Source organism: Phyllobates terribilis, unplaced genomic scaffold, assembly GCF_046119375.1.
Source record: "Phyllobates terribilis strain yellow unplaced genomic scaffold, ASM4611937v1 Scaffold_3__8_contigs__length_932513732, whole genome shotgun sequence".
Lineage (NCBI taxonomy): Eukaryota > Metazoa > Chordata > Amphibia > Anura > Dendrobatidae > Phyllobates > Phyllobates terribilis.
The window spans coordinates 482,128,858-482,376,560 of record NW_027362763.1 but is presented as its reverse complement, the minus strand read 5'-3'; the positions used below and the strand labels follow the sequence as shown (position 1 = coordinate 482,376,560).

The 247,703-nt window shown below is 45.8% G+C and overlaps 2 protein-coding genes across 2 annotated transcripts; one reads left to right on the top strand and one right to left on the bottom strand.

Annotated features, from left to right (window-relative positions):
* Positions 1-99,045: 99,045 nt before the first annotated feature.
* On the bottom strand, positions 99,046-246,582 carry TRAPPC3L (trafficking protein particle complex subunit 3L). The gene is made up of 6 exons (XM_073675898.1): positions 246,398-246,582; positions 179,273-179,320; positions 178,200-178,297; positions 176,018-176,117; positions 111,067-111,252; positions 99,046-99,767 (listed from the first exon to the last, which is right to left on the bottom strand). The coding sequence occupies exons 1-6, from the start codon at positions 246,437-246,439 to the stop codon at positions 99,648-99,650; spliced, it is 594 nt and encodes a 197-aa protein (XP_073531999.1). The 5' UTR covers positions 246,440-246,582; the 3' UTR covers positions 99,046-99,647.
* CALHM5 (calcium homeostasis modulator family member 5) lies at positions 117,242-127,696 on the top strand. Its single transcript, XM_073673188.1, has 2 exons — positions 117,242-117,846; positions 127,055-127,696. Exons 1-2 carry the CDS (start codon positions 117,307-117,309, stop codon positions 127,436-127,438), a joined length of 924 nt encoding a protein of 307 aa, XP_073529289.1. The 5' UTR covers positions 117,242-117,306; the 3' UTR covers positions 127,439-127,696.
* Positions 246,583-247,703: the final 1,121 nt, after the last annotated feature.

Genomic DNA, 247,703 nt, shown 5'->3' with positions numbered 1-247,703 from the left:
AACGAACCCTGTACCATACATCAGCATGAAAAGTAACAGCCAGCTCCTGAACATCGCAGACCACTTCTGGATTGGAGTCCGCACTTGATTTTCTGTGTTTGACTTGCGACGGTTGTCTGCAGGGCAAAAACGGATGAGGGCTTGGCCTCGGATCTTGACTGGCACAGGGCTAGGCCTCGGGTCTTGACAGGCGTAGTTTGGGTCACGGATCTTGAATGTCGTCGACTGTGTCATACTCACTGGCTCATGTCATCCCCAGGCCCGTACTGTTGACTCGGCCACGGCGTCCCTCTCAGCACACATCCTGCTGTTCTTCCTTATTGGCGCCAAACTTCTTCACGCCTTGTGACCCCAATCTTTTATATCGGGAAGCTGCATCACAGAAGCCACCTGACTCGGTTCTCACTTTAGACCTTTCCTTACCACAGCACTTCCTTTCTTCTTGTTCCGTAGGTTTCCGCTTGAGCAGCAGATGACAGTCTCTGATCACAAATAGTGCACACAGCCTGGGAATCTCATCTTATACTGTACACTCTTATTCTAGCACAGGTAATCAGGAGGGTTATCGCAGGAAGTATGAAAGATAGGGGCAAGCAGTGTAGGGATAGGAGTAGTGATTGGCGAGCACAAAAATGCTCGGGTACTCATTGTTCAAGTCGAGCACTTTGGGATGCTTGGGTGCTCAATCCAAGCAACAAGCCCAATGTAAGTCTATGGGAAACATGGGAGCATTTTTCTGGCGCCGCCCCCCCACCCGGTGGTCTGCAGAGGGTCTAAAAATTGCCCAAATCGGTAGCAACAGTGTTCAAATGACATGGGAACAGCATGGGGTAGACCCCTGGAAGCATCTCTGACTCCCAGGTCACTGCTGTCAACAATGTTGTCAGAGTATTACGCCACTTTTAAGGACTCACAATAAAACATACAAAAACGAAACCTAAATGGATTTTCCTGGGAAAAATGTTAAGGAACATCCTTTCCAGCGTAATGACTTGTATCTAAGGTAAAATAAATAACCAAAAACAAAAATTCTCCTCCACAACTTGGGCTATGTTCACATGTAGCATTATTGATGCGTTTTTGCACTTTTGCATTGCTTTCAAAAGGTGAAAAATACATTCACCGGTAAATGTCATTGTAACATTTTACTACCTTATATGGCCATGTGTGTGTGAGACATGATCAGACACGCCCTCTTTCATTAATGAAGGAGGGACTCTGAAAGTCACAAAGCCAATTTTTATAGGGCCATCAGGCGGCCCTTATTATTCTTAAAAGACCAGCAGTTGGCCCTCACTACGATTAGAGGGCCATCACCCGGCTATGCTTTGTTGTTCCCATTATTAACGAGTGGGTCTCCATTACTGTTATTGCATATGCTGTGACTGCAAGGGATGCCAAACATTTTGAAGCACTCCAATACCCCTTTGAAGAGACATAGAGGAATGCCTCAGTAAAAAAATGTTCCCATTATAAAGGAGTAGGTCTCCTATGATGGTAATGCCCATGCAGTGACTGCAAGGGCTGCCAAAATTTGGGAAAAACCAAAATACCAATTTAAAGGCACACAGAGGTGGGCCTCAGTAACGACTTGTTCCCATTAGAAAGAAGCAGGTCTGCTATACAGTTATAGGGTATGCAGTGAGTACAACGGCTGCCAAAATTTAGGAAAACCCCCACTAACAATTTAAAGACACATAGAGGTGGGCCTCAGTAACGACATGTTCCCATTAGAAACGAGCGGTTCTGATATACAGGTATAGTGCATGCAATGAATACAACAAAACCAAAATGTATTTTCCTGGGAAATATGTTAATAAACATCCTTTCCGGCATAATGACTTGTATCTAAGGTAAAATAAAAACCAAAACCAAAAATTCTCCTCCACACCTTGGGCTATGTTAACACGTAGAGTTTTTGATGCGCTTCTGCACTTTTGCATTGCTTTCAATGGTGAAAAATACATTCACCGATAAATGTCATTTTAACATTTTACTATCTTATCTGGTCATGTGTGTGTGAGACATGATCAGACACATCCTCTTTCATTTATGAAGGAGGGGCTCTGAAAGTCACAAAGCCTATTTTTAAAGGGCCATCAGGCGGCCCTTACTTTTCTTAAAGGATCAGCAGTCGGCCCTTACTATTGTTAGAGGACCATCAGCGACTATGCTTTGTTTTTCCATTATTAACGAGTGGGTCTCCTATACTGTTATTGTGTATGCAGTGGATGCAAGGCCTGACAAAAATTTTGACGAACGCCAATACCCCTATGAAGAAACATAGAGGGCTTCAGTAAAAAAAAAATGTTCCCATTATAAAGGAGTGGGTCTCCTATAGTGATAATGACTAGTGATGAGCGAGCATACTCGCTACTGCTCGGTGCTTGCACGAGCATCTCACTGCTCGAGATGCGCGGCGCTTGCCGAGTATTTCCGGGGTTGCTTGGCGGGAGCTTGAGTCCCCTCCCTGCATGTTTGGCGCTCTTTAGAGCGCCAATCAACATGCTGGGATTGCCTGTCACTCACTGTAATGCCGTAGCTATGTTGGTTGTGGCATTAAAGTGATTGGCTGGCCACACAGCGTCATCAGGTCTACATCAGACCTGGCGCCGCCATGCTCGTCACAGTCACTCTGGACTCAGGCAGAGTAGGGAGAGGTGCTGCTGCATTAGGGAGAGATTTGATTGTGTTTTAGTTAGTGTAGGGAGAAAAACAGAACATTACACATATCCATCTTAACAAACAGTCCTTTTGAGGACTAACTAATCCATCTGCAGAGATATCAGGCAGGCAGTGTATATAGTCAGGCAGGCAGGGTATATAGCAGACTGCAGTGCATATAGCACAAGAGGCCCCATTCCAATTCTGCCTTCTGCTGCTGTTAAATATTTCTATACAAAGGCCCAGGTCTTAGGGGCCAGGAATACTTTTTTTTGGATCTTAATCCTCATTATTTGCTTAAAAAGCAATCCAGAGAACACCGTTTTTCTGCGCCATTTGCTTGTTGGCACTGCAGAATACAGCCAGGTCCATTCCATATTACAGCGCTAGAAATCCAGCTATTTAAAACTTTGTTTTCTCCGTCAAACGGATCACATATACGTTGTCAGAAAATACTACCATTTCTGGCCTCCATTAAAAATTTCTTTCAGTGTGTCAGTGAAGCAATTCACACCAGTTTGCTGTTCAAACTACTTACCTACAGGCCTGGTATTTAAAACTCTGTTTTCTCCGTCACAGAGATCACATATACGTTGTCAGAAAATACTGCCATTTCTGGCCTCCATTAAAAATTTCTTTCAGTGTGTCAGTGAAGCAATTCACACCAGTTTGCTGTTCAAACTAGTTACCTACAGGCCAGGTATTTAAAACTCTGTTTTCTCTGTCACACGGATCACATATCAGTCCAAACTCAGTCATTTGTAGTGAGCGTGGAAGATACTGTCCTCCATTTAAAATGGGCAAGGCACGTGGCAAGGGACGGGGAACTGGACGTCATGGTGATGGTGCATGCAAAGGCCGAGGACTAGGCCGTGGGCAAGCTGAAATTGTGCCACAACAAACACCCACATCTTCTCACCTGACTCTCCTGTCCCAATTCCTAGGGGACCGCAGCACACCACTATTGAACCCAGAGCAGTGTCAATAAGTTGTTGGTTGGATAGCGGATAATGCTTCCAGTCACTTAGCCACCACCACCACCACCACCATCCTGTCTTCCACACGGTCAAGTCTCAGTAGCTGTGAGTCTGGACTGCATATTCCTCACCCTGATCCTCCTTCCTCCCACCACACCGAGTACCCGGAGACAACTGATCCCACACTTGGATACTCTGAAGAGCTGTTCACTTTTCCATTTATAGATTCGGGCCTCTCACCTGGTCCACTTGAAGCGGGGCAAGAGGAGATTGCGTGTAGCAATGCCCAAATATTTGAACAGCCACGGTCACACGAAGGCGACAGTGGGAAACAGTCACAAGAGGTGGACGACGATGTGACAGAATTGCCAGAAAGTCAGGAGGAGGACCAGGGTGCGGAAGTGGAAGATGAGGTGGTGGATGATATATTAACTGACCCAACCTGGCAGGAGGACATGCAGAGCGAGGACAGCAGCACACAGGGGGAGAGAGGCAGAGCACCCCAAAAGGCAGGAAGAAGCAGTGTGGTGGCCGCAGACAGAAGGCAGGCAACCGTTCCCCGTAACACCAACATGAAGAAAGTTGCCAGTACAACTGTTAGGTCTTCCCGAGTCTGGTTGTTTTTTAAAGACTCTGCCGATAACCCCAAAAAGGCCATTTGCACCACCTGCCAGGCCAGCATCAGCAGGGGTGGCAAAACGACCAGCCTGACCACCACCAGCATGATCAGGCACATGGCAGCAAAGAACCTGACTTTGTGGGCCGAACCCCAGGGTCCAGGAACAATGTCTGCAGGTGGCACCAATGCTTCTTCCGCTGTCGTGCATGCAAGCCAATCCCCTGTGGTGCATGCGAAGATGCCTCCTGTCCTGCACCTGTCGTTGCACACTCTCAAGTAGCAGCATCAGAAAGCACGTCCATGTCCTTGTCCCAGCGCAGCATTCAGTTGTCCATACCCCAGCCCTTGGAACGCAATCACAAATATGCAGCCAATGCCCCGCAGGTCACACTACTAAATTCTCACATTTCACGACTGCTTGTGGTCGAAATGTTGCCTTTTAGGCTTGTGGAGACGGAAGCATTCCGCAACCTGATGGCGGCGGCCGTCCCTCGGTACTCAGTCCCCAGCCGCCACTATTTCTCCCTGTGTGACGTCCCCACATTACACAAGCACGTGTCCCAAAACATTAGCCATGCCCTCAACAACGCAGTTACTGGTAAAGTCCACCTAACCACGGACACGTGGACAAGTGCTTGGGGGCAGGGACGGTACATCTCGCTGATGGCACACTGGGTTAACATAGTGGAAGCCGGGACCCGGTCGGACCTTGGGACGGAACACGTCCTCCCGACGCCAAGGATTGCAGGCTCTAGGTCAATCAGGGTTTCCCCCACAGTCTAAAGCTCCTGCATCTCATCCTCCTCAGCCTCCTCCTCCTCTTCAGCCTCCATCTCCGAAACGACCACATCAGTCACAAGCTGAAAGCACTGCAGCACTGCCTCGGCCAAGCGGCAACAGGCTGTGCTGAAGCTAATATGCTTAGCTGACAAATCGCACAACGCTGAAGAGTTGTGGACAGCTCTAAAAGAGCAGGCAGATCTGTGGCTCACACCACTGAACCTACAGCCAGGCATGGTTGTGTGTGACACTGGCCGAAACCTGGTGGCGGCTCTGAGGTGAGGCAAGCTCACACACATACCATGCCTGGCCCATGTGCTTAACCTCATGGTTCAGTGGTTTCTCAAATCCTATCTGGAGCTGCCGGATCTGCTTGTTAAAATACGCCCCCTGTGTGCCCATTTTAGAAAGTCAGCTACAGCTTCCGCCGCCCTTGCCGTGTTTCAGCAGCGTTTGCAGCTTCCGGCTCACAGACTGGTGTGTGATGTCCCCACGCGTTGGAACTCTACACTGCAGATGTTGGGAAGGATTTGTGAGCAGAAGAGGGCAGTTGTTGAGTACCAGCATCAACAAAGCCGTCGGTATTCAGTTCAGAGTCCACACATAAAACCTCAGGAGTGGACATGGATGTCAGACATATGTACCATCCTCCAAAACTTTGAGGACTCCACCAAGATGGTGAGCGGCGATGACGCTATATTTAGCATCACCAACCCGCTTCTCTGTCTTCTGAAATGCTCTCTGCTTACAATCAAAGAGGATGCATTGCAGGCGGAGCACGATGCGATGGAGCAAGGAACCATACAGGGTGATTACACACAGCCAAGCCTCATCTCATCCCAACGTGGATTGGGTGACAATGAGGAAGAGGAGGAGGAGGAAGGACAGGAGCTAGTTTCATGCACTATAGACGATACTACCTGCACTGCTGTCATACCGTCTGTTCAGCATGGATGGCCAGAGGACAGAGAGGAGGAGGAGGAGAGCATGGTCAGTCATCCTCTTGGTGAGGACACGGAGGTCTTGCCTGTTAGTAGTCTGGCACGCATGGCTGAGTTTATGTTATGCTGCCTTTCCCATGACCCTCGCGTTCTCAAAATTTTGGGTGACAGTCATTACTAGTTGGTGACACTTCTAGACCCACGCTACAAGGAGAATGTTATATCTCTTATTCCTGAGGTGGACAGGTCTACAAAAATTGCACTGTAGCAGAAGGCCCTTGTTGCTGAACTATTAAAAAAAATTCCCATCTGAAAACGCTGGCGGCAGAGGGCACACTTCGTTGGACAACCAAGGAGTACAGGCGAGAGAGACGCAAATGCAATCCAGCAGAAGCAGGGGAACACTGTCAAAGTTCTGGGAGAGTTTTCTCAGACCCTCCCATCGCACAGGCCTCTCACAAGGTATGCAAAGTTTTGGAAGATGCTGAGGGAGTACCTTGCCGACCGTACCCACATCCTCCGTGATTCCTCTGTGCCTTATAATTATTGGGTATCCAAGCTGGATACGTGGAATGAACTGGCTCTCTATGCCTTGGAGGTCCTGGCCAGCGTTTTATCAGAGCGGGTTTTTAGTGCCGCTGGTGGAATTATAACTGATAAGCGCACTCGCCTGTCAACTGAAAATTCTGACAGGCTGACTCTTATAAAAATGAACAAGGGCTGGATTGGGCCAGACTTCTCAACACCACTGAATGATAGCAGCGAAACATAAACTCAAATCCAGTGTCTTTTCTTGGGAGGTGTATTCCCATGCACCTTTTCACACCCACACATGGGTATACGCTTCCTGATTTTGGCTATTTGCTCTTGTCCTCCTCCTTCTCCTCATCCTCCACCACCATGTCACCAGGGTAACCGTGGTCCATGATGCAACACCCACATTATTTTTTTTTACATTTTTATACAGTATGTTCATGTATACCCCCCAGGAGTAAATGTTTGTTAGCCCATACACTTCTGCATGGGCATTAAAAGTATAGGAGGCCCGCTCCTTTCTAATGGGAACATGTCGTACCTTGCTACTGTGGCCCTGCTCTATCTGTCTTTAAATTTTTAGTGGGGCTTTTCCTAAAATTGTTCAGACGTTGGACTCACTGCTAGTGTTGAGCGATACCTTCCGATATCGGGAAATATCGGATCGGATTGGATCGGACCGATACCGAAAAAGTATCGGATATCGCCATTCCGATACCGGAAACCAATGCAAGTCAATGGGACAGAAATATCGGAATGAAAATAAACCCTTTCTTTCCTTGTAGGTTAATTCTACATGAAGGAAAACAACTAAGAATAATGTAGAATGTATTGGGGGAGGTGGGGGAGACAATAAAGGCATAGAGATTTAGCCCAATCAAATGGAATAGCAAGAATTAATATTTTTTTTAAGACGTTCTGAGTTACGGAAATATTGACTATGTTAAGTATTTTTATATTTTGTCAGATATTTATGTTTCACTACTTCCATGCTCTTCACCTTCTTTTTTACTTCTCCCACACTTTCTCCTTCATCATCCTCAGCATCTTTTTCATCCACTTCTTCTTCACCTTCTTCATCTTCTTCTTCTTCACCTTCTTCGTATTATTCTTTTTTTTTCATTCTTCATATTCTACTTCTTCATATTCTTCTTCTTCATCATATTCTTATTTGTGACAGGCATTCCTGTAGTTGTTATCTATAAAAGGTTGGACAGTACACCTTTCATTCTGCCCGTCACAAAAGATTTACAACAGGATTTGTCCGCGTTCAGTTTGGCCTGCAGTAGCAGGTCTTTTCCAGGGGCACCACGAGGAGGAACGGACTCACCCCCATACACTGCTTAGTCATCTTCTGCTTATATATTATAATTATCTAATTATATATTATATTATCTTTTGCTCTGATTTTTAGTCTTATGCTTAATGTTCTTCCGCTTTTTGTTCTGCAGCTTCTTGTATTTCTGCTTCTTGGTTTTCTGTCTCTTGTTCTTCTGTATCTTGGTGCTTGTCTTCTCTTCTTTGTCCTCTTGGTCAACTTCTTCAGGGTCATCTTCTTGGTCTTCTTCGGGGTGGTCTTCAGGGTCGTCGTCTTCGGGGGTTCTCGTCTTCGGGGTCCTCGTCTTCTTCGGGGTGGTCTTCTGGGTCCTCGTCTTCGGGGTCCTCGTCTTCTTCGGGGTGGTCTTCAGGGTCCTCGTCTTCTTCGGGGTGGTCTTCAGGGTCCAAGTCTTCTTCGGGGTGGTCTTCAGGGTCCTCGTCTTCTTCGGGGTGGTCTTCAGGGTCCTCGTCTTCAGGGTCGTCGTCTTCGGGGTCCTCGTCTTCTTAGGGTTGTTCTTCAGGGTCCTCGTCTTCAGGGTCCTCGTCAGGGAGATCCAGAGTGATTACCAAGAACCATTTCAAAAAGCTTGAACTTGGAAATGTAGCAGAAGGTACAAGAAAGCTGGGGAACTACCGAGGACTAGCTGACGGTACTGGAACCCGGATGGGTAGTAGAAGGTACAAGAGCCAATGGAACTGCCGAAGACCAGCTGACGGTACTGGAACTCGGTTACTAAGCAGGAGGTACCTGTGCCAGAAAGCACTACCAAGGACCAGCAGACGTTGGTGGAACTTGGATACCGAGAAGGAGGCACCTAATCCAAAGGCACTGCCGAAAACCAGCTGATGGTACTGGAAACCGGATGGGTAGCAGAAGGTACCCATGTAAAAAAAAGTTCAAGGCCGCGAGCCGGCCGCAGTTACCAAAACCCACAGTCCTACAGGGGGTGCTTGTCCTATTGGCACTATGGAACCAGCCTTCATTGCCAGATCCCGCAGCCCACATAGGAGTCACCTAAACTGCAGGCACCATAGAGTCGGCTAACCCAACCGCAACACGACAGGACAACGCATTGGAGGCAAAGTGACGTTGACACTACCCGGAAACAGCTGGCGTGCTGGAACCAGGCTGGGCAGGAGGGAGTACCCGTGCCAAAGACACTGCCGAGAACCAGCTGACGGTACTGGAACCCGGATGGGTAGTAGAAGGTACACGAGCCAATGGAACTGCCGAAGACCAGCTGACGGTACTGGAACTCGGTTACTAAGCAGGAGGTACCTGTGCCAGAAAGCACTACCAAGGACCAGCAGACGTTGGTGGAACTTGGATACCGAGAAGGAGGCACCTAATCCAAAGGCACTGCCGAGAACCAGCTGACGGTACTGGAACCCGGATGGGTAGCAGAAGGTACCCATGTAAAAAAAAGTTCAAGGCCGCGAGCCGGCCGCAGTTACCAAAACCCACAGTCCTACAGGGGGTGCTTGTCCTATTGGCATTATGGAACCAGCCTTCATTGCCAGATCCCGCAGCCCACATAGGAGTCACCTAAACTGCAGGCACCATAGAGTCGGCTAACCCGACCGCAACACGACAGGACAACGCATTGGAGGCAAAGTGACGTTGACACTACCCGGAAACAGCTGGCGTGCTAGAACCAGGCTGGGCAGGAGGGAGTACCCATGCCAAAGTCACTGCCGAGAACCAGCTGACGGTACTGGAACCCGGATGGGTAGCAGAAGGTACAAGAGCCAATGGAACTGCCGAAGACCAGCTGACGGTACTGGAACTCAGTTACTAAGCAGGAGGTACCTGTGCCAGAAAGCACTACCAAGAACCAGCAGACGTTGGTGGAACTTGGATACCGAGAAGGAGGCACCTAATCCAAAGGCACTGCCGAGAACCAGCTGACGGTACTGGTACCCGGATGGGTAGTAGGAGGTACAAGAGCAAATGGAACTACCGAGAACCAGCTGGCGGTGCTGGAACCCAGGGTAAATACTAAAAACAGAGTGGAGCCAGAGGTGTAATTGGAGCAAGTTTTAAATCAGTAGTACAGTGGATGTGGACAAAGCAGGAGAATTTGCCAGACACACAGCAGGGGAACAGCTGACGTTACTGAACCCCAATAACACTGGAGCAAGCGTTGACTGTGCAGACGGCACTTCTGAGCAGCAACTAGCGGTATTGGAGCCCAGGGTAAATACTAAAAACAGAGGAGCCAGAGGTGTAATTGGAGCAACTTTAAAATCTGTAGTATTGAGAATGTGGACAGAGCAGGAGAAATTGCCGTTCGCCCAGCAGGGGAACAGCTGACGTTACTGAACCCCAATAACATGGCAGCAAGTGTTGACTGTGCAGACGGCACTTCCGAGCGCCAACTGGCGGTGTTGGAGCTCAGGGAAAATACTGAAAACAGAGGAGCCAGAGGTGTATTTGGAGGAGGTTTTAAATCAGTAGTACAGTGGATGTGGACAGAGCAGGAGAAATTGCCGTCCGCACAGCAGGGGAACAGCTGACGTTACTGAACCCCAATAACACGGCAGCAAGTGTTGACTGTGCAGACGGCACTTCCGAGCGCCAACTGGCGGTGTTGGAGCTCAGGGATAATACTGAAAACAGAGGAGCCAGAGGTGTAATTGGAGCAACTTTAAAATCTGTAGTAGTGAGAATGTGGACAGAGCAGGAGAAATTCCCGTCCGCACAGCAGGGGAACAGCTGAAGTTACTGAACCCCAATAACATGGCAGCAAGTGTTGACTGTGCAGACGGCACTTCCGAGCGCCAACTGGCGGTGTTGGAGCTCAGGGATAATACTGAAAACAGAGGAGCCAGAGGTGTATTTGGAGGAGGTTTTAAATCAGTAGTACAGTGGATGTGGACAGAGCAGGAGAAATTGCCGTCCGCACAGCAGGGGAACAGCTGACGTTACTGTACCCCAATAACACGGCAGCAAGTGTTGACTGTGCAGACGGCAATTCCGAGCGCCAACTGGCGGTGTTGGAGCTCAGGGATAATACTGAAAACAGAGGAGCCAGAGGTGTAATTGGAGCAACTTTAAAATCTGTAGTAGTGAGAATGTGGACAGAGCAGGAGAAATTGCCGTCCGCACAGCAGGGGAACAGCTGACGTTACTGAACCCCAATAATGTGGCAGCAAGTGTTGACTGTGCAGACGGCACTTCCGAGCGCCAACTGGCGGTGTTGGAGCTCAGGGATAATACTGAAAACAGAGGAGCCAGAGGTGTATTTGGAGGAGGTTTTAAATCAGTAGTACAGTGGATGTGGACAGAGCAGGAGAAATTGCCGTCCGCACAGCAGGGGAACAGCTGACATTACTGAACCCCAATAACACGGCAGCAAGTGTTGACTGTGCAGACGGCACTTCCGAGCGCCAACTGGCGGTGTTGGAGCTCAGGGATAATACTGAAAACAGAGGAGCCAGAGGTGTAATTGGAGCAACTTTAAAATCTGTAGTAGTGAGAATGTGGACAGAGCAGGAGAAATTGCCGTCCGTACAGCAGGGGAACAGCTGACGTTACTGAACCCCAATAACACGGCAGCAAGTGTTGACTGTGCAGACGGCACTTCCGAGCGCCAACTGGCGGTGTTGGAGCTCAGGGATAATACTGAAAACAGAGGAGCCAGAGGTGTAATTGGAGCAACTTTAAAATCTGTAGTAGTGAGAATGTGGACAGAGCAGGAGAAATTGCCGTCCGCACAGCAGGGGAACAGCTGACGTTACTGAACCCCAATAACACGGCAGCAAGTGTTGACTGTGCAGACGGCACTTCCGAGCGCCAACTGGCAGTGTTGGAGCTCAGGGATAATACTGAAAACAGAGGAGCCAGAGGTGTAATTGGAGCAACTTTAAAATCTGTAGTAGTGAGAATGTGGACAGAGCAGGAGAAATTGCCGTCCGCACAGCCGGGGAACAGCTGACGTTACTGAACCCCAATGACCCGGCAGCAAGTGTTGACTGTGCAGACGGCACTTCCGAGCGCCAACTGGCGGTGTTGGAGCTCAGGGATTACAGTTCAGGTGGTAGAAACATGAACAGAACAGGAGACCTGGATACTGTTGCCAACCAATTATTTATTCTGGAAGAGGACTGGCAAACTCATGAGAGATCCAGGTCTTGTTCATTTTGAGAAAAGTAAGCCGGTCAACATTATCGGAGGATAGTCGCATGCGACGGTCTGTTAGTACACCACCTGCGGCACTAAAGACGCGTTCCGATAATACACTAGCAGCAGGGCAAGCTAGCACCTCCAATGCATACTGACTAAGCTCTGGCCATGTATCCAGCTTACAGACCCAAAACTTGAAGGGAGAAGAGCCGTCTGGGAGTACACTAAGAGGGCAAGACATGTAGTCTGTCACCATCTGACGGAAACGTTGCCTCCTGCTGATTAACTACCTTGAAAATCATTAAGGAAGGTGAAGAGTTCTTAGACAGAGCAGAATTATCTCTTCATGATTCAGAAAGAGAAGAAATTCGAACTGCACCTGAGGAAACAGAGGAATGGAAGCATGTGACCCAGAGAAGCAGGAGGATAGAGAGGCAGTCAGCACCTATACTGCTCAGGAACCAGTACCAGGCTCTCTCGCAGGAGAACCATGAAGAAATACAGCAAGATAAGACTTTGCCAGCAATGAATAACCTTGTAAGCCCTCAGAATCCTCCTGGATGGAGAAAGAAGAATGTTGTGAAGAAAAAACGGAGAGTGGTGGTCATGGGGGATTCCCTGTTAAGAGGAACAGAGGCTGCTATCTGCAGACCAGACATAACCTCAAGAGAAATGTGCTGTCTTCCAGGAGCAAAAATTAAAGATGTGTCTGACAGGATATCAAGACTCTTCAGACCTACAGATCACTACCCATTCCTGCTAATACATGTGGGGACAAATGACACCGCAAGAAAGGACCTGGAAACCATCTGCAGTGACTTTGAAGACTTGGGCAAGAAAGTGAAAGAATTGGGAGCGCAGGTGGTCTTCTCATCCATCCTCCCAGTGGATGGCCATGGAACAATGAGGTGGAATAAGATTCTACAGGTGAACAACTGGCTACGTCGATGGTGCCGTCAACAAGGATTTGGATTTCTGGATCACGGAATGAATTACCTATACGATGGACTACTTGCTAGAGATGGGGTGCACCTTACGAAGACTGGAAAACATGTATTTGGAAATTGCCTTGCTGCACTCATCAGGAGAGCTTTAAACTAGAACAATGTGGGAAGGGAAGCAAAAGGCCAGAAAAAGCCATACAGCTGACAAATACTATTGAGATCTCTGCTACTGAAAGTGGAAAGGAAGAACAAAGACAAAACAATTTAAATAATAAAAATATGGGAGGAAGAGAAACCAATCACAAACTAAAATGTTTTTATACAAATGCACAAAGCATGGGCAACAAACAAGGAGAATTAGAACTACTAACGCAGGAAAAGAAATATGATGTCATTGGAATCACTGAAACTTGGTGGGACGATACACATGATTGGAATAAAAGGCTAAAAGGATACAACTTATTTGCAAGAAACAGACTTGATAAACGAGGAGGAGGTGTCGCATTGTATGTTAGAAAAGCGTATATCTGCACAGAGATTGAAGCTTCAGAGACTGGGAGTTCTGTGGAAACTGTTTGGGTAAGAATACAAGGAGAGAACAACGGAAAGGACACCATTGTAGGCATTTACTACAGGCCACCTGGGCAAGCTGAAGATATGGATGAACTCTTTATGTATCAAATGACCAAGTTCTCAAAAAAATATGACGTAGTGGTCATGGGAGATTTCAACTATCCAGACATTTGTTGGGAATCTCTCTCAAGTAAAACTAACAGGTCAAGCAAATTCTTATCCTCTCTTGCTGACAACTTTATCTTCCAAAAGGTAGGGGAGAAAACAAGGGGATCTGCTACTTTGGATCTAATCCTTATAAACAAGGAGGAAATGGTTGAGGAGGTAAAAGTGGCTGGGACCCTAGGAGGCAGCGATCATGCTATTATAGAATTTTGGATAACTAGAGGAGGAAGACATGTGAAGACTCAAACTTCAAGGTTAGATTTTAGAAAGGCAGATTTTAAGAGACTCAGAAAGAGAATAGGAGGGATCCAATGGCTGGATGTCCTTAAGGACAAAAATGTCCAGGAAGGATGGGAAATTTTTAAAAATGAGATTCTCAAAGCACAATCGTTAACAATCCCGAAAAGTAGGAAGAATGGGAAGCATTTAAGGAAACCAGGATGGATGAACACAGAACTTAAACACATGCTAAAAAGAAAGAAAGAAATGTTTATTAAATGGAAAGAGGGAGGCATATCTAAAGAAGATTATAATGCAGTCTGCAGATCCTGTAGGGCATGTATCAGGTTAGCTAAAGCTGACAATGAATTAAGGCTTGCAAGAGATGTCAAAAGCAATAAAAAAGGATTTTGGGGGTATGTCAAAAGTAAAAGAAAAGTCAAAGATGCTATAGGATTTTTACAGGCTGAAAATGGAGAAATTGTAAGAGAGGATGTTGAGAAGGCCAAACTTTTTAATTCCTATTTTGCATCTGTTTTCTCTCAGAAAGAAAATGTAACATCAACTGATCTTCACTGTCCTTTTAAAGGAATAGAAGAATCCAAGTTATCTGTAAACAGAAAGATTGTGAGGGAATATTTAGCTAACATAAATGAGTTCAAGTCTCCAGGTCCAGATGAATTACACCCCAGAGTACTGAAGGAGATCGTAGAAGAAATTTTAGAACCACTCTCCATAATCTTTGAAAATTCTTGGAGAACAGGAGAAGTCCCAGAAGACTGGAGAAGAGCAAATGTTGTTCCTATCTTCAAAAAGGGGAAGAAGGTGGACCCAGGGAACTATAGGCCGGTGAGTCTGACTTCTATACCAGGAAAGATCTTTGAAAAAATTATTAAACAACATGTATGTAAGTACCTGGATAAGAATGAAGTGATTAACCAGAGTCAGCATGGGTTTATAACTAACAAGTCATGTCAGACTAACTTAATTTCCTTCTATGACAGAATCACTGACTGGGTGGATCAGGGAAATGCTGTAGATATAGTATATCTTGACTTCAGCAAAGCATTTGACAAAGTATCTCACACCATCCTTATTGAAAAAATGACCAAGTATGCAATGGACCAGGCAACTGTTAGGTGGATTCATAACTGGCTTAGTGATCGGACTCAAAGGGTGATTGTAAATGGCTTCACATCCAGCTGGATGAATGTCTCAAGTGGGGTACCACAGGGCTCCGTCCTGGGACCTGTATTGTTCAACATCTTTATCAATGATTTAGATGAAGGAATTGAGGGTAAACTGATTAAATTTGCTGATGACACAAAGCTAGGAGGGATAGCTAATACTAGAGAAGAGAGAGATAGGATTCAAAAAGACCTAAATAAACTGGAGCAGTGGGCAGCAACCAACAGAATGGTTTTTAACAGGGAAAAATGCAAAGTACTACATCTGGGCAATAAAAATGAAAAAAGCATATACAGAATGGGAGGAATAGAGCTAAGCAACAGTACATGTGAAAAAGACTTAGGTATACTAATAGATCATAGACTGAACATGAGTCAACAGTGTGATGCAGCAGCAAAAAAGGCAAATACAATTCTGGGATGTATTAACAGAAGCATACAGTCTAGATCACGTGAAGTCATTATCGGTCTTTACTCCTCTTTGGTCAGACCTCATCTGGAATACTGTGTACAGTTTTGGGCACCACATTTTAAAAAAGACATAGACAAACTGGAGCAAGTTCAGAGAAGAGCGACCAGAATGGTGACTGATCTGCAAACCATGTCCTATGAGGAACGGTTGCAGGATTTGGGAATGTTTAGCTTGCAAAAAAGAAGACTGAGAGGAGACTTAATAGCTGTCTACAAATATGTCAAGGGCTGTCACATTGTAGAAGGATCATCTTTATTCTCATTTGCACAAGGAAAGACTAGAAGCAATGGGATGAAACTAAATGGGAGGAGACACAGATTAGATATTAGAAAAAACTTTTTGACAGTTAGGGTGATTAATGAGTGGAACAGGCTGCCACGAGAGGTGGTGAGTTCCCCTTCAATGGACGTCTTCAAACAGAGGCTGGACAGACATCTGTCTGAGATGATTTAGTGAATCCTGCTTTGAGCAGGGGGTTGGACCAGATGACCCAGGAGGTCCCTTCCAACTCTACCATTCTATGATTCTATGATTCTATGATTCTATGACTGGAGCCGTCTGTGATGGTGTAGACATTTGTGGCGGCGGGGACACAAAACTTTGCCACATTTCGGCCATACTGGTCTTGCCTTGTGCTGAGGCGCTGCTTCTGCTCCCTCTTTGTGCAGAGCTTCCTCCACTGCCTCGACGCACTGAGCTGCTTTGTAAAGCACTAGCAGCACTGCTCTCGGTTGGAATGGAGAACATGATGGAATGCACCAGTGCGTCTTGGTACTCCCGCATTTTACGCTCCCGGTTCAACGGTGTTATGAGGCTTTGTAAGTTGTCCCGGTAGCGAGGATCTAGGAGGGTGGACACCCAATAATCAGCCGTGTTGAGAATGTGGGCGATGCGGCGGTCGTTTCTCAGGCACTGCTGCATGAAATCAACCATGTGCTGCAGACTGCCAACTGGCCAAGAAACGCTGTCCCCTGCTTGAGGCGTGATCTCTGCCTGCTCTGCATCACCCCACCCTCGCTCTAGATACTGACTACTAGAGCATTGTGTACCTCCCTCCTCTGGACAGATGTCTTTCTCATCCATTGACTCCTCCTCATCCTCCTCACAAAGTGTCCCCTGCCTAGGCCTTTGTGAGGAACCACGTTGCGCAGACTGTACAGAAGCAGATGGCATTTGTGACTCCTCATCCTCCACCTCTTCCAAAACCTCGTCCCTTAGTGCTTGCAGTGTTTTTTCAAGCAGGTAGATAAGGGGGATAGTCATGCTGACTAGTGCATCATCTGCACTCGCCATCCGCGTGGAATAATCGAAGGCACGCAAAACGTGGCAAATGTCCTTCATAGAGGCCCACTCAGTGGTGGTGAAGTGTGAACGGCGCGCACTGCGACTTGTTTGCGCCAGCTGAAGCTGGTACTCCATTACTGCTGCCTGCTGCTCACACAACCTCTCCAACATATGTAACGTTGAATTCCACCTGGTGGGTAAGTCACATATGATGCGATGTTCCGGAAGACGTAATCGGCGCTGCAGAGCTGCAATGCGTGATCTTGCATTGCTGGAACGCCGCAAGTGAGCGCACTCTATGCGGACCTTGTGAAGCAGTGCATCAAGATCCGGATAGTCCCTCAAAAAACTCTGCACGACCGAGTTGAGCACATGTGCCAGACATGGGATGTGAGTGAGGTTGCCTAGGCCCAGAGCTGCCACCAGATTTCGGCCATTGTCACACACTACCATGCCTGACTGGAGATTCGCTGGCACAAACCATACGTCGCTCTGCTGCTTGATGGCATTCCAGAGCTCCTGCGCTGTGTGGCTTCAATTCCCCAAAGAAATTAATTTTAATACGGCCTGTTGATGTTTGGCCACGGCTGTGCTCATATTGGTCACCATAACAGGTAACCGTTCACGGGTCGATGTGGAGGTAGACCGTGACGGCTCCTGCAGCGCTGATTCAGAGGAACTGGAGTATGAGGAGGAGTCAATGTGTACAGACTGGATTCCTGTAATCCTTGAAGTTGGCAGAACACGTACAGCCCCACTCTCAAGATCTGTACCCGGCTCCACAACATTTACCCAATGGGCAGTGAGGGAAAGGTATCGTCCCTGTCCATGCTTACTGGTAGAGATGAGCGTTGTTCTACTCGAACTGTTCGCCAATCTCAAATTCGAGCTGTTTTGGGCGGTGTTCGAGCCGGTCGGCGAACACGAACAATTTGAGAAAAATTCGGCTGTTCGAGGTTATGTTCGATAACTGTTCGTGCACCAAAATCATAACTGGATTTTTTCTCAGTAATGATGAAAATTAATGTTAATACGCAGTTTGAGTGTACAGCGGGGCGGGGGGAGGGGCAGGGGATGGATCTCTGCAGGAACAATGAAGATCTCCATTTTTTTTTCTCTTTCCCGCATTTGCAGTGGGGAGGTGCAATCTGTCAGCCTATCAGCAGCGCACACACGGAGCGAAGTGCTTTTTTTCACACAAGCAAGGGCATGTGTGATTGGCAGTGTATGTCACATGTCCTTGCCCTATAAGACCAAGCCATTTTCCCCGTCGCCACCATTTTCTCACTGCTGCAGCTGCGTGTTAGACGGCACCGCTGTTGCTGTGTGCGCTATACCTTGTTAATTTCAAGCCAATTTTCGCACAAATATACAGATAGCTTGGGAGTAGGGAATAGTTGTGATTGCAGTCCTTTTAAGGACTAGGTTACAGCATTTCCTACGACTTTTATCAGGCAGGTCTGTGCTCTTAAATAGATTGTGGGAGTAAAGACTAATTGTAATTGGAGTCCTTTTCAGGACTAGGTTACATGAGTTCCTATCAGTTTTTGCCAGGCAGGTCTGTGCCAGTGCTGTGCAAGTTTTTTTCACAGCATTTGGCTGAATCTAGCAAAGCTAATCCTTTTTGGCCTATTGCAGAGTGTGTTAGTCAGTGGAGTAGCCTATCTGTGTTGCAAGATATACCACCTGTGTATAGAATACCAATTTTTTTACTGCACCTAGTGAAGTAAAATCTTTTGGGCATAGCATCATTCTATTAGTCCATCTATACTGACCTCCATCAGGTTGCAAACTGAATATAATTTTTTTCTGCATCTAGCTCTGAAAAAATATTTGGGCTTCTAGCAGTGAGTGGGACTTGGTCTATTAGTCCATCTATACTGACCTCCATCAGGTTGCAAATTAAAAATAATTTTTTTCTTCATTTAGCTCTGAAAAAATATTTGGGCTTCTAGCAGTGTGTGGGACTTGTTCTATTAGTCCTTCTATACTGACCTCCAGCAGGTTGCAAATTGAATATAATTTTTTTCTGCATCTAGCTCTGAAAAAATATTTGGGCTTCTAGCGGTGTGTGGGACTTGGTCTATTAGTCCATCTATACTGACCTCCATCAGGTTGCAAATTAAAAATAATTTTTTTCTGCATCTAGCTCTGAAAAAATATTTGGGCTTCTAGCAGTGTGTGGGACTTGGTCTATTAGTCCATCTATACTGACCTCCATCAGGTTGCAAATTAAAAATAATTTTTTTCTGCATCTAGCTCTGAAAAAATATTTGGGCTTCTAGCAGTGTGTGGGACTTGGTCTATTAGTCCATCTATACTGACCTCCATCAGGTTGCAAATTAAAAATAATTTTTTTCTGCATCTAGCTCTGAAAAAATATTTGGGCTTCTAGCAGTGTGTGGGACTTGGTCTATTAGTCCATCTATACTGACCTCCATCAGGTTGCAAATTGAATAAAAAAATTTTCTGCATCTAGCTCTGAAAAAATATTTGGGCTTCTAGCGGTGTGTGGGACTTGGTCTATTAGTCCATCTATACTGACCTCCATCAGGTTGCAAATTAAAAATATTTTTTTTCTGCATCTAACCCAGCCAATAGTTTTGGCCTAATACCACAGTTTGGCCACTCAGCTCTGCTCGGTTACCATCCATTGTTTTTTTGTGCAAACAACTCCAGAGTTGTGAATTAGTTAACCACCAAAATGAGTGGAAAAAGGCCTGCTGCTGGTGGAAAGGGGAATAGGCGTGTTGGGAAGGGGAAAAAAGGTTGTGTCCGTGGGGTAGGTGCAGAAGAAAGACCATCTTCCAGCCAAACTAAAATGTCTACTTCTTTTAGCGGACAATGTGATAAGATCCCTTTCTTACGGCCACGCCAATCGCTACAAATTCCAGATGAGGCACAAAAACAGCAGGTGCTTCAATGGATATCAAGTGCTCCTTTAAGTGGGCTCTCCTCCACATCAACTTCAACATCACAAATACTCCAGTCCTCAAAGGTGTCACCCAAATCGCACTTGCTTCCTCACAGCTCCCAAATCTCCAGCTGCCCATCTGAGTATGAGGTAGAACAGATGGTTGAGTCTGCAGAGCTGTTTACTCATACTATAGCCTGGGAATCAGAGGTCGACTCCAGCGCTTCTGTGAATCCAGACGAGGAAATGATCTGCACTGATGCCCAGAATCTTTATGAGTCGGATCCAGGACCAGACGCAGAAGGTTCTGACCATAATGTAGACCCTCATTCCCAAACTGTAACTCCTGTTGGTGGAGACAATGAGGAAGACGATGATAAGACTCAAATACCTGATTGGAGCGACAACTTTAGTTTTTTGTCAGGGCAGGAACAGGTTGACTCTGAGGACGACGGGTGTGATAACGCACAGGGTGATGATGATGAGGTCGGAGATCCCACTTACTGTCAACCCACAGTCAGCCAAGAGATGAGGTCAGCAGAGGAGGTGGAGGAAGATGCTAGTGACGACGAGGTCAGGTTGCGCCTTCCTGGACAGAGACGTAGTACTGGAAGCACGTCAACAACTGCATCCTCAAACACAACTCTGCCTCTCACCACAAGTCGTGGTGGCTCTTCAGGTCGCATGGGTGCTAAGCCTTGCATAGCCTGGGCATTTTTTCAGATCGATAAAGATGACCCAACTTGTGTTATCTGTAACATTTGTCAGCAAAAGCTAAGTAGAGGCCAAAAAATACATAGTTTGAGTACTTCATGCATGAACCGGCACATGGACATGAAGCATAAGTTGCAGTGGGAAGCTCAGTGTGCTACAATGCGGTCTAGCCGGCCGGACCAACCACCGTCTGCCATATCTTGTGCATCCGCGGCCTCTTCATCCTCTGTGACTGGGGGGACAGCAGTCACACCTGTTTTGGGGCGCAGACCTGCCACCTCTTTACCCGCAACAGCCAGCGTGATTGGCAGGTCATCATTTTCTTTGGAGGTGGTAACACCAGCTGGTCTTGAGCGCTGTCCGACATCGATAGCACCACCTTTGGATCAAGGCAACCTAACATGTCCGCCTGCATCTTCCTCACAGACCGGCAGTTTGCCGGGGACACCCTTATCAACCCCGTCTAAGCACAATAGCCAGCCCTCGGTCCCTCAGATGTGGACAAGTAAAAGACCATTTCCTCCTAGCCATGAGAAAGCTAAGAGGTTGAATTTCACCATCTGCAAGCTCTTGGCTACAGAAATGCTGCCTTTCCGCCTGGTGGACACAGAGGATTTTCGAGACCTTATGTCCGTCGCAGTGCCCCAGTACCAGATGCCCAGTCGGCACTACTTCTCAAAGAAAGGTGTGCCTGCGCTCCACCAGCATGTCGCACACAACATCACCGCTTCTTTGAGAAACTCTGTGTGTGACAGGGCGCATTTCACCACAGACACTTGGACGAGTAGGCATGGACAGGGGCGTTACATGTCGCTGACTGGGCACTGGGTAACTATGGTGACAGCAGGACAAGGGGCTGCTGTCCAAGTCTTGCCGTCCCCACGAGTTGTGCGTCAATCCTCTTTATGTCATTTTTCCTCCACTGCTTCTGCCTCCTCAACCTCCTCTCGGTCTTCCACCTGCACCCAAAGCCTGTCTGGTCATGCCACAAGCTTTCTAACTGCGCAGAAGGGATCCTGCACACCTCCTTACTATGCTGGCAGTAGGGCTCAACGTCATCAGGCGGTTTTTACATTGAAATGTCTGGGAAATGTGAGTCACACAGCTGAGGAGTTGTGGTCAGCTCTGGAGAACCAATTTCATGAATGGTTGTCTCCACTGGACCTGAAACCAGGGAAGGCCGTGTGCGACAATGCTGCAAACCTGGGTGCGGCCCTTCGCCGGGGCAATGTCACACACGTGCCTTGTATGGCTCACGTGTTGAACCTGGTTGTCCAGCAATTTTTAGCCCACTATCCCAGACTAGATGGCCTTCTGCAGAGGGCACGGTCGCTGTGTGCTCACTTCCGCCGTTCGCATCCCGCAGCTCAGCGACTTACATCTCTACAGAAGTCGTTGGGCCTGCCACTTCACCGGCTAAAATGCGATGTGCCTACCCGGTGGAATTCAACTCTGCACATGTTGCAGCGACTGTGGCAGCACCGACAAGCCCTGGTGCAATACGTTCTGACGTATAGCCTGGGCCAACGAGATTCAGAGGTGGGGCAAATCACGCTGGAGGAGTGGTCTCAGATCAGGGACCTATGCACCCTTCTGCACAGTTTTGAAATGGCGACGAAGATGTTTAGTGCTGACGATGCCATTATCAGCATGACTATTCCGGTGATTTACATGCTGGAGCACATGTTAAACAGAATTCGGAGTCAGGTGGTGGCACAAGAGGAGGTGGAGGAAGTAGAGGAGGAGGAGTTGTATGCGGAAGGGCTAACATCTGCAAGGTCCAGACGGTCGGCAGCACCAGGGCGGCAGGCATGTGAAGGTGGGGGAGATGATTTTACCAGGGCGCATGGTAGCAGCCAAACTAGTGAGGAAGGTGCAGGAGCCCAGGAAGAAGTGGAGGACGAACTGATGGAAGACTCATCAGATGAGGGAGACCTTGATCACATTTCTGTTGTGCGAGGTTGGGGGGAGAGGACAGAGGAAGGAAGCATGATTGTTACCTCGCCACCAACACAACAGGGACTTGGTGCTCCTGGATGCGCAACACACATGAGTGCCTTCTTGCTGCACTACCTGCAACATGACCCTCGAATTGTGAGAATTAGAAATAATCCTGACTACTGGGTTGCCACACTGTTAGATCCCCGGTACAAAAGTAAATTTGCAGAAATTATTCCTGCCATAGAAAGGGATGCACGCATGCAGGAGTATCAGCAGAGACTGTTGCAGAATCTTACATGTGCTTTTCCACAAAATACCAGTGGTGCACGTAGTGAATCTCACAGTTCCAACTTGCCAACCGTGGTCTGTATGGAATTGTTCAATAAAGGGCCCAAAATTAAGATAACATAGATGGGAGAGGTCTCTATGAATAGGAATTCCTAAGTATTTGATACCCTGTGAGGGCCAGGCAAAGGGAAAGTTGGACTGGATGGAATCCTATATGGATTTAGGGAGGGAGACATCGAGGGCCTCAGACTTCGCTGCATTGATTTTAAAATTTTACCATGTAACAAAGTGATCTATTTCAGCCATAACAGCAGGGATGGATATATGTGATTGAGTGATATATACTAGGACATCATCAGCAAATAGAGAGCACTTGTACTCGGTGCCTCCCACCTCAATCCACCTAATATTGGGGTTATGGCGAATTGATGAGAGCAGGTGCTCCGTCACTAGGATGTATAAGAGAGGGGACAGAGGACATCCCTGCCTTGTCCCATTGGTGATTGTGAAAGGTGATGAAAATGTTCTGACGCACCCCCTGGGCCTTGGGACACCCGGAGCCGGACCCTTTTTGGTAGATGCTGGTGGTTGTAGTCTTCGTGGCGGCGCTCCGGTTCCGTGGCTCAGGGCGGACAAACCAGTGGCGGAACTATTTATGTGGTTTTGATGTTTAAATGTCCGACTACGCCACGCGTGGATTGCGGTCAGAGTGAACCGCCGCTACAGGGCAGACCGCTAAGGCTGGTGTTGTGGGTGCAGCAGAGCGTAGCATAACTCCCCACGGGAGGAGTATAGCCTCAGGGCAGTGTATGCGGAGGATGGGGGTGATGGTGCAGGGCAGCAGCAGTAACGACACGGAGTCAGTGATGCAGTTCAGGGCCTTTACTCACAGTTCTTATTATCCAGACCACGTCTGCAGGTAACGGCTGCCCACGTCGTACTGTGCTCACCAGGTGAGGGGCTCAGACAACTCCCAGATAACTTTGGAGCGCTTCACAGGACCCCCTTTGTGTGTCCTTTGTCTGGCCTTTCTTACCAACACTTCTGTCCGGCTGCCTCGGGCCTCCTCTTGGTAAACTTGGCGCCAGTTTCCCTGACCCTATGTGGTGCCTTCCTAGCGGGTGGAGCAAGGGGCTGCGCCACATAAAATGTCAGAGCCTCCGGTTTCTAGCTGAGGGTCGTTTCCTGCCTCCACTAGTTCGGGGACCGGTCTCCCCCTTTGGCCTGACCCCTCCACGCAGGTGGATTCGGGCGTGCGGTGGCGACTCGCCCGTCCGCACCCCTGGGATCCCTTCATTCCTCGTTCCTGGAGCCTTCTCCGCTCCTCTTCCTTCCTTCTCCCTCTTGCAGGCCTGGGCCTCTGTTACTAGGCCCGCCTCCGGAGCAGAGCTCATGCAGAGCCCCTGCTCCCTGCCACTTCTGCTCAGACTTCTCTGCACTGAACTAAGATGGTGCCCACCTTTTATACTCCCTTCTCAATGCACCCAGGAACTGCTTCCTCCCTGCTCCTGCACTGCAGGGTTCCCCTTCCTCAGTGTTCCCTCCCCCCACTCCAGCCAGGGACAGGGACTGTCGTGCCCATCTCAGGGGCATATTGGTCGCCCTGCCCCACGGCAATGTGGTGTAATGCATGCAGGTGTCGGGTCCTGATCCACACTCCATCCTTATCTGAGAGTGAGATATCACACCTCTGGGTGAGGTGCAATACGTCTGTAGCAACCGAGCCCTCGGTGCTACAGTTCCATTTATCTTCAGCCTAGGTGACGTATTGTGATACAGGGCCGTGATTTTGGCTATAAAAGGGTCCCCTAGACCCCTACCCCAAGCTTTTTAAGAGAATCATATATGGCGTGCCAGGAGACTCTATGGAATGCTTTCTCAGCATTCAACGAGAGTATCTACTTACAAATTTTTAACTGCATCTAGCCCAGGAAATACTTTGTGCCTAGTAGCAGTGTCTGCTAGTCAGCGGATTATCCCGGCTGTTAAGCAAGCTACACCACCTGTAGTTTGGACACTTAATTTTTTCAAAGGAAATGCTTCGGGACCACGGGATACTTAGTGAAGAGCATCAGGAGGCACCCCAAGGCATAGGGGCTGGGACTGGCACTAGGATGCCTTGCGGTGGACAGCCGAGCTCGATCCTTATAAAAGCTTTTTAACTGCAGCAGCTTTAGTGGACGCTACTGGAGCTGGAATTACGCGGCTGCTGGCATGATAGATCCTTGTAAATGGATTTAAAGTGTATTCATTCAAATTAGAGGGACAATTTAAATTAAAAAGCTTAGAGCTGCCTCCACCACAGGGGGGCTCTCTCGACCCACCAGCGGACAGGCACCAGTATTGGGAGAGGGGGGCTGGCCGTCAGGGTTCACCGCGGCTCTGGCACAAACCCGGCGACACGGAGGTGGCACGGGCAGGAGCGGACTGGCCGTCTCGGCTTCTCACTTTTTGGATTTTAGAAGGGCATGACATGCCTATATCTGTGTCTCCCCCTCCTTTTACTCCTCCACCTCTTTTCTTTTCGCATGACTATATGTACTTGTCACTTTTCCATTTGTTAGTTGTGTCTTCTGAGCAGTTTGTCAGCTTTTGGACACCTTTGAAGGTGTTTTCTATGTGTTTCTATGTATTTTTGTTTGCCTGCCATTGGTTTTAACGGTGTTCGAAGGTGTTCGACGAACAGTTCGACGAACAGTTCGGCGAACACACGGGTGTTCGACGAACCGAACCGAACTCGAACACTACGGGGGTGGCTCAACACTACTTACTGGTCCACGCATCGGTGCTCAGGTGGACCTTGCTACTGACGGCGTTTTGTAGCGCATGTTTAATTTTTCCCTCCACATGATGTTGCAGGGCAGGGACGGCTTGCCTGCTGAAATAAAAGTGGCTGGGCACGTTGTATTGTGGGACTGCCAATGCCATAAAGTTACGGAATGTGTCAGTCTCCACCAGCCTGAATGATAGCATTTCAAGGGCCAGTAGTTTAGCAATGCCAGCATTCAGAGCCTGTGCTCGGGGGTGGTTTGCCGAGTATGGGCGCCTTTTCTCCCATGCCTGTGCTAACGATGGCTGTAGACTGGCCTGGGAGTGTGAGGATGACTGGGAAAGTGGTGCTGTGGGTGGAATTACACTGTGTCTCTGTACAACAGTGCCAGAGAGTCTTCCATGGCGATCCTGTGAGGAAGCCGAACCAGCTGTGTGTGAGCTGGAGGAAGAGGCTACAACACGAGCTGAAGAGGTGGTAGGTGGCGCTGTAGGTTGGCCTAGGTCTTCAGTGTGTTTTTGTAACTCCACCACGTGCTTGGTCTGCACATGTTTCCACATATTTGTGGTATTGAGGTTGCTGACACTTTTCCCTCTTTTCACCTTCTGATTACACAGCTTGCATTTGACAAAGCAAATGTCATCTGCAACTGTGTCAAAAAAGGACCAGGCACTGCAAGTCTTGGGAGCGCCCGCTTTGGATTTTGGAAGAGCCATGCTCCTAATGGGTGTCGAAGTGGAGGCTACAGGCAATCAAGTCTGCCCCCTCCCTCTCCCTCCTTTTTGGGCTGTTCGGGGAATCTCTTCCTCAGAGCTGCTCCCACCACCATCCTGTCCCTCACGCCATGATGGGTCAAGGACCTCATCATCTACACCACCCTCTTCAAACAACTGCTTCTCCTGGGTAGTCTCGACAGCACAGTACGCACCAGAAAGTGGCACCTGAGTCTCATCATCAGATGCGTACTGAGGTGTGCTGCTGACCATAGGCACTGGCCCACCTGCCTCTTCAGATTCAGAGAGACAAAACGGTTGCGCATCACTGCATACTACCTCTTCTTCAAATTCTCGAATTCTGCTTGGCTGGCCCCCTCTTTCCAAGCCAAGAGATTCAGAGAACAGAAGTAGAGATGGCTCCTGTCCAAGGCTCTCTGACTGCCTGGGCAATTTGGCAGGTGGTGAAGAGACAGATGGGTGCTCTTCAGTGCTCAGAACCTGAGAGGATCTGGAACTAATTGAAGTCGATGCGTTAGCTGTCATCCATCCGACAACGGCTTCAATTTGGTCCTCCCACAGCAGTGGGGTACGGCTAGCTTCTACAAAGCTGCGCATAAAGGACTGTTCCCTGGTAAAACTGGGGGATGCTGAGTCACTGGTGCCCGCAGCAGGCACAGAATCCCCACGTCCTCTCCCTGCAGGCACAGAATCCTCACGTCCTCTCCCTGCAGAAACTCCACGCCCACGACCACATGCCTTACTCCCTGCCTTCTTCATCTTGGTAGACTGATAAAGATAGGCAGAAAAGTACTAAGGGCTTAGTGTGCTTATTCCTGAACAGCTGCTAACAGGTATAAGAAACACTAATTTTATAAAGTGTGGACTAGACTTTAATATGAGCTAATGTGGCCTACACAACTGTAAAGTGGAGTGTTGGTGAACTTTATTTAGGTTTTTTTTGTCACAAAAAGACACTGGATGTGCCTAGAGATGTAATAACGATAGTATCACAAACTTTTTGTAGCTATTACAATGTAGGAAGGTAACCTACAATGCAATAGATGAGGCTACAAAAAATAGGCTAATACTAATCTGGCTGGGGCTGCAGGGCCCAATGCTGCAGAAAGGCTCCTCTAACTACTCCTATATAGTGTGTTTGGAACCAATTTAGCTGAATACGGATGGAACCACCACACTAATAGGAGAAATCAGGAAAAATTATGAATTGGCAAAAAAGGACAATGTATGAGGCAGTGACACACACTGAGTGCACTATAACCAGACGTGGTTGAAGCACACACTACAGGGTGAGCTGCACTCACACACCAGACCTTGCAGACAGCGGTGAACAGTACAGATGCAGAGCACTGTGCACTAGCGCTGCAAGACCAAAAAAATTTCTCTATCTACTCCTATATAGTGTGTTTGGAACCAATTTAGCTGAATACGGATGGAACCACCACACTAATAGGAGATATCAGGAAAAATTATGAATTGGCAAAAAAGGACAATGTATGAGGCAGTGACACACACTGAGTGCACTACAACCAGACGTGGTTGAAGCACACACTACAGGGTGAGCTGCACTCACACACCAGACCTTGCAGACAGCGGTGAACAGTACAGATGCAGAGCACTGTGCACTAGCGCTGCAAGACCAAAAAAATTTCTCTATCTACTCCTATATAGTATGTTTGGAACCAATTTAGCTGAATACGGATGGAACCACCACACTAATAGGAGATATCAGGAAAAATTATGAATTGGCAAAAAAGGACAATGTATGAGGCAGTGACACACACTGAGTGCACTACAACCAGACGTGGTTGAAGCACACACTACAGGGTGAGCTGCACTCACACACCAGACCTTGCAGACAGCGGTGAACAGTACAGATGCAGAGCACTGTGCACTAGCGCTGCAAGACCAAAAAAATTTTTCTATCTACTCCTATATAGTGTGTTTGGAACCAATTTAGCTGAATACGGATGGAACCACCACACTAATAGGAGATATCAGGAAAAATTATGAATTGGCAAAAAAGGACAATGTATGAGGCAGTGACACACACTGAGCGCACTACAACCAGACGTGGCTGAAGCACACACTACAGGGTGAGCTGCACTCACACACAGAGACCTTGCAGAAAGCGGTGAACAGCACAGAGAACTGTGCACTAGCACTGCAAGGCACAGCGATTTATAAAGTAGCTTGGGTAAAGCAGAATAGACCAAATAGGTAGCTAAAACTGTCCCTCAGAACAACAGCGTCCTATCCCTAGCTGAATTCACAGCAGAGTGAGCTCAAAATGGCGGCGGCGGCTTTTATAGTGCATCATGACATAATTTCAGCAGCCAATCACAGCCATGCCATTAGTTAAGATGCCTACATGCCTAACAGGATGTGCCCACACTTCTTAGGATCCTCATTGGCTGAATAAAATGAAAATAGCTCATTGCATTATGGGAACTTCCGATTCCGGTATACGATATTGCAAAAGTATCGGAATTAAGTATCGGAATTCCGATACCGTGAATATCGGCCGATACCCGATATTTCAGTATCGGAATGCTCAACACTACTCACTGCATACCCTATAACTGTATAGCAGACTCTCTCCTTTCTAATGGGAATTTGTCGTTACTGTGGCCCTGCTCTAGGTGTCTTTAAATTCTTAGTGGGGTTTTTCCTAAAATTGGTCAGCCGTTGGACTCATTTCATACCCTATAACTGTATAGCAGACCCTCTCCTTTCTAATGGGAACATGTCGTAATTGTTACTGTGGCCCTGCTCTATGTGTCTTTAAATTCTTAGTGGGGTTTTTCCTAAAATTGGTCAGCCGTTGGACTCACTGCATACCCTATAACTGTATTGCAGACTCTATCCTTTCTAATGGGAATTTGTCATTACTGTGGCCCTGCTCTATGTGTTTTTATATTCTTAGTGGGGTTTTTCCCAAATTTTGGCAGCCTTTGCAGTCACAGCATGGGCATTACCACTATAGGAGACCCGCTCCTTTATAATGGGAACATTTTTTTTACTGAGACCCTCCTCTATGTCTCTTCAAAGGGGTATTGGGTTGCATCCAAATTTTTGGCAGCCCTTGCAGTCACTGAATATGCAATAACAGTATAGGAGACCCACTTGTTAATAATGGGAACAACAAAGCATAGCCGGTTGATGACTCTCTAACAATAGGGAGGGCCGACTGCTGGCATTTTAAGAATAGTAGGGGCTGTCTGATGGCCCTATAAAAATAGGCTTTATGTATTTCAGAGTCCCTCCATCATAAATAAAACAGGATGTATCTGATGATGTGTCACACACCACATTGCCAGATAAGGTTGTAAAGTGTCAAAATGACATTTCCCGGTGAATGCATTTGTCTTAAAAATTAACGTAAAGAAACAAAACAATAGGATCTTTCTTTAGTATAAAAAACACCGTCACCAATTTAACCTCAATGTAATCACATGCTCCTGCACCTCACCCTGCATCTCCGAAATGACCATATCAGTCACAAGCTGACAGCACTGCAGCACTGCCTTGGCCAAGCGGCAACAGGCTGACAAACCGCCCAGCGCAGCAGAGTTATTGAAAGCTGTAACACAGCAGCCTGATCTGTGGCTCTCACCACTGAACATACAGCCAGGCATGGTCGTGTGTGACAATGGGCGGAACCTGGTGACAGAGGAATGACACCCAGAGTAGATACGGTTTCCCTCTATGCCAGTCCTTTCACCAAGCTAAATACAACTCTCAGCAAAAAAAGCTGTGGACTGGCTCCGTACCGTCCCTGGCCACATTCACCTGTCCACGTGTTTGTGGTTAGGCAATCCTTCCCAGTAAGTGCACTGGGGAGGGCATGGGTAATGTTGTGGGACCCATGCTTGTGGCAGGCGGAGACGACATCAGTAGAAACAGTTGTGGCTGGGGACCGAGTATGGACACCGGGCCGCCGCTAGCATGAGGTTTTGAAAAGCTTCCGCCTCCACGAACCTAAAAGGCCACATTTCAAATGCAAGCAGCTGTCAAAAATTTGACAGTATAGTATTGCAGCCTGTGGGTGGGTGGGTGGCTGGCTGCATACTTGCGCTTGCATTCCAAGGAATGGGGTAGGGACAACTGAACGCTGCACTGGGACAAGGACGTGGACAGTGATTGTTGCAAGTCTGCAACGACAGGTGCATGGCGGGAGGCATCTTCGCATGTTCCAAGGATCACTTATGATGGCACACTTTTAAGCAGTGACCTGGGAGTCAGAAATGCTTCCAGAGGACTTCCCCATGCTGTTCCCATGTCTTTTCAGCACTGTATGCATGTGTCTGATGATGTGTCACACACCACATGGCCAGATAAGGTTGTAAAATGTTAAAATTACATTTCCCAGTGAATGCATTTGTCTTTGTTGAAAGCAATGCAAAAGTGCAAAAACGCATCAAAAATGCTACGTGTGAACATAGTCCAAGGTGTGGAGGAGTATTTTTGGTTTTAGTTATTTATTTTGCCTCATATACAAGTCATTACCCTGGAAAGGATGTTCCTTAATATATTTCCCAGGAAAATCCATTTTGGTTTTGTTTTTGTATGTTTTATTGTGAGTCAGTAAAAGTGGCGTAATACTCTGACAACTTTGTTGACAGCAGTGACCTGGGAGTCAGAAATGCTTCCAGGGGTCTTCCCCATGTTGTTCCAATGTCATTTGAGCAGTGTTACTGTAGCACCCTGAGGATTCGGCTGCTACAGGGGTATTACACCTCAAGCCAGAGGTGTGGTATTCCACTCCCGGGTAAGGATGGAGTGTGGAACTGAGCTCAGTAGGCTGCATGCACTACACACATCCCATTTCCGAGGAACAGACCGATGGTACTCCCACTAGAGAAATGTGCAGGTATGACAGTCTCTGTTCCTGGCTGGAGTGGGAGGGGGGTGGAACATCCCAGTAGTATAGGGGCAGATAGGGGGAGCAGTCTGGGTAGTGTTAGGAGCTCATTGGGTGCTGGTCACCTGAGCTCACACATAGAGGGAGTATATAAGGTGGGCACCATCTTAGGACAGGGTCTTTGTAGAGGAAGAGAGCAGAGGAGAAGAGCAGCTCCAAGGCCAAGAGAGAGAGAGAGAGGAGAAAGAAGGACCCAGAGGGGGAGAAAGAAGGAACTCCAAGAGCCCAAATTAGACCAGAGGGTGAAGAGTTGGCAACAGGGTACCGGATCCCAAGCTGGCAGAGGCTACAGCACACCTTAGCCAGGAACCGGAGGTCGTGGGCAGGATCTGCCACGATCACCCACTAAATCCACCCGGAAGGCATACCACGAATAGGGTCAGGAAAGCCAGAGAAGGTTTTACCACCAAGAGGCCCGAGGGAGCCGGACATAGGTGGATCCCTGGTGGGGAAGGCCAGAGAAGAGGACAGGACAGAAAGGGAGCTCAGGACCACGCTCCAGAATCACCTGGGGGTTGGCCGAGTCCAGGACCTGGTGGACGCAGCACGGCTCGGGCGGTCACTTAAGGCCGGAGTGACTAGAACAACTGCAGTAAGTAAACAAACCCTGAACTGCACAGCCCGACTCTGAGTCTCATTTCCATCCTCGCTGCACCACCACAACCCCCATCCTCTGCAACTGACCCCCTGAGGCTATACCCCTCCCGTTGGGGGTTATACTACCTGAGCTGCACATACATCACCAGCCTCAGCGGACCCTGCTGCAGCGGCGGCCGTACTGACCGCAATTCAACGGGTGGCGTAGTCGACACAAAAGAACATCTAGTAACATCATAAGGACTGCCACACACTGAGCTTGACACCCTGGGCACGGACCGGGTCACAGCCACTCGGAGACTACAACCCCCATCTGATCCGGCTCCGGGTATCCCCAACAACACTGGCCCAGGGGGCGAGTCAACTTTGGCGTAGTCGGCAGGATCTCGTGCCCGCAACAACCGGGTACTGCGTGCCTGAAGAAAAGTTCATCGTTACCTTAAAAAGAAGTCTCCTGCCGGTTCCGGAGGGTCCCCGCCATCGGGCCCCATCACAGGTCGTTTCCCGCCGGTTGTCCGCCATTTGCAGCTTTTTCCCGCCATCCATGGAGTTTCCCGCCACTGGGAGACGATTCCCGCCATTTCTGAAGATTTCCCGCCTTGGGGGAGCGGACGCCATTATGGGCGTGCCAGAGGGTGGCAAGAGGCCACCTCCCATCGTGGGCCAGGTCGAAGAATGGCGCCAAAAGCGGAAACCGCGCCCACCAACAGAGACTGTGATGCTGGAAGTGTCCATCAGCGTAAGAGAACTGCCCCTGGAACTGAAGTTGCCCCGGGACCACCCTCGATGTGGGCGGAGACAGAAGAAGAGAACAAAGATGGGTGTCGCCTGGAGCAGTCTGGAGAGAGCGCACCCGGAGACAAGACGTCTGGAAGAGAGTCCAGAGAGAGCCTACCCGGAGATGGAGGGAGAGCCAGGCAGCACCGACCCAGCGGTCAGGAGCCTGATGCGGGCCGCCACTCCAGGCAGCACCGACCCAGTGGTCAGGAGCCTGTTGCAGGTCGCCACTCCAGAGAGCCTGCTGGAGATCCTAACACAGCTCCCCCGAGACCGGGAGTGTGCACAGACTGCGCTGGAGGGCCTCGCACAGAGGTTGGCCCGGGTGCAGCGAGAGACGTTGGCGGAGTGGAGCCGAGAGATGGCCCAGCAGACCGAGACTCGTCAGCGGAGCACGCCACCTGAGACGAGGAGACAGACCGCCTCTGAGGATGGCGCAGGAGGACTGAAGGCCGGAGACGGCGCCGAGAAGGGAGCCGAACGAATGGAGGCAGGTAAAGGGGACGTCACTACCCCGAGCCGGGAAACCGCGTGCCTGCCCCAGCTCCCCGTCGCATTGCCCGAAGTACCCCCTGCCGTGCCCGTCGCTGCAACGTCACCGCCGCAGACTAGGCCTCAAACGGAAGCCGCGACCCCTGTGACGTCACACGCCTCGACCCCGAGCGTGGCCAAGCAGGAAGTACCATCGGCCTGGTCGCAAGGCCTAGTACCCCCGGGCGCCGCAATACCAACAGCGCCCCCTACCTCCGCGGAGCCCCCGGCCTGGTCGCAGGGCCGAGTAACCACGGGCGCCGCCGTTCTTACGGTGCCCTTTTCCTTTCGCGTGCCCCAAGCCTGGTCGCAAGGCCTGGTCAACCCGGGCGCCGCTACCACCACGGCGCCCATAACACCTAAAGTACCGCACCTGGGTGAGGACCTGTTCGCCCAGCATACGTGCCCGGATGGGCAGCCCTTCGTATGGCCCCAGGAATACATCCAGCTGGAGCTGCAAAAAGCAAGGGCTATGTGCGAACCCCTGATCCCGGCTCCAAAGCCCATAAAGAGGATCTCGCCCCCGCTAGAAGAGACCCAGTTTGAGTGGGATCCCACCGGAGAAGACCTCATGGGGTTCACTCAGGAGACTCGGGCAGCCGCAGCGGAGCGTGCAGAGTGCTGCCACCAGCAGCTCGAGGTCTTTGAGAGGGAGCGGAGAGAGAGGCGGGTCCGGGAACAACAAGCCCAAATAAGGAGCGCGGAGCAGAAGAGCCGGACCAGGAGAAACCCCCGTGCAGCGCATGGTCCCCGTACCATCGGGACTGTGATAAAGTTCAATCTGCAGCATGGGTGGGGTTTCATCAGGGATCACCGCACCCCAGGCGACGTCTTCGTGACCAGGAGAGACGTTGAGTCCCACCTACCGGAGGGACACAGAGGTCGTGACCTGTATTTAGGGGACGAGGTCACCTTCACCCGGCACAAGTGTGCCAAAGGACCCTACGCCCTCCATGTGCATCGCCTGACGGAGGAGGAGCTGCGGTGTGAGGAGGAGCAAGAGGACCCGGACGGGTCTGAAACTGAAACCAACCAACAAGAAAGAGCAGGAGGACGCCGTCGTTGAAGTACGGTAGAGAGAGACTGTATATAGTTACCCGTCAGGGTATAAGAACTGTTCTAGTTAAAATATAGTCCCCGTTGGGACCAGCCAAGAGTGAACTGTTAACCCCGTGTGTCCCTATTCCCACTGACCGAGGACTGAGAGCGGTCAATCCTCCCTAATACCTGGCCGAGGACTGAGAGCGGCCATATCCCCTTGTATATAGTTGCGCTTCCTAAAGCGCCCCCTACCGGTTTTATAGGGAACTGTTTAATTCCAAAAGAGACTGTCGCACTTTACCCGGTCACAAGTTGCACCGTGACCGGAGGAACCAGAAACAAGAATGTTTATATGAAAAGTTTATTGCTGCTGATGATGTTTTATATGTTTTATATGTTTATGTTTTATGAAAAAAAATGTATGTTTGTGGATGTTTATATCTTACAGCCCGAGGACGTGCTGTGATTTACCAGGGGGGAATGTAGCACCCTGAGGATTCGGCTGCTACAGGGGTATTACACCTCAAGCCAGAGGTGTGGTATTCCACTCCCGGGTAAGGATGGAGTGTGGAACTGAGCTCAGTAGGCTGCATGCACTACACACATCCCATTTCCGAGGAACAGACCGATGGTACTCCCACTAGAGAAATGTGCAGGTATGACAGTGTCTGTTCCTGGCTGGAGTGGGAGGGGGGTGGAACATCCCAGTAGTGTAGGGGCAGATAGGGGGAGCAGTCTGGGTAGTGTTAGGAGCTCATTGGGTGCTGGTCACCTGAGCTCACACATAGAGGGAGTATATAAGGTGGGCACCATCTTAGGACAGGGTCTTTGTAGAGGAAGAGAGCAGAGGAGAAGAGCAGCTCCAAGGCCAAGAGAGAGAGAGAGAGGAGAAAGAAGGACCCAGAGGGGGAGAAAGAAGGAACTCCAAGAGCCCAAATTAGACCAGAGGGTGAAGAGTTGGCAACAGGGTACCGGATCCCAAGCTGGCAGAGGCTACAGCACACCTTAGCCAGGAACCGGAGGTCGTGGGCAGGATCTGCCACGATCACCCACTAAATCCACCCGGAAGGCATACCACGAATAGGGTCAGGAAAGCCAGAGAAGGTTTTACCACCAAGAGGCCCGAGGGAGCCGGACATAGGTGGATCCCTGGTGGGGAAGGCCAGAGAAGAGGACAGGACAGAAAGGGAGCTCAGGACCACGCTCCAGAATCACCTGGGGGTTGGCCGAGTCCAGGACCTGGTGGACGCAGCACGGCTCGGGCGGTCACTTAAGGCCGGAGTGACCAGAACAACTGCAGTAAGTAAACAAACCCTGAACTGCACAGCCCGACTCTGAGTCTCATTTCCATCCTCGCTGCACCACCACAACCCCCATCCTCTGCAACAGACCCCCTGAGGCTATACCCCTCCCGTTGGGGGTTATACTACCTGAGCTGCACATACATCACCAGCCTCAGCGGACCCTGCTGCAGCGGCGGCCGTACTGACCGCAATTCAATGGGTGGCGTAGTCGACACAAAAGAACATCTAGTAACATCATAAGGACTGCCACACACTGAGCTTGACACCCTGGGCACGGACCGGGTCACAGCCACTCGGAGACTACAACCCCCATCTGATCCGGCTCCGGGTATCCCCAACAACACTGGCCCAGGGGGCGAGTCATTACCATCGATTTGGGCAATTTTTAGGCACTCTGCAGACCGCCGGGGGGAGCCATCTGAAAAATGCTCGAGTTTCCCACAGACTTACATTGGGCTCGTTGCTCGGGTCGAGCACCCGAGTATTCCAATTTGCTCGACCCGAGCAACGAGTACCCGAGCATTTTAGTGTTCGCTCATCACTAGTAATGACCATGCAGTGACTGCAAGGGCTGCCAAAATTTTGGAAAAACCCCAATAACAATTTAAAGACACACAGAGGTGGGTCTCAGTAATGACATGTACCCATTAGAAAGGAGCTATACAGTTATAGGGTACACTGTGAGTACAAAGGCTGGGAAAAAAAACAATAATAATTTAAAGACACATAGTGGTGGACCTCAGTAACAAAATGTTCCCATTAGAAAGGAGATGTCTCCCATACTGTTTGCCTATGCAGTGGCTGCCAAAAATTTGGAGGCACTCCAATGCCTCTTGGAAGAGACGTAGATATGGTGATATGGTAGATATTAGTGATAAGCGAGCATACTCGCAAGTACTCGGTACTCGCCTGAGCATCTCAGTACTCTAGATGCTCAGAGCCCGCCGAGTACTTCCGAGATGTTCCGGCGGATGCTCGGGTCCCCTCCCTGCATGTTTGGCGCTCTTTAGAGCCAATCAACATGCAGGGATTGTCTGCCACACACTGTAATGCCGCAGCCAAGTTGGTTGTGGCATTACAGTGATTGGCTGGCCGCAAAGCATCATCAGGTCTATATCAGTCCTGATGCTGCTGTGCTCGTCAGTCTACTCCGCAATCAGGCAGTGTAGGGAGAGGTGCTGCTGAGCTAGGGAGAGATTTGGTTGTTTATTAGTTAGTGTAGGTAGTCCACAAGATTCTCTACACATATCCATCTCAACTAACAGTCCTTCTGAGGACTAATCCAGCTGCAGAGATATCAGTGCTAGGCAGGCAGGCAGGGTACATAGCAGACTGCAGTGCATATAGCAAGAGGGTCCATTCCAGTTCTGTCTGCTTGTGCGTTTACGGATATTTGTAGAAATAGCCCCAGGTATAAGGGGCCAGGAATAATTTTTTTTTATCTTAATCCTGATTATTTCTGCGCCATTTGCTTGTTGGCACTGGAGAATACAGTCAGGTTATTTCCATATTACAGCACTAAAAATCCAGCTATTTAAAACTGTGGTTTGTCCGTCACATGGATCATATATAATTGCACTGAAAATTCTGCCATTTCTGGCCTCCATTAAAATTTTGTTGCAGTGTGTCAGTGAAATTATTGACATGAGGTCGCAGTTAAAAATGGTTACCTACAGGTCAGCTATTTAAAACTGTGGTTTGTCCATCACACGGATCACATATAAGTTCGCTATGAATTCTGCCATTTCTGGCCTCCATTAAAATTATGTTTCAGTGTGTCAGAGAACTTATTGACACAAGGTCGCTGTTAAAAATAGTTACCTACAGGCCAGCTATATAAAATTGTGGTTTGTCCATCACACGGATCACATATAATTGCGCTGAAAATTCAGCCATTTCTGGCCTCCATTGAAATTTTGTTGCAGTGTGTCAGTGAACTTATTGACACTAGTTTGCTGTGAAAAATAGTTACCTACAGGCCAGCTATTTAAAAATGTGGTTTGTCCATCACACGGATCACATATAAGTGCGCTCCAAAATGAGACATTTGTAGTGAGCGTGGTAGATATTATCCTCCATTTAAAATGGGCAAGGCGCGTGGCAAGGGACAGGGAACTGGACGTGACGGTGATGGTGCATGCAGAGGCCGAGGCCATGGGCAAGCTGAAATTGTGCCACAACAAACATCCACATCTTTTCGCTCGACCTTTCTGTCCCAATTAATAGGGGACTGCAGAACACCACTATTGAACACAGAGCAGTGTGAAAAGGTTATTGGTTGGATAGCAGATAATGCTTGCAGTCACTTAGCCACCACAACCACCCTGTCTTCCACACAGTCAAGTCTCAGTAGCCGTGAGTCTGGACTACATATTCCTCACCCTGATCCTTCTTCCTCCCACCATGCCGAGTGCCCAGAGACAAATGATCCCGCACTTGGACACTCCGAAGAGCTGTTCACTTCCATTTATAGATTCGGGCCTCTCGCCTGGTCCACTTGAAGCGGGGCAAGAGGAGATTGCATGTAGCGATGCCAAAATATTTGAGCAGCCACGGTCATACGAAGGCGATGGTGGGAAAGTGTCACAAGAGGTGGACTATAATGAGACACAATTGCCGAAAGTCAGGAGGAGGACCAAGGTGCGGAAGTGGAAGACGAGGTGGTGGATGATATAGTAACTGACCCAACATGGCAGGAGGACATGCAGAGCAAGGACAGCAGCACACAAAATTAAATGACAAAATGACATTTCTCGGTGAATGTGTAGTGCCGGCGTCCCTGCCCTCTGCTAGGCAGGGACGCTGCTCCCCTCACCGCTCTGCCCCGTGCCCGGCGTCCCTCTCCCGCTCTGCTGTCAGCGCGCGCTCCTTCCCGGCGTCCTCCTCCCGCTCTGCTCTCAGCGCGCGCTCCTTCCCGGCCCCTGTGCTTAGGGCGCGCGCGCTCCCCTCCTCTTAAAGGGGCCGCGCGCGCCGTCCTAAGGAGTCCCCGGCCAATGGCCGGAGGACTTCATCACATATAAGGCACCTCCTCCAAAATGGAGGTGCCCGAGCAATGTTGTTTGCACCTGTGTCTCACCTGTGCTTCAGCCCTCAGGTCCCGTTGCCAGTTACCTGCCAGTTACCTGTCAGATTCCTGCCTGATTACTTGCTACCTGTCTGCTAGTCTGAGGTCCGACGGTCTGCCTTACTACTCCTGTCAGTCTGTCTAAGGACCAGCCTGCCCGCTCACCTGGGAGCGCACATCAGCTGCCTGCTTGCCTGAGGTCCGACGGTCTGCCTTACAACTCCGGTCAGTCTGTCTATGGACCAGCTTGCCCGCTCACCTGGGAGCGCTTCTCCGTTACCTGCCTGCTTACCAGCCCGGAGGCTCCGCTGTCACTTGCTGTGACCACCAGCCACTCCAGACTCTTGCCCGCTCACCTGGGAGCGCTTCTCCGCTACCTGCCCGCTTGCCTACCCGGAGGCTCCGCTGTCACGTGCTGTGACCACCAGCTATTCCAGAGACTCTTGCCCGCTCACCTGGGAGCGCTTCTCCGCTGCCGGCCTGCTTGCCTGCCCGGAGGCTCCGCTGTCACGTGCTGTGACCACCAGCTATTCCTGAGACTCTTGCCCGCTCACCTGGGAGCGCTTCTCCGTTACCTGCCTGCTTGCCTACCTGGAGGCTCCGCCGTCACGTGCTGTGACCACCTGCTATTCCAGAGACTCTCGCTTGCTCACCTGGGAGCACACACTCTCCATCTGCCTTGCTAGCCTACCTGGAGGTTCAGCCATCTCAGGTCGTACCTACACTTTATCTAGAGACTGCCCCGATCACTTGCCGTGTCCTCCTGCCCGTACACCCAGAGACTGTCCTGGTCACCTCCTGTGACTGCCTGCCTGGTCGCCACCCGCTCCCTTACAAGGACCGCCCCCTTGTATTGTAGCCCAGAGGTTCCGCCTCCCAGACCCGTTACAGTTTGCTCGGGCCATGGAACCCGGTGGCACCCAAGCTCCCTCGCTCTCGGACCTGTGTCATGAACTGTCCCGTCAAAGGTCCCAACAGGAGTCCATCCTGGGTCACCTGCGGAATGTCAATACTCGCCTGGACACTCTGACTGCTCCACCGACAACCTCCGCCAGTGCCATGTCTCGCAATCCGGCAGCTCCGCTGCCCACTAATACCATGGTATCCTACCCCGGACCCCGGCTTTCTGCACCTCCTCGCTTCGGAGGCGACTCCGTCCAGGCTCGGGGCTTCATAAATCAGTGCACCCTGCACTTTGAACTATTGTCCCACCAGTTTAACTCCGACCGAGCCAAAATTGCATTCATCATGTCCCATCTCACCGGGGAGGCTCTGGCCTGGCTAAATCCTCTGTGGGAAAGAGGAGACCCCCTGGTGTCCAACTTGCCTGCTTTTCTCACGGCTTTCCGGAAAGTCTTCGACGAACCCGGACGGAAGACCTCATCCGCATCATCATTGCTACGCCTCCGTCAGGAAAGTCTCACCGTGGGCCAATATGCCATACGGTTCCGTACCCTTGCCTCGGAGCTGGCCTGGGATAACGACGCTCTGGTTTCCGTCTTCTGGGAGGGTCTGTCCGGCCGTATTAAAGATGAACTTGCCGGTCGGGACATTCCTACCACTCTCGATGACTTAATAACTCTTGCCACCCGGATTGACCTACGGTTTCAGGAGCGTGCCAGAGAGGTCACCCGTGAGAGGAGGTTACTACGTCTAGCTCCTACTTTTCAGAAACCCGTCACTCCTTCTGTCTCTAACCAGGTACACCCTCCTGAGCCTATGCAGGTCGACCAGACCAAGATGGTCAAGACCCGTCAGGACTTACGCCGTGCCGAGGGGACCTGCTTCTACTGTGGCAGTAAGGAGCACCGGATCCGTGCCTGCCCGGAGAGGTCGGGAAACGCCTGTGTCTAGGTTCGCTCAGAGAGGTCCACCTAGACAAGAATAAATCCTCTCCATCCCTGCTGTTGTCAGTTTCAATCGTCTACGGGGAGAACCGTTATTTCGAACTAGCCCAACTGGACTCTGGAGCAGCCGGGAATCTTATTTCACAGTCCCTGGTAGAGAAATACCGCATCCCCACCAAACCTCTGGCTGTACCCTTGTCTGTGGCTGCCGTGGATGGGGGGCTCTTACCACGCCCCATCCAACTCATCACCGAATCCATTACTCTGCAGGTGGGAATGCTGCATTCTGAAAGTATCTCCTTTCATGTTCTGCCTGGACTCTCTCACGCCCTCTTGCTAGGTCTGCCTTGGCTCCAGAAACATGCACCCGTGCTTGACTGGCAAACCGGAGAAGTCCTTCGCTGGGGACAAGACTGTCATAAGTCCTGCCTGGTTCCCGTCCATCCCGTCCGTCCCTCTCCTACCCCAGCTAATCTACCTGGACTTCCGATTCCTTATTGGTCTTATGCTGATGTCTTTAATAAAAAGGAGGCAGAGACATTACCCCCTCATAGACCATACGACTGTCCCATCGACCTGTTACCCGGTACTACTCCTCCCCGTGGGCGTATTTATCCTTTATCCGCTGCTGAGACCCGGTCGATGTCCGAATATATTGAGGAGAATCTGGCCAGGGGATTCATCCGGAAATCTACCTCCCCGGCGGGAGCAGGCTTCTTTTTCGTCAAAAAGAAGGACGGCTCTCTCCGTCCCTGTATAGACTATAGAGGCCTAAACCAGATCACGGTGAAGAATAAGTACCCCCTTCCGCTCATTCCAGAATTATTTGATCGTCTGAGGGGGGCTAGAATCTTCACCAAACTAGACCTCCGTGGGGCGTACAACCTGGTTCGTATCCGTCAGGGGGATGAATGGAAGACGGCATTCAACACCCGGGACGGCCACTATGAATACCTGGTAATGCCCTTTGGTCTCTGTAACGCTCCTGCCGTCTTTCAAGAGTTGGTCAATGACATCTTCCGGGACCTTCTCTACTCCTGCGTAGTGGTGTACCTGGACGACATCTTGGTCTTCTCTCCGGATCTCCAGACTCACCGGAGGGACGTTCGTCAGGTCCTGCTCAGGCTCAGGCAGAATCACCTCTTCGCTAAATACGAGAAGTGCCTCTTTGAGCAGACCTCGCTTCCATTTTTGGGCTACATTATTTCTCAGACCGGCCTACGAATGGATCCAGAGAAACTGTCTGCCATCGAGAAATGGCCCCGACCGGAGGGGTTGAAGGCCATTCAGCGGTTCCTGGGCTTCGCCAACTACTACCGCCTCTTCATACCACACTTCTCTTCCCGGACTGCCCCAATTTCCGCGCTCACCCATAAGGGTACTAATCCCAAAGAGTGGCCGCCCGAAGCAGAAGAAGCCTTTCTTTCCTTAAAACAGGCCTTCTCTTCCGCCCCGGTGCTGCATCGCCCGGACGGCAATAAGCAGTTCTTCCTGGAAGTGGACGCCTCCTCCTCTGGAGCTGGAGCGGTACTTACTCAAAAATCTTCTTCCGGGAGGATGGTAACTTGCGGCTTCTTCTCTAAACTCTTCTCCTCCTCAGAGCGCAATTATTCCATAGGAGATCGAGAGTTATTGGCCATCAAACTGGCATTAGAGGAGTGGCGTTACCTGCTTGAGGGGGCTCTTCACCCGGTAATAATTTACACTGACCACAAGAACTTGGCTTACCTCCAGCATGCCCAGAGACTTAACCCGCGCCAAGCCCGGTGGTCCTTGTTTTTTGCTCGTTTTGATTTTGTCCTTCATTTTCGCCCGGCTGACAAAAACGTCAAGGCGGACGCCTTGTCTCGATCCTTTCTGGTATCTGATCTCGAGGAAGATCCGAAACACATCATCGATCTCGCCAGAGTAATGCAGGTGGCTCCCGTGAGTCTAAATCGTCTCCCTCCCGGAAAGACGTTCGTATGAGTACCTGATCGGGAGAAGATCCTTCACTGGGGTCACTCGTCTAAACTGGCTGGCCACGCTGGTCAGAAGAAGACCCTCCAGCTTATTTCCCGGCACTACTGGTGGCCTACCCTGCACAAGGATGTAATAGACTTTGTTTCTGCCTGTGTGTCCTGCGCCCGCAACAAGGTTCCGAGACATCTGCCAGCCGGTCGCCTCCTTCCGCTCCCAGTACCTGCTGCCCCCTGGCAGCATATTGCAATGGACTTCATAACTGACCTCCCACTCTCTGCCGGTTGTACGGTCATTTGGGTGGTCGCTGACCGCTTCTCCAAGATGGCTCATTTCGTTCCCCTGCCAGGCCTCCCGTCTGCACCCGAGCTAGCTAGAGACTTTATTCGTCACATCTTCCGTCTTCATGGCCTGCCCCTCCACATCGTGTCGGATCGTGGGGTACAGTTCACCTCACGCTTCTGGAGAGCCACTTGTAAACTACTAGACGTCACCCTGGACTTCTCTTCCGCTTACCACCCACAGTCCAATGGTCAAGTGGAGCGGATCAATCAGAACCTGACCAGTTACCTCCGGCACTTCGTTAATGCCCACCATTCTGACTGGGTGGATCTCCTACCATGGGCCGAGTTCTCTTACAATAATCACGAGAGCGAATCCTCCTCCAAATCCCCGTTTTTTGTAGTCTTTGGTCAGCATCCTCGGATTCCTTTTCCTGTCTCCACCTCGGTGGACAACCCGGCTGCGGAATCTCTCGTTAGCAAATTTTCCTCCATTTGGGAGAGTACCCGATCCGCACTCCTTCAGTCGTCCGAACGGATGAAAAGACACGCTGACAAAAAACGCCTGGATCCTCCTCAATTTCGTCCAGGAGATAAGGTCTGGCTCTCATCTAAATATGTTCGACTCAAGATACCTTCTTACAAGTTAGGGCCTCGGTTCATCGGTCCTCTGGAGGTCATCAGTCAGATCAACCCGGTGGCCTATAAATTGAAACTCCCGGCCAACTTACGGATCCCTAACTCCTTCCATGTATCTCTCCTCAAACCTGTGGTACTTAACTCTTTTTCCAAGTCTACAGGTACGCCTCCTGCTTCGGTTTCTGCTGAGAACGAGTTTGAGGTAGAGAGCATTCTTGCCACCAAAAGGGTAAGAGGAAAGACCTTTTTTCTGGTAGATTGGAAGGGCTTTGGTCCTGAGGAGAGAACGTGGGAGCCCCGGGAGAACATCCATGCCCCTCTCATCCTAGCTAAATTTCTGTCTGGCCTAAAAAAGGGGGGGCCTAAAGGGGGGGGTACTGTAGTGCCGGCGTCCCTGCCCTCTGCTAGGCAGGGACGCTGCTCCCCTCACCGCTCTGCCCCGTGCCCGGCGTCCCTCTCCCGCTCTGCTGTCAGCGCGCGCTCCTTCCCGGCGTCCTCCTCCCGCTCTGCTCTCAGCGCGCGCTCCTTCCCGGCCCCTGTGCTTAGGGCGCGCGCGCGCTCCCCTCCTCTTAAAGGGGCCGCGCGCGCCGTCCTAAGGAGTCCCCGGCCAATGGCCGGAGGACTTCATCACATATAAGGCACCTCCTCCAAAATGGAGGTGCCCGAGCAATGTTGTTTGCACCTGTGTCTCACCTGTGCTTCAGCCCTCAGGTCCCGTTGCCAGTTACCTGCCAGTTACCTGTCAGATTCCTGCCTGATTACTTGCTACCTGTCTGCTAGTCTGAGGTCCGACGGTCTGCCTTACTACTCCTGTCAGTCTGTCTAAGGACCAGCCTGCCCGCTCACCTGGGAGCGCACCTCAGCTGCCTGCTTGCCTGAGGTCCGACGGTCTGCCTTACAACTCCGGTCAGTCTGTCTATGGACCAGCTTGCCCGCTCACCTGGGAGCGCTTCTCCGTTACCTGCCTGCTTACCAGCCCGGAGGCTCCGCTGTCACTTGCTGTGACCACCAGCCACTCCAGACTCTTGCCCGCTCACCTGGGAGCGCTTCTCCGCTACCTGCCCGCTTGCCTACCCGGAGGCTCCGCTGTCACGTGCTGTGACCACCAGCTATTCCAGAGACTCTTGCCCGCTCACCTGGGAGCGCTTCTCCGCTACCGGCCTGCTTGCCTGCCCGGAGGCTCCGCTGTCACGTGCTGTGACCACCAGCTATTCCTGAGACTCTTGCCCGCTCACCTGGGAGCGCTTCTCCGTTACCTGCCTGCTTGCCTACCTGGAGGCTCCGCCGTCACGTGCTGTGACCACCTGCTATTCCAGAGACTCTCGCTTGCTCACCTGGGAGCACACACTCTCCATCTGCCTTGCTAGCCTACCTGGAGGTTCAGCCATCTCAGGTCGTACCTACACTTTATCCAGAGACTGCCCCGATCACTTGCCGTGTCCTCCTGCCCGTACACCCAGAGACTGTCCTGGTCACCTCCTGTGACTGCCTGCCTGGTCGCCACCCGCTCCCTTACAAGGACCGCCCCCTTGTATTGTAGCCCAGAGGTTCCGCCTCCCAGACCCGTTACAGAATGCATTTGTCACAGTTGAAAGCAATGCAAAAGTACAAAAACGCATCAAAAATGCTACGTGTGAACATAGCCCAAGTTGTGGAGGAGTATTTTTGTTTTTGATTATTTATTTTGCCTTATATACAAGTCATTACCCTGGCAAAGATGTTCCTTAACATATTTCCCAGGAAAATCCATTTTGGTTTTGTTTTTGTATGTTTTATTGTGAGTCCGTAAAAGTGGCGTAATACCTCTGACAACGTTGTTGACAGCAGTGACCTGGGAGTCAAAAATGCTTCCAGGGGTCTTCCCCATGCTGTTCCCATGTCATTTGAACACTGATCCCATCCATTTGGGTAATTTTTAGGCCTTTGCAGACCGCCAGGGGGAAAAATGCTCGAGTTTCCCATAGACTTACATTGGGCTCGTTGCTCGGGTTTAGCACCCAAGTATCCCAATTTGCTCGACCCGAGCATCGAGCACCCGAGCATTTTAGTGCTCGCCCATCACTAAAAATGACATTCCAAGAGCCCTCTACCCAATGATAGCCAAATGGGTCCATGACACCACCCAACAATCAGAAATGAGGATACATAACCTTGAGAGACAATATTACCATGTACCAGGCTTTTCAACAGCTGCAACCCAGGAAAGACCCCTCAGAACTTCTCAGGATAAACAGGCCAGAAGCCTTTCCCATGAAAAATCAATCGGCCTGGACCACAGCTAAAAAAACTAAAACTGCTGTTTGAAATAGTTTGCAGCTACGACCTTCCAGAGACTTTAGGATGTGATCACGGATCTGCACCCACAGCTAATCCAACAAAAGTTAAATGTAAAGCCTTAGAACAGAGTTACCCTACACACTCAGAGCTGCACAAGAGACAGGGAAACAATGGCATGAGAGTATTCCCCTTGGGTTAGTTAGTATCAGACGCACACCAGTAGGCCCAACTAAAATTAGCCCCTATTTTATGAATGCTCACAGGTTAGGATTATCTTTTCCCACTATAGTCATCCATATGCAGACTAAGTTTGTTGTTGAATTACATGTGACTAAAATATGTTCTCGAGTTTTCTCCTCCCAGATTCCCAAGATCTAGAAAGGACTCATGGGATCCAATTCAGGTACTGGTTCGTCATCCAAAAGTTCAAATTATGGATCCTCGAGCCCAAAGATGACAGTCCGTTCCATATCCTGTTCACTACCACAGCAGTCAATGGATCCACACTTCCACTGTGTGCCTTAACCTTTATCACCGCAACTCTTTCTGGCATCAACAGGGACTCCATCAGTTCTTATATGGCTTTATGGTGTCTTACTGGGGTTCCATTAGCCGTGATGAAATCTCTTACCCTTAATATTGGTCCATAGTCGCGTGACACGCCTCAAGCATAGCGGTTTGTCAGCGCAGATGTTCGCAGTCCTCTGGGCAGCCATCTTGCAGGCTTCTGTCAAGGCAAGTAGCTCTGCCTCCTGTGCAGACAGGGTTGTAGGCAGTGGCTGTGCTAGCAGCACGGAGTCTTCTGTGACCACTGCCATACCCGTGTGAGCCATTTTTGAGTCGACTATCTCTTTCATCAGTGTGTTAGAGATGTGATCCTCCTCCTTCTCCTCCACCACCATATTAACAGGGTGATCATGCTACCATTTCTATATATTTTTTTAAGGGTGTTTATGATTCCCACATTAAAAATTTTGAGAGGCCTACCTCTAACATTCTTTGATATATATGTATACCCTCCAGGGGTAAATGTCTTTCAGCCCATGCACTTAGTGCATGCGCATTACAAGTCTAGGATACCCACTCCTTAATAATGGGAAAAAATGTTTTCTGAGGCCCTCCACTACATCTCTTCAAAGGGGTATTGGGGTGTCTCCTTCTAATTTTTGGCATCCCTTGCACTTAGTGCATACGCTTTACCAGTCTAGGAGACCCACTCCTTAGTAATGAGAATGGGAATGCTTTTCTGAGGTTCCAACTTCTAGTTGAGGGAACATTTTTGGAAGCCAAAAAAGCTGGTAGGTTCTATTAGAATATGATCCAGTGCCTTGTTTTGGGCTGTAAGGTGGTTCTCACATAGAGAGTAGTCATGAGCGAACATTTCAGTGTTGGGTTCGGAAAAGTTCGCAGAACAAATTGATATTCGCCAAATTTATTCGCCGGAAGTTCGTCGAAGATTTCAGAATCCCATAGGAGTCAATGGGGGGACACCTAGAAACTAGACCAAAAGCTGCCAAAACACATCAAATTAGGTGTAGACACCAGGGAAGTGCCATCAATTGACCCACAGTACAAGTACTATAATTATTATTACTGTTACAGTTACATTTATTCAGTTGTGCTTTATATATCGAAAGGGGCCGCCGACTGGTATAACAGGAGAGAGGGTGTACTGTCACGGACGTGGTTTGTGGAACCACTGTGCCACGGACCCCGGAGAGCCTGGAGGGGCGTGACGAAGTGAGCACCGGACTGTTCACTAGAGCCTCTGATGGTAAGGTTAGACTTGGCTCCCAACACGACAGACCAACGGACGCGCAGCAGCTGAACCCAGTAGGACAGACTAGATGGCGCAGCAGGCAGAGTCTGCATCAGAGTGCAGCAGGCAGAGTCTGTATCAGGAGCGCAGCAGGCAGAGTCTGTATCAGGAGTGCAGCAGGCAGAGTCTGTATCAGAGTGCAGCAGGCAGAGTCTGTATCAGGAGTGCAGCAAGGACTGGTAGGCAACCTTACACAACTTAGACTGCAGAACAGGAAGGTTCCACTACAGCCAACCCAATAGATGGAGACCCAATCAGGATTCCCCACATTTAAAAATAATTAGTGGCAGACCCCAGCAAAGTGGCATCAATTTCACTACTGTATAAATAGCGTAAATATGTTCCAGACTGGTAAACGGCAAGACTTCCGTGTCCTCACCAAGATGTACTGTCCCTGGCCACAAGCACTTGTCCACGTGTCTGTTGTCAGGTGGACTCTCCCAGTAACTGTGTTGTTGAGGGCACGGCAGATGTTTTGGGACACGTGCTTGTGTAGTGCGGCGATGGCACACAGGGAAAAATAGTTGGCTGGGGACCGAGTACCGAGGGACGGCCATCGCCATAAGGTTGCGGAAGAATTCCATCTCCATCAGCCTAAAAGGCAGCATTTCCAACGCAAGCAGTCGTGAAAAGTGCGAATTAAGGACTGTGGCCTGTGGGGCGTTGCCTGCGAATTTGCGCTTTCGTTCAAAGCTCTGGGATATGGACAACTGAATGATGCGGTGGGATGTGGATGTGGACATTGATGCTGTTTCTTGAGAAACTGCCATAACAAGTGAAGACTGAGAGGAGGGGGCATCTTTGCATGCAGTATGGACAGGGGATTGCCTTGCACGCACAACAGGGGGTTCTATTACACGCACAACAGCGGAAGAAGCAGTGGTGACACCTGCTGACACTGGTCGTGGACCCTGGGGTTTGCCCCATGAAGTCGGGTGCTTTGCTGCCATGTGCCTGATCATGCTGGTGGTGGTCAGGCTGGTAGTTTTGTAACCCCTGCTGATGCTGGCATGGCAGGTGGTACAAATGGCCTTTTTGGGGTTATCAGCATAGTCTTTAAAAAAATTACAGACTCTGGAAGACCTTCCGGTTGTACTGGCAACGTCCCTCATGTTGGTCTTACGGGGAACTGTTGCCCGCCTTCTGTGTGCGGCTACCCCACTGCTTCTTCATGCCTGTTGGGGTACTCTGTCTCCCTCCCCTTGTGTGCTGATGGCCTTGCTCTGCGTGTCCTCCTGCCACGTTGGGTCAGTTACTAGATCATCCACCACCTCCTCCTCTTCCACTTGCGCACCACGATCCTCCTCCTCACTTCGTGGCAATTGTGTCTCCTCATCGTCCACCTCTTGTGACAAATTGCCAGCGTCAACTTCCTGTGGCCGTGGCTGTTCAAATATTTGGGCATCGCTACATGGGATCTCCTCTTTCACCACTTCAAGCGGAGCAGGTGAGGGGCACAAATATGGAAATGGACCAGTGAACAGCTCTTCAGAATGTCCAAGTGTAGGATCAGTTGATGTCTAACGACACTCGGCATGGTGGGAGGAAGGAGCATCAGGGTGTGGAAGAGTATGCGGTCGAGACTCACGGCTACTAAAACTTGACCGTGTGGAAGACAGACCGGAGGTGGTGGTGCCCAGGTAACTGGAAGTATTATCTGCTATCCAATTAATAACCTGGTCACACTGATCAGTTCGCAATACTGGTGTTGTAGTGTGCTTCCCTAGTAATTTGGTCAAGAAGTGGGAGCGAGAAGATGTGGCTATTGGTTGTGGCACATTTTCCCCTTGGCCACGGCCCCATCCTCTACACGCACCATCACCAGAATGTCCAGTTCCACGTCCCTTGCCACGCGCCTTGCCCATTGTAAATGAAGTAAAATAGATTACACTCGCACTATCAATGGAAAAAGGGTAAAAAAAAGGAGATTAGAACCGTGGAAGAGGAAAACCACAGTTCTATTCCTCTGACCTACACCAGACTCTTTTAAACAGATATATTGGTGTCTGACCAGTCAGGGAGACACTATTACAGTTTTTTTACAGCAAAAAATGCCAAAAGCAGGATAATACAGAGATTTGACCCGTGGAACTGCAAAACCACAGTTATAGTTATGTGGCGTACACCAGAATCTTTTAAACAGATATATTGGTGTCTGACCAGTCAGGAAGACACTATTGCAGTTTTTTTTTACGCCAAAAAATGCCAAAAGCAGGATAATACAGAGATTTGACCTATGGAACTGCAAAACCACAGTTCTGTTTTTCTGGTCTACACCAGACTCTTTTAAACAGATATATTGGTGTCTGACCAGTCAGGGAGACACTATTACAGTTTTTTTTTTACGGCAAAAAATGCCAAAAGCTGGGTAATACAGAGATTTGACTTATGTAACTGCAAAACCACAGTTCTATTTTTCTGGCCTACACCAGACTCTTTTAAACAGATATATTGGTGTCTAACCAGTCAGGGAGACACTATTACAGTTTTTTTACAGCAAAAAATGGCAAAAGCAGGATAATACAGAGATTTGACCCGTGGAACTGCAAAACCACAGTTATAGTTATTCGGCGTACACCAGAATCTTTTAAACAGATATATTGGTGTCTGACCAGTCAGGGAGACATTATTACAGTTTTTTTTACGGCAAAAAATGCCAAAAACAGGATAATACAGAGCTTTGACCCGTGCAACTGTAAAACCACAGTTCTATGGCCCCTGAGACCGGGGTGATAAGTCTAGCAATTTGACCAACAGGAGCACACAGGACTGTAATGCAGCGTTTGCTGGTATAACCACTGCGTCTCCTATACAGCCTGCCTGCTTGCCTGATATCTGGGATGGATATTAGTCCTGAGAAGGACTGTTTGTTTGATTTGGCAGGCTTTAGAGACCCTACACTACCTATTTCACACTATATATCTCTCCCTAACTCAGCAGCACCCTCTCTACACTGTCTGATCCGGAGCGCCTGTGTCCAAAATGGCAGCGCCCGGTTTTAAATACTCGAGGTGACGCTGTGCGGCCAGCCAATCACTGTAATGCCCACAAACAACATGGCTGTGGCATTACAGTGACTGGCTGGCAATCCCTGCATGTTTATTGGCTCTGTAAAGAGCGCCAAAAGTGCAGGGCGGAGACACGAGCTCCCGCCCGAGTAACCCGGAAATGCTTGGTGCTCGCCGAACATCCCGAGTAGTGAGATGCTTGGGTGAGTAACAAGCAGTGTCGAGCATGCTCGCTCAACATTACAGATAATGTCAGTTGGATCATCCTTTGCAGTGACAAATAAGGCCCATGCTAGGCAACCCTTGCTGCCCCTGCGAGCTGCAGACCCGTGACCGCTGCTGGCCACAGCCACGGTTGTGGCTAAGGATGCAGTGCTCCTCATCTTCCTCCTCCACCTCCTCAGATGAGCTACTCGGCTGTGTGACTCTGGATTCATACCAAGTAGGATCTTAAACCTCGTCATCATCCAAAGTGTTATCCCATTCCTCACTCTCAGAGAGACCCCTCTCCTCTTGTTGCCTTAACAGTAGAGATGAGCGTTGTTCGACTCGAACTGTTCGCCAATCTCAAATTCGAGCTGTTTTGGGCGGTGTTCGAGCCGTTCGGCGAACACGAACGATTTGAAAAAAATTCGGCTGTTCGAGGTTATGTTCGATAACTGTGCGTGCACCAAAATCATAACTGGATTTTTTCTCAGTAATGCTGAAAATTAATGTTAATACGCAGTTTGAGTGTACAGTGGGGCGGGGGGAGGGGCAGGGGATGGATCTCTGCAGGAATAATGAAGATCTCCACTTTTTTTTCTCTTTCCCGCATTTACAGTGGGGAGGTGCAGTCTGTCAGCCTATCAGCAGCACACACATGGAGCGAACTGCTTTTTTTCACACAAGCAAGGGCATGTGTCATTGGCAGTGTATGTCACATGTCCTTGCCCTATAAGACCCAGCCATTTTCTCCTTCGCCACCATTTTCTCACTGCTGCAGCCGCGTGTTAGACAGCACCGCTGTTGCTGTGTGCGCTATACCTTGTTAATTTAAAGCCAATTTTCGCACAAATCTACAGATAGCTTGGGAGTAGGGAATAGTTGTGATTGCAGTCCTTTTAAGGACTAGGTTACAGCATTTCCTATGACTTTTATCAGGCAGGTCTGTGCTCTTAAATAGATAGGTTGGGAGTAAAGACTAATTGTAATTGCAGTCCTTTTCAGGACTAAGTTAGATCAGTTCCTATCAGTTTTTGCCAGGCAGGTCTGTGCCAGTGCTGTGCAAGTTTTTTTCACAGCATTTGGCTAAATCTAGCAAAGCTAATCCTTTTTGGCCTATTGCAGAGTGTGTTAGTCAGTGGAGTAGCCTATCTGTGTTGCAAGCTACACCACCTGTGTATAGAATACCAATTTTTTTACTGCACCTAGTGAAGTAAAACCTTTTGGGCATAGCATCATTCTATTAGTCCATCTATACTGACCTCCATCAGGTTGCAAATTAAAAATAATTTTTATCTGCATCTAGCTCTGAAAAAATATTTGGGCTGCTAGCAGTGTGTGGGACTTGTTCTATTAGTCCATCTATACTGACCTCCATCAGGTTGCAAATTGAATATAATTTTTTTCTGCATATAACCCAGACAATAGTTTTGGCCTAATACCACAGTTTGGCCACTCAGCTCTGCTCGGTTCCCATCCATTGTTTTTTTGTGCAAACAACTCCAGAGTTGTGAATTGGTTAACCACCAAAATGAGTGGAAAAAGGCCTGCTGCTCGTGGAAAGGGGAATAGGCGTGTTGGGAAGGGGAAAAAAGGTTGTGTCCGTGGGGTAGGTGTTAAAGCAACAGTAACATCTGCAGAAGAAAGACCATCTTCCAGCCAAACTAAAATGTCTACTTCTTTTAGCGGACAATGTGATAAGATCCCTTTTTTACGGCCAAGCCAATCGCTACAAATTCCAGATGAGGCACAAAAACAGCAGGTGCTTCAACGGATATCAAGTGCTCCTTTAAGTGGGCTCTCCTCCACATCAACTTCAACATCACAAATACTCCAGTCCTCAGAGGTGTCACCCCAATCACACTTGCTTCCTCACAGCTCCCAAATCTCCAGCTGCCCGTCTGAGTATGAGGTAGAACAGATGGTTGAGTCTGCAGAGCTGTTTACTCATACTATAGCCTGGGAATCAGAAGTCGGCTCCAGCGCTTCTGTGAATCCAGACGAGGAAATGATCTACACTGATGCCCAGAATCTTTATGAGTCGGATCCAGGACCAGACGCAGAAGGTTCTGACCATAATGTAGACCCTCATTCCCAAACTGTAACTCCTGTTGTTGGAATTAATGAGGAAGACGATGATGAGACTCAAATACCTGATTGGAGCGACAACTTTAGCTTTTTGTCAGGGCAGGAACAGGTTGGCTCTGAGGACGACGGGTGTGATAACACACAGGGTGATGATGATGAGGTTGGAGATCCCACTTACTGTCAACCCACAGTCAGCCAAGAGATGAGGTCAACAGAGGAGGTGGAAGAGGATGCTAGTGACGACGAGGTCAGGTTGCGCCTTCCTGGACAGAGACGTAGTACTGGAAGCACGTCAACAACTGCATCCTCAAACACAACTCTGCCTCTGACCACAAGTCGTGGTGGCTCTTCAGGTCGCATGGGTGCTAAGCCTTGCATAGCCTGGGCATTTTTTCAGATCGATAAAGATGACCCAACTCATGTTATCTGTAACATTTGTCAGCAAAAGCTAAGTAGAGGCCAAAAAATACATAGTTTGAGTACTTCATGCATGAATTGGCACATGGACATGAAGCATAAGTTGCAGTGGGAAGCTCACTGAGCTACAATGCGGCCTAGCCGGCCGGGCCAACCACCGTCTGCCCCATCTTGTGCATCTGCGGCCTCTTCATCCTCTGTGACTGGGGGGACAGCAGTCACACCTGTTTTGGGACGCAGACCTGCCACCTCTTTACCCGCAACAGCCAGCGTGATTGGCAGGTCATCATTTTCTTTGGAGGTGGTAACACCAGCTGGTGTTGAGCGCTGTCCGACATCGATAGCACCACCTTAGGATCAATGCAACCTAACATGTCCACCTGCATCTTCCTCACAGACCGGCAGTTTGCCGGGGACACCCTTATCAACCCCGTCTAAGCACAACAGCCAGCCCTCGGTCCCTTAGATGTGGACAAGTAAAAGACCATTTCCTCCTAGCCATGAGAAAGCTAAGAGGTTGAATTTCACCATCTGCAAGCTCTTGGCTACAGAAATGCTGCCTTTCCGCCTGGTGGACACAGAGGATTTTCGAGACCTTATGTCCGTCGCAGTGCCCCAGTACCAGATGCCCAGTCGGCACTACTTCTCAAAGAAAGGTGTGCCTGCGCTCCACCAGCATGTCGCACACAACATCACCGCTTCTTTGAGAAACTCTGTGTGTGACAGGGTACATTTCACCACAGACACTTAGACGAGTAGGCATGGACAGGGGCGTTACATGTCGCTGACTGGGCACTGGGTAACTATGGTGACAGCAGGACAAGGGGCTGCTGTCCAAGTCTTGCCGTCCCCACGAGTTGTGCGTCAATCCTCTTTATGTCATTTTTCCTCCACTGCTTCTGCCTCCTCAACCACCTCTCGGTCCTCCACCTGCACCCAAAGCCTGTCTGGTCATGCCACAAGCTTTCTAACTGCGCAGAAGGTATCCTGCACACCTCCTTACTATGCTGGCAGTAGGGCTCAACGTCATTAGGCGGTTTTTACTTTGAAATGTTTGAGAAATGTGAGTCACACAGCTGAGGAGTTGTGGTCAGCTCTGGAGAACCAATTTCATGAATGGTTGTCTCCACTGGACCTGAAACCAGGGAAGGCCGTGTGCGACAATGCTGCAAACCTGGGTGCGGCCCTTCGCCGGGGCAATGTCACACACGTGCCTTGTATGGCTCACGTGTTGAACCTGGTTGTCCAGCAATTTTTAGCCCACTATCCCGGACTAGATGGCCTTCTGCAGAGGGCACGGTCACTGTGTGCTCACTTCCGCCGTTCGCATCCCGCAGCTCAGCGACTTACATCTCTACAGAAGTCGTTGGGCCTGCCACTTCACCGGCTAAAATGCGATGTGCCTACCCGGTGGAATTCAACTCTGCACATGTTGCAGCGACTGTGGCAGCACCGACAAGCCCTGGTGCAATACGTTCTGACGTAAAGCCTGGGCCAACGAGATCCAGAGGTGAGGCAAATCACGCTGGAGGAGTGGTCTCAGATCAGGAACCTATGCACCCTTCTGCACAGTTTTGAAATGGCGACGAAGATGTTTAGTGCTGACGATGCCATTATCAGCATGACTATTCCGGTGATTTACATGCTGGAGCACATGTTAAACAGAATTCGGAGTCAGGTGGTGGCACAAGAGGAGGTGGAGGAAGTAGAGGAGGAGGAGTTGTATGCGGAAGGGCTAACATCTGCAAGGTCCAGACGGTCGGCAGCACCAAGGCGGCAGGCATGTGAGGGTGGGTGAGATGGTTTTACCAGGGCGCATGGTAGCAGCCAAACTAGTGAGGAAGGTGCAGGAGCCCAGGAAGAAGTGGAGGACGAACTGATGGAAGACTCATCAGATGAGGGAGACCTTGATCACATTTCTGTTGTGCGAGGTTGGGGGGAGAGGACAGAGGAAGGAAGCATGATTGTTACCTCGCCACCAACACAACAGGGACTTGGTACTCCTGGATGCGCAAGACACATGAGTGCCTTCTTGCTGCACTACCTGCAACATGACCCTCGAATTGTGAGAATTAGAAATAATCCTGACTACTGGGTTGCCACACTGTTAGATCCCCAGTACAAAAGTAAATTTGCAGAAATTATTCCTGCCATAGAAAGGGATGCACGCATGCAGGAGTATCAGCAGAGACTGTTGCAGAATCTTACATGTGTTTTTCCACAAAACACCAGTGGTGCACGTAGTGAATCTCACAGTTCCAACTTGCCAACCGTGGGACCGTCGAGTGTTCAGCACTCAAACCGTAACAGAAACAAAGTATCGGCTGGTAACATCAATTTTGCAGAATCATTTCACCACTTTTTTAGCCCATCCTTTGCAAGGACACAGGAGACAAGAAGTCTGACACATAGTCAACGCCTAGAGACGATGGTACAGGAGTATCTCCAAGTAAACATTGAAGCCATGACTGTGTCACTGGACCCTTGCTCTTTTTGGGCTTCCAATCTGGATAAATGGCCAGAGCTCGCCACTTACGCCTTGGAGATCTTGTCATGCCCCGCAGCCAGCGTTCTGTCTGAACGTGTGTTCAGCGCTGCTGGTGGTGTGCTGACAGATAAGCGCACGCGGCTCTCCACTGATAATGTAGACAGACTCACGTTCATAAAGATGAACAAATCATGGATCCGAAACGACTTCTGTGTCATCCTGGGGAGAGTAAAAGCTTGATGATTGGTAAAAATCACCTCACCAACCGTTTTAAGCTTTCAAATTACTAATCATGTTTATCTGTATCTTGGCTGGAAAATAATTTGGGCTTTGTAGCAGTGTGCAGTACTGATTCTATTAGGCCATCTATACTAAGCTCCACCAGATTTAAAATTACTAATCATGTTTATCTGTATCTTGGCTGGAAAATAATTTGGGCTTTGTAGCAGTGTGCAGTACTGATTCTATTAGGCCATCTATACTAAGCTCCACCAGATTTAAAATTAATAATAATTTTTAGCTGCATCTAGCCCGGAAAATAATTTTGGGGCTCCGAGATGCGCAAGACACATAAGTGCCTTCTTGCTTCACTACCTGCAACATGACCCTCAGATTGTCAGAATTCGAAGTAATCCTGACTACTGGGTTGCCACACTCTTAGATCCCCCACACTCTTCGATCAACCTTTTCATTTTAATAAAGACCAAAAAAATGGTCATTTTTGAAATTATAAGCATTAGCAGGTTATTAGAAACTGAAATCAAACAGTTTTCAACTCAAAACTTTATTCTAGGTTATGTTACATTTGCACATAGGACCCCTTGTTCGAAAGGAGCTTCTGAACTCTCTCGTCCATTGAATTTGTCAGGTTTTGGATGGTTTCTGCTTCAATTTTTTTGCATGAGGACAGAATACCCTCCCAGAGCTGTTGCTTAGATGTGAACTGCCTCCCGCCATCATAGACACTCCTTTTGATGATGCTCCAGAGGTTCTGAATGGGGTAGAAGACAGGGGAGCATGGGGGTCACACCATAAGTTTGTCCCCTTTTATGCCCATATCAGCCAGAGATGCAGATGTGTTATGTGCAGCATGAGATGGTGCATTATCATGCATGAAAATGATGTTGCTGTGGAATACACGGTTCTTATTCTTGAGCCATGGCAGGAAGTGCTGTTTGAGAAACTCCACATACATTATGGAGTTCATCTTTACCCCTTCAGGGATCCTAAAGAGGCCGACAATCTCTCTCCCCATGATTCCAGCCAAAAACATTACTCCACCTCCTCCTTGTTGGCGCTGTAGCCGTGTTTGCATGGGGTGTCCATCAACCAGCCACCCTCCACTCCATCCATCTGGACCATCGAGCGTTGCATGGCACTCATCCGTGAACAAAACAGTTTTGAAGTCAGTCTTCATGTATTGTTTGGCCCACTGGAGCCATTTCTGCTTGTGTGCAGTGGATAGAGGAGGTCGACAGGATGGCGTACGCACAGCTGCAAACCTCTGAAAGACCCTGCATCTTGTTGTTCGGGGGACGTTGGAGGCACCAGCGGCTTCAAAAACTTGTCTGCTGCTATGACAAGGCTTTTTTGCCGCTGCTCTTTTAACCTGACATAATTACCTGTAGGAAAGAGTCCTCAATTTGCCCTTATCAGCACGCACACGTGTGTACTGTGAATCAGCTACATACTTCTTGATTGCCAAGACACTTCATCCTGATCATCGCACAATGTTGATTGTAGTCATGCCTTGACCTAAACACTCCACAATTTGTTGCTGTCCACAATTTGTTGCTTCTCAGCAGCCGACACATCCTTTTTCTTTCCCATTTTGGCAGAAAATGTAGGCTGCTTAATAATGTGGGACAGCCTTCTTAAGTAGTCTTGACTTTCATTGGACACACCTGCCAAACTAATTAGCACAGGTGTCTGCAATTGCTTACAGTGATATAAAGAGCCCTGACACACATCACCATCAACGAGTTTAACTGACAAACAAACAAATTCTTCCCTTATCACTCCTAAACACTTTTTGCATAATAATTTGGAACACAGTGTACATGTGCTTTTCCACAAAACACCAGTGGTTCACGTAGTGAATCTTACAGTTCTAACTTGCCAACCGTGGTCTGTATGGAGTTGTTCAATAAAGGGCCCAAAATTAAGATAACATAGACGGTAGAGGTCTCTATGAATAGGAATTGCTAAGTATTTGATACCCTGTGAGGGCCAGGCAAAGGGAAAGTTGGACTGGATGGAATCCTGTGTGGATTTGGGGAGGGAGACATCGAGGGCCTCAGACTTCGCTGCATTGATTTTAAAATTTGACCATGTAACAAAGTGATCTATTTCAGCCATAACAGCAGGGATGGATATATGTGATTGAGTGATATATACTAGGACATCATCAGCAAATAGAGAGCACTTGTACTCGGTGCCTCCCACCTCAATCCACCTAATATTGGGGTTATGGCGAATTGATGAGAGCAGGTGCTCCGTCACTAGGATGTATAAGAGAGGGGACACAGGACATCCCTGCCTTGTCCCATTGGTGATTATGAAAGGTGATGAAAATGTTCTGACGCGCCCCCTGGGCCTTGAGACACCCGGAGCCGGACCCTTTTTGGTGGATGCTGGTGGTTGTAGTCTCCGTGGCGGCGACCCGGTTCCGTGGCTCAGGGCGGTCAAACCAGTGGAGGAACTATTTATGTGGTTTTGATGTTTAAATGTCCGACTACGCCACCCGTGGATTGCGGTCAGAGTGAACCGCCGCTGCAGGGCAGACCGCTGAGGCTGGTGTTGTGGGTGCAGCAGAGCGTAGCATAACTCCCCACGGGAGGAGTATAGCCTCAGGGCAGTGTATGCGGAGGATAGGGGTGATGGTGCAGGGCAGCAGCAGTAATGACACGGAGTCAGTGATGCAGTCAAGGGCCTTTACTCACAGTTCTTATTATCCAGACCACTTCTGCAGGTAACGGCTGCCCACGTCGTACTGTGCTCACCAGGTGAGGGGCTCAGACAACTCCCAGATAACTTTGGAGCGCTTCACAGGACCCCCTTTGTGTGTCCTTTGTCTGGCCTTTCTTACCAACCCTTCTGTCCGGCTGCCTCGGGCCTCCTCTTGGTAAACTTGGCGCCAGTTTCCCTGACCCTATGTGGTGCCTTCCTAGCGGGTGTAGCGAGGGGCTGCGCCACATAAAATGTCACAGCCTCCGGTTTCTAGCTGAGGGTCGTTTCCTGCCTCCACTAGTTTCGGGGACCGGTCTCCCCCTTTGGCCTGACCCCTCCACGCAGGTGGATTCGGGCGTGCGGTGGCGACTCGCCCGTCCGCACACCTGGGATCCCTTCGCTCCTCGTTCCTGGAGCCTTCTCCGCTCCTCTTCCTTCCTTCTCCCTCTTCCAGGCCTGGGCCTCTGTTACTAGGCCCGCCTCCGGAGCAGAGCTCATGCAGAGCCCCTGCTCCCTGTCACTTCTGCTCAGACTTCTCTGCACTGAACTAAGATGGTGCCCACCTTTTATACTCCCTTCTCAATGCACCCAGGAACTGCTTCCTCCCTGCTCCTGCACTACAGGGTTCCCCTTCCTCAGTGTTCCCTCCCCCCAGTCCAGCCAGGGAAAAGGACTGTCGTGCCCATCTCAGGGGCATATTGGTCGCCCTGCCCCATGGCAATGTGGTGTAATGCATGCAGTTGTCGGGTCCTGATCTACACTCCATCCTTACCTGAGAGTGAGGTGCAATACCTCTGTAGCAACCGAGCCCTCAGGGTGCTACAGTTCCATTTATCTTCAGCCTAGGTGACGTATTGCGATACAGGGCCGTGATTTTGGCTATAAAAGGGTCCCCTAGACCCCTACCCCAAGCTTTTTAAGAGAATAATATATGGCGTGCCAGGAGACTCTATGGAATGCTTTCTCAGCATCCAACGAGAGTATCTAATTACAAATTTTTAACTGCATCTATCCCAGGAAATACTTTGTGCCTAGTAGCAGTGTCTGCTAGTCAGCGGATTATCCCGGTTGTTAAGCAAGCTACACCACCTGTAGTTTGGACACTTAATTTTTTCAAAGGAAATGCTTCGGGACCACGGGATACTCAGTGAAGAGCATCAGGAGTCACCCCAAGGCATAGGGGCTGGGACTGGCGGTAGGGTGCCTTGCGGTGGACAGCTGGGCTCGATCCATATAAAAGCTTTTTAACTGCAGCAGCTTTAGTGGACGCTACTGGAGCTGGAATTACGCGGCTGCTGGCATGAGACTTGCCCTCCAATAGATCCTTGTAAAAGGATTTAAAGTGTATTCATTCAAATTAGAGAGACAATTTAAATTAAAAAGCTTAGAGCTGCCTCCACCACAGGGGGGCTCGCTCGACCCACCAGCGGACAGGCACCAGTATTGGGAGAGGGGGGCTGGCCGTCAGGGTCCACCGCGGCTCTGGCACAAACCCGGCGACACGGAGGTGGCACGGGCAGGAACGAACTGGCCGTGTCAGCTTCTCACTTTTTGGATTTTAGAAGGGCATGACATGACTATATCTGTGTCTCCCCCTCCTTTTACTCCTCCACCTCTTTTCTTTTCGCATGACTATATGTACTTGTCACTTTTCCATGTGTTAGTTATGTCTTCTGAGCAGATTGTCAGCTTTTGGACACCTTTGAAGGTGTTTTCTATGTGTTTCTTTGTGTTTTTGTTTGCCTGCCATTGGTTTTAACGGTGTTCGAAGGTGTTCGACGAACAGTTCGGCGAACACACGGGTGTTCGACGAACCGAACCGAACTCGAACACTACGGGGGTGGCTCAACACTACTTGACAGCATAGTACAGTCCGCATGAGCCTCAGGTATCTGAGTCTCATCGGGATCACCTCCCTCCCCAGTGGTTAACGTCTGGTGACGAGGGTCAGGAACCTGCTGAGACCCTACTTCGTCCGGCCCCGAATCCAAGCTAAAAAAATTTTGGGCATCAGTGTAGATGCTTTCCTCCCCTTGACTCTGTGACTGTTTGGAGTACACTTCTGATGCCCATGGTGTAGCATGAGTGAAGAGTTCTACAGACTCACCCATCTGTGGTTTGCTACAGTCAGTTGGGCAGTTGGACAGTTGTGATGCGGGGGGGAAGCGTGGGTAATTGGGGTGCCACCTCTGTGGACTGTACTGCGTGTGATGTGGAGGTGGAGGAAGAAGAGAGGCCACTGGAAGCAAAGCTTGCCATCCACTGGAGCACCTGTTTTTTCTGAGCCTTATCAACAAGGCGTATCGGTCTGCCAAAGGAAGGGAGTGCAGTAGGCAGTCCACTAACATAAGTTGTCAGTTGTCTTTGGATAGGACCTGTTTGTGTTGGTTCACTAATGCTTTCACTAACATTACCACGTACCCCACGTACACCTTGAACACCAAGCCTATTCCCCCTTCCAATACGCCCTCTCTTTTTCCCACTTATGTTGGTCAGATACAGTGGTAGGAGCACGCAATTAACTAAAGAAAAATATGTTTTTTTCCTGTGCAATAGCTCAGCAAACACCTGAATTTCAGTGACACTAAATGATAAGGTAAGATATGGGCTGCCGTATAATGTTAATAACAGACAAAAGAAATTTGTTTGTGTGCATGAGGCCGATAAAACTTATGAGATATTCTCCAAACTCCAATTTCAAACTGAGATGTCCCCTGCTGTATTACATTAGGAACAGAAGACATTTTCTTTTTTGTGGATGAGGCCAGTATGACATAGAATATATGCTCCAAAGTATTTCAAACTCAGATATAGCCAGCTATATCACTTTTCTCAGAGCAAAAAATATTTTTGGGTTACTCTGCTCTACGTTCAGCTGACTTTGACCACCACTGACTTAGTAGCTGGCTTATAGCACTGTATGACTTTTGGCACAGGAAAAAATATTTTTGTACTGGGCTTAGTTAGAGAGAAAATGTATTTTTTTTAACTCTGAAACCACCTGAAGTTCAACTCCACTAAAATAGTATCTGACACTAAAAAAAACTTTCATGCACACAGCTTTCAATATCACAATAACAACAGAAAAATGTGCTCTGCAACAAGAACCTCTGCAGACTGTGAGAGCACAATTTTAACCCCACTAAATGAAAAGGTGCACTGCGCTTCCTTGATCACATTAGCAAGTGCAAAAAAGGATTCAAGGTATACTGAGACATGGAGCTCTACATCAGCAGTGCACAGCACTATTGTATGGTATGGGCCCTCCGTTTCTGTCAGAATCTCAGTGCTTGCACAACAACAACATCAGCAGTTGCAGAGGTACACAGGCCAGGAATTATCTACACTATCTGACTACAACACAAGCACCCATCTATCTAGCTAATATCTCTCATTACACAGGAGAACACTGAGCTGCGTCTGTCTCCAGCAGTGACAATGATATAATGGCGCTGAGGGAACATGGCCACTTTTTATATTGAGAGGACATGTGATTTCTGCAGCCAATTGCAGAAGCCCTTATGTCTGGACAGTGTAGATGCTTCCTGCGCTATGATTGGCTGGCCGTGCTTTCTTCAGTTAAAGCTACCACCCACAGGAAAAAAAAAACAGTGCACCGCTGACCCGACCTGCTCTCCACAGCCCCCACACTCACCTTCCACATGTCACCGCTCATCATACACTTGCACTATGCTAACAAAACTGTTCAAAACACCGTGGTTGCCCTGTATTTGCGGCCCCCCACAAATTCGTCAAACTTTTCCGATTTTAAGAAAATTTGCTCGCGTTTGCGATCATGAATCCGAATGTGCCATATTCGTGCCGAATTTGAAACTTTCGAACATTCGCCGAACAAATTCTTCAACACTAATAGAGAGTTCTTACACTGCAGACAGCATTTCACAGCCGGGTCAGGAGACTTTGTAAAGTAAGTACAGAAGATCATGGTCACCTCTACATCAGGCTGAGTAGGTGCGAAATGCTCAACTATATTCCCCAGCAGGGTTAATGGAATAACAGTCCTTGGTGCTGCTACTTCAATCTAATAGCTTTTTTCATTGCTAATTCAAATAGATTTTATTCTCTAATAATACCGCTCTTATCTGCAATTCCTTTAGGGTGAGCTGTTGCAGTAGGGGCAGCGTATTACAGGCATCTAGTCAGAGATTACTGCCTTATAAATTATAATCTTTGCTGCTGTAACCTAAAAAAATATCAAGGTAACATCTATTCTATTCCCTATTAATACTGCCATTAGCTGCATTTAAAATAGAGATAGGTGCTAGTTGATCATCTGCTGGAAATGAGTGCTCATTTTGTTCTCATACATCTCTTCCACAGTCCATAACTTGATTGCTTTTTTTCCATACACTCATTAACAGATTCGTGATTTTTACGGTGATCTCTACTCATAACTTCATCAGAGCAGGCAAAATTAACTGATTTAATGTGTCCATTCACAGTTTCTCTGTAGCATCTGTATGTAAGAGGTAGTGGTGGGAGACTTTATGCTACTGGAGCTGGAATTACCACTTCTGAATTCTCCAGGGCTTTGTTTCCATAAATTTATGGGTGCTTCTTGAAGTATGTTTGGGGTCATTGTCCTGTTGGAAGACCCATGACCTAGGAAGCAAACCCAGCTTTCTGACACTGGGCACTACATTGTGTAAAGCGGCTAATGGTAGTGTGGCACCCCAGGGGTCTGGTTGCCACAGTAATAGAACTATTATGTCTGAGAGCAAGTGGGAGGTTTCTCTGGTCAGGAGCCCTAACCTGCAACACTGCCCGCCCAGACCTGGGAGGGGAGGAATCTGCCCTTATAAACTGGGTCTGGGGTGGGATTAGGAGAGTCAGAGCCTGGAGAGGGAAAGATACATCAGGAGCTCTGTTGGAACGGTAGCTGAAGACCAGGGGCTGGAGCTGAGCAGAGCTCGCCCTGGCTGAGGACACTACAACCGGACACCGGAGTCCGAGGCTGTGGGGACTGATATACACCCAGCAGCAGAAATCAGCTGGCAGGGGATTCCAGGTCCTCTGGCCATAGAAGCCCGGAGGCTCAGTCACAAGGAAGGGACCAGCGCCGCCATCCAGGAGCGGAGGCTAACAGAAGGCCCCAAGTCACCAGCCATACGAGTGAGCACCACACAGTATACTCAGGGACGTGGGCTACTTGTAACCGCTTACAGCAAGGTAGCCAGGAAAGAGTGCAGATAGACGGGGAGGCCTACAACTCCGCCTGGCCAGGGGAGATCCTGCTTGCTCACAGACTGAGCAGGCCTCTACTGCTAACCAGTACTCCCGGGAGGGTCTGCTTTATAACACCAGTAAAGACCCTGAACTGCACTACACGTCTCTGTGCTTCTTTGCCGCACCAGCACTACCAGTGCTTGGACGCTCGTGCACCATCACTACCATCATCCACACTAACTGCCCTGAGGCTATACTCCTCCCGTGGGGAGTCATCCCATTCTAAGCTGCACACCTAATACCAGCCTCAGCGGTCTGTCCTGCAGTGGCGGTCCCCACTGGCCGCAATCCACGGGTGGCGTTGTCGGACAATTATCGTGCTAATAAGCCTGCCACTGGTTTGACCACCCTGAGCCACGGACCGGGTCGCCGCCACACTAAGACTACCACCCCTAGCATCCCACCAGAGGCGCGGTTCCGGGTTCCTCACGCGGCCCAGGGGGCGAGTCAACTTTGGCGTAGTCGGCAGGATTTCGTGCCCGCAACCACAGGGTACTGCGTGCCTGAAAAAGACTTTGTACTTACCTGTGGCGAAGTTTCCCGCCATCCGGAGTCGTTTCCCACCATCGGACGCCATCTTGGGTCGTTTCCTGCCGTCTTCTGCTGTCTTCCCGCAGCTGCTTCACGCCATCTTCAGGACGCCGCGCGGGAAGAAGAGGGGCGTGGACGCCGAAAGTGCGTGAGATCCGAAGCTCCGCCCCACGCACTGACGCTGCGCAAGGTCCTGGAAGGGAGGAAGAGCGACGCTGACGTCATCGGAGCGCGACGCCAGGGCCTCTACCCCGACGATTGACTGCGGAGCCGCGGCCTATGGAAGAAGAGCATCGCAAGGTAGGCCACGGTCCACTAGGGGGGTAGAAGGATGTCTGATACCGAGGGGAGCTCCACCGCCACACAGGCCGCCAGCGCAACCGCTGCAGCGGTCATGCCGTTCACCATGCCCTATATCCCGGGGGCAACCTGGCTACCCCAGTACTCAGGGGAGTCACATACCCTAAGTGACTTTAGGGAAAGACTGGGTAGCCTCTTCCAGCTATACCCCCTCAAGGAAGAGCAAAAATTAAGCATCCTGGTGGCCCAGTTAATCGGGGCAGCCCAAAGGGAGGTAAAGTCCTGGTCACCTGGGAAGAAGAGGACTGTCAGAGAAATAGTAGCCCGGCTGAAAGACACATTTGACACCCGCACCTCAGCCGAAATAAAGCTCAGATTTTACGGGTGCAAACAGCGGGCACATGAAAGTATAAGGGACTATGCTCTAAACTTACAAGAGGCCCTGAGAGTCATTAAACAGGCAGACCCTGACAGCGTGGGGAATGAAGACAAGCTGTTGACCGAACAATTTATTGAGGGTCTACAGTGCAACGCCCACCGAACCCAGTTGCGGGCAATGGCCTTACAGGACCCTGACCTGGACTTTGCACAGTTCAAGGACAGAGCCATCCGGGTGCTCCGAGAACCGGCACCAGGTGGCGCTGTGACCCACAGGCGCCCTGCTATCACTTATCACCAGGACGCAGCGCCCTTGTCTGCAGGGCCTGTGGGAGCTGATGCGCAGGCTTTGAACATTAACCCGGCTACAGACCTGCACCATCAGGTCCAAGAGCTGACTAAGAGCGTTGCCGCGCTAACCAGAACTGTGCAGTCTTTACAGGTCTCTTCTCCAGGAAAGATCCAGCTGGCATCCGGACCGGAGGACGTCCCGTGGCACCGACTGAGGAGGACCTCACCAGCCAGAGGAAGACCCAGCGACCGGTACAACGAGGACGGACGACCCATCTGCCGCCGCTGCAATCAACCCGGACTTATGGCAAGGTACTGTAATTTAAACGGGCACAACCAGGGGTAGAGGGCCAACCCCCAGGCATAAGATCATCAGGCCCATCGAACTGGCGTGATTAATACGTAGGGGGACGTCCGGTTTTGCCTGTGGTACTGGATGGCATTCCTATGAGTGCCCTACTAGACACCGGGTCACAGGTCACCACCATCCCGTACGTGCTCTTTAAGAGGTACTGGTATGACTCGGACATAACCCGCTACCCAGATGACGACCTGAGCATTATCGCCAGCAATGGTCAGCCCGTGCCACAGAAAGGATTTAAATAAGTGACCATCAAGGTCGGTAAAGTTGAACTGCTGGCACAAGGACTGATCATTGTGGACATTGACAGTCGCGAGAGTCACCCAAAAATAACCCTAGGTACTAACGTAATCGAAAACTGTCTTGCAGAGGTGATTCTTATTTTGCAACAGGTTGCCAAGAACGCCAGTTCCAGCCAGCAGCGTGTCCTCCAAAAAGAGATCCGGGCACTGATGAAACGGCAACAGGTGGAACTATCTGGTGGTGAGATAGGTAGCGTGACAATGTGTGACCCGTTCCCTATTGCCATGCCCCCAAAAAGTGAGATGATGATTTGGTGCCGGGCAGCTATTGGTCTAAGAGGTAGAGACTACAAAGCATTGGTAGAACCCGTCTACTCAGACAGTAGGCCCACCATTTTGACAGCACGGGGGGTGGTCGATGTACGCCATGGGCGGGTGCCCGTCCGCATCATAAATATCGGGGAGAGAGAAGTATACCTGCCCCGATATGCCATGCTAGCCAAATTGTTCACCATAAACCAGAACTCTGTACAGGCCGTAGAACCCTTGCCTCCATCTCAACCAGAGGAAGGTAACGGCTCTAAGAAACAAATGGGGGACTGGTGCCAGCAACTGCATTTGGGTACTGACTCCACTCCCTCACACCAAAAACAGGGAGTCTACCGGGTGGTTCAGGAGTATGAAAGAGTGTTTAGCAAACACCCGCTAGACTTCGGGCGAGTAAAGGGGGTAGAACACCACATCCCCACGGGAGACCATCCTCCCATAAAGTAGAGATACCGACCCGTACCCCCTGCACACTATCAGCACGCCAAGGGGATGTTAAAAGACATGAAGGAGGCTGGGGTAATTAGGGACAGCTGTAGCCCCTGGGCAGCTCCACTAGTCCTAGTGAAAAAGAAAGACAACACTATGAGAATGTGTGTAGACTACAGGAAGGTCAACCGTATCACACACAAAGATGCATACCCGTTACCAAGGATAGAAGAGTCCTTAGCCGCATTAAAATCTGCTAACTACTTCTCTACTTTGGATCTCACTAGCGGGTACTGGCAGGTTCCTGTAGCAGAGGCGGACCAGGAGAAGACCGCATTCACCACCCCGATGGGTCTCAGCGAATTTAACTGTATGCCGTTCGGGCTCTGCAACACACCAGGAACCTTCCAACGGTTGATGGAATGCTGTCTGGGACACCGGAACTTCGAGACGGTCCTATTATACCTGGACGATGTCATCATCTATTCCAAGACCTACGAGGACCACCTGAAACACCTGGCCGAAGTGTTTGAAGCTCTGGCAAACTACGACTTAAAGGTGAAACCATCAAAGTGTCATCTACTGAAACCAAAGGTGCAGTACCTGGGACACGTGGTGAGTGCTGACGGAGTGGCTCCCGACCCTGATAAGATCACCGTGATTAAGGACTGGCCAAGACCCTCCAGCATAAAGGAAGTGCGGCAGTTCCTCAGGTTGGTAGGCAACTACCGAAGATTCATTCCCGGTTTCACCAAAATGGCAGCCCCTATGCAGGACCTCCTGATAGGTCAATCTCGGAAAGCCAAAAACCAGAAGCCACCCTTCAGGTGGGAAAAGCTGGAAGAGGAGTCCTTCTGCCAGCTGAAGATGGCCCTCACGGGGGATGAAATCCTGGCATATCCTGACTACAGCCAGCCCTTTATCCTCCACACGGACGCAAGTAACATCGGGCTAGGAGCCGTACTGTACCAGATCCAGCAGGGGAAAGAACGGGTAATCGCTTACGCCAGCCGAAAGCTACAGCCCACGGAGAGGAACCCTGAGAATTATAGCTCATTTAAGCTGGAGTTCCTGGCAGTGGTGTGGGCAGTGACCGAACGTTTCAAGCATTACCTTGCCTTTTCCAAGTTCACAGTGTACACGGATAATAACCCGTTGACACACCTGGACAATGCAAGGCTCGGTGCCCTGGAACAGAGATGGATGGCCCGCCTGTCCAACTATGAATTCACCATTAAATACCGGGCGGGACGTTCAAATGCCAACGCGGATGCCCTGTCTAGAATGCCAAACTTATCGGACGTAGGGGAAGATCCAGAAGATCTGGAAGAAGTCGAGCTCCCTGCGTTCCACCATCATGGGATTACCCTGTATTCCCACCGTGTGAAGGACAGGCGCTCTGTGACTTTCAATCCCTTGCCCCACTACAGCTGGGCGGAAACGCAAGACAGTGATCCCGCAGTCCGTCTGGTGAAGGAAATGTTGACACAGGCCGATGCCTGTCTTGACCCAGACGCTCCGGAGGAGACCAAGCAACTGTGGAAGGAGAAAAGTAAGCTGTTTCTCTACAGGGAGAAGCTGTGCCGGAGAATGGTTAACTCTCGAACACATGAGTTGACCTGGCAGGTAGTGGTCCCAAGACGAGACGCGGCTATGGTTCTGGAGGCATACCACAACGGAGCAGGACATTTTGGATGGAAGAAGCTGGAGTACTTGTTGCGTGAACGGTTCTACTGGGTAGGCATGAGAGGAGCCATCGAGAGGTGGTGCAGAGACTGTGGCCCGTGCAACCTAAGAAGAAAGGACTGTGCCAGCCAGAAGACTCCCCTGCAGCCCATCATCACCAGACAGCCACTGGAACTGGTAGCCCTGGACCATGTGAAACTGGCTCCAAGCAGATCTGGGTATGTCTACGCCCTCACAATCGTAGATCACTACTCCCGGTTCCTGGTGGTGGTTCCCGTCAAGGACTTAACGGCTCAAACAGCAGCTAGAGCCTTCCAGCAGCACTTCTGCCATCCACACGGGTATCCGGAGCAAGTGTTGACAGACCAAGGACCAGCCTTCGAAGCGGAGGTCTTCCAGAAGTTCTGCAACCTGTATGGCTGCAAGAAGATAAGAACAACGCCCTATCACCCCCAAACCAATGGACTCTGCGAGAAGATGAACCAGGTGGTGATAGATCTGCTAAAAACATTGCCCCTGGAAGAACGCAGTCTGTGGCCTGAGAAACTGCCCGATCTGGTGGACCTGTATAACCACATCCCTGTAGGTTTCACCAACTGTACCCCGGCTTACCTAATGCAAGCAAGACCTGGTAAACTGCCTGTTGACCTGGATATGGGAGTCCTGACACCTGAGGACACCTCGCCAGAGGCAGACTGGGATACAGAACGGCAGCAGCAGTACCGGAAAGTACAGGAGAGCGTTGAGCGAAGTCTCTGTCAATCAAGAGAAAGGCAGGAGTGGACTTATAACTAACATGCTCCCGCTGTTCCCCTGGTACCTGGAGAGCAGGTCTTGAAAAGAAAAAGGCGGCTCCATAAGTTGGACGATCAGTGGGAAAAGGACCCGTACACCGTACTGCCCTCAAACCACAATAATCCAAAGGTGTACGTCATCAGCAAGGATGGAGGAGAGACCACAGCCACTGTCTCCAGAGACCACCTGAAAAAGTGCCCCAAGAAGTTGCAAAGCACGGATGAAGATCAGGAAGACCCTCAACCCATAGAGGAAAAGGAGGAAATGATCAGCACCGTACTCGGAGACTTTCCCCGGTCCTGGACACAAGTGAACAACGCTATCGTGGTACCCGTCCTCACCTTTCTCCAGCCAGCCCCTCAAGTGCCTACAGAAGATCAGGTAGAGCTGGAAGAGCAGCCGGCCCAGGAGGCAGAAGAATCCATACCAGCAGACCAGGAGAATCAACCCTCTGCTAGTAGTGAGCCTGCCATGCCACTAGTGAGCCAAAGAGTGCGCAGACAGCTGCCCAGCTTACCTATAACATCCCCTACACCCTGTAGTGCAGAACCAGTTAGTGAGCTCCGTAGGTCCACTAGAGTCACTAGAGGTCAGATGCCCACTCGCTGGAAAATATAAAGTAATGTACTGTAAATTTACCTGTTTATTGAGAAATGTTGATGGTTTTTGTTGTTCCCTGTTATTAATTATGTTTCTCAGTTACCCTGCAGGGTTCTTTGGACTAACAGGTTATGGACGCTGGATAACCGGAACAATTTTGTAGATAGTTGCACATTGTGCCTCTTGCGAAGACGGCCGCGGAAGAGAAAACCTGTCTGGCGTGGCCTCCTTGCGGCCCAAAGTAGCTAGCTTCAGCCTTGCAGCCACGTCCAAGGCCAACGCAAGGGGTTTGCTTTGGACTGGTCCCCTATCTCGCTTAAAACTTCACCTTGGGTGATATGGACACCCGGTTACGAACACACCGTGACCTCTACAGACTAAAGCTACTTGTATATATGTTATTGTATTATTGTTATACCCTGCATTTATGTTTCTTCAAAAATGTGTTTAGTCCCGGAGTACTAAAATTTACTAGGGGGGGATGTGGCACCCCAGGGGTCTGGTTGCCACAGTAATGGAAATATTATGTCTGAGAGCAAGTGGGAGGTTTCTCTGGTCAGGAGCCCTAAGCATGCAACACTGCCCGCCCAGACCTGGGAGGGGAGGAATCTGCCCTTATAAACTGGGTCTGGGGTGGGATTAGGAGAGTCAGAGCCTGGAGAGGGAAAGATACATCAGGAGCTCTGTAGGAACGGTAGCTGAAGACCAGGGGCTGGAGCTGAGCAGAGCTCGCCCTGGCTGAGGACACTACAACCGGACACCGGAGTCCGAGGCTGTGGGGACTGATATACACCCAGCAGCAGAAATCAGCCGGCAGGGGATTCCAGGTCCTCTGGCCATAGAAGCCCGGAGGCTCAGTCACAAGGAAGGGACCAGCGCCGCCATCCAGGAGCGGAGGCTAACAGAAGGCCCCAAGTCACCAGCCATACGGGTGAGCACCACACGGTATACTCAGGGACGTGGGCTACTTGTAACCGCTTACAGCAAGGTAGCCAGGAAAGAGTGCAGATAGACGGAGAGGCCTACAACTCCGCCTGGCCAGGGGAGATCCTGCTTGCTCACAGACTGACCAGGCCTCTACTGCTACCCAGTACTCCCGGGATGGTCTGCTTTATAACACCAGTAAAGACCCTGAACTGCACTACACGTCTCTGTGCTTCTTTGCCGCACCAGCACTACCAGTGCTGGGATGCTCATGCACCATCACTACCATCATCCACACTAACTGCCCTGAGGCTATACTCCTCCCATGGGGAGTCATCCCATTCTAAGCTGCACACCTAATACCAGCCTCAGCGGTCTGCCCTGCAGCGGCGGTCCCCACTGGCCGCAATCCACGGGTGGCGTAGTCGGACAATTATCGTACTAATAAGCCTGCCACTGGTTTGACCACCCTGAGCCACGGACTGGGTCGCCGCCACACTGAGACTACCACCCCTAGCATCCCACCAGAGGCCCGGTCCCGGGTTCCCCACGCGGCCCAGGGGGCGAGTCAGTAGCATAGTCGATGTCGGAGTCAGAGGTATGTGTCACACAGATGGCTGGTCTCTGTGATGTAACCCAGAGTGTTTCTCTAGTGCATGTAGCACTAAAAGGATCGTTTGGTGGACCTGGAAGCCGGGTTACAGGTAGTTTAGAGAGATGGGCGGGTCTACACACATACCTCACCTCTGGGTGTGGTTAACAGCCTATATAATGGAGGCTGTTGTTTGGCACATGGTCTGTGTTTGGAGGAAGAAGGTCTCCTATGTGTTGTCTCCAGACTGAGCTGGTCTAGTTTACCAGAGACTTTGCTTAAAGGACTGTTTTCTTTTGCTTTTGCCTGAACTAAAGGCTATTTGTTTGCATTTTGCTTTTGACGGTTTATGAAGCCAATAAACCGCTATGGACATTTAAAGGAACATGCCTCCTGTTTGCCTCTCATCGCAACTGAGTGAGTACAATCCCTACAATTGTGACCCAAAATCCTTTGGGAATCTTCACATTTCATAATGCCTTGCACACAGTCAAAGTACCCAGTGCCAGAGGCAGCAAAACAACCCCAAAATATCTTTGAACCTCCACCATATTTGACTGTAAGTACTGTGTTCTTTTATTTGTAGGCCTCATTCCATTTATAGTAAACAGCAGAGTGATGTGCTCTACCAAAAAGCTCTATCTTGGTCTCATCTGTCCACGCCTGCTGGGCCTCTAAAAATAGTAGGGCTGCCTGCTGGCCCTCTATATATTGAGAGGGCTGGCTGCTGGCCCTCAAAGTTTCAAACTTTAGAGTATTAATATGAAAAAGAAAATTTGCCCACCTCAGATGGAAATATTATATTGCAATAGCAATATACGGCTATTCAAAGTATAGTCGGCTGCTAGCCCTCCAAAAATGCTTAGCGGGGGCCAGCTTCTGGCCCTCTAAAATTATAGTGATGGCCGCCTGATGGTCCTCTGACAATAGTGAGGGCTACCTGTTGGCCCTCTAACAATAGTTAGGGCCGCCTGATGGTCCTGCAAAAAACATTTGCGACTTTAGAGTCTCTCTTTCATAAATTAAACAAGATGTGTCTGATCATGTCTCACTCACCACATGGCAGGATAAGGTAGTAAAATGTAAAATTACATTTCCTGGTGAATGTTTTGTTCACCATTGAAAGCAACGTGAAAGTGCAAAAATGAAGCAAAAACACTACGTTTGAATATAGCCCAAGGTGTGTAGGAGCATTTTATTTGTCTCTTATTTATTTTGCCTTATATACAAGTCATTACCCTGGAAAAAATGCTTCTTAACATTTTTCCATTAAAATCCACTTTCTCTTTTGGTTTTGAATGTTTTGTCAGTCCGTAAAAGTGGTGTAATACTCTCACAACATTGTTCCCAGCAGCGGTCTAGGATTCAGAGATGCTTCCAGGAGTCTTCCCCATACTGTTCCCCCACCACCAACATATTTTCCAGTGTCAGTTTATATGCGCTTGTTTCCTCTTTTTCTCTTCTATGGAGTGATATTGACATAGTTACTAGTTGATGTGTGTCAGGATATACAGTACAGACCAAAAGTTTGGACACACCTTCTCATTTAAAGATTTTTCTGTATTTTCATGACTATGAAAATTGTACATTCATACTGTAGGCATCAAAACTATGAATTAACATATGTGGAATTATATACTTAACAAAAAAGTGTGAAGCAACTTAAAATATGTCTCATATTCTAGGTTTTTCAAAGTAGCCACCTTTTGCTTTGATGACTGCTTTGCACACTCTTGGCATTCTCTTGATGAGCTTCAAGAGGTAGTCACCGGAAAGGGTTTTCACTCCACAGGTGTGCCCTGTCAGGTTTAATAAGTGGGATTTCTTGCCTTATAAATGGGGTTGGGACCATCAGTTGTGTTGTGCAGAAGTCATGTGGATACACAGCTGATAGTCCTACTGAATAGACTGTTGGAATTTGTATTATGGCAAGAAAAAAGCAGCTAAGTAAAGAAAAACGAGTGGCCATCATTACTTTAAGAAATGAAAGTCAGTCAGTCCGAAAAATTGGGAAAACTTTGAAAGTGTCCCCAAGTGCAGTTGCAAAAACCTTCAAGCGCTACAAAGAAACTGGCTCACATGAGGACTGCCCCAGGAAAGGAAGACCAAGAGTCACCTCTGCTTCTGAGGATAAGTTTATCTGAGTCACCAGCCTCAGAAATCGCAGGTTAACAGCAGCTCAGATTAGAGACCAGGTCAATGCCACACAGAGTTCTAGCAGCAGACACATCTCTTCAACAACTGTTAAGAGGAGACTTTGTGCAGCAGGTCATCATGGTAAAATAGCTGCTAGGAAACCACTGCTAAGGACAGGCAACAAGCAGAAGAGACTTGTTTGGGCTAAAGAACACAAGGACTGGACATTAGACCAGTGGATATCTGTGCTTTGGTCTGATGAGTCCAAATTTGAGATCTTTGGTTCCAACCACCGTGTCTTTGTGGGACGCAGAAAAGGTGAATGGATGAACTCTACATGCCTGGTTCCCACCGTGAAGCATGGAGGAGGAGGTGTGATGGTGTGGGGGTGCTTTGCTGGTGACACTGATGGGGATTTATTCAAAATTGAAGGCATACTGAACCAGCATGGCTACCACAGCCTCTTTCAGCGGCATGCTATTCCATCCGGTTTGCGTTTAGTTGGACCATCATTTATTTTTCAACAGGACAATGACCCCAAACACACCTCCAGGCTGTGTAAGGGCTATTTGACCAAGAAGGAGAGTGATGAGGTGCTACGCCAGATGACCTGACCTCCACAGTCACCAGACCTGAACCCAATCAAGATGGTTTGGGGTGAGCTGGACCGCAGAGTGAAGGCAAAAGGGCCAACAAGTGCTAACCATCTCTGCGAACTCCTTCAAGATTGTTGGAAGACCATTTCCGGTGACTACCTTGTGAAGCTCATCAAGAGAATGCCAAGAGTGTGCAAAGCAGTCATCAAAGCAAAAGGTGGCTACATTGAAGAACCTAGAATATAAGACATATTTTCAGTTGTTTCACACTTTTTTGTTAAGTATATAATTCCACATGTGTTAATTCATAGTTTTGATGCCTTCAGTGTGAATGTACAATTTTCATAGTCATGAAAATACAGAAAAATCTTTAAATGAGAAGGTGTGTCCAAACTTTTGGTCTGTACTATACATGACTTATTTTCTAACAGCACAGCCTGCACATGCAATAGATTGGTCATCTGCCAATTTGGAAATCAATTCCCATAGTCAAGATGCCAGCACAAAGGAATTCCTCCACCAATAGCACATGTGGCATGACCTGCTTTATAATGGACCACAGAACATTCTAATTTTGGCCAAGAGGATGTTTTAGCTACACCTCACATGTACTGTGTCTCACTGAGGCCAACAGCATCCTCATTTGATGACATCAACTCTTCGGCAATTCTGGGTGTCATTCCCAGAATTTGTCCACCACAGAATCATCATCATCTCTGATTTGGCTGCTAGTTGCATCTGTGTGGGAAATTACCTGAGATTCTTGCCCCGCTGCCTGATTACCACCATGAGATTTGCCATGGCTCAGAGTGCTGCTAACACTGCCATTGCCCCTACCACTATGGATCACAGAGCCAGCAATACTGCTTAAAGATAGAGTGGTGGCCTTCATTTCCTCTCATCCCATATCATCCAAGTACAAAGGTTGACTGTCCATCTTTTCCAATAAATCAACTGGAAGAAGTTGTTCTGGTAAAGTATGTTCTTTTGACTATTATGTAGTGTGGGTTAGGGCTCTATGAGGCAGAACAGAAACAAGTGCCATTTAAGAAATAGAAATTCCACTTTGAACAACATAAAGTGTTATGGTGATGGAGAAGGTGGACTGAGTTGAACACTGACTCAAACAGATGGTTTCGCTGTCAGATGCTACACCATCCTGCTGTGATGTGGGATGAGACATATATTCCATGACACCTTCCACTTCTTCCCCACTGATACCTTTGCCAGTGACAAAGTTGGTAAGTTGTGACATACAGTGGGGAAAATAAGCATTTGATACACTGCCAATTTTCCAAGTTTTCCCTCCTACAAAGAAAGGAGAGGTCTGTAATTTTTATCGTACGTACACTTCAACTGTGAGAGATAGAATCTTGAAAAAAATCCAGAAAATCACATTGTATGATTTTTACATAATTAATTTGCTTTTTATTGCACGAAATAAGTATTTGATACAATAGAAAAACAAAACTTAATATTTGGTACAGAAACCTTTGCTTGTAATTACCGAGTTAAGACGTTTCCTGTTGTTCTTGACTAAGGTAGCACACACTGCAGCAGGGATTTTGGCCCACTCTTCCATATAAATCTTCTCCAGAGCTTTCAGGTTTCAGGTCTGTCTCTGGGCAATATTGAATTTCAGTTCCCTCCAAAGATTTTCAATACAGTGAAAACGTCCTGGGCACTTTGCAGAAAAGCACCCCCAAATATGATGCTTCCCCCATCATGCTTTATGGTTGGTATGGTGTCCTTGGGGTTGCACTCATCCATCTTCTTCCTTCAAACACAGTGAGTGGAGCTGATACCAAAAAGTTCTATTTTGGTCATATCTGACCACATGACCTTCTCCCTTTCCTCCTCTGGATCATCCAGATGTTCTTTGGTGAACTTCAAATGGGCCTGGACATGTGTCAGTGTGAGCAAGGGGACCTTGTGTGCCCTGCAGGTTTTAATCCATGACGACGTAGTGTGTTACGTCGTCATGGATGATAATGGTAATGTTTGAGACTGTGGTCCCAGCTCTCTTCAGGTCATTGACCAGATCCCCCCATGTAGTTTTGGGCTGATTCCTGACCTTATCTAGAACCATTCATACCCAACGAGGAGAGACCCTGCATGGAGCCCCAGACCGAGGAAGATTGACAGTCATCTTTGTTTCTTCCATTTTTTAATAATTGTGCTAACAGTTGTTACCTTCTCACTAAGCATCTTGCCTATTGTCCTGTAGCCCGTCCCAGCCTTGAGCAGGTCTACAATTTTGTCCCTGGTGTCCTTAGACGGTTCTTTGGTCTTGGCAATGGTGAAGAGGTTGGAGTATGATTGATTGAGTGTGTGAACAAGTGTCTTTTATACAGGTAACAAGTTCAAACAGGTGCAGTTAATACTGGTAATGAGAGCAGAGCAGGAGGGCTTCTAAAGAAAAACTAACAGGTCTGTGAGAGCAAGAATTGTTGCTGGTTGGTAGGTGATCAAATACTTACAGGTATTTCATGCAATAAAATGCTATTTAATTATTTAAAAATCATACAATGTGATTTTATGGTTTTAGTTTTTAGATTCTGTCTTTCACAGTTGAAGTTTACCTACGATAAAAATTACAGCCCTCTCCATTCTTTGTAGGTGGGAAAACTTGCAAAATCGACAGTGTATCAAATACTTATTTTCCCCACTGTACATTTGGTACTACTACTGACGGGACAATTGCTGTCAAGAGTGCTACAGGTGCAGCTTGCAGCAGCTTTCACATTTGTTTTCATGGGTTTTATGGACATGGGTTACTTTTTCTCTCACAGTATGCCCTCCATTGCCAATGCCACATTTTGGTTTACCATATATTTTGGACACAAGTATAATGTTTCAGTTCTTTACAAAAATGTGTTACCACACCTAACCAACTCTGGAAAACTATGAAATTAACCACAAATACAAGACAGTGTTCACATGACAGACAAAAAGGCTAATGCAACATCAGTCAGCTCATAAAATTGATATTTGTCTTTAATTTGATAACCTCATAGTCAAAAAAGATCTCCACAGTTAAATGTCTAAATTTTGTCTAATAATTCTTATCCAGAAGCCATGATGACATTCACAGCTCATTTCTGCAAACATTCCAGCATGGTGCCCTTAAAAATAACAATGTCATTATAATGCTCCTGAATAAAAATATCTGCCCTTTGCTGTGCCCTTCAATAAATAAATGCCCCTCACAGTGCACCCTGCACAAAATATGACTTTCACACTGACCTTATAGTACATGGCCTCCACACTGTCCTCTCCTATAAAATATTGCCTCCACAATGACCCTTCTTGCTAATAAGGGAGGTTATGGTTCAAATCTGCCACACTATTTGCCTTTATTAGCTATAACAGCCACACTGTCCCTGTCTTAAAGGGAACCTGTCATATCCCCAAATGCTATTACCCTGCAGATATGAGGTTAATCTGTAAGTTAATAGCGTTCTAAAGCTCCTCGGCCGCACTGAAAGTGCAGCTATCAGGAGGAAATTAACTTTAATCTGTTAGCCTTCTGTAGATTTTATATTGTTACCTTCACTCACATAGAAATCTATTCTTTTATCATCAGATAGGGAAAAAAAAATGTTCTCAGTAACCAGCTTTTGAAAACGTTATTATCACTATTTTGATGTTTTGTTCTACTACGCTCAGAAAGTGTCATCTATCTCCATAATTTTTATTATTATTTATTATGATAGCGCCATTTATTCCATGGCGCTTTACATGTGAAAGGGGGTATACATACAAAAATAATTATTGAACAAATCATCTTGAACAAAATGTGACGGCGGCTTGTACAGAAGAAGCGAGGACCCTGCCCGCAAGGGCTCACATACTACAAGGGATGGATGAGGATACAGTAGAGCTGGTCGTGCAGCGGTATGGTGGAGCGATGGTTACTGCATGTTGTTGGATTGCCAGAAGAGGTGGGTCTTCAGGTTCCTTTTGAAGGTTTCTACAATAGGCGAGAATCTGATATGTTGGGGTAGAGAGTTCCAGAGTAGAGGGGATGCATGGGAGAAATCTTGTATGCGATTGTTGGAAGAGGAGATAAGAGGGGAGTAGAGCTGGAGATCTTTTGAGGATCGGAGGTTGTGCCAGGTATTTACAGGGAGATTAGGTCACAGATGTATGGAGGAGACAGGTTGTGGATGGCTTTATATGCCGTGGTTATGGTTTTGAACTGGAGTCTCTGGACAATGGGGAGCCAGTGAAGGGATTGACAGAGAGGAAAGGCCGGGGAATAGCGAGGGGACAGGTGGATTAGTCGGGGGGGGCAGCAGATTTTAGGATAGATTGGAGGGGTACGAGAGTGTTGGAAGGGAGGCCACAGAGTAGGAGGTTGCAGAAGATGATGATGGTGTGCACTAGTGTTTTTGCAGATTCGTGGTTGAGGAATGTGTAGATCCAGGAGATGTTTTTGAGTTGGAGTCGTCAGAAAGTGGAAAGGGCTTGTATATGTGGTTTGAAGGAGCGATCAGAGTCCAGGGTTACCCCAAGGCACCGAGTTTCCAGGTCTGGGGAGAGTGAGCAGCCATTGACGTTGATAGATAGGTCAGATGGGGGGTTGAATAAGATGGTGGAAAGATGATGAATTCTGTTTTATCCATGTTAAGTTTTAGAAATCTAGAGAAGAAGGATGAAATAGCAGACAGACATTGTGGGATTTTGGTTAGTAGGGAGGAGATATCCATTCCAGAGAGGTAGATCTGTATGTCGTCAGCATAGAGGTGATACCGAAAGCCGTTAGACTCTATGAGCTGTCCTAGGCCAAAGGTGTAGATGGAGAAGAGTCCTAGAACTGAACCTTGGGGGACACCGACAGATAGGGGGCGAAATGAGGAGGTGGTGTGTGAGTGGGAGACAATGAATGTCCTGTCTGTTACGTATGAAGAGATCCAAGATAGGGCCACGTCTGTGATGCCGAGAGATTAGAGAGTCTGTAGTAAAAGGGAATGGTCCACTGTGTCTAAGGCAGATGACAGGTCTAGGAGGAGGAGGACAGAGTAGTGTCGCTTGGATTTGGATTAGTAGGTCGTTGGTGACTTTAGTCAGGGCAGTTTCAGTAGCATGGTGAGGTCGGAAGCTAGATTGGAGGTGGTCAAAGAGAGAGCAGGAGAAGAGGTGGGAGGACAGTTCAGAGTGGACATGTTGTTTTAGTAGTTTTGAGGCATAGGGGAGAAGTGATATGGGGCGGTATTACTGCATCAACTACGTTTTTAAAAAATTCCATTCATTATACAGAAATAACTACTCTGGAACATGTTGTAATGTTTTATAGTCATTGCAAAATAAAGTGTAAAAGATCTTTTTCATTTAAGTCAATATATGTTGGCATCTATGACACTCCTGTCAATCATAATGCTCAAAATTAAGTATTGGATCCCTGGCGTGCTGAGACCTCCCATCTGTTTGAAATCTATTAACTCAAATGGGCAACCATGATTTTGCCACTAGCCACTCTGCTTAGTAGATCTCAATATTACTTTGGTGTTCAGAATTTCACCCATATACAAGTATCTCGCCATCACTTGACGGGTCCCTGGGTCATGGTGTTGGAGCTGCTGCTAGCCATTGGACTGAGTTAAAGGGGTTGTCCACTACTTGGACCACCCCTTCTTGATCAAAATGTTTGGCCACGACAAAATAATAAAACTTATACCCACCTCCTGTGTTGGCGCCGTTCCCATGGTGTTGGCACTCACGGTCCCAGGGCTACCTTGCTGTTTACGTGACACATGATGCCCAATCAGCACTGGCGTCACTGTCGCCACCTTCAGACAAATCAACATGAAGAGGAAGTCTGAGCTGCAGCTGATCTCGGACATCCTCTTCATGCTCAATTGACAGGAGGCGGGGACAGTGATGCCAGCGCTGATTGGGCACCGGCGTCACGTGTTACAACAACAGCATGGGGGCCCCGGGACCGCGAGTGCCGACACTGCGGGAACAACGCCGGCATGGGAGGTACCATATTTTTCAGACTATAAGACGCACTTTTTTCCTCCAAAATTTTGGAGGAAAGTGGGGGGTGCGCCTTATAGTCCGATATACATAAAATACTCTGGCTGTGGGTGGTGGGGGATGTGGAGGAAGCCACAGTGGCGGAGTAGCGGTGCCTGCTGCAGCCTACACTGTACCCGCTACTAAAGAAAATGAATATTCACTGCTCCCCACGCCAATGGGCGTGGGAAGCAGTGCATATTAATTTTACTTAATAATCGGAACACTGTGCCTACAGCGGGGCTACTGGTAAGTATGGCACCTGGTATGTATGGCCCTCCTCATCCCTCATCCCGGTATGCATGACCCCCTCATCCTGGTATGCATGGCCCCCTTCATCCCTGTATGTATGGCCCCCTCACCCAGGTATGCTTGGCAACCCCTGATCCCCCTCATGCTGCACAGAAAAAGAATAAACTTTCATACTCACCTCCTCTCTCCTCCAGCACTGTGTCACACTCTGGCCCTATATCTGCAGGGGTCATTCTCCAGGGCCCAGTTAATCCTTCACACACCAGTGCTATGCCTTCAGACGGTAAACATTGTGTTGCACAGCCAGGGAGTTCTCTCGGCTCTGCTGGGCCAGCTTGTTCACTTTCTCAGCCATATCCAATTCATGCAACTACTACTTCTTCCTCTTCTAAGGTTGCCCCATCTCTGAGTACCAAAAAATCTCTTACATAAGGGAAATTTATTAAAACAAAGAACAGAGCGGATATCATCTCTTCCTCTCTGCCTCATACACTTCCTCATAACTCTCCCAAATCTCCAGTTCAAAAAGATCTTCTATTCACCAAAGGCGATCCTAAAGAAAATACTCCCATTGATCTCAATAAATCGCTTAGTCAGGAGTTCAAGAGCTCTTTTCAAAATAGGAAAGACTGGTCAATTAATAATAAGAACAACAAATATGCATCTCTGGATTTTACTGATATAAAATAAGAGGACTCCTCCCCAAACTTTACTCCACATAAGCAAAAACCAAGACTAGACATGCACAGTCCCTTTTCAACTCATTTCAACAAAATTTCTGAGATGGAGTTTCAAATTACGCAGTCTGAAGATCCTCCCATTCATTTATCCCATTCTGAGGCCTTCATTTGAAGCTACATGAGATCTACAATTTCTGAACTAGACGCCAATATGAACAAGAGATTTGGCAATCTTCAAACTTCCTTTCTAGAAATTAAACAAAAAGTGGGAAAAACAGAGGCAAGAGTTGAGATAATCGCCGAAAAACAGTCAAGTTTAGAAAAATCAAATACCCTCTTTAAAATGGAAATCCTTTCCTTAAAAAGCAAGATCACAGATCAAGAGGATAGGAGACGCCGGATTAATTGGAAATTCAGAGGCATTCGTGAAAATATCCTTCCTGCTGATCTTTCAGTATATATAAAAAAAATTCTTCAAAAAACATTTACCACTATTTCAGACCTTGAAATTATTCTTGACAGATCACACAGGCTCCCCAAACCCAGATCAATCCCAAAAGACTCTCCCATACACACTATTACAAGGTTCCACTTTTTTGAAACTAAGGATAAACTCTTGGGATTCTTAAGATAACGCAGATCCCTTCCTCCACCTTATGAATTTATCAAAATCTTTCCAGATTTTCAAAAGAGACTCTTACACTAAGGAAGTCTTTTTTGGACATAAACAATAACCTCCGAAAGAAAAACATTTCATAAAAGTGGGAATTCCACGTCAAATTGATTGTTTTCCTGGAGGGGAAAAACCGCCTAATCAAAGACCCCGAAGAAGATTGGGATTTCTTGAAGAAACATAACCTAATGGAAGATGGCGGAGTTACTGCCTGATTTTTCCTTTTCTTTCTTGCCTCTTTCACTTTCCATCAGAAAGATAAACTACTTACCTTTTAAGACAAGAAGTTTCTTGTTTACCTCTACTATTCTGGACCTTTGCTGTAGAGTATGCCAGATTTTCTTTTTCCCCACCTTTTTAGGACAGTTTGGGAGCTCCTTTTTGCTTAGTTCTCATCCTCTCCTCTCGGTTTGCTAGGAATTAATTTTATTTAATTTATTCGTAATATTGTTTGCTTCTTACTGTTCTAAAATGTCTGTTTTACTATCTTTATCACTTATGTCAAATATTTACACAGTTTCCTCTTCTAAACCTTCTCACAAGGCTCTGCTGGTTATAAATTCTCGATTTTTTACACGTCATTATGTCATTATTTTCTCTTTAAATGTTAAGGGACTTAATAGTCCCTTGAAATGTTTCTCTGCTTGGAGGGAAGCAGTACATTCGAAAGCATGCCACCTCGAGGGAATACTACTTCTATTCAAATCCTCATAAATCTTTCTCTAGAATTGATCTTTTTCTAACAGATATCTCCTCTCTTCAAAAATTCTCGGAATCGTCAGACCATGCTCCCATAACCTGTAAAATTAGACGTATGGCCTCTTCAAATACCTTCAAAGAATGGAAAGCTAATTCCTTTAACCCCTTTCCGACCTTGTGATTAATAGTACGTAGCTGTGCCCTGGGCCTATAGGGCCAGCTACATACTATTACGTGCGATCTTTAATGCGATCCCGCAACAGAAATAGCAGTGATCGCATTAAATTTCCGGCGCCATCTTACCCCAGGCTAGATGGCTCCTTCATCCTGGGGTGTGTCGCTGCCCCCCCCCCCCCCACTACCACAATCGCTCTGATTGGCTGTTCAATTCTGAACAGCCAATCACAGAATTTCTCACTGCTTCCGGCAATCAGATTGTCGGAAATAGTGATGTGCAGCCTAGGATCGGTGCTCCTAGGAGCACCGATCCTAGGCTGTCGCCTAGAGACCCCAGCCCTCTCCCCAATCTGCTATAATCGGTGAGATCGCCGATCACATCAATCGCACCGCTCATAGCGTGACCGCGCGTGACAGAGCGGTGACCGGCTTATGATCTGCCTGTCACTGCCCAATGACCCCCTGTAGTGTATATCCAGGCCCCAGCTGGCTCTGATTGGAGTGATCGATGATGACAATCAGAGTTCTTTACCAAAGGTGACTGGGTGGTCACGGGGCGGTGACCGGCTTGTGAACTGACAGTCACCGCTCCGTGACCCCCAGTGATGCTCCCCAGGCCCCAGCCATCTCTGCTTGGTGCGATCAATGTCATCATCGATCGCACAAATCAGAGTACCTGACCGGGAGGTGACCTGGCTGTCACCACCCTATCACCCCCCTGTGACCACCCTGCAGATCCTCACACTTGGTGAGGATTTCTACAGAGCAGTCACGTCTGATCTGCGCTGTGCTGGGCCTTGTAGTGCCACATAATTTTCTGTGACACTACAAGACCTTTCTCCTACCTCCTCCGGTCTTCGGTCTCCTGGATCTGCTGCTCCGGTGCCCTGCTCCAGTCCTGCTGCGGTGTCCTGGATCTCCTGCTCCAGTCTGCTCGGGTCTTTGGTCTCCTGCTGCTGCTGGGTTCCTGCTGCTGATCCTGCTACTGACCCTGCTCCTGCTTCTGAGCCTGCTCCTCATCCGGCTGAAAAAAGAACAGAAAAGACTTTGTAAGTCCATCTCTGATCTCCCCTCATCCACCCCAACCCCCCTCCCCCTCTCATTTTACCCCTTCTCCCTCCTCTCTTTTTACCGCCCCCCCATCCCCTTTTTCTGCCACCGAGCGTGTTTTTTTCAAGCATCCTGCAGCAGCCGAGTGCTGACCAGTGACTATGTCACTGATCAACATCCGTGCTCGCTGGTTTTCAGGACTTTTTTTGTCACCATCCATTTTTTCTCCCCCCCTCCCACTTTGCACCACCTCCGTGCATGCATCCAGCAGCCGCTGAATGTTGATCAGTGACGCAAATCACCGATCAGCACTCGCGCTTGCTACTTTACAAAAGAAAAAAGGTTAGTGGAAAAACAAGTGTAGAGGGCAGTCGCGCTGTCCTATTGTGTGCCACAGAAACCTGTGACACCACAGTCGCCGCTCCTGCTACAGAAGACATCTGACAGAAGACATTTGACAGAAGACATCTGACAGAAGACAACTGTAAGTACGATTTTTTGATTCATCCTCATCCACGCCAATCCCCCTCTCTCCCCTCTCCTCCTTCCCCCCTTCCCATCAGACTTTCTGCCACCAAGTGCTGATCATTACTTGATCGCTCGACTTTTGTCTGTTTTTTTTTCCGTGCTCTCTACAGCGGCTGAGCGTTGATTAGTGACCACAGATCACTGATCCGCACTCGTGCTAGCAGCTCTACACTCTCCCTCCTTTGCACCACATCCGCATGCACACCCAACAGCTGCCGAGAGTTGATCGGTGATATCGTTCACCGATCCGCACTCGTGCTCGCTGTTTACAGCACCTACGGTTGTTCCTTTTTTTTTCCAGAAAAAAAACAAAAGTTCACACCAAACACACACACACTCTAAATAAAGTACTGACACACACGCACCACATACACAACAAAAAATGTCCCGCTCATCCCAAACTCGCTATTCAGCTGAGGAGGCATACGCTTTCCTTGCCTCCGACACTGACAGCGAGGGCGAGGATCCCATCTTTCTTTATTTTTCTGATTCCTCGTCGTCCTCCTCTTCCTCCTTCTTCTTCCTCCTCCTCAGGTGCTGCTGGGCTGCCACGCAATCGTACCAGGAGAGAAGATGAACCATCGCCCCCTACTACTGACCCCGTATGGCCCTCACCTCCCGAAAATTATGAGCCACTGATTTCTGATTTTGTGGCGGAATCAGGAATCAAGTTTGACACCACCGGCCTCACAGAAACAGACTTTTTCAAAGCCTTTTTCTCTAAGGATTTTGTAAACCTCATGGTGGGCCAAACTAATTTGCACGCTCTTCAATTTTTAGAACAAAACCCCTCTTCATTATTTTCTAATTGGTCTCCTGTAGACGCAGAAGACATGATGAAGTTTTGGGGCCTGGTCCTTCATATGGGGATCCTGCAGAAGCCAGAACTTCAGCAATACTGGAGTGTTGACGTTCTGTACACTGTGTTCCAAATTATTATGCAAATAATATTTTCTCAGATTTTCCCAAATTACCTATATGAATTGCAGTCATTGTAATTTTCCAGTCAAATAACTATTAGAGTACAATTGAAAGGTTTTTGTACAAACTGCCTATGATAACAGTATGTTTTTAAAAAAATAAAAAACTCAAACTGCACTCAAAATGCATGTTCCAAATTATTATGCACAGCAGTTTTCAACCTTTTCATTTTAATAAAGAACAAAAAAAATGGTCATTTTTGAAATTATAAGCATTAGCAGGTTATTACAAACTGAAATCAAACAGTTTTCAACTCAAAACTTTATTCTAGGTGATGTTACATTTGCACATAGGACGCCTTGTTCGAAAGGAGCTTCTGAACTCTCTCGTCCATTGAATTTGTAAGGTTTTGGATGGTTTCTGCTTTAATTGTTTTGCATGAGGACAGAATACCCTCCCAGAGCTGTTGAGTAGATGTGAACTGCCTCCCGCCATCATAGACACTCCTTTTGATGATGCTCCAGAGGTTCTCAATGGGGTTGAGGTCAGGGGAGCATGGGGGCCACACCATAAGTTTGTCCCCTTTTATGCCCATAGCAGCCAGAGATGCAGATGTGTTATGTGCAGCATGAGACGGGGCATTATCATGCATGAAAATGATCTTGCTGAGTTTGACTTTAGATTCCAATTTTTTTATTCTCACCAGGGTACCAGGAGAGAACTTGGATGCCAAAAGTAGTTGTGCAATTTCTCCTGAGTACGCTTATACCCCATATGAGGGGGAAAGCCATTGTTCGGGCGCATGGCAGGGCTTGGAAGGGAAGCAGCGCCATTTGACGTTTTCAAAGCAAAACTCGCTGGAGTTGACAGCAAAACCCATGTCATGTTTGGAGAGCCCCTGATGTGCCTAAACAATGGAAACCCCCCCACAAGTGACACCATTTTGGAAACTAGACCCCTCAGGGAACTTATCTAGATGTGTGGTGAGCACCTTGAATCCCCAGGTGCTTCACAGAAGTTTAGAACATTAAGCCGTAAAAATAACATTTTCACATTTTTGCAACAAAAATGTTTTTCAGCCTCCAATTTTGCATTTTCATGAGGGTAACAGGAGAAATTGCACCATGCAACTTGTTGTGCAAACTCTCCTGAGTAAGCTGATACCCCATATGTGGGGGAAAACCACTACTTGGGCATACGGCAGGGTTCGGAAGGGAAGGAGCTCCATTTGACTTTTTGAATGTAAAATTTGCTTGAATAATTAGCAGGCTCCATGTTGCGTTTGGAGAGCCCCTGATGTGCCTAAACAGTGGAAACCCCCAAAAAGTTACACCATTTTGGAAACTAGACCCCTCAGGGAACTTATCTAGATGTGTGGTGAGCACCTTGAACCCCCAGGTGCTTCACAGAAGTTTATAACATGGAGCCGTGAATATAACATTTTCACATCTTTCCCACAAAAATGTTTTTCAGCCCCCAGTTTTGCATTTTTATTAGAGTAACATGAGAAATTGCACCATGCAACTTGTTGTGCAATCTCTCCTGAGTAAGCTGATACCCCATATGTGGGGGAAAACCACTGCTTGGGCATACGGCAGGGTTCGGAAGGGAAGGAGCGCCATTTGACTTTTTGAATGTAAAATTTGCTTGAATAATTAGCGGATGCCATGTTGCGTTTGGAGAGCCTCTCATGTGCCTAAACAGTGGAAACCCCCCACAAGTGACACCGTTTTGGAAACTAGACCCCTCAGGGAACTTATCTAGATGTGTGGTGAGCATCTTGAACCCCCAGGTGCTTCACACAAGTTTATAACATGGAGCCATGAAAATAAAATTTTCACATCTTTCCCACAAAAATGTTTTTCAGCCCCCGGTTTTGCATTTTTATTAGGGTAACATGAGAAATTGCACCATGCAACTTGTTGTGCAATCTCTCCTGATTAAGCTGATACCCCATATGTGGGGGAAAACCACTGCTTGGGCATACGGCAGGGTTCGGAAGGGAAGGAGCGCCATTTGACTTTTTGAATGTAAAATTTGCATGAATAATTAGCGGATGTGCCCCTGATGTGCCTAAACAGTGGAAAGCCCCCACAAGTGACACCATTTTGGAAACTAGACTCCTCAGGGAACTTATCTAGATGTGTGGTGAGCACCCTGAACCCCAAGTGCTTTACAGAAGTTTATAACATGGAGCCATGAAAATAAAAAAAATGAAACTTTTTTTCACAAAAATTATGTTTTAGCCCCAATTTTTTTATTTTCACAAGGGTAAGAGGAGAAAATGAACCCCAAAAGCCTTTGTGCAATTTCTTCTGAGTATGCCAATGCCCCATATGTGGGGAAAATACAGTGTTTGGGCGCACGGCAAAGTTCAGAAGGGAAGGAGCACTGTGTGACTTTTTGAATGAAAAATTGGCTGGAATTGAGAGCGAACGCCATGTCGCGTTTGGAGAGCCCCTGATGTGCCTAAATAGTGGAAACCCCCCACAAGTGACCCCATTTTGGAAACTAAACCCCTCAAGGATTTTATCAAGGGGTAGAGTGAACATTTTGAACCCAGAGGTACGAGACAGAATTTGATAACATTAGGTTATCATATTGAATAAGTTGTCATTAGTCTTAAGCTCTACTTGAGTTTGCATTGGGTACTCAGGTATGCACCATGTATCGCACGTGCTCGAGTGACATGCTCGAGTCCCCGCCTGCATGTTTCACGGTTATTAGACGCCAAAAAAAAAACATGCGGGGATCGTTCGTGCATGGCAGGCAATCCCCGCAAGGTTTTTTTGGCGATACTCAGTGCATACCCGAGCACCCCATGCAAACTCAAGTAGCGAGCACTTGAACTCAACACTAGTCGCCATATCGTCATCTTTTTTTTTTACTTTTGAAAAAAATCCCAACCCCAATACAACCCCAACCCTAACCCTAGACCAACCCTAACCCTAGCACAACCCTAACCCTAGAGTTTATTTTTTACGCCGTTCCTCGTGTGGTATAAGTGATTAGACGACTTTATTCTTCGGGTTTGTGCGATTACAGCGATACCATAATCATATCGGGTTTTAATGATTGACAGCTGTCACACACTAAAAGACCCATTTTTTTTGCAAAATCTAATTTTTGTATCGACATATTTTGAGAGCTATAATTTTTTCATATTTTGGCCAACAAAGTCATGTGATGGCTTGTTTTTTGCAGAATGAGTTGACATTTTTATTGGTACCATTAAAACCAATATTTTTTGATCGCTTTCTATTCCGATTTTTAGGAGGCAGAATAAACAAAAATCAACAATTCAGGAATCGTTTTTTTTTATTATTTTTTTATGCTGTTCTGCGTGTAGTAAAATTGATAAGGTAGCTTTATTCTTCGGGTCAGTACGTTTACAGTGGTACCACATTTATATAGTTTTTCTATGTTTTGGCGCTTTTACACAATAAAAGCTATTTTATAGAAAAAAATATTTTTTTGCATCACTTTATTCTGAGAGATATAACTTTTTTATTTTTCAGCTGATGGAGCTGTATGGTGGCTTGTTTTTTGAGGGACAAGATGACGTTTTCAGCGGTACAATTTTTATTTATATTTGTCTTTTTGATCGTGTGTTATTCTATTTTTTGTTTGGCGGTATGATGATAAAGCATTGTTTTTTGCTTCGTTTTTTTTTTTTTTTTTTTTTTTTACCTTGTTCACTAAAGGGTTTAACTAGAGGGACAGTTTTGTAGGTCGGGTCATTCCAGACGCAGCGATACCAAATAAGTGTACTTTTATTGTTTTGTTTTGTTTTTCTTCATAATAATATTTATTGATGGGCACATTATATTTTTATTTTTGGTGGATTATTTTTTTGATTTTTTTTTAAATATTTTTACAATTTTTTTTTTTTTTTCATTTTTTAACACTTTTTTGCTTTTATACTTTGTCCCACTATGGGACTTTCACTTTTTTTTACTCTGATCGCCTGTATAGCATAGGGATGGAGCACCATCCCTGTGCTATACAGGCTGTCAGGCTGCAGATGCAGAAGATACTTTGGTCATGCACTGTGCATGACCAAAGTATCTTCCTGCAGTCTGGTAACCCGGATGTTGTCATGACGACGGGTCGTCATGGCAACATCCGGGAAGCCGCGTCAGACAGCGTTGGATGCCGGCAGGAGAGGTGAGTATCGCGATCACCTCCCCTTGCCCCCGCAATGCTGCGATCGACTTCGATTGAGGCATTGCGGGGGCTAATGCACCGGGAGAGGTGCGGGACTGCTCCCTGTACATAGCACCGAGTGTCAGCTGTGACAATCAGCTGACACCCGGCGGCGATCGCGCCCGCACAGCCTATGTGCAGGCGAAATCAACAGGGCTTACTAATACGTATCAGGCGCTTAAGTCCCAGGGCGCAGATACGTATTAGTATGCACCAGGCTGTCACCCACTGTTCAGCGCGGGCTCCAACGGTGAGCCCACACTGAACTGGGCACATGTGAGCTGATTATTACAACTGACATGTGCCCGCAACAGCCGCGGGTGGAATCGCGATCCACCCGCGGCTGTTAACATGTTAAATGCCGCTATCAATCTCTGACAGCGGCATTTAACATCGCCGCGCCGGAAGCGCGTCACTTACCCCGCCCATCGGTGACCCCGTAACGTGATCGCGGGTCACTGATGGGTGGGCATGACAACCCTGGGTCTGCAGCAGACCCCAGTGGTTGTCATGTGCTGATCACTATGAGCGCCACCTAGTGGTCGGCGCTCATAGCACAGGAGCATTTCTGCTACATAGAGGTGATTTGCTCATCACCTCTATGTAGCAGAGGCGATCAGACAAGTGCTGCTTCTAGTTGGGGGGGGGTGTCTTATAGTCTTAACCTTCTAATTTACTGTCTTGTTGCTGTGGGTGGTGTGGGGATGGGGGAGCAGCAGCGGTGGAGGAACGGGGTACAGGAGGCAGCAGCGGCTGCTGCAGCCTACACTGTCCACGCTGCTGAAGAAAATGAATATTCAGTGCTCCCCACGGCCATGGGCATGGGGAGTACTGAATATTGATTCTCCTTAATCACGGGCTTACAGTGTCTGCAGCAGCCACAGCTCCTGTAGCGGTCGGTGGTCAGTTGTGCCTGCTACTAAAGAGCATGAATATTCACCCCTTCTCCACGCCCATGGGAGTGGAGAGGGGGTGAATAGTCATGCTCTTTAATAGTGAACACACGCGATTGCCCGACAGCAGCAGGAGCCGCGCTGCAGCTACAGTGTGCGCCCGCTATTAAGGAGCGTGAAGTCACTGCTCCCCACGCCAATAGTCCCGGCATGGGGAGCAGTGACTCTTCTGGCACAGCATCTCCCTGTGTGAGCACTCATGGCAGTGACGTCAAGCGCGGCTCACACAGGGAGATCCGTGCTGGCAGCAGAGCAGGACACGACGCTGGAGCAGAGGGAACAAAAGTGAGTATGAGTGTTTATTTTTGTGCAATAGGGATGGAGGTGCCATACATATCAGGATGTGGGGGTGCCAGGCACACCAGGATGTGGGTGTGCCAGGCACACCAGGATGTGGGGGTGGCAGGTGCACCAGGATGTGGGGGTGCCAGGCACACCAAGATGTGGGGATGGCAGGCACACCAGGATGTTGGGGTTGCAGGCACACCAGGATGTGGGGGTGCCAGGCACACCAAGATGTCGGGGTGCCATACATACCAGGATGTGGGGGTGGCAGGCACACCAGGATGTGGGGGATGGCAGGCACATCAGGATGTGGGGGTTGCAGGCACACCAGGATGTGGCGGTGCCAGGCACACCAAGATGTGGGGGTGCCATACATACCAGGATGTGGGGATACCATACATACCAGGATGTGGGGTTGCCATACTTATCAGGGTGTGGGGGTGCCATGCATAGTAGGATGTGAGGGTGCCATGCATACCAGGATGAGGGGGTGCCATGCATACCGGGATGTGGGGGTGCCAGGCATACCAGGATGTGGGGGTGCCAGGCATACCAGGATGTGGGGGTGCCATGCATATCAGGATGTGGGATGAAGGGGGCCTTGCATACCAGGATGAGGGATGTGGGGGGTGCCATGCATACCAGGATGAGGGGGGTGCCATGCATACCAGGATGAGGGGTGCCATATATACCAGGGTGAGGGGTGCCATGCATACTAGGGTGACGGGTGCCAAGCATACCAGGATGAGGGATGCCAAGCATACCAGGATGAGGGATGCCAAGCATATCAGGATGAGGGGGGTGCCATGCATACACCAGGATGGGGGATATTAGTACAGAATTTGGGGATATTGCCCCTATAACAGTGTTGACAGCAGACTCCCTCCCCCATAACAGTGCATCATGACCACACTTTTTGCTTACATTTTTTCTCCTATATTCCTCTCCTAAAACCCAGGTGCGTCTTATGGTCCGGTGCATCTTATAGTCCGAAAAATACGGTAGATTCAAACCTAAAAAATATAATAAAAAGTGAATTCCTCTATTCTTCGGGGGAAACCTCAGCATCTCCTCCCTTGGCATTAAAATCACCAAAAACCTTAGTCAAATTGTTGAAGCCAATATTTCAAACATATTCAAAGAGATTGAAGAGTCCTTGGACAGTTACGATAAGGTCAATACATCATGGTTGGGTAGAGTCTCGGTATATAAAATGATTCTCCCAAGCTTATTATACATTTTTAGATGCATCCCACTTTTGATCTCGGACTTGTGGATGCGGAAGTTACACAAACAGCTCTCTAATTACATCTGGTGTGGTAAACCCCCTAGAATTTCCAAAAATCTTTTATTTAAAGCTAGAGAAAGAGGTGGTATCGCCCTTCCTAACATACAAGCGTATTACCAAGCAACCATAATTAAACAGAGCAGACAATGGCTAGCAAAAGACAAACCAAATTGGGTCTTTCAGGAAGAGGATGAACAATAATTCTCCCCTTTTTTCCCTTATTCTAATTCACTTACTGGCTCCTTCTCTTCCACCTCCTTCTCATCCTCTATTAGAGGTGACTATTCTGCTTTCGAAAAGACTATTCAAACTAACTAAACATAATTCTTCCACCATCTATTTGGAGAATATTCCAATAACTATTTTTCACTATCCCCTTCCTTAATTCCCATTCAGGAAATGGACAGATTTGGGCATTAAAAATTGCTCTTCTTTATTTACTGGCACAAATAAAGACTCCATTTGTCAATTTCTTAAAAATCTATATAACTTACCTGAAGAGGAACTCTTTAACTTAATTGCTCTTAGGAATTTGTGAGACATAAACTAAATCTTCCTTTAGTTCTCCCTTGCTCTATCTTCCTTCTACTGAATAATCCAAACGTAAGCTTTTATTGGAAAATGAAAAATGTTTATGTTCTTCTGACTTCAGACTCTACCCTCTTCAAACTACCCCCTCTCTCTAAATGGGCACTAGACCTAAATAAATCGTTCTCGCTAGAGGATTGGCAACGTGCCTTCAAACTGTCCTTCAAAACTAGAATGAATGCTAATATATATGAAAACTTCTAGAATTTTTTTTCTAGATGGCATCTTACGCCAGCTAGATTAAAGAAAGCATTTCCTAACCTCTCGGACCTTTGTTGGCGAGATTGCGAATTCAGTGGAAATGTGGCGCCCCATGGGCCGGTTGCCACAGTAGTGTTGCCTCCTTCACCGGAGGTGATATTACGCTTGGAAGCAGATATTACGCTTGGAAGCATGAGGAGCTCCCCAAGTCAGGTAAACCCCACATGCACACACAGGTTCTGATCCCTGACCTGAAGGGGGAGCTCTACACCCTATTTTGGGGAGCTGCCTTTTCTGGGTGGGGGGAGGAGTCAGTGAGTGTAAGAGGGAAGGGAGAGGGGGAGAAAGCAGCAGAGAAAGAAGGAGAAAGTTCTGGGGAGCAGAGAAAGAGAAGAGCTCACCACAGGCAGTGGAGTAGAGGACCCCAGAGTCCTGGGTTGTACCGGCATTGCACGTCCCGGCAACCGAATCTGGGGGACAGGAGACTGCAAGTCTTCTGACCACAAGCAGAGGCCCGGCAGCACAATGGCATAACTAGAACCCGGAGCTGCACCCAAGACGGCAGTACCTATTATAGGTTTGCACCGCCTACTAGTATGAAGAAAGTGAAGAAAGGAGTGAAGAAAAGGGACCGCATGATAGCTCACAGGCAACGGAGAAGCGCAGCAGGCAGGCCTCCAAACCCACCTGACGGGGTGGACTCCAATTGCTTCCAGGCTGACAGGACCCTCCTGGACCTAGTGACCAGTGTCCCGGACTCCACAGCTTTCTCTGCAGTAAAGGTAACCGGACTGCATTCCTTGTGTCTGTTCTTCTTCTGCGCCTCCCCGCAGCTGTGCTACCACAGTGACTATCATCACTGCTGCTGCCCTGCTCTCTGCACCCTGTCCCCCCCCCCGCCATCCTTCATATAAGCTTTCTCAATCCCTGGGGGCCCGCTTCACCTGTATGAAGTGTTTCATCCCAGCTGCTATACCATCTAACCCCCAGGATCCACACAGCAGCGCTGGTCATCCCTGACCAGGCACCACAGGTGGCGTCACATAAAGACTACGAATCCCCTGGGCCACTGCCATTGTGACCTCCCTGGAAGACTGCCTGCCCAGGTACAGAGTACCCTAGGCCCTTACTGCCGCTGCAGAAACATCATGCATATATTTTGGTCTTGTCCAGAGTTAAAAACCCTAAAACAATATGTTATAGTTCTTTTGTCTAAAATAGGGAGACAAGAAATAAAATTATCTCCTCAATTTTTTCTCCGCTCCTTAGAGGCAGAATTTCTTCCTAAAGAAATCAAACTTATTGCCCTCCATATCTTCGCAGTTGTGAAACTCCTTATAGGTACCAATTGGAAAACTGCTAATATCCCCTCAATCAATGATTTAATTGACAGAGTATCCTCACATAAAGCATTCGAACTCACCTTAGCTTTAAAAAATAACTCTTTCTTAAAATATAATTCTAAGTGGTCTCTCTGGAATTCTTATTTTACCTCCAATGCAGGATCTCTCTTATAAGCATCTCTAAAAGACATAAAACCAGCTAAGCTCATACCATGTTTTATGATTCATTTTAATGTTTGTTACATATTGCCATGTTGTTCCCTTCCATTGAACTCTTCACTTTTTCCCTTCCCATACCCCTCCCTTCCCCCTCATTGTCCCTCCCTTTTTTTTTACCTTTTTCTTTTGTTTTCTTTTCCTTGATTCCCCTTTATCCTCCCTCTCCCCTGCCTTGTTTTTTATGATCAAAATCATTATTACCATGCACTGTAATCTTACATATGCTGATTGATATTTTATTGAATTTAACTTATATTTGCATTCATATGTTGATTTTCCCACTTCCCAATTGTTGTAAAATTCCCCTGAATAAACATAATTCAAACAAAAAAACTTAGATCAATCCAATAATAAGCAAGTAATGGTAGAATAACAATAACATAAAAACTACAGGAAGTAATGGGGGACTATCAATAGGGAACCATTTGTCCCCCTTTGCAGCCAAACCCATCTTGTAATTAGTCCACTGGTAAGCAGGGCCTGGATTCATTACACCATTGTCTGGGTGATGAACGTGAAGCCCATCTGTTTAGAAAGACTAACATCCACTATATTTTATTGTTTTTATACTCTTTTGTATATCTACCAATAAACAAAACCTGAGAAATGTAAAAGTGTAATTTTATTTTTGTTATCAGTACCCAAGAGAGGTACTCCCAAAGCTACGTAGATAAAGGAATTAAGAAAAATCTAGGAATATGATTAATACATTTTGCTTGTAATACATTTTTGCTTTGGTTTTGCCACATAATTATCTAGAGATGTCGAGTAACATGTGATAACAAAAGAAAAGAGTCCAGTTACCAGATAAATAAGTATTCGGAGACCAGCGACAAGACCAAAGGATTTGACCTCAAACAATATATTATTGGCTGAAATTCAGGTCGCACAAGAGTAGTCAACTTTAGAAAAGTTTATCCTTCTTAGTAAAATTTCTACTTAAAGGAGTTGCCCACTACTCGGATAACTGCTTCTCAATCACTATGTTTCCCCCTTGTAAAATAACCACACCTATACTCACCTTCGGTTCTGGCGCTATTCCAGCGGCACTAGCTCTATCGGGGCTCAGGTGACATTGCTATGTCACTTCAGCCTGCAACCAATTAGTGGCCACTTCTCCTCTCCTTCAGATTAATTAAACATCCAGAGCAAGCGAGAAAGTAGCCATAGCTCTGACTTCCTCTGGATATCAGTTATGTCCGAAGGAGGGAAGAATGAGGCAGTGGCTATATAACAGTGTCACCAGAGCCCTGGGAGAGCCAGCGCTGGAATGGTGCCCACACCAGAGGTGAGTAAAGCTGTTATTATTTTATATGGCAGCAACATAGTGATTGAGAGGGGATTGTCTGAGTAGTGGACAATCCCTTTAACATTCTTTGCTCAATATTCTTCTCTAAAACGTTTGAATATACATTTCCACTTCTTAATTACCATTTCAACATCTCCTTATTAATGACGCAGACTGGCGCTGTCCTCGGCTCTGTGTTTCCCCCTGGTTTCCTGGCATAAATAATGTCACAAGAACCCTACAGCCAATCAGCAACCACTGATTGGCTGCAGCCTTCTCATTTCAATCCATGCAGAAAAGCTTGATTTTATCCTATACTCCAAGGGTCACATCTAATTTCCATTCATGAAAGCCTCAATCGTGAAAGGGCATGTGTGTATATGTTGAATATGGGGAAGCTGATTAAGCATCGCCTAATAACAGTGTCTGATTTACTAAATCAGCTCACAGATTTTCAGCTTTTCATTTCTCAGATTAATCTTTTAGTAAAAGCAGTTTATAAACAATTATTTACAAGTTAAAATGGTTATTCATAACATATAATCATAACATAATAATGATATTGATGCATATGTATATAAAAGGAAAAGTTAATTTATAGGGTTATTTTGTAGGTTAATTGTGTTATGAAAGTGCTTGGATGCTGTACCAAAATTGCAGCACCTGGGAGAAAATTAACTTTATTCCTCCTGGGAGCCGCAGGCTTTCAGTCATGTAGGTGTGCCTGGAGCAATTACAGTCACCGCTCACAGCACTGATGCACTTATGCAATGAGGAGCCAGCTATCAGTCAGTGCCGGGGTGTAGGTACAGCTGCCGCTCTTGGTGCTGTGAGCGATGACTGTAGCTGCGCCAACATACCTCTATGACTGAAAGTCAGTGGCTCCCAGGAGAAATAAAGCTAACTTTCTCCCAAGTGCCGCACTTTCAGTACAGTGGCTGGGCACCTTTAGGCTATGTGCCCACGGTGCAGAAATGCTCCGGATTTTTTCCTGAGCGTTTCTGAATCTCCCTGGCAGAAAAAACGCATGCGGATTGTACATGCAGATTGTACATGCGTTTTTCCTGCCAGGGACATGCGGATGTGAAGCGTTCTTCACATGCATTTCCGCATACGGGTTGACAAGCGCTTTCCAAGCGTTTTTAGCATCACTTGGAAAGTGCTTGTCAACTTGGTCACACTATATAAATCCATGCAAACGGCATGGATTTATATAGTGTGACGCAAAGAATGGTAAAAAATAAATCTATACTTACCTTCTGATGGCCTCCGGAGTCTTGCTTCGCTCCGTCCTGGCTTGCCGGCAGCTCGCGGTACACTACACTGAAGGACCTGCTGTCACATGACTATGACGTCAGCGCAGGTCCTTCAGTCCACCGCAATCTGCCGGCAAGCGAACACAAGGAGACGGGGGCCATCAGAAGATAAATATCATATTTATTTTTTATTTTATTCCTTTTTTTACAGGTTCTATGGTACCCAGGTCTGGAGGAGAGTCTCCTGTCCTCCACACCCGTGTACCATCTGCACATTGAAACGCATGGATTCCAGTGATGCGGAATCCAAGCGTTCCAATGAAAGTCAATAGCGGCAAAAACGCAGCGCTTCCACAAAATAACTGGTAGTGCTGCATTTTTTTCCGCAATGATAACCCGCAGCGGAAATTTCCGCAGCATGTGCACAGCACATGCGGATTATCATTGGGGAACATGGCAGGCATTCTACTATGCGTTTTTTAAGCGTTTCTGCAGCGTTTTTGCCACTGCGGAAATGCTTAAAAATCGCATCGTGGGCACACAGCCTTATAACGAAAATAACCTGCAGATTAACCCTATATCTGCAGGCTAATAGTGTTATCAGACATGACAGGTTCAGTTTAAATGTTAATGCCTGACTCTTTTGTTCTTCAGCAGATAAGTCGATACTGTAGATGTTTGGCTCTGACTTTCCCTACTTTCCTCTTTGAAAACCCATGAACACTCAACCCAGCTAAACAGTCATGTCTACGAAGCAAATGGAAGAGATAGCTGTCTGCTGAATGAGTGCCCGGCCATCAGCTATCGTATGGGTATGGCCGGCTTAACACCATACACACAGATAATGCTCTGTATGCAGATTTGATTCTCTGTGGAGCAGGCTGTACTCAATCATTCTGTGAGGAATGCAAAAATCTATGAAATTCCTTTGTCAATTAAGTTCCATTTATTGGAGCTGCGCTGCATGTCTACTACTTGCATGTCTATGCAAATAATGCAGTAAGGAGGAACGTCTAGTTTGCCCGTCTCTAGGGAAGTTTATTACAAAAAATAGCTACATTATTGAAAAAAGAAACCATAAAATGCCTTTAATTAGTCAGCACAGAAATAATACAGCATTTAGCTTCACACTCCTTCGAATTTTTGTAGAAGTGTCAACTTTGTGCTTTATTAGGAAGAACTGTATGTTGTTCTTTGGACCTTGCACCTTCTTGTAATTTTATTATGATCTTAAATTTGCCACTCAAGGTATTGTGCAATGATCCGTCAAGCTAGAATGGCCTAGGTTACAGTATTTTCAGCATTTAACTGCCTGTCTTGGTCATGGGAACCCTAAAACCATATTCAATGTCAATACCACAGACAGTGTGATTGGTCTGCATTCATCTATGGAGCTTGTAACTAGCGAGAAGGTCCAGCTAATCAGCTTGGACAATTCTCTGGTATAACATCTGTGTTACTTTTTTACAGCTTTATCTTACTTTTATATATAAGTACTTGTTAAATATCTGATTATGTTTCTACATTTTAGTGGCTTTAGAACTTATCACCGGTTTTCCCTAAAAATGATGGTCAAGGTAGACTTAAGCAAAGTAATTTACAGGACCTTGGTCAAGGAGCCATGTCAGTAATCTGTGCCCACTTGAAGGAGCCCTGCAACCATATCCCAGTTGCCAGAATACTCTGCACTTCTTCTGATCAGAAGGCCTGACGCCAAGTCATACTGTGGCACCCCAGGGGTCTGGTTCCCACAGTAATAGCAATATTACGTCTGTGAGCAGGTGGGAGGTTTCCTGGTCAGACATCCTATGCATGCCACACCTCCTGCCCAGTCCTGGGAGGGGAAGAACTTCCCCTATATAAAGCTGGGGCTGAGGCAGGGTTAGGGAGAAAGAGCAGAGAACACAGACAGAGACACAGTCTGGTCTGGAGTGGAGCAGCTTTAGGAAAAAGAAAGATCAGGAGCTCAGTGGGAGCAGTGCTAAAAAGAGATCAGGGGCTGGAAGCTGTAGAGCTCGCCCTGATTGAAGAGTTCTTACCGGACCCGGAGTCCGAGGCTGTGGGGACTAATCCTTACCCCGCAGCAGAAACCGCCCGGCAGGGGATTTCAGGCCCTATGGCCAAGAAACCCGAAGGCACGGTCACACGCAAGGGACCAGCACCGCGACGTGGAGCGGAAGCTACCAAAAGGCCCCGAGTCACCGGCCATACGGGTGAGCACCACACGGTACACTCAGGGACGTGGGCTACTTTTACCAGCCTCTAGCAAGGTAGCCAGAAGAGTACGATTAGTTGGGGAGGCCTACAACTCCGCCTGGCCAGGGGAGATCTCATCTGCTCGCGGACTGACCAGGCTCCGATCGCTAGCCAGTACTCCGGGAGGGTCTACCTTTGCCACCAGTAAAGACCCTGAACTACACCGCACCGTCTCCGAGTGTTTCATCATCCACGTCCGCTGCCCTGAGGCCATACCCCTCCCGTTGGGGGTTATACCATCCCCGCTGCACAACCGTATCACCGGCCTCAGCGGTCTGCCCTGCAGCGGCGGTCTCATGACCGCATTCAACGGGTGGCGTAGTCGAACATTCTAACATCTACTGCTAAAGACTGCCACTCAGCTTGACTCCCTGGGCACGGACCGGGTCACCGCCACGAGACTACTACCCCTATCAGATCCGGCTCCGGGTAGGCTCCCGCGTGCGCAACGCTGCGCGACTCAGGCCCAGGGGCGCGTCAATACCGCAACAATGACATCACACTAGGACTACAAATCTGAAGAGGCTCTGTGATTCTTGCATGTATAAGGTTCACAGTGCTCCGGTCCGGCAGCCACATACTACCGACGTGGCTACTGGACCAGGATCCTGCGAAATGATTTACTCATCTCTAGTCCCAAGTTTCAATATTTTCAACCTATAAAGGTTGATCTGGAGCCAACAGCTTTTCCAATCTGATAAAGGGATAGGGTGACACAAACAGTAGAATGCTTTACCATGTTTATAAACAAAATTCTAGTAACGATGGAGTGCTTTTTTTTAGCATCATCATTTTATGTTGTTTTTAATGTACACAGGACTGATATCACATTTGTAATAACAACCATTTTTTTTAAATAATATTAAAACAATAGAAAAAATACTTTTTATTCCTATGTATTTAGCTATACAGATAAGCGAAATGTTCTTCTGGCAACTGAAAATATTTTGTTCATTTATTTTTCTTTGATTTCCTTTCATCAGTCTTTTTAAGAAATGTTATTCCTATTTCCGTGACATCATCTCCCTTGAGTCTGTCTTGCACAAAAGTGACATCAGCCGGTAGGTGGATCTGTAAGAGAAAATACTTTATTTAATTTTCACGGTCTTTACTATTTGGTACCAACATGAAAGAAAGATTTTACCACAGTTATTAAGACATGATAATGGACAGCATGGTTTGAAATGTATGTTTAGTTTAAAGGAATTTCCAATCTAGGTTTATATATAGTAATATGTATCACTTACTAATGTCCTGTCTTTAGCTAAAAGTGACAATTGTATTAAAGGGGTTGTCCAGTCTTAAACTACAAGCCTGCAGTCACTCTTTGTGACTTCAGACTAGTGAATCCTCACATTTCATGTGCTGTGAGGATTCTCCTGTGCTGGCGCCAGTGGTCATGAGACCGCTAGTATATTATATGCATATTCCAGGCCACAAACAAACTAGATTGTTTCCGTCCTCCCTCAATACATTTGCATTAAAGTAGGCCTCGTCCATCTAGTCGGGTTGTGGCTGGGAGTATGCATACGTTCCTGGTGGATATACTGGAGAATCTTCATAGCACGCAGTGCGCACAATGTGAGGATTCCCAAGTATGCAGCACAGTGACTGCAGACTTGTAGTTTTAGACCAGACAACCATTTTAACGCTTTCTTCTTAAATGTTGGCTTTACCATCCAAAACTACCAGGGGGATATGCAGGATTTTGAAAAGGGAGTTTGAAAGTTAAAAGTTTGTAAAGCAGATGGTATATAGTACACAAAGACATACATACATACATGCATTTACCAGGTGACACATATGTAATGCATTCAAGGGCAGACATATCATTGATGCAACCTGTGCAGTGGCTCAGGGACCTAAGAAGTGAAGAGGCAGATTTCCACCTTCAAAGCAGGTGAAATTGTATATTATGATGAGCTATTGGTCCTGGCATGGGCAGCTATTTGCTGGGAGCCATCTTGCAGGTAAGCTCTGTTACTAAATGCCCCCCACCTATTGGCTTGGGGCATTTTACTATGTACATGCGCTGCCCCTTTAAGAGCAGGGAGCATGCACATTAGTAGCACCACCACGAGCTACGGCGCGTACATTACCAAGAAGCAGGGAGTACACTGAAGACCACGCCCTGTGGCCAGGGCGGTGAGTATGAGGAAGGGGAACCATGCAAGGGCATCGGCAAATAGAGTTACAGCACACTTGATTTTTTTCCAGAAAATGAAGTATTTCTACCAGAAAATATTTGCAATTACATGTTTTTTATACACATGTTTATTTCTTTTGTGTGTATTGAAACAACACAAAAAAACTGAAAAAAGTCTAATTGGACACCATTTCACACAAAATCAAAAAATGGGCATTGTTGGCACCCTCAACTTAATATCTGGCTGCACATCCTTTGCAATGAATAACTGCAATCATTCGCTTTCTATAACCATCAACAAGCTTCTTACACCACTAAACTGTAATTTTTTTATGCCACTGCATTGTTAAAGGTACAAGATATCTGACTGATGAGAGATATCTCTCTTTACCCAGATCACAAAATCTCTCCTTACCCAGGTCACATCGACAGCTACACACCTTTTTGAGCTTAGTATCTTATTGTAGGCCTTGCATAAGGTCTGATTCCCAAATGATGCAACCCCTCTATGACTGTCATCAGACCCTTGTGATCTCACTCAAGAAGATATTGACTCCTTCCATTCTCTCAAGCCGCTCATTGTGTTAGCCCTGGCCATAGGCATTCCAAACTATGATCAGACATTTTCCTTGTTCTGCACAGAACAAGGAGGTCATGCTACAGCAGTTCTGACAAAGCAACATGGTGGCAAAGAAAGACTAATAGCTTATTAATCAGCAAAATTGGATCCCGTTACCCAAGGGTCTCCTATGTGTGTCCATGGTGTAGCAGCTGCTGCACTACTGTAAGGGAAAGCATGTGAGATCACACTGACTTTTACTCTGACAATTTACTCCCCACATGACATCCACTGCATACTCGTACAAGTCCAACCAAAACACCTGCTTATAGCCAGACAGCTCAGACTTGAATGTGCCCTTATGATTTTTGAGTATGTCACCCTTAAAAGATGTAATGTTCTGAATACAGCCACCATTCTGCCTGTGGATTCAGAAAAGAGGGAATTGGTGACAGTGTTAGCAAGTGAGGAGGAGAATTTTGACATGATGCACAAACATGACTGCATAGAACTGATGGGTCAGGAGACAGCAAGTTTTTCACATGTCCACGTTAAACCTGTTCCTAATGCAGTTTTTTGTAGATGGCTCCAGATAGCACTTGGATGGTTGATTCTGCAGTGGATATGCAGTAGTAGCCTCACATGAGGTAAGCCAAGCTGAACCACTCCCTTCTCACATTTTGGCGCAGGAGACGTAGTTGAAGTCACTCACTAAAGCGTATAGACTGCCAACAGATAAAACAGCGAATATTTACACAGACTCTCATTATGCTTTTGGAATCTCACATTATTATGGCTCTATCTGTAGAAGCAAAGCTTTTCTTACGTCTGCTGGTAAGTCCATTAAACATGCAGAACAGGTAAAGCAATTAATGGAGGCATTTATGTTACCAGTCTAGGCTGCCATAATCAAGGTGAAAGCACACACAAAAGGAGACTCCCTGGAGGTAGAGGGCAACAGAAGGGCAGATGAAGCTTTTAAAACAGCGGTGTGACACCCTAGGGAACAGAGGACAGTGGCAGGGAGTCAGCAAGTCCCAGCCACGGTGAGCCTAGATGTCCTAAAATCCCTCCAGCAACAGGCTGCCCAAACAGAGAAGGAACACTGGGGAAAAATGGGTGCGAAACTGAATTTAAATGGAATATGGGAAAGTAAGGAGGATAGCTTATGTTTACCAAGGTCTCTGTTCCCCATGATGGCGCATGTAATGCATGGCTCCACTCATGCCTTAAAAAGTCACATGTGTACCATGATAAATGCCTTCTGGATCGCTCCTGGTTTCAGTCACATAGCCGCCAACCACATTAAGTTCTGCCTCATCTGGACATAGCACAACACAGGTAAAACAGTAAAAGTCCCAAAGAAAGCAACACCAAGGCAGTTCTACCCGTTTTAGAGACTGCAGATTGACAACATACAAGTACGCAGGGTAGGAGTGTATGAATAGGTCCTGGTATGTGTAGATCTTTTTGAATGGCCGAAAGCCTACCCAGTAAAAATTGTCAATGCTGAAACAACTGAAGACAAACTAATGATGGAACTAATTTGCAGATATGGTGACCCAGAAAACATAGAAAGTGATACACACTTCACTTATAAAATAATGAAGGAAATTTTGCAGGCTGTGGATATAGAACTGGCATTCCATACCCATACCATCCAGAAAGCAGTGGAAAAGTGGAGAGATTAAATGGGACACATAAGCTAAAAATTCAAAAGGCCATGCCAGACACAGGAAAGAACTGAGTAGAGTGTTTGTTCCTTGCACTCTAGTCACTCAGACACACTCCAAATAGAAAGACTGGGTTGTCCCTTTTTGAAGTCCGCTTTGGTAGTGCCCCAAGGACGGGTACTTCCAGCAAGTGTTACAGATGCAATGCAGTACTACGACAGACTATGTCCAGGCCTTGCAGGAAAGACTTAATGTGGTGCATACACATGTTTTTTCATCTATTCCAGATCCTAATGCAAGTGCAGAGGTACATCAGCTGAATCCAGGTGATTGGATGGTCATATGCAGACATGTGAGAAAGAGCCTAGATCCACTGTTTGATGGTCCATTCCAAGTCCAGCTGACCACATCCACCTCAGTGAAACTTGAGGGAAAGCTCACCTGGATCCACGCCAGTCACTGTAAAAAAGTCACTCCACTGGCAGAATGACTGTTCTACTAATTATCTGTCACGCGCTGTCTAGTGCTAAATATCTGAAGTCTATTCTAGATGCTGCTGTAACTTTAACTGTGTTATTTCCCCTAGTATTGCATGAGTTAATGCCAGTTCTATTGCTGTGTCCTGGTGGATGTGAGTTAATATGTGAGTCTCCTCCCCTTAGCCTTTAAGTTGCCTCTCCTTCCACCAGGTGGTGCAACTGATAGAGTTTCACTCTATACCTGGAAGCCGTACCATGCTGTGCTGTGCTGACCTGTTTGTTTGTGCCACTGAAGTCCTTTCCTTTGAAGTTGCTGCACCTTTTCAGTGGAGGGAGGTGAGGGGAATAAGCACAGGGCTTGTGGAGGAGTTAGGGCTTAGGGTGGAGACCTGAATCTTCTCACCATCAGAGATACCTTCGGGATCAGGGCTATTCAGGGTTCCCAGTCTAGGGACAGACTAGTTTTCCCTGCTCACTCTGCCCGTATCTGCCATTTCCTCACCAGCATTCCCCTACACGTGACATTATCAGCAGCCGTACCATTTTCCTTGAGTCACTACGTCTCAGACTGCCTCAGCTGATGCATTTTCTCACCTGATGCAGACCATCTCTGAAGAGGTAACTGGTCTGCAAACTCAGGTAGTTCAACAGCTGCAGCAAGTTGTGGGTTACCTGGCATCGGCTCAAGCTCAGGCAGTGCTAGAACCCAAGGTCTCTCTTCCAGATAGGTTTTCTGGGGGATTAGACAAATTGTTTGTTTTCCGTTAAGCCTGTAAGCTTTATTTCAGGCTCCGGTCCTGTTCATCTGGAAGTGAGGAACAGCGGGTGGGGATTATAGTCTCTCTTCTTAAGGGGGACCCCCAGACCTGGGCCTTCTCCCTTCCGGCCGACTCACCATCACTGTGGTCGGTGGACGGGTTTTTTGCTGCCCTGGCTCAGGTGTATGGTGAACCTGATAGCGTGACCTTTGCCGAGTCTAATCTCCGTAAACTCAAGCAGGGAACATGGGCAGTGGAGGAGTACTGCTCGGAGTTTCGGAGATGGGCGACTGACACCCAGTGGAATGACCCAGCCCCCAGGAGTCAGTTCAGCTTGGGTTTGTCAGCTAGACTGCAGGACACTCTGGTTCAGTACACTGCACCTGAGTCATTGGAGGCTGCGATGTCCCTAGCCATACAGGTTGACAGACGCCTGAGGGAGAGACCGAGACCTACTTTGTCTCCTGTTCCTATCCCTGCTGAGACTATACCCGATGAACCCATGCAGTTGGGGGTAGTAGGTTCTCATGTTAAACCTCCTGTGGCTACTGTTCCTCAAGTGGATAGAGCTTGTTTTTTCTGTGGAAAATCTGACCATTTTATTAAGGTTTGTCCACTTCGCTCCAAGACAACCACGCAGTCTCAGAAGCAGCCTACCTCGGGTCATTCAGGAGGAAACGCCAGAAGGTTTATATTTCCTTCGTCGCTAGGTCTCAGTTCACACTATCTGCCGAGGTTGTGGTGAGTGGTAAAATCGAGACTGTACCAGTACTGGTCGATAGCGGAGCGGGTGTAAATTTGATGGATCCTTGTTTTGCTTGGGTTCATCGTCTCACCAGCAGTGCTTTAGTGAGACCCATTTCCATTGCTTTGATCGACTCAGTTCCTCTCAGCCAGAAGGTCCTCTCCAAAGTGGTGCGTAATGTGAACCTGAGCATAGGAACTCTCCACCAGGAGCTCCTATCCTGTCACCTCTTGGAGAACGTGCCCACTCCCATTGTATTCAGCCTTCCCTGGCTGGAGAAACACAACCTGGTGGTTGACTGGAGGACCAGAAAAGTTGGGGGGCTTTCTGTGTGAGTAATTGCCTAGCTACAACTATTTCTACTGTACTGGTTGCATCAACTCCTACCCCATTACCAGAAGTGTTTGGGAGTAAGCCTGGAAAAGGGGGTGGAGTCCGGACTGCGCCTCAGATTAATGTTGGGTCTAGGCGTCGTTCCAGGAGGAGGGCCGGGGAGGTACGGAGCTTTCTACTGTGCTCTCCAGGGGAGGGAGCACTGAGCCCCGAGGGGACACTGCTGCTGATAGCCATTCTGAGTGTGTGCCCCCTGACTGTGACCGCAGATGTGGAGATGTGGAAATAAATGTGAGAGTGAACGAGTATGTGTGGGTGTTGTCAAAGCATTTAAGGTGGAGGCATGCTGATGAGGGTCCTAGTTCCTGGGTTATTAGTCCATTTAGGATATCGGCCATTTATAACCCTGTGTTATACCAACTCAAACTACCCCCAGTGTTGGAAACCCGTAACGTTTTTCATATCTCGTCACTCAGGAAATGTGGACCTTTTCCGGACATGTCTGGTTTCGAGTCCGGAGGCCTCTCTTAAAAGAGGGGGTACTGTCACGCGCTATCTAGTGCTAAGTATCTGCGGTCTATTCTAGATGCTGCTGTAACTTTAACTGTGTTATTTCCCCTAGTATTGCATGAGTTAATGCCAGTTCTATTGCCGTATACTGGTGGATGTGAGTTAATGTGTGAGTCTCCTCCCCTTAGCCTTTAAGTAGCCTCTCCTTCCACCAGGTGGTGCTGCTGATAGAGTTTCACTCTCTACCTGGAAGCCGTGCTGTGCTGACCTGTTTGCTTGTGCCGCTGAAGTCCTTTCCTTTGAAATTGTTGTGCCTTTCAGTGGAGGGAGGTGAGGGGGATAAGCACAGGGCTTGTGGAGGAGTTAGGGCTTAGGGTTGAGACCCGAACCTTCTCACCATCAGAGGTACATTCGGGGTCAGGGCTATTCAGGGTTCCCAGTCTAGGGACAGACTAGTTTTCCTTGCTCACCCTATCCGTATCTGCCATTTCCTCACCAGCAATCCCCTACACTGTGACATTGTCCTGCTGGGAGTAGCGGGATTATTGCCCCCAACAAAGACACTAGCTAAAATTTTAAATATGGACTGAGACAATAAACTTATACAACACCATACTTCTCTTATAAAGGACATGAAAGAAGAAAAGCCAAAGGACTGTTGGATCTGCCCGCACAGCCCAGTATCTTCAAGGACTATGCTGAATTTAGGCCTACCCTTGGAATTATGGGAGATATTGATACCACAATGTATACACACAAAATAAGTGAACTTAGAGATAAATGGTTACAAGAACATGATGCAAACAAAGACTCTGAGTGGAGGAATACATTCTTCTTTGTGAATCTAGCCAACTGGTTTAAGGGCTTAGTGAGTTGGCTTTCTGGTATTATACAGACTTGAATGCAGATTTTATTATGTTGACTATTGCTTTATACAGCCATAAAAGCACTAATATATTTATTAGGAAAGCCATTGAATAGTATATGTGTCAAGAGCTCCAGCACGGAATCATCCGTGGTGTATAATAGATACCCTATAACCACTGTTGATAGGGAGTGGGTGTCTACACTAAGGGTGGATGGGTGAAGCAGGTAGGATGTTCCCTTATGGATACTAGACCCATAAGGCATAAGTGTGTGGATACCAACTAACCTGTTGTAGAGGTTATAACATTTACAAAAGTGGGAAACTAATCTAGAATGGCTAATTATTTTTTATATTCTAGATTTTTTAGTATTAGTCTCATAGTCTTATATTTTGTCTAATATTTTCCTTTCTCATATGTAAAGGCCCTGAGAGACTGTGTGTTATGGGTAGTACACTGGGAAAGACATAGCAGGTAAAAATCTCATAACATGTTTGTGAGAAGGGGGTGGCAGGTGGACATTTTCAATGGGAACTACATTTGTCTGTTAATGGTATAAGAAACCTGCTCACAGGGTAAATAACAAAATTGTTTTGCTCATGACTGATGTGCATTTCTTTTCTCCGGACGCTCATTACTGAGAGTCACGAAATCTGAGTTTGAGTCAGAACAAACAGCTACAACATAACCATCCCTTATATACAGTACAGACCAAAAGTTTGGACACACCTCATTTAAAGATTTTTCTGTATTTTCATGACTTTGAAAATTGTACATTCACACTGAAGGCATCAAAACTATGAATTAACACATGTGGAATTATATACTTAACAAAAAATTGTGAAACAACTGAAAATATGTCTTATATTCTAGGTTCTTCAAATTAGCCACCTTTTGCTTTAATGACTGCTTTGCACACTCTTGGCATTCTCTTGATGAGCTTCAAGAGGTAGTCACAGGAAATGGTTTTCACTTCACAGGTGTGCCCTGTCAGGTTTAATAAGTGGGATTTCTTGCCTTATAAATGGGGTTGGGACCATCAGTTGTGTTGTGCAGAAGTCAGGTGGATACACAGCTGATAGTCCTACTGAATAGACTGTTAGAATTTGTATTATGGCAAGAAAAAAGCAACTAAGTAAAGAAAAATGAGTGGCCATCATTACTTTAAGAAATGAAGGTCAGTCAGTCGAAAAAATTGGGCAAACTTTGAATGTGTCCCCAAGTGCAGTTGCAAAAACCATCAAGCGCTACAAAGAAACTGGCTCACATGAGGACCGCCCCAGGAAAGGAAGACCAAGAGTCACCTCTGCTTCTGAGGATAAGTTTATCCGAGTCACCAGCCTCAGAAATCACAGGTTAACAGCAGCACAGATTAGAGACCAGGTCAATGCCACACAGAGTTCAAGCAGCAGACACATCTCTTCAACAACTGTTAAGAGGAGACTTTGTACAGCTGGCCTTCATGGTAAAATAGCTGCTAGCAAACCACTGCTAAGGACAGGCAACAAGCAGAAGAGACTTGTTTGGGCTAAAGAACACAAAGAATGGACATTAGACCAGTGGAAATCTGTGCTTTGGTCTGATGAGTCCAAATTTGAGATCTTTGGTTCCAACCACCGTGTTTTTGTGCTATGCATAAAAGGTGAACGGATGGACTCTACATGCCTGGTTCCCACCGTGAAGCATAGAGGAGGAGGTGTGATGGTATGGGGGTGCTTTGCTGGTGACACTGTTGGGGATTTATTCAAAATTGAAGGCATACTGAACCAGCATGGCTACCACAGCATCTTGCAGCGGCATGCTTTTCCATCCGGTTTGCGTTTAGTTGGACCATCATTTATTTTTCAACAGGACAATGACCCCAAACACACCTCCAGGCTGTGTAAGGGCTATTTGACCAAGAAGGAGAGTGATGGGGTGCTACGCCAGATGACCTGGCCTCCACAGTCACTAGACCTGAACTCAATCTAGATAGTTTGGGGTGAGCTGGACCGCAGAGTGAAGGTTAAAGGGCCAACAAGTGCTAAGCATCTCTGGGAACTCCTTCAAGATTGTTGGAAGACCATTTCCGGTGACTACCTCTTGAAGCTCATCAAGAGAATGCCAAGAGTGTGCAAAGCAGTCATCAAAGCAAAAGGTGGGTACTTTGAAGCACCTAGAATGTAAGACATATTTTCAGTTGTTTCACACTTTTTTGTTAAGTATATAATTCCACATGTGTTAATTAATAGTTTTGATGCCTTCAGTGTGAATGTACAATTTCCATAGTCAGGAAAATACAGAAAAATCTTTACATGAGAAGGTGTGTCCAAACTTTTGGTCTGTACTGTATACCTCCATCCCATCAAGTAGGATATAATCACATACAGACCCCAACAGTTTGTTTGGAGAAACTAGAACTCCAATAGTATAGAGAATAGCAGCAATTGTTACAATCAAAGGGATGTCTACTTAAAGTGTATATATCACCTACTTAAAGTGTATATATCGGGAGCTGCCCTTTATACTTAATAAAAGAGGGATAACCTCAGATTTTACAGAATATAAGGGATTGTCAAAAGTGCTCATATGCAAGCCTAATGTCCCCCCAAATGTCACAACTTTGTAGCAAAAGTTGGAACAGAACCAACAGGTTATGGGATCCTGGAATGCTAAATGGGATGCTGTAGCCCTCCATGGACACCTCTAGCCATTAGGAATTCTGCATGTCCAGATCCTACAACTTGTAAGTTCAAAAAATTGGCGCTAGAAAGTCATGACCTTTCAGAGGACATTAGGCTTGCATGTGAGCACTTTAATAATAACTTATAATCAGTAAAATCAGATTGGTGATAGGTAATCTTTAAGGAAACCCATTATATACACAATGTTAAGGAACTTTAAGTTAACAGGGTGGAAGTTTTATTAGCCACCATAAAGGATGTAATGCTTAATTTCTCCTGTCGTGGTGCTGTACTGAATTTGAACTCTAGACTTTTACAGATTACTAGGTCCAAGCAGGGAGATACACTATGATCATCTTATTTTCAGGGAACCATCATGACAAAAAAGGAATTGTCGGCAGCTGACAATTCCTGTAAATGAAACAATGATTTAAAGGGAACCTGTCATAGTATTTATGCTGCCCAAATCACAAAAGGCATGAATCAGAGCCTGGCTGCACAATTTGAACCATGTATGCTATCTACTTGGTAACTCCTGTATGAGGAAACAATGCAACAAAGCTAAATTGTAACATTGCTTCATGTGCCACCTGGTGGTGGAATGGGGGCATTACATATGTTGCAAATATTTTAAAATGCAGATTGCCATCAACACGCGTTTTCCTTTTGATGTTGTACTACAGCAGCTTAATGTGACATGATAGCTCATTAGGCCTGTCATGTTAAGACTTGCTTCATCTGTACCTACAAAATCATAAAAGGGTCTCTCACAGCACATAATTTTTAATAGTAAAAACTACTAAAACTACTTTGAAATGCAACCCTTATTTAAAATCCTCTCCTCTCTCAAAAAATGAGGCATTTCTAATTCTATTATGTACTGCTCATGTCTCAGCTTTCCTGTGCAATAAGGGCATGCTTGCATGCTCTATACTTTAGATCCTGCAAGCATTGCTCTGATGTTGGCCATATCGTTGGATCCAGCCAGCTTAAGCATCCCTGCAAAACTGCTTCTGCTAGCAGTATTGGAGAGCACACAGTTCGGGCCAGTGGTGTGACCAAGCTTCTGGTCTGAATTGCAATTTTTAAGGACTGCATCTCCGACTAGGTAAGCAAGACCACGGGTGGCAGAGTAGAGGTGTTCTTCTGAAGAAAGAAGATGATAAAACCTCTTTACACTCAAAAATATTAGGCTGGGACTAAACCAGTAGAGTCCCATCAAGGACAACATCTGCAAAGAGTTTGTAGGTTCTCCCCGTGTTTTTGTGGGTTTCCTTCGGGTTATCCGGTTTCCTCCCACATTCCAAAGACATATTGATAGGTAATCTAGATTGTGAGCCCCAATGGGGACAGCGATGACACTGTCTGTAAAGCGCTGTGGAATTAATGACGCTATATAAGCGAGTAAAATAAATAAAAAAAATAAGTATGCACTGCCAATAGTAAGGCTTGGTTTACAGCTCCTGACCATTCTATAGAATCTGGCTAACACATCTCAGGACTTGTTTTCTGGAAGATAGGGTTGTGATCTCATGGAAAAACCTGGAAAATATGCTGACCAAAGTCTTTTAAGATGTGATACAGAACAGAGCAATGTATAACATATATGCGCAATAATAATAGGAGTGAAAATTGTACCATTTCCAGTGCTCCTTTAAGGACTCCAGTAAGAAGGTTACAATAGCTTAAAGATGATCTGCCAGTGGGAAGCTCTTCAATAAAGTCAATCAGTGGATTTTTAGCCAAAATGAGAGAGAATCCATTTCCATTGTCATTACCCCCAATAGTAGAAGGAGTAATCCCAAGGTACATTTTGAAGGCCACCTGTGTAAATAAATAGTTAATATAATGCAGAAGGTAATGTAACAAATTGATTTCATGCTACAAACAACACAGAAATTATGCACACAGTAATATTACAATACTGGCATAAAATGTACATTGTTTCCAGTGTACATGGATAATGCCTACAATGATGCCACAGGACAAGAGCAATCTATTTAGTGAAAATACAGCACAGGAGTTATAAACAGTGATGTCTGGAATAATGCTCACAGTCATGTGAGTTGTCACAGTAAAGGGATGAGATGATATATGATTGCACAAAATTTGTGCATATAGTAATTACTGTAGTGGAAAAGGGTGTACATTCTTGTCATAGTACAGGGAGAATACACATAAGGATGTCAGTACAAAAGTCATTTATTTAATGTAGTGACAGCACAGGAATTATAAACAGTGTCTGGAATAATGCTCACAGTCATGTATGGGAATCATACAAAGATTTCACAATAAAGGGATAATGCACATCATGATATAATGGCACAGAATTTGAGCACATAGTAATATTATTGTTATAGTACAGGGAGAATACACAAGGATATCACAGTGCAAGAGTAATTTATTTGGTGAAAATACAGTACAGGAATTATAAACAGCGATGTCGGGGATAATGCACACAGTAATGTGTGAATGATACAAACAGTAATTTCACATGTGCCCTGATTCTTTAGCAGTTTTACTTGAATTCTTGCAGAAATTGCTTTGAAAAGTAGCAAAATGTTGCGACTTTTGCCATTTTCAAGCCAATTTCTCCCAGTTGTGCTTATTTTTGACTGGGATTGGAGTAAGATTTCTGACATGATGCACAGAGTCGCATGCAACTTGTCCGACACTCCTGATTCATAAAGATTCATGAATCAGGAGCATCTGACTCCACCATCCCCTTCATCAACACCAGTGAGAAAATCGCCGGTGAATCGCTTGATGAATCTGGGCCATGGTGTCATCACAGCATGGAACAAAACAATGCAAAGACGTCACCATGCAGGTGTTACCTGCACAATAGATTCACAGTGCTGCAATAATGCAGCAATGTCAGAATATCAGCATAAAGAAAAAAGTGATAATGCAAAAATGCTGAGGTATTATTATTTAATCCATGGTGCTGTACATGAGAAGAAAGGTTACACAGATATGATACATGCATAAAATACAAGCAAGCACAATAAACATAAACTAACAGTGTCAGACTGGTACAGAGGGGGAGAGAACCATGACCAATCTACAATATATTGAGGAAAGAGACAGTAGGTTAAGGACTTGTAACAGCTCAGGTGGTTCTAGAAGAGAAGTTTTCAGGTTGGGTCTGCAGGTTTAAAGGGGTTGTCCGGTATAAATTGATACAGTTGTGTTGAGCGAGGCCACACCCACTGGATGTCCACACCCACCAGACAGCCACACCCACTAAATACCCGCTTCACTAGACAAGGCGCAGACTCACTCTATACAAATGTATGTGACGCGCCCCCTGGGCCGTGGGCTACTTGGTAGCCGGGCCGGTCGATGTTGGGGGACCCGGTCTGTGACCCAGGGTGGTCAATTAAAGGAAAAGTAAAAGGGGAATAAAGTTTTTAGAGATAATGTTCTTGATGCCACTTGTGGTTTGCGGCTATAAGGGGCCGCCGCTGCGGTGAAGATCCACTGAAGGGGTGGTGATGGCGCAGCATTAATTCTAGGACACAGTTGGGTGCAGTCTTCAGGTTTACTCACAGTTGTTCAAGACTCCAGATTACCAGGGCCAGTGTGTAACCTCCCATGTGGTCCTGTGTCCACCAGGGAAGGGGTTCTTCAGCTCTCAAGTCTCTCAGGAGTATTTAAACGGGACCCTGTTCTGTGTGCCTTTCCCAGTCATCTTCCCTGCGCTGGCTCTCGCCCTCCTGCCCTGCGCCTCACAATCAGTGTCCCAAGCTGATAACCTCGGGTCTGTCGGGCGTCTTGCAATCACCTGGACCCTATGCGGCCACCTTTTTGGCGATGTAATTGTGGTGGTTGGCTGCTGCACCTTGCAAATACAACAGCCTCCGGTTATCTAGCTGAGCCTGATTATTCTCCACTAGTTTAGGGGCCGGTCCCCTCTCTGCAGCCTGATCCCTCACCTTCAGCGTGAATTCGGGCCCACGGGTGGCATCCGCACTCACCATGCCCCTGGGATCCCGTCTGTTCCTCCTGGAGCCCTTCTCACTGCGCCTCTCTTCACTCTTTCACCTGGGCCTCTCTCACTGGGCCTTGCTCCTTTCTCCACTCCTCCTGAGCAGAGCTCCTCCTGAGCTCCTGCTCCCATCTCTCTCTCCTCTGAACTGACTCCTCACAACTGACTACTTCTAGATGGTTCCCCTTCTTCTTATGCTCTTCCTGACGGTGCTCCCCTGATCTACTTCCTCCACCCACACCCACTGCATGGTTCCCCCTCTCATGGTTCCCCCCTTCCAACCAGGGACAGGGCTCAGCAGTGGATCAGTGCATCTGGCCCCTCCTGCTGGTCTGGAATGGTGTAGTGTTGGATATAGGTGGTTGGGTCCCAGGTAGTACTCCGTCCTTCCCTGAGAGTGGGGTACCACACCTCTGGGTGAGATGCAGTACCTCTGTGGCGACTGAACCCGCAGGTGCACCACATATGGAGCGAGGCCACACCCACTATACGCGCCCTGACCAGAAGTACGTATGACTCATATATACCCGCCTGTACTGGCTCAGAAACTGGCGAATCCTTGCAGCACACAGTGCGTGCATTGGGGGGATTCATAAGCCGGTAGTCACACAGAGTGACTGCAGGTTTATTAATTTAGACCAGACAACCCCTTTAAATTATGGCAGACAACAGGGTTGGCAACTGTCCAGAAATTCCTATCAGTAAAAAAAAAAATGTAAGGTTTCCGTGATTAATTTAAAGCTAAAGAAACTTATACAGATTGTTTGACAGCAATTATCATCATTTTACAGTTTACAGTGAATGCAGATAATGTCTTCATATCAGAATTATCGGCCATAGATACTGTATGTTTCCCTTATAATCATATTGATATATTATGGTTTTCCAAAGGGTCTTTAAAAAAGCTATGATTTTTTGAAAAACTGTTCAGAAAAAAATAAAGTCAAGTTGTCAACCCTGGCAGAGAATCTGATGTGCTGACAATCGGTACAACAGGTAACAATGGAACTCTGAAGTATTACAATAAAACGCTCCATTCAGCTTTTTATGTCCCACTTCCACTTATGATCATCTCTAACCACACCTCACCTCTTATAGCAGCTGCTATGCTTGCTATATGGCAATTGATCCAATTTTTTTAAATGTATATTAAACTTCAGAATAAATGTACAAATACTATAAAATGTAAACCGAGGAAGACGGCAGTCGGTGAGTACATTAACACATTTACACTACGCTACGTTAACATATACACAGGTTTAGGAAATAAATAAAAAATAACATAAAGATTGCTTCTTTAAATCTCAAATGCCCACTGCTGAAGTCACTAGGGGCCTAATCTTAATATGTGTATGTAATGCGATTGCTCAAGTTAATAGGTACCCACACAAGCATATAAAGATTACATCCCTTAGTGGTGGCTAATATTTGTTCTGTTGATGAAGAGATACGGTAGGCTCCAGAAATGGAATTCTTATGAAGCCCCCTATAGTAAGAGCAGGTTTTAGAAAGTAGCCAATAAGATTTTAACAAGACATAGAATATAAGTGAATCATGATACATAGAATATAAGTCATCATAATACATAAAAGATAAACTAATCACAATTTATAATATTAGAGCCAATCAAAATATATTTTAATAATGAATTACATCATTTATATAGAAAATCATGTGATTTCTCTGTAATGCTTAGAAGCGTGCCTATAATATATTTTTGGATATAGTCTTTTGGTTTGTTTCCCCAATGGCATGTTTACTTGCGGAATGCTGTGGTTGATTGTTTCACAAAGCTTAATTAGAGCAATGATATTTAATAGCAGAAGTAAGAATAAAGACAGAGAAATTAAATGAACAGTGAAAGTTGAGCTTTATGTACGAAGTCAGATAATGTAACAGAATGGAGATTGTGTTGCATGAAATATTATGTTCACATACAGATATTGGATTTCTCTCACTTGTACTAAAGAAGGTGGAAATGGAACAATATTTGCCAGCCATCTATTTGATGCACCGGATCACCAGAAAAGTAGTCCCTCACACAGAGTAGCTTTCTTTTTTGGGTTGCTGGGTGCCTTAAGAGTACCCCCTCCTTGATGTCCATATGTACTAATATATTGAATAGGGTTGTCTATATAGGGGAATTTCTTTAATGAAGTTTCTGAGGAACTACTCTTTATGAGGGGAAAAAAACCTACAAGAAAAAACCCGAACCTGTGGTCATAAAGTGACAAGCGATGGATATTAATAAAAAACCTTTATTACGGTCAATGGTTAATGGATAGCAGTGCACTGAGGAGTGCACACACACAGATTACATAAAGAATAAAAAGGCCGGACTAGAGCTATGATATAAATATGCAACAATTGCCAAAAAAATTGCCCCAAAAATTTAATTATTTTATATCTGGTAATCATAGCACCATGTGCCTATAATAAATATCCTATCAATTGTAATAGAATATAAAGTATGACTACTTAGCCCTAACAAAGTTGATGGTGTTATACAGTGAATCCCTCTACATACTCCACTAAGGTTTGCAAACTATATGTATTGAGAGTATGCGTGTTCTACCACATGGCTGCAGTAGTTCTCATAGAGTCAAACCTAGTACTCATTTAGATGTGAGCCAATACTAAACATGTCTACACTAAACATGCATATTGCTCAAAGGATCAAAAATGGTTACATAGTCACACCCATACATTAATAAGAATTGTCTAGAGCAGAGTTACCTAGCTAGGCCGGACGCCTGTGTGTGGCATGCCAAACCCCGACGCGCGTTTCGGAAAGTGCTTGCTTCATAAGGGGTTGCGGCATCCAACACACGGCTGAAGGTTAAAAGGCAGCGCGGACCAATAGGAAGATTTTTCTTGCAGGTTTTGTGCATGTTTCTGAATGGTCAGCCATTCATGGTCTGGGCAGACATGTGTCAATGTAATTAATGTGTGATTGACATCATCTCTCCCTATACCCTATTGACATATGTATACTGCCAGAGTCCAAGATATTTTTCTAATTCTTTATGAGGGGGCAGGGTGGAGTGCCAGCTGCCTGACTCATTAAGAGGCGCACACCTCGTCACAATCTTACTTGACTGGAGTAAGATTTGTGGCATAGGGAACGTTGCCGCTCATCATGAATTTGACAAATGGGAGTTGCCATGCCTCTTTCCCACCCTAGATCTGCCCACTTTGTTGTAGATGGACGATAATAGCGTGGAAATGGCAAAAGTTGCAAAATGTTTGCGCTTTTCAAAGCTTTTTACGCCAGAATTGTCCTGAAAAAGCTTTTCTGAATCAGAAGTGATTTAACTCCATAGTAAAAGAAGAAAGCACAAATATGTATAATAAAAAATAAACAATGGTAATAAAAAAACAATTTAATACCTTTTTTGTTATAATGCCTATTTATATTACTATTAATATTATTGTATCCCTGTTATTTTATCCCCACGTATTAGTGGGATTTTGGTGGGTGTAAATTTTATTCGCTTTTGCTTAAGTTTGAGGAGCATGATCAGGTGTAGCACACCACATGCACATGAGTGAAGTTTATTAGTGATGAGTTGCACAAATCCGAAGATTAAAAAAAATATCCTCATGGCGACACATCACCATTTAGCCCTGCTCCATAATTCAATATACTGCACCTATAAGGCAAATTATTACATGCTGACAATACATTCACCAGTTAAAAATCAATGTGTATTCTATACAACATGTTTCATAGGCGCTTGGGGGATAGCTTTACTGCACATTGTCATCGGGTCTGTATACCAGAAGACTTGACAAACTGGTTTTAGCTTTGAAATTCTTGCTGGCTGAGAAGCATATATTATGTGAGGACGGTCACTTTCTCATACAGCATTCACATTGTAAACATCATGGACATCTTACATAAAGTGTTTAAGCTTTGCTCAGACAAGAAATCTGCCATCGGTTATGGCTTTTTGACGCTTCTTACTGTTGGTGGGCAGCAGTTGTTTTCTATGGTAGTTTTCCAGTGCCCATGCTCTGAAGATAACCTGATGTATGGATTTGTTTTTCTCTTCGCTCCTGCTGTAGTTCTTATGATCATTAGTTATTTTCTGAACAGTAGAACTTGGAAATTTTTCACCGGATGTTGTCTCAATCCAAAGAAGATGTGCCCCAGTGGTTACCGCTGCCAGGGGCTGTATATTTTCATACAGCTGACATTGGATGCTCTCGTAGTTCCCGTCATGTGGATTTCTATCGCCCTACTTCATGGATCCTTCTATACCTGTGCAATGAGTGGATGGCAGAACCCAGAGTATGTGCAGCATCTGTGTAGGAACAAGTCTGAGCAATGTAAGGGACAGCTCTACAAAGTGACCTGTGGCAAAGCACCAATGCCCGCCAATGATATACAGGAGATCACGCTGATTCTTCAAGCCCAGTCTCAGGTGGGTGACAAAACCTTTTAACATACAGTTGATATATAATGTGGTGCCAGAGTTTGTTACTTGGTATATCTTATTGCAACATCACTATGGGTTTTATGCATTTTTTTTTTCTGGTACAATTGGTAAAACTACTATATTATCGTAACCAAGAGAGTTGCCATTCCGATCTTGGGTTCTACTAATCGTAGAGTTGGTAAGGAAAAGATACAAGACAGTGTTCTTTCCTTCTAAATACAAGACTCTCACTCCTGTCATCTTCCACTGATTGCTGACAAGCGATGACATGAAAGACTTGTCTGCTACAAGATGACATGGGAAGGTTTGTACTGCACTTTATAGACAGGATCATACGGTCATACAAACAATTTAAAGTAGTGTACAATCCCTCCAAAGCCAGTACATTAAGTAAACAATTGTTGCCTTTCATCGGAAATCCCACAAACCAGGAATAACGTTCTTCTTTATGATCCATGGCTCCTCCTCTAGTGTCATACTAGTTCATTTGACCTCAACCGGAAATCTTACTCTGCCGGTTTTACATGTCTAGTCTAGCACAACTTTTAAGTTTACACCATTGAATATACACAAACATGTAAGGAGATTCCATAAAAAAATCTGTAATATAATACAATGATTACAACAAAGAGTTATTATTGCCTTGACCTCAGTTGTATAGGTTCCATACATATAGCAGAGTTGTGAATTTTATGTCAGTGCATCATTAGTCTGCAGCAAGTTTTACAATTCTTTTACAGTTCTCCTTGAAGTATATGGTGACTGTCTGTAGTAGAATGCTATGATGTCCACTAAAGGGCACTGTTATACTGTTTAATTCTTATGACTGCAAAGTCATCAGTTCAGTTAGGCTATGTGCCCACGATGCAGAAATGCTGCATATTTTTTCCGCTTCTCCCTGGCAGGAAAAACGCATGCGGTTTTTACATGCGTTTTTCCCGCCAGGTAGAAACGTTTGTCAAGCATTTTTGCATGCATTTCTGCATGCGGGTTATCAAGCGCTTTTCCAAGTGATTTTAGCATCACTGGGATAAGTGCTTGACAACTTGGTCACACTATATAAATCCATGCAACCAGCATGGATTTATATAGTGTGACCAAGTAATAATTAAAAAAAAAAAGAATAAGAATGGTAAAAAATAAAAAATAAAGATTATACCGTACTTACCTTCCAATGTCCTCCTGGTGTTTTCTCCGCTGCGTACGGTCTCTTGCACTGCTCGCGGTGGTGTGAAGGACCTGCGGTGACATAATTGAGTCATGTGACAGGTCACATGACTCAATGACGTCATGGCAGGTCCTTCACAACACACCGCGACCCATAGAGCAGACCAGACGAAGGGGAGAAAACACCGGGAGGACATCGGAAGGTAAGTATAATCTTTATTTTTTATTTTAAATTCTTTTTTTTACAGGTTCTATGGTACCCGAGTCTGGATGAGTCTCCTCTCCTCTAGACCTGGGTACCATCCGCACATTGAACCGTGTGATATCCACTTGTGCAGATGCAGTGATGCGGATGTCATGCGGTCCAATGCAAGTCAATGGCTGCGATTACGCTGCGTGTCCGCAAAATTAATGGACATGCTGCGGATTTTTGAGCGCAGCATAAATGCTGCGGAAAAATCCGCAGCATGGGCATTGACATTGCGGCTTGTCATTGGGGACGATGGGGGACGGATTACTAAGCGTTTCCCAAGCATTTACACTGCATAAATTCCGCAGCATAAACGCTTGGAAAATGCTTTGTGGGCATGCAGCCTAATAGTACCATTGGTTATCTACAGATATGATAAAGCAGGAGTGGGCACTAAATTTTCCCAAGGGGCCACATGCGAGACCTCGATGGACGAACCAATAGGCCGAAATTAATTGTGCTCAATTATAGCACTGAATATTGAGCAGAATTAAGTATGCTGACACCCCTATATATAGTATGAGCCCACACCGAGCACCCATATATATAGTATGATCCCACACACAGCTCCCTCTATATACAGTATGAGCCCAGACACAGCACCACCTATATACAGTAGGAGCCCACACTATTCCCGTTATATTATATATACGAGGGTCAGTCAATAAGTAATGCCTCCTATTTTTTTTCTCCATTTAATTGGCAAGAAATTCAAATGCAATTACATAGGCTGAAAACCACAACATTAACGGTTAATTTGTCACTTTTCAATATAATCTCCGTCCATCTCCACAGTCTTGGTCCACCGTTTAACAAGGGCATGTATTCCAGCATGGTAAAAAGCATTCTTGGGACCCACCATGCACAAACTTTTCTGTATCCCAGTTGTCCAATAATTGTCATCACACTGCCTTTACTGAGGCAGATAATGGCACACAATTCATCTGGAGTCACCCGGCGGTCACCACGAATGATGTCATCGACTTGCTGAATGTTGCTTGGAGTCACTGCGGTTACTGGCCTGCCACTCCGCATTTTGTCAGCCAACGGTGATGGCCCTTCAGCTGTGTTACAGCGACGAACCCATCGTCTAACATCCACTGTGGCATCACCGTACACATTTTTCAGTCTCTCATGAATTCGAATGGGCGTTTCGTCTTCTGCATGCAAGAATTCAATCAAAGAACGTTGTCTAATACGAACATCAATGTCAGCCATTTTGCAAACGGATACAGTCCTGCCAACTGTTGGTGCAGGAAGATGCAATTGCTGTGGATTGGAGAAGAAGGTTTGAGGAAATGTGTCAAATTCCAATATTTAACATAACTACCTTATTTAAGGAGAAAAAAAATAGGAGGCATTACTTATTGACTGACCCTCGTAGCATGAGCCCCATACAGCCCCTGTATACAGAATAACCACCACACAGCCCCTATATACAGCATAAGCACATACATAGCCCACCTATATACAGTATAAACTCCAACACAGTTCCTGTATATACAACATGAGCCACCACATAGCTTCCCTATATGCAGTATGAGCACCCAAATAGCCCCCCTATATACAGTATGAACCCCCAATTCAGCCCCCCTATATACAGAATGAGTCCCGAGACAGTCCCCTTATGCACACTATGAACCCCACATAGCATTCGTATATACAATATGAGCCCCCACAGAGCCTCCCTATATAAAGTATGAGCCCCCACACAGTCCCCCTATATACAGTATGAGTCTTCCATAGCCTTCCCATATACAGTATAATCCTTCACATAGCCCCTATATACAGTATGAGCCCCCACATAGCTCTCCTATATACCGACACACATCCCACACGCATTCACACATATATATACAGCAGCACTCCTGGTCAAAATTACTGTTATTATGAACAGATAAGCAAGTTGAAGATGAAATGATCTCTAAAAGGCCTCCACCACTTTCATTTTCAGAGTGCTAGGCAGTCGCTTACAAGAACCCATGGCTGCTGTTTTTTGGCACAAGGTTAGAGGAGGCGGGGTTTTTATGAAGCTAGGAAATTTGCCTCACCTGGCCTTTCCTAACGATGATAGTGAACAAGCCATAACTCTAACAGGCTAATTAAAGGGAACCTGTCACATCCTGGCTACCGTCTACACTGCCCCCATAGCATAGTTAGTAATGCAATGTGCATCACTAACAAGCTTTTTCCATTAAACTTGGTGCAGCTATAATGATTTTATAACTTTATATATACTTAGATCCTACCTGCTCATTCAGTCATAGGGGTGTGATTCTCACATTCAGTCATGGGCGGTGCCGCATTCAGTCACTGCTGGTGCGACCCATGTATTTGAATACTGCTCCTGGCAAGCGCTGATATTGTGGGGCGCATGAGCATTTGTAGATGTCCGGCCGCCTGCGCAGTGAGGCTGTGTGATTACCAGCTTCACTGCCATGCACTATGACACGCTATATTCCCCGCGCATGCGCAGTGAAGCTGTGTAGTTCGCAGCTTCACTGCGCCATGACGCTTTATTCCCCGCGCTTGCGCAGTGAGGCTGTGTGATTACCAGCTTCACTGTGCACGTGCGGGGAACATAGAGCGTCATAGTACATGTGCAGTGATGCTGGTACTCACACAGCCTCACTGCGCAGGCGGCTGGACATCTACAAATACGCATTCGCCCCACAATATCAGCACTTGCCGGGAGTAGCATTCAAATACATTGGCGGTACCAGCAGACAGTGAATGCTGCGTCCGCCCATAACTTAATATGAGGATCACACTCCTATGACTGAACGAGCAGGTAGGATCTAAGTATATTAAAGGTTATAAAATCATTACAGCTACACCAATTTTAATGGAAAAGCTTGTTAGTGATGCACATTGCATCACTAACAACGCTATGGGGGCAGTGTAGAGGGTAGCTAGGACGCGACAAGTTCCCTGTAAGGTCTGAAACCTTGGTCAAAGTTATCTGAGCATACAAATCTCCAAGGGTGCCCAAACTTTAGCATAGGCCCATTTTCCTTTTTGTAATTTTTAAAATGTAAAATCTGAAAAAATATATTTGTTTTGCCTAAAATATAAAGGAAATGTGTCATCTTTAACTTTAGGCTTTTTAGAGATAATTTCATCTTCAACTTGCTTAACCACTTCGCGCCAGAGCCTGTTTTTGCCTTCGTGACCAGGCCAATTTTTTCAATTCTGACCACTGCCAGTTTATGAAGTAATTACCCTGGAACGCTTCAACGTATTCCCCTGATTCTGAGACTGTTTTTTCGTAACATATTGTACTTCATGATAGTGGTAAAATTTCTTCGATATCACTTGCGTTTATTTGTGAAAAAATCGGAAATTTGGCGAAAATTTTGAAAATTTTGCAATTTTCAAACTTTGAATTTTCATGCCCTTAAATCAGAGAGATATGTCACACAAAATAGTTAATAAATAACATTTCCCACATGTCTACTTTACATCAGCACAATTTTGGAACCCAAATTTTTTTTTGTTAGGGAGCTATAAGGGTTAAAAGTTGACCAGCGATTTCTCATTTTTCCAACAAAATTTACAAAAACATTTTTTTAGGGACCACATCATATTTGAAGTCACTTTGAGGGGTCTTTATGACAGAAAATACCCAAAAGTGACACCATTCTAAAAACTGCACCCCTCAAGGTGCTCAAAACCACATTCAAGAACTTTATTAACCCTTCAGGTGCTTCACAGGAATTTTTGGAATGTGGAAGAAAAAAATTAACATTTAACTTTTTTCACAAAAATGTTACTTTAGACCCAATTTTTTTATTTTCACAGGGGTAACATGAAAAAATGGACCCCAAATTTTTTTGTGCAATTTCTCTTGAGCGTGCTGATACCCCATATGTGAGGGATAACCACTGTTTGGGCGCACGGCAGGGTTCGGAAGGGAAGGAGCGCCATTAGACTTTTTGAATGTAAAATTTGTCTGAATAATTAGCGGACGCCATGTTGCGTTTGGAGAGCTCCTGATGTGCCTAAACAGTGGAAACCCCCCACAAGTGACACCATTTTGGAAACTAGACCCCTTAGGGAACTTATCTAGATGTGTGGTGAGCACCTCGAACCCCAAGGTGCTTCACAGAAGTTTATAATATTGAGCTGTAAAAATAAAATTTTCACATTTTTCCCACAAAACCGTTTTTCATCCCTTAATTTTGCATTATCATAAGGGTAATAGGATAAATTGCACCATGAAATTTGTTATGCAATTTCTCCTGAACACGCTGATACCCCATATGTGGAGGCAAATTACTGTTTGGGCACATGGCAGGGTTTGAAAGGGAAGGAGCTCCATTTGACTTTTTGAATGTAAAATTTGTTTGAATAATTAGCGGACGCCATGTCACATTTGGGGAGCCCCTAATGTGCCTAAACAGTGGAAACCCCCCACAAGTGCCACCATTTTGGAAACTAGACCCCTTAGGGAACTTATCTAGATGTGTGGTGAGCACCTTGCACCCCCAGCTGCTTCACAGAAGTTTATAATATTGAGCCGTAAAAATAAAATTTTCACATTTTTCCCATAAAAAATGTTTTTCATTCCCTAATTTTGCATTTTCATAAAGGTAACAGGATAAATTGCACCATGAAATTTGTTGTACAATTTCTCCTGAGTACGCCGATACCCCATATGTGGGGGAAAACTACTGCTTTGGTGTACGGCAGGGTTCGGAAGAGAAAGAAGCGCTATGTTGGCTGGGATAGGCAGCAGACACCATGTCACATTTGAAGAGTCGCTGACATGCCAAAACAGCAGAAACCCCCGCAAGTGACCCCATTTTGTAAACTACACCTCTCAAGGAATTCATCTAGGGAAGTAATGAGCAATTTTTAAATTTATACCATTGGGCAGTGAAAAAAGCATAATTATATTTTTACCACAAAAAAATGTTTTACCCTCAGATTTTACATTTTCACACAGGGCAATGGGTAAAAATGGTGCCGAAATGTGTCACACAATTTCTTCTAAAAGTGTCAATACCCCATATGTGGCTGTATCGTACCACTTAGCCATACGGTGAGATTTGAGGGGGAAGGAGCGCTATTTGACAATTGGAGAACAAATTATTGTAGAATAGGCATTTGGATTTGGGAGCACAAAATTTTCTGAATTTCTTTTGGGGGGCAAGGACCATTTTGCTTTTCCAGAGCCTTTCTGCTACCAGTAACTTGGAAGTCCCTTATATTTTTAACAGATGATGGACCTGAGTGGGGACTAGCTTTTTTTGAGGACTGAGTTGAAGCTTTTATTGGGAACACATTTTACGTAACATTTATCCGGCGCTCTAGGCTGAGCACTTACATCGGGGTTTCCATCTAATTTTCCAAGTGATGTAATTCAGATGAAACCCCTGCAGGATCCATTCACTGTAATGAGGCAGCAGAGTTACTCTGGACTCCGTCTGGCCTCTGTTTAGTGGTGTCCTTTTTTTCAGAAGTGCACAAAACTGTGGCCAACCACACTTTTATGCACGCCTAAAACAAATGACACCGTGGGATCCCAGGCTAGACGGCATCCACAGTGGCCTATATCTGCCTCATTACAGGGAATCTTCCATCATGGGTTCTGGCTGAATCACGTATTTCAGAGATTTACACGGAAACTCTGGTGTAAGTGCTCAGCGCAGAGCACAGGATAAATGTGAGCAGAGCCTTACTGGGATCTTTGGGAGACATAATAAACAAATCAGTAGCAGGTGAATAATATTTGTTTTATTTATTTTTTATGCCGTTCCTAGTGTGATATAACTGATTAGATTACTTTATTCTTCGGGTCGGTGCGATTACAGAGATACCAGATTTATATCGGGTTTTTATGACTGACAGCTGTCACACACTAAAATACGCTTTTTTTGCAAAATCTAGTTTTTGCATCACCATATTTTGAGAGCTATAATTTTTCCATATTTCGGCCGATAGAGTCATGTGACGGCTTGTTTTTTTGCGGGACGAGTTGAAATTTTTATTGGAACCATTTTTGGGCACGTGACACTTTTTGATCGCTTTCTATTCCGTTTTTTGGGAGGTAAAGTTAACAAAAACAAACACTTCAGGAATTGTTTTTTGAGTTTTTTTTTATGCCGTTCTGCGTGTGGTAAAAGTGATCAGGCAGCGTTATTCTTCGGGTCAGTACGTTTACAGCGATACTACACTTACTGTATTTTTTTTATGTTTTGGCGCTTTTACACAATAAAACAATTTTATAGAAAAAAAATATTTTTTTTGCATTGCTTTATTCTGAGCGCTATAACTTTTTTATTTTTTGGCTGATGGAGCTGTATGGCGGCTTTTTTTTGCGGAACAAGATGACGTTTTCAGTGGTACCATTTTTATTTCTATTCTGCTTTTTGATCGCATTTTTTTCCACTTTTTGTTTGGCGATATGATGAAAAAGCATATTTTTTTGCTCCGTTTTTTATTTATTTTTATTACGGTGTGCACAGAAGGAGTTAATTAGTGTGACAGTTTTATAGCTCGGGTTGTTTCGGACGCGGCGATACCAAATATGTGTACTTTTTTTGGTTTTGTAATAATTTACGGATTTATTGGTTTAATATTTTATTTATTTATTTTTATTTATTTTGTGATTTTTTTTTTTAATAGTTTAAAAACTTTTTTTTTACTTTTTTTTACATTTTTACTTAGTCCCTGTATGGGACATTAATTTTTATTTTTCTGATCACTGATCTCATGTAATGTAATACACATATATTACATTATATGAGATCTTCACTGACTGAGTCTCCTGTCTGACTTCAGCTACATACAGGCTGAAGTCAGACAGGAAGGACACCATATATGGCAGAGCTGGAGGCGGTCATGTGACCTCCAGCTGCCATAGCAACCCCAGGTCCTTAAACGAAACGGAGGTCTTCGGAGGTAAGTAAGACGACCCCCTCTCTTCCTGCTGTCTCCTATATGCCGCGATCACTATAGATCACAGCATATAGAAGACAGCAAAGGGTTAACATCACTGGGACCTGATCTAATCAGGTCCCGATGATGTACCCTGTCAGAGCTAACGCTCTGCACCGGAATCGCAGTGCTTGCAGGACCCTGGGGGTCCTGAGCACTGCGAGACCACCCACCGTTTTTAAACGTCGGCACTGCACAGAGCCCGGCAAGCGCCGACATTTATCTACAGTGGGCGGTCGGGAACCGGTTAACTGTTCACAATAACAGTAATTTTGACCAGGGGTGCCCAAACTTTTACATGCCACTTGCTCCTGTTCTCCCAGCACTTGCTGGGTGCACTGACGCTCTGCACAGCAGACACGATGTAATGTCATCACTGCGTCTGCTGTCTTAGTTGCACAAGCTGAATGGTGGAAAAAGGAGTCGGCAGCTGCCTCTTCCACCAATATATTCACTGCTACCTGCATTCTGAGGAAGCAATAGTGTGGCCAGTATTTTCAGTCTTTCGGCTGTCTAGGTCTGCTGGCCGAACTGGAACAGCCAGAGGAAGGGACGTGGCCTGCGGGCCGCATGTTGTCCAAGTCTGTGATAGCGGAACCAGCCTAAATTCATAGTTTTTTGTTGTCTCCTCCTCCATTTTTGAAACAGACTACTGCAGCTTATGTTGATTTTCATTTTCATGCACATACCCTCCATACTAGCGATTCATCATGAAATCAGTATTATAAAATCCTCTCATATCCTGAAGTGTCTCATCTTTAATATGATGATCAATGTGAAGTATTCTAGCTAATAAACATAATATGCATCTTTATGTTCTCTTGAATTTTCCAGGTTATAGGCTGGTGTCTCATTGCGATTCTGGCTTCAGTTTCTCTTCTCTGTACTTGTTGGTCTAGTTGTAATTCTAAAGTAAGTTCCATCCAAATGTCATTCTGGAGAATTTATATTGAGAAGGAAAAGGATAAGTTTGATCAACTGGCTCAGGAATATGCAAACAAACTTGCAGAAAGGAATCTTAGAAGTTTCTTTGAAAACAAAGAACCAACAGAATTTGAATTGCCCAATAACAAGGCTTGGGAGAAGATCTCTGCGCTATATACCTTTAATCCAGATCACCAATACTACAGCACCCTCCACAAATTTGTGGAACATGGAGACAACGAACATTTCAATAGAAAAGAAGTAATGATGGACTTTGTAGACGCGCCAGTCTGATGAGCTTTGAGACGTCAAAGAAGAATGCGATGACGCTTCAAAGCTTAATATACAAATTGATGTGTTCTACATCACTTCATGGAAACACAATACAATAATATTTCTGCATGTTATTATTTTCTCACCTTATCATAGAAAAAGTGCAATAGCCAATTACCTTGTTTTCTCTACTGAAATATATTCAATGATATCTGAGGTCAGAAGAATTTATAACTTGAAAAGAGTGCAACTCTTGTCCATGAGATGTCGCTGGTATTGAAGCTCAGTCCAATTTATTAGCTAAGCCACAATGTATGAAATGAATGTATGATAACTTGTAAATAAAAAATGTATTGTTTTATAATAAGTAAAAAACATTTACAAATATGTATGTGGACTTTGTGATATTCACTTAACATAGCACACGGAAAACAGGTATAATCCTTATTCTCCTAAATGACTTATCTCAAAAATACTCATCAGGAAATTAAGTTGTATTACTACTAGAGATGAGCATAACAATCCATAAAGGGTTGAATTTGAGTAGAATTTCCTGAAATTCACAATTTTATGTGAATTCAAGGTTCACAAAAAAAAAAAAAACTTCCCATGGCACCACTTCCCACACTGCTGAAGCATTAGAGATCAGGCTAATGTCTTTTTGTGTGGCCGTTCGAGACTCCAGATAATGCTCTGCAGCCATGACATCTTATAGAACATATCACACCTTGTACAGTGGTGGTCAGTACCTGGGCAATCTAGGATCAGCGGTTCCCAGTGGAGAACAGTTTGTATAGCAGAGTTGTTTTCCAGCTCCAGAGTAAGTCTCTCTTCGGTAGAGGGTAAGCTCTTATGGTCAGTAGGGTCTTCTCTCTCTTGTACAGTGTAAGTTGTTATGGCCAAAGGGGTCCTCTCTCTCTCCTGTAGAGCGTAAGCTCTTATTGTCAGCAAGGTCCTCTTTCTCTCTTTTGTAGCGTGTAAGTTCTTATGGTCAACAGGATCCTCTCTCCTGTAGAGTGTAAGCTCTTATGGTCAGCGAGGTCCTCTCTCACCTGCAGAGTGTAAGTTCTTATGATCTATGATCAGAGGGGGTCCTCTTTTTCTTTTTCTAACTTCTGTTAGAGTGTAAGCTCTTATGATCAGCAGGGTCTTCTCTTTCATCTAGACTATAAATTTGTATGATCAGCAGAGTTTACTATTTCTATCTCCTGTAAAGTGTAAGCTTTTATGGTCAGCAGAGTCCTCTCTCTCCTGTGGAGTGTAAGCTTTTATAGTCAGCAGGGTCCTCTCTCTACTGTAAAGTGTAAGCTCTTATGGTCAGTGGGGTCTTCTCTTTCCTGTAGAGAGTAAGCTCTTATGGTCAGCGGGGTATCTCTCTCCTGTAGATTGTAAGCTGTTATAATCAGTGGAGCCCTCTCTCTCTTGTAGAGTGCAAGCTCTTATGATTAGCAGGGTTCTCTCTCTCTTTGCTTTAGAGTGTAAGTTCTTATGAGGTTCAGCAGGGTCCTCCCTCTCTCTCCTGTAGAGGGCTAGCTTTTATGATCAGCTGGGTCCTCTCTCTTCTTAAGAGTAAGCTTTTATCATTGGCGGGTTTCTCTCTCTCCTGTAGAGTGTAAGCTTTTATGGTCAGCTGGGTCCTCTCTCTCTTTCACCTGTAAAGTGTAAACGCTTATGGCCAGCGAGTTTCATCGTTCTCTCTCTCCTGTAGAGTGTAAGCTCTTATGAACAGCAGGGTTCTTTCTCTCACCTCTCCCCCATGTGTATTTTCTGAGCTATTACATGCTTTTTATTACTGAGATTTGAGAAAATGTATTTGCTGTGAATAGAATTTTTTGGGAAAATTTTTCAAAGCCAGCGAATTTAAATTTCAAAAGATCTTCTAATTAGTATTGTAGGTTGACAGATGATGAAAGGGAACATATTCACAAATCCACAACTATATTTGTTACTGACCATTAAAGTCAATGGTGTGCTATAAATCTAGAAAACAGATGAACAGTTAGTCATATTCTAGAATAGAATAGTTATCACCTGGGGCGGACGTAGAAATCATGGGGTCCCATAGTAGAAGTTCTAATTGGGTCCCCAACTCAAAAAAATATATATATTTGTCAGTGTCACATAAGAGAAAATCTCACACCTTTTCAGCCTTTACATAGTAATTTTCTTATGCTGAAGTCCTACATTCCTCTTTCATTGCTCCCATAAAGTAAGATGCCAACAGAAGTGCCACCCAAACACAGTATGATACCCCCATGGGGAATTCCTCCACATTAGCCTCCACATGCACAGTATACTGACCCTATTGTACCCCACCTCAACTCCCAATGCAAAGTATGGTGACCCCAACACAGGATGATCCCCCAACTGTGACCACCACACAGCCCTCCATGCAGAATGATGGGCCTACAAACAGTATAATGACCCCACACTGTATAATCCCCTGAACTAGCCCTCCAAACAGTATGATGGACCCCACACAAATCTTCACACTGTATAATTGCTTGCATACAGTATAATGCGCTCCCCACGGCCGTCGATACAATATAATGCGCTCTGCACGGGGCTCCATACAATATAATGCGCTCCCCATGGTCCTCCATACAGTCCCCCATAGGGTATAATGCACACACCCCCCATAGGGAATAATGCACACACTCCCTTAGGGTATAATGCACTTACCCCCATAGGGTATAATGCACACACTCCCATAGGGTATAATGCACACACACCCATAGGGTATAATGCACACACACCCATAGGGTATAATGCACATGACGCGCCCCTGGGCCTGTGTCGCGCTGCGTTGCGCACGCGGGAGCTTACCCGGAGCCGGATCTGTTGAGGGTTGTAGTCTCGTGGCGGTGACCCGGTCCGTGCCCAGGGAGTCAAACTGGACGGCAGTCTATTAGCGGTAGATGTAGTACGACTACGCCACCCGTTGAATGCAGCTTATGGAGCTGCCGCTGCAGGACAGTCCGCTGAGGCCGGTGGATGGATGGTGCAGCGGGGATGGTATAACCCACAACGGGAGGGGTATGGCCTCAGGGCAGCCGACGTGGATGATGGGGGTAGCAGGAACCACTCAGAGACGGTGCGGTGTAATTCAGGGTCTTTACTGGTAACAACGATAAACCCTCCCGGAGTACTTGCTAGCGAACGGGGCCTGGTCAGTCCTTGAGCAGATGGGATCTCCCCTGGCCAGGCGGAGTTGTAGGCCTCCCAAACTGACTGTACTCTTCTGGCTACCTTGCTAGAAGCGGATATAAGTAGCCCACGTCCCTGAGTGTACCGTGTGGTGCTCACCCGTATGGCCGGTGACTCGGGGCCTTCTAATGGCTTCCGCTCCACGATGGCGGTGCTGGTCCCACGCGTGTGACCGTGCCTTCGGGTTTCTGGGCCTGAGGACCTGAAATCCCCTGCCGGTCGGCTTCTGCTGCTGGGTAAGAGTTAGTCCCCACAGCCTCGGACGCCGGGTCCGGTAAGAAATCTTCTCAGTCAGGGCGAGCTCTGCAGCTGCCAGCCCCTGACTTGTAGTAGTATTGCTCCCACTGAGCTTCTGCTGTTTCTTCCTATGCTGCTTCTCTGTCTCTACTCTCCTTGACTGACTAACCCTGCTTCAGCCCCGGGTTTATATAGGGGAAGTTCTTCCCCTCCCAAGACTGAGCAGGAGGTGTGGCATGCACAGGATCCCTGACCAAAGGACCTCCCACCTGCTCTCAGACATAACATTACATTACTGTGGAAACCAGACCCCTGGGGTGCCACATTCCCCCCTAGTAAAATTTAGTACTCCGGGACTAAACATATTTTAGAAAAACATAACAAGATATAAACAATAATAATACAATAAGAAACACATAAAGGTGGTCACGGCATGTCCGTAACCGGGTGCAGTCTTTGAAGAAAGCAAGGTGTCCATTTCACCAAAACAGGGAGACGTAACCAGGTAGGGGTCTGTCCTACCCCGAGTCCTTAACAGTCTCTAGTCCATCCTGGGTTACGCTCCAACTATGTACAAGGATTCCCGGTAATCCACCAAGGATTCCTAAAAGTAACTGGAAACACAAAATTATACACAAGCAACAATACACAGGTAAACATAAATAAAACAATTTATACACTTCAAATCCTCCAGCGTGCGGGTAACTGGCCTCTAGTGGCCCTAGTGGACCTACGGAGCTGACTGTCTGGCCCTGAACTACAGGGTGTAGGAGCTGTCAAGGGTAAACTGGGCAGCTGTCTACCGGCTCTTTGTCTCACTAGGGGTACGGCAGGCTCACTATAAGCAGAGGGTTGATCCTCCTGTTCTGCTTATGTGGAGTCTTCTGCCTCCTGGACCGGCTGTTCTTCCAGCTCTACCTGTTGCTCCGTAGGTGCTTGGGATGCTGGTTGGAGGAAGGTGAGTACGGGTACCACAACTGCACCATTGACTTGAGTCCAAGACCGAGGGAAGTCCCCGAGCACAGTACTAACCATATCTTCCCTTTCCTCTACGGGTCGATGGTCTTCTTGTTCCTCTTCAGGGTTCCTCAGTTGTTCGGGACACTTCTTCAGGTGGTCCCGGGATACAATGGCTGTGGTTTCCCCTCCGTCTTTACTGATGGTACAAACCTTCGGGTTCTCGTGGCTTGAGGGCAGTACGATGTACGGGTCCTTCTCCCACTGGTCGTCCAACTTGTGGAGCCGTCTCTTCCTCTTCAAGACCTGCTCTCCGGGTACCAGGGGAACAGCGGGAGCATACTGGTTGTAAGTTTTCTCTTGTCTTTCCCTAGCCTGACAGAGACTTCGCTCCACGCTCTCCTGTACTCTCCGGTACTGCTGCTGCCTCTCTGTGTCCCAGTCTGTTTCTGGTGAAGTGTCCTCGGGTGTCAGGACTCCCATTTCCAGGTCAACAGGTAACTTACCAGGTCTTGCCCTCATTAGGTAAGCCGGGGTACAGTTGGTGGAACCTACCGGGATGTGGTTGTATAGGTCCACCAGATCGGGCAACTTCTCAGGCCACAGATTGCGTTCTTCCAGGGGCAACGTTTTTAGAAGATCCATTACCACCTGGTTCATTTTCTCACAAAGTCCATTAGTTTGCGGATGGTAGGGTGTCGTCCTTATCTTCCGGCAGCCATACAGATTGCAGAATTCCTGGAAGACCTCCGCTTCAAAGGCAGGTCCCTGGTCCGTCAGCACTTGGTCCGGGTACCCGTTTGGACGGCAAAAGTGCTGCTGGAAGGCTCTAGCTGCTGTTTGAGCCGTTAAGTCCTTGACGGGGACGACAACCAGAAACTGGGAGTAATGATCCACGATGGTTAACGCGTAGACGTAGCCACTTCTGCTTGGGGTCATTTTTACATGATCCAAGGCTACCAGTTCCAACGGTTGCCGGGTGACGATGGACTGCAGGGGAGTCTTCTGGCTGGCGCGGTCCTTCCTTCTCAGGTTGCACAGGCCACAGTCTCTGCACCACTTCTCAATGGTTCCCCTCATGCCTACCCAGTGGAATCGCTCGCGCAGCAGGAACTCCAGCTTCTTCCACCCGAAGTGTCCAGCTCCGTCGTGGTATGCCTCCATCACCATGGCTGCGTCCCTCCGTGGCACCACTACTTGCCAGAGTAGTTCATGCGTCCGGGAGTTAACCATTCTGCGGCACAACTTCCCCTTGTAAAGGAACAGTCGACTCTTCTCTGCCCATAGTTGTTTGGCTTCCTCCGGAGCGTCTGGTTCAAGGCAAGCCTCCGGGCGAGTCAGCATCTCCTTCACCAGTCGAACGGCAGGGTCGCTGTCTTGCGTTTCCGCCCAGTTGTAGTGAGGTAAGGGGTTCAACGTAACAGCCTGCTTACTCCTTACCCGGTGGGAATACTGGATAGTCCCATGACGGTGGAACGCAGGGAGTTCAACTTCTTCCAGTCCCTCCGGATCTTCTCCTTCGTCCGGCAGGTTGGGCATCCTGGACAGGGCATCCGCGTTGGTATTGGAGCGTCCGGCCCGGTATTTGATTGTGAACTCGTAGTTGGACAGACGGGCCATCCACCTCTGCTCCAGGGCACCGAGTCTTGCCGTGTCCAGGTGTGTCAACGGGTTATTATCCGTGTACACGGTGAACCGGGAAGAAGCGAGGTAATGCTTAAAGCGCTCGGTGACTGCCCATACTACGGCCAGGAACTCTAGCTTAAATGAGCTGTAATTCTCGGGGTTCCTTTCGGTGGGTCGCAGTTTTCGGCTGGCGTAGGCGATTACTCGTTCCTTCCCCTGCTGGATCTGGGACAGTACGGCTCCTAGCCCGATGTTACTGGCGTCGGTGTAGAGGATAAAGGGCTGGCTATAATCCGGGTACGCCAGGATTTCGTCCCCCGTGAGGGCCATCTTCAGCTGGCGGAAGGACTCTTCTTCCAGCTCCTCCCATTTGAAGGGCGGCTTCTGGTTCTTGGCCTTCCGGGACTGGCCTATCAGGAGGTCCTGCATAGGTGCTGCCTTTTTGGTGAAACCGGGAATAAACCTTCGGTAGTAGCCTACCAACCCGAGGAACTGCCGCACTTCTTTTACGCTGGAGGGGCTTGGCCATTCCTTAATTGCGGTGATCTTATCAGGGTCGGGAGCCACTCCGTCAGCGCTCACCACGTGTCCCAGGTACTGCACCTTTGGTTTCAGGAGGTGACACTTGGAGGGTTTCACCTTTAGGCCGTAACTCGCCAGAGCCTCGAACACTTCCGCCAGGTGTTTCAGGTGGTCCTCATACGTCTTGGAATATACGATGACATCGTCCAGGTACAACAGGACCGTCTCGAAGTTTCTGTGGCCCAGACAACACTCCATTAGTCGTTGGAAGGTTCCTGGTGCGTTGCAGAGTCCGAACGGCATGCAGGTGAACTCGCTAAGTCCCATCGGGGTGGTGAATGCGGTCTTCTCCCGGTCCGCCTCTGCTACAGGAACCTGCCAGTACCCGCTAGTGAGATCCAAGGTAGAGAAGAAGTTAGCAGATCTTAAAGCAGCCAATGACTCCTCTATCCTTGGCAAGGGGTACGCATCCTTGTGTGTGATACGGTTGATTTTCCGGTAATCTACACACATCCTCATGGTGTTGTCTTTTTTTCTGACTAAGACTAGTGGAGCTGCCCAGGGGCTACAGCTATCCCTGATCACCCCAGCCTCCTTCATGTCTCTAAGCATCCCCTTGGCGTGTTGGTAGTGGGCAGGGGGTACGGGTCGATACCTCTCTTTTATAGGAGGATGGTCTCCCGTGGGGATGTGGTGTTCTACCCCCTTGACTCGCCCGAAGTCTAACGGGTGTTTACTGAACACTCTCTCGTACTCCTGAACCACCCGATAGACTCCTTGTTTCTGGTGTGCGGGAGTGGAGTCAGTACCCAGATGTAGTTGCTGACACCAGTCCTCCATGTTTTTCTTAGAGCCGTTACCTTCCTCCGGGTGAGATGGAGGCAAGGGTTCCACAGATTGTATAGAATTTTGGTTAATGGTATATAATTTGGCTAGCGTGGCATACCGGGGCAGGTACACTTCCCTCTCCCCGATATTTATTATGCAAACGGGCACCCTCCCATGGCGTACATCAACCACCCCCCGTGCTGTCAAAATGGTGGGCCTACTGTCCGAGTAAACTGGTTCTACCATTGCCTGGTAATCTCTACCTCTCAGACCAATAGCTGCCCGGCACCAAATCATCATTTCACTTTTTGGGGGCATGGCAATAGGAAAAGGGTCACACATTCTTACGCTACCAATCTCACCGCCGGAGAGTTCCACCTGTTGCCGTCGCATCAGTGCCCGGATCTCTTTCTGGAGCACCCGCTGCTCGCCGGAGCTGGCGTTCTTGGCAACCTGCTGTAAAAGGAAAATCACCTCTGCAAGACAATTTTCAATTACATTAGTTCCTAGAGTTATTTTTGGGTGACTCTCATGTTTGTCAATATCTACAATGATCAGTCCCTGTGCTGCCAGTTCGACTCTACCGATTTTAATGGTCACCTCTTTAAATCCGATCTGTGGCACGGGCTGGCCATTGCTGGCGATGATACTCAAGTCGTCGTCAGGGTAGCGGGTAATATCCGAGTCATTCCAGTACTGCTTAAAGAGCACGTACGGGATGGTGGTGACCTGTGACCCGGTGTCCAGTAGGGCACTCATGGGAATGCCATCCAGTACCACAAGCAAGACTGGACGTCCTCCCACATATCTGTCGCGCCAGTTCGATGGGCCTGGTGATCTTTTTCCTGGGGGTTGGCCCTCTACCCCAGGTTGTGCCCGTTTAAAGAACAGTACCTTGCCATATGTCCGGGTTGATTGCAGCGGCGGCAGATGGGTCGTCCGTCCTCGCTGTATCGGTCACTGGGTCTTCCTCTGGCCGGTGCGGTCCTCCTTGGTCGACGCCACGGGATGTCCTCCGGTCCGGATGCCAGCTGGATCTTCCCTGGGGTGGAAGCCTGTAAAGACTGCACAGTTCGGGTTAGCGCAGCAACGCTCTTAGCTAGCTCTTGGACCTGATGGTGTAGGTCTGGAGCCGGTCATTGTCCAAAGCCTGCGCATCAGCTCCCACAGGCCCTGCCGACAAGGGCGCCGCCTCCTGGTGGTAAGTGATAGCAGGGCGCCTGTGGGTCACAACGCCACCCGGTGCCGGTTCTCGGAGCACCCGGATGGCTCTGTCCTTGAACTGTGCAAAGCCCAGATGGGGATCCTGTAAGGCCATTGCCCGCAACTGGGTTCGGTGGGTATTACAATACAGTCCCTCTATAAAATGTTCGGTCAACAGCCTGTCCTCGTTTCCCACTCCATCAGGGTCGGTCTGCTTAATGGCCCTCAGGGCCTCTTGTAGGTTTAGTGCATAGTCCCTTATACTCTCATGCGCTCGCTGCTTGCACCCGTAGAATCTAAGCTTAATCTCGGCTGAGGTGCGGGTATCAAAGGTGTCCTTCAGCCGGGTTAGTATCCCTGCGACAGTCTTCCTCCCAGGTGGCCAGGATTTTACTTCCCTTTTGGCTGCCCCGGTTAGTTGGGCCACCAGGATGCTCACTTTTTGCTCTTCTGTGAGGGGGTACACCTGGAAGAGGCTATCCAGCTTTTCTCTAAAGTCATGCAGGGTATGTGACTCCCCTGAGTACTGGGGTAGCCAAACTGCTCCCGGGATATAGGGCATGGTAAAGGGCATAACTGCAGCAGCGGTAGCGCTGGCGGGGGTTGAGGCAGTGAAGCTCTCCTCAGTATCCGACATCTTCCTCCCCCCTAGTGGACCGTGGCCTACCTTGCGATGATCCTCTTCCGTAGGCCGCGGCTCCGCAGTGGATCGTCAGGGTTGAGGACCTTCCGTCGCGCTCCTGTGACGTCGGCGTCTGCTGGGCTCCTTCCAGGACCTTACGCAACGTCCGGACGTGAGGCGGGGCTTCAGTTCTCGCGCGCTTTCGGAGTCCACGCCCCTCTTCTTCCCGCGCGGCGTCCTCAAGATGGCGTCCAATGGCGGGAAAACTCCACGGATGGCGGGAAGAAGGCAGAAGATGGCGCCGGATGGCGGGAAACTTCACCGATGGCGGGAAGAAGGCTGAAGATGGCGCCGGATGGCGGGAATCTTCACCACAGGTAAGTTTGAAAAGTCTCTTTTTCAGGCACGCAGTACCCGGTGGTTGCGGGCACGAAATCCTGCCGACTACGCCAAAGTTGACGCGCCCCTGGGCCTGTGTCGCGCTGCGTTGCGCACGCGGGAGCTTACCCGGAGCCGGATCTGTTGAGGGTTGTAGTCTCGTGGCGGTGACCCGGTCCGTGCCCAGGGAGTCAAACTGGACGGCAGTCTATTAGCGGTAGATGTAGTACGACTACGCCACCCGTTGAATGCAGCTTATGGAGCTGCCGCTGCAGGACAGTCCGCTGAGGCCGGTGGATGGATGGTGCAGCGGGGATGGTACAACCCACAACGGGAGGGGTATGGCCTCAGGGCAGCCGACGTGGATGATGGGGGTAGCAGGAACCACTCAGAGACGGTGCGGTGTAATTCAGGGTCTTTACTGGTAACAACGATAAACCCTCCCGGAGTACTTGCTAGCGAACGGGGCCTGGTCAGTCCTTGAGCAGATGGGATCTCCCCTGGCCAGGCGGAGTTGTAGGCCTCCCAAACTGACTGTACTCTTCTGGCTACCTTGCTAGAAGCGGATATAAGTAGCCCACGTCCCTGAGTGTACCGTGTGGTGCTCACCCGTATGGCCGGTGACTCGGGGCCTTCTAATGGCTTCCGCTCCACGATGGCGGTGCTGGTCCCACGCGTGTGACCGTGCCTTCGGGTTTCTGGGCCTGAGGACCTGAAATCCCCTGCCGGTCGGCTTCTGCTGCTGGGTAAGAGTTAGTCCCCACAGCCTCGGACGCCGGGTCCGGTAAGAAATCTTCTCAGTCAGGGCGAGCTCTGCAGCTGCCAGCCCCTGACTTGTAGTAGTATTGCTCCCACTGAGCTTCTGCTGTTTCTTCCTATGCTGCTTCTCTGTCTCTACTCTCCTTGACTGACTAACCCTGCTTCAGCCCCGGGTTTATATAGGGGAAGTTCTTCCCCTCCCAAGACTGAGCAGGAGGTGTGGCATGCACAGGATCCCTGACCAAAGGACCTCCCACCTGCTCTCAGACATAACATTACATTACTGTGGAAACCAGACCCCTGGGGTGCCACACACACACTCCATGGGTTATAATTCACACCCTATGGGGTATAATCCACACCCCATGGGGTATAATCCACACCCTATGGGGTATAATCCACACCCCATGGGGTATAATCCACACCCCATGGGGTATAATCCACACCCTATGGGGTATAATCCACACGCCCCATAGGGTATAATGCACACCCCGCATAGGGTATAATGCACACCCTCCATAGAGTATAATGCACACCCCAGTCCTCCAGTATTATGGGTGCCATGTATTCACTGATTTTAAAATAAATACATACTCACCTCTCCACCCTGTTCCCCCGCTGTGTTGCTCTCTGTAGCACGCCTCAGCAGCTCCACTGCCTGACACAGCATAGCGCGATGAAGTGACATAATCGCGCCCGCTGCATCAGACGGAGAGGGAGTGTCACATAACGCTCCCTCCTCCATCATTGCTATCAACTGTATCGGCATCTGCCTATACAGTTCAATGCGGAGGTCCCGGGGCACCGCTTGGCCCCAGTTGGAGGAGAGCCCGGTGCGGGCGCTGACACATAGCAGTCACGTGGCCTGCCGCCACTGCTTGATATCAGCGATCCAATTAAATCATTTACATGTAAGAAATCAATGTTTTTCTTAAATGTAAATGAGCTGTTCCAGGCTATGGGCCCGACACGGATCAGCCTCCAGAGCTTACTTTACATGAAGAGGGAGTTACTAGTGTGACACATATGCAGGTTCCTCTCAGCTTCAGCTTCCATCTCACAGGCAACCAGTGTTGCAATACAGCAGAGCTGTGAGAGCTGCAGCTGCTAATGTGTTTGTTATGAGACAAAGTTCAGTCCTACTGTTCTGTGCTAGGTACAAGACTCACACAAGTAACTACCTGTTTTATTTAAAATAAGTTCTGGAGGCAGATTCTCATGCAGATCAGTGTCTGCCCCATAGTCCTGATCAACTAATTTACATACACATATAAACATACATATAAATGTAGAGTCATCAAAAAGAAAGTGGAAAAAAAAACAGAAAAGCAGTTAGATAGTATAGTTATTAAAGGCTAGGGAATTTTTAAAGCTAGTATATTGAAAATAGTTTAGATTATGGCACTAATTATATAGGGATTTAGGATGAAAATTACTTTGCCTTCGGACCATGGAGGTTGTAGCACTGAAGGGTTAAAATGCTGTACTGTGTGTGGTGGTAGCAGGTTCTGATGCTGCATTGGTGGATTCCTTACCTCTTTTGTGGTTTACTGAAGAAAAGCAGGCATGCAGAGGTGAAAAGGACACTTTTGTTACCCATCTGATTAACTGTATGTTCACACTTTGCATTTTTGCACTGTTTTCTTTCTGCAGGCAAAATCTGCTCTCTTGGCATAATACAGGTTTTGCTGCATTTTTTGGTGCATATGTGTCATTTGTCTACAGTACATGTTTAATAAAATGGTTATGTTTTTTACACTCTCATTGCTTCTTATGGGGGAAAAAAAGCTACAGTTTTCCAATTCAGTCAGAAAATAATAAGCATGTGCATGAGATTTCTGAACGCTCAGCTTTTGCTGACACTGTAAAAAGCAAGTTTTAATTCGCATAAAAAAATGAAAAATGGTGAAAAAAATGCTGTAAAAACGTAACCTAAGGCCTCATTCAGACATCAGTGATTTTTCACGTGATCGAAGAGAGTCATCTGTGTTTTTTCGATTCTCCCATTTTTGGAGTTTTGTGTGAAATTACGTCCAATTTGCCTTTTTTTATGTTTTTTTGAGTTGCTCCAATACACACAAAGAAAATAAACATGTATATAACAAAACATGTATAATTGTAATAATTTTCTGGGAGAAATACTTCATTTTCTGGAACAATTTCAAGGGTGCCAACACTTTTGGCTATGACTGTATATATATTGTGGGAATGCTACTCACTTGCATAGGTGCATAGTTAGGAAACACAAGAACCGTTTCCATTTAAATGTCCATGCTGGATTTTGGGTGCTTCATAAACCAGCCACAAGCAAAGGAAAATAAACAGGCTTTCAGTGCAGGCAAAAACAAGTAAACAGTTCTTAACCAAGTCACTTTAGAGCCAGCCCAGGACTCACAGGCAGGACAGCATCCAGTATACGGGCTCAGTCTGGAGCTAGCACACAGGCGGTCTTCTTTCCTCCACACACACAGACAATGTGTCAAACAAACAGAGTCTATTTTACCCTGTGAACCACCACCTAGGGGTGGGGTATGTGGGCAGACAGACCTGCACATCTCTCAGGCTGCCCGTAAAACCTGGCCCAGATGCACAAAACAAGCTTCTTAGTGCTACGTCCACTAGAGCAACAGTCCAGGTTTACATCACAGAGGACAACCACCTCTGTGATACATGCTTCACATGAAGTATGTGTCTGGTAGCACTAGCCACCTAACAATATATACATATATATCATATCTCCCAAGTTTTGAAGAACAGAAAGAGGGACAAATTATGCGGCGCGCTTAGTGTCCTGCTTCACATTTTGGCCACGACCCTGGCCACACCCCAATCCACGCCCATTTACCATAATCTTTTTCCCTTGGCAGGAGGAGTGGTCAGAGAAGCGCTGGTAGTGAGGGAAATTCACCAGATGGCTGAGAGTGCAGGTTGTAGACTCAAATCCAGAACTGTTCTCTGTATCTGGAACAGTTGGGACTAGAGATGAGCAGATGGATTCACGAGTCTCCAGTCCAGCGTCCAGATCAGTACTACCTGGAGGCTGGATGGGAGGACGCAAATCTCTTATCTTTCAGGGCAGCGTGACTTCATCTGAGTGTCCTGCTCATCTCTTGTTGGGATCTGTAGATTATGTTTTGTTCTTCATTCACAGTCGGATCCGCCAGAACTTTCTCATTATTATGTAGCTTCACTATACGACATCTGACTTTTTTGAGTCTGTAAGGCCGTGTTCACACATTGCAGAAATACTGTGTTCTTTGTTTTCTGCAGATGTCCGCACCAAACTCCACAATAACAATCTCTTTCCCCTTATTTCATGCGTTTCTGGTGCAGATGTGAAGACGCGTTTTTACGGTGCTTTTTATAATACAGAAAAGCTTTGATTTTGCACTTAATGAAATATCTGCTTTTTTTTAGGCTCCACATAGAAGCGTCTGAAGACGCTACTGAACTCGGCGGTAGTGATGAGAGAGCGTGTGTTGTTAACCCTTTCGGCAAGCACACTCGGCATTTATGTTAGTGTCATTGCGGCTGCATGTGTCATGGCATCCTGCATGTGTCACAGCTGTCTAACAGCCGCGACACATGCAGCAGCGGCGGCTCAAACATAGATGCAGAGCACGCCGAAAATACTTGGCAAACACACAAGCGTGCTTGCCGAAAGGGTTAAAAATACACGCTCGCTCATCACTACTCTGCGGTTTTAGTGCATTTTCTCTCTATAGGCTTCTTCTGAAAAAAACGCATGGAGAAAAAAAACGCTACTGCATTTTTAAGTGCAGAATCAAAGCTTTTCTGTACTATTAAAAAGAGTTAAAAACTCTGCTTCATATCTTCCCCAAAATCTCATCAAATACGCGGGAAAATGCATAAAAGAAACGCAGAAAACACACAATAGAGAAGATTATTACTGCGTTGTCTGGTGCGAACACCTGCAGAAAAAAAGCATCAGAAAGAACGCAGCATTTACGGTACATGTGAACATGGCTTCAGCATTACAGTTTTGTTAAAGTTTTTATGTGTTTAATAAAGAAAAAATATCAACCACGCCATTTTTTTTACGCCATTTACCGATCCCTGTAAATAATCTGATCGCTGTGTTCTGCGGGTCATTACAATTACAGGGAAACCAAATATGTCCATTTTATTTGCTGATTTGTAATGTTCATTATTTTTTACAAAATGACAATATTTTTTTCATTATCAAATGTTTTTCTTTATTATTTTTTAGCAATTTTATAGGCTGAAAAAAATTCTTATTCTCCATATAGAATAAAAATACCTAGAAATAGACTGCTGTGTACTATGTATCAGTGTATTTCTATCCTAGGCAGATTCTGCAGTACAGACCAAGTAGACAGAATTCTAGCAATGGTATCACTTTAGCTTCTGGCTCTGCAGGTTGAGTGTCTGTCAGTAATGTTTTAAGGTTGTGGATTCAAGACCAGGGACTCACAGAAAAAAAATATATTTTTGCAATTGCTCTCAAAGTTACTACTTTTATTTATAGGATCAAAAAAATAATTTTCTTTCTGCTCAGTATACAGGCACCATAAAAATACATTGCTATATACAAAGTATTTCTATGGCGATGTATACTGAGCTGCTTCTGGATTCATTGACTGCATTGTAAAGTCAAGATAACTAAATCCTCCTATGTTTACCTTTGAGAGCTGTAGCTCCAGTTCGAATGCTGGGCAGATGTGGTCACAGGAGAAAGAAGAGGTGAGTAATTTAATTTATTCACTGACCAGCAAGCAGCCCCGCCTCCCGAAGAGGAGGAGCTACATTGGAGAGGTGAGAATAAATAGAACCCGGGAGAAGAGCTGAGCTGCGACGGGACAATCCCACAGAATACGGGACGGTTGGGAGCTATGTACATATACTGGGAAGAGGATGGATATACAGGTGCATCTCACTAAATTAGAATAGCATCAAAAAGTTATCTCAGTAAATTAGAATACTTTATAACAACAGCTTGAAAAATGTTTTTAAAATCCAAAATGTTGCCCTACTGAAATGTATGTTCAGTAAATGCACTCAATACTTGGTTGGGGCTCCTTTTGCATCAATTACTTTCCTACATTCCCGACCTCTTCATCACCAACAAGCTTTCCTTCCTTGGCATCACTGAAACCTGGCTCACCCCCTCTGACACAGCCTCTCCTTCTGCACTTTCGTATGGGGGATTCCACCACTCCCATACCCCTCGCCCCACCGGCAAGCACGGTGGAGGAATAGGTTTCCTCCTCTCAGAAAACTGCTCCTTCACCCATATCCCACTGCCGCCCTCAATTACTCTCCCCACTTTTGAAGTGCACTGCGTGCGCATCTACTCCCCCTCCAACCTCCAACTGGCTGTCATCTACTGCCCCCCAAGATCAGCCACCACTTTCTTTGACCACTTCAACACTTGGCTACTTCATTTCCTCTCCGTTGACATCACATCGATTGACACCATCAGACAAAGCTTTTACCTAAAGCCCCCACAGCCCCTCCCCACACCTACTCAACCCTCCTCCTCCAAAACCACATTCTCCACCATTACGGAATATCAACTTTCCTCTTTACTCTCCAAATCACACCTCACCACATGTAAACTTGACCCAATCCCATCCCACCTCATCCCAAACCTTACCACTATCTTCATCCCAGCCCTAGCCCACCTCTTCAACCTGTCACTAACAACTGGTGTCTTCCCCTCATGCTTCAAACATGCCTCAATCACACCCATCCTCAAAAAGCCCTCCCTTGACCCATCCTCTCTGTCTAGCTATCGCCCCATATCACTTCTCCCCTATGCCTCAAAACTACTGGAACAACATGTCCATTCTGAGCTGTCCTCCCACCTCTCCTCCTGCTCCCTCTTCGACCGCCTACAATCTGGTTTCCGACCGCACCATTCTAATGAAACTGCACTGACCAAAGTTACCAATGACCTACTAACCGCCAAATCTAAGCGACACTATTCTGTCCTCCTCCTCCTAGACCTGTCATCTGCCTTTGACACGGTGGACCATTCCCTCTTACTAAAAACTCTCTCATCTCTCGGCATCACAGACTTGGCCCTATCCTGGATCTCCTCATATCTAACAGACCGGACATTGAGTGTCTCCCACTCACACACCACCTCCTCATCTCACCCCCTATCTGTCGGTGTCCCCCAAGGTTCAGTTCTAGGACCCCTGCTCTTCTCCATCTACACCTTAGGCCTGGGACAGCTCATAGAGTCTCATGGCTTTCATTATCACCACTATGCTGACGACACACAGATCTACCTCTCTGGACCTGATATCACCTCCTTACTAACCAAAATCCCACAATGTCTGTCTGCTATTTCATCCTTCTTCTCTGCTAGATTTCTAAAACTTAACATGGACAAAACAGAATTCATCATCTTTCCGCCATCTCATTCAACCCCCCCAACTAACCTATCCATCATAGTCAATGGCTGCCCACTGTCCCCAGTCCCTCAGGCTTGCTGCCTTGGGGTAACCCTGGACTCTGAACTCTCCTTCAAACCGTATATCCAAGCCCTTTCCACTTCCTGCCGACTCCAACTCAAAAATATCTCCCGGATCCGCACATTCCTCAACCATGAATCTGCAAAAACACTAGTGCACGCCCTCATCATCTCCCACCTTGACTACTGCAACCTGCTGCTCTGTGGCCTCCCTTCCAACACTCTTGGACCCCTCCAATCCATCCTAAACTTTGCTGCCCGACTAATCCACCTGTCCCCCCGCTATTCCCCTGCCTCTCCTCTCTGTCAATCTCTTCACTGGCTCCCTATTGCCCAGAGACTCCAGTTCAAAACCCTAACCATGACATACAAAGCCATTCACAACCTGTTTCCTCCATATATCTCTGACCTAGTCTCCCGCTACATACCCGCACGCAACCTCTGATCCTCACAAGATCTCCTTCTCTACTCCCCTCTTATCTCCTCCTCCCACAATCGCATACAAGATTTCTCCCGTGCTTCCCCCCTACTCTGGAACTCTCTACCCCAACACATCAGACTCTCGTCGACCGTGGAAACCTTCAAAAAGAGCCTGAAGACCCACCTCTTCCGACAAGCCTACAACCTGCAGTAACCACCACTCCACAAATAATGCTGCACGACCAGCTCTACCCTCACCTACTGTATCCTCACTCTTCCCTTGTAGACTGTGAGCCCTCGCGGGCAGGGTCCTCGCTCCTCCTGTACCAGTCGCCGTCACATTGTGTTCAAGATTATTGTAATTGTTCTTGTATTTATACCCCTTCTTCACATGTAAAGTGCCATGGAATAAATGGCGCTATAATAATAAATAATAATAATAATAATAATTACTGCATCAATGCGGTGTGGCATGGAGGTGATCAGCCTGTGGCACTGCTGAGGTGTTATGGAAGCCCAGGTTGCTTTGATAGCAGCCTTCAGCTCGTCTGCATTGTTGGGTCTAGTGTCTCATCTTCCTCTTGACAATACCCCATAGATTCTCTATGGGGTTAAGGTCAGGCGAGTTTGCTGGCCAATCAAGCACAGTGATACTGTTGTTTTTAAACCAGGTATTGGTACTTTTGGCAGTGTGGACATGTGCCAAGTCCAGCTGGAGAATGAAATTTCCATCTCCAAAAGCTTGTCGGCAGAGGGAAGCATGAAGTGCTCTAAAATCTCCGGGTAGACGGTTGCGCCGACTTTGGTCTTGATAAAACCCAGTGGACCTACATCAGCAGATGACATGGCTCCCCAAACCATCACTGATTGTGGAAACTTCACACTAGACCTCAAGCAACTTGGATTGTGTGCCTCTCCGCTCTTCCTCCAGACTCTGGGACCTTGATTTCCAAATGAAATGCAAAATTTACTTAGCATTTACTTAGTGTCAATGACAGCCTTCTGGACATCTGTCAAGTCAGCTATCTTCCCCATGATTGTGGAGCCTATTGAAGCAGACTAAGGTACCCCTTTAAACGCTTAGGAAGCCTTTGCAGGTGTTTTTGTTAATTATTCTAAATTACTGAGATAATGACTTTTGTGTTTTCATTGGCTGTAAGCCATAATCATCAACATTAACAGAAATAAACACTTGAAATAGATCACTCTGTTTGTAATGACTCTATATAATATATGTTTCTCTTTTTGTATTGAAGAACTGAAATAAATTAACTTTTTGATGATATTCTAATTTAGTGAGAAGCACCTGTACCTTGAGGCTTGGGTCCCTGATCTTTTAAAACCCTAGCAACACTCCCTTTGTACAGTAACTCAAATTTTTATATCTTAATATATTTTTAGATTTCTTCTCTTTATAAAACACCCTTGAAAAAGTGATGGAGCTGTTCTCGCTGTTCTCAGCTCCACCCACTATGGTGCTCGGACTGCCACTGCAGCTGAGTTATCTAATAGTTATCTAAGTTATCCCATAGTTATCTAAGAGATAACCCATAGTTATCTAAGAGAAAAATTAACTTTACAACTTTTTACTCTAAAGGTTCTTTAGATGATAGTGATAACCAGGGCCGCCATCAGGGCATTACTGCCCTTACTGGCATATGGGGCACGGTGAGCAGAGGGGGTCCAGTGGGGCCCACATTCATCTACTCACCGGGCCCCAGCGGCAGCATTCTGCTGGTTCACTCACTGTGAACGTGCGTCCTCGGACGCATGTTCACTTTAAATCTGTTGCCGTGCGGGATGCTTCTTGCACAGCAATAGTTAACAGCTGCTGGCCAATCACAGGCCGGTAGCTGATGTCAGCGCACACGTCGCTGGCGTATGACGTCACTATCATGTGCCAGCAATCGTGCTTCCGGTGATGGGGCAGCCCGGCACCACAAGATAAAGAAAAACTTATTTTTTTTAACTTTTTTTTTTTTTAAAGCCGCACCATGGGGGCAGAATGGAAACATGGAGTCAGGATAGGGGACATTGGGGGCAGAATGGAAACATGGATGCAGGATGGTGGACATTGGGGGCAGAATGGAAACATGGGTGCAGAATGTGAGACATTGGGGGCAGAATGGAAACAATGGGACAGAATGTGGGACATTGGGGCAGAATGGAAACATGGGGGCAAGATGGAAGACATTGGGGGCAGAATGAAAACATGGGTCAGGATGGAGAGACATGGGGGCAGAATGGAGACATGGGCCAGAATGGATATATGGGGGCAGAATGGAAACATGGGGCAGAATGGAAACCTGGGGGCAAGATGGAGAAACATGGGGTGCAAGATGGAGAGACATGGGGGGCAGAATGGAAACATGGGGGCAGAATGGGAAACATGGAGACAGAATGGAGACATGGGGGCAGAATGGAAACATGGAGGCAAAATGGGAGGCAAGGGGGCAGAATGGGAGACTTTGGGGGCAGAATGGAAACATGGGGCAGAATGGAAACAAGGGGCAAGATGGAGAGATGGGGCAATATTGAGACATGGGGCAGAATGGCAAACATGGAGGCAGAATGGAGACATGAGGGCAGAGTGGAGACATGGGGCAGAATGGGAGACATAGGGGCAAAATGGAGACATAGAAGCAGAATGGAGACATGGGGGCAGTATGGGAGACATGGGGGCAGTATGGGAGACATGGGGGCAGTATGGGAGACATGGAGGCAGAATGGGAGACATGGAGGCAGAATGGGAGACATTAGGGGAAGAATGTAAACATGGAGGCAGAATGGAGACACGGGGCAGAATGGGAAACATGGGGGACCGGATGGAAAGACGTAAGGGGCAGGATGGAGACATGGGGGCAGAATGGAGACAAATGGAGACATGGGGGCAGGATGGAGACATTGCAGGCAGGATGGAGACAATGGGGTAGAATGGAGACAATGGGGGCAGGATGGAGACATGGGGACAGGATGTAGAAAATTATTACTATAGGGGCTAATTTAAGGACATTATTACTGCTGTGATGTATTTTATTTTTGAGGATACTGTTTTCAGTGAGGGGGGTCCTGTTACTGTGCAGGGTGACACTGTCACTTTTTTTCGTCATCTGGTGCAGTTTAGAAATTGGAGAAAAATTGGGGAATGTGCTCTGTAAGCTGCTCTTGATAACTGTGTTATTTTATGCAGAGACGAGTCCTGGCTGGACAAAGTGATGGTGGTCTGCGCTGGATCAAGAGGAAAAGCGAAGATGAATGACTTCAACTAGATGTCACCAGTGAGTCAATGTGTTATCTGTACACTTACACTATACATTGTATACTATGTACAGAGATCCTGTGTATAATGGTTCTTATTGTAATATTAGTATTCTGTTTTTTTTATTAATGATCAGTATTGTAGTATTCGGTCACTATGTAGTGGTAATATGTGATCTCGTCATGGTGTGGCGGTATTTGTCCTTTGTATGTGGTATTATTCGGTCACTATGCGGTGGTAATATGTGATCTGATCACGGTGTGGTGGTATTTGTCCCTTGTATGTGTTATTATTCAGTCACTATGTGGTGGTAATATGTGGTCTGGTCATGGTGTGATGGTATTTGTCCCCTGTATGTTGTATTATTCGGTCATTATGTGGTGGTAATATGTGATCTGGTCACGGTGTGGAGGTATTTGTCCCTTGTATGTGGTATTATTCAGTCACTACGTGGTGGGAATATGTGGTCTGGTCATGGTTTGAAAGTATTTGTCCCTTGTATGTGGTATTATTTGGTCACTATATGGTGGTAATATGTGATCTGGTCATGGTGTGGTGGTATTTGTCCCTTGTATGTGGTATTATTGGTCATCTTAAAAAATGTATGTGACACATTGCCATAAATAAAAATAAACCTAAAAAGAATATTGGATATTATAAGAAATGCTTAATAGGTTAGAGTAGAGTAGGGCCCGTCCAGTAGAGTCTACTTGTCGTTGTGGCGGCTTTAAAAATCTTTTGCCCAAAATAAAACTGCTGGCTATATATGTGATATGGTGTTCGATGAGAACTATTAATGTGTGATTGGTGAAGACGTGGTGCAGAAAATAGAGTTTTTCCAAGAGTGGGCGGTGGGACTGTGGAAGGTTTGAGGGATGGAGGCGGTCCTGGGGTGGAGCCTGGGTGGAGTCTCAAGTGTCCCCCCCGAAGAAGCTTATGCGAAATGCATGTTGGGGTTCCTGTCCCCTCCCCACCAGGTATTATTGATGTGCATTTTTGTGTTTATTTGATGTTTGATATGTGGTACTTGCTGCTTTAGGTCCTGTGCTTTGCCCACTGATCTCTATATATTAACCCAGTATAATGGCAGTATTAGGGTTTGTGCCCTGCTTATATATACACTGCTGAAAAAAATAAAGGGAACACTTAAACAACAGAATATAACTCCAAGCAAATCAAACTTCTGTGAAATCAAACTGTCCACTTAGGAAGCAACACTGATTGACGATCAATTTCACATGCTGTTGTGCAAATGGAATAGACAATAGATTAAAATTATTGGCTATTATCAAGACACCCTCAATAAAGGAGTGGTTCTGCAGGTGGAGACCACAGACCACATCTCAGTACCAATACTTTCTGGCTGATGTTTTGGTCACTTTTGAATGTTGGTTGTGCTTTCACACTTGTGGTAGCATGAGAAGGACTCTACAACCCACAGAAGTTGTCAGGTAGTGCAGCTCATCCAGGATGGCACATCAATGTGAGCTGTGGCAAGATGGTTTGCTGTGTCTGTCAGCGTAGTGTCCAGAGGCTGGAGACAGGCCAGTACACCAGGAGATGTGGAGGGGGCTGTAGGAGGGCAACAACCCATCAGCAGGACCGCTACCTCCGCCTTTGTGCTAGGAGGAACAGGAGGAGCACTGCCAGAACCCTGCAAAATGACCACCAGCAGGCCACAAATGTGCATATGTCTGCACAAACGGTTAGAAACCGACTCTATGAGGGTGGTATAAGGGCCCGACGTCCACAGATGGAGGTTGTGCTCACAGCCCCAAACCGTGCAGGACAATTGGCATTTGCCACAGAACACCAGGATTGGAAAAGTCGTCACTGGCGCCCTGTGTTCTTCACAGATGAAAGCAGGTTCACACTGAGCACATGTGACAGATGTGACAGAGTCTGGAGATGCCGTGGAGAGCGATCTGCTGCCTGCAACATCCTTCAGAAGGACCGGTTAGGCAGTGGGTCAGTAATGGTGTGGGGTGGCATTTCTTTGGAGGGCCGCACAGCCCTCCATGTGCTCGCCAGAGGTAGCCTGACTACAATTAGGTGCCGAGATGAGATCCTCAGACCCCTTGTGAGACCATATGCTGGTGCGGTTGGCCCTGGACATTACATCAAAGTTGGATCAGCCTGTAGTGTGTTTTTCCACTTTAATTTTGGGGGTGACTCCAAATCCAGGCCTTCATTGGTTAATAAATTTGATTTCCATTGATGATTCTTGTGTGATTTTGTTTTCAGCACATTCAACTTTGTACAGAACAAAGTATTCAATGAGAATATTTCATTCATTCAGATCTAGGATGTGTTATTTAAGTGTTCTCTTTATTTTTTTGAGCAGTGTATATACTTGAGTTATATACATTGGGTTCTTTTATCTATTGTTGGGGTATGTGGACCTACTGTTGTACATTTATGTAGCCATATAATCTATGGCATTTAGGTGCCATTTTTTTGCATTTCCCATTATTATATCGTATACTTGTTAGTGGTTATATTTGCAATCTGCACTCTAATGGGTTGATTGCATATTTTATTCTATTATAAATACCTTCCACATTCATCTATAGCATAGCGCATTATTCTGGTATATTTATTTTGTTGTATTTTTCCATCAGTACCACCGGGAGACGGTGAGGTTTTTTCCTTGTTATTTCCCCATTTAGTTTTTGTGTAGTGTAATGATTTTATAAACGATTTAATAAAAATTACATTTTACTTAGCTGCACTTGCTTCCTCATTGTTTTTTGGTATAGTCTGCATTTTGGAAGTGTAGCAATAATTAGGCTGGTCTATTTTGGATCACTTATAGGACCTGGGGTGGAGCCTGGGCGGAGTCTCAAGGGGGCCCAAAAATTTGGCCAGTATGGGACCCCGAAATTCCTGGTGGTAGCCCTGAGTGGCTCTGCACCTCAGCACGGACATTGCAGCAGCCCAACTGTGCTTAGTGTTATTGTGTGGTCTCATCTCTGGCTCCTGTCTGGAATACAATACTGAGTGGCAGTTGCAGACAGAAGCCAGTAATGAGAGCACATACTGACAATGTAGGAGACCAGCCGCACTCACCTAATGTTATTACAGGCTCTCATCGCTGACTCATCTGTGGCCGCCACTTGGGATTGTACTGCAATGAAGAGCCAGTGATAAGAACACAATGACAGTGAGCACGGATGGGCTCTTGAGGTACACATGTGGAAAAGCAGAGCCACTGATTGAGTAAAGGCAGCGCTCACTTGGGTGCTGTTAACTAAGATATAACAAAGTGTTCAGTATGCAAATAAAGGGAGCATAACGGTGCACTGAGTTCTTGGCCACAGCAAGAGTACACCAAAGACCCCTCATTTGTATATGAAACAAATATATTTTTTCCTGACAAACTGAGCTACAGCTGCGTCCTGTCCCTATGCTAAGCAGAGTAGAAAAAAAAAATAATAATCTTGAACCAGGAGGAAGATGTCCAAGTGGAGGAGCAGGTGAAAGAAGTGGATGTGGATTAGGTGGGGTAGGTGGAAGAGCCAAGTGAGGAGTAATGCAACACTGTTTTTTGCTTGGGTTTTTTAGTTATTTAGGTTTTTTTTTTCTTTTTTTAATTTTTTTTTTCGTTTGGATATTTTTTACGGAACTGACTTAAAACAACTTAGCATTAACAAAACCAGCATTAGCAATCTAGAGCCATGAGGCATAGGTCGAAGTTTAGGAAGAGGTCAACGTAGCGGTATAGGTGGAAGAGGCAGTGGAGGAGTAATCCAAAAATTTTTTTTCTTATTTTTGTATTTTGTTTCAGTGTTTTTTTATTTTTTGTTTACATTTTTTTTATGGAACTGACTTAAAACTACCTATCATTTACAAAACTAAAACTAACAATCTAGAACCAGGAGGCGTGGGTCCAAGTAGAAGAAGAAGTGGACATGGCGGTATAGGTGGAAGAGGCGGAGGAGGAGGCAGCCAACACAGTTTTTTGGTTTTTTTATTCTTTAAGATTATCTTAATTCTTTAAGATTACAATTCTGTTATGCTATCTATACATAAACTCATCCACTGAGGGGAGTACCTAGTTAAGGTTTACACAGCCCTTTTAGCAAACAATGTCTCTAACTGAGAATCTATGCTTGGTGCCAAACTCTCTCTAAAGTCTGCGTGCACGCTTCCACCAGGATCTCTGTGATGGGGCCTGAGCTCAGGACTTACCGGCCATAACCCGATCACTGAAGAGGATGCCTGATCGTCTGATCGGCCATTTAACTGGGGGGGCCGAGGAGTGGATCCTGGACTTGAGAATAATTTTAGCCTGGTAGGCTAGCAGAAGGCCATTCATGTCACAGCAAATGCCTTGGGGGGAATCCAACTCTGCATCTAACCGTAGTCATTCCCCCAAAGTAATTCTTTCTCTCTGGCAGGGATCACAGGAACAGTTGCACCTTTCCTCAATAATCTGCTCAGCTCCCAGCACACTGCACACACTGAGCTTCAGGATGCCACACGATTCACCTGCTGAATCAGCTTCCTGATTCAACTAACTAAAACAACATAAAGTCCACCATAGAGTCCCCTTCAGAGGTAACAGAGACCTCTTGTGGCAGGAGTCGATACTGCAACAATGTCAAATCATTTCCATCTCACATGCCACCCCACTAGAGGTTGGTGTCCTTGACACAACTTCCCAGATGAAAATGTCCTGCGCATAGCATTGGGGGGGTATGCCCGCGGTGAGTTGTCAAATTCCCCGGTACACTATCTCTGGGGATAGCCACAGATTGGACTGGGGCAGTCATCTCTTCCTGTATATCGTCTCTTGGGGGCACCACAGGTTATGAAATAATTTCTCACTGAGCTTCAGGATGTCACACCATTCACCTGCTGCATCAGCTTCCTGCTTCAACTAACTAAAACACCATCAAGTCCACCATAGAGTCCCTTTCAGAGGCAACAAAGACCTCTTGCGGTCAGTGTCGGATACTACAACAATGTCTAATAGAGGCACCCAAATGAAATGAATTGCAAATAGAGTAGAATACTGGCTGGGTGCAGCTGGAATAGAGTCTAGTCATCCAAAGGTAAGGACAAGTCCTGTGGGATCCACGCATGGTTCATTTTAAGGAATGTTAGCTTCCCAACACGGGATGTGGACAGGCAGATGCGCTTGTCTGTGATCATACAACCTGCAGTGCTAAAGACATGCTCTGACATAAGACTTGCCACAGCACAGGCCAGCACTACCAAGGCATTAAAGTCAAGCTCAGGCCTTGTGTGCAATTTGGAGACATAGAAGGTAAATCGGGCAGACCCATCAGTTACTATGTGGAGACGTATGGGCAGGTATTCTTCGACCATGTTGTTGTAACGCTGAGTCCTGCTAATATGGACCATATTAGATGGTGGTACCAGATGTTGTGGAATGCTCATTAAGTTTTGCCACATTTCGGCTATGCAAACCCTGCCTTCCGAGTCACTGGCGGTGTCCCAGCTGCATTGGTGACTTCCTCCTCCACCTCTGCCTTGTTGTTTCACGGAGCCCCCGCTGTCAGGTGGGAAAGCCATTAGTAGTTTCTCTACCAGCATGTGCTTGTATTCACGCATTTTGCGATCCTGCTCCAGTGACGGAAGTAATGATGGTACGTTGTCCTTGTAGCGGGGATCCAGTAGGGTGGCCACCCAGTAATATGCACTGGTAACAATATGGGCAACACGGCTATTGTTATGTGTATTAGCTCATGTATTAGCTCATGTGTGCCAGCTACCAAGAGGCAACAAAAAGCTGTCCTCGATGGGAGATGTATCGTCTGGGTTTTCTGTATCCCATCAGTCATGCTCTAGTGATGCCCATGAGCTGATCTGAGTGTCACAACTGCAGTGAACACAGTTGTTTCTCCTCCTCCTCCTACTCATCATCACCCTCCCAAACTGTCCCCTGGCTGTTGGGTACTTGGCAATTGTTAGGACAGTAACCCATCCTCCAAGCCATGTGTGGATGACAGGCCTGATAACGGTGTGAATAGGCCCTGCTTCTCTGCCTCCTGTGCACCACCTCATCCATCATTGCCTGAATTGCAGGCATATAAGTGGTATAATAACGCTGATTATGGCATCATCAGCACTGGCCATATTGGTGGAGTATTCAAAGAAGCGTAACACAACATGCACATCTCAGATGGAGGCCCACTCATTGGTGGTGAATTGTTGTTGCCCAGCAGAGCTACACAGCCATGCATGGGTCGTTTTAGCATATGCAAGGTGGAGTTCCACCTTTGTTGGTATGTCGAATATGAGGCAGTGAGCGGGAAGGCACAAGTGACGCTGCAGTGCAGACAGGCGAGTAGCAGCAGGGTAAGAACACTGATAGTGTGCACATCCCGCCCGCACTTTTAGCGAGGCCAGGCTTGAGGTTCACAGGCACCAACCACTCATCTGTCTGCTGTTTGGTTCCAGTCCACAGCTCATTTGAGGTGTGGGATCTGTCCCCCAAACAGATGAGTTTAAGAACAGTTGCTGTCATTTCCCCATGGCTGTGCTGAAGTTGGTGGTACAGGTCTTACTGTGACTGGATGAGGAGGTTGTGGAGGAAGCAGAGTAGGAGGAGGAGGCAACCTGGACAGCTAAACATCCAGCAATCCTAGGGGGTGGTAGAACAGGAGATAGAACGCCTTCAGGCTCTGTCCCAGCTGCCACTCCATTTAGCCAGTGGGCAGTTAGGGAGATGTACTGTAACATCCCTGGTCATGCTTACTGGTCCACGTATTGATGGTTATGTGGACCTTGCCACTGATGGTATTGCGCAGTGCACACCTGTTTTGTCCGGAACATGTGTGTGCAGGCCAGGGAAAAGTAGTGGCACCTGGGAACAACGTATTGTGGGACAGCCGCCAAGTTCTTTAAAACTGTCCATCTCCATCAGCCGAAATGGCAGCATTCCAAAGGCCAGTAATTTGGAAATGCTGTCATTCAGGGCCATGGCTTGTGGTTGGCTAGGAGGTTATCTCCTCTTTCTCTTGAGGATTTGGGGATTGAGAGCTGAACACTTCCATGGGATAGTGTGGAGATGCTTGGTGACACTGGTGGTGAAGGTGGTGCCGCTGTCACATGCTCTCTTTGCGGGAAGGCAAGTGGCCCTGTTAATTGTGAGCAGGAGGAAGAGGCCGAGACCACAGCAGAAGAGGGAGCAGGAGGATGCTCACATCTGTCATGCTTTTTAAGGTGTGTGTACTCCACTGCACCTAGTGCTTGGAACTTAGATGCCTCATCATACAGGTGTTGCTCAGATTCAGAACATTTATGCCTCACTTCAGGGTCTGAAGACACAGTGTGCAAACCACCTGTCACTTGTCTGCAGCACATTTCCTGAATAAATTCCCCGCCAGGATGCTCTTTGCAGGTGTGCTGATTTCAGTGGCGCGGTGGACAGTAGCAGCCGACGTACTGGCTAGGTGCCACCTGCTGTGCATTTGCTCCCTGCTCACTCTTTTGCTGTGCTGCTGGGGCATCGTGGCCACCTCCTCTTCCTCTGAACTGCGCATGTCAGTAGGATGGCCTACATCCCCCACATCATCTTCCACCGACTCCTCAACCCTGCCCTCCTTGCCAGTCTGCACACTGCAGAAAGACGCTGCAGTTGGCAACTGAGTTTCATTATCATCTCACATGCGTTACGGTGGTCCACTGACCGTGCGCTCTCACCCTCCCATGTACTCATCCTAAAACATAACATCAGTGCCCTCAATCTCTTCCACTTCTAGGGCAGAGCCAGATGGAACCCAGCCAGCCGAGTCATCAAAAATCTGAAGAGACTGCTGCAGGTGTCAACTATGCACTTTCTGCAGTGGACCGGGTGGAAGATAATGCAAAGGGACTGGAGCGACTGTCAGCCATCCAATCTAACCCCTTTTCAACATCATGTGGCCTCACCATTCGTGCCTACGAAAGGACGCATAACATCCTGTCACCTGAATGCACCAGGGGAAGGTGTTGTATATGGGCATGTACCATGTACAGAATGACTACGTCCTCTCCCTGCAGCAGCTACACCACCACCACCGTCAGCAGCTACACCAGCACCACTACGGCCACGTCCACGTCCCCTATTTTATGCTCTCCTCATTTTTAAAAGTGTTTTTTCTGCACACTACTCACACAGGGATGGCGTCAGAGTAGATTTATTTGTTTGCCACACCACTAGAAAACACACAGTGGTCCTGAAAAATTATTTCTTGGCCTAATAATGGCAACAAGATGGCTAATGCGATTTATTTATTTGAAACACTACTAAAAAACACACAGCATCTTTTCTGAAGAGTACAACCACAGGCTGGGGGTGCAGAGTACACACAGCAGCTTAAAAGCACAGTACTCCCACAGGCGAGGGGTGCAGAGTACACACAGCAGCTTAAAGGCACAGTACTCTCACAGAAGGGGGATGCAGAGTACACATAGCGGCTTATAGGCACAGTTCTTCCACAGCAGGGGGTGCACAGCACACACAGCAGCTTTTAGCACAGTACTCCCACATATATAGCTTGCAGAGTATACACAGTGAATGTCGGCACAGTACTCCCACAGATGACTTGCAGAGTACACACAGCAGCTTAAACATAAAGTACTCCCACAGGTGGGGGGTGCAGAGTACACACAGTGGCTTTTAGCACGATACTTCGATATATATGGCTTGCAGAGCACATACAGTGGCTTTTTTTGCAGAGTGCGCAGTCAGAATCTGTCCCTCACTCCAACTGCGTACTATCCCTACAATAATGAGAGCAGAATGGTGGCGGGGCTCGTGATCCGGCCCTTATACAGGCCATGTCACGTGCTGTGCCGCTAGTCAATCACAGCCATCCCAATACTTGGCATGGCTGTGATGGTTCCGGAAGTGCCCACAGTCTAAAAGCTTGTTGATTGGCTATGCTGCAGTCTTTTTAACAAGCTTTATTAAACTGGCGAACCCAAACAGGAAACCGGACATACATTAAAAAGTCAGTGTTCAGGGCTCGGTACTGGACACTAAGTGTCTGGTATGGACCCCAAACTTTAATGTTCGGGTTTGCTCATACCCAACCACAACCATTGCAAATTAGGTCTATTAGCAAACTTTGCAAACTTTCTGCTATTTGCAATAAAACAATCCAACAAGAAAAATATGCATAGCTCCACATAACTAATGGGACACGTGGTTTCTCAAAATTCAACACAAAGTGTGGTAAAATTAGCATCTGCCCCATGGTTTTTTTTTGCCTGTCTCTGGATCAATATGTTAGGAAAATAAAATTATTATGAGATAGATGATAATAAAAACATACAAGAAGCAAAGCTGATGTCCTTAGTTTATTTATGTCAAAAAACAAAGTCACTAATATTAGGAACTTAAGTTATATTTCACAAATCTAGTTGATCAGATACCATGACACTACCAGTACTTAAGATTAAAATGGCTCATGCACATGATCATATAACAACCCTGTACAACCAAAAAGTTGTATAAACTTCTATAGTGCACTACTGTACCTCATTTTGCCTCCAACTTTATATTGAGATGTGCAAAGGACTTTTTTCATATAGAATTCAGAAGAAAAAAAGATCATGTGATGATCCACCAAACCTAATATTACAGAGTAATTCCTCCTTAGAAACATTCTCTAAGGGAGAATGTTAGCAATATACACACATGGTAAATGAAAAAAAAAAACACAATTGTCACAGAAATAAATTGAATCTGACAAAAGTAATAATAAATTAAAAATATTTGAAAATGAATAAATGAAAGACAGACATTGCTTTTCAACCCAGCTTACACAGAATTTAAAAAAAAAATTAAACTCATGAAATAGGCCTGGACAGAAATGATGGTTCTTCTTAACTTAATATTTTGTTGAACAACCTTTTGAGGCAATCACTGCAATCAAACAATTCCTGTAACTGTCAATGAGACTTCTGCACCTCTTGACAGGTATTTTGGCCCACTCCTCGTGAGCAAACTGCTCCAGTTGTCTCGTGTTTGAAGGTTGCCTTTTCCAGACGGCATGTTTCAGCTCTTTCCAAAGATGCTCAATAGGATTTAGGTCAGGGCTCATAGAAGGCCACTTCAGAATAGTCCAATATTTTCCTCTTAGCCATTCTTGGGTGTTTTTAGCTGTGTGTTTTGGGTCATTATCCTGTTGCAAGACCCATGACCTGCGACTGAGACCAAGCTTTCTGACACTGGGCAGCATATTTCTCTCTAGAATTCCCTTGATAATCTTGAGATTTCATTGTACCCTGCACAGATTCAAGACACCCTGTGCCAGATGCAGCAAAGCAGCCCCAGAACATAACAGAGCCTTCTCCATGTTTCACAGTAGGGACAGTGTTCTTTTCTTGATATGCTTCATTTTTCCTTCTGTGAACATAGAGCTGATGTGCCTTGCCAAAAAAATCCAATTTTCGTCTTATCTGTCCATAGGACATTCTCCCAGAAGCTTTGTGGCTTGTCAACATGTAGTTTGGCAAATTCCAGTTTGGCTTTTTTATAATTTTTTTTCAACAATGGTGTTCTCCTTGGTCGTCTCCCATGAAGTCCACTTTGGATCAAACAACGACGGATGGTGCGATTTGACACTGATGTTCCTTGAGCTTGAAGTTCACCTTTAATCTCTTTAGAAGTTTGCCTGGTCTCTTTTATTACCATTCGTATTATCCGTCTCTTTGATTTGTCATCAATTTTCCTCCTGCGGCCACGTCCAGGGAGGTTGGCTACAGTCCCATGGATCTTAATATGTGCAACTGTAGTAACAGGAACATCAAGCTGCTTGGAGATGGTCTTATACCCTTTACTTTTAACATGCTTGTCTATAATTTTCTTTCTAATCTCCTGAGACAACTCTTTCCTTTGCTTCCTCTGGCCCATGTTGAGTGTGCTACACACCATGTCACCAAACAGCACAGTGAGTATCTCTAGCCCTATATACAGGCCCACTGACTGATTACAAGTAGACACCTTTGATTCTAATTAGTGGACACAACTTGATTAAACATGTCCCTTTTGTCATATTATTTTCAGGGGTACCATCATTTCTGTCCAGGCCTATTTCATGAGTTTAATTTATTTTTAAATTCTGTGGACGTAGGGTTGAAAAGCAATGTCTGACTTTCATTTGTTTATTTTCATAGATTTTTAATTTATTATTACTTTTGTCAGATTCAAGTTATTTATCTGACCATTGTGGGTTTTTCTTTCATTAAACGAGGGGTACCAACAATTTTGACCACGTGTGTATAGTATCAGTGTTGGGCTGCAGAACTGTTGACTTGACCACCACTGCGGCCTGTTGAGAAAGACCGCAGGCAGCAGTGAGGAGCTAGCGCTGAAGCATGAAAAGGAGGTAAGTAAAGCTCCATTTATTATTTTCACCGATTAGGGGCCATGACATTAAAAAAAAATTATGGCGAGCCCCTTTATTAAAACTACATTGCGTGAAACTTCATGGATTACTAGAATACTGAAATGAAGAATGCCTTTTATGAAACATTTTTACCCATTATCCTGCCCAGAAAATTCAAGAAAGCTGAAATGAATGTGTTTTCTCACATTCATTGTAAATGTTACTAGAACCTTCGTGAGTAGATTATCTTTGATATAAAGGCTTCTGTCTGGTGACAGACTACTTTTTCCATAAGTCAGCACACACAAAATTTGATGACTTTCTAAATGGTAGTATTCTAAGCCAATAATCTTACTAAAAGATCTAACGCGGCATCAAAGAGTTGCTAAACTGCGTCTTCTTCTAAAAGACTATAATGACTTTAAAACTGGATAAACAATATATATACATTTGCTGAATTAAGGTAATTGCATAGTTTTTGATACAAAATTTGAGTCTGGGGAGGTCTTAAGGAAAATACGTATACAGACAGGTTTAATGCTTATGTTGTGCTTGAGGATCAGCTTTATAGGTTAGGCGTTACTAAGCTTAAAATACAAAATGCTATTACATAATTAATCTTGGATACAAAATGACATATAAAGGGGCTTAGGTTAGGATTTTCTAAACCATCCGTCATCGAGGTTTATGCTTATGCTTGATTATACACTGCTCAAAAAAATAAAGGGAACACTTAAACAACAGAATATAACTCCAAGTCAATAACACTTCTGTGAAATCTACCTGTCCAGTTATGAAGCAACACTGCTGTTGTGCAAATGGAACAGACAACTGGTAGAGATGGTAGGCAATTAGCAAGATACCCCCTATAAAGGAATGGTGCTGCAGGTGGTGACCACAGACCATTTCTCTGTTCTCATCCTTTTTGGCTGTTGTTTTGGTCACTTTTTCATTTTGCCATTGCTCTCACCCCTAGAGGTACAGTAGCATGAGACGATGTCTACAGTACAACCCACAGAAGTTGCTCCGGTAGTGCAGTTCATCCAGGATGGCACATTAGTGTGAGCTGTGGCAAGAAGGGAAGCTATGTCTGTCAGCACAGTGTCCAGAGCATGGAGCAGATACCAGGAGATGTGGAGGGAGCCATAAGAGGGCAACAACCCAGCAGCAGGACCATTACATCCGCCTTTGTGCAAGGAGGAAGAGGAGGAGCACTGCCAGAGCCCTGCAAAATGACCTCCAGCAGGCCACAAATGTGCATGTGTCTGCACAAACGGTTAGAAACCGACTCCATGAGGGTGGTATGAGGGCCCGACATCCACAGATGGGGGTTGTGCTCACAGCCCAACACCGTGCAGGATAATTGGCATTTGACACAGAACACCAGGATTGGCAAAGTCGCCACTGGCGCCCTGTGCTCTTCACAGATGAAAGCAGGTTCACACTGAGCACATGTGACAGACGTGACAGAGTCTGGAGATGCCGTGGAGAGCAATCTGCTGCCTGCAACATCCTTCAGCATGTCCGGTTTGGCAGTGGGTCAGTAATGGTGTGGGGTGGCATTTCTTTGGAGGGCCGCACAGCCCTCCATGTGCTCGCCAGAGGTAGCCTGACTGCCATTAGGTACTGAGATGAGATCCTCAGACCCCTTGTGAGACTATATGCTGGTGCGGTTGGCCCTGGGTTCCTCCTAATGCAGGACAATGCCAGACCTCATGTGGCTGGAGTGTGTCAGCAGTTCCTGCAAGATGAAGGCATTGAAGCTATGGACTGGCCCGCCCATTCCCCAGACCTGAATCGGATTGAGCTCATCTGGGACATCATGTCTTGCTCCATCCAACAACGTCACGTTGCACCACAGACTGTCCAGGAGTTAACGGATGCTTTAGTCCAGGTCTGGGAGGAGATCCCACAGGAGACCATCCGCAACCTCATCAGGAGCATGCCCAGGCGTTGTAGGGAGGTCATACAGGCACGTGGAGGCCACACACAATACTGAGACTCATTTTCACTTGCTTTAAAGACATTAAATCAAAGTTGAATCAGCCTGTAGTGTGTTTTTCCACTTTAATTTTGGGGGTGACTCCAAATCCAGGCCTCCATTGGTTAATAAATTTGATTTCCATTGATGATTTTTGTGTGATTTTGTTGACAGCACATTCAACTTTGTACAGAGCAAAGTATTCAATGAGAATATTTCATTCATTCAGATCTAGGATGTGTTATTTGAGTGTTCCCTTTATTTTTGAGCAGTGCATATGGGTTGGGATACCCACACTTAGGAAAGAAAAAACATTCTAGTGTGGGATATTTTACGATCATTTAAAGGTTAATTGTCTAGTGTTGTAATCTTGTTAATGGTCAAGTTTATTTAAAGTGGATATGAAACTGTTAAAAAATAATCCATTTCTATTGGATATAATAATTATTCTAAGCCAAGAGCTGCTCTTGGTTAAGGAGCCCACTTCTTACATATTTACATGCCACAGAAGGACAAATAAAAATAAAACAGGTGACCAGATTTCCCATCTTTTCATAGATGCCTGGAACGTTAGTAAAAATAGAACTATTTGTGAAATTAATTGATATGTCTATGATTTGTATTTTTATAGCTTGAGGACCTTGAGCAGATTGCTATCATTTTACATTTCTCAGTAAAATATTAAAGTCCTCTTTGGACAACCCTTTTCACTATGCTCTAGCTAACAGAAGGATGGGATTGCTAAGTGGGGGTACCACCCTTTAACCTTATTATTAGAGATGAGCGGTGTTCGACTAGAACTGTTCGCCAATCTCAAATTCAAGCTGTTTTGGGCGATGTTCGAGTTGTTCGACGAACCCGAACGATTTGCAAAAAATTCGGCTGTTCGAGGTTATGTTCGATAACTGTTCGTGCACCAAAAGCGTGTCCTGCATGTCTGGCGCTATTTAGAGCACCAATCATGCAGGGATTGTCTGCCACTCACTGTAATGCCACAGCCATGGTAGTTGTGGCATTAGAGTGATTGCCCAAATCGATGGGAACAGTGCTCACAGTGAAACATGAAAAGCCGGCAATTCAGCAGCGGCGTACACCGGTACCCGACAATTTAGAACCGAAAGAATAGAGCTTCACACATAGATTAGATAGAAACATGTCAGTCACATATATAAGAAGTACAGTGACAGTGTTGATTACTGTACTTGCCATTTAGTGTAAAGGATTTATTAAAAAAAATATTAGTGTTTTCATGCACCGTCTCTTTAAAAAAGCCGGCCGGCAATTCAGTAGCGGTACCCGACAATTTAGAATGGAAGGAATAGAGCATCACACATAGATTAGATAGATAGAAACATGTCAGTCACATATATATGAAGTACAGTGACAGTGTTGATTACTGTACTTGTCATTTAGTGTTAAAATAAAGGATTTATTTAAAAAAAAATTGGCGTGGGGTTCCCCATAATTTTAGGCTCTAGCGGAGGTTAAGCAGACAGCTGGGGCAGATGTTTGAAGCCTGGGAAGGGGTAATACCCACGGAGCTTCCCAGGCTACTAATATCAGCCCCCAGCTGAATGCCTAGCCTTTACTAGCTATTAAAATGGGGGACCCCCCCAAAAAATTGACGTGGGGTCCCCCCTATTTTAATAGCTAGCAAAGGCTAGGCAGACAGCTGGGGGCTGATATTAATAGCCCAGGAAGGGTGCCATGAATATTGGCCCCCTCCCAGGCTAGAAACACCAGCCGTCAGCCGCCCCAGAAATGGCGCATCCATAGGATGCGCCAATTCTGGCACTTAGCCTCGCTCTTCCCACTGCCCTGTAGCGGTGGCAGTGGGGTAATAGGGCTGGGGTTGATGTCAGCTTATAATGCCAGCTGACATCAAGCCCAGATTAGTAATGGAGAGGCGTCTATAAGACACCCCCATTACTAACCCCATAGTCTAAGTTAAAAAAAAACACAAACACCCAGAATAAAGTCCTTTAATTGAAATAAAGACACAATTCTTTATTGTTCTAAATTAAACCATACTTACAATCACGCCCATTCCAGCTGAAGCCAACGATCCCCTGCAATAAAAGAAAAATAAAGCAAGGTTCCCACGACAGCTTCAGCTCTGCTACATCAAGATGACAGGCTGGACCGCAGCAGAAAGCTGCCATCCAGCCTGTCATCCCGCAGACACTGAGAAGCGCAGGCTTGCTTGCGCTCCTCAGCGTCTCTCTGTGAATGCATCCAGATGAGCAGAGTTCATGTCCAATGAACTCGGCTCACCTCATGCACGTCACTGACAGCGTGGGAAAATTCTCACGCTGAAGCGTTGAGTGCAGGAGAATTTTCCCACGCTGTCAGTGACGTGCATGTGGTGAGCTGAGTTCATTGGACATGACCTCGGCTCATCTGGATGCCGTCACAGCGAGACACTGAGGAGCGCAAGCAAGCCTGCTCTTCTCAGTGTCTGCGGGATGACAGGCTGGATGGCAGCGTTCTGCTGCGGTCCAGCCAGTCATCTCGATGTAACAGAGCTGAAGCTGTCATGGGAACCATGGAAAGGTAAGGATGATGTTGGTTTATTATTTTTCTTTTATCGCAGGAGATCGTTGGCTTCAGCTGGAATGGGCGTGATGGTAAGTATGGTTTAATTTAGAACAATAAAGAATTGTGTGTTTATTTCAATTAAAGGACTTTATTCTGGGTGTTGTGTTTTTTTTAAATACTTTACTAGAAATTCATGGCGGTCATGTCTAATACTGGCGTGACCCCATGAATTTTGGGCTTAGGGCCAGCTGATAATACCAAGCTGGCCCTAACCCCTTTATTACCCAGTGAGCCACAGCACCAGGGCCCTGGATGAGTTGGGTACAGCGCCAGAAGATGGCGCTTCTATGAACGCGCCATTTTCCAGGGTGGCTGCGGACTGCAGCGGGGGGGGGGCCCAGAAAGCTTGGGCCTCCCTGCGCTGCAGATTCCAGCCCCCAGCTGCCTAGTTGGACCTGGCTGGACACAAAAATAGGGCGAAGCCCCACGTATTTTTTTTTAAATTATTTCACGAAATTCATGAAATAATTAAGAAAAAAAGGCCTTCCCTATATTGTTGTGTCCGGCCAGGTACAAATAGGCAGCTGGTGGTTGGGGGCAGCCCGTTCCTGCCTGCTGTACCTGGCTGGACACAAATATAGTGTAAAGCCCCACGTCAATTTTTTTTTAATTATTTCATGAAATAATTTAAAAAAAATTGACGTGGGGCTTTGCACTATATTTGTGTCCATTCAGGTGCAGCAGGCAGGAACGGGCTGCCCCCAACCACCAGCTGCCTATTTGTACCTGGCCGGACACAACAATATAGGGAAGCCCTTTTTTAAAAAAAAATTATTTCATGAAATAATTTAAAGAAAATTGACGTGGGGCTTCGCCCTGTTTTTGTGTCCAGCCAGGTACAACTAGGCAGCTGGGGGCTGGAATCCGCAGCGCAGGGAGGCCCAAGCTTTCTGGGCCACCCCCGCTGCAAATTGCAGTCCGCAGCCACGCCAGAAAATGGCGCGTTCATAGAAGCGCCATCTTCTGGCGCTGTACCCAACTCATCCAGGGCCCTGATGCGGTGGCTCACTGGGTAATAAAGGGGTTAGGGCCAGCTTGGCATTATCAGCTGGCCCTAAGCCCGAAATTCATGGGGTCACGCCAATATTAGACATGACCACCATGAATTTCTAGTAAAGTATTTAAAAAAAACACAACACCCAGAAAAATGTCCTTTAATTGAAATAAACACACAATTCTTTATTGTTCTAAATTAAACCATACTTACCGTCACGCCCATTCCAGCTGAAGCCAACGATCTCCTGCAATAAAAGAAAAATAATAAAGCAACCTCATCCTTACCTTTCCATGGTTCCCATGACAGCTTCAGCTCTGCTACATCGAGATGACAGGCTGGACCGCAGCAGAACGCTGCCATCCAGCATGTCATCCCGCAGAAGCTTGCTTGCGCTCCACAGTGTCTCTCTGTGAGGGCATCCAGATGAGCTGAGTTAATGTCCAATAAACTCTGCTCACCTCATGCACGTCACTGACAGCGTGGGAAAATTCTCCTGCACTCAGCGCTTCAGCGTGAGAATTTTCCCACGCTGTCAGTGACATGCATGAGGTGAGACGAGTTCATTGGACATGAACTCGGCTCATCTGGATGCCGTCACAGAGAGACGCTGAGGAGCGCAAGCAAGCCTGCGCTTCTCAGTGTCTGCGGGATGACAGGCTGGATGGCAGCGTTCTGCAGCGGTCCAGCCTGTCATCTCGATGTAGCAGAGCTGAAGCTGTCGTGGGAACCATGGAAAGGTAAGGATTATGTTGCTTTATTATTTTTCTTTTATTGCAGGGGATCGTTGGCTTCAGCTGGAATGGGCGTGATTGTAAGTATGGTTTAATTTAGAACAATAAAGAATTGTGTCTTTATTTCAATTAAAGGACTTTATTCTGGGTGTTTGTGTTTTTTTTTAACTTTGACTATGGGGTTAGTAATGGGGGTGTCTTATAGACGCCTCTCCATTACTAACCTGGGCTTGATGTCAGCTGGCATTATAAGCTGACATCAACCCCAGCCCTATTACCCCTTGCCACCGCTACAGGGCAGTGGGAAGAGCGAGGCTAAGTGCCAGAATTGGCGCATCCTATGGATGTGCCATTTCTGGGGCGGCTGACGGCTGGTGTTTCTAGCTTGGGAGGGGGCCAATATTCATGGCACCCTTCCTGAGCTATTAATATCAGCCCCCAGCTGTCTGCCTAGCCTTTGCTAGCTATTAAAATAGGGGGGACCCCACGTCATTTTTTTGGGTCCCTCATTTTAATAGCTAGTAAAGGCTAGGCATTCAGCTGGGGGCTCATATTAGTAGCCTGGGAAGCTCCGTGGGTATTACCCCCTTCCCAGGCTTCAAACATCTGCCCCAGCCGTCTGCTTAACCTCCGCTAGAGCCTAAAATTAAGGGGAACCCTACGCCAATTTTTTTTAATAAATCCTTTATTTTAACACTAAATGACAAGTACAGTAATCAACACTGTCACTGTACTTCATATATATGTGACTGACATGTTTCTATCTATCTAATCTATGTGTGATGCTCTATTCCTTCCATTCTAAATTGTCGGGTACCGCTGCTGAATTGCCGGCCGGCTTTTTTAAAGAGACGGTGCATGAAAACACTAATATTTTTTTTAATAAATCCTTTACACTAAATGACAAGTACAGTAAGCAACACTGTCACTGTGCTTCTTATATGTGTGACTGACATGTTTCTATCTATCTAATCTATGTGTGATGCTCTATTCCTTCTTGTCTAAATTGTCGGGTACCGGTGTATGCCGCTGCTGAATTGCCGGCCGGCTTTTTTAAAGAGAGTGTCTTCTGAGCAGTTTGTCAGCTTTTGGACACCTTTGAAGGTGTTTTCTATGTGTTTCTATGCGTTTTTGTTTGACTGCTATTGGTTTTAACGGTGTTCGACGGTGTTCGACGAACAGTTCCTCGAACATCCCGGTGTTCGACGAACCGAACCCGAACACTACAGGGGTGGCTCAACACTACTTATTATGCATATGGTCGTACCTGTACGTCTTTCACTGGGGTCTGCAAGTATAGAGGGAGTTCAGGAACTGAGCTCTCTCTATACGTAGTAGATGCCGGTTATATTACTAAGCCAGTATCTGTCTCTAACAGCATCTGCCAGAATTGAGCTCCAATGACTGCTGTTAACCATTCATGTGCCATTGTTAATCTCTAACAGTGGCATTTAAATCACATCAGTGTGTTGCAGGTGCATCTCAGATCCAATTGCCCCCCCCCCCACCCCCGCAATGCAATTTCAGAGCACCGACAATCTAACATGGCATCGAAGGCCTGCTAAAAACCCACGTCACTACCTTCTTAGTTCTCCTGTAAAACCCAGCCACAATGGTATTGCAGTATATACTATAACTGGTGGAGGTTCAATTTCTCCATTTCTCTAGGGATAAAACAAAAATAAAAGTAAAAAATAAAGTTTTAAAGATTACAAAAAAATCTGAAAAATTCAAATCACCCTACCTTTCCCCCAATAAAAATAAAGATCTGAAAATAAAAAATGAGCATGTTTGGTATCACCATGTTTGTAAAAGTCCAGTCTATTAAAATATACAATTATTTTGAATTAAAAATGTCTTATCCTTCCATAACCACACTATCTAACTGCTTTTCTTCTTTTTCTTATTTTTTTGCTACCTCCTTTATTGATGAAGTTCATGCTGAGATACTCAAACGAAGGGGTCAGGGTTCAGAGGCTGCGGTCACTTCAATCATTATCTCAATCACAATGATCCTAATTTGAAGTTTAGTTTTCGGGTCCATGTATTAAGATAGATTTTCTTGACCTCATGCCAGAAGGTAATATTGGAGAGGGCAAAATACTCAGTTCTATTCACCGCCAAGCAGTAAGTGGTAACACCATACTTCGTGCGGAAAGCTGCCACCTCACCCACGTTGTCAATTCTATACCTTACAGAGAATTCATTAGGACCAAAAGGATTTGCTCAGATAAGAGTCTACCAAGAGAAATGTTTTACCATTAGCAACAGATTGAAATGTAGGGGTTATAAGGAACTATCTATTCATACCGTAATTCCCTTAATAAGGTGCAAAAAATGACTAGAAGCAATAAGTTACAGTATGTACCATTAATAAAGCGAAGGACGAAAAGAATATCAGCTGCAAATTAAATAAGAAGAACAATAACAATAATAATAATAATAAAAAATATATATTTTGTCATAAAGAGAAGTTAGTTTTTAACACTCCTTATAGTCTGCAATTTAATAATATCAGAAACATTATTTCCAAATACATTCCAATTTTGTATAAGGATCAGATTTTTAATCAGATATTGTCAGGATATAAGTGTACAGCTAAAAGATATTGTTCTCTTGGTAACATGGTTTGACCTAGCATTTTTCAGAAAGAACAATCTGCTAAACTTGGCTTTTGATTAAAGTTTTTCTTAAGTGCGCCGATGCAAAATGTAACGTGTCAATTTGCATGTAAAACAAAAAAAATTGATGGTACCATAAATATCAATTCATTTATTAACTGCAATACCAATCATGTTGTGTACTGCATACAATGTAGAGATTGCAATATTAAATACATAGGTTGTATCAGCCGTAAATTAAAAAAAAGAATATTGGAACATTTACAAAACATCAATGATAAAAATAAAAAATATTTGGGTGTCACAAAGCACTTTTTGGAAATGCACAATGGGAATACTAACAGTCTTTCATTCTTTGGAGATGAGAAGGTTAACGCTCCCAATAGCGGAGGGGATTGGCAAAAAAAAGTTGCTGTTAAGAGAGGCGTTCTGAATAATTAAATACTATACCAAGCAATCAAAGGGGATGAATTTCAGAAATTATACTATGCTTATTTATTAGTATTTACTATATGTAATTTTTTTTATTTTTGGATGATTTATGTTTGGCCTATTTTCGGAGTATATCATATATATTAATGTGTAAAGTATCATGTTCTCTGTGATTGGTGATGTTCTTTTCTAAATAGGATATCCCATGATTAGTGTTGAGCATTCCGATACTGAAATATCGGGTATTGGCCGATATTCGCGGTATCGGAATTCCGATACTTAATTCTGATACTTTTACAATATCGAATACCGGAATCGGAAGTTCCCATAATGCCTGAGCTCTGCAGTGTCTCTGAAGGATGACAAGCTGGATGGCAGCGCTCAGCTGCGATCCAGCCTGTCATCAGAATGCCATCCCAGCGTGAGAGAATTCTCCTGATTGTTTAAAAGCCGGCGGGCGGTAAAAAGCCGCCGGCTTTTAAACAATCACACAGCCCCATATTGCTTCCCCGCAGCCTCCCACCCCGATCCTCCGCTCCCCCCATCCTGATCGTAAGTTAGGACCGGGCGGGGAGCGCAGCACCAAGGAGCGGGGAGCGAAGGACCCGGGCGGGGAAGCCGGCAGTGAAAAGACTTCACCGCCGGCTTTCCCGTTCTGTGCTGCGCTTTCCCGCCGGTTATTTCAAATGAACAGCTGAGGTATCAGGTGATGCCGATCAGCTGTTCATTTGAAGTAGCCGCGGTGCCCTCAGAGGGTTCATGTGAGTTCATGCTTCACTGCATTGCATGAACTCACATGAACTTTCCCACGGCCGCACAGGTCAGCCTCACCTCGCAGACCATCAGCCCGTCATGATTAGTGTGTGCGCGGTGTCTGTGCGATGTCTGCGAGTGTGTGCGGTGTCTGAGAGTGTGTGCGGGTGTGCGCGGTGTCTGTGCGATGTCTGCGAGTGTGCGCGGTGTCTGTGCGATGTCTGCGGGTGTGTGCGTGCAGGCAGACATAGGCAGATGTGACACTACTACTCCCATCGGCCTATGTCTGTCCCCCGTCCACTCGTGCCAGAAGGATCAGCTCGATGGGAGAAGTAGTTCCCATCAGCCTGATCCTGCTATTTAAATTGCTCTACTGTGTCCCCAATAAATTTTAAATACATGTCATTGATGGTCAGTGGTTACCTAAAATAAATTAGTTTATACATTACCTGTCCCCGCCGATTGCCACCTAAAATAAAGTAAACAATAAAAAACTACACCTATACTCACCTAGACACCTAATTCCCCGAAGCCATCGATCTCCTGTAATAAAATATAAAATAATAAACCACAACCTTATCCTTACCCCTCCGTAGTAGTCCACGAGTGTCCCACGAAGATCTCCAGTTTAGAGCAGCCACATAGAATGTGACCGCTCTGAACCGCTGCCGCCGCTAGACTGATGGGGCCGTAAAGCAGCCCCGTCATTGCATAAGCGGGTTCGCCGGAGTTTAGGCAGCGCTGCTCCGGTTAGCTGCTTTATGGCCCCGCTGTATCGTGAGAAATTCCCACGGTACAGCAGTGCCGTAAAGGAGGTCTCCGGAGCTGCGCTGACTGAATGCATTCCGGTGACCTCAGTCAGGGGCTCACGCTGCCGGGAGCTGACGTGTTCCCGGCAGCGGGAGCTTACAGCAACCATGCACAGCTGTCACCATCTCCAGATGTGACAGCTGTGCATGGGATATCAGCGCAGGAACGTGGACAGGGAACTATTTTTTTTTTAGTAAACTAAGAATTAAATAAAATGGTGTGTTTTATTTCAAATAAATTATTTTTTTCTGGGTGTAGTGTGTGTTTTCTTTTTAACACTTTGTAGGTTAGTAATGGGGGTGTCTTATAGACGCCCATCATTACTAACCTGGGCTTCATGGCAGCTGGCGCTGACATGAACCCCACCACTATTACCCCCTGCCACCGCACCAGGGCAGCATGGAAGAGCGAGGCTAAGTGCCAGAATTGGCGCATCCTATGGATGCGCCATTTCTGGGACGGCTGGTGTTTCTAGCCTGGGAGGGGGCCAATATTCATGGCACCCTTCCTGGGCTATTAATATCAGCCCCCAGCTGTCTGCCTAGCCTTTGCTAGCTATTAAAATAGGGGGGACCCCACGTCATTTTTTTGGGGGGGTCCCCCATTTTAATAGCTAGTAAAGGCTAGGTATTCAGCTGAGGGCTGATATTAGTAGTCTGGGAAGCTCCGTGGGTATTACCCCCTTCCCAGGCTTCAAACATCTGCCCCAGCCGTCTGCTTAACCTCCGCTAGAGACTAAAATTATGGGGGATCCCACGCCAATTTTTTTTTAAAATAAATCCTTTATTTTAACACTAAATGACATTTGAGGAGTTAATAAAGATGCAGTCCCTAAATTATTATTTATTTTTTAATTAATTTTTCCCAAAAATTTTGACGTTGGCTTTGCCATATTTTTGTATGCCAGCCAGGTACATCATCCAGCTTCTATAAACGCGCCATTTTCCGGGGTGGCTGCGGACTGCAATTTGCAGCGGGGGGGGGGGGCAGAAAGCTTTGGCCTCCCTGTGCTGCGGATTGCATCCCCCAGCTGCCTAGTTGTACCTGGCTGGACACAAAAATAGGGAGAAGCCCCACGTCAATTTTTTTTTAAATTATTTCATGAAATTCATGAAATAATAAAGAAAAAAGGGCTTCCCTATATTGTTGTGTCCAACCAGGTACAAATAGGCAGCTGGTGGTTGGGGACAGCCCGTTCCTGCCTGCTGTACCTGGCTGGACACAAATATAGGGCGAAGCCCCACGTCAATTTTTTTTTAATTATTTCATGAAATAATTAAAAAAAAAAAATATGTGGGGCTTCGCCCTATTTTTGTGTCCAGCCAGGTACAACTAGGCAGCTGGGGGCTGGAATCCGCAGTGCAGGGAGGCCCAAGCTTTCTGCCCCCCCCCCCCCCCGCTGCAAATTGCAGTCCGCAGCCACCCCGGAAAATGGCGCGTTCATAGAAGCGCCATCTTCTGGCGCTGTACCCAACTCATCCAGGGTCCTGGTGCGGTGGCTCACTGGGTAATAAAGGGGTTAGGGCCAGCTTGGTATTATCAGCTGGCCCTAAGCCCGAAATTCATGGGGTCACGCCAATATTAGACATGACCGCCATGAATTTCTAGTAAAGTATTTAAAAAAAAACACAACACCCAGAATAAAGTCCTTTAATTGAAATAAACACACAATTCTTTATTGTTCTAAATTAAACCATGCTTACCGTCACGCCCATTCCAGGTGAAGCCAACGATCTCCTGCAATAAATGAAAAATAAACCAACCTCATCCTTACCTTTCCATGGTTCCCAGGATAGCTTCAGCAATGCTACATCGAGATGACAGGCTGGACCGCAGCAGAAAGCTGCCATCCAGCCTGTCATCCCGCGGACACTGAGAAGTTCAGGCATGCTTGCGCTCCACAGTGTCAGGCTGTGACGGCATTCCGATGAGCCGAGTCTCTCACGCTCACCTCATGCGCAGGAGAATTCTCCCACGCTGTCAGTGACGTGCATGAGGTGAGCTGAGTTCATTGTCGGCTCATCTGGATGCCGTCATAGCCAGACAGTGAGGAGCGCAAGCATGCCTGCGCTTCTCAGTGTCCGCGGGATGACAGGCTGGATGGCAGCGTTCTGCTGCGGTCCAGCCTGTCATCTCGATGTAGCAGAGCTGAAGCTGTCCTGGGAACCATGGAAAGGTAAGGATGATGTTGGTTTATTATTTTTCTTTTATTGCAGGAGATCGTAGGCTTCAGCTGGAATGGGCATGACAGTAAGTATGGTTTAATTTAGAACAATAAAGAATTGTGTGTTTATTTCAATTAAAGGATTTTATTCTGGGTGTTTGTGTTTTTTTTTAACTTTGCCTATGGTGTTAGTAATGGGGGTGTCTTATAGACGCCTCTCCATTACTAACCTGGGCTTGATGTCAGCTGGCATTATAAGCTGACATCAACCCCAGCCCTATTACCCCACTGCCACCGCTACAGGGCAGTGGGAAGAGCGAGGCTAAGTGCCAGAATTGGCGCATCCTATGGATGCGCCATTTCTGGGACGGCTGACGGCTGGTGTTTCTAGCCTGGGAGGGGGCCAATATTCATGGCACCCTTCCTGGGCTATTAATATCAGCCCCCAGCTGTCTGCCTAGCCTTTGCTAGCTATTCAAATAGGGGGGACCCCACGTCATTTCTTTGGGGGTCCCCCATTTTAATAGCTAGTAAAAGCTAGGTATTCAGCTGGGGGCTGATATTAGTAGCCTGGGAAGCTCCGTGGGTATTAACCCCTTCCCAGGCTTCAAACATCTGCCCCAGCCGTCTGCTTAACCTCCACTAGAGACTAAAATTAGGGAGAACCCCACGCCAATTTTTTTTTTAATAAATCCTTTATTTTAACACTAAATGACAAGTACAGTAATCAACACTATCACTGTACTTCTTATATATGTGACTGACATGTTTCTATCTATCTAATCTATGTGTGATGCTCTATTCTTTCTATTCTAAATTGTCGGGTACAGATGCTGAATTGCCGGCCGGCTTTTTTAAAGAGACGGTGCATGAAAACACTAATATTTTTTTAAATAAATCCTTTACATTAAATGACAAGTACAGTAAGCAACACTGTCACTGTACTTCATATATATGTGACTGACATGTTTCTATCTATCTAATCTATGTGTGAAGCTCTATTCTTTCTGTTATAAGTTGTCGGGTACCGGTGTATGCCGCTGCTGAATTGCCGGCTTTTCATGTTTCACTGTGAGCACTGTTCCCATCGATTTGGGCAACCACCTCCCCCAATACATTCTACATTATTGTTAGTTGTTTTCCTTCATGTAGAATTAACCTACAAGGAAAGAAAGGGTTTATTTTCATTCTGATATTTGTGTCCCATTGACTTGCATTGGTTTCCGGCATCGGAATCGGCGATATTCGATACTTTTTGGGTATCGGCCCAATCCAATCCGATCCGATATTTCCTGATATCGGAAGGTATCGCTCAACACTACCTATGATTCTTTATTATACTCTACGACTAAAGTCAGTAACGCCAGAAACGCGTCAGAGTAATCTCATCTTTCACCATTATGAATATTTTTAATCATTTTAACCATATGGGATAAGGCCCACGATGCAGAAATGCTCAGGATTTTTTCCTGAGCGTTTCTGCATCTCCCTGGAAGAAAAAAATGCATGCGGATTGTACATGCGGATTGTACATGCGTTTTCCTGCCAGGGACATGCGGAAATGGAGCGTTATCACTGACATTTCCTCATGCGGATTGACAAGCGCTTTCCAAGCGATTAGCATCACTTGGAAAGTGCTTGTAACAACTAGGTCACACTATATAAATCCATGCAAACGGCATGGATTATATAGTGTGACCCGAGAGAGTGGTAAAAATAAAAAAATAAATGTATACTTACCCTCTGATGGCCCCCGGTGTCTTGCTTTCACTTCGTTCTCCCTTGCCGACAGCGGTGGATTGAAAGACCTGCTGACGTCAGCGTCACGTGACAAGTCACATGACTCTGACGTCAGCGCAGGTCCTTCAATCCACTGCAAAGTGCAGGGCTGCCAGAAGGTAAATATACATTTATTTTTTATTTTATTCTTTTTTTTTTACAGATTTTTTAATGGCACCTCTCATCTACACCCGGGTACCATCCGCACATTAGAACGCTTGGATTACGCATCTACATATACAGTGATGTGTAATCCATGCGGTCTAATGCAAGTCAATGGCGGCGAAGATGCAGCACTTCCGCAAAATAATTGGTAGTGCTGTGTTTTTTTCCGCAATGGTAATCCGCAGCGGAAATTTCCGCAGCATTTGCACAGCCCATGCGGATTATCATTGGGGAACATTGCTGCCCTTCTACCATGCGTTTTTAATGCGTTTCTGCAGCATTTCCGCAGCTGCAAAAACACTGCAGAAACGCATTAAAAACGCATCGTGGGCACAGCCTAAAGCAATATTAATTTTATTTAATTCGTTGCAATCTGACTTTCTTCCATGTACAGGGGAGGCTGCTGTGTTAAATCATGCTGGACGTAGTTATATAGGAAGCAATGTATGGATTCCTGCAGCAGGATAAAAGAAGCAGCAGCAGAGGTAAAGCCTATAATTACATCTACTGTGATTTCTTGCTTTTTTCTCAATTCATAGGTTCTCTTAACGCCTCTCTACTAAGTATGCTACATACTATGTTTTACTTGCACTTACAATATCAAAGACAACATCTCAAAGTTGCATATATATCCTTATTATTGCTAAATAGCTTTTTTTTAAATCTGGGAAGTACTATGACCTCTTATTCAGTGATATCATTAACGATTGGTGATTATTCACATATGATAAGCAGTTAATTTGTTAATCTTGTGTTTAATCCACACTCATTGATGTAATCTGTAGCAATACGACTGATGCAATATCCCAGTACTATGCATATTTAATACTTCCTGCAATGGCCTGATAAGTCTCAAGAAGTACATATTCTATACAAGGACAACTACAATGCGTACAAAAATAGTATGGAATACAGTGGCATGTAAAAGTTTGGACACCCCTGGTCAAAATTACTGTTATTGTGAACGGTTAAGCAAGTTGAAGATGAAATGATCTCTAAAAGGCCTAATGGTAAAGATGACACATTTCCTTTGCATTTTAGGGAAAAATATATATATTTTCATATTTTACATTTTAAAAATTACAAAAGGAAAATGGGCCAATGCAAAGGTTTGGGTACCCTTGGAGATTTGCGTGCTCAGATAGCTTTGACCAAGGTTTCAGACCTGAATTAGCCTGTTAGGGTTATGACTAGTTCACTATCACCATTAGGGAAGGCCAGAAGAGGTAAATTTCCCAGCTTTATAAAAACACAGCCTCCTCTTGCCTAAAATACAAAGGAAATGTGTCATCTTTAACTTTAGGCCTTTCAGAGATCATTTCATCTTCAACTTGCTTAACTGTTCACAATAACAGCAATTTTGACCAGGGGTGCCCAAACTTTTACATGCCATTGTATATTTTTTATTCTTTTTTTCTCTTTCAGATTGGTTTGAAAGGTAATGGCCAGAAGTGGAGGACCATCCACAGTATTAATGGTTGGAACTCAAATGCCTACAGATTTCTATGATGATCTAAGTATGGTTTAATGGAACAAAACAGGAGGTCTTTGAGGTGCAGTTGTGAGGGTATGTTCACATACAGCAGATATGTCTCATAAATTTCTAATCCAGTTATCTGGAAAAGAGGTACTGAAATGTATGCACCTGCTGCAAGTGAACATAACCTAAAGTAGATGCTAAAATGTCTGAAATACAGCAACTTTTTCAACATATATAGCATAAGCATGTACATATTGTACCTTTGCAATTATATCTACGGTTTCACTATAGCTGCGGCACTTCTTTATCCCAGAGTTAGCCAAAAAGTCTTCTACTAGACGAACTCCAATGTTATATCCCCTAAAATAGGATATATAATGTTTAATGATATTAATAGGTGATAATAAATTAAAGGCTCAATTAACTTTACATTATATAAATGTCAAATTAGGAATGGGAGTCAATCTATCATCTTCTGGAGACCATCATGGATTACAGATCCATGTAGTGATGTGTCAGAACCACCCAAACAATCCAATAGTAAAAAGTGATGTCAAGAACTGAAACCTGTTAAGACTTACTAATTATTTCATCATTAAAAACATTGTTAAAGAACATAACAGCCTAACATAGAGTTAGAATAGCGCTGACCTGCATAGGTCTGTGTCGACCCCCTGTGTAGGCTGTTCTGTAGTATGGAGATGCTTATAATGACAAAATTGTAAATAATATGTCTAAATGCACATTAGTGCTGGACATCTCTCTTTACTATTAAATAAACATCATATTTAATGAAATAATGGCCAAAATATGATATAAAATTGTATAGGTAAAATGTTCTCAATGTTCTCCACTAGCCCTAATAAAGTGATGATGATAATAATAATAATAATAATTAGAGATTGGATCGGTCAGTGGAGGATTTAATTCAAGTTGAATTCCCTGAAATTCGCCAGTCCCGGCGGATTCAAACATTTTGCGATTTGATTCTGTAAAAATAAAATTCCCAGTGTCATTTAACACACAGTCACAGAGCGGGCTAATGACATTTGGCGCTGCCAGGCGGGCTTCCTTATAATGCGGTGCAACCATCACATCACATGGTTTAGTGCAGCCAATCAAGGGAACAATAACAGCCAGTAAAAGATATGGACTAGTCACACAGCGCCATTGTAGGCTGTTATAGTGTTGGAATTGGTTAGAGCGCACAGCTCATTCCAAGGACAGAAAAAGCAGAGGTTTAAATGATGGAAACATATTTAAATCATCATTTAAACCTCTGCTCTTTTTGGGATTTTCAATCTGTGGGCGGTCCTATCAGTGATTGCCAGAATAGTGCCCCATTTTTAATATGACATGTTGCTACTTATTATTTAGGTATCCTTAGTGCCATGGCTGCTAGATGCAACTTCAATCATAGCTGAGCAGCAGTATCTGAGAATGGCTCACACACAGCGATAGTGTTTTCATGCACCGTACTATGAGCCCTTCCTCTAGGCTTCAGCTGACCCCTACTCATCTGATACTGATCATCTAAGAATAGGTCATCAATATCTTACTTCCAGTCAATCGCTTTAAGTCTATAACAATATGTTTTTGGCTTTTCCTAAAAAAACAACAAATCTAATCAGATTTATATTATTTGATAATTAAAGTGTTGGTCCTAAGAACCCACCCGTTGGCCATATGTCTGTTTGGAAGCCAGTGTCATGAGCCATATTGGAGATTTAATAAGAAAAAGTAGCCCCAGGCCCTGACCTTGTTGGGACTCATTCTGGTTGTCAGATAAATGAGTAACATGGTTACTCATTTATCTGAATGACTTATGGAGCATTATGTTAAAGGGGTTGTCCAGGACTATTTTATTTTTTTTAATATGGGCCTAAAACTGATAAGTAGGTAGTTGCAAACAGAGGCAACTACCTGCCTTTTGTACCCAGAGTTAGTTCAGAGCGGTACCCGTCAACAGAGCAGTTCTTCTTCTTCCGGGATGATTTGTCGATGGGGCATGATTGCCGCCGTCATGCTAATTGAAACACGGTTTCCTGCAGTTAGGTAGCGGGGACCTGGCTATTAATCAGCGTGACACTGACAGTCACTCCCTGTCAACAAAGCAGAGCGGAAGAGAAGTCGCTGCTCTGTCAATGTGATCTCAGCAGAAGCCGCTGAATCACCGGAAGGAGTGGTCTGTGGCTGCTCTGAGCTGGCAGAGATTGGTGCTGGGTACAAAAGGCAGGTAGTTAACAAGTACCTGCCTGTTAGTTTTTAGGCCCATAGTAAAAAAAAAAAAAATAGTCCTGCATAACCCCTTTAATGCAAACTGATAGGTACTAGGAAGAAAAAAAACCAATAATGTTTGGTATTATAATATTATCATTATTATATTAAAACAATTGTTCCTCAAAGCAAAATGTATAAAAATGCCATATACTAAATACTTACATTGCATCCAAGTATTTGTTAACTTCCTCATCACTGTCATAATCTTTGCACAATTGTGCCACAAAAGCACCATAAGTGAGAACAAAGAGATCTCTGCTCTAAAACCAAAGCAGAAAATGTGATATAGCATGCAAATTTGTAATAGAAAAATAAAGCCAGCAGTGAATATAAGCTACATACTCAGGATATTCTTGTGTGAATGAGACCTTGCATAATATACTGTAGTTATGACGAATCAGAACTTTCTAGCATTTCTAATATGCCAGAACAACCTAATTTAAAACATTTTCATATGAAAATACACCTCATTATATTTGCAACTGACTGTCCAAATGTAATAGTAACATTTTTATACATGACCCCCGTTATGTTATTATTCCACCAAACACTTTTTTTCTGCCCAGATGTTACATAATTCAAGTGTCTGACCACAGAAGCTCCCTACTGGCCACTTGCCATGACAGCTATAATGTATCATCTTGGCCTACTAAAGTAATTGTATTCTGAACAAGATGATACAGCTCCATAGAATAGATAGTCTCAGCAGTAATACAATCCTTTTAAATATTAAGATATGATATCCCTACAGTGGTGTTACTCTTCGACTGTATTCGCACAGTGCAGTCATGGCACAGTGTTTTGCCAAAACTAAAATTTCCAATTACTAACTTTATATTTTGCCTTCTTTTATCAACCACACCTAGATGTGACAACAAAAGGACACATGTAAAAAGAGCACCAAAACTGTACTGTGTGAAGGAGACTGTGTGCGAGAAGTCTGTGTGCAACATAATATGGTGAATGTGTCGTACATGTACTATTTGTATATTGTTATGGCTTCCACTGTATTCTCCCAAACCGAAGAGACATTGAAGAATACTAAAATTCACAAAATATTTACAATGTTACAGTAAAATGCCACAACGGTGACAGTGTCCATAGATTTTTTAGGATCACTAATAATTATAATACTAATAGTAACAATAATAACAGGCTTAATCTAAAAATAAATGAAACAATTAATAAAACAATTTCTATCTAAAATATTAAAACCATACTGGAGATATACTTACAATGTTATGTGCTGAAGCAGAGGACGAGATAGCTGGTAAATTCCAGTCCTGAAAATGTTAATGATAAAACAATTTAAAATACTGATAGGCTCGGGATACACAGACTTGTAATTCAACAGATGTGATAGAATATGCAAGGATGGTTTTACACACATCGGTTTTTGAGAAAAAAAATTGTGTAATTTTTGGTGTATTTTATTTAGATAAAACCAAAAGTGTATTCAAAAGGAAAGAGAAATGTAAATGAAGGATTTATATGTCCCCTTCCTGATAAATCCACTCTTAAGGCCTCCATACACTTTAGACTAATGTTGACGGGTTCTGCTGGTGGTCTAATGTGTATGGGGGTTCAGGCCAACTGATGGTCGGGAAACACTGGACTGCCGACATTGTTTTCCTTGAGATAAGCCTCCAGCCAAAGTCATTCGCTGGCTTGCCCATAGTATATACAGAAGCGCTCGACCAAACGAGAGGTCCTGTGTTTGGGAAAGTTGGCTGAAATAGCTATCAGCCAAGCAATTGGGCGAAGCATCGTTCGGCTGATAGACATCTTTAGCTTTGGCTCAAACAACTAGCGTTTTAAAAAAAAAAATCATAGTAACATAGTAACGTAGATTGAATAAAGACCTAGGTCCATCCAGTTCAACTTTTCTCCCCCAATTGTACTCCCTACATTAACACTACACTAACTTACTGTGACTAGGCCTCACAAATGTATTATTACCATTTTTATTATTACTGCACTATTACAATTACAAATGAACCAGTTTATATTTTTTTAATTAGTTTTATTTTCGTATTACTCTTATGACTCTACTAATGATATTAGTAAAATCCCTATACCTAAATCTGTGGATCCAGAAGAAGGCAAAAACCCCAGGATACATTCAGCCAATTTGCATCACGGGGAAAAATTCCTTCTTAACCCCGAGAAAAGGCGATCAGTACCAGAACCCTGGATCAAATGTACTACTGTAGGTGTAACATTCTGCCTAATTTAACTGTAACCCATAATGTTACCTGTTACCTTAATCTGTAGAGTACTAATGATCACTCTGTCCCCATACAAGATCATGTTATAAGCTGCACATCTCCTGTTTATACCAGGTACTGCCAAGAACAATGCTTTTTGTTCCAGCATAAACGATCCAATCACCTGATAAATAAGCAGCATTTTGATGGTTTGTTGAGTGATTGCCGACATGTTTAGACTTACAAGCTGTTGTCTGCATTGATGGTATATATAAATGTAAATGTGTATTAAATATACACACACTCCATGCTATACACTGTATGTCCACGGCCCCACTATCAGTATTTGGTCAGTGTATTTGATCAGTATTCGGTCAGTATTTTTTCTCAGGAGTGGGAGCCAGAACCAGGTGAGGAACAATCAGAGAAAAAGTATAATAGAAACAAGTCACCAATTCTGTATTTATCACCCACTCCTGGTTTTGTCTCCCACTCCTGAGAAAAAATACTGATCGAATACTGACCAAATACTAATAGTGAGGCCGTGGCCTATGTTACACACACACACATCAGTATAACACACCCGCGTATTATGCACACCTCCATGATATAGTTAGGCCTCACCCACCCCCATTACACAAATACACATCACCTGATCTGCTTCATCCAGTAAGAATTCAAGTTTATACAGCTTGGAGGTATAAAATCTGCATAAAAATGATGATATGGTCAAAATACTCACTTGCCTAATAATTGTGCACACAGTGTAATTCACACACATCAGTATATAACACACATCTGTACACACACACATACGTACACACAAATCAGTACATACACACATACGTACACACAAATCAGTGTACATCATACCCATACATCAGTAAAAAGCACACAAATACACCAGTGTATAACACATACACACAGGACATTTTATAGCATACACACATTAGTATATAATGCACACATCAGAATATAATACAAACATTAGTATAATAAACACACATCAGTATATAGCAAAGACAAACACACACAGACACACACACAGACACACACACCAGTATATACACAAGTATATAACACACACAGGAGTATATAACATGCAAATATCGTTATATAACACACACATCAGTATATAACACACAAATCAATATATAAAACACACATCAACATATAACACACATCAACATAACACACACATCATTTTATAACACACACATCAATATATCTCAACTCCATGCTACACACACTGTATGTTACACACACTGTATATTACACACATCAGTATATCACACACATATCAGTGTATAACACACACATCAGTAAATAACAAACACATATCAATGTGTATCACATTCACACATCAGTAAATAACATAGAACAGTATACAACAAACGCACACACACTCCAGTATATAACAAACACATCAGCACAGTATATAACATACATACCAGAATATAACATAAACACTACAGTATATCACACACACAGCAGTATACAACTCACAACAGTAAACAACGCACACATTAGTATATATTACACACACTTAGGCTATGTGCCCACTTTGCAGAAATGAAGCAGAAAATTTCTGCTTCATTTCTGCATGTCCTTTCCCAGAAAAACGCTTGCGGAATTTGGCAAGCGTTTTTCGCGCGTTTTAGAAGCGTTTGGGACATGCGGAATTGCCTTGCGTTTTTTATTGCATTGACAAGGCAATTCCGCATGCGTAAATGCAAAATTAATGGACATGCTGCGGATTTTTGAGCGCATCAAAAACGCTGCGGAAAAATCCGCAGCATGGGCATTGAAATTGCGGATTCTCATTGGGGACCATGGGGGACGGATTACCAAGCATTTCACAAGCGTTTACGCTGCGGAAATTGCGCAGCATTTACGCTTGTCAAACGCTACGTGGGCACATACCCTGACCAGTCTCTCTGCTCTTGTTCAGTTCTTCCGCATTCCCATTGGGTAAAAGACCTGTGGTCACATGACGGTGATGTCACCAAATGTCCTTCTGCACTTCTAAACTCAGGACTGGCACTGGTAATGCAGGACTGGCATAATCAGTGCAGTTTCTGGTTGGTAAAAGTTGAAGATACTTTTGGAGATGGGAACCCTAGTCAATTGTTCAGTTTGCCCTATTCTAGAGCCGGACCTGCTTCTTATGCTACAAAGAGGCATTTGAGCCCTATTAGGCCACAGAGCCCATATACAATTGCTACCACTGAACCTTCATAGCTGTGCCCTTTACGTTTTATGTGCCAGAGTGCACAGTTACATTGTTTGCTTCATAAGCACATAAAAAATAGTGTTTCCTGGGAGTACTTACTTTTCCCCTTGATGCTAATTAATGTTCTGTCTAACATGCATTAAACCGGATTTTCGATGGTATGTATTCTGACACATGATCTAATATGGAATGCTAAAATTAAAGGAATCTGTATAATAAGAATACAATGATTAACAATAATCTTTTCTTCACAGTGACCATTAATGTAGTGTGCGTCCCAGACAGATCATCACATGATTGACGTGGGACTCTCATGCATGTTAGCATTCACAATGTAAGCTTTCAGACAGTACTCTCGTGTCAGTGTTGATAATTGGTTTATATATGTGTGTTATGAACCTGTTTGAAAGTTTCAAATACCCTAAAAAATGAATTTACTTAATGAGCGTCTTTCAAATTATGTTTCATTTTTGACATTCCCTATTATAATTACTGAAAAAAAATAAATTAACCCCCGGCACATAAGCACTGTCTTGAAAGAAGAAAAGTATATACAATTATGACCAATCATTTAGTGTTTTATGTGGCCAGGGCTACAGATAGTTTTGCCACATGACATCTTTAATAGCAGATGTTACTTTTACCCTTTATCTTTCTCCTTCCACAAGTTCTCCACGTGACTTTCACTTATCTCAGTGCATCCAGCTGTGATGTTTGCAACCTTATCCTTAATAAATGAATTTAACTCCACTAGGATTTAATACTTTTATGCAATGAAGCAAGGAAAAGTCCAATAAATAAATTCCACCAATACAGTTTTTCATAACTTTGAGTATATATATTTTAAATCCTTTTATTAATTAGACCTTTTTAGATGACATATAATATATTCTAAAATGTGGTAAAGAGACAAAGAAAGAGGTGGTCCATTATAAACTATGTAACTATGTAAGTGTGTTATCCCCAGCAATATGCACAGAGAGCAAAAACAATTAATCGCACCTGATAGGATTGTGGTCCAGAACAGCTCTGTAAGGCTATGTTCACATGAAGCGATTTTAATGCATTTTTGCGGCGTATTTTCGCTGCAAAAACACCGCAAAAATGCATTTAAATCGCTTTTAATAGGTCAGCCATTTACTGCAATGCAAATCCGCATGTGCTGTGCACATCATGCGGAAATTTCCGCTGCAAATTCGCATTGCGGTAAAACCCGCAGCAAGACCAATTCCAGTGCGATTTCGCGGCAAAATCGCTGCCATTGACTTGCATTGGATCGCATAAGATCCGCATGACTACATGTAATCACATGACCGCTAACGTCATGGAAGGTCCTTTTACATTACCGGTACCCGCCACGGAGCCAGCAGCGACGCAGGGAGCAGAGCAGGGGCCATCAGAAGGTGAGTATAAGGTTATTTTTTATTTTTTACGTTCTAATTCTTTTTTTTTTACATTATGTTGATCACACAATATAAATCCATGCCGGTTGCATGGATTTATATAGTGTGACCAACTTTCAAGCACTTTTCCAAGTGATGCTAAAATCGCTTGGAAAAGTGCTTGACAAACACTTGTCCCTGGCAGAAAAAAAGCATGTACAATCCGCATGTACAATCCGCATGTACAATCCACATGTACAATCCGCATGCGTTTTTTCTGCCAGGGAGATGCAGAAACGCTCAGGAAAAATCCAGAGCATTTCTGCATCGTGGGCACATAGCCTTTCTCATGAAAATAGTGGAAAGACTACTGCTCTGGCCACTGACCAACACAACTCTGAAAAGACATGCATAAACCAAACAGGAGAGAGCAGTGATTCCCGATGATACCTGAAGAAAGAGTCAACCCAATTCCGAAACGCATTGTATGAATAAAGATCTAAGGAATGAATATCCATTGTTAGTACTCTTTGGCAGCACCCAGAAATCAACGCTCTCTTTCCTGTTTGGTTGATGCATATATTCTAAAATGACAATTGTATAAAACAAATAAAATCTATTCTGCTCATAGTTTATATAAGATGTATAAAGTTGTAACACAGCCATGAAACTATTTCTGTATGAGGTTCATTATATTATATGTATGAAACGATATAGCAAATGCAATTGCATCTTGGCTATGTGCCCACGATGCAGATTTGAAGCAGAAATTTGTTGAGCATTTCTGCATCTCCTTGGCAGAAAAAACGCATGTGGATTCTACATGCATTTTTTCAGCATTTTTACATGCATTTATGCATGCGTTTTTTTCAAGGTTTTTCCAAGCGATTTTGAGCATCACTTGGAAAAGGGCTTGACATCAGCGGTCGCGTGACCATCAGCTAACTAAATGACATCACCGCAGGTCCTGCCAGTACACCGCGGGAGGAGAGGACTCGGCTAGGAGGAGACCGGTTTCCGCTGGAGAGGTGACTATGAATATTTTTTATGTTTTACTTTATTCTATTTTTACTTGCAGGTTCAATGGTACCCGAGTTGGAGGAGAGTCTCTTCTTCTCCAGACCCGGGTACCATCCGCGCATTGAACCGCATAACATCCGCATGTATACATGCAGATATTATGCGGTTCAATGCAAGTCAATGGGCGCAATTTTGCGGCAAAATCGCGCCCAAATTGGATGATAATCCGCAGCGGAAATTTCCGCAGCATGTGCATAGCACATGTGGATTATCATTGAGATACATCCCAGACCTCTTAACAAGTGATTTTAATGCCGCCAAGGAAACACATTAAATCTGCATTGTGGGCACTCAGCCTTATGGTAAATAGTGTTTTTCTTAGATTACTAATGTCAGAAATATTTCTGGTCTAAAGTCTAGTGATTTTTATTACAAAATCAGAAAAGTCTCGGCACTCATGGAAGGTGTGACCTTATATCTTTATTATATCACACTGCTCAAACTGAACGTTTAAGCCCATCCAAAGCTTTCCGCAGCAGTATCTGGAGCTGTGTGATATAATAAAAATATAAGATTACACCTTCCGTGAGTGTCGGGACTTCTCTGGTTTTGCACTAATTACCCTCCATTACTAGTGTTGAGCCACCCCCGTAGTGTTCGAGTTCGGTTCGGTTCATCGAACACCCTTGTGTTCGCCGAACTGTTCGTCGAACACCATTAAAACCAATGGCAAGCAAACAAAAACACATAGAAACACATAGAAAACACCTTCAAAAGGGGTCCAAAAGCTGACAAACTGCTCAGAAGACATAACTAACACATGGAAAAGTGACAAGTACATATAGTCATGCGAAAAGAAAAGAGGTGGAGGAGTAAAAGGAGGGGGAGACACAGATATAGGCATGTCATGCCCTTCTAAAATCCAAAGAGTGAGAAGCCGACACGGCCAGTCCGTTCCTGCCCGTGCCACCTCCGTTTGTGCCAGAGCCGTGGTGGACCCTGACGGCCAGCCCCCCTCTCCCAATACTGGTGCCTGTCCGCTGGTGGGTCGAGCGAGCCCCCCTGTGGTGGAGGCAGCTCTAAGCTTTTTAATTTAAATTGTCTCTCTAATTTGAATGAATACACTTTAAATCCTTTTACAAGGATCTATTGAAGGGCAAGTCTCATGCCAGCAGCCGCGTAATTCCAGCTCCAGTAGCGTCCACTAAAGCTGCTGCAGTTAAAAAGCTTTTATAAGGATCAAGCTTGGCTGTCCACCGCAAGGCGTCCTACCGCCAGTCCCAGCCCCTATGCCTTGGGGTGCCTCCTGATGCTCTTCACTGAGTATCCCGTGGTCCCAAAGCATTTTCTTTGAAAAAATTAAGTGTCCAAACTACAGGTGGTGTAGCTTGCTTAACAGCCGGGATAATCCGCTGACTAGCAGACACTGCTACTAGGCACAAAGTATTTCCTGGGCTAGATGCAGTTAAAAATTTGTAATTAGATACTCTCGTTGGATGCTGAGAAAGCATTCCATAGAGTCTCCTGGCACGCCATATATTATTCTCTTAAAAAGCTTGGGGTAGGGGTCTAGGGGACCCTTTTATAGCCAAAATCACAGCCCTGTGTCGCAATGCGTCACCTAGGCTGAAGATAAATGGAACTGTAGCACCCCGAGGGCTCGGTTGCTGCAGAGGTATTGCACCTCACCCAGAGGTGTGATATCTCACTCTCAGGTAAGGATGGAGTGTGAATCAGGACCCCGACACCTGCATGCATTACACCACATTGCCGTGGGGCAGGGCGACCAATATGCCCCTGAGATGGGCACGACAGTCCCTGTCCCTGGCTGGAGTGGGGGGAGGGAACACTGAGGAAGGGGAACCCTGTAGTGCAGGAGCAGGGAGGAAGCAGTTCCTGGGTGCATTGAGAAGGGAGTATAAAAGGTGGGCACCATCTTAGTTCAGTGCAGAGAAGTCTGAGCAGAAGTGACAGGGAGCAGGGGCTCTGCATGAGCTCTGCTCCAGAGGCAGGCCTAGTAACAGAGGCCCAGGCCTGGAAGAGGGAGAAGGAAGGAAGAGGAGCGGAGAAGGCTCCAGGAATGAGGAACTAAGGGATCCCAGGGGTGTGGACGGGCGAGTCGCCACCACATGCCCGAATCCACCTGCGTGGAGGGGTCAGGCCAAAGGGGGAAACGGGTCCCCGAAACTAGTGGAGGCAGGAAACGACCCTCAGCTAGAAACCGGAGGCTGTGACATTTTATGTGGAGCAGCCCCTCGCTACACCCGCTAGGAGGGCAGCACATAGGGTCAGGGAAACTGGCGCCAAGTTTACCAAGAGGAGGCCCGAGGCAGCCGGACAGAAGGGTTGGTAAGAAAGGCCAGACAAAGGACACACAAAGGGGGTCCTGTGAAGCGCTCCAAAGTTATCTGGGAGTTGTCTGAGCCCCTCACCTGGTGAGCACAGTATGATGTGAGCAGCCGTTACCTGCAGAAGTGGTCTGGATAATAAGAACTGTGAGTAAAGGCCCTGGACTGCATCACTGACTCCGTGTCGTTACTGCTGCTGCCCTGCACCATCACCCCCATCCTCCGCATACACTGCCCTGAGGCTATAGTCCTCCCGTGGGGAGTTATGCTACGCTCTGCTGCACCCACAACACCAGCCTCAGCGGTCTGCCCTGCAGCGGCAGTTCACTCTGACCGCAATCCACGGGTGGCGTAGTCGGACATTTAAACATCAAAACCACATAAATAGTTCCGCCACTGGTTTGACCACCCTGAGCCACGGAACCGGGTCGCCGCCACGGAGACTACAACCACCAGCATCCACCAAAAAGGGTCCGGCTCCGGATGTCCCAAGGCCCAGGGGGCGCGTCAGAACATTTTCATCACCTTTCATAATCACCAATGGGACAAGGCAGGGATGTCCTCTGTCCCCTCTCTTATACATCCTAGTGACGGAGCACCTGCTCTCATCAATTCGCCATAACCCCATTATTAGGTGGATTGAGGTGGGAGGCACCGAGTACAAGTGCTCTGCATTTGCTGATGATGTCAATCACATATATCCATCAGCAGGCTGTTATGGCTGAAATAGATCACTTTGTTACATGGTAAAATTTTAAAATCAATACAGCGAAGTCTGAGGCCCTCGATGTCTCCCTCCCCAAATCCATACAGGATTCCATCCAGTCCAACTTTCCCTTTGCCTGGCCCTCACAGGGTATCAAATTCTTAGGAATTCCTATTCATAGAGACCTCTCCCATCTATGTTATCTTAATTTTGGGCCCTTTATTGAACAACTCCATACAGACCACGGTTGGCAAGTTAGAACTGTAAGATTCACTACGTGAACCACTGGTGTTTTGTGGAAAAGCACATGTACACTGTGTTCCAAATTATTATGCAAAAAGTGTTTAGGAGTGATAAGGGAAGAATTTGTTTGTTTGTCAGTTAAACTCATTGATGGTGATGTGTGTCAGGGCTCTTTATATCACTGTAAGCAATTGCAGACACCTGTGCTAATTAGTTTGGCAGGTGTGTCCAATGAACGGCAAGACTACTTAAGAAGGCTGTCCCACATTATTAAGCAGCCTACATTTTCTGCCAAAATGGGAAAGAAAAAGGATGTGTCGGCTGCTGAGAAGCAACAAATTGTGGAGTGTTTAGGTCAAGGCATGACTACAATCAAAATTGTGCGATGATCAGGATGAAGTGTCTTGGCAATCAAGAAGTATGTAGCTGATTCACAGTACACACGTGTGCGTGCTGATAAGGGCAAATTGAGGACTCTTTCCTACAAGCAATTACGTCAGGTTAAAAGAGCAGCAGCAAAAAAGCCTTGTCATAGCAGCAGACAAGTTTTTGAAGCTGCTGGTGCCTCCAACGTCCCCCGAACAACAAGATGCAGGGTCCTTCAGAGGTTTGCAGCTGTGCGTACGCCATCCTGTCGACCTCCTCTATCCACTGCACACAAGCAGAAACGGCTCTAGTTGGCCAAACATTACATGAAGACTGATTTCAAAACTGTTTTGTTCACGGATGAGTGCCGTGCAACGCTCGATGGTCCAGATGGATGGAGTGGAGGATGGCTGGTTGATGGACACCCCACACAAACACGGCTACAGCACCAACAAGGAGGAGGTGGAGTAATGTTTTGGGCTGGAATCATGGGGAGAGAGATTGTCAGCCCCTTTAGGATCCCTGAAGGGGTAAAGATGAATTCCATAATGTATGTGGAGTTTCTCAAACAGCACTTCCTGCCATGTTTCAAGAAGAAGAACCGTGTATTCCACAGCAAGATCATTTTCATGCATGACAATGCACCGTCTCATGCTGCACATAACACATCTGCATCTCTGGCTGATATGGGCATAAAAGGGGACAACTTAAGCCCCCGTCTCACATAGCGATATTGCTAGCGATATCGCTGCTGAGTCACGGTTTTGGTGACTCACCAGCGACCTCACCAGCGATGTCGCTGTGTGACACTTTGCAACGATCAGGCCCCTGCTGTGAGGTCGCTGATCGTTGCAAAGTGTCCTGGACCATTTTTTGGTCGTTGGCCTCCCGCTGGCCAGCACACATCGCTGTGTGTGACCAGCGGGACCAACGATCTAGCTGGTAACTATGGTAAACATCGGGTTACTAGGGGCACGCGCGCACTTAGTAACCCGCTGTTTACCATGGATACCACTCTGCTACGGTGCGCGGAGGCTCCCGGCGCACCGTAGCAGAGTGGTATCCATGGTAAACAGCGGGTTACTAGGGGCACACGCGCACTTAGTAACTCGATGTTTACCATAGTTACCAGCGTGCTCCTGCTTGCAGCAGGCTGGTAACGGGAGCAGGACATCGTGGAACGATTCTTTCCACGATATCGCTGCTCCCCTGATCGCTGGTGAGCCTGCCTGTTTGACAGCTCACCAGCGATGTATTAGCGATGCAGCAACGATCCCTGACAGGTCGTATCGTTGTCGGGATCGCTGCTGCATCGCTTAGTGTGACGGGGCCCTTATGGTGTGACCCCCATGCTCCCCTGACCTCTACCCCATTCAGAACCTCTGGAGCATCATCAAAAGGAGTGTCTATGATGGCGGGAGGCAGTTCACATCGAAGCAACAGCTCTGGGAGGGTATTCTGTCCTCATGCAAAACAATTGAAGAAGAAACCATCCAAAACCTGACAAATTCAATGGACGAGAGAGTTCAGAAGCTCCTTTCGAACAAGGGGTCCTATGTGCAAATGTAACATCACCTAGAATAAAGTTTTGAGTTGAAAACTGTTTGATTTCAGTTTCTAATAACCTGCTAATGCTTATAATTTAAAAAATGACCATTTTTTTGGTCTTTATTAAAATGAAAAGGTTGATCGAAGAGTGTGGGGGATCTAAGCGTGTGGCAACCCAGTAGTCAGGATTATTTCGAATTCTGACAATCTGAGGGTCATGTTGCAGGTAGTGCAGCAAGAAGGCACTTATGTGTCTTGCGCATCTCGGAGCCCCAAAATTATTTTCCAGGCTAGATGCAGCTAAAAATTATTATTAATTTTAAATCTGGTGGAGCTTAGTATAGATGGCCTAATAGAATCATTACTGCACACTGCTACAAAGCCCAAATTATTTTCCAGCCAAGATACAGATAAACATGATTAGTAATTTTAAATCGGGTGGAGCTTAGTATAGATGGCCTAATAGAATCATTACTGCACACTGCTACAAAGCCCAAATAATTTTCCAGCCAAGATACAGATAAACATGATTAGTAATTTGAAAGCTTAAAACGGTTGGTGAGGTAATTTTAACCAATCATCAAGCTTTTACTCTCCCCAGGATAACACAGGGGTAGAAAAGTCGTTTCGGATCCATGATTTGTTCATCTTTATGAACGTGAGTCTGTCTACATTATCAGTGGAGAGACGCGTTCGCTTATCTGTCAGCACACCACCAGCAGCGCTGAACACACGTTCAGACAGAACGCTGGCTGCGGGGCATGACAAGATCTCCAAGGCGTAAGTGGCTAGCTCCGGCCATTTATCCAGATTGGAAGCCCAAAAAGAGCAAGGGTCCAGTGACACAGTCATGGCTTCAATGTTTACTTGGAGATACTCCTGTACCATCGTCTCTAGGCGTTGACTATGTGTCAGACTTCTTGTCTCCTGTGGCCTTGCAAAGGATGGGCTAAAAAAGTGGTGAAATGATTCCGCAAAATTGATGTTACCAGCAGATACTGTGGTTCTGTTACGGTTTGAGTGCTGAACACTTGACGGTCCCACGGTTGGCAAGTTGGAACTGTGAGATTCACTACGTGCACCACTGGTGTTTTGTGGAAAAGCACATGTAAGATTCTGCAACAGTCTCTGCTGATACTCCTGCATGCGTGCATCCCTTTCTATGGCAGGAATAATTTCTGCAAATTTACTTTTGTACCGGGGATCTAACAGTGTGGCAACCCAGTAGTCAGGATTATTTCTAATTCTCACAATTCGAGGGTCATGTTGCAGGTAGTGCAGCAAGAAGGCACTCATGTGTGTTGCGTATCCAGGAGCGCCAAGTCCCTGTTGTGTTGGTGGCGAGGTAACAATCATGCTTCCTTCCTCTGTCCTCTCCCCACAACCTCGCACAACAGAAATGTGATCAAGGTCTCCCTCATCTGATGAGTCTTCCATCAGTTCGTCCTCCACTTCTTCCTGGGCTCCTGCACCTTCCTCACTAGTTTGGCTGCTACCATGCGCCCTGGTAAAACCATCTCCCCCACCCTCACATGCCTGTCGCCTTGGTGCTGCCGACCGTCTGGACCTTGCAGATGTTAGCCCTTCCGCATACAACTCCTCCTCCTCTACTTCCTCCACCTCCTCTTGTGCCACCACCTGACTCCGAATTCTGTTTAACATGTGCTCCAGCATGTAAATCACCGGAATAGTCATGCTGATAATGGCATCGTCAGCACTAAACATCTTCGTCGCCATTTCAAAACTGTGCAGAAGGGTGCATAGGTCCCTGATCTGAGACCACTCCTCCAGCGTGATTTGCCCCACCTCTGGATCCCGTTGGCCCAGGCTATACGTAAGAACGTATTGCACCAGGGCTTGTGGGTGCTGCCACAGTCGCTGCAACAGAGTTGAATTCCACCCGGTAGGCACATCGCATTTTAGCCGGTGAAGTGGCAGGCCCAACGACTTCTGTAGAGATGTAAGTCGCTGAGCTGCGGGATGCGAACGGCGGAAGTGAGCACACAGCGACCGTGCCCTCTGCAGAAGGCCATCTAGTCCGGGATAGTGGGCTAAAAATTGCTGGACAACCAGGTTCAGCACGTGAGCCATACAAGGCACGTGTGTGACATTGCCCCGGCGAAGGGCCGCACCCAGGTTTGCAGCATTGTCGCACACGGCCTTCCCTGGTTTCAGGTCCAGTGGAGACAACCATTCATGAAATTGATTCTCCAGAGCTGACCACATTTCCCAGACATTTCAAAGTAAAAACCACCTGATGACGTTGAGCCCTACTGCCAGCATAGTAAGGAGGTGTGCAGGATCCCTTCTGTGCAGTTAGAAAGCTTGTGGCATGACCAGACAGGCTTTGGGTGCAGGTGGAGGACCGAGAGGAGGTTGAGGAGGCAGAAGCAGTGGAGGAACTTCTAGATAAAGAGGATTGACGCACAACTCGTGGGGACGGCAAGACTTGGACAGCAGCCCCTTGTCCTGCTGTCACCATAGTTACCAAGTGCCCAGTCAGCGACATGTAATGCCCCTGTCCATGCCTACTCGTCCAAGTGTCTGTGGTGAAATGTACCCTGTCACACACAGAGTTTCTCAAAGAAGCGGTGATGTTGTGTGCGACATGCTGGTGGAGCGCATGCACACCTTTCTTTGAGAAGTAGTGCCGACTGGGCATCTGGTACTGGGGCACTGCGATGGACATAAGGTCTCGAAAATCCTCTGTGTCCACCAGGCGGAAAGGCAGCATTTCTGTAGCCAAGAGCTTGCAGATGGTGAAATTCAACCTCTTAGCTTTCTCATGGCTAGGAGGAAATGGTCTTTTACTTGTCCACATCTGAGGGACCGAAGGCTGGCTATTGTGCTAAGACGGGGTTGATAAGGGTGTCCCCGGCAAACTGCCGGTCTGTGAGGAAGATGCAGGCGGACATGTTAGGTTGCCTTGATCCAAAGGTGGTGCTATCGATGTCGGACAGCGCTCAACACCAGCTGGTGTTACCACCTCCAAAGAAAATGATGACCTGCCAATCACGCTGGCTGTTGCGGGTAAAGAGGTGGCAGGTCTGCGTCCCAAAGCAGGTGTGACTGCTGTCCCCCCAGTCACAGAGGATGAAGAGGCCGCAGATGCACAAGATGGGGCAGACGGTGGTTGGCCCGGCCTGCTAGGCCGCATTGTAGCACAGTGAGCTTCCCACTGCAACTTATGCTTCATGTCCATGTGCCGGTTCATGCATGAAGTACTCAAACTATGTATTTTTTGGCCTCTACTTAGCTTTTGTTGACAAATGTTACAGATAACACGAGTTGGATCATCTTTATCGATCTGAAAAAATGCCCAGGCTATGCAAGGCTTAGCACCTATGCGACCTGAAGAGCCACCACGACTTGTGGTCAGAGGCAGAGTTGTGTTTGAGGATGCAGTTGTTGACGTGCTTCCAGTACTACGTCTCTGTCCAGGAAGGCTTAACCTGACCTCGTCGTCACTAGCATCCTCCTCCACCTCCTCTGCTGACCTCATCTCTTGGCTGACTGTGGGTTGACAGTAAGTGGGATCTCCAACCTCATCATCATCACCCTGTGTGTTATCACACCCGTCGGCCTCAGAGCCAACCTGTTCCTGCCCTGACAAAAACTAAAGTTGTTGCTCCAATCAGGTATTTGAGTCTCATCATCGTCTTCCTCATTGTCTCAACCAACAGGAGTTACAGTTTGGGAATGAGGGTCTACATTATGGTCAGAACCTTCTGCATCTGGTCCTGGATCCGACTCATAAAGATTCTGGGCATCAGTGCAGATCATTTCCTCGTCTGGATTCACAGCAGTGCTGGAGCCGACCTCTGATTCCCAGGCTATAGTATGAGTAAACAGCTCTGCAGACTCAACCATCTGTTCTACCTCATACTCAGACGGGCAGCTGGAGATTTGGGAGCTGTGAGGAAGCAAGTGCGATTGGGGTGACACCTCTGAGGACTGGAGTATTTGTGATGTTGAAGTTGATGTGGAGGAGAGCCCACTTAAAGGAGCATTTGATATCCGTTGAAGCACCTGCTGTTTTTGTGCCTCATCTGGAATTTGTAGCAATTGGCGTGGCCGTAAGAAAGGGATCTTATCACATTGTCCGCTAAAAGAAGTAGACATTTTAGTTTTGCTGGAAGATTGTCTTTCTTCTGCAGATGTTACTGTTGCTTTAACACCTACCCCACGGACACAACCTTTTTTCCCCTTCCCAACACGCCTATTCCCCTTTCCACCAGCAGCAGGCCTTTTTCCACTCATTTTGGTGGTTAACTAATTCACAACTCTGGAGTTGTTTGCACAAAAAAACAATGGATGGGAACCGAGCAGAGCTGAGTGGCCAAACTGTGGTATTAGGCCAAAACTATTGACTGGGTTAGATGTAGAAAAAAATTATATTCAGTTTGCAACCTGATGGAGGTCAGTATAGATGGACTAATAGAACAAGTCCCACACACTGCTAGAAGGCCAAATATTTTTTTCAGAGCTAGATGCAGAAAAATATTATATTCAATTTACAAGCTGATGGAGGTCAGTATAAATGGACTAATAGAATGATGCTATGCCCAAAAGGTTTTACTTCACTAGGTGCAGTAAAAGAATTGGTATTCTATACACAGGTGGTATAGCTTGCAACACAGATAGGCTACTCCACTGACTAACACACTCTGCAATAGGCCAAAAAGGATTAGCTTTGCTAGATTTAGCCAAATGCTGTGAAAAAAACTTGCACAGCACTGGCACATACCTGCCTGGCAAAAACTGATAGGAACAGATGTAACTTAGTCCTGAAAAGGACTCCAATTACAATTAGTCTTTACTCCCACAATCTATTTAAGAGCACAGACCTGCCTGATAAAAGTCTTAGGAAATGCTGTAACCAAGTCCTTAAAAGGACTGCAATCACAACTATTCCCTACTCCCAAGCTATCTGTAGATTTGTGCGAAAATTGGCTTGAAATTAACAAGGTATAGCTCACACAGCAACAGCGGTGCCTTCTTACACGCAGCTGCAGCAGTGAGAAAATGGTGGCGACGGGGAAAATGGCTGGGTCTTATAGGGCAAGGACATGTGACATACACTGCCAATGACACATGCCCTTGCTAGTGTGAAAAAAAGCACTTCGCTCCGTGTGTGCGCTGCTGATAGGCTGACAGATTGCACCTCCCCACTGTAAATGCAGGAAAGAGAAAAAAAAAATGGAGATCTTCATTATTCCTGTAGAGATCCATCCCCTGCCCCTCCCCCCGCCCCGCTGTACACTCAAACTGCGTATTAACATTAATTTTCATCATTACTGAGAAAAAATAAAGTTATGATTTTGGTGCACGAACAGTTATCGAACATAACCTCGAACAGCCGAATTTTTTTCAAATCGTTCGTGTTCGCCGAACGGCTCGAACACCGCCCAAAACAGCTCGAATTTGAGATTGGCGAACAGTTCAAGTCGAACAACGCTCATCTCTATCCATTACCTCCGCCACAGTGGAGTGCCAATCGTTTTGGCATTCTATAGTGATTTTTATTAGGCATGATTTTATTGGCTGCTAGCTGTACTACCCGGCTTTGCCCGGGTTAATAACTGCTGTTAGCAAAATAGAATGTGTTAACAAAAATTTATTCTCCACACAAAAACCACAAAACAAATAAATAGAAAGTTCATTGGCTCTTGAGGAAGCAGTTCTTGTTCTCTTGTCTGCAATCCTCGCTTCCCTCTCCTCAGAAAGTTCATTGGCTCTTGAGGAAGCAGCTCTTGTTTTCATGTCTGCAAGCCTCGCTTCCCTCTCCTCAGAAATTTCATTGGCCCTTGAGGAAGCAGCTCTTGTTTTCATGTCTGCAAGCCTCGCTTCCCTCTCCTCAGAAAGTTCATTGGCTCTTGAGGAAGAGCTCTTGTTTTCATGTCTGCAAGCCTCGCTTCCCTCTCCTCAGAAAGTTCATTAGCTCTTGAGGAAGTAGCTCTTGTTTTCATGTCTGCAAGCCTCGCTTCCCTCTCCTCAGAAAGTTCATTGGCTCTTGAGGAAGCAGCTCTTGTTTTCATGTCTGCAAGCCTCGCTTCCCTGTCCTCAGAAAGTTCATTGACTCTTGAGGAAGCAGCTCTTGTTTTCATGTCTGCAAGCCTCGCTTCCCTCTCCTCAAAAAGTTCATTGGCCCTTGAGGAAGCAGCTCTTGTTCTTTTGTCTACAAGCCTTGCTTCCCTCTACTCAGAAAGTTCATTGGCTCTTGAGGAAGCAGCTGCTGTTCTCATGTGTGTCAGCCTTGTTTCTCGGTCTTCACATTTTTCATTGGCTCGTAATGCAGCTTTTCTTTTCGCATCAGCTGACATTCGTGCCATGAAATTCCTTTTCTTATGAGGCATTATTGTGGTAAAAATAGTCTGTAACTGGCAGTTTCTATATCCTCTCACATAGAAGTAATGTGAATCAGCCTTTCCACCAACACACCCTAACTCACATCTTATTACCTTACACAAGCTTTGTTATACTGAGAATGTCCTTTGTTGCCTATATTAACTAATCACAGCTCAGATTAATTAACTTTAGCAAAATAGAAGCTGAGCTGTGATTGGTTGCTATTGGCAGCCTGATAAATCTTTGTGAGATGAGTTTTGCATGTGCTGAGGGTGGTATATGTGTTCAAGCACGTAGTAGTGTGTGGCGCATTTTGTGTGTGTGTTCATATCCCCGTGTGTGGTGAGTATGAGTATCCCATTTCAGGGCCCCACCTTAGCAACTGTACGGTATATACTCTTTGGCACCATCGCTCTCATTCTTTAATTCTCCCTTGTTCACATGTGGCAGCAGTCAATTTGCCTCCAACACTTTTCCTTTCACTTTTTCCCCATTATGTAGATAGGGACAAAATTGTTTGGTGAATTGGAACGCGCAGGTTTAAAATTTTGCCTCACAACATAGCCTATGATGCTCTCGGGGTCCAGACGTGTGACTGTGCAAAATTTTGTGGCTGTAACTGTGACGGTGCAGATGCCAATCCCGGACATACATACATACATACATACAGCTTTATATATTAGATAGTACACTTGAAGCAAAATGTAAAGTTACATGTTAAATATTGATTTCCTCACAATTTTAGAAAATTATGCTTAGAGTTAAAAATGAAATAATGGTTTACAGTATTAAAAATAAAACAATTTTATTTAATTAAATATTCCAAAAATGTAGCATGTGTTTTATATAGATACAGTTAGCACAAAACATTGGAACTCAGTAATTATTGCACAGGAGGAGGCAAAGGGAGCAAAGTGAGGTCTTCAGTTGAGAGTCTGGTTTGACAGATATAACTTTGCTGAACACTCATGTCTGTGCATGCGCTGTAGCATATATTAGAATTGTTAATGGTTTATTTGTATCAATTAACAAAATGCAAAATGAATGAACAAAAGGGAAATCTAAATCACATAAATATTTGGTGTGACCATTCATTACCTTCAGAGAAGCATCAAGCATCATACTTCTTGTTACACAGACTTAATCACCATTAATAGAAAAAAACTCATTAGGGAGGTTGTTCCAATGTTACGATACAGGCATAGTACTGCTGGGAACAAGTGGCCAAAGGAGCACGAGCAGGAACAGCAAGCGGTAGTAAAAGTTCTTGGAGTTTGGCAAAGGAGTTGTAGGAAACAATCCATAGATATGTGAGAACAGTCTGGGTAAGAATGTTCAAGAGCTGGAGATTGGAACTAGGCTAACAGCTAGACACAATACTCAAGCAATGAGTGAGAGATCCTTGCGGCTTTAAGTAGGCCCAAACAGGTGGGTCCCACAGGTTCAGAATCTGTGATCTTAAAAAGGGAAATTGCAGAACACAACAGCAGCCTCCAGTGGTAAGGAGTGGGATTGCAGCACAATTATTAAGGTGAACAAGAGCAGCCACTAGTGGTCAAACTGTAGAACGACAACAGGATTTCTGACATCAAAACATCTTTGCGTACTAACCACAGAACTTCTGTGGATCTCAGCTTGCCCAAATCCTTCTTTCTCTTCATGTAATCCCAGACAGACTCGATGATGCTAAGATCAGGCCTCTATGGGGATCATATCATCACTTGCAGGATTGGTCTTTACTAGTGTTGAGCGAGCATGCTCGACACTGCTCGGTACTCGCCCGAGCATCTCACTACTCGGGATGTTCGGCGAACACCGAGCATTTCCGGGTTACTCGGGCGGGAGCTCAGGTCTCCGCCCTGCACATTTGGCGCTCTTTACAGAGTCAATAAACATGCAGGGATTGCCAGCCAGTCACTGGAATGCCGCAACCATGTTGCTTGTGGGCATTACAGTGATTGGCTGGCCGCACAGCGTCACCTCGAGTATTTAAAACCGGGCGCCGCCATCTTGGACACAGTCGTTCCGGATCAGACAGTGTAGGGAGAGTGCTGCTGAGTTAGGGAGAGATATATAGTACGAAATATGTAGTGTAGGGTCTCTAAAGCCTGCCAAATCAAACAAACAGTCCTTCTCAGGACTAATATCCATCCCAGATATCAGGCAGGCAGGCAGGCTGTATAGGAGACGCAGTGGTTATACCAGCAAACGCTGCATTATAGTCCTGTGTGCTCCTGTTGGTCAAATTGCTAGACTTATCCCCCGGTCTCAGGGGCCAGGAAAAATCCTTTTTTTTTTTTCATCTAAATCCTGTATTTTTTTTTTCCTCAGTCAGACTGTACAAATACGCATCTTATTAACCTTTTGGTATTTCCCCCCCGCCAAAAAAAAATAATTGAGTGTGTCTGTGACTGTTCAGACACCAATATATCTGTTTAAAAGAGTCTGGTGTAGGCCAGAGAAATAGAACTGTGGTTTTGCAGTTCCACGTGTCAAATCTCTGTATTATCCTGCTTTTGGCATTTTTTGCCGTAAAAAAACACTGGCCAGGGACGGTACATCTCCCTGACGGCACACTGGGTAAACTTAGTGGAAGCCGGGACCCATTCGGACCTTGGGACGGAACACATACTCCCCACATCGAGGATTGCGGGCCCTATATCAGTCAAAGTTGCTCCCACAGTGTACAGCTCCTGCGCATCATCCTTCTCCTCCTTCACATGTTCAGCCTCCATCTCAGATATCACCTCATCAGTTACAAGCTGGAAGCACTGCAGTACTGCCTCAGCCAAGCGGCAACAGGCTGTGCTGAAACTCATAAGCTTAGGTGAGAAACCTCACACTGCTTGTGAGTTGTGGACAGCTGTGAAACAGCAGGCAGATCTGTGGCTGAGACCGCTGAACCTACATCCAGGCATGGTCATGTGTGATAATGGCCATAACCTGGTGGCGGCTCTGAGGCGAGGCGAGATAACACACATACCATGCCTGGCTCATGTGCTTAACCTCGTGGTTCAGCGGTTTCTTAAATCGTACCCCGAGTTGCCAGATCTGCTCATCAGAGTATGCCGCCTGTCAGCTCATTTTTGGAAGTTGGCTACAGCTTCCGCCGCCCTTGCTGTGTTGCAGAAGCGTTTGCAGCTTTCGGCACACCGACTGGTGTGTGGTGTCCCCACACGTTGGAACTCTACCCTCCACATGTTGCAAAGGATTTGTGAGCAGAAGAGAGCAGTTGTGGAGTACCAGCTGCAACAAGGCGGTCGATATTCAGGTCAGACTCCACACATAAGACCTCAGGAGTGGACCTGAATGTCTGACATATGTACCATCCTGACAAACTTTGAGGAGTCCACCAAGATGGTGAGTGGCGATGACGCCATCATTTGCGTCAGCATCCCACTTGTCTGTCTTTTGCAATGCTCTCTGCAGAGAATTAAAGAGGAGGCATTGCAGCCAGAGTATGATGAGATGGATCAAGAAGCCGTAATGGGCAATTACACACAGTCCAGCCTCATCTCATCCCAATGTGCATTGGGGGACAATGAGGGAGAGGAGGAGGAAGAACAGGATCTGGTATCATGCGCTATAGACGGTAGTACCTGTACAACTGTCATACAGTCGGATCAGCGTGGGTGGCCTGAGGACAGGGGGGAGGAGGAGGAGGAGAGCATGGTCAGTCGTCAACTTGGTGAGGACACGGAAGTCTTGCCCGTTACCAGTATGGCACGCATGGCTGACTTTATGTTACGCTGCCTTAACCGTGACCCTCGCGTTGTCAAAATGTTGGGTGATAGTCATTACTGGTTGGTGACACTTTTAGACCCCCCTACAAGAAGAACTTTCACTCTCTTATTCCTGAGGTGGAGAGGTCTACAAAAATGTGGCAGTACCAGAAGGCCCTTGCTGCAGAACTGTTAAAAAAATTCCCATCTGAACACGTTAGCGGCAGAGGTCACAGTTCGTTGACCAACCAAGGCGTACAGGCGAGAGAGACACAACTCCAATCCAGCAGAGGTAGGGGTACACTGTCAACATTCTGAGACAGTTTTCTGAGCCCCCCCCCCCCAGCTTACAGGCCCTGAGGCGCAGGGTACTCTCACAAGGAGTGAAAAGTTTCTAAAGATGGTGAGAGAGTACCTTGCCGACCGTACCAGCGTCCTCCGTGATTCCTCTGTGCCTTTTAATTATCGGGTATCCAAGCTGGACACTTGGAATGAACTCGCTCTGTACGCCTTGGAGGTCCTGGCCTGCCCTGCCGCTAGCGTGTTATCGGAGCGTGTTTTTAGTGCCGCTGGGGGAAATATAACTGATAAGCGCACTCGCCTGTCAACTGACAATGCTGACAAGCTGACCCTTATCAAAATGAACAAGGGCTGGATTGGGCCAGACTTCTCATCACCACCAAATGACAGCAGAGTAACATAAAGTCAAATCCACTGTGTTATTTCGGGAGGTATATTCCCATGCACTGCTTCACACCCAGACATGGGTATACACTTCCTCATTTCGGCTGTATTTTGCTTTTCTCCTTATCCTCAGCCTCCACCGCCACTATACCACCAGGGTGACCGTGGTCCGTGTTGCCAGCATTGCAAGTTCCTCCGTCCTAATTTTTGGCAGCTTTTGCTTGGAAGGCATAGGCAAAGACTATGGGAGACCCACTCCCCAATAATGGGAATAATGTTTTTAATATACTGTACTGCATGGCTCTTGATTACCAGCATTGAAAGTTCCTCCGTCCAAATTTTTGGCAGCTTTTGCTTGGAGGGTATAGGCAAAGACTATGGGAGACCAACTCCCCAATAATGGGAATAATGTTTTTAATATGCTGTACTGCATGGCTCTTCCAAGGGGCATTAAAACCTTCTTGTTAAGCAACTGTGACCTCCACCACTTTTCCAAGGGGCATTAAAACCATCTTGTTAAGCTACTGCGACCTCCACGTCTCTTCCAAGAGGGATTAAAACCATCTTGTTAAGCTACTGCGATCTCCACCACTTTTCCAAGGGGCATTAAAACCATCTTGTTAAGCTACTGCGACCTCCACGTCTCTTCCAGGGGGCATTAAAACAGTCTTGTTAAGCTACTGCGACCTCCACCACTTTTCCAAGGGGCATTAAAACCATCTTGTTAAGCTACTGCGACCTCCACCACTTTTCCAAGGGGCATTAAAACCTTCTTGTTAAGCTACTGCGACCTCCACCATTCTTCCAAGGGGCATTAAAACCATCTTGTTAAGCTACTGCGACCTCCACGTCTCTTCCTAAGGGCATTAAAACCGTCTTGTTAAGCTACTGCGACCACCACCAGTTCTCCAAGGGGCATTAAAACCGTCTTGTTAAGCTACTGCGACCTCCACGTCTCTTCCAAGGGGCATTAAAATCATCTTGTTAAGCTACTGCGACCTCCACCACTTTTCGAAGGGCCATTAAAACCGTCTTGTTAAGCTACTGCGACCTCCACGTCTCTTCCAAGGGGCATTAAAACCATCTTGTTAAGCTACTGCGACCTCCACCACTTTTCTAAGGGGCATTGAAATTGTCTTTTTATTCCACTGCGACAAGGACTTGCACAGGTATAGTTGCAAGTCTGCATCTTCTGATGCGGCAAGGATCACTTCTGATGGGCACACTTTTGGGCAGTTACCTGGGTGTCAGAGATGCTTCCAGGGGTCTTCCCCATGCTGTTCCCATGTCTTTTCAGCACTGTATGCATGTGTCACACAGCACATGGCCAGATAAGATTGTAAAGTGTTAAAATGACATTTCCCAGTGAATGCATTTGTCACGGTTGAAAGCAATACAAAAGTGCAAAAACGCATAAAAAAATGCTACTTGTTAACATAGCCCAAGGTGTGGAGGAGTAGTTTTGTTTTTGGTTATTTATTTTACCTTATACACAAGTCTTTACCCTGGAAAGGAAGTTCCTTAACATATTTCACAGGAAAACCGTTTCAGTTTAGTTTTTGAACGTTTTATTGTGAGCCCGTAAAAGTGGTTTAATACCTCTGACCACGTTGTTGACAGCAGTGACCTGGGGGTCAGAAATGCTTCCTAGGGCGATCCGTATGCTGTCCCCATGTCATTTGAACACTGTCGCTATCGTTTTGGGCACTTTTTAGGCTTTCTACAGACAGCCGGGGGGTGCCGCCGCAAAAATGCTCGGGTCTCCCATAGACTAACATTGGGCACGGTGAGCTCGGCCCGAGCTTCAAGCACCCAAGCATTTTAGTGCTCGCTCAACACTAGTCTTTACACTGAAGATAGTTCTTAATGAATTTGTCTGTATGTTGTTGTCATTGTCCTGCTGCAGAATAAATTTGAAGCCAATCAGATGGTTCCCTGATGGTGCTGTATGATGGCTAAGTATTTATTTATATATTTATTTATTTTACTCACTTATATAGCGCCATTAATTCTGCAGCGCTTCACAAGCAATATTGGCACTGTCCTCATTGGGACTCACAATCTAAATTCCCTATCAGTATGTCTTTGGAATGTGGGAGGAAACCGGAGAACCCGGAGGAAACTGACACAAACACGCGAAGAACATACAAACTCCTTGCAGATGGTGCCCTTGGTGAGATTTGAACCCAGGACCCCAGCGCTGCAAGGCTGCAGTGCTAACCACTGAGCCACCGTGCTGCCCTGTGTATCTCAGCATTGGTGAGAACCGCAGATGCAGTGATCAGACAAGGAAACTTAGTGCAGCAGATGCTTACTTTCTTTTGAAATCAGATGTCCACCAGTGCTATCAGTTCAGAACGGCAGCAAACAGTGGGGCACAGCTACACCCATTTACTGTTTCAGAGAAGTATGTTGAGACGTGGTGATCACCAAGAATTTTCATCAAAAACCATACTTTTGTTATAGAAACAAGGTCAAGTGACTCAAGAATGAAAACATAGGAACTGGAATGCAGAAAAATGGCAGCAGGTGCTTTGTACTGTTGAGTCAAAATTTTAAATATTTTTCTGTAACAGAAGGCTTTTTGTTTGTTGAAGTGCTGGGAAGTGGTACAATAATGAGCATCTGCAGGCAACAGTGAAGCATGGTGGACCGTTCTTTCAAGTATGGGGCTGTATTTCAGCAAGTGGAGTTGGGGATTTGGTCAAGATTTATGGTGTGCTCAATTCTGAGAAATTCAAGCAGATACATCATGCAATACCTCCAGGGAGGCAACTGATTTACTTCAAATTTATTTTAAGGCAGGACAATGACACCAAAAATACAGCCAATATCATTAAGATCTATCTACAGTGTAAAAAGCAACAAGGAGTCCTGGAAATGATGGTCTGGCCCCCAAAGAGTCCTAATCTTAACATCATTGAATCTGTCTGGGATTACATAAAGAGAAATAAGAATTTGGACACGTTTTCATTCAGAGTACAATTTGGACAAGTTTTCATCCAGAGAAGATCTGTAGTTAGTTCTATGAATTACTTGAAGCAACCTGCCTGCCAAGTTTTTGTTGTTTTTTTTTCAAAATCTGTGTGAAAGTATTCCTAGAAAAATTAATGCTTTGATGCTGTTTTGAAGGCAAACGGTGGTCACACCAAATATTGATTTGATTTAGATTTCTCTGTTATTTATTCACTTTTCATTTTGTTACTTTATAAAAATAAACCACAATTAATTTATGTTTTAAGAGGTTGAAGGCAATCACTTTTCACACAGGGCCCTGTAGGTTTGGATTTCTTTTTCCCATTATAATAAAGACCCTTATTTAAAAACTGAATTTTGTGTTCACTTGTGTTCTCTTTATCTAATATTTTAATTTGTTTTGTGATCTTAAATATCTAAGTGTAACAAACATGCAAAAGAATAAGAAATCAGGAAGGGGGCAAACACTTTTTCACACCACTGTGTATACATATATATGTACTATATGTGTCAGTCAGGAGTTCACGCAATGGTTTCCCTTGTTCTTATTGGAGTGTGCATATTGTAGATTCAGTCTGAAGGCATGTAGTCCAAAAACAAGAATTTGCCAGCATTTGGAAAAATGGCAAAAATGTTCATTACAGCATAATCAAGTGTCTTTTTGTCCATCTTTGTCTGTTATTGCCCATATTTTTAGAAGATTAAAACAAAGCATCAAGCGTTTTAAGCATACTTCCAGATGCTGGAATTCTTGTTTTTAAATTATGTTGATACTGCAATTATCATGCAATCCTTGAGAACAGGATGAGCTGACAACTCTCTTATTCTCTATATAAACCAGAATGTGTTTTATACCTTAAGTTCCTCAAAGTACTTCCCTTTAACTTTGATGACAGCTTTACACACCCTAGGCTTTCTCTCAAGCAGATTCATTAGGTTTTCACCTGGAATGGCATCCAATGAATATGAATGTCTCTAAGAGTCCATTTGTGGAATTACTGAGGTAGCAGTGTTGGTACAAAATTCCATACAGTGCTGTTTTAAGCCAGAATATGGTAAAAAAAACATTAAAGTAATTGAACAGTCCATTATTAGTTTAATTCATGAATTGCTAAAAGTTAACTGGCTCTCATGAGTAGGCATGAGCGAACATTTCAGTGTTCGGTTCGGAAAAGTTTGCCGAACAAATTGATAGTCGCCGAATTTATTTGCCGAATGTTCGTCGAACATTTCAGAATGCCATAGGAGTCAATGGGGGGACCAAAAATATGCACATACAACACCTAGAAACGGGACCAAAAGCTGCCAAAACACATCAAATTAGGTGTAGACCTGCCTGCGAGGGTGCACTGTCACGGATGTGGTTTGAGGAACCACTGTGCCACAGACCCCGGAAAGCCTGGAGGGGCGTGACTAAGCAAGCACCGGACTGTTCATTAGAGCCTCTGATGGTGAGGTTAGACTTGGCTCCTGATGAATGCCAGGTGCCACTCCAGGACAGACCAACGGACGCACAGCAGCTGGACCCAGTAGGACAGACTAGATGGTGCAGCAGGCAGAGTCAGTATCAGAGTGCAGCAGGCAGAGTCAGTATCAGAGTGCAGCAGGCAGAGTCAGTATCAGAGTGCAGCAGGCAGAGTCAGTATCAGGAGTGCAGCAGGTAAGATCTGTATCAGGAGTGCAGCAGGTAAGATCTGTATCAGGAGTGCAGCAGGTAAGATCTGTATCAGAGTGCAGCAGGCAGAGCCTGTATCAGAGTGCAGCAGGCAGAGTCTGTATCAGGAGTGCAGCAGGTAGAGTCTGTATCAGGAGTGCAGCAGGCAGAGTCTGTATCAGGAGTGCAGCAGGCAGAGTGTGTATCATGTGTGCAGCAAGGACTGGTAGGCAACCTTACACAACTTAGACTGCAGAACAGGAAGGTTCCACTACAGCCAACCCAATAGATGGAGACCCAATCAGGATTCCCCACATTTAAAAAAATTAATGGCAGACACCAGCAAAGTGGGGTCAATTTCACTACTGTACAAATAGTGTAAATAAGACCCACACCTCTTCTAATACAGCCAACCCAGGAGATGAAGACCTAACCAGGAGTGTTCATATTGCCCTAAATGAGGGCCTAACACCACCGAAGTGGCATCAATGTCATCAGACTACAAGTAGTTTAACGCAGACCCAAACCTATCCCACTACAGCCAACCCAATGGATGGAGACAATCCGAATTCTCCACATTTCCCAAAATTAGGGAGTAAAACCTGCAGCAGGCACAGAAGCCATATGACAGACAATTACAATCACAGACAATCACAGACAATCACAGCAATTTCAAGAGATCAATGCAGCACACTCAAAACGACAACATCGCCTACTCTGTAGTCTGCAAATGGGGTGCAAAAGTCCTTGGAGATCCATGACTTGTTCATCTTGATGAAAGTTAGGCGGTCTACACTTTCAGGGGACAGCCAGGTGTGCTTATCCATCAAGACACTACCAGCAGCGCTGAAGACACGTTCAGAGAGAATGCTGGCTGCCAGACATGATAAAACCTCCAAGGCGTGAGAGGCGAGCTCAGGCTATTCATCCATTTTTGAAGACCAAAATGTAAAAGGGTCCAAAACCTCCCTGATGGTATTGATATTGAACTCTAGATACTCCTGCACCATCCTCTCCAGTCGTTCACCACGTGTCAGACTTGTACTCTGTTGTGCTGGTGCATGAGCTGGTGCAAAGAATGTGTGAAAGGACTCCCAGCAATTGCTTCTGCAACTTACTCTGCTGCTGCTAATATTTTGGTATTGACGAACTGACGTGCCTGAGGTTGAAAGACTACAGCTGCGATGCACACTGTGTGCCTCACTGTTATCTTGGGGAAAACCTCTATTAAGGTTGCTTAAAAGCTTGTTTCGCAGGTCCCTTTCCAGGGTGGGAAGCATCTGGTAAAATTGACTCTTATAACGTGGATCCAACAGAGTGGCAACCCAGTAGTCAGAATTATTTTGAATCCTAACTATACGGGGATCATGTTGCAGATAGTGCATTAAGAAGGCACTCATATGTTGGGCTCTTGCAGGAGGTCCAAAACCAGGCTGTATTGTGGGCTGTGTAACACTGATGCTTGTTTCCTCCGTCTCCTCCTGTCAACCACGTTCAATTGAGAGGGGATGATTATCCTCTTCATCCTCAAACAGCTGTTCGCCCATCACCTCTTCCTCCACCATTAGTTCCTCGGCTCTTGTACCTCCAATAACAGTTTGCCTGGTATCACCAAACCCGCTCGATCGCTGTAATCCACCATCACTTGGCATCCGCCTGTGTGACGACAGTCTGGAAATTTGAGACACTGGTATCCCTTCCGCATCCTCCTCTTCTTCTGGGGCCACCACATCCTGCCGCAGATTATTCAAAGTTTGCTCCAGCATGTATATGAACGGAATAGTGATGCTGATGATGGCATCGTCAGCGCTAAGCAATTTAGTAGCCACTTCAAAACCGTGCAGAAGGGTGCAGAGGTCCTTAATCAGTTCCCACTCCGCAAATGTGATATGCCCCAAGTCCGTACTGCGTTGCCCCAAGTTATACATCATAACGTACTGAGTCAGAGCTCGTTGCTCCTGACACAGTTGCTGCAACATGTGCAGATTGGAATTCCACTGCGTTGGCACATCGCAGATCAACCTGTTAATTTGCACGGACAAAGACGTCTGTATCGATGCAAGTCGATGACATGAGGGGTGCGAATGGCGGAAGTGAGCACACAGCTTCCGTACTTTGTGAAGCAGCTCATCCAGGCCAGGATAGTGATCACTGTACCACCAGGTTGAGGACGTGAGCCATGCAAGGTATGTGTGTGAGCTTGCCTCGGCCTAGGGCCGCTAACAGGTTCGCACCGTTATCGCACACGGCCATCCCTGGCTCAAAGTTCAGCTGAGACAGCCATTGCTCAAACTGAGCCTGGAGAGCTGCCCACAACTCTTCACCTGTATGACTGCGATCTCCAAGGCATATTAATTTGAAGACTGCCTGATTACGGTGAGCCCCGACTGCGCAGTACGGAGGTGGTGTGTATTCGCTCCGCACACTTGGAATGCGTGTCTCGTTAAGACAGAGGTTGAGTGTGCTGGTGGAGGCCCTATAGTAGGTGGAGTACGCAGAAGCAGCAGAGGAAGAGGGAAATACAGAGGTTTCTTCTGCAAGCCTTGGGGATTCCAAGATTTGAGGAGTAGCCCCTTCCCCACCTGCCCCCACAGCCACCAGAGTCACCCAGATCCCAGTCAGCGAGATGTAACCCCCCTTTGTATTATTGGTTCTTCTTTGTTTATGTTTACTTACTTTCCCTTTCGTCTTCCCCCTGGGTATTTGTATTTGTAGATTACATTGTCTACTAATCTCTCTTCTTTTCCCTTTCTTTTCTTCTTTTTCCGTTGCCTTATGTTCTCTGTCCCTCTGATCTGTGTCTATTCTATTCTCATATGTCTTTAAGAGCCACACACATGCTCCATTTTGTTTTTTTTCCCTGTCCCGGCTGTCCTGCTTTCTAGCTTCGGCCTTTTTCGGCTTTTTCCGTCGGTGCCTGTCCGGCGCATGCGCGGCTCTGTTCTGCGCGCCACCACACAGCTGATTCGCGTTGCCAGGCGCGCACTTCCGCCTCGGCACTATTTAAACTGACGTCTGTCATGAGAGAGCACACGCCGCCCGTACCCGGCCACCAGACATGATTTGGATCACGCAGGATTGACCAGGTATTGTTAATATAGCCTTGGGGACCATCCATTTATTTATTCATTTATTTATTTTGGATTTTTTATACATTGTAGAGACTAATAGTATATATTATGCTCCTTATAGATATCCTTATTTGCTCCAGCCTTAGTGGACAGGAATTATCTTTCTTTGCCTCATGATACTGCTAACATGATATTGCTATAAGACTATTTGTTTAGTTTTCTAGTATTTCTTTTCTTTTTTCCTTTTGTTCCTTTTTCCTTTCTTTTGCCTCAGTTCCTATTTTCTAAATACCAGAGGACCTCTTAAATCATATACTACATTATATATTATATTTATGTTTATTAGCGTATTCATTACTTGATCTGTATGCAGAACGAATCTTACCTGGGCATGATGGCCGTTGTTTCATTTCAGTGTCATCACCATCACATCTGCACTTATTTATGTTTGCTTTCTTAATATTTTATGTATACATTGAGCCATTGGTATACGGACTGATATATTTCTGTTTGTTAATTTTTTCTGTACTCTTTTTTTGTTTAGTTTGGTCTAATATACTAACAATTGATATATTTGTTATATGCAGATAACCTTGATAAAGGCTTTGATAGCCGAAACGTTGGTTAGAAGTCTGTCATACTATTTTGGCAATAAATTTGGAAAACTTCAAATGAATCGTTTATTACGGACTTTATATTGTGGCTAGGTGTTACTCTAATTATCACTAACATAAGTTGTCAGTTGTCTTTGGGTAGGACCTATTTGTGTTGGCTCACTAGTGCTTTCACTAACATTACCACGTACCGCACGTACACCTTGAACACCAAGCCTATTCCCCCTTCCACCACGCCCTCTCTTTTTCCCACTCATGTTGGTCAGATACAGTGGTAGGAGCACGCAATTAACTAAAGAAAAATAAGTTTTTTTCCTGTGCAATATGAATTTCAGCGACACTAAATGACAAGGTGAGATATGGCCTGCCATATAACGTTGCTAACAGATAAAAAAATGTGTTAGTGTGCATGAGGCCGATAAAACCTACGAGATATTCTCCAAACAATTTCAAACTGAGATGTCCCCTGCTGTATTACTTTAGGAACAGAAGAAATTTTTTTTTAATGTGGATGAGGCCAGTATGACATAGAATATATGCTCCAAAATATTTCAAATTCAGATCTAGCCAGCTATATCACTTTACTCAGAGCAAAAAATATTTTTGGGTTACTCTGCATAAGCTCTGCATCCAGCTGACTTTGACCGCCACTGACGTAGTAGCTGGCTTATAGCACTGTATGACTTTTGGCACAGGAAAAAATATTTTTTTGGAGTGGGCCTAGTAAGAGAAGTTTTTTTTTTCTACTGTGAAACCAGGACAATTTCAACGCCACTAAAATTGGATCTGCCTTTTAGCAGACTGGATCAACTTTGCCACAGTAACAAACCTTTGGTGGACTCCGCCTGCCAACCGCAAGTAAATATAGGTTTGACTGTGCGTACAAGCTGAATTTGACCGCCACTGACGTAGTAGCTGCCTTATAGCACTGTTTGACTTTTAGCACAGGAAAAAATATTTTTTGGACTGAGCCTAGTAAGAGAAAAAAATTATTTTTTGCTCTGAAACCACCAGAAGTTCAACTCCACTAAAATAGTATCTGACACAAAAAAAAACTTTAGTGCACACAGCTTTCACAATTTCTACCCCACTAAATGAAAAGGTGCACTGCGCTTGCTTGATCACATGAGCAAGTGCAAAAAAGATTCAAGGTATACTGAGACATGGAGATCTATACCAGCGGTGCACAGCACTATTGTATGGCATGGGCCCCCTGTTTCTGTCAGAATCTCAGTACTTGCACAAGAACACCAAAAATGTGCTGCACCAGCGGTTGCAGAGGTACACAGGCCAGGAATTATCTACACTATCTGACTACCACACAAGCGCCCATCTATCTAGCTAATATCTCTCATTACACAGGAGAACACTGAGCTGCGTCTGTCTCCAGCAGTGACATGGATATAATGGCGCTGAGGGAGCATGGTCACTTTTTATATTGAGAGGACATGTGATTTCTGCAGCCAATTGCAAAAGCCCTTATGTCTGGACAGTTTAGATGCTTCCTGCGCTATGATTGGCTGGCCACGCTTTCCTCAGTTAAAGTTACCTCCCACAGGAAAAAAAAAAAAGTGCGCCGCTGATCTGACCTGTTCTCAGCTCTCCACAGCCCCCACATTCACCTGGCACATGTCACCGCTCATCATACACTTGCACTATGCTAACAAAACTGTTCAAAGCGCTGTGGTTGCCCTGTATTCGTGGTCCCGTGCAAATTCGTTGAACTTTTCCGATTTTAAGAAAATTTGCTCGCGATCACGAATCCGAATGTGTCATATTCCTGCCGAATTTGAAACTTTCGAACAATCGCCGAACAAATTCGCTCAACACTACTCATGAGGACCACCACAGGAAAGAAAGACCAAGAATTATATTTGCTGCAATTTCATCAGAGTTACCAGTCTCAGAAAATGCAAATTGACAGCTAGCTACTCTGATAACAGCCCTCTTGGATTATATACAGACATCAAGTAGCAGACTCATCTCAAAATCAACTGTCCAGAGGAGAATGCGAGAAACAGATATTCATGGTCAAATTGTTGCAAAGAAGCCATTATTTAGGACTGCAAACAAGAAGAGACTTGTTTGCAATAACTAACACAAGGACTGGACATTAGATTAGTGGAATTTTGGACTGTGATCTGATGAGTCAAAATCGAAGATTTTTTATACCAAATTTCATGCCATTGTGAGTTGCAGAAAAGATGAGTGAGTGGTTTCTACATGTGTGATGCCCACTTGATAGGACCATCATTTGTGCTGTAATAGGACAATGACCCAAAACACAATTCCAGGTTATGTAAAGGCTATCAGATCACGAAGAAGAGGGATGGAGTGCAAAGTCAGATGATATGGCCTCCACAATTGCATGGCCTTAGCACAATTCAGATGGTTAGGAATAAGTTGGACTGCACAATTAAGCAAAGCAGGGAACTCCTGCAAGACTGTTTGAAGTTATCATAGGTGATGAACACATGAAGCTGCTTGAGAGAATACAAAAGGAGTGTAATGCTGCCATCAGAGCAAAAGGGTAGTATTTTGATGAATCTAAAGTTGAACACATATTTCAGTTTGTTTCACACGTTTCTTTACTCCTTATTTGTTTCTTTGTGGTCTTGCTGCCTTCTGTCTGATTCTACAATGTGCACATTCCAATAACAAGTAAAACCATTGCACTGGTAGTGTGTGTTTGTGTGTGTAAGGTTGCATCACACAGCATTATCTGCCATTGTGACATAGCAATAGGCTCTTGAGGAAAATATAGTGGAAGAGTGTAATTTTTATTTTAAATCCACAAATTACATCCCACTCCCTCAATGGTCTCCTATTTACTAGTGTACTTTGACTAATCGCTCAACCTGGCACTGCAGACCATTCAAGTGAATACAATATTGATCAGGATCAGCTGTAGGCACAGAAACACAATCAATGGGCCCAATACATCAAAGTGTTTTAGCCTCGTTTCTGGTTTAAAACACTTGCACATTTTTTGCACAATGTGGAGTTGCGCAAAAATGTTCCCATTCTTTGGTGTTTTCACATCAGTCCTGGCCAACTCTGCCAAAATGAGTAGAGCTGGGACAGGATAGTGGGTAGCAAAGCCAGTTCATCTAATTCTTGACCAGGCATGGCACACCTTACCCCAGAAAGCTTACTGGAGTGACAGATCTCGTCCTACAAGCTCATGCACGGAGAGACCTCTCACTTCAGTGGAGCAGGCGGGGAGAAGCCACCAGGGACCTGACTGTCCGACTAGTCTCTTGTGCGTCTTTCAAGTTATGTTTTTTTCTGAAATATGCAAATTGTCTCTTCAGAGAGGAAGAAGATTAGAACTCTGGTGCTATCTATTAGAAGTAGCATTCCTAAAAGTCAATATCGACCCTCTAATGAGCTTTGCCACATGACTTAGGATAAAAGGCAAAAAACAAAATCTCAATTTGAAGACCCTATTCCGGGGAACTGCTCCTCATCAGTTTGGCTGGGTGAGAGGCGTCTGACTGGGATCCAAAGGGTAACAGTATTTCAGAGTTAAACATGAGTGGCTGAAATCACAGAGCTACAGTCTGACACATGCTGTCTGTGTATCAGGCAGCATGTATCAAATGTCAGGTTTCCTTTAATGAACCGGGGCCATAGTCTTTTTAGTCCTAGGTATTCAGTCATTTTCACTGTTTTTGTCAGCTGTCACATTGGTGATTGAATGAAGAAATGATAACCATTTGTGGACCCAGGGTGTCTAGCACAGTCAGAGGATCTTCATAAGTGTAGCATCAGCGTCTCTGTCTGCCGATCCACTCACCGCTGCGGTCCCAGTCCGGCATCCCCCGCTCCTCCCTCTGGCCTTCCTGCTGCATCTGCCCCACGTGCATGCTCCCTCTCTCTTAAAGGGGCCGCGTGCGCCGTCCTAAAAAGTCCCCGGCAAATAGTCGTAAGACTGCCCCTATTTAAGGCACCTCCTCCAAAATGGAGGTGCCTGTGCAAAGTTGTTGTTTGTGTGCTTACACTCTCTCCAGCCCTCAGGTCTCAGCCGTGTCCGCCAGTCGGTCTTTCAGCCGTGCCCCACCAGCCTGTCTATCAGCCGAGCCAGCCAGCCTGTCTATCAGCCGAGCCAGCCAGCCTGTCTATCAGCCGAGCCAGCCAGCCTGTCTATCAGCCGAGCCAGCCAGCCTGTCTATCAGCCGAGCCAGCCAGCCTACCAGCCGTGCCCGCCAGCCAGTCTACCAGCCGTGCCCGCCAGCCAGTCTACCAGCCGTGCCCGCCAGCCAGTCTACCAGCCGTGCCCGCCAGCCAGTCTACCAGCCGTGCCCGCCAGCCAGTCTACCAGCCGTGCCCGCCAGCCAGTCTACCAGCCAAGCCTGCCTGCCTACCTTCGTTGCCTGCCTGCCTATCAGCCGTGCTCATCTGTCATCCCTATCGGCTTCGGCCTTCAGTCCTGTGGGAGTCGCCTGCTCTCACACGAGGTCAGTCCCGGAGTGGCACCTGGTCCACCTTCCTGGTCCCTCCTTGGAGCTAGGGTTGGTCCGGGTAGGCACTTAGTCATGCCCCTCTGGTCCCTCCTTACATCTCAGTTCAAAGGTTCTACCACCCGGACCAGTAACAATAAGTCTAGTGATCAGTTTTGCATCTGGTTTGTCCCCCTTGTAAGTTATTGTATAGTGCACTGTCCTGCAGTCTGAATCTTGTCATCCGAAACACTGCATGTTGGTGGGATGGATGTACAGTATGATACAAAATATAAAATATTCACAAACATATGAGAAATACTGGATTTACAGGGAAAACATGTTATAACATCCAACTCCCTTCCACCTTTGGTTGTATCCATACCAGTAACAGCATGGCATATTTTCATAAGCCCTATAATAGCATAGTGTTACTGGTCGGAACATCTTATAATATAAAAGGCACAGTAATTCAGTCCCTTGGTACAGGCAAATATCAAATGCAGAGATTAACTTTTCCTCTAATATTATTCCCTGGAGATACGATGCATAACTTGTAAATTAACAGCATAGATCTTGATTACAAATTATGGGAGGAATTATATTACAAGTCGAGACATTAAATATTGTCATTTACCTAATTTATGTATTAAAAACTGAAGAATCCTTTTATTTTTTGATTGGATATAGTCTTGTTAAAAATTACAGCTGGATACAAGCACTTTCTGGAAATATGAACGTTGACAGCATTTCTTCACATCACCCATAATACACTTGTACTTTTATCAATCTACGGGTTTACAATGCCAGCATCAATATTTAACAACATACTGCACATCTAAAAGCATTTGGATGTGACGCAGCATATTTTCCAGTTATATTGTCATGGTTTGTTTTAGCTATATGACTTGAATATAATCCAAACTTTTGCAGCATAGTTTAAGGTAATGAAATGGTGTTGAAGAAAACATCCAACCCATCAATGTCTACGAGAAAGCCCTTTCAGATGACGTGGCATCTGATGATATAGCTAGATGGTCAGGTTCACACTGGTAAAATTTTCAAAGAGATTGTGTACTTGATGCACTAATGGGCTCATGTACATTTCCAACTTCTTATGGCTCCTCAGATAACGCTATATTGCAATATCCGCTCTGGAATTCTCTACTGATGATATAAGGCAGTGGGTTCTTCATTTGTCTCTAAGAATTAATTGACTACAAAGTTGTAGATACCACAACTTTGTTATTCACCCACTGGTCTGTATTAAGTATGTCAGTGGGTATTTTAACCTTTTCGCAGTCAGCTGTCCACGTCAAAGGTGCATCTCTGGGTGTATTTAATATTTTCTTGTACCCAACACATCTGTTACAAGTCCATACATCACCTATGGCATGTTACCACATGTGGAAGCTTTTTGCATATTAGAAGATTTTAATATTTTGTTACCCTGATGAAACCACGGAAAAAACTTGGGAATTCACACATAGCTGCCTGGTTAAGGTTCAGTAGCGTGACTCTTTATAGGGTCACCCCTTTGTTTTTCTGTAGATTAGGGCATACTATGAGTTTGGGTTAGGGTCTTATGACTCCAAATAATGCCTTGAATGATCATTTTGGAATTGACCTCTCAGGAAGTTAGGAAGGTCAGGATTTCAAGTGGAAACTTAACCAGTGTATAAGAATGAACAAACAGCAGCTTAAAAATTTTATTTTTATTTTCTATGCCATTCATCGTGCGGTTTAAGTGATAAGCCAGCTTTATATTTTGGATCAGTGCGATTACAGCAATACTAGATTTATATATTTTTTTTTTATGTTTTACTACTTTTACATACTAAAAATAGTTTTTTTTTTAATTCACAAAAAATATTTTTTTTGCATTTTGCATCGCCATGTTTTGAGAACAATAACTTTTTGTTTTTCCACCAACAGAGCTGTGGGATGGCTTGTTGTTTGAGGCATGAGTTGTAGTTTTTAGTGGTACAATTTTGGGTTACATAACATTATTTGATCGCTTTCTATTCAGATTTTTGGGCATTTACTCATAAGGTGAAAATAATAAGACAGCTTTGTTCTTTGGGTCAGTACGATTACAGTGATACCACATTTATATAGTTTTTTTTATGTTTTTCTTCTTTTGCACTCCAAAACCCTATTTTACAAAATCCTATTTTGTTATTGCGATTTCATACTCTCAGAGGTTTACATTTTTTTTCTGCTACAGAAACATGTGAAGGCTTGTCTTTTTGTGGGAGGAAATGATGTGTTGTATTTTTGTATTTAAATAAGAATTTTCATTTGTGTCTCAGTCTACCTTTTGTGCGAGGGTGTGATAATAAAAACAGCATTTTTGCTATGGTTTTTTTTATGGTGTTCACCGTAGGGGTTAAATAATTTGACGGTTTTAAAGTTTGTCTGATTCTGGATGTGGCGATACCAAGTATGTGTACTTTTTTGTCTACCCTTGTATTTACATGAAAAAAATTGCGTTTTTATTGGCAGAACATTTTTCCGTGATTTTTCATTTGTTCTTTATATTTTTTACTTATTTATTTTTACATTTTCCTCCTATGGGATTTAAACATGTTATACCTTGATCACAGATCTAATTTCCTTCAATACTTATGGCAGGGTCTAACAGACCAACATAATTGATAGACCCAGAGGTCATTGTATGACAACAGGCATCTGGCTGAGCTCGGTTATCTTTTAAAGCATTACTCCAGCATTTCATTTCTCCACTGTAGTGGGGCTACTAATAATCTAAGTTCACTGAGCCTAGTGTTATACTACCCGCTGCTATCTTCATCTTTTTCCAACACCACTCTGGTCCTGATCCGCCAACTTCTGACAGACCGAAAGTCAGAGGTAACAGTCACAAGCTGTCAATGTAAGTGTATGAGAGCCATGTTCTGGCCTTGTTCTGGCTCTCATAGACTTACATTGAGTAGTGACTTCCACCTTGCCCAGTAAACTGTGCTATTACATGCCTTTTACCATATTGTCATGCTGTCTCTGTGTACTGGAGGTAGGGGGCCTAAGCTGACCCTAAGCTGGGGCCCTGACTAATCCCTCTACCTGGAGGTACTGTTAAAGGTACAGAGGTCCAGGCCGCCAGCGTAACCCCTACCTCCTGAGGATCCCTGCACCTAAGTAATCTAGTCCTGAGAAGGACCCCTGATCACAACAAAAGGGGACAGGTAATAATATGCCCACACTCAGTACTTAGACGAACGAGACAGTACAAGGGCAAAACCAAAACCACCTTGCTTACAAAAACTACACAACTACAACAGAGGGAACACCAACGGGAAAGAAGATAAATGATAAAGCGAGGAAGGGAAAAAACACTCCAAATACACTTAGCTCTGAAACTCCAAATACCACGATCCGCTCTGTTAGTCTGCATGAAATGCTTTCACCGACACTTCCCTAACAGACCGGCAGGTATTTGAAGGAGTCCCACTACAGCAGCATTGATTGCAGCTGGGCGAGGCTGGACCTCGTCTAGCACAGAGAGAGAGAGAGTTAACTCCCTCACTGCCGAAAAACACAAAGCACCAAAAACTCAGCTGCGAGAAGTCAGGCTGTGTAATCGTGACGATCTTCGTGGCGACACACCCGTGACACATATGCAATCTGTCTGAAATCCATGTTTTTCATGGATAGATCACATTTCTATTATAGTTTATATTGCTCTTCACATGCCCATGTTTGTTTTGCTTACTGTTGTCCACAAAAATAAAAAATAAGGACATGTCCCAAGATGCAAGTCAATGGGTATGTGAAAAAAAAAAACGGATAGTACTTAGATCAGTGTTTCATCCTAGCACTATCCATTTTTTACTGTTTAATGGGATGAAGGAGCTTGGAAATTTGGAAAGTTTCTTCTTTTTTATATGAGAATATTCCACTCTGATAGTAAAAATTTACACGGGCCAAAAATGGATGAAAATTATGGTAGATTCTGTACCCTGATGAAAAACTGACAATTTTTTCTCATATGGAAAAAAACAAATGGATATCTGAATAAGGCCTAGTGCAGATATTTATTATATTTTTATCAGTGCTTTATAACATACACATCAATCTGCAGAAGTACTGCAAAAGGTTAATTTATTTAGTATGCAACCTTGAAACACTGATGCGTATGATGTTTTCACATTCACTTTACAGTCACCCTTACAATAATGTGATCAATAGGATCCAGTGTGAAAAAGCAGTGTTCTTCTGAACTAAAGTCTAAAGTTAAACGCACTTGAGGTCTGCCACCTAATAAATAATGCAGAACAAATGTAGGCTGAAAATACATGTTTCATTTATATTGTGAGAAGGATTTACAAGCAAAGGAAGGTCAGAAAAAAACCTAAACAAATTGACATTGCAGAATGTGGGAATAATCATCCAGTGATTATAATCTTATGAAAAAAAAAATAAACTAATAAAAGTACACATATTTGGTACCGCCACGTCCGGAAACACCTGACCTATAAAACTGTCCCACTAGTTAACCCCTTTAGTGAACACGGTAAAAAATAAAAATAAAAAACGAAACTTAAAATGATGCTTTATCATCATACCGCCAAACAAAAAATGAAATAAAACGTGATCAAAAAGATGAATGTAAATAAAAATGGTACCGCTGAAAACGTCCCACAAAAAACAAGCCACCATACAGCTCCAATGGCCGAAAAATAAAAAAGTTATATCTCTCAGAATAAAGTGATGCAAAAACAATTCTTTTTTCTATGAAATAGTTTTTATTGTGTAAAAGCGCCAAAACATAAAAAAATATAAATGTGGTACCACTGTAAACGTACTGACCTGAAGAATAAAGCTGCCTTATCAATTTTACCACACGCAGAACACCATAAAAAAAAAAACAGTTCCTGAATTGTTGGTTTTTGTTTATTCTGCCTCCCAAAAATCGGAATAGAAAGCGATCAAAAAATGTCACGTGCCCGAAAATGGTACCAATGAAAACATCTACTCATCCCGCAAAAAACAAGCCATCACATGACTCTGTTGGCCGAAATATGGAAAAATTATAGCTCTCAAAATATGAAAATATATAAAAACTAGTCTTTGCAAAAAAAAAGGGTTTTTTAGTGTGTGACAGCTGTCAATCATAAAAACCCGATATAAATCTAGTATCGCTGTAATTGCACAAACCCGAAGAATAAAGTCGACTAATCACTTATACCGCACGAGGAACGGCATAAAAAATAAACTCTAGGGTTGGGGTTGTGCTAGGGTTAGGGTTAGGGTTGTGCTAGGGTTAGGGTTGGGCTAGGGTTGTGCTAGAGTTAGGGTTGGGCTAGGGTTGTGATAGGGTTAGGGTTGGGCTAGGGTTAGGGTTGGGCTAGGGTTGTGATAGGGTTAGGGTTAGTGTTGGGCTAGGGTTAGGGTTGGGCTAGGGTTAGGGTTATTGTTGGGCTAGGGTTAGGGTTGGGCTAGGGTTAGGGTTAGGATTGTATTAGGGTTGGGGCTAGGCTTGTGTTGGGGTTGGGATTTTTTCAGAAGTAAAGAAAAAAAAATGATGACAATATGGCGACTAATGTTGAGCGCGAGTATAGCGGGTGCTCGAGTGACATGCTTGAGTCTCCGCCCCAAATGTTTTGCAGCTGTTATACAGCCCAAAAAATATACTGCCATGCACGAGCGATCCCCGCATGTTTTTTTTGGGTGTCTAATAACAGTGAAACATGCGGGCAGGGACTCGAGCATGTCACTTGAGCATCCGCGATACTTTGTGCATACCCGAGTACCCGATGCAAACTCAAGTAGAGAGCACTTGCACTCAAGACTAATGACAACTTATTCAATATGATGACCTAATGTTATCAATTCTGTGTCGTACCTCTGGGTTCAAAATGTTCACTATACCCCTTGATAAAATCCTTGAGGGGTCTAGTTTCCAAAATGGAGTCAATTGGGGGGATTTCCACTGTTTAGGCATATCAAGGACTCCCCAAACGCAACATGGCATCCGCTAATTATTCAAGCAAATTTTACATTCAAAAAGTCAAATGGCGCTCCTTCCCTTCCGAACCCAGCCATGTGCCCAAACAGTGGTTTTCCCCCACATATGGGGTACTGGCTTACTCAGGAGAAATTGCACAACAAATTGCATGGTGCAATTTCTCTTGTTACCCTTATGAAAATGCAAATTTGGAGGCTGAAAAACATTTTTGTTGGAAAAATGTGAAAATTGTATTGTTAGGGCTCAATGTTTTAAACTTCTGTGAAGCACCTGGGGGTTTGGCGTGCTCACCATACATCTAGATAAGTTCCCTGGGGGGTCTAGTTTCCAAAATGGGGTCACTTGTGGGGGGTTTCCACTGTTTAGGCACATCAGGGGCTCCCCAAACGAAACATGGCGTCCACTAATTTCTCAAGCAAATTTTACATTCAAAAAGTCAAATGGCGCTCCTTCCGTTCCAAACCCTGCCGTGCGCCCAAACAGTGGTTTTCCCCCACATATGGGGTATCAGCATGCTCAGGAGGAATTGCACAACAAATTTTGGGGTTTATTTTTTAATGATACCCTTTAAAAAATAAAAAAATTGGGGTCTGACTTAACATTTTTGAGAAAAAAAATACATGTTCATTTTTTTCTTCCACATTCCAAAAGTTCCTGTGAAGCACCTGAAGGGTTAATAAACTTATTGAATGTGGTTTCAAGCACCTTGAGGGGTGCAGTTTTTAGAATGGTGTCACTTTTGGTATTTTCTGTCATAAAGGCCCCTCAAAGTCACTTCAAATGTGATGTGATCCCTAAAAAAATGGTTTTGTAAATTTTGTTGGAAAAATTAGAAATCGCTGGTCAATTTTTAACCCCTATAGCTCCCTAACAAAAAAATGTTGGTTCCAAAATTGTGTTGATGTAAAGTAGACATGTGGAAAATGTTATTTATTAACTATTTTGTGTGACATATCTCTCTGATTTAAGAGCATGGAAATTCAAAGTTTGAAAATTGCAAAATTTTCAAAATTTCGGCTAAATTTCCATTTTTTTCACAAATAAACGCAAGTGATGTCGAAGAAATTTTACCACTGTCATGACGTACAATATGTCATGAACAAACAATCTCAGAATCAGTGGGATCTGTTGAAATGTTCCAGAGTAATTACCTCATAAAGTGACAGTGGTCAGAATTATAAAAATTGGCCTGGTCATTAACGTGCAAACCAGCCTCGGAATAAAGGGGTTAAAATTCGAAATGTTGGTCTACTGAAATGTATGTTCAGTAAATGCACTCAATACTTGGTCGGGGTTCCTTTTGCATCAATTACTGCATCAACCTGTGGCACTGTTGAGGTGTTATTGAAGCCCAGGTTGCTTTAATAGCAGCCTTCAGCTCATCTTCATTGTTGGGTCTGGTGCCTCTCATCTTCCTCTTGACAATACCCCATAGATTCTCTATGCGGTTAAGGTCAGGCAAGTTTGCTGGCCAATCAAGCACAGTGATACTGTTGTTTTTAAACCAGGTATTGGTACTTTTGGCAGTGTGGACAGGTGCCAAGTCCTGCTGGAGAATGAAATTTCCATCTCCAAAAAAGCTTGTCGGCAGAGGGAAGCATGAAGTGCTCTAAAATTTCCTGGTAGACGGCTGCGCTGACTTTGGTCTTAGTAAAACACAGTGGACCTACAACAGCAGATGACATGGCTCCCCAAACCATCACTGATTGTGGAAACTTCACACTAGACCTTAAGCAGCTTGGATTGTGTGCCTCTCCACTCTTCCTCCTGACTCTGGGACCTTGATTTCCAAATGGAATGAAAAATTAACTTACATCTGAAAACAACACCTTGGACCAGTGAGCATAAGTCCAGGTCTTTTTCTCCTTGGCCCAGGTAAGATGCTTCTGGGGTCGTCTATTGGTCATGAATGGCTTGACACAAGGAATGCAACACTTGTAGCCCATTTCCTGTATACGTCTGTGAGTGGTGGCTCTTGAAGCAATGACTCCAGCAGCAGTCCACTCCTTGCGAATCTCCCCCAATTTTTTAAATGGCCTTTTCTTAACAATCCTTTCAAGGCAACGGTTATCCCGGTTTCTTGTGCACCTTTTTTTACCACTCTTTTTCCTTCCAATCAACTTTCCATTAATATGTTTGGATACAGCACTCTGTGAACAGCCAACTTCTTTAGCAATGACTTTTTGTGGCTTAACTTCCATGTGGAGTGTGTCAATGACTGCCTTCTGGACATCTGTCAAGTCAGCAGCCTTCCCCATGATTGTGGAACCTACTGAAACAGACAAAGGGACCTTTTTAAATGGTTAAGAAGCCTTTGCAGGTGTTTTTTGTTAATTATTATAATTTACTGAGAAAATGACTTTTGTGTTTTCATTGGCTTTAAACCATAATCATCAACATTAACAGAAATAAACACTTGAAATTGATCACTCTGTTTGTAATGACTCTATATAATATATGAGTTTCACTTTTTGTATTGAAGAACTGAAATAAATTAACTTTTTGATGATATTCTAATTTAGTGAGAAGCACTTGTATCTGTGGTTGCTATCATTACCCAGTGTATTTTTTATTCTTATAACTTTTTAGAGGGGATTTTTATTCTGCCATTTTTGTGGTTAAAATTTTCACTCTTCACCAAATAAATTACATAAATAACATCTTTCCTTTTTTCTGTGGGTTGGTACTGGGGTTTTATCCTAAGTCATGTGGCAAGGCTCGATAAAATGTCGATATTGACCTTTAAGATTGCTACTTCCAGTAGGTGTCACTACAGTTCAAGTCCTCTTTGCATATTTAATTTACCAGAAGAGCACTGCATTGCCTATAGGTCTCTTCATACTGTCATGTCAGGCATGTCACTCTCCATAGCGAGAGACATTACCCCTTAAAACCCAATCGGAGGACTCTAATACACCCAAATCAGATCTCTTGCTTTTCACTAAGGAGGGGCAAACACCCTGAAACACGTATCTGCAAATAAAGGATCTGGTATGATTTTTATCTTAATTCATGTTGCAAGGCTTGTGAAATATTGATTTTTAGGATTGCAACTTCCAGTGGGTGGCACTAGAGCTCTTCCTCTCTGAAGAGGCAATTTGTATATTTAATTGCCTGTCAGTAATAAAATGCCAGGCAATCTATTAGCCATACCAAGGACATGATATAAGAGGCATATAGTCAAAGCAGACCTCTAGGTCCTTGTTATAAACAACTGATTGCTTTGGTTTAGCTAAAGCTGCTTGGGGAATAAGCTTTGGGAAAACCAACATTCCTTTAAAGAGTAACTAAACTTTTTTTATATGTATAATTTTTCTCAGCATGGAAAATTATGACACTTTGCAAATCACTTTATTTGGGGATTTTTCTTCATTTCTGTAACAAATTGCATATACTGTAAGTAGCTTTCAAATCCGTTCCTCTCCGTTTACTATTTGGGACAACATGGCTCCTAACCCGACCTCTGAGTACAAACTCCTTACTGAAGTCTGGTGCGACCAAGACCGGCCGCTTACACAAGGCAAGCTTCAACTCTTGGAACGCCACCTCTGCTTCAGCAGACCATTTGGCTATTGACGTCTTTGTGCCTTTAAGAAGATCGGTTAGGGGTACCGCTATCATGGCAAAATTTGGGATAAATCACCGATAGTATCCCACAATTCCCAGAAATCCCTGAACCTGTTTCTTCGAGACCGGTTGTGGCCAATTTTGGTGGAGATATGGTAAACAGCCTCCCACCCGCTACAGCTATTCACATAAAATCCTAGCCCATTAAAAATGATGATTAACCCCTAGACACATAGTGTGCTGGAGCAAACTTCTAGGTTTCACATCCGCTGAAGCAAATGGCCTCAGTGAAACATAACCCCACTACTTTGCGAATGACTTTGTCACAATGTGTACAACAAAACATGTGATTGCAATAATTTTCTGGGAGAAATACTTCATTTTCTGGAACAATTTCAAGGGTGCAAACACTTTCTGCCATGACTCTGTATATATGTATATAGGGCGAGGAACGCGTGCGGCGATTGGTGAAGAGCCAATATAGGGACGTTAGGGGAGACACTGTGATATTGCATCAGCCAGGAGGTCTCCATTTCACTTCCCCCTTTCCTTAGAGTCTGGGCTTCCTTTCCCTCTTCCCTTTGTGTTGCAATAAGTCTTCCCCACACCTTGCGTGACATTATCGCCTGCCGAGCACATTTTGTAAAGGAAAAATAAAAGATTGACACTTTGGTTTTTTTTTCTCTGTGTGTTTTTGGGCGTCGACTTTTTTTTTCCTTTCTCCTTGGTATGGGTTCAGTTGCAGAGCTTGCAGAGCAGTTCCGCTGTCTGTCTCTGGAGGTGAATGACCTCCACTGTGAGGTTCAGCAGCAGCATCAGCAGCTACAGGTCCCCAATGTGAGGGTCTCTGCAGGTAGGCCTGTCCAGCCTGAACCCAAGGTTGCCCTCCCGGACAGGTTTTCAGGAGGTAGGGACAAGTATTTTGTTTTCAAAGAGGCTTGAAAACTGTATTTTAAGCTTCGTCCTTACTCCTCTGGAAATGAGGAGCAACAGGTTGGAATTGTAATCTCTCTACTGCAAGGAGATCCTCAGTCGTGGGCGTTTTCTTTACCGCAGGACTCGGTTTGTCTCCAGTCTGTGGAGGTTTTTTTGGGGCTCTGGCCCTCATCTATGATGACCCTGACCGAGTAGCCTTGGATGAGTCTAAGCTACGTCGCCTTCAGCAGAGGAATCGGTCAGTGGAGACGTACAGTTTGAAATTCCGTAGATGGGCAACGGATTCCAAATGGAATGACTCAGCCCTTAGAAGACAATTTTGTGAGGGGCTTACTGAAAGGTTGAAAGATGCCTTGGCAATATATGAAACCCCTAAGGCCTTGGAGGCTGCCATGTCATTGGCCATATGTCTTTATAGACGCCTTCGGGATAGACGGGTGAGAGCACCTTCTTCGGGGCCTTCTTGTCGGGGCTGTGTCTCTGCATCATACATCTCCCCGGAGATTCGCAAGAAAAAATGCTTTTTTTGTGGGAAAAAGGGACATTTTCTTGGGACCTGTCCTTCAATTCCTAAACAAAAGGAGACTCGATTAACTCTTGGTAGTCTGGAGTTGGATAAACAAGGGGTACTTTTGTTGCCAACCTGCAGTTCCCGCTTTGTCCTGACAGCAGAGGTGATGCTAGAGAGCAAAACCGAGAAAATTTCTGTGTTTGTTGACAGTGGAGCCGGAATCAGCATGGTTGATGCTGAGTTTGTGAAAACTCATGGTCTTGCTTGCTGTACTTTAGCTAAATCTATTTCTATCTTCGCCATCGACTCGGCGCCACTTTCACAGAAAGCATTTACTCAGATTGTACATAATGTAAAACTGGGGATGGGGTCAGTTCATCGTGAAATAATCCCTTGCTATATTATGGACAATCTTCCCACACCGATTGTTTTGGGTATTCCTTGGCTTGTTAAACAGAATCCATTGGTGGATTGGCAAGCTGGGGAGATTATTGAATCCTGAAAGCTCTACAAAGTTTTCTGGGCTTTACTAATTTTTACCAGAAATTCATCCAAAATTATTCTGTAATTGTGAAACCCTTTACTGACATGACTAAGAAGGGGTCTGATTTTTCCAAATGGTCGGATGCCTCCTTCCAGGCTTTTTTTTCCTTAAAGAATCATTTTGCCACTGCACCTATACTCGGTCAACCCGATGTTTCCCAAACCTTTATTGTGGAGGTTGATGCGTCGGATGTCAGGGTTGGGGCTGTGTTGTCTATTGGTCCGTTCCCTGGTAAATGGCGTCCATGCGCCTTCTTTTCTAAAAAATTGTCTTCGGCTGAAAGAAATTTTGACGTGGGTATTAGGGAACTCTTGGCGATCAAATTGGCGTTCGAAGAATGGTGACATTGGTTGGAGGGGACTGTTCATTCTATTACTGTTATTATTGACCATAAGAACCTGTCATATCTCCAGTCAGCTAAACGTCTGAACCCTAGGCAAGCCAGATGGTCCCTGTTTTTTATTAGGTTCAATTTTGTTGTCACTTTTCGTCCAGGGGTCAAAAATGTCAAGGCTGATGCTTTGTCCCGGAGCTTCCCAGGTGGTGGTGACCATGAGAACCCTGCCCCGATATTACAGTGAGGGGTATTCATTTCGGCACTGTATCCGGAACTAGAGGGCGAGGTGTTGGAGGCTCAGGGGACGCCCCTACCTCCTGCCCTTCAGGAAGGTTATTTGTTCCATCAAATCTGCTCCGCAAAGTAAGGAACATCATAACTCTGTGATTGCTGGGCATCCAGGTGGTAAGGCAACCGCTGACTTCCTCTCTCATCATTTTTAGTGGCCGGGGTTGCATCGGGATGTGATTGAACACACAGCTGCTTGTAGTATCTGCACACGTTCTAAGGTTTCGCATACCCGTCCGTCTGGTACTATTCTTCCACTACCTATCCCTTGTAGGCCATGGACACACTTGTCCATGGATTTTAATTCTGACCTACCGGTTTCTACAGGCAAAGCGGTCGTTTTGGTGATGGTAGATAGGTTCAGTAAAATGGTTCACTTCGTCGCATTACCTGCACTTTCAAATGCCAAGACACTTGCTCAGGTGTTCATAAATGAGATTGTGAAGCTTCACGGGGTTCCCTCTGATGTGGTGTCAGATTGGGGGACCCAGTTTGTTTCCAAGTTCTGGAGCCATTCTGTTCTTGTCTGGGGGTGCACCTGTCCTTTTCCTCTGCCTTCCACCCTCATTCTAATGGACAGACCGAGAGTGTCAATCAGAATTTGGAGACCTACCTCAGGTGTTTCGTGTCTGAAAATCAGGAGGATTGGGCATCCTACTTACCACTGGCAGAATTTGCCATTAATAATCATTGTCAAGAATCCACTGGCAGGTCTTCTGTGCATATGGTTATCACCCACAATTTGGTACCTTTAGTGGTGGAGGAGATTCAGGATTTCCTGAGGAGGAACGTTTTGCTTCGTCGCTTTCCTTGGTATGGCAAGGTGTTCTGAGTTATTTAAAGATCATGGGAGACAGGTATAAATGTATGGCTGACAGAAAACGCTTGCCAGGTCCAGATCTGAATGTGAATGACTTTGTGTGGTTGTCTACCAGGAATGTAAGATTGAAAGTTCCTTCTTGGAAGCTGGGACCCAGGTTTATTTGTCCCTATAAAATAACCACCGTCATTAACGCAGCAGCATTTCGTCTTGAACTTCCTCATGCCCTTAAAGTCCACAACGTGTTCCACAGGTCCTTACTCAAAAAGTATGGGGAACCTCTTGAGCCCTCACCTCTACCACCGCCCCCAGTAATGGTTGATGGTAATCTGGAGTTGCAGATTTTGAGGATTGTAGATTGTCGTCTCCAACGTCGTTCTCTACAAAACTTGGTGCACTGGAAAGGCTATGGTCCAGAGGAGAGGATGTGGGTTTCAGCATCAGAGGTGAATGCTCCCAGGATGGTTAGTTCATTACACACCTCTTATCCTGAAAAACACGGTCCTGAGTGTAAGGAGGCCACTCGTAGAGGGGGGTGGTACTGTCACGGGTGTGTCAGAAGTGACAGACAGTCGCCCTGCAATGGGTTGCAGGAGATCTCTACGTTTGGAATTACAGAAATCTTCTTAGAAGCGATCTCTAGGACACAGCAGCTACCTTCCTCTGGCTAATTAACACCCTGGCCTGGGTGTATAAATACCTGTTGTGTTCAAGAGGGAGGTGACGGAGATATTCATTACTCCTTGTGTAGGCTTTAATGAGAGCAGCACTTCTTCCTCTCTGGTGCTTGAAGACGTGTGCGCACTTGTCTGGAGTCATCTAAAGCTAAGCATTTTCCCTTGTATGTCCTCCCTTATTGTCTTTAGTGTTCAGTGGGGATCGACTAGTGCTCATCCCCTTCCTTCCCTAGCCAGAACCAAATGCCGGGGAAAGACAGGGTGAGGAACGCGTGCGGTGATTGGTGAAGAGCCAATATAGGGACGTTAGGGAAGACAGAGTGATATTCTATCAGCCAGGAGGTCTCCACTTCCCCTTTTCCCTAGAGTCTGGGCTTAATTTCCCTCTTCCCTTTGTGTTTCACTAAGTCTTTCACCTTGTGTGACAACAGGGCAGGGGAAATGGGACACACATCCACGTGTGAAGACAATCCGTGAGAAAAAGGGGTGCGCAATACTGGAGCAATAATAGTAATATATGTCTGTATATCATATATCATATGTACTATCATAGAAGGTATGAAGAAAATACTGTATCATTCAAAGAATCCTGCCATTGTACCAAAGAATAAGTTGCCAAGGTATATATGAAAAATGATCAATATACAACTGTGCCATTGCGCCCAGCATGAAAAAATAACATTATGAATTACCTTGGACACCAATGATGCAATGGCTCCTAAGATTTGTGCGTCCGCCTCGACGTGCGTTTTGGACCAGCCTTTGTAACACCTCGACACATTGTCTGTTGGAGGTGACGTGCCTTGGGTCATATATTGGCCCATTGTCCCTTGACATTGGAGCTAATGCACTGCACCATGGGCCGGCACTGCTTCTATTAAACCTACACTGCCTGCAGCGCTGTTCCTCCGGTTTGCCAAGTGACTATAAATGGGTAGCAAGTGACTGGACTTCTGGACTCTGGAAGTTTAGTGACCCTGGTAAGGGCCGCACTTCCTCATGTACCATTCCCTGGAAAGCTGGTAGGCTTCAGGTATATGGAGAAGCAAAAAAATTTCCTGTGGCACAGGTCGACATTGACAGACTGTGGTTCTGTGATCAACAAAGTGGGAATGGTCAAAAACTTTTCACATTCTATAATTGTCGGTCGTGATTTTCCTCTGTTTTGGGATTTGTGGGGAAAAGCGATACCGCCTGGTAGTTTGTCTGACAACCAGGTTACAGTGCCAAAAATCTTGTCACATACCATGGATCGATGAGCTGCCATTGTCTTTATGGGTTGGCAATAAGGATGTGGAGCCATCCTCTAAAGTCAATATCCCTGAGCTGGAGGTTTCCAGGAAAAACTTTGGAACCACCCAACTCAGGAACAATTTAAACCTGTGTATCGGGTACGGGTCTTGGTGCCCACAGTGGGGAACAAATTAGGCAAGGGCCCTATGAAGTGATGGAAAGGGTAGGTGAGGGCCCTTATAAAGTTTACCAGCAAGTGGAAAGGAAGCCCCACTAGGTACTGTATATCAGCTTGGTCAAGCTCTGGCAGGACAAGGTTCACTGTGGGTTGGCAGTTGATGACCAGCCCTCGGCTTTGGGAAGAGGGGGAGAGTATGCAGCAAAGTCAGGTAGGGCAGGGTTAAATCCCAACTCTGCAGGGCTTGATTAGAGGCACCTGCATAGCTTTTTGCTATAAAGCTACATATATATTATTATTATTTATTATTATAGCGCCATTTATTCCATGGCGCTTTACATGTGAAAAGGGGTATACATAGCAAAAACAAGTAGAATAATCTTGAACACAATGTGACAGCGACTGGTACAGGAGAAGCAAGGACCCTGCCCGCGAGGGCTCACAATCTACAAGGGATGGGTGAGGATACATTAGGGGAGGGTAGAGCTGGTCATGCCGCGGTGGTTACTGCAGGTTGTAGGCTTTTTCGGAAGAGGTGGGTCTTCAGGCTCCTTTTGAAGGTTTCCACGGTCGACGAGAGTCTGATGTGTTGGGGTAGAGCGTTCAAGAGTAGGGGGGAAGCACGGGAGAAATCTTGTATGCGATTGTGGGAGGAGGAGATAAGAAGGGAGTAGAGAAGGAGATCTTGTGAGGATCGGAGGTTGCGTGCGGGTATGTAACGGGAGACTAGGTCACAGATATATGGAGGAGACAGGTTGTGCATGGCTTTGTATGCCATGGTTAGGGTTTTGAACTGGATTCTCTGAGCAACGGGGCGCCAGTGAAGAGATTGACAGAGAGGAGAGGCCGGGGAATAGCGGGGGGACAGGTGGATTAGTCGGGCAGCAGAGTTTAGGATAGATTGGAGGGGTGCAAGAGTGGTAGAAGGGAGGCCACAGAGCAGGAGGTTGCAGTAGTCGAGGCGGGAGATGATGAGGGCGTGCACTAGTGTTTTTGCAGATTCATGGTTGAGGAATGTGCGGATCCGGGAGATATTTTTGAGTTGGAGTCGGCAGGAAGTGGAAATGGCTTGGATATGTGGTTTGAAGGAGAGATCAGAGTCCAGGGTTACTCCAAGGCAGCGAGCTTGAGGGACTGGGGAGAGGGGACAGCCATTGACATTGATAGATAGGTCAGTTGGGGGGGGGTGAATGGGATGGCGGAAAGATGATGAATTCTGTTTTGTCCATGTTAAGTTTTAGAAATCTAGCAGAGAAGAAGGATGAAATAGCAGACAGGCATTGTGGGATTATGGTTAGTAGGGAGGAGATGTCGGGTCCAGAGAGATAGATCTGTGTGTCATCAGCATAGAGGTGATAATGAAAGCCGTGAGACTCTATGAGCTGTCCCAGGCCTAAGGTGTAGATGGAGAAGAGCAGGGGTCCTAGGACTGAACCTTGAGGGACACGGACAGATAGGGGGCGAGATGAGGAGGTGGTGCATGAGTGGGAGACACTGAATGTCCTGTCTGTTAGGTATGAGGAGATCCAGGATAGGGCCAAGTCTGTGATGCCGAGAGATGAGAGAGTTTGTAGTAAGAGGGAATGGTCCACTGTGTCGAAGGCAGATGACAGGTCTAGGAGGAGGAGGACGGAGTAGTGTCGCTTAGATTTGGTGGTTAGAAGGTCGTTGGTGACTTTAGTCAGTGCAGTTTCAGTACAATGGTGCGGTCGGAAACCAGATTGTAGGCGGTCGAAGAGGGAGCAGGAGGAGAGGTGGGAGGACAGTTCAGAATGGACGTGTTCTTCCAGTAGTTTTGAGGCATAGGGGAGAAGTGATATGGGGCGATAGCTAGTCAGAGAGGATGGGTCAAGGGAGGGCTTTTTGAGGATGGGTGTGATTGAGGCATGTTTGAAGCATGAGGGGAAGACACCGGTTGTTAGTGACAGGTTAAAGAGGTGGGCTAGGGTTGGGATGAAGATAGTGGTAAGGTTTGGGATGAGGTGGGACCGGATTGGGTCAAGTTCACAGGTGGTGAGGTGTGATTTGGAGAGTAAGGAGGAAAGTTGATCTTCCGTAATGGTGGAGAAGGTGGTTTTGGAGGAAGAGGGTTGAGTAGGTGTGGGGAGGGGCTGTGGGGGCTTTAGGCAAAAGTTTTGTCTGATGGTGTCAATCTTCTGCTTGAAGAATGAGGCAAAGTCTTCGGCTGAAATAAGAGGAGAGGGAGGAGGCACTGGGGGACGGAGGAGAGAATTGAAGGTGTTGAATAGTTGTTTGGGGTTGTGAGACAGGGAGGATATGAGAGATGAGAAGTATGTTTGTTTTGCTGCAGTGAGTGTGGACTTGAAGGTAGTGAGGGATTGTTTGAATGCAATGAAGTGCTCATTGGAGTTGGACTTTTTCCATCTGCGCTAAGCAATCCTGGAGGCCCGTCGCAGTTCTTTAGTTAGGCTGGTGTGCCAGGGTTGTCTGTTGATTGTGCGAGCCTTGGTATGTGTGAGGGGGGCGACTGAATCGAGAGCTGCAGCTGTTGTGGTGTTGTATAAAGTGGCAGCAACATCTGCATCATGTAAGGAACTAATGTCTGTAAGAGGGAGGAGGGATTCAGAGAGTGAGTGTAGGTCAAGGTGTCTGAGATTTCTGCGAGGGTGTGCAAGTTTGTGGAGTGGGGATTGTTGACCTGGAGAGGAGAGGGAAGAGAATGTTAGTAGGTTGTGGTCAGAGAGAGGGAGAGGTGAGTTAGAGAGGTTAGATAGGGAACAGAGGCGGGTGAAGATGAGGTCCAGCGTGTGGCCGTCTTTGTGGGTGGGTGTGGAAGACCACTGAGTAAGACCGAAGCAGGAAGTGAGGGATAGAAGTTTAGAGGCAGCTGAGAGGGAAGTGTCAATGGGGATGTTAAAGTCACCCATGAGGATAGTGGGGATGTCAACGGAGAGGAAATGAAGTAGCCAAGTGGTGAAGTGGTCAAAGAAAGTGGTGGTTGATCCTGGGGGGCGGTAGATGACAGCCAGTTGGAAGTTGGATGGGGAGTAGATGCGCACGCAGTGCACTTCAAAAGAGGGGAGAGTAATTGAGGGCGGCAGTGGGATATGGGTGAAGGAGCAGTTATCTGAGAGGAGGAAACCTATTCCTCCACCGTGCTTGCTGGTGGGGAGGGGGGTATGGGAGAGGTGGAATCCACCATACGAAAGTGCAGCAGGAGATGCCGTGTCAGAGGGGGTGAGCCAGGTTTCAGTGATGCCGAGGAAGGCAAGTTTGTTAGTGATGAAGAGGTCATGAATGTAGAAAAGTTTGTTGCAGACAGAGCAAGCGTTCCATAGAGCTCCTGTTAGTGGGACTGGGGAAGCAGAGGCTTGGCGTATAGGTATATGGTTAGAAGGGTTACGAGAGTTTGGGATAGATCATGGGTAGGAGGTGGAAGTGATTGTAGGGATGTGGTGAGGAGGGCCAGGATTTGGAGAGATGTCGCCGGCAGTAAGGAGGAGCAGAGAAAGCGTTAGTAGGTGGGAGCAGGAGAGGGCATGAGGTGGCTGTTTGTGTTTAAGTAGGCCAGAATGCACATACGAATAGAATAAAGCCGATAGAAAAAAGTGCAAGGCACAAAAGAATAGATAAAATTAAATTTGGATTGCGTGGATTGCGGTTATTAGGAACCACCGCTGCATGCAGACCGCTGGGGCTGATGAGGTGTGCAGCTAGGGTAGTGTGACTCCCCATGGGAAGAGTGCGGCCCCAGGGCAGTATAATGGATGGTGGGAGTGATGGTGGTGAGAGTCCCAGTACCGGTAGTGCTGGAGGCGCGAAGGAGCACACAGACAACAGGTTGCAGTCCAGGGTCTTTACTAAAACAGGTAAACTGACCCCTAAACAGTCCCGGCTAGGAGGGGACCTGGATGTCTGAGAGCAATTGGGAGATTGGCCCTGGTCAGGGTGAGGGTGTAGGCCTACCGTGCTTTCTGCGCTCCTTATGGCTATCTCCTCCTTATAGGGTAACAGCCCACGGTCCGAGCTCTCCGTGTATTCTCGCCTGTATGGCCTGCGACGTGGGTTCCTTTCTGCTCCCAGCCTGGTACGGCTTTGCTGGTCCCTTCTGTTGTGGCAGGGCCTCCAGGCTTCTTAGGCCAAGGAATATACAGTCCCCTGCGGACTGGTTATCTGCTGTGGGATGTGGAATCCTCCCAGCCTCAGACACCAAAGTCTGGTAAATTAAGTCCTTTATCTGCTAAGACAGGCTCACTTCGCCTCTTGTCTCTGGCTTGTGGCTCTCCTCCTGCCACACTTCCTCTTAGGTGCAATACAACTTTCTGTCCCTGCTCTGCTCCGGGACACGTCTCAGTGCTGAGACAGGCCATCCAGTTCTCTCTAACCCTGCCCCCAGCACCAGCTTTTATAGGGGCAGCCTGCTCCCCCTACAGGCCTGAGACAGGAGGTACTGCATGCTAATGTTCCCCTGACTAGAGAACCTCCCCCTTGCTCTCAGACACAGCTTTATTACATTTTGCGGCATCCAGGCAAGGGTGACACAGTAACATTATACAGCAAGCCATATCTTATCTTGTTATTTAGTGTCGTTGAAATTCAGATGTGTGCAGTGCTGTTGCAGAGGAAAAAATCAAATTTTATTTTGCTAATAGCGTGCTCCTACTACAGTATCTGAGCAACATGAGTGGGAAAAAGAGAGGTCATGGTGGAAGGGGGAATAGGCTTGGTGTTCAAGGTATACGTGGGTTAGGTGGTAATGTTAGTGAAAGCATTAGTGAACCAACACTGTCATGTCCTATCCGAAGACAATTGACAACTTCTGTTAGTGGACAGGCTACTCCATTCCCTTTCTTTGGCAGCCGCACAGCGATACACCTTGTTGATAAGGGCCAGAAAGAGCAGGTGCTCCAGTGGATGGCAAGCGCTGCTACAAGAAGTGGCCTCTCCTCTTCTTCCTCCACCTCAACATCACACACAGTACAGTCCAGAGAGGTGGCACCCCAATTACCCTTGCTTCCCCCCGCGTCACAATTGTCCAACTGCCCAAATGACTGTAGCAAACCACAGAGGGGCGAGTCTGTAGAACTGTTCACCAATTCTATACCATGAGCATCAGAAGTTTACTCCAAACATTCACAGAGTAAAAAGGAGGAAAGCATCTGCACCGATGCTCAAAATATTTTTAGGTTGGATTTGGGCAGGACGAAGTAGGGTTGGAGCAGGTTCCTGACCCTCGTCACCAGAGGTTAACCACCGGGGGAGGGAGGTGATCCTGATGTCCTGATAAGACTCAGATACCTGAGGCTCATGCGGACTGTACTGTGCTGTCAGGGAAACAAGAGGAGAAGGGTCACTCTGAGGGTGAGGAATGGGATAACACATTAGATGATGACGAGGTTGAAGATCCTTCTTGGTGTGAACCCAGAATCACGAAGCCAAGTAGCTCATCTGAAGAGGTGGAGGAGAAGGAAGATGAGGAGGTAACGTTTTGCCCTACGGCGCAGACATGGAGTGATGCAAGCACGAGGAAAGCACAAGGAGCAGTGCATCCTTAGCCACAACTGTGGCTGTGGCCAGCAGCGGTCGTGGGTCTGCAGCTCGCAGGGACGGCAAGGGTGGCCTAGCCTAGGCCTTTTTTGTCACCGCAAAGGATGAGCCCACTCACGTTATCTGCAAACTTTGCAATAAAAAACTCAGTAGAGGAAAAAAATGCAATAATTTGACTACTACATGCATGAACGTTCAAATGCGTAAACAAGATGCATTGCACTGGGAATCTCACCGCGCTGAAATGTGGACCAGCGGACCTCAACAACCATCAGCTGCCCCATCAACCGCATCTGCTACTTCTTCCTCCTCCTCTGTTACCGTGCCAAGTATTGTCATGCAGGTCTCCCACCGCAGAACTTCTGGTTCTCTACCCGCTCCAGTCAGGCAGAGTGAGAGCCCGTCAGCTGTAATGGAAGCGGGCATGCCTGCTGTGTTTGTTTCACCGAGCAAACCACATGTTTCTCAATCCACCGTGACATCATGCCTGCACCTCACTCACCGCAGTTTGTCCGGTTCACCGTACTTCACCCTCTCTCAGCACTGCAGCCAGCCCTCGGTCATGCAGTTGTGGTCACATAATAGATTGTTTCTAGTGTTGAGCCACCCCCGTAGTGTTCGGGTTCGGTTCGGTTCGTCGAACACCGGGATGTTCGAGGAACTGTTCGTTGAACTGTTCGTCGAACACCTTAGAACACCGTCGAACACCGTTAAAACCAATGGCAGGCAAACAAAAACACATAGGAACACATAGAAAACACCTTCAAAGGTGTCCAAAAGCTGACAAACTGCTCAGAAGACGCTTTCTTTAAAAAAGCCGGCCGGCAATTCAGCAGCGGCATACACCGGTACCCGACAATTTAGACATGAAGGAATAGAGCATCACACATAGATTAGATAGATAGAAACATGTCAGTCACATATATATGAAGTACAGTGACAGTGTTGCTTACTGTACTTGTCATTTAGTGTAAAGGATTTATTAAAAAATATAATAGTGTTTTCGTGCACCGTCTCTTTAAAAAAGCCGGCCGGCAATTCAGCATCTGTACCCGACAATTTATAACAGACAGAATAGAGCTTCACACATAGATTAGATAGATAGAAACATGTCAGTCACATATATATGAAGTACTGTGACAGTGTTGCTTACTGTACTTGTCATTTACTGCAAAGGATTTATTAAAAAAAATAATAGTGTTTTCATGCACCGTCTCTTTAAAAAAGCCGGCCGGCAATTCAGCAGCGGTACCCGACAATTTATAACAGACAGAATAGAGCTTCACACATAGATTAGATAGATAGAAACATGTCAGTCACATATATATGAAGTACTGTGACAGTGTTGCTTACTGTACTTGTCATTTACTGCAAAGAATTTATTAAAAAAAATAATAGTGTTTTCATGCACCGTCTCTTTAAAAAAGCCGGCTGGCAATTCAGCATCTGTACCCGACAATTTAGAATAGAAGGAATAGAGAATCACACAGAGATTAGATAGATAGAAACATGTCAGCCACATATATACGAAGTACAGTGACAGTGTTGCTTACTGTACTTGTCATTTAGTGTAAAGGATTTATTAAAAAATATAATAGTGTTTTCGTGCACCGTCTCTTTAAAAAAGCCGCCGGCAATTCAGCAGCGGTACCCGACAATTTATAACAGACAGAATAGAGCTTCACACATAGATTAGATAGATAGAAACATGTCAGTCACATATATATGAAGTACTGTGACAGTGATGCTTACTGTACTTGTCATTTACTGCAAAGGATTTATTAAAAAAAATAATAGTGTTTTCATGCACCGTCTCTTTAAAAAAGCCGGCCGGCAATTCAGCATCTGTACCCGACAATTTATAACAGACAGAATAGAGCTTCACACATAGATTAGATAGATAGAAACATGTCAGTCACATATATAATAAGTACAGTGACAGTGTTGGTTACTGTACTTGTCATTTAGTATTAAAATAAAGGATTTATTATTAAAAAAAATTGGCGTGGGGTTCCCCGTAATTTTAGTCTCTAGCGGAGGTTAAGCAGACAGCTGGGGCAGATGTTTGAAGCCTGGGAAGGGGGTAATACCCACGGAGCTTCCCAGGCTACTAATATCAGCCCCCAGCTGAATACCTAGCCTTTACTAGCTATTAAAATGGAGGACCCCCCCCCAAAAAATGACGTGGGTTCCCCCCTAATTTAATAGCTAGCAAAGGCTAGGCAGACAGCTGGGGGCTGATATTAATAGCCCAGGAAGGGAGCCATGAATATTGGCCCCCTCCCAGGCTAGAAACACCAGCCGTCAGCCGCCCCAGAAATGGCGCATCCATAGGATGCGCCAATTCTGGCACTTAGCCTCGCTCTTCCACGCTGCCCTGGTGCGGTGGTAGGGGGTAATAGGGTTGGGGTTGATGTCAGCTTATAATGCCAGCTGACATCAAGCCCAGGTTAGTAATGGAGAGGCGTCTATAAGACACCCCCATTACTAACCCCATAGTCAAAGTTAAAAAAAAAACACAAACACCCAGAATAAAGTCCTTTAATTGAAATAAAGACACAATTCTTTATTGTTCTAAATTAAACCATACTTACCATCACGCCCATTCCAGCTGAAGCCAACGATCTCCTGCAATAAAAGAAAAATAATAAAGCAACCTCATCCTTACCTTTCCATGGTTCCCACGACAGCTTCAGCTCTGCTACATCGAGATGACAGGCTGGACCGCAGCAGAACGCTGCCATCCAGCCTGTCATCCCGCAGACACTGAGAAGCGCAGGCATGCTTGCGCTCCTCAGTGTCTGACTGTGACGGCATCCAGATGAGCCGACAATGAACTCGGCTCACCTCATGTACGTCACTGACAGCGTGGGAAAATTCTCCTGCACTCAGCGCTTCAGCGTGAGAATTTTCCCACGCTGTCAGTGACGTGCATGAGGTGAGCCGAGTTCATTGGACATGATCTCGGCTCATCTGGATGCCGTCACAGCCAGACACTGAGTAGCGCAAGCATGCCTGCGCTTCTCAGTGTCTGCGGGATGACAGGCTGGATGGCAGCGTTCTGCTGCGGTCCAGCCTGTCATCTCGCTGTAGCAGAGTTGAAGCTGTCGTGGGAGCCATGGAAAGGTAAGGATGATGTTTCTTTATTATTTTACTTTTATTGCAGGAGATCATTGGCTTCAGCTGGAATGGGCGTGACGGTAAGTATGGTTTAATTTAGAACAATAAAGAATTGTGTGTTTATTTCAATTAAAGGACTTTTTTCTGGGTGTTTGTGTTTTTTTTAAATACTTTACTAGAAATTCATGGTGGTCATGTCTAATATTGGCGTGACCCCATGAATTTCGGGCTTAGGGCCAGCTGATAATGCCAAGCTGGCCTTAACCCCTTTATTACCCAGTGAGCCACCACACCAGGGCCCTGGATGAGTTGGGTACAGCGCCAGAAGTTGGCGCTTCTATGAACGCGCCATTTTCCGGGGCGGCTGCGGACTGCAATTTGCAGCGGGTGGGGCCCAGAAAGCTTGGGCCTCCCTGCGCTGCAGATTCCAGCCCCCAGCTGCCTAGTTGTACCTGGCTGGACACAAAAATAAGGCGAAGCTCCACGTATTTTTTTTTTAAATTCATGAAATTCATGGAATAATTAAGAAAAAAAGGGCTTCCCTATATTGTTGTGTCCGGCTAGGTACAAATAGGCAGCTGGTGGTTGGGAGCAGCCCGTTCCTGCCTGCTGTACCTGACTGGACACAAATATAGGGCGAAGCCCCACATCAATTTTTTTTTCAATATTTCATGAATTTCCCGAAATAATTTTAAAAAAATTGACGTGGGGCTTCGCCCTATATTTGTGTCCAGTCAGGTACAGCAGGCAGGAACGGGCTGCCCCCAACCACCAGCTGCCTATTTGTACCTGGCCAGACACAACAATATAGGGAAGCCCTTTTTTAAAAAAATTATTTCATGAAATAATTAAAAAAAAATTGACGTGGGGCTTCGCACTATATTTGTGTCCAGCCAGGTACAGCAGGCAGGGACGGGCTGCCCCCAACCACCAGCTGCCTATTTGTACCTGGTTGGACACAACAATATAGGGAAGCCCTTTTTTCCTTAATTATTCCATGAATTTCATGAAATAATTAAAAAAAAAAATGCGTGGGGCTTCGCCCTATTTTTGTGCCCAGCCAGGTACAACTAGGCAGCTGGGAGCTGGAATCCGCAGCGCAGGGAGGCCCAAGCTTTCTGGGCCCCACCCGCTGCAAATTGCGCAGCCGCCCCAGAAAATGGCGCGTTCATAGAAGCGCCATCTTCTGGCGCTGTACCCAACTCATCCAGGGCCCTGGTGCGGTGGCTCACTGGGTAATAAAGGGGTTAAGGCCAGCTTGGCATTATCAGCTGGCCCTAAGCCCGAAATTCATGGGGTCACGCCAATATTAGACATGACCACCATGAATTTCTAGTAAAGTATTTAAAAAAACACAACACCCAGAATAAAGTCCTTTAATTGAAATAAACACACAATTCTTTATTGTTCTAAATTAAACCATACTTACCGTCACGCCCATTCCAGCTGAAGCCAATGTCTTCTGCAATAAAAGTAAAATAATTAAGCAACCTCATCCTTACCTTTCCATGGTTCCCACGACAGCTTCAGCTCTGCTACATCGAGATGACAGGCTGGACCGCAGCAGAACGCTGCCATCCAGCCTGTCATCCCGAGGACACTCAGAAGCGCAGGCATGCTTGCGCTCCTCAGTGTCTCGCTGTGACGGCATAAAGATGAGACAAGCTCATGTCCAATGAACTCGACGCACCTCATGCACGTCACTGACAGCGTGGGAGAATTCTCCTGCACTCAGCACTTCAGCGTGAAAATTCTCCCACGCTGTCAGTGACGTACATGAGGTCAGCTGAGTTCATTGGACATGAATGAGCTCACCTCATGCACGTCACTGACAGCGTGGGAAAATTCTCACGCTGAAGCGCTGAGTGCAGGAGAATTTTCCCACGCTGTCAGTGACGTGCATGAGGTGAGCTCATTCATGTCCAATGATCTCAGCTCACCTCATGCACGTCACTGACAGCGTGGGAAAATTCTCCTGCACTCAGCGCTACAGCGTGAGAATTCTCCCACGCTGTCAGTGACGTGCATGAGGTGAGCTCATTCATGTCCAATGAACTCAGCTGACCTCATGCACGTCACTGACAGCGTGGGAGAATTCTCACGCTGAAGTGCTGAGTGCAGGAGAATTCTCCCACGCTGTCAGTGACGTGCATGAGGTGCGCCGAGTTCATTGGACATGAGCTTGTCTTATCTTTATGCCGTCACAGCGAGACACTGAGGAGCGCAAGCATGCCTGCGCTTCTCAGTGTCTGCGGGATGACAGGCTGGATGGCAGCGTTCTGCTGCGGTCCAGCCTGTTATCTCGATGTAGCAGAGCTGAAGCTGTCGTGGGAACCATGGAAAGGTAAGGATGAGGTTGCTTTATTATTTTTCTTTTATTGCAGGAGATCGTTGGCTTCAGCTGGAATGGGCGTGACGGTAAGTATGGTTTAATTTAGAACAATAAAGGAATGTGTCTTTATTTCAATTAAAGGACTTTATTCTGGGTGTTTGTGTTTTCTTTTAACTTTGACTATGGGGTTAGTAATGGGGGTGTCTTATAGACGCCTCTCCATTACTAACCTGGGCTTGATGTCAGCTGGCATTATAAGCTGACATCAACCCCAACCCTATTACCCCCTGCCACCGCACCAGGGCAGCGTGGAAGAGCGAGGCTAAGTGCCAGAATTGGCGCATCCTATGGATGCGCCATTTCTGGGGCGGCTGACGGCTGGTGTTTCTAGCCTGGGAGGGGGCCAATATTCATGGCTCCCTTCCTGGGCTATTAATATCAGCCCCCAGCTGTCTGCCTAGCCTTTGCTAGCTATTAAATTAGGGGGGACCCCACGTCATTTTTTTGGGGGGGGTCCTCCATTTTAATAGCTAGTAAAGGCTAGGTATTCAGCTGGGGGCTGATATTAGTAGCCTGGGAAGCTCCGTGGGTATTACCCCCTTCCCAGGCTTCAAACATCTGCCCCAGCTGTCTGCTTAACCTCCGCTAGAGACTAAAATTACGGGGAACCCCACGCCAATTTTTTTTAATAATAAATCCTTTATTTTAATACTAAATGACAAGTACAGTAACCAACACTGTCACTGTACTTATTATATATGTGACTGACATGTTTCTATCTATCTAATCTATGTGTGAAGCTCTATTCTGTCTGTTATAAATTGTCGGGTACAGATGCTGAATTGCCGGCCGGCTTTTTTAAAGAGACGGTGCATGAAAACACTATTATTTTTTTTAATAAATCCTTTGCAGTAAATGACAAGTACAGTAAGCAACACTGTCACAGTACTTCATATATATGTGACTGACATGTTTCTATCTATCTAATCTATGTGTGAAGCTCTATTCTGTCTGTTATAAATTGTCAGGTACCGCTGCTGAATTGCCGGCCGGCTTTTTTAAAGAGACGGTGCACGAAAACACTATTATATTTTTTAATAAATCCTTTACACTAAATGACAAGTACAGTAAGCAACACTGTCACTGTACTTCGTATATATGTGGCTGACATGTTTCTATCTATCTAATCTATGTGTGATTCTCTATTCCTTCTATTCTAAATTGTCGGGTACAGATGCTGAATTGCCAGCCGGCTTTTTTAAAGAGACGGTGCATGAAAACACTATTATTTTTTTTGATAAATCCTTTACACTAAATGACAAGTACAGTAAGCAACACTGTCACTGTGCTTCTTATATGTGTGACTGACATGTTTCTATCTATCTAATCTATGTGTGATTCTCTATTCTTTCTGTTCTAAATTGTCGGGTACCGGTGTATGCCGCTGCTGAATTGCCGGCTTTTCATGTTTCACTGTGAGCACTGTTCCCATCGATTTGGGCAATCACTGTAATGCCACAACCACCATGGCTGTGGCATTACAGTGAGTGGCAGACAATCCCTGCATGATTGGTGCTCTAAATAGCGCCAGACATGCAGGACACGCTTTTGGTGCACGAACAGTTATCGAACATAACCTCAAACAGCCGAATTTTTTGCAAATCGTTCGGGTTCGTCGAACAACTCGAACACCACCCAAAACAGCTCGAATTTGAGATTGGCGAACAGTTCTAGTCGAACACCGCTCATCTCTAATTGTTTCATCCTACACATGACAAAGCTAAGGGCTTCAACTCCACCATCTCCAACCTGTTGGCCACGGAAATGGTGGTGTTAGGCCCTAATTTTTTTTAAATGTGAACACTCCTGATTGTGTTTCCATCTGCTGGGTTGGCTGTAGTGGAAGAGGTGTCGGTCCCCAATATAATACTTATACTCAATTTAAATTAATTGCTTGGTGCAGATTTTGTTCTCGCAGGAGAACACATGATAAAATAGAAATTGGTTTTCTTACTACCATGGTATATAAACCAGGCTACATCTCAGCTTAAAATTCTTTTGGGCAGATATTTTTCTCCACACAGGGGTACACATACATGATAAACTCAAAATCAGTATATAAAGCAGACTACATCTCAGCTTAAAATTCTTTTGGCCAGATATTTTTCTCCACACAGGGGTACACAGACATGATAAACTCAAAATTGGTATATAAAGCAGACTACATCTCAGCTTAAATTTTTTTGGGCAGATATTTTTCTCCACACAGGGGTACACAGACTTGATAAACTCAAAATTGGTATAAAAAGCAGACTACATCTCAGCTTAAAATTCTTTGGGGTAGATATTGTTCTCCATACAGGGGTACACAGACATGATAAACTCAAAATTGGTATATAAAGGAAACTACATCTCCGCTTAAAATAGTTTGGGGCAGATATTCTTCTACATACAGGGGTACACAGACACGATAAACTCAATATTGGTATATAAAGCAGGCTATATCTCCACTTAAAATTGTTTGGGGCAGATATTCTTCTCCACACAGGGGTTACACAGACATGATAAACTCAAAATTGCCATAAAAAGCAGGCTACAGCTCCGCTTAAAATTGTTTGTGGCAGATATTCTTCACACAGGAGAACACAGACATGATAAACTCAAAATTGGTATAAAAAGCAGACTACATCTCAGCTTAAAATTCTTTGGGGTAGATATTGTTCTCAATACAGGGGTACACAGACATGATAAACTCAAAATTGGTATATAAAGCAAACTACATCTCCGCTTAAAATTGTTTGGGGCCGATATTCTTCTCCACACAGGAGTACACAGACATGATAAACTCAAAATTGATATATAAAAAAGCTACATCTCCGCTTAAAATTGGGGCAGATATTCTTCTCCACACAGGGGTACACAGACATGATAAACTCAAAATTGGTATATAAAGCAGGCTACATCTCCGCTTAAAATTGTTTGGGGCAGATATCGTTCTACATACACAGGGAAAAAAAAAAGTTTGGGTCCGAGCAGCTTCCTGACCCTCGACTGTACTGTGCTGTCAGGGCAAGAAGAGGAGGAGGGTGACTTTGAAGGCGAGGAATGGGATAACACATTGGATGATGATGAGGTTGTACATTTAACTTGGTGTGAACCCAGAGGTACACAGCTGAGTAGCTCATCTGAGGAGATGGAGGAGGAGGAAGACGAGGAGGTTACGTTGCAAACTATGGTGCAGACACAGAGTGATGCAAGCACAAGGAGCACTGCATCCTTACCCACAACCGTGGCAGTGACCAGCAGCGGTCGCGGGTCTGCAGCTCGCAGGGGCGGCAAGGGTTTCCTAGCCTGGGCCTTTTTTGAGACCGCAAAGGATGAGCCAGCTCACGTTATCAGCAAACTTTGAGATTAAAAACTCAGTAGAGGGAAAAAGTGCAATAATTTGACTACTACATGCATGAACCTTCACATGCGCAATCAACATACTTTACTTTGGCAATATCACTGCGATAAAATGCAGACCTTATCAACTATGAGACGCCCTATCAACCGCATCTGCTGCTTCTTCCTCCTCCTTTGCTACCATGCCAAGTATTGTCACGCAGGTCTCCCACCGCAGAACTTGTGGTTCTCTACCCGCTCCAGTCAGGCTGAGTGAGAGCCCGTCAGCTATAACAGAAGTGGACATGCCTGCTGTGTTTGTTTCTCCGAGCACACCACATGTTTCTCAATCCACCGTAACATCTGCGCCTGCACCTCACTCACGGTCCAGCAGTTTGTCCGTTTCACTGTATTCCACCCTCTCTCAGCACTGCAGCGAGCCCTCGGTCCCGCAGTTGTGGTCACGTAAAAGATTGTTTCCTCCTACACATGACAAAGCTAAGAGGTCGAACTCCACCATCTCCAATCTGCTGGTCACGGAAATGGTGGTGTCAGGCCCTAATTTTTTGAACTATGAACACTCCTGCATGGTTGCTTTTTTACTGAGGAGTAAACCGGAGATCCTGGGGGAAACCCCCGCAAACACGGGGAGAACATACAAACTACTTGCAGATGTTGTCCTCTATCATCATAAAGGAGTTAGCTCATTGTCTAGGAGACCGACCACTGCTGCTGTCTACCTTGCGAACAGTGTGTTGAAGATTGCAAGGTGTCACGGGTTTACCGTGACAGAGAGGAGCCAGAACACCGCAGCGTTTGATTCCTCCCACTCCAGCACTCATTAGAAGCCTTTCACCTTCATATTAATCGGTGCAGGGGTTAATCTGCTCAGTTATGAGCTCCTGGAAGCTTACCGTGATTTAGGCTCTCAGCAGATTTGTCCCATGCATCTCCCCTACTGTGATAACGTTGTACCCTAACCCATCAGACTGTCACCTACTATGGAAATCTTGAAAAAGAAGCTGAAGACCCACTTCTTCTGACAAGGGTACAATCTGCGATAACCCTTGCTCCACCATACCGCTGTATGACTAGCTGTACCCTGACCTACTGTATCCTCACCTATCCCTTGTAGATTTTTTGTGCGCCCTCACAGGCAGGGTCCTCTCTCCTTTTGTACCAGTCAGAGAGTCACCAACGGTGACCCCTTTTCACATGTAAAGTGCCACAGAATAAATGTCGCTGTTATAGTAATAATAATTATAGTACTTGTACTGTGGGTCAATTGATGGCACTTTCCTGGTGTCTACCCCTAATTTTATGTGTTTTGGCAGCTTTTGGGCCCGTTTGAAGGTGTTGTATAAGCGTTTTTTTGTCCCCCCATTGAATCTTATGGTGTTCAGAAATGTTCGACGAACATTCCGCATATAAATTCGGCGAATGTTTAAAAATTCGGCGAAAATTTCCGAACCAAACATTGAAATCTCTAGTTATGGTCTCCCATTTAGCCCTTTGGTAAAATTAATTGCCCACTCTTGGTCTATACTGATCTCTACATTTGAGATAATGGTAAACTCTATGCTTATGAACTATACTGTGCATATAGTAATACCATACACCATAGAGACTATATATACAGGAGTGGACATAACACTAGAGCAACCTCGGCAGTCGCACAAGGGCCCAAGAGGTAAGTAGGCCCATTTCCACCTCCAAAGCAGGAAGAATTGTACATTATGATGATTGGACTGCTAAGGGCCCATATATTGTACTTGCACAGGTGCCCTCTTCTGCCTGTGTCCACTATATATTGGACATTATTAACTGCTGGATACGCAGGCCGGTGTCACCACCTGACGCACTCGGGAAAGTGTCGGGGCCCAGAACAAATGAGGGGGTCCACTCGCCATCGACAGGAGCGTAATTACCGCGGTCTCAACGGTTGCCACTGGAACTGCGCAGGCTCGGCGGGTGAGGGGCCCGCCGATGCCAGCAAATACTTCATCTGGGTGTGCGTCTTCAGACGCACACTGAGCTGAAGTGTATTCCAGCGCACAGACTCATTGGGCCCTTGAGTGGCAATATACACTGCCGACCAATCAGAGGTCAGCAGCTGATGTCGGCATGCTCGTGACCAGGGGCGCATGGCAATGACGTCATGTGCTCCCTTCGCACACTGAAGTCAGCTGCCAGCTTCACAACAGGATGCCGAGGATGGGAGGTATTTATTGTTTTTAAATCAGTGAGTACATGGTGGCCATACAACTACATGGATGACTATGGGCTGTGCATTATATTACATGGATGACTATGGGCTGTGCATTATATATAGAGGTGCATTATGCTGTATGGAGGAATATGGAGGACTGTAGGCTGTGCATTATACTGCATGGATGACTATGGACTGTGCATTATACTACATGGATGACCATGGGCTGTGCATTATACTATAAGGATGATTATGGGCTGTGCATTATACTACATGGATGACTATGGGCTGTGCATTATACTACATGGATGACCATGGGCTGTGCATTATACTATAAGGATGATTATGGGCTGTGCATTATACTACATTGATGACTATGGGCTGTGCATTATACTACATGGATGACTATGGGCTGTACATTATACTATATGGAGGACTATGGGTTATGAATTATACTATATGGAGGACTATGGGATGCATTATACTATATGTATGATATTGTAGAACTTACAATAGATATCACTCATGTAATGTAAGAAGTATGTGAAATCTTTGGCATTATACTATACCTATATTTCTCTGCCGTATCTGTGCATCATGAATCGCGGTGGTATGTGTTAAAGGGGCCCACTGAGTCTTTTTCGCCCGGGGCCCACGAAAACCTGGAGCTGTGTGTAGCTGCGGGGATCTGCTGGCTTAGGGGGGATAAAAACCTCCCGGTTCAGTTCTCTTTAAACGCGAGCACCGCTCTGGAGCTCTCGTCACCAGAAACACCGAACAATGAATGAGTCCAAAGGCTCCATATTTACCTTCTAATATGGTCAACATCTTCCCACCCACTCTTCAGATGATCACAAAAACCTAGCCCTTAAATTGGCCGATTAACCTCTCTCATCACTTAGTATGCTGGAGCATCCTGAGTGACACATATCTTCCTTCCATTATTTTACCAGTGACCTTCTCATAATATATACATATACACACATCAGAATAACATATATCCAGCAGTAAAACATATTTTTGGCAATACTATATATAGGTTGATGCAGGCTGTTTCCCTTAAATCATGTAAGGACAATGCTAAAACCATCCAAACTAAAGATGTAAATGTAGCCTGTGGTATTATCACAATGTAGGAATAAAATATTAGCGGTGCGCAGTCTTACTATTTTGAAGATTTCTTGCTTTCGGTTTGATGACCTTGCCATCTCAAGGATCTGGGAATAGGTTGAGAATGGGGATAACTGGTCTCAGCGGTACTTTGTTGGTCTGTATCCTATGTCTGTCTTTCGTTCATTGCATTGATCTTGTGTTTCGCTCAGTCTTTTGTGATGATGTACACTTTGCTGCTCCTCCTACAATGTGCACGCATTTAGCACTGGAAAGCAAATTGATTGCCAGCAAGATGGTTTGAAAGCACAATAACCTGACTCAGATTAAATAATGTGGCTGTTCCATTTAGGTAAAAGGAAAAATAATACTAAATTACCCCTAAGCATTCAGTTTCCTGCAGCTATTACATGATATACAGTTAGAAACCGAAGGCCTTAATGGATCATCAAATAAATTAAAAAGGTCAGTGATGATAATGGCAATGATAATAATGGCTAGGACAATAAATAAAACTTTTTCAAGTAAAATCAAGAAGCCGTATATCAAATTCAGCCTTTACAATGATGACAAAAATAGCCGTGAAAGGGGTTATACAGGTAAATAAAAAAATGCTTGACTAACCTAAGGCTAAGTTTTTACAAAGAGTATTTGGTGCGTTTTTGATGTTGCAGCATTTCTGCACCAGCTAGTTATTTAGGCTTTTTTGTTGGGTTTTTTTAGCTTTGTTTTTTTTTCTCTTTTTGGTATGTCATGTTTTAAATACTTTGGTTTGCAATTTTTCTGAATTTGCTGAGTTATGTAGCTTTGTTAAAACTTTAATGATAACGACATGTTCAGATTACTTGCGCCTTGGAAAACTCAATAAAAATACTTGTGCATTTTTAACCTGTGGATTTTCTGCAGTTACATACAGCTGGGTTCCCACTGCAACAGCCAGGATGTGGCCACACATATAAGGAGCTTGACAGAGGGAAAGTGCGAATGCGGGGTGCCGATAGGTTGTTGAAAAACTGCAGAATAAAGGTAACATGTTAATTATACTACATAGTTAATAATGAAATATACAATAATATACAAATCCAAATTTATTGTTTCTAATTCATCTTTGGTATAAAAAGATGGAATAAAAGGTGACCAAAAAGTTGAATGTACCCAAATATTAGTGAAAACAACAGTTTGTCCTACAAAAAAATAAGCCTTAAAACAGCAGCGTCTACAGAAAAATAAAAAACTTAATGGTCTAAGAAGATAGCGACCAACAAAAAAAATATTTTTTTAAGGATATGTGCCCACGATACTCCGGATTTCTTCCTGAGCGTTTCTGCATCTCCCTGGCAGAAAAAACGCATGCGGATTGTA

Bases quoted from the DNA above. Each gene is read 5' to 3' on its own strand.
- CALHM5 (XM_073673188.1), top strand. From the start codon at position 117,307: ATGGACATCTTACATAAAGTGTTTAAGCTTTGCTCAGACAAGAAATCT. The intron at 117,847-127,054 runs GTGGGTGACAAA...TGAATTTTCCAG, and splicing joins TTCTTCAAGCCCAGTCTCAG to GTTATAGGCTGGTGTCTCAT.
- TRAPPC3L (XM_073675898.1), bottom strand. From the start codon at position 246,439: ATGGCAAGGTCATCAAACCGAAAGCAAGAAATCTTCAAAATA. The intron at 179,321-246,397 runs GTAAGACTGCGC...TAACATTTTCAG, and splicing joins AGCAAGAAATCTTCAAAATA to GACTGGAATTTACCAGCTAT. The intron at 178,298-179,272 runs GTAAGTATATCT...CTTTGGTTTTAG, and splicing joins CTGCTTCAGCACATAACATT to AGCAGAGATCTCTTTGTTCT.